Source organism: Schistocerca gregaria, chromosome 2 (assembly GCF_023897955.1).
Source record: "Schistocerca gregaria isolate iqSchGreg1 chromosome 2, iqSchGreg1.2, whole genome shotgun sequence".
NCBI classification, from domain to species: domain Eukaryota; kingdom Metazoa; phylum Arthropoda; class Insecta; order Orthoptera; family Acrididae; genus Schistocerca; species Schistocerca gregaria.
Window position 1 is genome coordinate 599,228,795 of NC_064921.1, and position 288,358 is coordinate 599,517,152.

General features: G+C 39.4%; 1 protein-coding gene and 1 pseudogene across 2 annotated transcripts; one reads left to right on the plus strand and one right to left on the minus strand.

Moving 5' to 3' along the window:
• Window positions 1–27,389: 27,389 nt before the first annotated feature.
• LOC126334536 (sorting nexin-14-like) lies at window positions 27,390–240,232 on the minus strand. Of its 2 annotated transcripts, XM_049996892.1 has the most exons (19): window positions 239,973–240,220; window positions 230,212–230,280; window positions 204,247–204,427; window positions 180,913–181,044; window positions 178,458–178,735; window positions 176,175–176,382; window positions 172,890–173,004; window positions 168,125–168,280; window positions 157,114–157,238; window positions 143,416–143,474; window positions 132,744–132,779; window positions 121,875–122,019; window positions 118,572–118,725; window positions 100,964–101,130; window positions 97,651–97,892; window positions 87,778–87,959; window positions 59,787–59,951; window positions 48,329–48,513; window positions 27,390–28,169 (listed from the first exon to the last, which is right to left on the minus strand). In XM_049996892.1, exons 1-19 carry the CDS (start codon window positions 240,083–240,085, stop codon window positions 28,080–28,082), a joined length of 2,802 nt encoding a protein of 933 aa, XP_049852849.1. In that variant the 5' UTR covers window positions 240,086–240,220; the 3' UTR covers window positions 27,390–28,079. The 2 variants fall into 2 exon arrangements, with proteins under 2 accessions (XP_049852849.1, XP_049852850.1); XM_049996893.1 differs by lacking the exon at window positions 132,744–132,779 and having other exon boundaries at window positions 239,973–240,232.
• Window positions 207,199–207,316, plus strand: LOC126337328 (5S ribosomal RNA; annotated as a pseudogene).
• Window positions 240,233–288,358: the final 48,126 nt, after the last annotated feature.

Genomic DNA, 288,358 nt, shown 5'->3' on the forward strand with positions numbered 1-288,358 from the left:
CACATCGTTTACAGTAGGATCAGGTGGAGCCGATGGGGGAAAAGATGTTGAGGGTGTGAGAGAATGAGGATGGGGAGACACTGATCCGCACTGGCTGCTACAATTGTGTCAGCCTGTACACCTGCCCCCCCCCCCCCTTTTCCACACATTCCTAGCTAGCAACCACGTAGGGGCATAGATATATAATAGAGGGAAACATTCCACATGTGAAAAATATATCTAAAAACAAAGATGATGTGACTTACCAAACAAAAGCACTGACAGGTCGATAGACACACAAACAAACACAAACATACACACAAAATTCGAGCTTTCGCAACCAGTGGTTGCTTCGTCAGGAAAGAGGGAAGGAGAGGGAAAGATGAAAGGATGTGGGTTTTAAGGGAGAGGGTAAGGAGTCATTCTAATCCCGAGAGCGGAAAGACTTACCTTAGGGGGAAAAAAGGATAGGTATACACTCGCGCGCGCACACACACACACACACACACACACACACACACATCCATCCGCACATACACAGACACAAGCAGACATTTGTAAAGACAAAGAGTTTGGGCAGAGATGTCAGTCGAGGCGGAAGTACAGAGGCAAAGAAGTTGTTGAAAGACAGGTGAGGTATGAGCGGCAGCAACTTGAAATTAGTGGAGGTTGAGGCCTGGCGGATATCGAGAAGAGAGGATATACTGAAGGGCAATTTCCCATCTCTGGAGTTCTGACAGGTTGGTGTTAGTGTTTTGGCGGCAACACAACCACCTAACCTTTGTGCACATCGCTGTCTACCAACCCAAGTTCACCACAGGATCAACATAGCCCAGCTTTAACAAACACTTTTTCGCCTTTTTTCACACCAGATCACCAGTTGCTTTCTAGTTCACCTTTATCTCTCCCCATGTATTTCTATTTTCATTTTCATTTCAGCCTCATGTTACACTTTCCACCTTCTAATACCATGTCACCCTCACAACACCCCCATAACGACCACATTAAGTTTTATTTACATTCCCTCCGCCAACATGCCTTCGCCCTGGCCAGATTACGCTCTCATATTTTATTTTCTCAGGCTTGTATGACATTTGGTATTACCCCCAAAGGCCTCACACTTAAAGTTCCCATCTCTGGCTGCAACCCTTCTTTCCATCAGTCCCTATACCAGTTCCAAACTGAACAATCCATTGCCCTCACCCACCTAATCCTTCACCTACAGATCAACTCAGCCAATGAACACACCCGTCAACTACTATCCTTAATAAAAGTCCTCAATCTTTCCTCTTCCACATCCACACCGGCTGTTCAGAGCATCCTCCTACAGGCCAACCGCAAATTAGAACAGCATGCCACCCTCCACCTCAAAAACTATCCAATCTCCTGGTTTCCCACCTCCGGAAAGGCAACTCACTCACCCTTCACAACCTTTCCAGCAAACCTCAACCTCCTCTCATTGCACACAAACCCAGTCTCTCCCATCTACTCCATCTCCCACTTCCAGCTCCACTCCCTCCAAAACCTCAAAATTCCAATCAACACAATCTGGAACCACAAAACCCTAATTCAGTAGTTAACCTTTCCTCCAAATATCTCTCCCAATCCGAAACCTCTGTCCTATCCAAAGGCCTCACCTTCAGCCCCACTCCCAGATTCAACCAAACAGCCCTCGTCAAAGATTTACTGTCCTACACTCATACTCTCTGCTGGAAATATCACTTTGCCACAAGAGAAATGATCCTAATCCTGCCCCTAATGATCCAACTCCCTAAGACACTATCCAAACTGAAACCTGCCTGGAACAGTTCCGTCCTATGTCACAGCGGGACCCACCTTCTCTTCCTCAAAATCACCCTCTCCAAACCTTCCAGGGGTTTCTGACTTCCAGCCTAGCCTCTCAATCCTTGTTAAAAAACCTTAATCCTACTCCCAACATCACCACTGCTGAAGCCCAAGCTATCCGCGATCTGAAGGCTGACTGATCCATCGTCATTCTTCCGGCGGACAAGGGTTCCACGACCGTGGTACTTGATCGTTGGCAGTATGTGGCTAAGGGACTGTGTCAGCTTTCAGACAACACCACATACAAAGTTTGCCATGGTAATCCCATTCCTGATGTCCAGGCGGAGCTTCAAGGAATCCTCAGAACCTTAGGCCCCCTACAAAACCTTTCACCTGACTCCATCAACCTCCTGACCCCACCGAAACCCCGTACGCCTACCTTCTACCTTCTTCCTAAAATTCACAAACCCAATCATCCCGGCCGCCCCATTGTAGCTGGTTACCAAGCTCCCACAGAACGTATCTCTGCCTACGTAGATCAACATCTTCAACCCATTACATGCAGTCTCCCATCCTTCATCAAAGACACCAACCACTTTCTCGAACGCCTGGAATCCTTACCCAGTCTGTTACCCCCGGAAACCATCCTTGTTACCATTGATGCCACTTCCTTATACACAAATATCCCTCACGTCCAGGGCTTTGCTGCGATGAAGCACTTTCTTTCACGCCGATCACCTGCCACCCTACCTAAAACCTCTTTCCTCTTTACCTTAGCCAGCTTCATCCTGACCCACAACTTCTTCACTTTTGAAGGCCAGACATACTAACAATTAAAGGGAACAGCCATGAGTACCAGGATGGGGCCCTCGTACGCCAACCTATTCGTGGGTCGCTTAGAGGAAGCCTTCTTGGTTACCCAGGCCTGCCAACCCAAAGTTTGGTACAGATTTATTGATGACATCTTTATGATCTGGACTCACAGTGAAGAAGAACTCCAGAATTTCCTCTCCAACCTCAACTCCTTTGGTTCCATCAGATTCACCTGATCCTACTCCAAAACCCATGCCACTCCACTTTCCTTGACGTCGACCTCCATCTGTCCAATGGCCAGCTTCACACGTTCATCCACATCAAACCCACCAACAAAGCAACAGTACCTCCATTATGACAGCTGCCACCCATTCCACATCAAACGGTCCCTTCCCTACAGCCTAGGTCTTCATGGCAAACGAATCTGCTCCAGTCCAGAATCCTTGAACCATTACACCAACAACCTGAAAACAGCTTTCGCATCCCGCAACTAGCCTCCCGACCTGGTACAGAAGCAAATAACCAGAGCCACTTCCTCATCCCCTCAAACCCAGAACCTCCCACAGAAGAACCACAAAAGTGCCCCACTTGTGATAGGATACTTTCCGGGACTGGATCAGACTCTGAATGTGGCTCTCCAGCAGGGATACGACTTCCTCAAATCCTGCCCTGAAATGAGATTCATCCTTCATGAAATCCTCCCCACTCCACCAAGAGTGTCTTTCTGCCGTCCACCTAACATTCGTAACCTCTTAGTTCATCCCTATGAAATCCCCAAACCACCTTCCCTACCCTCTGGCTCCTACCCTTGTAACCGCCCCCAGTGTAAAACCTGTCCCATGCACCCTCTCACCACCACCTACTCCAGTCCTGTAACCCGGAAGGTGTACACAATCAAAGGCAGAGCCACGTGTGAAAGCACCCACATGATTTACCAACTGACCTGCCTACAATGTGAAGCTTTCTATGTGGGAATGACCAGCAACAAACTGTCCATTCACATGAATGGACACAGGCAGACAGTGTTTGTTGGTAATGAGGATCACCCTGTGGCTAAACATGCCCTGGTGCACAGCCAGCACATCTTGGCACAGTGTTACACCGTCCGAGTTATCTGGATACTTCCCACTAACACCAACTCCGGAGATGGGAACTTGCCGTTCAGTATATCCTCTCTTCTCAATATCCGCCAGGCCTCAACCTCCGCTAATTTCAAGTTGCTGCCGCTCATACCTCACCTGTCTTTCAACAACTTCTTTGCCTCTGTACTTCCGCCTCGACTGACATCTCTGCCCAAACTCTTTGTCTTTACAAATGTCTGCTTGTGTCTGTGTATGTGCGGATGGATATGTGTGTGTGTGCGAGTGTATACCTATCCTTTTTACCCCCTAAGGTAAGTCTTTCCGCTCCCGGGATTGGAATAACTCCTTACCCTCTCCCTTAAAACCCACATCCTTTCATCTTTCCCTCTCCTTTCCTCTTTCCTGACAAAGCAACCGCCGGTTGCGAAAGCTCGAATTTTGTGTGTATTTTTGTGTTTGTTTGTGTGTCTATCGACCTGCCAGCGCTTTTGTTTGGTAAGTCACATCCTCTTTGTTTATATATAGAAAGAAACTTCCACATGGGAAAAATATATTAAAAACAAAGATTCTAAGACTTACCAAGCGGGAAAGCAGTGTGTGTGTGTGTGTGTGCATTTTGCTCTGGCTCGTCAAAGGATAACTCCAAAGGCAAGCAAGTTTTCCTTCTTTTGTGTGTGCCCATCAACAACTTAATGCTTCTGCTTTTTGGTAAGTGGTCTCCTCTAATCCTAAAGTATTTACATTCTACAAGAACTTTCCTATAACAATTATGAACTACCAGTTTAATAAGACATTGTTGCAAATTACTAACATGAATTCTATACAGACAAATGGAAAAGCTGATAGAAACCATCCTTGGGAGAGATCAGTTTGGATTCCAGAAAAATGTAGGACCATGCAAGACAACACTGATCCTATGACTTTTCTTAAATGATAGTTTGAGATAGGTAGACCAATGTTTATAGCATTTGTAGACTTAGAGAAAGCTTTTGAAAATGTTGAGTGCCTACACTCTTTGAAACTCTGAAGGTAGCAGGGGTAAAATACAGGGAGTGAAAGGCTCTTTACAACTTGCCCAAAAACTAAATGACTGTTCTAAGAGTTGAGGGGCATGAAAGCAAAACGATGATTGAGAATTGAGTGATACAAGGTTGTAGTCTATCCCCAATTCATTCGAGCTGAGTGTGCATTAAGGAGACCAATGAAAAATCAGCAGAAACAATGAAGAGTTCAGTGCAAAGAAATACAAACTTTGAAGTTTCTGATGACATTATAATTCTGACAGAGACAGCAAATGACTTGGAAGATCAGTTGAATGGAATGGTGGTGGTGGTAGTTAGTGTTTAACGTCCCGTCGACAACGAGGTCATTAGAGACGGAGTGCAAGCTCGGGTTAGGGAAGGATTGGGAAGGAAATCGGCCGTGCCCTTTCAAAGGAACCATCCCGGCATTTGCCTGAAACGATTTAGGGAAATCAAGGAAAACCTAAATCAGGATGGCCGGAGACGGGATTGAACCGCCGTCCTCCCGAATGCGAGTCCAGTGTGCTAACCACTGCGCCACCTCACTCGGTGAGAATGGAATGGACACTGTCTTCAAAGGAGGATAAATGACCAACATCAACAAAAGTAAAAGAAGGGTAATGGAATGTGGTTGAATTATATCAGGTGATGCAGGGGGAATTAGATTAGGAAATGAGACATTAGAAGTGGTAGATGTGTTTTGTTATTTGGGCAGTAATTTAAGTGATGATGGCTGTTGTAGAGAGGATATAAAATGTAGACTGGCAATTCCAAGAAATGTACTTCCTAAGAAGAGAAATTTGTTAACTTCGATACAGATTTTAGCATTAGGAGGTCTTTCCTGTAGGTATTTGTCTGGAGTTCTTTTGTGGAGGTAAAACTTGGATATCAAACAGTTTAGACAAGAAGGGAATACAGGATTTTGAAATGTGGTGCTACAGAAGAATGCTGAAGATCAGATGGGTGGATCATGTAACTAATAAGGAGGCACTGAATAGAACTGGGGAGAAAAGAAATGTGTGGTACAACTTGACTGAAGAAGAGGTCAGTTGACAGGACGCATTCTCAGCACATTATGAGACATCAAGGGATTACCAATTTAGTATTAGAGGGAAATGTGGTAGTAAAAACTGTAGAGGGAGACCAAGAGATGAATATGGTAAGCAGTTCGTAAAAATATAGGTTGCACTATTGTGTAGTATAGAGAGCTGCATCAAACCAGTGTTTGGACTGAAATCACAACAACAGTGATTCTGGATGCACTCTTATATGGCAAGAGGTGGCGACACCTAAAGGACCTATGAAAATTTTTGAACATGATCATTTTGGTAGTCCAGGTGTTATAGAATGGAAAGCATAATGATGCATGGGCGTACAAACCTGCAAATCTTTGACACTCTACATTCACTGGTCAACATCATCAAGACACTGTACTCCTTCCTCGTGTTTGTGTCTTTTTAGGGATGCATTTGGCACTGACTACATTTTTATGGATGACAATTTATGACCAATCAGTGCAACTGGAGCTGGTCTTGGAATAAGAGGATATAACCGGATGGACTGCCCCCCCCCCCCCCCCCCTAAGACTTAAATTCCATTGAGCGCATGTGAGATTTGTTGGGGAGACATATATTGCAGTACTACACACCAATACCCATCCAGCAGTTGTGAACTGTGCAGGTGGAGGAATGGAATGCCCTACCACAAGAACTCCTCACCAATCTTATGGCTAGCCTAGCAGCACATTGTAGAGCATGCACTGCCATCCGTGGTGCTCACCTTACTAAGAACCACGTCATGTCCTTTGTAATATCTGGAAGACCATCTATAAATGCAATGACTTCATTGTAAATATTGTGCTTGAATAACAGTGTCCTTTCTGTTCATATCACTGTGTATATCTCTCAGTTACCTTCTGTACTATACTGTAGGAGTTCTTTCTATGTTTGATTCAAGTTTTGTCGAGTTACAACAATATTATGGAAAGGATAGTTTCTACTCACCATATGGTGGAGGTGCTGAGCCACAGCAACAAAAAGGCTGTGAGAAAGTGAACACACACACACACACACACAAAACTCGAACATCCCCCCCCCCCCCCCCACACACACACACACGACCACGTCTGTGTGTGTCTGTTGTCTATCTTTAACAAAGGCCTTGTTGGCCAAAAGCTTACTTTCAATAGTTTTTTTGTTGTACCTATCTGTGACTCAGCATCTCTGCTACATGGTGAGTAGCAATTACCCTTTTCATAATATTATTACATTCCACACTGGATTTTTCATTGTTTATTTCATCAAGTTGTGTTATTTGGCTGCAACACATCATGCAAAAGTTACTTTCAAGTTTTGCACACCAGTGTAATTATTAATTTGCTAAACATATGTGAGTGGAAGAATTTATGTAGATAAAGAAATTTAAAATAATATCTAATATAGATTATTGATGACGTTGGGCATAACGAGAATGCAGAGACTGAATAGAAAGGAAGGACATATGACAAATCAACTAACTGACTGGTGACAGTGTTTGTCCTCAAGAGTTTGATTTGAAAATGACATTTGATAAGATTGTGTATATTTCATGTGTTAACAACTAAGGGAATTAGATAATACGATAGCCAAGTTTAGTACTTGCAGTGAATCACAGAAATCCATAAAATTACTCAAGTTTAAAATTTGCTTAGATGAGCAAAGAAATACTCTTGTCAGTAAATTCAGTCGTTTTTCCGATGTATGGTGGAGAGTAGGAATTTTTCTTATTTAACAAGAACTTTTTATGTTGCAACAACACATTTTATCACACGGTATTAATTGTAACTTATGGCTATAATTTAACTTTTGTAAAACATGTGCTGTTATTATCATATTTAAAAACTAAATCTGTACATTATGGCACATTGCAGTTTGTATTTTGCACAGGGTGGTATGTTCATGAATTTGGCCAATCCTCCTCCTTATGATGGAATCATGACTCTGGATGACTTGGACAAATCTGGACAACCAGTTATTGTGAGAGATATTGACAAGATGGATGTTTTCGATAACGTCAACATTTCTTCATGGAAGAATTTACAAAGGAAATTGGTATTCAGGCCACAGCTTGATGAGTTAGAAGTAATTAACTGGATTATATATGAAAGAAATGTGTCATACATCATTGCTGAAGCACACATAGAAATTTATAGGAAAATAATCCCTAACAGAATCAGAAGAATCCATGTGTTGTCTGAAACATTAAAAGTATTTTTTCGAACATATGTTCTCACAAAAAACTCACATTTCGAGGAGAAAATTAACAAAGTCATTGCTAAAATTTCTGAAGCTGGTCTATTTGACAAATGGGACAGTGACACAACATATGCAATGAATGGCAGTGTAGTGATGTATGATGACATTGCTTTGGAAGTGGGTGAGTTGCTTTCTTTCTCAATCTTAGATCTCTCTCTGGCTTTTGGTACATATATTCTTGGAAATTTACTTTCAATATCAGTTTTGATTTGTGAATTACAATATAATAAAAAATGCAATAATAGACAATAATCAACCTGTGTTGCAGGTCGGCTGAATGCCGAGAGATGATATAGTAATCAGCTTCATACCTACAGTAGACAAGAAAATGAATAACAAAAGTTGTCATGTTAAGAAAAAGATTATTTTCTGTTAATACTGCTGCTTTTATTTAGAAATATTAATCATTTATGATTGCACTAACACAATAAATCTTTATAATGAAAGCTTTAAGAAATACAACTGCATAACTCATGCTAGTTTCCCAGTGTCCGTCCATTCTGTTTAAGAGGAAAGCTTACAGAAGATTTCCAAGAGACAGTGTAGTCTTCTCCTTTCTTTCCCATAAGAGGGACATAAAGACTTTATTAAATTGGATCTTTATATTGCACAAAAATTAGTAGAAGTGTCAGACTTTATTAGAAATTATTTTTGTAATGGTCTATAACTGTTGTTATGGGTTATAAATTCTTTCATTTTGTATAACATCTGACACATATCACATGCAAATCTACAGACCTCCATATTTTCTATCTGGTCCCTATAATGTTATTGAGAGAGTCAAATTTGAAAAGTGTCTAGTTTACCAAATAAAAATAAATTACTTGCTACTGATCTGATTTGTTAAAGTAAAATCAGACCCTTTGATCTGGCCAACAAAGATCTATTGCCTACGAAACTAAGTTTGTCGAGGGATTTTAAGTCCTATCTTTCTGAATCTACAGCAAGTAGAAACATGAATTGAGTTTCTCAGCATATAATAATTTGATTTATGGAGAACCTAAATGGCCCTTTATTGGGATTCTTGTCATTAGTGGCGATTACAAATAATTAACTTTATCACTTAATAACAGCAGAGGCACTATTGGTACTTATGAATGATACTACTAGCTTCATTCAGAGATACATTACATTTGACTTACAACAAATTGTAAGGAAAGGAGAATGTTGGTTTAGGGATAGCCAATAGCTTGTAAATGAAAAGTAAAAAGTGCTCGAAAACTGGTGGAGAAGAATGCAGTTATTGAGATAAACTAAAATAAAGAAGCAATATAACATAAGATTTGTGAAATTTTAGTATTGAGCAAATATCTTACACCCAATTTAAAACAGCAGTACAAAAAAGTTCTTTAAAAAGATTGGAACTGTTCATCAAAAGATTCAGCAAATGTGGTTCTAAGGAGACTGCAGTACCAGAACTGTATTACACGTTTACTACTGCAATTCACACACATTTTGCTACAATATGGGAAAACACAAGTTTTATCACCAATTATATAATATTTAGACGACAGTACCAATGATAGTATCTAGTTACTTACCGTTATGATATAAGTTATTCATAGTCTTTAGGCATATTTGTGTCTTGTGTTAACTTTAATAAACAAATGTTTTGTTATAAATGCCAGATTTCATACCCGATATAATTTGATGAAATCCATGGAATTGTGCAAGAAAATTGAAGGATAAAAACAAATAATAATAACATGTAAGTGTAAATAACAAAAAAGATGATACTATGTGAAATAAGGTGCATCCTTCATATTAAATACATGATTTCATTTATTTTTTGTAGATCTGAAGCAATTTCAACAACTTGACTGTTAGTTTACATTTAAGTTTCAAATAAATGGATTCATGAATGATAACAAAAAAGCACTGGAATGTAAGATATGTGAATATGTTTTTGAGGCCAAATATTTCTATATCTAGAAAAAAAAAAAATAGTAAAACGTAGAGGTGGCAAGTAGTGTAGAGCTTTCTGAACTAAGTGAGATTGTAAAATTACCCAGACACAGCTCTGCACACATACAACATAACATGTGTAGGATAATATGGGATTTCATACCAGTACAAAGAGTGGGACACCATGTTCCTGTTCAGCATCAAAAAAATTTACAAGTCCTACAATTCTGTTCAAGTGTTAAAAGCTCATCATACTAGCTGTCAAAGCATCTGTAAGTCCAGTTGGGTTTTAGCTCAGTGCTAGAGTGCACAACTAACTATTAAAGCTACGTTTTTATAACTCCTGGACAAAATTTTACAAGTCCATGAAACTGTCGCTCAAAAAGTTTCAGTGATCGAGACACTGTTCATACTACCACACATCTGTTCTTAGCCAAATCTCAAAGTAAGCTCCTTACAGCCACTATGGCCACCATCCTTAGTACATGCGCTCAGCTGTAATGAAATTCTCAAATTTACACTTAAGTTATTGATATTACACATATCACATACAAAAAAAAGGAAGGAAGATTACTGTTTAACATCCCATCCACAACAAGTTCTTTAGAGACAGAGCACAATTTCAGATTAGGAAATATTGAAGAAGAAAATTGGCCACACCATTTCAAAGGAACCATTCCAGCATTTGCTTAAAACAATCCGGGGAAATCATGGAAAACCTAAATCTGGATGTCATTTTGAACCAGGTTTTCATTAGCTTTCTCTTGGTGTCCACAGATTTTAACTGGACTCTTTAGTTTTCTTGTTATTTACATAATATTCAGTGAGACAGTTTACTTCCCTTATTACCTATTAATCATTATTAAATTCACATGACTATAGACAGCTACTGATGTGGCCTGGTATAGACTCACACAGAAAGAACAAACTTCCAGGTGGATAAATTATTTCTTAGCAATAACATAAACAGAGACATTTCTTATTAACCACAAGGTTGCTTAAATCAGTCACATCGGTAACTGTCTTACAACTTGATAATCAGGGACCAGTCTTACTGCAATATAACATAACAAACTATCACTGCAAGTCTAACAGAATAAATTTCTTTGCTGAGATGGATCCCAGTTTGGACAGCTGCCTGAAATGCACAGTCACGGAAAAAAACTAAGACCATTAGATACCAGGTCCTGGCATTAGAGTCCACAGAGAAAAGGTCACAGTGTATCGATCATGTTGGACAGCTGGTGACTCCTAGGGGACTCCGAAGGCACTGGCATCCAGAAAGAGCATCAGTTTCAGCTGGATCCTGGTTTAGAGCTGGACACTTCACTTCATAGAGGAGATCCTTGTTCAATTCAGGCAACTGAACTGTCCTCATAGCAGATAGATGGCGCCCTAGATACCTACCCAGCAGAAAGAGATCCAACTTGTGGAGGAAAAGTAATGCTAGTGATTGCAGCGCTGGTGGCGAGGCTGATGCCTCTCATGGTGAGTCCAGCGCCACACTTTTCTGTGGCATCTGCACGAGGTTCTTTCGATAACAAACTGGACTGCTGATACTGATGTCCAGAACGTGTCCATATTCGCAGTACTAGTGCCAGCTGTATTTAGATTCCTGGTACATGTGATGGCTCCAGGAGGAGATGCTTGCAATACTGTGCTACCTGCCGGTCGTGGGCGTGTGCCAGGTAGCTGTAGTGCCACATAAATAGTCACGATGCAGCAGCTGCTGCAGCCTACTTTATCTTACTCACCACTACTTTTACTGATTTATAAACTATTTTGTGTTAAGATAAGATTTTTTTGTTCTTGGAATGAACATTCCAACTCATAATTCAAAACATATTACATAAATAAAAATTCTAACACTATATTTTGATAGTACTGTTCAAGTGTTATCTTCAGACACGTGCTTCTTGAAATCGCTTAAGGTATTTGGAAGTTATTAATTTCTTAAGTTCATAGTATTTTCAAATCTTACATCTAAAATATCTTAAGTACTATTCTGTATACCAAATGGATGTTTAAAGTCACTTTCTTGTCTCATTTTTCTCTTTCATTTGGTGTTCTTGCTTAACTTGTAACTGTTACGTACAACTTTGTACACAATGCTCAGGAGAGGTGGGCAACTGAACGGTGCTGCTGCTGTCATCATAGGAAAGCTGCACAGGAGCAGGAATGATGAATGAATAAGAAAATACAGTAAACAAAATATTTACTTACTGATGGCTTTCACTTATTGTATGAAGCCTCATCACACACAATGCAGCAAGGAATAGAGTCCAGCTAATACAACAGCAATAAGGATGGGGCTCTCTGAACTAAAGCATGAATGATGGTATCAGAGCTATGCTACGTGGCATTTGCATAGTTTTATTCTGAGTCTGCAAGTCGTCCTATATCGTGACAGCAGAGTGTGCTCGTGGTATGGAGCTGCTGGAGGTGTGGTTCAGAGAGCACGCATAATTGGGTCCACCAGATCCTGCATGACCACTATTGGCATCTAACAGAAACTTGTGTTGCTGTTGCCAACTTATAATGCCCGTGGGGTGGCATCTATTTGTGAGACCATAGTAACCATAATGGTTTAGATTTTATTTATTTTGTGGCTACGAAATGAATTTTGAACTTCTGAGTCTGTGCCACAGTTCCATCTCAACCACCAGTGTCCTGTAACAACCAAGTGTCCAAGTTTTACACATTCCTGGCATTAATTCTCTGGGTTCCCTGCTTCCCTACTGTTAGGTGGTTTACTTCACGGTCTCTCATTTCACCAATTGCGGAGTCTGAAAATGTTGTCTGCTGCCAGCTGAAAGCTTTTGCGTTTAATGTATCAAATCACCCCCATTACTACTTCACGAATGCTAGAAGTGGAGTCACAAGTTGCACCAATTGCACTTAGAATTCATGCCTGGCAACAATTCTACTTAGAATTCCATGCCTGGCAAACATAATTAATCAAAAGAAACACAAATCTCAAAAGTTACAGTACCACAAAAGATTTAAGTCTATAACTCTTGCAGTTCATTTTCATATTGTCTGGTTATTAGTTTGTTTTGCATTAGATGTGAGATTAAGTTTCATAGCACAATTAAGTGTTTCTCATTGCAGGAATATACTTTTCCATTACACCCTTCATCATCTTTCTGGCAACTCTTGTACTCATTACATGGATGCAGCATAATCATCGGTACATTTGTGGTCTCTCCTGCCAGCCATGCAGTTTGGTCACTAGCAAAAATTGAACAGATAACCAAATGAATTACCTGCAAAATGTGAATCTGAATAGGAGAACAACCAGTTAGATTGAAATTCATCACCTCTACTATCCAGAAATGTAACAATCAAAACAAAATTTTATGGACAGACATGACAGAAACAGACAGACTGATAATGTTCACTTGGGACACTACTTAATACAGGCGTTTTATGTGCTTTCCAAATGAGTATGGCGAAATGTGCATCTGAATAAAAGAACAACTGGTTGGATTGAAATTCATCCCCTCTGCTATCCAGACTCTAAAAATCAAAACAAAATGTTATAGACAATCATGACACAAACAAACAGATTGATAATGTTCACATGGTATTGGTTAATACATACTTTTCATTTGCTTTCCAACTTGTGACTTTCAATGAAACAAACAACCCAAGCCATTGATACTGTACAGCACTCACACAAAGTCTCTCTGGTCAAAATGAGATAAAAACATGACGTGGTCAAAGGTCAAAATACACTCCTGGAAATGGAAAAAAGAACACATTGACACCGGTGTGTCAGACCCACCATACTTGCTCCGGACACTGCGAGAGGGCCGTACAAGCAATGATCACACGCAAGGCACAGCGGACACACCAGGAACCGCAGTGTTGGCCGCCGAATGGCGCTAGCTGCGCAGCATTTGTGCACCGCCGCCGTCAGTGTCAGCCAGTTTGCCGTGGCATACGGAGCTCCATCGCAGTCTTTAACACTGGTAGCATGCCGCGACAGCGTGGACGTGAACCGTATGTGCAGTTGACGGACTTTGAGCGAGGGCGTATAGTGGGCATGCGGGAGGCCGGGTGGACGTACTGCCGAATTGCTCAACACGTGGGGCGTGAGGTCTCCACAGTACATCGATGTTGTCGCCAGTGGTCGGCGGAAGGTGCACGTGCCCGTCGACCTGGGACCGGACCGCAGCGACGCACAGATGCACGCCAAGACCGTAGGATCCTACGCAGTGCCATAGGGGACCGCACCGCCACTTCCCAGCAAATTAGGGACACTGTTGCTCCTGGGGTATCGGCAAGGACCATTCGCAACCGTCTCCATGAAGCTGGGCTACGGTCCCGCACACCGTTAGGCCGTCTTCCGCTCACGCCCCAACATCGTGCAGCCCGCCTCCAGTGGTGTCGCGACAGGCGTGAACGGAGGGACGAATGGAGATGTGTCGTCTTCAGCGATGAGAGTCGCTTCTGCCTTGGTGCCAATGATGGTCGTATGCGTGTTTGGCGCCGTGCAGGTGAGCGCCACAATCAGGACTGCATACGACCGAGGCACACAGGGCCAACACCCGGCATCATGGTGTGGGGAGCGATCTCCTACACTGGCCGTACACCTCTGGTGATCGTTGAGGGGACACTGAATAGTGCACGGTACATCCAAACCATCATCGAACCCATCGTTCTACCATTCCTAGACCGGCAAGGGAACTTGCTGTTCCAACAGGACAATGCACGTCCGCATGTATCCCGTGCCACCCAACGTGCTCTAGAAGGTGTAAGTCAACTACCCTGGCCAGCAAGATCTCCGGATCTGTCCCCCATTGAGCATGTTTGGGACTGGATGAAGCGTCGTCTCACGCGGTCTGCACGTCCAGCACGAACGCTGGTCCAACTGAGACGCCAGGTGGAAATGGCATGGCAAGCCGTTCCACAGGACTACATCCAGCATCTCTACGATCGTCTCCATGGGAGAATAGCAGCCTGCATTGCTGCGAAAGGTGGATATACACTGTACTAGTGCCGACATTGTGCATGCTGTGTTGCCTGTGTCTATGTGCCTGTGGTTCTGTCAGTGTGATCATGTGATGTATCTGACCCCAGGAATGTGTCAATAAAGTTTCCCCTTCCTGGGACAATGAATTCACGGTGTTCTTATTTCAATTTCCAGGAGTGTATATAGATTTTACATGATCAAAGTCATGAGCAAGTGTTCAACTCAATAATCCAACTCTCTCATTTTTAAAAGACAGTTGCAAAGCCATTCCTGACCACAAGTTGATACAAAGTTAAACATAAAAATTGTAGCACTGGACTTCAAAAAAATTAATTACCATTAATCCAGTAAAGTAAGGAGATGAGACAAAACAAATTCAATACTGAAACTAGCTTCCTATAATGACAAATCTCTGAAAAATCCCACTCACAATCAAAAATCATAAAATTAGCTGTCAAGCTGAAATTCAATCTGTTGCATAGGACGATCCCCACATATCAAAGCTTTGGCATATAACCAAAAGAACCTCTTCACAACAAAATTACCCCACAAAATTGACTAAACTTATACACAATAAGTCATTAGCTTCGTATCTAACATCTAAAATTATCATGTCCCTGACTTACTGTACTTGCTGCTTTCAATTCATCAACAAAGATTTCCACCTAAATATAATTCAAGAATATAGCTCAAAATGCATCTACAAATTAATAACTAAGCTACATTACAGGTACTCATCACTGATCTGCTTACCCTATCTTTTCTCTCTTCACTTTTGCGCTTACTTTGTAAATTTCCTCCAACTCCTCCATGTTAGATTGTTCTACATACAAAGTAGCCACTAAATTCTCCCCAGTAAATGCACTCTTCAATTTCAGTTTCTTTCCACTGCCTAAAGCATTCAGTTCTATTGTTTTGTGTTCACAACACATGCTGCCTTCTGTTTCCCCTAAAAGCTGTTTTTGATTTATGTAAGTGACATAAAATATTGCACCCAAAGTTACAAAGTAGTTATTTATGTGGATGATACGCCCATTTGTGTAAAAAGGAATCATTTAATGCACTAAAGATCCATTGTAATAATGTAACAAATGAAACAGTTCAATTATTTAACAAAAGGCACTGAAATGTAAGGACCAGTAAAACATATCTCATGTATTTCAACAACAGTAGTATTATGATGAAATTAAATTATACATAGGCAATGAATTAGCAAAAAAATAGTTTAGTGTGAAATTCATTTTTTAACAATTCAAAGCAATCTAAAATGCAACATACATGTTGACACTCTAGCATGTATGTTGTTTATGGATATATTTGATTGTTGTTGTTGTCTTCAGTCCTGAGACTGGTTTTATGCAGCTCTCCATGCTACTCTATCCTGTGCAAGCTTCTTCATCTCACAGAAATTACTGCAACCTACATCCTTCTGAATCTGCTTAGTGTATTCATCTCTTGGTCTCCCTCTACGATTTTTACTCTCCATGCTGTCCTCCAATACTAAATTGGTGATCCCTTCATGCCTCAGAACATGTCCTACCAATAGGTCCCTTCTTCTTGTCAAGTTGTGCCACAATCTCCTCTTCTCCCCAATTCTATTCAAAACTTCCTCATTAGTTATGTGATCTACCCATCTAATCTTCAGCATTCCTCTGTAGCACCACATTTCAAAAGCTTCTATTCTCTTCTTGTCCAAACTATTTATCGTCCATGTTTCACTTCCATACATGGCTACACGCCATACAAATACTTTCAGAAACCACTTCCTGACACTTAAATCTATACTCAATGTTAACAAATTTCTCTTCTTCAGAAACGCTTTCCTTGCCATTGCCAGTCTACATTTTATATCCTCTCTACTTTGACCATCATCAGTTATTTTGCTCCCCAAATAGCAAAACTCCTTTACTACTTTCAGTATCTCATTTCCTAATGTAATTCCCTAAGCATAACTCGACTTAATTCGACTACATTCCATTATCCTTGTTTTGCTTTTGTTGATGTTCATTTTATATCTTCCTTTCAAGACACTATCCATTCCGTTCAACTGCTTCTCCAAGTCCTTTGCTGTCTCTGACAGAATTACGATGTCATCGGCGAACTTCAACATTTTTATTTCTTCTCCATGGATTTTAATACCTACTCCGAATTTTTCTTTTGTTTCCCTTACTGCTTGCTCAATATACAGATTGAATAACATCGAGGAGAGGCTACAACCCTGTCTTACTCCCTTCCCAACAACTGCTTCTCTTTCATTTCCCTCGACTCTTATAACTGCCATCTGGTTTCTGTACAAATTGTAAATAGCCTTTCGCTCCCTGTATTTTACCCCTGCTACCTTCAGAATTTGAAAAAGAGTATTCCAATCAACATTGTAAAAGCTTTCTCTAAGTCTACAAATGCTAGAAACGTAGATTTGCCCTTCCTTAATCTATCTTCTAAGGTAAGTCGTAGAGACAGTATTGCCTCATGTGTTCCAACATTTCTAGGGAATCCAAATTGATCTTCCCCGAGGTCAGCTTCTACTAGTTTTTCCATTTGACTGTAAAGAATTCGCGTTAGTATTTTGCAGCTGTGACTTATTAAACTGATAGTTCGGTAATTTTCACATCTGTCAACACCTGCTTTCTTTGGGATTGGAATTATTACATTGTTCTTGAAGTCTGAGGGTATTTCACCTGTCTCATACATCTTGCTCACCAGATGGTAGAGTTTTGTCAAGACTGGCTCTCCCAAGGCCGTCAGTAGTTCCAATGGAATGTTGTCTATTCCTGGGTCCTTGTTTCGACTCAAGTCTTTCAGTGCTCTGTCAAACTCCTCACGCAGTATCATATCTCCCATTCCATCTTCATCTACATCCCCTTCCATTTCCATAATATTGTCCTCAAGTACATCGCCCTTATATAGACCCTCTATATACTCCTTCCACCTTTTTGCTTTCCCTTCTTTGCTTACAACTGGGTTTCCATCTGAGCTCTTGATGTTCATATAAGTAGTTCTCTTATCTCCAAAGGTCTCTTTAATTTTCCTGTAGGCAGTATCTACCTTACCCCTAGTGAGACAAGCCTCTACATCTTTACATTTGTCCTCTAGCCATCCCTGCTTAGCCATTTTGCACTTCCTGTCGATCTCATTTTTGAGACGTTTGTATTCCTTTTTGCCTGCTTCATTTACCGCATTTTTATATTTTCTCCTTTCATCAATTAAATTCAATATTTCTTCTGTTACCCAAGGATTTCTACTAGCCCTCTTCTTTTTACCTACTTGATCCTCTGCTGCCTTCACTACTTCATCCCTCAAAGCTACCCATTCTTCTTGCACCATATTTCTTCCCCCATTCCTGTCAATTGCTCCCTTATGCTCTCCCTGAAACTCTGTACAATCTCTGGTTCTTTTAGTTTATCCAGGTCCCATCTCCTTAAATTCTCACCTTTTTGCAGTTTCTTTAGTTTTAATCTACAGGTCATAACCAATAGATTGTGGTCAGAGTCCATATCTGCCCCTGGAAATGTCTTACAATTTAAAACCTGGTTCCTAAATCTCTGTCTTACCATTATATAATCTATCTGATACCTTTTAGTATCTCCAGGCTTCTTCCATGTATACAGCCTTCTTTTATGATTCTTGAACCAAGTGTTAACTATGATTAAGTTGTGCTCTGTGCAAAATTCTACCAGGCGACTTCCTCTTTCATTCCTCCCCCCCAATCCATATTCACCCACTATGTTTCCTTCTCTCCCTTTTCCTACTCTCGAATTCCAGTCACCCATGACTATTAAATTTTCGTCTCTGTTCACTACCTGAATAATTTCTTTTATCTCATCATACATTTCATCAATTTCTTCATCATCTGCAGAGACAGCTGGCATATAAACTTTAACTACCATAGTAGGCATGGGCTTCGTGTCTATCTTGGCCACAATAATGCGTTCACTATGCTGTTTGTAGTAGCTTACCAGCAATCCTATTTTTTTGTTCATTATTAAACCTACTCCTGCCTTACCTCTATTTGATTTTGTATTTATAACCCTGTATTCACCTGAGTCTTGTTCCTCTTACCACCGAACTTCACTAATTCCCACTATATCTAACTTTAACCTATCCATTTCCCTTTTTAAATTTTCTAACCTACCTGCCCAATTAAGGGATCTGACATTCCACGCTCCGATCCGTAGAACGCCAGTTTTCTTTCTCGTAATAACGACGTCCTCTTGAGTAGTCCCCACCTGGAGGTCCAAATGGGGGACTATTTTACCTCCGGAATATTTTACCCAAGAGGGCGCCATCATCATTTATTCATACAGTAAAGCTGCATGCCCTCGGAAAAAATTATGGCTGTAGTTTCTCCTTGCTTTCAGCCGTTCACAGTACCAGCACAGCAAGGCCGTTTTGGTTAGTGTTACAAGGCCAGATCAGTCAATCATCCAGTCTGTTGCCCCTGCAACTACTGAAAAGGCTGCTGCCCCTCTTCAGGAACCACACGTTTGTCTGGCCTCTCAACAGATACCCCTCTGTTGTGGTTGCACCTACGGTATGGCCAATTGTATCGTTGAGGTACACAAGCCTACCCACCAACGGCAAGGTCCATGGTTCATGGGGGTAGGATGGATATATTTGCAGTTACAATATTATGAAAAGGATAGTTGCTGCTCAACATATAACAGAGATGCTGAGTTGCAGATCGGCACAAAATGAGCTTTCAGCCAACAAGGCCTTTGCCACACACACACACACACACACACACACACACACACACACACACAAGCACGCATGCACGCACGCACGCACGCACAAATGACCAGTCTCTGGCAGCTGAAGCCAGACTACATACAGCAGCACATGATGGGAGGCAAGCCTGGTGGGAGTAAGGAGGATGCTAGTGCGGGGAGGGGGAAGGATAGCAGCGTAGGGGTGGGGCACAGTAGAGTGCTGCTAGTGGGAGCATGCAGGGATAAGGAGAAGAGAGGGTAGAGCAGCTAGGTGAGTCGGGAGGCTAGACGCTGCGTGGGGGAGAGAGGAGGTAGCAGAAAAGGGGAGAAGTTAAAACACTGGGTGCAATGGTGGCTGTGTAGTGTTGGAATGGGAACAGGGAAGGTGCTGATTGGGAAGGATAATGGCTAATGAAGGTTGAGGCCAGGAGGGTTACAGGAATGTGGTATATATTGCAAGGAGCGTTCCCACTTGTGCAATTGGTGGGAAGGATCCATATGGTACAGTCAGTGAAGCAGTCACTGAAATGAAGGATATAATGTTTGACAACGTTTCAGCAACAGGGTGGTCCACTTGTTTCTTGGCCACAGTTTGTCGGTGGCCATTCATGCGGACAGACAGCTTGTTGGTTGTCATGCCTACTTAGAATGCAGCACAGTGGTTGCAGCTTAGCTTGTAGACTACATAACTGGTTTCACAGGTAGCCCTGCCTTTGATGGGATAGGTGATGTTCATGACCGGACTGGAGCAGGTGGTGGTGGTGGGCAGCTGTATGGGACAGTTCTTGGATCTAGATCTATAACAGGCATATGAGCCATTAGGCAAGGCTTTGGGAGCATGGGTTGTGTGGGGGTTGATGAGGTTATCATTTAGGTTCAGTGGGCAGCAGAATACCACTGTGGGAGGGATGGGAAGGACAGTGGATAGGACATTTCTTATTTAAGGGCATGAGAGGTAGTCAAAAACTTGGCGAAGAATGTAATTCATTTGCTCCAATCCTGGGTGGTACTGAATGATGAGGGGAATGCTCCTCTGTGGCGATTAGGGAGGAGGTTGTTGGTTTGGTATCTGTCGGGCGTTGGGAAAGGTAGTGTTCAGTCGCGGTAAGGCCATGGGCATTATGGACATTAGTGTAAAGGGAGGTATCATCAGTAGTGATGAGCAGAGAGCAGTGTTTGGTAAAGGAACAAGAACTGTGGAAAGTCGATGGAGGAAGTGGCTGTTATCTTTTATAAAGGAGATATAGGAGGGTAGGTTGCGGGTAATAGGTTGAAGATGGTGGTCTGTGAGAGCAGTGATTCTCTCAGTGGAGGCACAGTAACTGGCCACAATAGGGTGTCCTTGTTGCTTGAGATTATGGACTTCAGGAAGCATGTAGAAGGGAGGAGTGCGGGGAGTGGTAGGGGTGAGGAAAGAAATGGACTCTAAGGAGAGGTTCTGAGATGGGCAATAGGATTTGGGAAGAGACTGGAGCTCCTGCTGGATTTCTGGAATGGGGTCTCTGTGGCAGTTTTGTATGTGGATGAATCTGGCAGCTGGCAGAGTCCTTCTGCCAGATAATCCTTGCAGTTCAAAACAACAATGGCGGAGCCTTTGCAACAGATAGGATTATGAGGTCGGAATTTGTTTTTAAGTGGTGGATTGCGGTCCTTTCTGCAGATTTAAGGTTAGTTTTCATGTTGAGGGATTTGGTGAAAGATGGTGAAGCCAGGTTCGAGGTTAAGAAATTCTGAAAGTTAACATGCGGTGATTTGGGGACAGTGGGAGTGGATCACGGTTGGATGGAGAAATGTACTGAGTCAGGTAATGTTCAACATTGGTTTTTGGTTGAGTCTGATTGGTAGGGATAGTGGCAAAAAAGTGTAGGGATCAGGAGAAGGAGAGGATATGTTTACTAAGTCCAGTCCTGCACGATTTAATTTCGGAGTGGGGCAAAAGGTGAGACTTTTGGAAATGACTGATTTTCTGTGGGGCTAAGGCTTTTGGAGGAAACATTCATGACTGTGTTTCAGGTCTGTTTAGGTTCTGGATTCTGTGTGGTTTTGCAACCCCGGACATTACTCTGAACAGTACTAAGAAACCCAGACTGTCTGTGCTAATCCCAGATGTATGGTAAGCTAATCACTCTTCAAACCACCCATAGAATCATCCAGATCATTTTTTTCAGATCATCTTTCAAATCTCTAATCGTAACACTTAGTTATCTTAACACTGAATGAAACAGTGATGCCTCTTATAAAATTTTACCAATGTGCTAGTGTTGTGGCCTATAGCCTTTTCACTTACAAGGGTAATAATTGTAACTATATTAAATATATTATACATACATAAATTGAACTGCTTAAATCTACTTAAATTTAATAAGTAATAATTTAACATAGCAAGGAATAAAATAAAAGAGAAAATGGAAATAGTGGGAATCAAACACAGTCCGCTGAAGCAGAAGTATGCAAGTTGCACTCTTAACCACTCAGCTACCTCGCCTGTCTGACATCTGCCAATCCAGTTTTCTTCATACTCTACACATAAATCTTTAGAGAGCATTTTACCTTTTCCTATAGCCCAATCAGGTGAAATATATCAAGGAACTTGAAATGGGCATCTAGCTGCTTGTATTAACGTAGTTTGAGCCAAATTGGAGAACCTTGACTGACATGCACCTGCTGTTAGATTTACATTTGGAGAAGATGCTATTTAAATCACACTTACTCTTCATAAGATCTACTGGAAAAGGGCCTCTTTAGCAGATCATCTAAAGAAAAGACTTTCATTCTAAAAGAAGGTGGCATTTTCCACTTTTGCTGCATTAATTATATTTGTTCACCACTAGTTTCAGCCTTCTGTGCATCTCAAGTGAATTTGTGGCTATGCAGGAGAAAACTATGCCTTACATGTTGAAAGATCAGTGACTTTAAAATTTAGTGTTTTCTGTTCATTTTGGTTCACAAATGCTGTCTTGTTGCTTTGACAGCTTGACATTTACAGAGGCATGTAATATCTTTGTAACTGGCAAGCTGTCAAAACAACAAGAAAGCACTTTATAACCAATAAGAAACAAAAATATAAGGACCCTGACATTTCAGTATGAAAGGCATAGTCTTCTACTGTAGAACCACAAAATCACTTGAGAATGCCCTAGAAGGATGAAACTAGTCCTGAACAAATAAAAATTTTAAGAAAGTCATTGCTGTGGTACACACTATAGAAAAGAAAACAACTTTCATTTTAAGTTTGCTATTATACTCACCTATATGCATGACTATATGGAGCTACTATATTCTGGTGTCTCATACTACCATTACTTTTACTGATTTATAAACAATTTGCATTAAGATACATTTTTTAGTTCTCAGATTGAATGCTCCAACTCATAATTCAAAATGTATCTCATTAAGAGAAATTTTAAGACTATATTTTGATTACACTGTCCAAGTGCTAGTGGTGCACATTTGGTTCTTTAAAACTGATTATGGCATTTAGAAGTTATTAATTTACTAAGTTTGTAGATATTTTCAAACCTCACATGTATAATGCTGTTCTCTCTACCAAGTAAATGTTTAGACTCATTTTCTTGTCTCATTTTTCTCTATTATTCAGTGTTCCTGCAAAAGATATAAATATAAAGGTTTAGATTTTATGTATTTTGTGACTGTGAAATGAATTTTCAGCCTCTGAGACTGCACTATGTTCGCACCTCACTCCACCAGATTTCTGCAATGACCAAACAGCCAGGTTTTACATGCTGTTGTTAATTCTCCATTCATTAATTAATGCTGCCCTCCTGTTAAGGTGGTGTGCTTTGCAGCCTCTCATTCAGCCAATTGTAGAGTATGAAAGTGTCATCTGTTGGCAGCAGAAAGCTACAGTTGCTACCTCCTCACAAGCAATGCTTGCCTGTGTCAGAAATCACATGCTACATCCTGGCATGTGTCAAACCAGTGCACATCTAGGTTCATCAGTGTCTCAATTGGGTATAAACACCCTGACCACTGTGTTGCAGAGTGTGCTACGAAGTAAAAACCTGGCCTGCTGTTTATTTCATCAGAACTGTGACTGGGCTCTTGGCACTGTGAACCTTTCAGGTAATAACTTGCTCTTAATGCGTGCTCAGATCCGACAACAAAAAGAACCATAACTTTCGCCAAGAAGCATATACAGGGTGTCCCGTTCAGTTTGCCTATCCCAATTAACTTTTTGTCCAGAGGAAAAATTTAAAAAAAAAATGTATCAAGGAAATGTTATTTAGCTACCAGGACATTACCTAGCATGACTGCTTTTCTTGTAACTTTGTTCATCATCATTATCAAGAAATGAACACCAATTTTTTTTTAATACACTCCCTCTCCTCAACAACTGTTCAGTAATGTAGCTCAATGTACCATTCATGTAAAAATAACGTTATTAATACTGTAACCCCAAACTGACCTTTGACTGTGTGTACTACACACAGTGCTGATAATCAGGGTAAGATAACACATCTCCTTGCTGCAGTTGACAATAAACAAATGGAAATACATGGAAAATGCACGTTGGTCATTCAGTCAACCTTCATTTGACTGTTTATGTGAGTACAATGTACAATTGTGAACTATTACTGATCACAAGAGTATTAAGTACACAAATATAGTGCAAGGAGCAATGAAGCATTCAGGCGGTAATAGACCACTAACTCCTAAGTTAACAGCAGTAAAGTAAAGGGGCCTTATTAGCAAAATAGAATGTACTGTCTTGTTTAGCCTAAGGTCTTTACAGAGAGCGTGGTGACATGACACAGTAAACTTGCAGGTTTTTCTTAAATTTTCTTATTGAATGGTAACAAATAGTTTTATACAGAGATATGTATACTTTACAGTGATGATTGATTAAATGTGTGGTTGGGTTGGTACATAATTTTTAAGGACGATAAGTGTAACCAGGAATGGAGTATACTCACTACCTACATATCTGTCTTACTTGTAGGAAACCAGAAGCAAGTAAGAGGTCAGTATGCTTTTTGTAGTTTGAAGGTATCATGGAAACGTAATTGGAAGTAAACATGTAGCCCCTGGAGTGGGCAGAAAAGTTGAAGAGTAAAAGTTCAATTTTCTATATCCAATTCGATATGTGCTGAATCATGACCCTTTGACCAGGATGTCAATCGTTTTCTGTTGCTAACATTGTTTGGGTTGACACAAAGGGATGTACAATTGTAGCTGCTTCTTTCTTGTCAGCCTCGGGCTGTGTGTTGGTATGTTATACTTCACCTCATGCACCAAACACTTAAATAAGTTGCCATCTGAACACTCCTTTTATATATAATAAATGTTGTTTACTATATGTTCAATTGCTGTTAAGTATTATTAATCGGGGTCCAGCTTGTCTGAGTCCTGAATCTGTGTGCTTCTTCCTCCAACCTGGCTTAGACTTTGTATCCTTAACAGGCTGCAGATAAAGCTGCTGAAAATTAACTCCTCATTTACTCCACCACATAAATAAGAAGTGAGTTTCAATTCACTTTCTTATATTATCTTCAAAATTACAACTCAATATATGATAAATGAGGACAGCTACCAACTTGTATACTGCCTCTCTGTACTACACATGTAACAGATCTGATATTCAACTTGATAATTAACAATTACAATACATTTCTTGTCTTTGACGTTTCTTGTTCTTAGATTTCATGGAGCTCTTTCTTCTGTGCTGCCCGGTCTGTATAACTCCTATCTCCACCTCAGCAGGTAAGGTTGTCTGACTGCGTCCCACTGCCGTACAGTCACTGGATCATTAGCTGTGGTATGAGCATCTATGATTTAAAACACCTCCCAACAGTGGGGTGCTCACCACTTATCAACTACTCTTAATCAAGAACATCTTTTCTCTGACATTTGTACTTTAGGAGGTGATACTTCTCATTCAAGAAATGGGATGTGTCACTACAGTGTTTATATGAACGGTATGCTGCGATACACTACAGAACAGTTCTTGGGTAGAGGAAGTACCAGGATGCTACTTTAAAAAGACTTGTTGTACATTATATGTTAACCGGGGACCTAGAAATGACAGAGAGGCTCCATCTCCGCCACAGCTGCAGTGGTCCACAACCCCACGACGATTACTGCGGTCCACTTCACCCCTCCGCCGCCCCACACCAAACCCAGGCTTATTGTGGGGTTCGGCCCCCTGCGGACCACCCCCCCCCCCCCCTCCCCCAGGGAACATCTCACACAAGACGAGTGTAGCCCCTATGTTTGTGTGGTGGAGTAATGGTGGTGTAAGTGTATGTGGAGAACTGGTTTGCGCACCAATCGCCAACATAGTGTAGCTGAGGCAGAATAAGGGGAACCAGCCCACATTCGCCGAGGCAGATGGAAAAGCACCTAAAAACCATCCACAGACTGGCCGGCTCACTGGACCTTTATACAAGTCCACTGGGTGGATTCGTGCCGGGGACCAGGCGCTCCTTCATACTCCGGAAAGCCATGCGTTACATCGCTCAGCTAACCGGGTAGACCTTAAAAGGACTTACTGCTCTTCATACGTTTCCAATGAAAATAGTTATAAGAAAGACAACCCTGGTGCTCAATGGTCTTCTGGTAGCTAAACAACATTTGCTTGATACATTTTTTTAAATTTTACTTTTGGACAAAAAGTTATTCAAAGGTGCCAAGATAAAGGGGATACCCCATACAAAAGTGATGATATTATCCTAGCTTTTGAAACTATTAGTTTCTTCCTTGGAGTCAGGTTGGGGAAAGTTATAAACAAAGGTATGCCCCTTGCCCATTATTCTCATTACTCATGGCATTGCACTGATTCCCTTAACGTTTCGAGTCTGATGTGCACGTGCACTGAAGAGATCACTGGCCTTCCTTGCTGTGTGTGTGTGTGTGTGTGTGTGTGTGTGTGTGTGTGTGTGTGTGTGTGTGTGTGTGTGTGTGCGCGCGCGTATTAATTCGGATGCATCCAAAAGAACAGACACCACATATATACAATTACAGTGAAGATAGCCAATGATCTCTTCAGTGCGGATGCACACCAAGCGAGATTCCTTCCTGTCCGAGATTCCTTCAATGCCTGCAATGTATTTTACAAGTGTTTGTTAACAGTAAAGTTTTTGCTGAATTTCCTTACTGTTCTGGTGACAGAACTCCATTAAATTCTGGTACTGTATTACAAAATTCAGCTTTTAAATTGATCCATAAATTTTGTGCTAGCCAACCCTAATCAAACTAACCGAATATCCATAGCCAATCACTGCAATGATTGGATTGTTCAGGTACAACTTTAATGTCCCTCACACAGACAACACAATAGCTCAAATAATGCTGAACATATGCATAACCTTAGGGATGAAGTAACTTATCCACCTGGAAGTTTTTTCTTCCAATATTTCTATTTCATATAGGATTTTCCACTATCATATTTTCGTATTAAGTTTTCTTTTTCTCAGAAGTATTATTGCTGATTGCCTCTGTTTAAAATTATGTTGCATCTCACTATCATTAATGTATCTTTCTGGAACCAGAATTTTCTCTCACAATTCCAGAATTCTAGACATTTTATAACAGTCCACACTGTGATATCAGTGGAATAATGAATACCGGTACACTAAACTTTCTCATTCAGTAATTTAGATGCTCTGAAGAGTTTCTGTTAGTCATTGAGGACACTATATATGTGATTTTGGGGTTGTTTAAGGAAGATATCACATGGCAGAACCCATTAAATAAAAAATTCTGATTAAAGTACTGAAACACACACTAACCCTTATTCCTTCCTCTCTTTCCTATGTGTATATGCAAAACCTAATATGGGAAATTAGAAAATAAAAATTGATGAGTAAAAAATAAAAGTTCAGTTTTATTGAAGATAATTTTTTTATATAACTACTTTCTAATTTCACAAAGTAGAAATGGAAAAATGCAGAAATAGCGGACTCAGGGTCAGAGGGTAACAAATATTTTTTTAAAAAATAACTTCCTATACAGTCAATAAATATCTGCATGAAACAAAATGAGATATTCATATAAAAACTATATAAAGAGCTAGATTTTCCAAGAAACTGATATTTTTAAGTAGGTATGAGCTGTACATAAAACAGTAATAAATAACAAATTTTGGATGTAAAAAGCTCAAACTTAATTCAATAGTATGCCTTTTACAGCAATTTTTAAGATCAACTGTTTCTGGAACATTATGATTAACACTATTATAACAACAAATATTCTCTCTGCAAATATATAACAATAATAACAACCAGTCTGAAATATAAATGCTTCCAAAACTTTGGTGTGTAGGTACTTGTCAACAAAATAAACGTAAACTGATACTCATCCAAATGGCAAGGAACTATAGTATTTAATTATATGACAGAAAATGCAAAAGAACATTGTTTTCACATCATCTGAGTATTGTTTTGCATGGAAAATGCAACACTTCTGATTACCTTTCAAAGGTACATTTGTAGTCACCAACAACAAAATGAGCAGTCTCAGAAAGTGGAATGTTTCATTCAATATACTTGTGATATTTATTTTTCCATAGGTTGAGGTGACAGCTCTCCAGTCAGGCATTCAGGAAATAGCTCTAAAGCAACAATATCCAGAAGAGTATATGCAAGCTGCAATAAAATAATAGTTTATTATTTAAAACACTGTAGACTGACAGAGAGGATATAAGCAATGGTTTTTTTTAATTTAAAAAAGGGGGAGTGGACATATGGACACACATATCTACAAAAGTGATTGAGCAGAAAATGAATGTTAGTAGTGGAATGAATAAAAGGGGAGAGAAAAATGTCTGCAGGTAAACTGTGAAAACAGTGTTCTGGAAAAATGTAATGCAAAGTAAAAGAGAAAAGAATCAAAGCTGGCAAACCAAGAAAAGTACAACAAACAGAAGGAATCCCACATAAAAGCAAGTAATGATGAAACGAAAAGATTTTGGAGTTAACACACTAGGAACTCGAACAAGAGAAAATTGAGGAATTTAGAATCACATATAATGGGCATATGAAGAGAATGGGGGAGACAAGGACAAGTAGCTAAAAGGAGTGGAAGGCAACATTCAGAAGAGAGGAGAAGACTGGTCCAGAATAGTAACAGAGGGGTGGTGTGCGAACCGGAGAAGATAGAGAGGCTTGTGTTCCAATAATATGAATAAAAGGATGAAGAAGAAGAACATGAACAAGAAGGTGGTGGTGGTGGTGGTGGTGATTACGATTATTGTCAGCTTTCAGCATAAAGGTGTGCCCCGTTGTTAGTGAAATATATCTGCGATTACTGATCAACACAAAACATTTTCAGTATAGTACATTTATTTATTGATTTATGCGCTTGCTTTGTACATGACACGTTACACAAGCAGAAGGCCTGTTGCTGAGTATTCACAGTTTTATGCTTTGCTTTGAAGCATTAAGTTTTAATATATGCAAAAAATCACAATTTTTATTATACTTATTGGTGTTAACATATTTGTAAGAGGTGCAGAAAAATTGTCTACTTGTAAGTACAGATTCTATTGTTCACAACTCTAGTGTACGAAAATATAGAAATATGTTAATTTTGTAGAATGTGTGAGAAGATGGCGTGAAAAATTAGTTAGGTGGAAAAATGACTTGGCTACATATATACTTGGGAATTGACCAAAGACTTATTACTAATTATAAATTTATGAACAATTAGATAAAAACTTCTGCTCTACAGTGATGCGGGACTTTAAGTAAAGCTGCCTGAGAAGTTAAAACTGTCTGTCGGTCTAGGACTTGAATCTGGTACCTGCCTTTAACAGGTAGTATGTTACTGTCTCAACCACTAGAGAGGTAATTCAGGAATGAAACTTTGAGTTGGTCCTTTAAATGTTCCCGGACGTGATTCTGGCAAGAGGCAAAGGTCTGGGTTTCTGCCCCAGTCCAGTACACCATTTTAACTTCTCAGGAAGGTTAACTTCAAGAACTCTGTAAAGAGTTGTATCTTTATAATAAATTAAAGCTTTGTTTTTGGGCAGGATTTCTGCTTGATCTCGGTTGTTCGCAATTTATGCACTGTGAATTTGGAAAGCTTGACTAGTAAAATATAACTTTAAAAGTAGTTTGGTCCCAATTCAGTGTACAGTTAGAATTTTTAAGAAAAGTACATTTCTTTAAACATTCCCTTAGGGTGGTATTAAACTATCAAATTTTTCTGAGAAAGACATTTGACTGAATGTATATCATATTTCTTTTACAAAGATCTTTGTAATGGAGCAAAAAAGGGTATTACATTGTTATCAAATATTTTGTCAAATTTCTTTCAGAATGGCCAATGAAGACTTGTTACCATGCTTTGCAGTTGTATTCACTACAGCTACACTGTGATTATACCACCGGGGGGGGGGGGGGGGGGGGGGGCGCAGAAAGCACTGTGCAGAAGCAAGTATGTTTCTGTCATTGTGCCCATACTTGTAGGTTGGAGGCTGTGCTTTTTTGTGAGTGCTGTCATTTTTGTGTTGTTACTTTCATCTAGGGAGTGATTTGCAACTGGAAGTGATTTTAGTGTGTGCACACAATGCCAGGTTGTACTGTCATTGACTGTAATTCTAACAACTGCAACACAAAAGGATGGAACCTATGCTTCATGCATTTCAACAGCATGCTTCATGCTGTTGACATTCCACAGAAAAGATGCCATGAATGTTGCATATGATAGAATATGTTCTCATCAATTTAAAGACACTGATTATGGCACAGAATTGTGTTTGGAACTGCTAAATTTACCGTGGAAATAAGTGTTGAAGAGTGATGCATTTCCATCATGTAATTTCCCTTGCAGTAGTAGTGCTAATTTTGAACGATGTTTTAGTGATGATGAAATTGCAGGCTGGAATACTGACTGACAGGGAATGTATTTGTGTATTGTCATTTGATGACAGGATACTTAGACCCCACAGAAATGTCCTCATTTTACAGTGTGAGTGTTGTTTGTGACCTGGAAGCATCCTATCAACTTCAATTTTGATATTCAAATGACAGTGGCACTCTTGACCAAAATAATTGTTTCCTTGGCCAGTATTTTCTTTGATGTCATGGCTGTAGTAGCAGACATGGGTGCAAAGACTACTTCTGTCTGGAAAGAGTTTGGCATTACTCACAAAAACACTTATTTCTGCACCCAAGTGATCATCTGAAGTGTTTGTGGGTCTTTGCTGGAATCCCACATTTGCTAAAACTCTTGAGGATCCATTTATTTGATCAAGGCATTACGCTGGAAAACAAGGCGGTTCCAAAAGCCATGTTCGAGAAACTGTTCATTTTGGATAGTGGTGAGATAAAAATATAATGTTAGTTATCTTAGTAACAAATTACAGTGAAGGGCACAGAACAACAGCAAGTGGGCCCAGCAGCTCAACTACTATCTCAAACAACTGAACAGGCAATTCGCTATTTAATGCCTGAAGAAGGACACACCAATGATTTCATACTGATGGCAGATGAGTTCTTCAGTGTGCTCAGTTCAAGGATTCACAAAAGTAATAAACCACTAGCCTGTGGATTTGCTACAGGCCCAAGAACAATGACTACATAAATTTTATAAATGCTGCGAGAACTTGCACGTTGGCTCTTCAAAGCACCTTCAAAACTGTTCCGTTACTTCTGGGCCTGTCTGGAGAATTTTCCCTTTCAAGAGGCCCTGAACATTTTTATGATGATCCATCGCCAGTTGTGCTAAAGAGCTGGATAAGACCGTTGTTGGGAGCAGACACCTGCTGTATACCTCTTTCAAATGCATTATCTGTTGAGCCAGGTGAGGAAAGAAGATTTGTGGCTGCAACAGTGTTTGGCAGCATCCTGCCAGGTATGTCTGAGGCGTTGGCAATGGCTCAAGGACAGAAGGAGAGCGAAGACCTAGATCTCGCAGTTGCAGATTGGCTTCTGACTGCAGTGTCGAAGAATTCAATTATCTTACTGGATACATACCATACTGGAGCAGACAGCATGACAGATCACTGGTCACATCCACTGGCAAATTACTCATGAAGCCAGAGGACACATTAAGTGGATGGCTGGGCATAATTTCTTGCATGGATTTCTTTGTACCCTCAAAAAGTTGGCTTGAAACAGCTAGCAAACTTGAAGTAATTTTTTCCCAGATCCATGGACACAACAATTTGTCCAGGAAAAGTGGCACCATTAAGAACCTGTGTGCTATACTTTCTGAGCGTTTCCCCACTGTTCACCCAGAAATAATAAAAATTTATGCCAGAATGAAAATTTTTATTTGACTATTCTGGCTGTCATCAAAAGACAAGGCAAAGAAGACAGAGGCAGCTCACCATTGCAAAACAAAGAAGTGGCACTTGTTATCACCTTACAGTACAAATCAACAGTATTTTCAGAAATTACGTTTGCATGAACCTAAGTTAGAGACAGAAGTGAAGGTCCTCTGACAGCATTTGTTTGACAACTACCTAGCAAGATTCCAAGACTGATGGTGCCAAGGTTTGACTTATTTCCTAGCTTTGTTGAATAGTAGGCATGGTAGGTAAAATCGTATTTAGCAGTGCTATCAAAAAGTTCTTGAGCTAATGTACACGACAGTGTCTACCTATTAAATGAAGTTGTTTTAAGCTTGTGATGCATACAAAATGAAAATGAGCATTAGCTGTATAGCTCTGTTTATTTGTTAAAACTTTTCCTCTGAGGCAACTTGGAAAATTGCATTTATTTTGATAGAAAACTTTAAATATAGACTATACTGTGCACTTATTTTCGGATAGTTTGACTCGATAGGGGCTTGAATCTTTTTAAGTCGCCAGTGTCTGTTTAAAATTTGTAGAAGTTAGAGACTGTAGCAATAATGTTCTAGCAATATGGGAATAGCAATTTACATTTCATTATTCCAGTAGAGACTAAAACATATGGTAAAATATCTTACGTGGATATCAATCAACAGCAAGCTTCTGAAGCCCTTTGTTGTATTACTATTATGTCTTCAATTTATGTTTTGTACTGCATGTATATTTAACTGGCTAAGTGGCCATTAGCTGCTGGAGGCAAAATAAACAAATAAATAATAACATTTAACTAATGAAGTTAAGTTTGTCCTTGCAGTAAACAGAAGACGATCACTTTCTTTGATCAAATCTGGGGCCAGAAGACAGGTTTAATTAAATAATATTAGAGAAGGAAAGTTGCTACTCACCACATTGCAGAGACGCTGAGCTGTGATAGGCACAACAAAAAGATTCACTCAATTATAGCTTTTCGCCCTTACGGCCTTTGTCAACAGCACACACACACACACACACACACACACAACAGTGTGGTTTCAGTTGCCTGAGACTGCAAACGTGTGTGTGAGTTGGGTTTGTGTGCATGTGTGTGTATGTGTGTCTACTGCTGATTTAATGGCTGAAAGCTATAATTGTGTGAATCTTTTTGCTGTGGCTATCGCGACTCAGCATCTCCGATATATGGTGAGTAGCAACTTTCCTTCTCTAATATTGTTATATTCCATTCTGGATTTTCCACTGTTTGATTTAATTAAATAAATTTGACAAAAGGCAACATTTAACAGAAGTTTCCTATTATGTTATGTCAAATATACTGGGCAAACCAACATTGGCAAAAATTTGATAGAGTAATACTGGATTTAAGTTAAAAAAGCATAATTTCGTACTTTCTACACATAACACTTATTTTAGTAATATCAAAGTAGTTATTCCCGAGTATTCAATTCATATGCTATAAAAGTTTCTGCTCAATCTAGAGCTGGAAGCACACACAATTTTGTTTTTTGCATCACACATTCTTCTTCATAATGAGGATGGTTGTCTGCCGCACACTGCAGCTTTCACAAATTAGCAAGGGGGACTGCAATGAACCTCCCTGACAAGATACAGCTGAATGCTGGTTCAGATTTTATCATTAGTTCTAATGTTGAGTATCGACTTTGATCCGTCAGAATAAAACCTATGAAAAATCAATTGAGTGGGCAACAAACAGTGCACATCTTATCCCTACCAACTGCAGATTTTCCCACCACCTCCAATTTTTAATGGTCTTAGAAACAGCTGCCGATCTCATGTCCATACTGAATATGGCAGCAGGTATTATATGAGCCCCCTTCAATCATTCTCTGAAACATAATCACATTTTCTTATTGGGCACACACAAAGATTTCCACTATGTGGAAAATTTCTTTAACTTCCATATTTGTTGAAATAATAATAATAAGACTGCTAATCATTCACTTTTAAACAAGGCTACACTCCAAACAAATAACTTCATGAAAGACTTCCTATTAATTAAATGTGTTGATGATGCGAACAGGATTCTCTCATCCAGATGTCAACCTCACCTGCACAGGGTGTACACTGCCTTGCAGGTGAGGCTCTGTCGAGCAAGTATTGGTTGTATAACCATAGCATCAAGTGCACAGCAATGCTGTACCATGCTCACCCAGTTGAGTTACAAGCAGTGGCTGGTAAATTTCAGAGATAGCAGCCCCCTCACCAGTCTTATATGTGATGGGCCAATGTCCCATTCAGGGACTCAATAAACATATTTACAGCACTCAATCAGCCTCAGAAAGAGGAGACAGATTACTGCGATATGATATGAGCAATAATCGGAATAAGAGGAAATGGTTTAATGAAACTTGGAAAGTTGCAGCTGGAACATTAGGGGAATTGCTCTTAAGGACAGGACACTGAATTAGATAAACATTTGAATGAAAAGGAAACAGATTTTTTGGCAATTGCAGACACAAAGGAGAAAATGTGGAAATATGTAGATGACTATACAATGACCTACAGTGGAGCACAATAGGAGTAGAGAGCAAGAAAAGGTGTTGCCGTCTATATTCAAAGAAAATTATAAGATGAAATACTGAATAATGAATAAGTAAATGAAAGCGGGTTGCTGATAGGAATGAAAGGTCCAAGAGAATTCTTAACAATAATAGTGTTGTATGTCCCTGAAGAGTGCAAAACTGACAAGTGCAAAACCTTGGATAAACAATCACAAATGACATTAAACAGATACAATAAAAATCAATTGTATTCATGAGATATCTCAATGCTACAATTGGAAATATACCAATTCCAAAAATATCAGGCACATTTGGAGAAAACACATGTAAATAAAAAGCTACAAGCTCTGCTTCCTTTAATCATCCAAATATGACCAACAGCTTATTTAGGAAGAAAGACATATACAAATTTACCTGACTAGCAACACTATATACATCTATTATATGTTATACAATAATAAATGAGAAATTTCCTGAAAAAGTTAGAGATACCACAGTTTATCAAGAAGAAGATATTGGATTAGATTACTTCTTATCAGTGTCAATAACTGACATCTACGTGAAGTGGAGAAAATCAAAGAAAGCAACTAGGGAACTAAAGGAACAACAAGTTTTTAAGGTGTACCTTTTGGAAGATAGCAGTATGAGAGATCTATACCAAACTCAGATGATAAAAACATTAGCAAATTTGGAAATGGTACAAGACTTGGAAGAAGAATCAAAAAACTTAAAACAACTGTAACTAATGAGGTACAGGGGAAGAAATGGGAACACAGGAAATAATGAGTAGTAAGGATTTGGAAACAAGAAATGGAATCGGCAATAAAAGAAAAACAAGAAACTTTCAACCTGTACATAAATAATCTCACAAATAAAAGCTATAATGCATATAAGGAGGAAAAATGTAATGTGAAACACTTAACCTGTAAACTATACGCAGAATCATGGGAATGCTTTATTAACAATATAATCGGTTTAAAGTGATTAACAAACTCAGTGCACAAGAAAAGGATAGTACATTTGTCAATAATACAGGAGATGAGGGATGGACAGACCACTATAAAAAAATTATGGTGTGATAATAGTGAAATTCAGACATTAGCTGAACTAATTGACATGAAAGACCTGGATGATAGTGATATACGTTAACTGATGGAAGCTCTAAAAGTTACAAAGAAGAAGAATGCCAATAGTTTATATTGCATTAAAATACAACTGTGGAAATATAGAGTGTTATTTCTACATGATGAGAGATGAAATAGTGAAGAAAGCAAAGATCAAAGAGGTAAAAAGACTAGACCTAGTAGAAATTGTTGCATACCACAGGAGATATTGAATTTAATTGGTTAAAGGATAAAATACAAAAAGGAGCAAAAGAAGCAGGCAAAAATGAACAGAATTATCTAAATAAGGAGAGTGATAGAAAGTGCACAATGGTTACACAGGAATGGCTAGAGAACAAATGTATTGTTGTAGATATGTGCCTGACTAGGGAAAGGCAGATGCTGCCTTTAGGGAAATTAGAGAGATCTTTGGGGAAAAGAGAAGCAGCTGTATGAATATCAAGATGATCAGTTGGAAAACCAGTACCTAGCAAAGAATGGAAGCTGCAAGCTGGAATGAATATTGTAACTTCAAGACGAATGTAGTAATTCTCATTTCAAAGGAGGCAGGTGTTGACCCGTGTGAATACTACCAACTATCAGTTTAATGAGCCATGGTTGCAAACCACAGACACAGTTTATTTACAGAAGAATGGAGAAACTGATAGAAGGGTAGAAGCCAACTTTTAGGAAGATCAGTTTGGATTCCAGAGAAATGATGGAACACGTGAGGCAATACTGACACCATGACTTATCTTAAAAGACAGGTTAAGGTAAGGCAAACCTACCTTTACAGTATTTATAGATTTGGAGAAAACTTTTGACAATGTTGACTGGCATATAATCTTTAAATATCTGAAGGCAGCATGGGTACAATACAGGGAGCAAAAGGCTATATGCAACTTGTAAACAAGCTGAGTGGCAGTTATAAATATTAAAGGACATGAAAGGGAAGCAATGGTTAACAAGGAAGTGAGGCAGTGTTGTAGCCTGTCCTCAATATTATTTAATGTGTACCTTGAGCTAGCTGAGGAGAAAAGCAATGAAAAATTTGGAAGTGGAATTTAACTTCAGGAAGAAGAAATAAATACTTTGAGGTTTGCTGTTGACATTGTAATTCTGGCAGAGACAACGGACTTGGAAATGTAGTTAAATGGAATGTACAGAGTACTGAAAGGAGGATATAAGCTCAACATAAACAAAAGCAAAGCAAAGGTAATGGAATGTAGGCGTAGTTGAATTAAATCACTTGATGCTGAGATAATTAGATTATGAAATGAGAAACTACAAGTTGTAGATGTGTTTTACTATTTGTGTAGTAAAACAACTTATGATGGCTGATGTAGAGAGGACATAAAATGTAGAATGACAATACAAGAAAATTGTTTCTTAAGAAGAGAAATTTTTTTGCGCAGAATTAAAATTTAAGTGTTATGAAGTCTTTTCTGAAGGCATTTGTCTGGAGTGCAGCGTTGCATGTAAATGAAACATGGACAATAAGCAGCTCAGACAAGATGAGAATAGAAGCTTTTGAAATATGGTTGTAAAAAAAGTGAGTAGCACGTGGTGTAGTGGTTATGATACTAAACTGGTGCAAGGAGGGCCGTGAGTTCAAAACTCACCTTGACTGTACAATTTTAATTTGTATATTCAGTTCGAGTACATTCTAGAAGTATCCACTATTGTCAAGAATCATTGTACTAGAATGTTCTGTAGCTGTATATATACTGTAAGTGTTGTGGCCGGAGGCAGTTCGCTCGCGCTCTTGTATGTGCAAGTGCTGAATAAAACTTTGTTAAGTGAAGTTAGTGTTCGTCATTCATCTAATTACACCTTCTTCTACGCGACGATATGGTGTTACAGAAGAACACAAAAGATGGGTAGATCATGTAACTAATGAGGAGGGGCTGAACGGAACTGCGGAGAAAAAAAAATCTATGACATAACTTGACTGAAAGAAGGGATCAGATGATACGATGCATTCTGAAAGGTCAAGGAAGTATTAGAGGGAAGTGTGGAGGGTAAAAATTGCAGAAGGAGACCAAGAAATGATTCCAGTAAGTAGGTTCAAATAGATATGGGTTGCAGTAGTTATTCGGAGATGAAGAGGTTTGTACGGGATAGAATAGTGTGAGGAACTACAGCCAACCAGTCTTCAGACTGAAGACCACAACAACAACAACAACAACAACAACAACAACAACAACAACAATATTCATAAAAACAATATAGGAAACGTGAGTCTGCCTTGAGGCAAAACATTTTTTGTTATTTATTTACTTATTTATTTCCCAGACATGGACCAAATGGGAGAGTTCCAAAATAAAACAATATTCCTACACCTGAGGCTTCTTAACATTTTTAACAAATGTTGGAGAAGTAAGAAGGTACAAAAAGACTGGCTAAAAGGCAAAAATCCATCTTTAAAAGTAGCAATACAGTGTATGTAATAACTGTAGAGCTATAAGCCTTCTGTACTCAGCTTATAAGATACATGCCAAAATCCTGAAAGCAAGACTACAAAATATTGTGGAAAAACTAATATTCAGGTTTTAGAAAGGGACAATCAACTATTAGCTTTTATACTACAAAAAGTTATGGAGAAGAACCGAGAATTCAAAAGGGAAGTCCATCTTGCATTTATAATTTTTGAAAATTAAATTTCATAATGTGAACAGAGAAATACTGTGGAATATATGGCTGAATGATATTATAAATCTCATCTCATATATGTTATTGAGGGCCTATACTCAAACACTGAAACATACTGATATGGGAAACAATAACAAAGCTAATGAACACAACAAAGGGGTAAGACAAGGGTGCTGTATTTCACTGACACTCCTCTGTATATACATATATGAAGTGATCAGCCAGTGGGAAAAGTGACTAAAAAAGCAATATTTTCAGATGGTGACATTAGAATAGAACAATTACACATTTACAATTGAATAACAAGTACACTGTTTTTGTTCAACAGCAGAACAAAAACAGTGTACTTGTTACTCAACCTTAAATACTGGATTCTATAAGCTGCAACAGATAGTCTCAGAATATAATCTAAAAATGTTTGTAGATAGAATTCGGGACACATAATCAGCAAGACCAAAAATTGTCTTTAAGAATAAGTTAAATATTTTAAATAGCTAGTACCCAACATCAAATGTGAATATAATCATGCTGTGACTAAAAAATTATATAAATTTACTTCCATATGTCAAGTGTTTGTAAGAAATTTACAGAATAAAGTCAGGAAAGAAACTCAGCTCAAGTTTTACAAAACCACAGCAGTACCAACACTTGCCGGTGGGAGTGAAGCATGAGTAACAAACAAGACACCAAGAAGGTAGAATACAGGCTCAAGAAATGAGGTTTCTAATGTGAGTTGAAATATGTGCAAGAAAAGATCAGAAAAGAAATGAGGATATAAGGAAACATTTACGAATATATAACCTAAAAAAAGAACGTAGTAGAAAAGTGAAGGAATTTATAGGTCATATGGGAGGAGACAGACTCACAGTAAGAGCTCACAATTATAAATTTACTGGAAGAAGAAATCTAAGAAGGTCATACAAGAAAGGAAAGAAGATGATAGGTTTGAGTCCCGTTGACAGTGAGGTCACTAAAGACAAAGCACAAGCTCACATAACAAAATTATAGTGATGGAGATCTGCATCTGTCTGGACCAATTTAGGGAAACCACAGAAATCCTAAATCCGGATGGTGATTTGAACCATTAGCCTCCCAGCTGTAAAACAGTTGGAGTACATAATAGGCAATTTGCCTAATACACAGAGAGGAGAAGAAGAAGAAACACTTAAATTTATTTTCAATGTTCATAAATTTCTCTCTTTCAAAACCACTTTCTTTGCTACAGCCAGTATGCATTTTAATATAACTTTCCTATTTTGACCATAATCAGTTATTTTGCTGTCCAAATAGCAAATCTCTTATACTACTATTGGCATCTCATTTCCTAATCGAATGCCCTCAGCAATGCCTGATTTAATTTGACTACATTCAATTTCCCTTGTTTTACTTTTGCTGATACTCATCTTATTAACTCTTTTTAAAACACTGTCCATTCCTGCACATCAAAGTCCTTTGCTGTCCTTGGCAGAATTACAGTGTCATCGGAAAACCTCAATGATTTTATTTATTCTACCTGAACTCTAATTCCTTCTTCAAATTTTCTTTGTTTCCTTTACTACTTGCTCAATGTACAGATTAACCCCAGAAGCACCAAGCATGAGCAAAAATTGCCCGTACATTTTTATTTTTTAAAAATGTTCTGGCAAATATCCTTCTATGTTTTTTTTTCTTTCTATTTGTCTGTTACCTTGTAATACACTATGCTGTACGTTTCTATGGTTAAATTTTTATAACTGCAGGTAGAAAATACGAATTTTATGCCCAAGGGCACATTTTGGCTGGGGTTGGTACTGCACGCGACCATAATTCTTATTACCTTCCCTACAACCACCAAGCATGGGCAAAATTTGCCCATACGTTTTTCTTTCTTTTATTCATGTGGCAACCTCGAACATGAGTTTTACAGTGGTTTGTTGAGCATCTAATTGTTGAGTTTCACTTTCATTGTTGATTTTAGGCTTGCCATTATTTCTATTAGCAGTTTGTCACAGTAGAGCAAAGCCTTTATTGTAAAGTTGATTTTGTAAGATTAGTTATAGAGGCTTGAAACCCGCAGAAGTTCTTGCACAACTGTTAGTTGATGACGAATTATCAGATTTAAGTGATTTTGAGTCAGATCATACAGAAGTAGAAAAGGATTCCAATGAAGAAGCAGAGGACAATGAAGAAGAAACAAAACATGCAGGTAACGCTCCAAATAAATATGTTACAAATCCTGACAGAATGTATCTTGCAGAAGCTCTGAGACGTAGAAAAGTAACAAGCATATGAGAATCATTTTAAAAACATTTCACTCCTGAATCAGTACGGAAAATACTTGATCAGACAAATGAAGAAGCTGAAAGAGTAAACGTGTCTCCCATTAGTGATTCTGAAATATATGCATTGATGGGAATTTTATTTCTAACGGGAGTTTATCAGGACACCAATATTTCTTTATCTGATTTATGGTCAAATTTATTGGGAAGAGCAATTTATAAAGGAGCTATGGGTAAGACAAGAGCATATCAGCTATTGAAATTTCTTCAGTTTGAAGATAAAGGCACCAGGTCAGAAAGACATGTGCGTGACAAATTTGCGCTGCTGCGTGAAGTATTTGAAGTATTGCGTGGAATATTCCCACGGTACTTCAGAAGTGGACCTGACAATACAACTGATGAAATGTTGTGTCTTTTCATAAGTTGTTGTCCTGTGAAAGTTTTCCTCAAAGACAAACCTGGAAAGTATGGAATATTAGTCAGAATGCTTTGTAGTGCAACTGAAAGATACATAATAAAAATGGAAGTGTATGCTGGAAAAGACAGTAGACCTGCCAGTGAACGAGGTCCTCTTGAGATTGTGAAGAGGCTGGTGGAGCCAATAAAGAATTCAGGCTGCGATGTCACAACTGACTGCTTCTACACTTCTGTGGGGTTGGTGGAGATTCTCTATCAAGACTACAAACTTAGATTGGTTGGGACACTCAAATCAAACAGAAAACATGTGCCGCAGGAACTTAAGACAACAACAGGTAGAGAGCTGTATTCCTCCAAATTCGCATCTTCTAAGAAGCCACCAGTAATAATCGTCTCTTACATCGCAAAGGAAAAACCAAAGAAAAATCTGTTGATGTTGTGTGCACAACATCGTAATGCAGGAGTAGAAGTTGATGCACCAAAAAAGAAAACACACATAAACCTGTACTATAATTCCACTAAGGGAGGAGTGGATGCCATAGATCAAATGGTTAGGACATACTCTACAAAAAGGGGTACGAGAAGATGGCCACTGTCAATGTTCTACAGCCTACTTGATATAGCTGCAGTTAACTCATACACATTGTTCAAGATGAATGCACCTAAATGGAATGAATGGAAACCAAACACCAGAAAACTGTATCTCCATGAATTAGGCTACGAACTTTTGAAACCATGCGTCAAAGAGCGAGCCATGGATTTGAAAGGACTCCAGTTGCCTATTATTTGCACATGGGAGAGATCCTAGGAAAGAAACTATAGGTAAACAAAATTGCTGCAAATGAAGAACCAACTAGGAAAGCAAGGTGCTACTTATGCTTGAAGAATGCAAGTAACCAGAGAGCAAGATACAACATCACAAAAACCAAGTAAACATGTGGAAGCTGTGGGCGCCATCTGTGTAAGACTCATTCAGAATCAACCATTTTGTGTACAGGAGGAAAATGTCATCTGTAAGTGAAAATATTCTCTCCAAGTGAAAAGTGTTTTCTGAGAGTTTTCAATGGACAATAACATGTATTTCGCAGGTGGTTTCATTTCTGTTTTTGAAACTTTCTCTGAATAGCAAAGCTGTATTATTCAATTGATAGATCAAAGAGTGCATAGAAACTTTAGACAGCCTTTGTATTCAATTACAAACCCCCTTATCTTGTTTACACAAACTTTCATTGACCAAGATTTGACCATTCTTGGTTGTTATATTCACCCTATGAGTGTTAAAAAATTAAGCTTTCAATTATGTTGTCACTATTTCCTGTTAAACTAATATCTCAATGGAAACAGAATTACATAAAATAAATACATATTGAAACAAATTACAAGATTTACAACTTATTGTAACACAGGCAAAATTTGCCCTTGGTTGGTGCTTCGTGTAACCTAAAATACCTTGGTGTTTCTAGGGTTAAATAATGTTAGCAACAGGTTGCAGCCATATTTCAAACCCTTGCCAACTACTGCTTCCCTTCTCAGGCCCCTGTACTCTCGTAACTGCAGTCTAGTTTCTGTACAACATGTATTAACATTTCGCTCCCTGTATTTTATCCCTGCTACCTTCAGAATTTCATGAATGTCTTCCAGTCAAAACTGTCAAAAGCTTTCTTTAAATCTACAAATGCTGTAATTGTAGATCTGGATTTCTTTAACCTATCTTCTGAGAAAGGTAATAGGGTCACTATTGCTTCGTGTGTTCCTACATTTCTCCAGAGCCCACAATTATCATTCCCCAAGGCCAGCTTCTACCAGATTTTCCATTACTCTGAACATAAAATGTGTCATTATTTTCCAACCAGGGCTTATTAAACAAATATTCACATCTGCAACACCTGCTTTCTCTGGAATTGGAATTATAACATTCTTCTTGAAGTCTGAGGGTATTTTGACAGTCTCAGATATTCAGAGTTCGTGGAATAGTTCTGTCATGGTTGGCTCTTCTAAGGATCTCAATATGTATGATGGAATCTTATCCACTTCACGGGCCTTATTTTGACTTAAATCTTCCAGTGCTCTGTCGAATTATTCCCTCAGTATTACTTCTCCCATTTCATCTTTGTCTACTTCCTCTACCATTTCTATAATATTGTCTTAAATTCATCACTTTTGTTGATGCCCTCTATACACTCCTTCTACCTTCCAGCTTTCCCTTTTCTGCTTAGTACTAGCTTTCCATCAGAGCTCTTGATATTCATAAAATTGCTTCTCATTTCCCCAGAGGTATCTTTAACTTTCCTTTGCATGGTATCTATGTTTCCCAGAATCATATATGCTTCTGCAGCAGTGGTCGTCAAACTTTTTTGCTCAAGAGCCAATACCGACATTATGCAGCAGCACCTATGGCTGTTTGTGTATTCATCTTAGTATTACCTAGTAACCTACATAAACTGGAGTGTTATGAACCCCAACAGACTAGCATAGTAAGGAAGTGATAAGCTGGTCATTGGCCCTCAAGTACTGATTGTTAAATGTCGTCACCACTCAAAACACTTCGTATCAACTGTTCTCTGACCCCATAGTTGTGACACTGTAATTGCCTGATAAAAGGTTGTGGTGTTGGCTGCGTGAGCAGATAATTAATAACAATAATTGTTCTTATATTCAAATGCATTATGCAACAGGACACACGGTCAAAAATATTTACTAAGCATCTTGAATGTGTTTTCTTGTACTCATTATGTTATATTACAACAGCCTTAAGTTAATTTCACATTTCTTGCATTTGAGGGTGACTGTCTGTGTGTAACGCACATTCACAATTCCATGCTATTTTTGTGTGAAAATTTATACCACACCAGCTGCTCAGTACGAGTTGACAGTACTGGAAGACAAGCATTCCCATTCTCACATTCTCTAACCCAGCAGCGGTCATGCTACATATCCCTCTGACACTGAGGTAAGCAGCCAACTTCACTTAACTCAAGGCAGAATTCACCAAAAATTAAGCCTATCTTTAAAAGTTACTGTCTCATTAAGTGCTTTAATTCATATGTTACAAGGGTGGATCATAAAGTTCTCAGAATCACCATAAGGGGTCAGCGCTAGTGCAACGAGTTGTTCACATGATATTCATTGGACTGTTGCCTGTGAACAAGAGCCACGTCAGTGCTCTTGGAAGAGACGTGGACCTGTTGTTGTTCCCATGTATGTAGTGATTTGCGAAGATGGAAAGAATAGAGTGATTAAGTAGTGAAAGGTATGAAAGCAAAGGACACTCGTGCTGATTTCCAGAATACACTGGTGAACTCTGCTCCTTCATATTAAACGGTTGCCAAGTGGACAAATGAATTTAAATTTGGTTGGGAGAGCTTAGATGATGATCCACGCAGTGGTCGGCCAAGATGTGTCACTACTCCAGAAATCATTGCAAAAGTGCACAAAATGGTCATGAAGGATCGCCGACTGAAAGTGAGTGAAATTGGTCACGCTTGGCAGATGTCATCTGAAAAGACATATCACATTTTAAAAAAAGAATGACAAATGAAAAAATTATCCTCAAGATGGGTGCTGCGGCTCTTGATGCTGGATCAAAAACACAGGAGAATGGACAAAGCAGAATTAAATGAACTAATGCATGGATTGTTGCCACACTGACTTATTCAACTGATATGACTCCATAAGACTTCCGTCTCTTCCCAAAACTTTTTTTTTTTTTTGTGGACAGATTTACAAAGAACTGATAGCTGGAGTTGACAATCATTTTACAGGCCTAGAGGAAAGTCATTTTCAATATGGCATCAAGGCACTGGAACACTGTTGGACCAAGTGCATTAATCTACAAGGAGACTACAATGAAAAATAAAAAAAGTTTCAGCTATGTAAATGCATTTTTTTTCTATTCCATTTTGAGAACTTTTCAAACCATACTTTTATTTAATGATTTCTACTGGGCTATGGCTTTTTACCTAATTGATTCTCTGTTGCCTCTCAATGCTGTCCATCCATCTTCTACCCCAGTAAGTGATCTGTCCTGGTTTGTGGAATGCCACTTTTGTTTTTCCTGATGACAATATCCTCCTGCCAAGAGATCCAAATGAGGAACTATTTTCTCTGGAAAATTTTACCCAAGAGGACATCATCATCATTTAACCATAAAGAAAAACTACACACACTTGAAAAAAAAAAATGATGACTAGTTTACCCTCACTTTCAGCTGTTCACAGGTCCAGCACAGCAAGCTCATGTTGGCTAATTTTATAAAGCAAGTTCAGGCAGCCATCCAGACTGTTGTCCTTGCAAATAATGATGAAGACTGTTGCCCCTCTTCAGGAACCACATGCTTGTCTGGCCTCCCTGCAGACACCTCTTCATTGTTGTTACGCCTATGGTATGGGTATCTGAATCTCTGAGGTACCTGAGCCACCCCACCTCAGCACGGTATATGGGGAGTGGGGGTCAAAATATGAGTAATAAATGCTTTGTACGACACAGTATGTCTGTAAATAAAATAGAAAGAAACTTCCACATGGAAAAAATATATTAAAAACAAAGATTTCAAGACTTACCAAGCGGGAAAGTGCCGGTAGACAGGCACAATAAAAAAACACGCACACAAAATTTCGAGCTCTCGCAACCGGCGGTTGCTTCGTCAGGAAAGAGGAGAGGAGAAGGAAAGATGAAAGTATGTGGGTTTTAAGGGAGAGGGTAAGGAGTCATTCCAATCCCAGGAGCGGAAAGACTTACCTTAGGGGGAAAAAGGATAGGTATATACTCGCGCGCGCGCACACACACACACACACACACACACACACACACACACACACACACACTAAAGTGCAAAAAAGTGCAAAAAAACTGTGAACCATTTAATATTCTGACTGACAGGTGTCACATGTAGGCAGAGTCTTCATTGCATGGAATGTACATGAACCCATGTTGTGCTTCTGGAAAGGTACTGGTATAAATCTTTTGCTGCTGAATTTCCCTGAGTTGACTTAATAACCATCAGATGTAACACTGCATAGTACACATTAGCAGAAGGAATGCTTCTGGAGTGCAGTGGTTTGTTTCTGTTTATACGGATGAATGTCTGCCGCTCGTGGTCTCGCAGTAGCGTTCTTGCTTCCCGAGCACCGGGTCCCAAATTCGATTCCCAGCGGGGTCAAGGATTTTCACCTGCCCTGTGATGACTGGGTGTTGTTGTGTCATCTTCATCATCATCATTCATCACCATTATGGTCAAAGGAAGGCAACGGCAAAACATTTCCATTAGGAGCTTGCCTAGTATGGTGGTGTGGGTCTCCCGCATCGTTCCCCTATGCTCTGTCAAGAAGCATGGCACTTCATCATCATCATACAGATGAGTATGAAAAAGAAGTATACGATGTAGGTGAGACACACTGCTACGCTTGTAATCACCCTCTGACACATCATAAGCTTCAAAAATGTTTTGAATGTATCTTAACACAAAGCACTAATACATAATGTACTACAAGAAACTGAATTATTTTTTGGCCTGTCTTCTGATATCTAAATTAGGACAACAATTTGAAAACTCAATATTCAAGAAGAATATAATAATTCCAATTCCAAACAAAGCAGGCGCTGACAGATGTGAAAATTACCGAACTATCAGTTTAATAAGTCACGGCTGAAAAATACTAACGCGAATTATTTACAGACGAATGGAAAAACTGGTATAAGCTGACCTCGGGGAAGATCAGTTTGGATTCCGTAGAAATATGGGAACACGTGAGGCAATACTGACTCTACGACTTATTTTAGAAGCTAGATTAAGGAAAGGCAAACCTACATTTCTAGCATTTGTAGACTTAGAGAAAGCTTTTGACAATGTTGACTGGAATAATCTCTTTCAAATTCTGAAGGTGGCAGGGTAAAATACAGGGAGCAAAAGGCTATTTACAATGTGTGCAGAAACCAGATGGCAGTTATAAGAGTAGAGGGGCATGAAAGGGAAGCAGTGGTTGGGAAAGGAGTGAGACAGGGTTCTAGCCTCTCTCCGATGTTATTCGGTCTGTATATTGAGCAAGTAATAAAGGAAACAAAAGAAAAATTCGGAGTAGGTATTAAAATCCATGGAGAAGAAATAAAAACGTTAAGGTTTGCCGATGACATTGTAATTCTGTCAGAGACAGCAAAGGACTTGGAAGAGCAGTTGAACGGAATGGACAGTGCCTTGAAAGGAGGATATAAGATGAACATCAACAAAAGCAAAACGAGGATAATGGAATGTAGTCGAATTAAGTCGGATGATGCTGAGGGAATCAGTTTAGGAAATGAGACACTTAAAGTAGTAAAGGAGGTTTGCTATTTGGCGAGCAAAATAACTGATGATGGGCGAAGTAGAGAGGATATAAAATGTAGACTGGCAATGGCAAGGAAAGTGTTTCTGAAGAAGAGAAATTTGTTAACATCGAGTATAGATTTAAATGTCAGGAAGTCGTTTCTAAAAGTATTTGTATGGAGTGTAGCCATGTATGGAAGTGAAACATGGACGATTAACAGTTTGGACAAGAAGAGAATAGCTTTTGAAATGTGGTGCTACAGAAGAATACTGAAGATTAGATGGGTAGATCATATAACTAATGGGGAGCTATTAAACAGAATTGGGGGGGATACAGAAATTTGTGGCGCAACTTGACTGGAAGAAGGGATCGGTTGGTAGGACATGTTCTGAGGCATCAAGGGATCACCAATTTATTATTAGACGGCAGTGTGGAGGTAAAAATCATAGAGGGAGACCAAGAGATGAACACACTAAGCAGAGCTAAGCAGATTCAGAAGGATGTAGGTTGCAGTAGGTACTGGAGCTGATGAAACTTGCACAGGATAGAGTAGCATGGAGAGCTGCATCAGACCAGTCTCTGGACTGAAGACCACAACAAAAACATGTGAGCAGGAAAATTACAACTACATTGTACACATGTACAGAAGAATGCTGAAGATTAATTGGGTAGATCACATAACTAATGAGGAGGTATTGAATAGGATTGGAGAGAAGAGGAGATTGTGGCACAACTTGACTAGAAGAAGGGATCGGTTGGTAGGACACATTCTGAGGCATCAAGGGATCACCAATTGAGTATTGGAGGGCAGCGTGGAGGGTAAAAATCATAGAGGGAGACCAAGAGATGAATACACTAAACAGATTCAGAAGAATGTAGGCTGCAGTACATGCTGGGAGATGAAGAAGCTTGCACAGGACATAGCAGCATGGAGAGCTGCATCAAACCAGTCTCAGGACTGAAGACCACAACAACAACAAGTTTTCAGAAGTCATTTGTGAAATTCACTGAGAACTTTATGATTTTTTATCATTTTGAACAATATCTACTTTAATCTCAGATGCAATTATTCTTTAATTTATAATTCATGAGATTACAGCACATATCATTCTTATTAACAATGACCCTACTGAAAAGTCTGATATTATCATTAAATATTTATGTTTATTATGCATAAATATTGGTTGTGTTCATTATAATTCACCACTATGACAAGATTATAACTTAAAGTTTTTGATCTTAAATGCCTTTTTTACGTTACCTGTTTGTTGAGAAGTGGGCTCTGAAGTGCAGTGAAAATTGTCAAAATCCCATCCTTGTATCTGCTGCCAAGCCATGAGTTGAGAACCCCTGGCAACAATGACTGAAGTTGACTAAGAGTAAAGGTGGCTCGTGCTTTTAATTCCAGTGCTGTCGGTGAGGAACCTTTATGGCCAAAGACAGCTCCTGTAAATGAATATTCTATATCTGAGTGAAAAAATGAAATATAGGCTAAAAGGTAATGGACTGAAAGAACAAAATGACATGTCAACATACACGGATTACACTGGCTAAAGCAAAATGTATCTGAACTAAAAATAATAGTACTTTCATGCTTAACAACCACAAGTAATTCTGCGCTAATCTTGCATCTTACAGTGTTGTATCTTTTGGTGGTCAATCCATGAAATCTAGAAGATTGTGAGGTGACAAAACTGTTGTAGCACACCACAGGCAAGTGAATTGCCTAAACTTATTACGCATCATCAGTTAGATATCAACCTGGACTTTTCATAGTTTCGTCTGTTAGATAGGTAATGATGGATAGTACTTTGAATTATTATTGTTTATTGATTTTATGCATGAAAAAATGTTGTTGTAGAAAGACGATGTACACTGGGACTGCAGTCTGAGAGTGTACATACGTTCTCCAGCCAGACAGAGTGTTGCAGTGCTGCACACCAGGGAGCAAGCAATGAGAGTGGACTGGCCACCAGAAACATTAAACAATGGTTGAATAATTGTTAAAAGAAGTAATGATACTGTTCATTTGTACCAAGTAATGATACTGTTCATTTGTACCAAGTAATGATATTGTTCATTTGTACCTTTTAATAGTTCAGGATGATTTTAAAATGGTCTTATTGGACAGTATTAGTTTGACTGAGAAGTGGATTAAAGGTAGCACCAGTCTGGAAAAATGGCTGGGAGAGCTGTTTGCTCCATGGATAGCCAGGTGTATGACTATGAGGTGGTAAGTCAACTATCTGGTTTGACGTTGTGTAGTTTAACGTCGAAATTCCAGAGAAGGTGCAATTTGTTGGATAAAGTTATCCAAGGTTCTAACTAATACTATTATTGAATCGAGGTTCCCTGACAGATGATGTATTGTGGAAAATTTGGTAACTTTGTTAAGAGCTATTAAATGCTGGGGCATAAAGAGCTGGTTTGTGGTCTGGTGGAATTCAGCCACAGATTGTTAGTTTGATGAAATGTCTTTGGATGCATTATTGTCTGACATTAATGACTGATTTAGAAATCAGCTTGGCTTTGACTTGTTTCTGTAGCTCGAGAATAATACTACTGTTCAGAGAACACTAAGGTGAATGAGTGGTTTCTGGTGCTTTTGCAGGATATTAAAATGAGTCTTGAGTACATAATGTCAGCTTGAAGGCAGCTTATTGTTTAGCAGTATCCATTTGTTGCAATTACGGAATGTAACAGTGGTGTGAGAGTTTTGGTTTGTGCCAGCAGAGAATGAAATCAAGCTCGAGGTGAGTAGTAAAAGTTGGTTACAGGAGGAACTATTAATTGAAGCATGAATGTGTCATTCTATTCAGAAAACCAGAACCTGATTGGCCCAATCTGCAACAACATCAGTGGGATTTTGTGCAAACAGAGACCAATGTCTGAAGCAGCTCAGCTTTGTTTTCCCATGTTAAATACAGGTATAAAGTGACGGTAGCACTAGCTGTTTATTTTTGAATAGGCTACATTAGTTATGGTGTCTTGGGGAACCTGGGACTTTGAAGAAAACATCTTGTAATGTAGACAAGCTTTTCTCAACAGAGCGTTAGATGTGCTTAACAAAAGCAAAATTAAAACTGTTTTTTTTTCAGACTTGTGATCTTCCCTTGCCTGATGTTCAGTTTGACTGAAAAAATCTTAAGATCATAGTAATAGGAAAGAAAATGTAATCTAAGTAGTAAGTAAAGTGTCAAGCAAAAGACTAAGTGATCAAAGATTATAGTCAGCTTCCATAAATGACTAAATGTGTTTGATATTAATCTCCAAAACAGATAATGAAGCACAGAAGTAATGGATTTGCCCTATAAAAATTATATTAATTTTAGTTATTGTACTGAAGAGTGAAAAGAAGTAAGCAATACAAATAAAGCACAAGAAAAGTTCTTGTGTAATACGCTAAGCAATAGGCAATAGGATGGATTATATCTCTCACTCTGTAATAGAAATATCTTTGTCCAGTTTGGCAGTAAATTTAAAACAGAAGGCAGTGAAGCCTATTTAATATTAACACAAACCGGATAAATGCATTAAACGGTAAATTAGAGGTTGAAAGTAGAAAAACTTTTTTTTTTTTAGTATCAGTAGTAATATACGGTAGAGTTAGCTTAAAACGGATAAGTCTCTTCTTTTTTCTTGCTTAGTGAGACAGTAATATGACCGTTATTTAATATTCATGGTAGCTAGCAAAATTTGTCTCTTCTTATATTCACAGGCAATTTGCATGAAATCAGAACTCAACATTAATAATCATGTTATTAACATTAATAAACTATGTTATTAATATTAATAAAATATGTAGATCAGCCATATATAGTGCTGAGCTTTTGTGAAGTGGCAGTAGTAAATAGCTATTTTAGTGTCATACTGAACTGATAAAAACTAAAAGCAAATACTGTATCTTTACAAACCTATACTAAGTTATCTTAGACCGAAATATGCAAACAGTCGAATAGAAAATGTGTAGATAGTTGTGGTTTATAAAGCAGGATGTGATTAACTACATTCACATAGAAGTTGGACCGAAATATGTTAGTCGAATGATACAGAGTTACATTGCTATTCTCTTTCTATTGCAACTTAACAGCACATTTTCTTTAGTAGCTAGAGGATAATTTGATACTATTAGATTAAACATTATCCATAAGGATGCTCTATATAGTTGGGAATACAGCATTTCATGTGGAAACAAGCCTGTACTTGTTATTTGATCTAAGTTATTTTAGATGTGTCAATACTGTTGCAAGTCTAATCTAACAGAGCCTGGAATTTTTGCAAAATCAGATATGTAAGGCAGATAACGGCGTATTTAAGATTACTGATATGAGTGATTGACACAAAGTAATAACAGAAATAAAATATTAGTATTAGGACAAAGGACAGGTTTTCCACGTACAGGATGGATACAAACAATACATCTTCTCTGGGCAAAATAAATTAACAAATAAATTATTTTAAAAATATTCAGAACTGTTAATAACTATTTATAATTGTCTGTAGAATCCAAATAGCATAACATCTGAAACACAATGAACTGTTGGAAAACTACTTATGTGTCCTGAAAGGAAACTGTAACTAACAAATACCAATTTCTTTGAACAAATAAAGCTGCGCTATCTATACTGATCTATTTGCAGGGCAGAAAATACAGCCAAACAGGAGAAAACTAGCATTTATGTTCACCTTTACAAAGAAAAATAGCATAAATCGGAGGAGAATGTAAATGAAATGAACCTTAAATACTCATGTAATGGCGAAGCTCTAAGACAATAATTTACACAGTGACGAGGGAAACTGAAACCAGACTGAAAAGTGAACAAATTCTCACACAAACCAGTCAATAATGTAACCAAGCAAAGTATGTTCATGGAAGGGCAACAAACCACTACTTGAGATACGCTATGCCCACGTATTTTTGAGACAAAAATAACAAAAAATGAAACGCAGAGAAATGCAAAGGATGATGGATGTTAAACTGAGAAGAAAAATTACCAGACAAATCAAATACACTGCATTATCTACACTAACAACATAAATATATCAAAGGTCATCTGTGCAGTACTTTGATTCTCACTCATTCCTCTGTTTTACAATGACAAGATAAAAGCATACAAAAAGCATCTAAAATCTTTGTTTTACTGGTGTTCACCTATTTCCCATGATATTTAATCAACAAGTGAAAAAAATCCTCTAGAAATTCCAAATGATGCACACACTTACAGCTCTCAGGTGATTGCACAAAGAGGCCCTCAACAAAAACTAATCACTTCGCTATGTCCTCAGATGTGCTTAATTAACTATGCATAGGGCCTCAGGAGGCCATTATCTACGTTTTTCAGGCATTTGCCGAGTTGTTTTCACATTTCTGATGATTGCATAGGTGTATTATCTGTATGGTGCATCTTATCTGTTCGAGGCTATGCATAAAATAGTACAAATATCTGCTAAATGACTTACATTAATGGAAATACTATAAGGTACACTACAGTTTTACGGAACTAAACTGCTATGTCATCAGTACAATTACATAAAATACAGATGAGTGTTGTTAAAACTGATTAAAACAATGACATTCTGTAAAATTAAACAAAAACAACAAATGAATGATGAAAAAGGATTAAAATACAATATTGGTGTAAAAAAGGCCATAAAAGACAACTACATGGAACACAGGTAAAATCAGCACTGAATAACTGCTGATAAAACATATAATGAAACAGCAGGACCAAAGAATTTAAAAAGAAATGAGAGCACTGTGACTAGGTGCATGCTTTACCTTCCTGCCACAGTCAAATATCAGGACACATGTCACAAACCCATGTCATATACGACACTTAGTTAAAAAACTGGTTTTACCTCTTAACTCTTTGAGGGGCAGTGGCTATCACCAGGCATTATCTCTTTCAAGGGCGGTGGTTATCAATGTTAACCACCTATTTGACGACACCTGGTGACCGAATGGGGCAGCAGTTGTCACTGCGAGCCACACAGTTAGTTGAGGGAGTTCTCCCTAGAAGGCGTGGCATTGGATATCACGCATTTTGCTTTCCTATTGTTGGTACAGCACAATTTGTTTGTTGCCTTGCAGCAGTTTTGTGCCGTTTAGTTGGTGTACGTTTTGAAGAACAAATTTGGCCCATATATACTACTTTCATTTCCAAGTATTTTCATATGTAAATTTAGTTTATGCTAATGACCTCCAGTGCAATATTTACATGAAACAAGTTTACTTATTTCATATTTTTGTTACTTTAATCTAGGTTAGCACTGCTAACCACCATGCAACTGGAATCCAGCTTTCATTTAGTATGGCTAGGAGGTGTCTCAGTGATGATGAAATACGAAAACTGCTTTTCGTGGACCTTCCATCAGACTCAGATAGTGAAATAAGTTTGTTAGAAGACTCTGACATTGATCCTACATATGAACCTGACTGTGATAATATTATGTTATCATGTTCTGAAGAGAGTAGCATTGAAGCAGATGATAATTTACCAGAAAGTAATTATCACTTGTGCGATAATAAACAACCTTGCATGGCTAAAATTCCATCAAATGATGATTCGTCTGCCTCTGAATCAGTTTCTCTGTCCATGCCTAGAAGTTCGAGATCACCACTGGCTAAAGCAATGACATCTGTGACAGTTAATTCTTCATACATACAGCCAAACACCCCAAATCATTCTGGTACCTCTGGTGGATCTGGAAGTGTACCCATTGTTCAGGATGATCCTCCAAAATGGAGCCAAAATTTCAGAGTTGAAGCACTACCTAAGTTTGTGGAAAAAATTGGCCCTACAGCTGTTTTTACAGAGATGTCAAATCCATCGCCACATAAAATATTTTGTGAATTTTTTACTGACAAAATGGTAAAACATATTAATTTCACACCAATTTGTACGCCACACAAAAAGGAAAGCCTTTCATCCCAACTACTGAAGAAGAGATAAGGGTTTTCTTAGGCATCAATTTATTTATGAGTGCCAAACAATTACCAAGTTATTGAGATTATTGGTCTTCATTTCCAGATTTAAATGAGTCATATATATGGAACTTGATGTCTAAAACGATTGTTTTCTCCTCAGTCATATCCATTCAAATGACAACTCAATGATGCCTAAAAGGGGACAGGCCAATTTTGACAAGCTTTTTAAAATAAGGCCTCTAGTTGAAATGTTGAATAAAAGGTTTGCACAATGCTATCAGCCTCATCAAGAAGTAGCAATTGATGAGTCAATTGAGTCATTGAGAAGCTCAATGAAGCAATAGATGAGGGACAAGCCTGTGAAAAGAGGCTATAAAATATGGATGCTGTGTGATGAATCTGCATATAATTTGACGCTCCAAATTTATACTGGAAAATTAGCTACAGAGACGTCTGAACTGGGACTGGGTGCACGGGTAGTAACAGATTTATGTGAAGAACTTTATGGCAAAAATCGTATTGTTTTCATGGATAATTTCTTTACATCTTATAATCTTTTTTTCCTACTAAAAGCCCAGAAAACATTTGCAGATGGAACTGTGAACCCTACACGTAAATTCCTCCCAAAACTGAAGGAAGATAAAAAGATGAAATGAGGGGACTTTGTCAGCAAAGTCAGCAATCATGGTGTAGCATTTTACAAGTGGATGGACAAACGGACTGTGAATTTGATCTCTACTATGTATGATCCTAGTGACACAAGTGTAAATAGGAAGGAAGAAGATGGATCAACTACTGTAGTGGCATGTCCCCGTGTATTGAGTAACTATAACAGGAGCATGAATTTTGTTGGCAATTTTGATCATCTAAAAGGAGACTATGGTTGTGATCGCAAAAGTAGAAAATGGTGGCGTAGGCTTCTTTTCCACTTAATTGAAATTTGTGTAGTGAAGGCGTTTATCATACACAAAGAAATTGAAATGGAACAATTTACGAATAAAGGCTTCCGAAGGAAAGAGTACGAAGGACTGCTTGCCAAGGCAATTGTCCATTGCAGTGGCCTAAGTCAAAAAGGGAAGAGCGTAACTCTCAGTAAACATAAACCACACATGGACAAACAAATCAGATTGGAAGGTAGTGCACATCAGCCAAAACAGGCCACCTCAAGAAGATGTGCAGTATGCAGCACACATTAGAACAGTGTGGGTGTGTTCTTCATGTATGTTGTTGTTGTTGTTGTCTTCAGTCCTGAGACTGGTTTGATGCAGCTCTCCATGCTACTCTATCCTGTGCAAGCTGCTTCATCTCCCAGTACCTACTGCAACCTACATCCTTCTGAATCTGCTTAGTGTACTCATCTCTCGGTCTCCCTCTACGATTTTTACCCTCCACGCTGCCCTCCAATGCTAAATTTGTGATCCCTTGATGCCTCAAAACATGTCCTACCAACCGATCCCTTCTTCTAGTCAAGTTGTGCCACAAACTTCTCTTCTCCCCAATCCTATTCAATACCTCCTCATTAGTTACGTGATCTATCCACCTTATCTTCAGTATTCTTCTGTAGCACCACATTTCGAAAGCTTCTATTCTCTTCTTGTCCAAACTAGTTATCGTCCATGTTTCACTTCCATACATGGCTACACTCCAAACAAATACTTTCAGAAACGACTTCCTGATACATAAATCTATATTCGATGTTAACAAATTTCTCTTCTTCAGAAACGCTTTCCTTGCCATTGCCAGTCTACATTTTATATCCTCTCTACTTCGACCATCATCAGTTATTTTACTTCCTAAATAGCAAAGCTCCTTTACTACTTTAAGTGTCTCATTTCCTAATCTAATTCCCTCAGCATCACCCGATTTAATTTGACTACATTCCATTATCCTCGTTTTGCTTTTGTTAATGTTCATCTTATATCCTCCTTTCAAGACACTGTCCATTCCGTTCAACTGCTCTTCCAAGTCCTTTGCCGTCTCTGACAGAATTACAATGTCATCGGCGAACCTCAAAGTTTTTACTTCGTCTCCATGAATTTTAATACCTACTCCAAATTTTTCTTTTGTTTCCTTTACTGCTTGCTCAATATACAGATTGAATAACATCGGGGAGAGGCTACAACCCTGTCTCACTCCTTTCCCAACCACTGCTTCCCTTTCATGCCCCTCGACTCTTATTACTGCCATCTGGTTTCTGTACAAATTATAAATAGCCTTTCGCTCCCTGTATTTTACCCCTGCCACCTTTAGAATTTGAAAGAGAGTATACCAGTCAACATTGTCAAAAGCTTTCTCTAAGTCTACAAATGCTAGAAACGTAGGTTTGCCTTTTCTTAATCTTTCTTCTAAGATAAGTCGTAAGGTCAGTATTGCCTCACGTGTTCCAACATTTCGACGGAATCCAAACTGATCCTCCCCGAGGTCTGCATCTACCAGTTTTTCCATTCGTCTGTAAAGAATTCGCGTTAGTATTTTGCAGCCGTGGCTTATTAAACTGATAGTTCAGTAATTTTCACATCTGCCAACACCTGTTTTCTTTGGGAGTGGAATTATTATATTCTTCTTGAAGTCTGAGGGTATTTCGCCTGTCTCATACATCTTGCTCACCAGCTGGTAGAGTTTTGTCATGACTGGCTCTCCCAAGGCCGTCAGTAGTTCTAATGGAATGTTGTCTACTCCGGGGGCCTTGTTTCGACTCAGGTCTTTCAGTGCTCTGTCAAACTCTTCACGCAGTATCGTATCTCCCATTTCGTCTTCATCTACATCCTCTTCTATTTCCATGATATTGTCCTCAAGTACATCGCCCTTGTATAAACCTTCTATATACTCCTTCCACCTTTCTATCTTCCCTTCTTTGCTTAGAACTGGGCTGCCATCTGAGCTCTTGATATTCATACACGTCGTTCTCTTCTCTCCAAAGGTCTCTTTAATTTTCCTGTAGGCAGTATCTATCTTATCCCTAGTGAGATAAGCTTCTACATCCTTACATTTGTCCTCTAGCCATCCCTGCTTAGCCATTTTGCACTTCCTGTCGATCTCATTTTTGAGACGTTTGTATTCCTTTTTGCCTGCTTCATTTACTGCATTTTTATATTTTCTCCTTTCATCAATTAAATTCAATATTTCTTCTGTTACCCAAGGATTTCTAGCAGCCCTCGTCTTTGTACCTACTTTATCCTCTGCTGCCTTCACTACTACATCCCTCAGAGCTACCCATTCTTCTTCTATTGTATTTCTTTCCCCTATTCCTGTCAATTGTTCCCTTATGCTCTCTTTGAAACTCTGTACAACCTCTGGTTCTTTCAGTTTATCCAGGTCCCATCTCCTTAATTTCCCACATTTTTGCAGTTTCTTCAGTTTTAATCTACGGAATCATGTAATGTACATATAATGTGGTCTTCTTAGTATAGAACAGGCAGCAGCTGTCGAAGTGGAGGGGATTGATGATGGTTGATAGGTTTGATTTGGGTGGAGGTACTGATGTGACTATCTTTGAAATGGAGGTCAATATTGAGGAAGGTGGAGGAGGACCAGGTGGCGTGAATGGTTCAGGTGTTGAGGTTCTGGAGGAATGTGGACAAGGTATCCTCACCCTCGATCCAGATCACAAAGATGTCATCAGTGAATATGAACCAGGTGAGAGGTTTGCAATTCTGCATGGTTAGAAATAATTCCTCTAGATAATCCATGAATAGGTTGGCACAGGATGGTGCTATGCGGAAGCCCATTGCCATAACCTGTATTTGTTTATTTATTCAAAGGAGAAGATATTGTGGGTGAGGATATAGTTAGTCATGGTTATTTGGTTTACATATGTAATACATACTAGTGCATACTAACAGTATTTTCTATGCATACGAAAACACCAAGATGTGTTTGATCTGACACCATCTTGTGGTAGGAATGTTAATAGTAATGGATAACCCACTTACTATACAGCACATCAAAACATAACATTAAATATTTTGGAAAGGCAGCCAGACAACACACAGAACTATAAAACCAGTACCACATGCTTCACGTTATAATTTGAAACAATGGGAAGGCACACACCAGCCCTCAGGACAGAAATTAAAACATGCTCATTTCAAATAGGGTGTATCAACACTTTTTTTAGGTGCCCGCCTTCTCTATTTGGAAGACAAGGAGAGCATCAAGGATATTCTACATGATACAGTTTGCTTGATACAACTATCCAGTAGAAAGATGGGCACTCTGAAAATGAGAGAAAATGAAGAATTTCTTGCCAACATGTCTCATCCGTTCCAGTGCCCACATGACAGCAAAATAATTATAGACAGGAGATAGGAAACTTCTGGAAGCCCCAGCATGAGAACATATTCGATGAAGCAACAGATTAATTGCCCCAGGTTATGCCCACCCATGTAGACATTAATAAAATATAAGTGCCAATTTAAAAACACATAAAATGATTTTTCATGTACTTTGGAGAAAAGAGCTTCCTACACACCATCAGTAATAAAATTAAGCTATTCCTCTCTAGTAACCAGGGGGATCCCCTACTCCATTCCTGGCTTAGGCATTAGTCTAAAGGCTGTACCTCACACAGATCCCAATGGCCAAATGCCTGTAGGTGGTTGTTGTATAAAGATTCTAGTGGTGTTCAGCATACAAAGATGGACACTGACAATTTGGGAACAAACTCTGCCCTACATGCAGTGGTATAACTAGGGTAACTGACCCCCAGAGCACTCTTTGAATTTGCAAGCCCCTTCCCCCTGCCAACAACTCCCGGTTATTTTTTTTAGATCTCATTGCCACTTGGCCCATTTATTAAGATCAGCATGATCTTTCTGTTAAGTAAAAGATGCACATTTTGATAATAATGATAAACTATAGCTGACATATTCATCCCAAGAGAATCAGCACCTGTATTGATATTTAAAACAATTCTCACTTATTCTTCATTCTCAATAGCACGTTTTTAATTACATGATGTGTTTCAGTCTCTCTGGTTCATCATAAGATATAAAACAAAGTAAAACTTAATATGTACAATCTAATATTTGACAATAAGTAGAAAAGAATTGTACATAAATGTAGAATTTACCTAAGCTGTTGTGTCAGCAACCCATCTTGCCTGTATCAGAACCTCATGCTAGAGTACTTTTTTAAATCTGAAGATGATCCAGAGAGATCAAAATATGGCATAATGAAAAAGTGCAACTGAGAATGAAGATTAAATGAGAATTGTTTTAATAATGAAGCAAGTCAAAACATAAAACAACACAGAGTCAAAAGCAGCACTGCTTGCAACAGTATTGCAGTTCATTTTTGATTGTAAAAATAACTTCTCCCCCTTCCTCTCCCTCCCTTTTCCAGCAGCAGCCCCATGGAAAGAGTGCCCAATTTATGTATCCCAGTTGCCATACCCTAGTTCTACCATTGCTTATATGCTTGGCAAACCATGGAAAGAATCCACTGTGAGAACAGTGATGGCTTCCAAGAGCCGAATTTCTGTGGAGTCTGGAAAATAGAAGAGAGGTACCTGCAGAAGTAAAGCTGTAAGCACAGCTCAGAGCAGTGCCTGAAATGATCAGTTGGGAGAGTACTACCCATGAAAGGCAAAGTTCCCGGTTCAGTTCCAAGTCCGGCACATTGGTTTAAACTGCCAGGACTGCCAGTTTCAAAACAGTGGACACCCCTTGGCAGAGTGAAAGATTCATTTAGGAAATATCTTATATGATGGAAGGGATAAAAAACTAATTATTAATGTCTAAAGTACTTCACAAATGTTAAGTAAAATAAAATATTATCAAGTAATACTTACCCTGAAGAAGTCGTATTAAGTGCGCAACACGAGGGGGGACAAGAAGATGCCGAAGTTTGGAATCCAGGTACACACAACATAAAGAATTAATGGTATTGTGGCATAAGGAACGTATGCCTAATGCAAGTCGCAGTAAAGACTGCGAGGCTCCAAACACACGTACAACTGAAACATATAAATTTATTTCTGTATTTCTTTCTTACTTAGTTTAGAAAGACTATACAAACATATTCTGTGAACAAAACTTCATTAAAATATAACATATTTTCAAGAAATATGCATCTAGAATAGTCGCCCATTTCAACCTTCAGATTTGCTCATAAGCACATTGCGTTGACGACATTGTCATAAGGTGCAAAGGGAAGAGGGCCACCGACTGACATACCGTGCAGCAAGCCTGCGAGTTCCCACTGCTCTTGTAAGACTCGTGAGACTCATTGACACACAAATGCTGTTTGTCACATTGTTATTACAATGAAGGAGACTGCTCTATAAAAGTTAACAGGCTGGATGTACATTCTACTAGAGAGACCTAGAATACACTGGGATAGTTTTAGATTGGACAATTTCAAGCTAGTAATTGTTTAACTTTATTAGAAATTTGTAACATTTAATGTCAGATGAATGAGGTACACAAGCCAATGTTATCAAATTTTTTCTAAAATTTTCCTTGTTCACCCTATCACCCATTTGATATGAGAGTGCCTAAGTTTGTTTTCACAACTCTTGCAGTTTCTGAACACTGGCTTGTTAAAATTATTAAGGCTGATGAATTTCTTTTGACCGTCAACTTTAAGTTATTTCAGTTCCATGTAACACTAAAAAACTCAATTGCAAAGGTTTGGAGATATTGCCAGATTATCACATTAAAAAATAAGGTAAAACACAAGCTGAAACATAAAGTAAGTTTTGCTACAGGATTTAGGAACATTTTTCTTTACTTCACAAGAAAATGTGAATAATTTTCTTATTTACCAAAGCAACTGTCCACCACATTTCAGCATGTAACCATATCACCAACATTCAGCACGATATTAATGATATTACTGTCTTTGCTTTTTTGTTGCCCTTTAGTTTTGAAAAGTTGCTTTCTATTTTGAAGTGTTAAGAGAATGAGATTGGGAATTGTGCTTGACAGAATTAATATTTTACTGTTATTTTAAATTTCAGATCAAGACGAAAGAATATTGTGTTTTATTGGCTAGAACATTAGAAAGGTTTTACGTTTAAGGTATCCCCATAAGACTGTCAAAGTTGATTTTTGGGAGAGAAGAACTTCAGTTTCATGACCACTTGGTAGGCATAAATGGATTAAAAGCAAATCCACACAGGATATGAGCCAGAAAAAAATGTCCAGAACCTAAAAGTACACAACAATTGAAAGCATTTCTGGGATTAGCAGGATACTATAGGAAATATATCCAATGTCAACCTAAGAATAATCAAAAATTATTAAACTTATTGAAGAAAAACACTGAATGGATTTGGGGTAACGAGAAGTCTCAGGCCTTTAATGAGATTAAAGTAGCCCTAGTAGAGGCACCCATTTTAAAATGCCCACAGATGGCCAAACTTTTTAAGTTAAGTACTGACACCTCAGAGTATGGAATAGCGTTGTGTGGATTGTTCCAGTGAGAGTGGGATATTAGCAAGTGAGTGAGAAAATAATATGCTACCTTTTGTGAGTCAAGTTCTAACCAAACATGAGTTGAACTACAAAGCAACAGACAAATAAATTACTTGCTGTAGTGTAGAGTATTAAAAAAATGGGGCGTCAATGATTAGGTACAAACAGAAGGATGTGGAGTTCCCTTCAACATTAAATAATACTAATAATGAAGTACGAAACCTAGCCTTAAGAATAAAGAAAGATATCACTGACGATCCATATTTTGGAGATAAGAGAAAAGCCTTAGGCAAGGAGGAACAATAGATAATGGTATGGTAGAATTGGCTAGGGTAAATCATGTTTTGTTTTGGAGAGTACAGAAAATTAGACTCAAATGGAGATTGTGTGAACTGAAACCCATAGGACTTCATTTAGTTACATTTGTTCATCATGGTTATGAACACTTAGGGGTAGAAAAATGTGTTCAGTGTATGGTAAAATTTTACTGCTTTAAGAATTAAAGTAAAAATGTACTGTCTGTACTACATACATGAGAAACTTGCCAAAAGCTGAACAACAACAATCAAGCAATAATATATAAGTTATATCCGCTAATACCTAAATGTTTACATGGCTTCATGGCTGCTGATTTCTTTGTCCAATTATCAACGAGTAGAGAAGGGGTAACTTTTGTATTTGTACGAGTTGAGTGTTTGTCTAAGTATATTAAACTCTAGCCTATTAAGTATACCAACACAGAGATAGGAAAGCCATATACGAGGGTTGTTTTTGAAGTAAGGGCCGTTCGCCGCGTATAGTCCCGTAATTCGCGCGGACGCCGCAACAAGCCACCGCTCCACTTGCCGGCATCCTTCCTGTTCACACTGATGCAAGTTGCAGCTCTGCAGCTGACGTGTACGCATCACTGTGCTACTTTATAATGTTTACGATTATTGAATCGCCCACCGCGTGTGAGATACAGTCAGTGATACGTTTTTTGACCGTGAGAAGCCTATCAGCTGCAGAAATTCATCGTCAGTTAACAGAAGTTTATAGCTTGAATGCAATGAGTGAAGGTAAAGTGCGTCAGTGGGTTAGAGAGTTTAAAAATGGCCATCAAAACGTCCATGACGAAGAACGCTCAGGCCGGCCCTCTGTGATCACTGATGATTTGGTGGCTGCAGTCGAAACAAAGATTCGTGAGGACAGATTCACAATTTCCACTCTTTCTTTGGAATTTCCACAAGTTTCAAGCTCGGTTTTGAACAAAATTGTGTCTGAAAACCAGAACTTCAAGAAACTGTGTTCTCGGTGGGTACCCAGACTCCTCACAGAGGACCACAAAGGGAAGAGATTTGCCACTTCATTGGACTTTTTGATTCGCTACGAGGAAGAAGGGGATGACATGTTGAGTCAAATTGTCACTGGAGATGAAACATAGGTATCCCATATCACTCCCGAAAGCAAGCGACAATCGATGAAACGGCGACACACAACCTCACCCGTCAAGGTCAAAGCCAAACAGACGCTGTCAAAGCACAAGATTATGGCAACTGTGTTCTGGGACCGGCACGGTGTTTTGCTAGTAGACTTTATGCCATGAGGAACGACAATCAACTCAGACGCCTACTGTGCAACTCTAAAGAAGCTCCGCAGAGCAATTCATAACAAAAGGCGCGGCATGCTGACAATAATAGTTTTGCTCCTGCCCGATAACGCTAGGCCTCACACCTCTCAAAAGACTCGGGATTTGATTGATTCTTTTGGCTGGGATGTTTTGGACCATGCACCATACAGCCCCGACCTTGCTCCTAGCGATTTTCACCTTTTCCGGTACCTGAAACACCATCTTGGCGGGCAGTGCTTCAATGACGATGATGAAGTGAAAGCAGCCGTGAATTCTTGGCTGTCGGAGCAGACAGCCGAATTCTTTGAAGAGGGAATTAAAAACTTAGTTGTACGGTATTACAAGTGCTTAAATAAACAAGGCAACTATGTAGAAAAATAGGTAAAAGTGTGTAGAACCCGAAAATAAAAGTTTTTTTACAAAAGTATTTTTATCTTTTTTTAAAAATAAAAACGGCCCTTACTTAAGGAACAACCCTTGTAGATTGTTGACCGTCAATGGCCCACAGTTTGTGAGTAAAGTCTTTAAAGAGTTGCTAACATTGGAAAATGTTACACACACTGTATCTCGAAATACCACCCACAAAGTAACCCACATGAACTTATCATGAAAGAAATTGATAGGTTATGTAGGAAGTACTGTTCAGACAGACATACAACATGGGCACAGAAAATACCATAGTTACGAGTAATACTTAATGAACAATATCTATGGTTTATTTCTCCTAAAAAAAATGCCCAATAAATTCATAGGCGAGCCACTGTTGAAACTATTTAAATGTCCGGACAATGATGATAATGTACATGGAGACAACTTAAATGATGTTATAAAAGAAAACTTACAATGAACAGTTGATAAAGGCTACATGAATATTATTAAAAAGCTATGACACCTACTTTTGATGCAGATGATTTGGTACTAATCAAAGAAGTACATCACAGATCAAATTTGAAAAAGGAAACACACAAGTCTTTCCCTTGGAATATTGGTCATTACAGTTTTAAATGTACCATGTTCCAAAGCAGTTTTCTTGGTCAATCCAGACACCAGTCAAGGAAAGGGATTATATAATACTGATATGTTACAGCAGTACACAACACCATTAAATTAAACTTGGGAAAGAAAGACAGTAGCAAAAAGATAGTTCCTAATGGTGAAAGTGTGTAAACAAATACTGTCAACTGTTATTTAATCAGCTGTTAAGTATTTCTTTCATGCAAGATTGCTGACCAAAGAGGCAAGTTGCTGGGGCCACCCCTGTTCCTTATTTACGAGGGCTATCCACAAAGTACATTACATTTTGGAATTAAAAATAAATAAAGCATTGGAATTTTTTTATTACATACAGATGAAAGCCACACTTAAATACTACTTTTCTACATAATTGCCATTTAAATTAAGGCACTTATCGTAGTGATGGATGAGCTTGGAAATTCCTTCATCGTAAAATTCGGCCGCCTGCGCCTTCAACCACGTGGTTACCTCTTCTTGAAGCTGTGCTTCTTCATCAAAACACTGCACAGCCAACCACTTCTTCATTGCTGGGAATAAGTGGAAGTCGCTCCATGCCAGGTCGGGACTGTACGGCCGATGAGGAAACAACTCCCACTTAAAAGATTCGAGAACTTCACGAGTGGCATTTGCCGTGTGGGCCCGGGCATTGTCGTGAATCAGCAAGATCTTTGAGCCCAACTTTCCCCTGCACTTGTTTTGTATTGCTCTTCTGAGGTTGTGCAGAGCTTGGCAATACCTTTGAGAGTTTATTGTAGTGCCTCTTTCCAGGAAATCCACAAAAATCACAACTTTTCTGTCCCAAAAGACAGTCATTACGTGGTTGAAGGCACAGGCGGCCGAATTTTACGACGAAGGAATTTCCAAGTTTGTCCATCGCTACAATAAGTGCCTTAATTTCAATGGCAACTATGTAGAAAAGTAGTATTTAAGTGTGGCTTTCATCTGTATATAATTTTTAAAAAAATTCCAATACTTTATTTATTTTTAATTCCAAAACGTAATGTACTTTGTGGATAGCCCTTGTATATAAATGATATGCCCTCTAGCATTACAGGTCACTCTAAAATATTTCTGTTTGCTTATGACAGTAGCTTAGTAGCTTCCCAAGAATAAGCAGTTTTCACTCAGTTAATACTCAGCAGAAATCAAACCTGCATTTGGATCGGACTTCCTTAACTCTTGCGTAGAAAGGTGTACAGTATACTGCTGCATCCATTTTCAATAAGCTACCATTTGAATTCAAAAATCTTAACAGTAATCCACGAGCTCTGTAATTGAAACTGAACAGGTTTCCTCATGGGTCACTCCTATTCTGTCAAGGAGTTCCTCGAAAAATTAAGCTGATTCTTTTTGTATTGTTGACTGTGTTTACTTAAATTTATGAGCTGACTTTTTGGGTTCATAAACATTTCATTTTTATCTGTTATTCCTTTTATGTTGAAGTTTTATGTACTGACACGTTCCATGACCTTCGAGCTTTGCTCCTCAATTTGGCCCAACGGAATTTGACGTGTAATAAAATAAAAATAAAACAGGATTGCGTGTAGTAACTGATGTGTTGGGGGTGGGTTTATAGGCGAGATGTGGGACTTGTGCATACTACATGTCACATAAGTGTGCACCCCCCCCCCCCCCCCCCCCCCCCCACTCACACACACACACTCACACCTACAGACCATGCACAAACAACACTGTTTTAGGGGTTTCTTTTGCTAGGCTTGTCACTGTTTCAAGGGGAGGGAGGAATAGGACAGGGCGTCCCACTAATGAGTTTGATATACAAATGGTAAGCTAATGCTAAAAAGGAAAAGGGGTTTTGGAGGGAGGAAAATAGACAAGAGAACTTGTGGGAGAAAAGCAGGAGCTAGCTGGAGTTCCATGGAGGGTGCAGCCTTAAGATGAGGTGCAGTTACAGGGGAGAAGTACTGAAATACTCAAAGTAGTAGACAAGGAGGATGAGTACTTCAAACTGGGGGTTTTGGGTAAGTAATCCCCAAAGACAGGAGCTTTTGCCATGTTTGGGAGGACCCACGGAAGGGAGGACTCCAACCATTTTAGGAGAAAGGAGAAGCACATCACACCGATGGGGGTCTACAAAATAAGAGGAAAAGAGTAACAAATCCCTGGAAAGATAGCCTTCAATGAGGGAGAAATGCTTAAGGGTAATATTCGTGAAGAAAAGGAATTCAGACCCTAGTTTAGGGAGCATCTCCTCCAAACTGGATGATAAACTGAGAAAGTAAAAATTAGCTAACTCTGTAGTTTACCACGAGTATTTAAGTCTCTGCATAATCTGATGTTTGATTCTAAAATTATGTACAACAAGTGCTTCATCTAAAGACAAGAATACAAATTAATGGTTAAAGAGGTGAACGTATCCTAAAAGAAAGCAATGTAATTATGGTTCACTCTATGTCAATATGCTACAAAAAAGAGGAGCTTGTGGCGAAACAGGTGCTGTATCATTGGAGAAATACAGAGATAAACAAGTATGCCGGGATTTACCCCAGTGCACTGCTAGTAGCGCCACTTCACCACAACACATATGTGCATAGCGCACAAGTATTGCATCATAATTTAAGAATGGAATTAAATGTTAAAGTTGCTTTTACAAACTTTATTAGCATGTCCTTTAGTATATTAATTTGTAAACTGTCAAATCTCAGAATGATCAGATAATTATTTTCCCCTAAATACGCCATTTTAAGAAAAAAATAAGTGGCACTATATAACAAAGCTAGAAACCCAAACATTGATCATAATGTGCAGATGTATGTCAAAATTAACTGGTACAAGACTCAACGTGACAAAAGAAATATTTTGCCCAGAATCCGAATTTTTAAGAAAAATTGAAGGTGCTAAATATTTGACTTAGAAATATGAAAATTTGTATGACGCTTCAGTTCAACATAGAAAAATTAATTATGTATCCCCATTGAGCTACCTCTAACAGTTTTCGTGTAATTTGCAGAAAACTAAATTTGGAACTAAAATGTCCTTATTTGTAGTAGATTAAGTATCTGTTATATTAATGCCTGAATCTTTTGGTTACAGCATGTGATGAAACCTAGTAAATAACAAAGCGATAACAAGTTTCAAGACCTGGATGTAAATCATAACAATATAAGGTCTCTTTAAATTTGTAGTTCAGAGGTGAGGTACTACTGCCAGTTCCGTTCTGAAAATGCTAGACAGTACAGTGTAAATGCAGGTGAGCTAAAACATTTTCTGTGATTTTAACCAACTTAACTACATGTGTACAAAAAATATGAAGTTTCTAAATTAATAACCAACAGTGTTATAAAATATTATGTGTCCGAGAAATCGGCTGTTTAGAGGCTGCTACCGTGGGCATAGGGTGGATGACAGCAGGTGTTCCCTTGGCCATCTGCTGCACTACATACATAAATACAGTCCAAGATGCAAGGTTAGGCTTCACTTCGCACCCAGCTACTGTACGATCCGCATCAGTCAAATGCCGGAGCGCGCACTGCCTCGGATGATGTCAGAGACAGGCAGTTACTAAACATATATTTTCAGTAATAATAGAAAGTGAACTCACAGGGACTGTACACCATCCTGGATCCCTTGCATTTCACAGAAGTAACTGTTAGTGTGCCACCCGCAAAGTTAACAAATCCACGTGGCAAATGGTGATACTTATTTTCCAGTTTTGTGTCGAGCAATTAATTTGAGTATCAAAAGTCTCCTAGGGCGAAAGACAACCTAATAGGAACTTACTGTAGAGGTCGCCTCCGAAATGCTCATAGAGCTTTTTAGGATAGAGAAATTTATTGTCGATATTAACATTAATGAATATTACAATGTTGAGCGTGTGAAACTTTACCAAATACAGCTATCAATTAGAACTCAAAATCTCCATTTACAATCATAGTCCTGATCCCGCTGAGCAAACAGAGAATAGAAACATGTCTTTCAGCGGACTGGACAAGAATGTGGACTTACAGACTGTGAACTATGGTCAGTGTGTTCTCCATCGCCTTCTGGTTGACCACAGAAATAGTTTCCAGGCTCTCGTAAAAGATGGCGAACAATATTCTAATATTTCGAATATTATTTACTATCACTTGTGAATTACTATTACTAGAGACCTACCACCCCGCAAGCTATTTAATACAAAACCAAGTTACTGAAATTTCTAATTAGAGGATATATATGTTTGTAGTGATTGCTTGTTAAGTGTATGATCAAATCTTTTATCTTGGTAGAGGAATATGTAGTGATCTATACCATTCATGGAAGGGCATATGTCATGTGATCTATACCATTCATGGAAGGGCATATGTCATGTATGTCAAATATAGAGCTCAGAGTAGTTTGTAAACATCAGGCTCATACTGTGGAAAAGTGTTACTCAACCGGTGCAGAGTCTATCTGCTGGGGAACATTTGTAATCTCTGTGGAGCAACGATGAACAAATATGCTCTGGTACCATGGAAGACCTCCAGCACCAAGGAAGATGAATATGATGTATATAAGTGATTGTCGTTGTACACTATTCACAGAATGTTAATGAGAGGTCCTTGAGACAATAATGTTAGTTGGTTCCCATGCAACGAGTAAACTTTTTGTGAAAGTTTGTGACAATATACAGAGGTAAATTGGAACCAATACATAAGTTATTTAATTAGGAAAGCAATCGTTCATTTTAAACCACTTCACTTATAGAAATCTGCACAGAAGAAAGACAATCGCTGCTGAGGAAGAACAGAGCACAGCATAGCAGGGGCCTTAGGTAAATCACAAGAGTTGCAAGGCTGAATATCTACACCAATCTAATAAGGGAGTGGTAAGGCATCAGTGATAGGTGTAGCTGCATAGAGTAATAGGTCTAGAGCAGATGTTGCTCCAGCAGTCAAAACATCACCACAATAGCTAAATGCAGCAGTCACCATCCACTAATAAACACTCTTTATCGAAGTGCACTCTTCCATACACTGCTAATTGCAGATCTAATGGCTTTATTTAAGTTTTTGTCACACAGTCTAATTTCCACTGCTTGTCTAATCACAGAGTTCCAACAGTTCAATCCACAGGCCAGAATTGTCATACGTTTCAATATAATCTTGTGCTTATTTAACAAGCTGCTCTCACCCACAGCTGATTTTTCAAAATTCCTGTACTTACAATTATATTGATGTTAAACACAGTGACTGGTAATAGTTTATAGACTGCTCCACGTAACTGCTGCCACACTCATCAGGAGTATTATAAATCCATGGTACTCTCAGGCTGAGATTATCTTTAACAGGTTGCAACATATCCTTGGCTGAAAAAATAATTAAATGTTCTCCATTGCCCAATAATACTGTACTCCTCCCCTCCTGTGACAGTAACTCTATCTTATTTCTGCACTTAAATGTCAGGTCTCTGAAAAATAAAGCTGATGAGCTTGGTATACTATTAAAAAGGGAGAATGATTTTATGTATAAACGAACATTGGTTAAAGGAAGAGGATATAAAACTGTATGTACCATCAGGTTTCAGATTAGCTACATACTTCTGCAGACCCAGTGAATCCTATGGGGGTTGATCCATATATACACTGCTGGAAATGGAAAAAAGAACACATTGACACCGGTGTGTCAGACCCACCATACTTGCTCCGGACACTGCGAGAGGGCTGTACAAGCAATGATCACATGCACGGCACAGCGGACACACCAGGAACCGCGGTGTTGGCCATCAATGGCGCTAGCTGCGCAGCATTTGTGCACCGCCGCCATCAGTGTCAGCCAGTTTGCCGTGGCATACGGAGCTCCATCGCAGTCTTTAACACTGGTAGCATGCCGCGACAGCGTGGATGTGAACAGTATGTGCAGTTGACGGACTTTGAGCGAGGGCGTATAGTGGGCATGCGGGAGGCCGGGTGGATGTACCGCCGAATTGCTCAACACGTGGGGCGTGAGGTCTCCACAGTACATCGATGTTGTCGCCAGTGGTCGGCGGAAGGTGCATGTGCCCGTTGACCTGGGACCGGACAGCAGCGACGCACAGATGCACGCCAAGACTGTAGGATCCTACGCAGTGCCGTAGGGGACCGCACCACCGCCACTTCCCAGCAAATTAGGGACACTGTTGCTCCTGGGGTATCGGCAAGGACCATTCGCAACCGTCTCCATGAAGCTGGGCTACGGTCCCGCACACCTTTGGGCCGTCTTCCGCTCACGCCACAACATCGTGCAGCCCGCCTCCAGTGGTGTCGCGACAGGCGTGAATGGAGGGACGAATGGAGACGTGTCGTCTTCAGCGATGAGAGTCGCTTCTGCCTTGGTGCCAATGATGGTCGTATGCATGTTTGGCGCCGTGCAGGTGAGCGCCACAATCAGGACTGCATACGACCGAGGCACACAGGGCCAACACCCGGCATCATGGTGTGGGGAGCGATCTCCTACACTGGCCGTACACCTCTGGTGATCGTCAAGGGGACACTGAATAGTGCACGGTACATCCAAACCGTCATCGAACCCATCATTCTACCATTCCTAGACCGGCAAGGGAACTTGCTGTTCCAACAGGACAATGCACGTCCGCATGTATCCCGTGCCACTGAACGTGCTCTAGAAGGTGTAAGTCAACTACCCTGGCCAGCAAGATCTCCGGATCTGTCCCCCATTGAGCATGTTTGGGACTGGATGAAGCGTCGTCTCACACGGTCTGCACGTCCAGCACGAACGCTGGTCCAACTGAGGCGCCAGGTGGAAATGGCATGGCAAGCCGTTCCACAGGACTACATCCAGCATCTCTACAATCGTCTCCATGGGAGAATAGCAGCCTGCATTGCTGCGAAAGGTGGATATACACTGTACTAGTGCCGACATTGTGCATGCTCTGTTGCCTGTGTCTATGTGCCTGTGGTTCTGTCAGTGTGATCATGTGATGTATCTGACCCCAGGAATGTGTCAATAAAGTTTCCCCTTCCTGGGACAATGAATTCACGGTGTTCTTATTTCAATTTCCAGAAGTGTATTAGCAATGATCTAGACTTAAAGTTTTCTCTTCTTGTAGTTAGTGACCTATGCATTAAAGGTGTTTTTGAAGCAGCTGCTTTTATTATACCTAGTATACAGCTCATAACTGTGTCTTTATATCACACTCCTGAAAGTAATGTAGAACAATTTATAGAACATTTAGAAAAACTTGTGATCAGTATACAAAAATACACTAAATACAAAATTTTAATCTTTGGGGATCTAAACATAGACATTAGGAAAATGACAGCCAGAAATGTTAATTTAGTAAACATGTTGAGATCCTATAATCTTTTTTGTGCTAATGAAAGTCCTACAAGGCACTCTTCCTGTCTTGACAATCTAATAAGAAATGTATACAAATGTGATGTTGAGCTAGGCTTATTTAATGTCGATTACCTGTCAGACCATAGAGGTATATGGGTGAAACTAATTACTAAAAAACCAAAAGAAGACAAGGAACAAACTTAGTGTGTCAGACTATCTACAGATACAAATATTAGCAAGTATAGAGAAGAACTTAAGTCTATAGATTGGAATACTGTTATACATTCCTCTAGAAATGTTGATGAAGCCTTCAGCACATTCCTCAAAATAATTTCTGAAATCTTCCACACATGCTGTCCACTGGTGAAAAAACAAAAAACAAAACAAAAAACAAAAAAGTTAGGAAACCTAGCCACTCAACTTTACTGAAGTGGTTTTCACCCCAATTACAAGAACTGAGACTATTGGTAATTACTTGTCACGATAAGGTAAAAAAGGGAGGAGTACATAAAGAAACTTACAAAAACCTGAAAAGAAAATATAGATCTGAAATTAAAATAGCCAAGTGTAAGGCAAATGGTGATTTCATTAAAAAAATCACACAATAAATGTAAGGCTGCATGGAAAGTAATAAAAGCAGAGCTAGGTATGGATATAAACTACAAAGACAACACAAATGCTGCTAACGTCACTGCTGATGATTTCAATCACTTTTTTGTCAACTCTGTCTTCCAACCGACAGCAACCAGAATCCCAATTCAACACATACACCTATTTCTCACCCCATATCTGGCAGAAATTTTCAACAAAACATTACAAACATAGTGTCAGCTTGTAAATGGAGAGAAGTACAAGTAACTGATATAATTAAAGCAACCTCTAAATTAGGATACTCTAGATCTGAAGATGTGTATGGCCCGTTAAACTATGTGATTAAAAATGTTTTAGATCTCATATCATATCCTCTTTGCATACTGATAAACTGGATGCTCTCGAGTGGACACTTTCCAGAATGTCTAAAAAAACAGTTGTCATACCATTATACGAAAAGGGTGACAAGTCCTGTATCAATAATTATAGATCAATTTCACATGTGCCTATTCTCTCAAAAATAATAGAACATTGCATACTGCAGCAAATATGCATACATCTATCAGATAATAATATATTAAATGATTCTCAGTATGGATTCAGGTCAAACTTATCAACAGTCAAAGCAGTTGAAAACCTTATATCTTTTGTACTAAGTGCATTTGAGTCAGAATTATCTGTTGAAGCCATTCTAATTGACTTGAGTAAGGCTTTCGACTCAGTTAACCACAAATTATTATTAGATAAACTGTGTTGCTATGGAATCAAACACTTGGAACTCTCACTAATTGAATCATACCTCAGCAATAGAAAACAAATAGTAAAGCATAATGACCAACAGTCACAGACTTTAAGTATAAAACGAGGTGTTCCTCAGGGCTCAGTGCTTGGCCCTCAATTATTTATATTGTTTGTAAATGGCTTTCCGAATAACTTACCCTGTAAATCTATCCTCTATGCTGATGACACAGCATTAGCTAATTCTGGAAAGGATATAAACATATTGAAGGATGAAAGTGAAGAGTGTTTCAAAGTATCTAATATCTGGTTTAAAGCTAATGACTTATCTATGAACCATGAAAAGACTGTCAAGATAATCTTCAGTTTATCAAACAGTAACATGGAGTTATCATCTGTTAAACTACTAGGAATACACATTGACTCAAAATTGGGACACAAATACAGATTATGTATGTCAAAAGCTATCACGAGTTATCTACCTACTAGCCAAACTACAAACATGTGTTACACAAGATTTATTGCTTCAGTCATAATATGCCTTCTTTCATTGCCATCTACAATATGGCTTTCTTTTATGGCGTAACTCTCCAGGAGCCAAAAAAATTTTCACTTGGCAGAAGAAAGCAATGAGACATTTTTGCGGAATCACTGACAACAGGACCTCATGTAGACCTTATTTTAGAGACTTAAAAATTCTCACAGTCCCTTCTCTTTACATATATTGTTGCCTGTTAAACATAAGAGAAAACTTAAACCACTACACTATAAGGAAATCAGTTCATCAACACAATACTCGACAAACAAATATGATTGATATACCCACAACCAGGCTTAAGAAAACACAATATAGCTATGAATACATAGGCATAAAATTATTCAACACTTTACCTGTACAGGCTCAATTGGTTTCAATGGATATTTTCAGAACTAAAACCAAAGTGTGGATGAAGAAAAATACTTTCTACAGTGTAGAAGAATTTCAGAATAGTTGTAAAGACGATCTAATTTACTGATAAACTAAGGCTTACAGTCATGTATAGTTATGGATGTAGAGGCAGCTAGCTATAAGCTACTAGGGTACAACACTGTCATTTTTTTCCATGTAATATTTTTGTTATATGAAACATAATGTACAAATAGCTATAATACTTCTGCCAACATTGATTGCATGTTAATGCTGATAAATTCTGGCTTACTGTTATGTATGGATCTAGGTGTATAGGCTGTTATAAGCTAATAGTTTACAACATTGCTATATTTTTACTATGTGATATTTTTGTATGTAAAACATAATGTACAAATAGCTGTAACTCTTCTGACGACATCGATTGCATGTTAATGCTGAAAGATGGATAAAATAAATAAATAAATAAATAAACTTTAGTGGGTGGGTGAAAGACTGGTCTGAATAATTGCCTGTTTAGATCTCCAGCTACATTGCACAATGACAGCTGCATTGTGTGTTGGTTCTCTTGACTTTGTTGAATAGCATTGCATCTTGGGCTTCCTCAACAGAGAAGACATAATACCACAAACTGAATACCTGATCCTTCTGAATACCAACATCACATGAATAATCACAGAACTGAAGTGCTACTTGTCCAAAATAGTCCTGGCTCTGTGTATTAGGGTGTTTGGCTTAGCTCTCTTTAAGTTAGACGGTGAAAGCAATGCTCATTTTGATGCAAGTCTATATGCATTGGCTTTTGTACAAAGAATGGCTTCGCGTTCGACCAACACATCTAAGAAAGGCAACTTTCAGTCTGTCTCAATCTCTGTTATAAATCTTATGTTTGGATGCATATTGTTCGTACGGTCAATGAAATGTTGCGGCAACTCACTGCCATACCACCAGATGAAAAGTATATATGGAAGAAGCAAGATGGATTATTCAAAACTTGTTCCTTAAAATGGTTCATGAAAAAAATTGGCTGTGGTTGGTGTTGACAGCAGAGCACAGCCTGTTAAATTAATATATGATTATGTTTCAGAATATGAGAATTCTGGGCCATGCATCATACTACTGGAGCTCCGTACATAGAAAAGCAGTGGTAATTAGGCTATTTGATAAAAACTTCAATAGACACACCAGTTACGCACTTAATAATGCAAGACAGTTGCATGCACTTTATGAAGAAAGAGCATAGAGGGAGAATTCTCATAGTTTACCACCTGACACTAGTGGTGGTGCTGCAAGTTATGCAGAGCACAGGTGAATGTACACAGGGTCACCTACCTCAGTACGTGCCATTTCCATGATATTTACATTTACATAAATACTCTGCAAGTTACTATACAGTGTGTGACAGAGTGTACCCTGTACTACTATTGGACATTCCCTTGACCATTCACTCACGAATGTAGCAAACGAAAAACAACTGTCTATATGGCTCCATATGTGCCCTTCTTTTCATCTTCATGGTCCTTAATTGAAATATACATTGGTGGCAATAGAATCATATTACAGTCAGTGGTATTTGTTGGTTCTCTAAACTTTCTCTATAGCGTTTTGTAGAAAGAACATCCTCTTCCCTCCAGGTATTCCCATTTGAGTTCACAAAGCATCTCCATAACATCTGTATTCCCGTCAAACCTATGGGTAACAAATCTAGCAGTGTACATTTCAATTGCTTAGATGTCTTCCAATAATCTGATCTGGCAGAGATCCTAAATGTTTGTGCAGTAATCAAGAATGAGTTGTACCAGTGTTCTATAGTGACATCCTTTATAGATAAGCTACATTATCCTTGTATCTCCCAGTAAACTGAAGTAGACCATTCGCCTTTCCTATTGCTTATCTTACAATCTCATTCCACTACATGTCACTTTGCAATGGTATGGCTAAATATTTAATCAACACAACTGTGTCATATTTTCGAAATACGTTGCATGCATGCATTGTTAAATATTTTGAGGCTTTCTATTTCAAATTTCCTGGAGAGCGATAAATTCAGGAACTTTGTTATAAATGATTTGACAATTTATTGCTAAGATTTTGACATTCAAAGTGTCTTTATTTTGCACGTAGTTTGATTTTGCTCTCCACATATCAATTAGCAAATGTTGATCAGACAACCTCAAGCAATTGCAAAGTCTAAAAAGACTCTATGTGAACTCCGCAAGTACTTTTCTAACCCAATAGTTGCTTCCTTTGTATAGTACACTGCTGACCTATTGAAGGAAGTCCTACAATTTTCCAGCTCATTCAGAAAAAATTTGCAGGCACAACCATCCCAGAATCGATGGATTCTCTGGTTGAGACCCTCTACTTGGCTCCAAACGAAAATACTCCAATCACTTCAGGGTACAATACTACAAATAGTGAGGTCTGCTTGCATCCTGCACATACTGGACTTCTTTCCACACTTGGACATTATTTCCCTAAAGTGCTCCTTAATACAACTAGCACTGAAGCTCCCAATAACTAGTAAACCCCCTCCCTCCATGCGCCTACTCAAACTCTGCTAAAGGAGTGGCCATTTGTCCACGCACAGGGTGAATGGCTGAGGCATTGAAATCAGTTGTAAATCTCAGATAGCAGGCTGTGTAGTCGGTTTAGCGTCCCGAGTCCTACTGAAGTTTACAAATGGTGCAAACTGACATTGACAGTGGTGATGACTCACTGACTATCTACTGGCAATATGTGATCTACATTGTTGTTGTTGTTGAGGTCTTCAGTCCTGAGGCTCTCCATGCTACTCTATCCTGTGCAAGCTCCTTCATCTCCAAATATGTACTGCAGCCTACATCCTTCTGAAACTGTTTAGTGTATTCATCTCTTGGTCTCCCTCTACGATTTTTACCCTCCACGCTGCCTACCAATACTAAATTGGTGATCCCTTGATGCCTCAGAATGTGTCCTACCAACTGATCCCTTCTTCTTGTCAAGTTGTGCCACAAACTCCTCTTCTCCCCAATCCTATTCAATACTTCCTCATTAGTTATGTGATCTACCCATCTAATCTTCAGCATTCTCCTGTAGCACCACATTTCAAAGGCTTCTATTCTCTTTTTGTTCAAACTATTTATGGTCCATGTTTCACTTCCATACATGGCTACACCCCATACAAATAATTTTAGAAACGACTTCCTGACATTTAAACCTACACTCGATGTTAACAAATTTCTCTTCTTCAGGAACACTTTCCTTGCCATTGCCCTCTACATTTTATATCCTCTCTACTTCGACCATTATCAGTTACTTTGCTCCCCAAATAGCAAAGCTCCTTCACTACTTTAAGTGTCTCATTTCCTAATCTAATCCCCTCGGCATCGCCCGACTTAATCTGACTACATTCCATTATCCTCATTTTGCTTTTATTCATGTTCATCTTATATCCTTCCTTCAAGACACTGTCCATTCCGTTCAACTGCTCTTCCAAGTCCTTTGCTGTCTCTGACAGAATTACAATGTCATCGGCGAACCTTAACGTTTTTATTTCTTCTCCATGGATTTTAATACCTACTCCGAATTTTTCTTTTGTTTCCTTTATTACTTGCTCAATATACAGATTGAATAACATCGGGGAGAGGCTAGAACCCTGTCTCACTCCCTTCCCAACCACTGCTTCCCTTTCATGTCCCTCGACTCTTATAACTGCCATCTGGTTTCTGTACAAATTGTAACTAGCCTTTCGCTCCCTGTATTTTACCCCTGCCATCTTCAGAATTTGAAAGAGATTATTCCAGTCAACAATGTCAAAAGCTTTCTCCAAGTCTACAAATGCTAGAAACGTAGGTTTGCCTTTTCTTAATCTAGCTTCTGCTTGACGAAGGGTGGTCAAGGTCTGTGGGTAACACTGGGCATTCATTCACTGTTGTCCCATGCTACATTAATGGTGGCAATCTATAGCATAATGGGCTGAGTGACTATAATGTCTAAGTGTCACTGGCAGTGACAAATCATCAACTGAGTTAACTGCAAGAAATGAGGCAGAGGCATAACTACGGACACCAGCACCTGTATGTTAGAAGTATTGACCCTGGCTGTCTCATAAAATTCGCGGGACTGCGATGTTAACCAGTTCCGCATGTACCGCTGTATGTCGTCGTCCAAGGTGAATCGTTTGCCCCTCAGAGCCTTTTTCAGGGGACAAATAATGGCATAATCACAAGAAGAGAGGTCCAGACTGTACGGAGGGTGGCCGATAACCTCCCAGTTGAATGTCTGCACGAGTGCCATGACTGTGTTGGCAATATGAGGCTTTGCATTGTCGTAGAGCTGAATGACCCTGCAGGTGAGATTGCCTGGTTGTTTTGACTTGACTGCTTGATGAAGAGTGGGCAAGGTTTGTGGGTAACACTGGGCATTCACTGTTGTCCCATGCTGCAGGAAGAGAATCAGAAGGGGGCCATCTTGGTTAAAAAAAGAACATTAGCAAAATCTTTCCCGTGCTCATTTGGACGGCCTTGGCTTTTTATTTTTTGTTGGTGGTGATACTGGATGCTTCCACTGGAGACTTTTTCGTTTTGATTCTGGTTCAAAATGATGACACCATGACTCATCTCCAGCCACCACTCGTGCCAGGAATGCATTCTCTTCCCGAGCATAGCACTGCAGATGAGCAAGACAGTGGGTCATTCGACATGCTTACTGGTGTGGTTGAAGACTGTGTGGCACCCATTGGGCACACACTCTGTGTATGTGCAGTCGTTCCTTCATGATGGTGTGAATACTTCCAAGGCTCAATCCGACCATGGCGTCTATGGCTTTCACTGTCACTCGGCTGCCCTGGGTAATGATTTCACCCACCGGCTGGACAATTCCATTGGTAATGTAGTGTGGTGCTCCAGACTGTGCATCATTGGGTAATGACACCTGTTCTTCCCTGAAGCGCTTGTGCCACACCTTGACCCTTGAAAGGGACATGCAGAGTTCACTGTACACTTGCGAGATTTGTCTATGAATGTTCGGTCCTCCTACTCCTTCCTCTGTCAGAAAAAGAACAAAACCTCTTTGCTCTTCGGCTGACGCCTCTATGTCACTGTTTGCAATGCGACTGGCAGCGTTGGAGGATTTATGCATGCTGCTGCTGGCTGTGTATGGTTATGTGATGTGCACACATGCCCTCTAGTGATGGGCTGTGAACTTTCATGCTCTGGTTGGAACCACACCTCATTACTCACGCCACAATATTGGCTTCCCATCACTGGTTTGCACATTCCCGACTCTGGCACATTTCTTTTTGAATGTCTCTTATACTTTGGTGCCTGGATATAGCAGTATACAGAACTTTGTCTGTATAAAAAGCTCAAGTTCAGAGGAAGGTACCAGTTAGATTGTTGATTACTTGATTGTTTCTTACCAAAAATATTAGCTCATGTTTGATCAATTGTAAGAATAAAGGAATAATGATGATATCTCTCTCTCTCTCTCTCTCTCTCTCTCTCTCTCTCTCTCTCTCACTCACACACACACACACACACACACACACACACACACACACACACACACACACACACACACACACACAACATATTTAATCAAAAAAATATTATATGACGTAGGAGGCGGCAAGCAAACGTGATTTCAGTTTGGATGAAAAGTTCTCAATGAACTTGCCACATCTCATTAAGATAAAATACCAAGCTTTCTATGACTGCCTCCATCATCATCACTGTCATCATCAGGGGCCAAGGCTGACTCATGACTCATGAAACTGAGGCTCCTACTTTTATGCCAGAGGATGGCATCTGATTGGCTACATTAAGTAGAAAGCTCAGTTGGATGCTACATGCAGTTTGAGAACCAGCAGGGAAACATATCATATCACTTGCTCCTTGGTAGAAGAGAGTTTACTTACTTAGCTTTTTCTATGCCATTTTGTAGTTGAATTCTCAAATTCCTTGCATGCTTCTGTGTTTCAGAGGTGTAGTCTTGTGGTTTAGTAATAGTGTGGTATACATTTTCACTGTCCACATTGCCACTGTCGTGTTTTGTTTGAACAGCCAGTGAATATTGTAGAAATCTCAGCGAGGTGCCAGCCTCCATTGAAGAACCAGCATGAGAATAGACACAAACATGTGTCTGTCATTGTGGAATGAACTAGCATTAGCTGACAGGCTCACTGTTTTTCTAGTACCTTGTATTTGTGTTCTTGTCAAGTGTGGTAGTGCAAATCTTTGCCTAAAAGCCAACAAGGCTCATTTTCATCTTTTTTTATTTACCTATTGTTTCCAATATAATTTTAGTAAAAGAATGCATAGGGAGAGTGCAAGCAGTTGTGGATACAGGAGGAGCTGTCCACAATTTACGAGCAGCTGAAAATGCTGTCAGTTGTGGTCAGCCTTCCACAGGCCACTGCCTTGGGGTGCAGCAGTGGCAGAGAAATTGCTGTATTGCATGGAGCAACTCAGGTTGCATTTGTTTTTCTTACAGGCTCTGTTGCTGAGACATGTACCAGCATATCAGACATAGGGCAACCACTCTCACAGCAGAGTGTGTGGCATGTTGTAATGTGCTCGCATTGCTTGAGGCAGAGATTCAATGTTGGCAGAGATTCCGCTTGCACTTAGAATCATTGCAAATATTGGGGAGAGACAAATCAGTAAGTTGACATCTTTTGCACATTTTCATTCATACAGAATAATGTTCCGGGATGACTCATCTTTAAGAAAGAAAGTCTTCATTGCGCAAAAATGTGCTGTGACACTAATATCTTGTAGACTGCATCAGAGTACATTTATTTCCTCATGAAGTTTGTTGTTAATAGCCCACTGCAGTTCAAGAGGAACAATGAGGTATGTAATTACAATACCAGAAGGACAAATGACTTTCATTACTCCACATTAAGGTTGTCTTTAGCACGGAAAGGGATGCACAATGCTGCAACAAAAATTTTTGATCATTTACGCAGTGATATAAAACACCTGACAAACAGCGAAGTAAAATTTGATAACAAACCAAGAAAGTTTCTCCTTGACAATTCCATCTATTCAGTACAAAAATTTCTGTTATGGTAATGTGTAAAAAGAGGTGAGTAGGAATTATTAACCCACATCTGTCTCATTTTTTTCTATTTGTAAATTATATGTTCAGAATGTAACCGTATGTACATATTAATTTGCGATGTGAAATGTATAATGACTTGTTCTGCATCATTAGGATCTATTGTGTAAAATGATCCATTAAACATGTTACTAAGTAACTAGCTAACTAATTAACTCAGAAAATATCCTTGAACAACCTATGAAATTTTGTCAATGTATTTTAGGCTCATTGAGTAAATTTTTAAAAGGCTTCTTCATGAACTGAAGGATGAAGTTACATAGCACAAGTTTTCTAGCAGATGTTGAAGATTTTTGTCTATGAAAACTCTGTCTATTATTTGCAGTAATACTTACAGCCCATGTCACTGCAATTTTTGTTACTTTACCATATTAAACTGAATGGACTGCTGTGTTACTTTACCATATTAAACTGAATGGACTGCTGCTAATACTATTGATATATAGCCACACCAGCAATGTTACATGGTCCAGCCACTCTTATTTGAGTTTTATACAGCATTCTCAAATCACTGACTATTAGTAATCTTACACTCATGTACTACACACACACACACACACACACACACACACACACACACACCACCACCACCACCACCACCACCACAATCACAACACCATAATCATCATCATCATTAACAACAACAATATCAACAACAACTCAATGTATTTACGGTTTTTTGTTTTGTTTCACGTACTGCCATGTTCCAACATTATAAGATAATATTATAAATGTCTCAATGGGTAAAAAATAAAATAAAAGCAATGAACTTCATATGCTATCAATTGCTGGCTTGCTTTTTCAAGTTATTTAATCACTCATTCACACATTGTGCTCCATATATCCCACTACGACAGAGATGCTGAATGGATCAAGTTATATACTAACAGGCAGAAGTAGGCAGTGCTGACTTCTTCTGTAAAATATATCAACAGATTATGACTAGTACTAATCTGCTCATATGACAATTATTGGAATTACTTTTAGATTGCTGCAAATATGTATATTAGGAAACAAATTGCTATTTTATTTACTTTTTTTTAAGGCACTGCTCCTCTGCTTTCACTACTCAGCTACTGTTTTCACCCAATACTTCAAGCAAAGCATTAACCTTACACAGAACACTATCAGTTGTCTATCTACTGAATGTTCAAGTTCTGTTTAATAGAAATTACATCTAGAAAAAATTCCTTTTATTTCTGTCAATGATCACAAAACGTTTGGTCCTGAAACTAATGGCTTTGGTCAGCAATGACCATCTTCAGATCTGTTTTACAATGTGTCCTAATATTCTCCTGAATCCCCCAGGATCACTCTTTTAATCTGCGACAATGTCTCAGCTTTGGAAATAATATTTAAATTCTTGAGTGCCACTTTTCCAATAAATTGTTAGAGGAGTGGCTAATGAGATATTCTAACAATGGAAAATCCAGGATGGAATGTAACAATATTATGAGAAGGGAAGTTGCCACTCACCATGTAGCGGAGATGCTGATTCACAGGTAGACACAACACAAAGACTCTCACAATTAAAGCTATTGGCCACAGGCCTTCGTCAACAATAGACACACATACGCACACGTGCACGCGCACACACACACACTCACGCAAACACAACACACACACACGATTGCAGACTCAGGCGGAGGCCTGCGACCTATCGCCAAAACCACACTGGTTGGTTGGTTGGTTGGTTGGTTGGTTGGTTGGTTGGTTTGGAGGGAGGGAGGGAGGGAGGGAGCGGAGGGAGGGAGCGGAGGGAGGGAGGGGAGGGAGGGAGGGAGGGAGGGGAGGGAGGGGAGGGAGGGGAGGGAGGGAGGGAGGGAGGGAGGGAGGGAGGGAGGGAGGGAGGGAGGGAGGGAGGGAGGGAGGGAGGGAGGGAGGGAGGGAGGGAGGGAGGGAGGGAGGGAGGGAGGGAGGGAGGGAGGGAGGGAGGGAGGGAGGGAGGGAGGGAGGGAGGGAGGGAGGGAGGGAGGGAGGGAGGGAGGGAGGGAGGGAGGGAGGGAGGGAGGGAGGGAGGGAGGGAGGGAGGGAGGGAGGGAGGGAGGGAGGGAGGGAGGGAGGGAGGGAGGGAGGGAGGGAGGGAGGGAGGGAGGGAGGGAGGGAGGGAGGGAGGGAGGGAGGGAGGGAGGGAGGGAGGGAGGGAGGGAGGGAGGGAGGGAGGGAGGGAGGGAGGGAGGGAGGGAGGGAGGGAGGGAGGGAGGGAGGGAGGGAGGGAGGGAGGGAGGGAGGGAGGGAGGGAGGGAGGGAGGGAGGGAGGGAGGGAGGGAGGGAGGGAGGGAGGGAGGGAGGGAGGGAGGGAGGGAGGGAGGGAGGGAGGGAGGGAGGGAGGGAGGGAGGGAGGGAGGGAGGGAGGGAGGGAGGGAGGGAGGGAGGGAGGGAGGGAGGGAGGGAGGGAGGGAGGGAGGGAGGGAGGGAGGGAGGGAGGGAGGGAGGGAGGGAGGGAGGGAGGGAGGGAGGGAGGGAGGGAGGGAGGGAGGGAGGGAGGGAGGGAGGGAGGGAGGGAGGGAGGGAGGGAGGGAGGGAGGGAGGGAGGGAGGGAGGGAGGGAGGGAGGGAGGGAGGGAGGGAGGGAGGGAGGGAGGGAGGGAGGGAGGGAGGGAGGGAGGGAGGGAGGGAGGGAGGGAGGGAGGGAGGGAGGGAGGGAGGGAGGGAGGGAGGGAGGGAGGGAGGGAGGGAGGGAGGGAGGGAGGGAGGGAGGGAGGGAGGGAGGGAGGGAGGGAGGGAGGGAGGGAGGGAGGGAGGGAGGGAGGGAGGGAGGGTGGTGAGAACCAAGTACATGCTGTAATGCCAGTTCCCACCTGCAGAGTTATGTGGAACTGGTCTCTGGGGGAAGAATCTAGATGGCACTTATGGTAGAACAGGCACCGAGGTCATGAAAGTCATGTTGCATTACATTCTGTACAACAGGATATTGCATGTTGCCAGTGTACACCATCTTCCCATGCCCATTCATCGTAACTGATAACTTGGTGGTAGTGTTGCCAATGTAAAAAGTTGAACAGAACAGTGCTTACAAAACAGTTGCTACATAACCTATCATTTCACAGGTTGCTCTCCCTCTGATAGTATTACCATATATATTCGAACAATCTGCGCATATTTTTTCCCGAATTTTAGGACGAAAAACTGGGGTGTGTGGATTATTCGAAACATTGTTGGTGCTGCTCCACCTCCAACAATACATCCCATTATACTATTGCATTGTTGCGGCGTCAGTCTGTGATGCATCAGTAGCACGTTAGGAGTGAAGTATTAATGTCTTCAAACTTGTTAATTATGGCTACAAGTTCTCGTTATCACTCGTACACTGCTAAAGAAAAAGTGAAAATTATTGAAGAAGCCGAGAATATTCGAAACCGTGCAGCAGGAAGAAAGTACGACGGAGTGAGAGTTGTATTCGCGGCTGGCGAAAAAATAAAACACAGCTTCAAGAAACTAATAGTAATCGCCGGGAATTTCGCAGCCAAAAAGCGAAGCATCCGGACCTTGAGAAAAGGCTCTGCAATTATGTAGATGAGAAGCGACAACACGGCTGCGCAGTGACGAGTGAAATTTGCCAACAAGCATTGTCTTTAGCCAAAGAACTAGGCATTTACAGTTTCAAAGCTAGCCGGGGCTGGCTATCCAGAGTTTCCAACTGAAATTGTTTAGGATCCCGGAGGAAAACTACTATCGCTCAGCGGCTTCCACAAGATTATGACGAAAAAATAGTGAATTTTCATAATTATGTGATCAATCTGCGCCGTAAACAGTCCTATATATTATCGCAAATTGGTAATGCAGATCAAACGCCAGTCTATTTTGAGATGCCGCTCGACAACACAGTGAACAGGAAAGGAGAATCCAGCATCATGATACGAACTGGCGGCGGTGAGAAACAAAGATGTACAGTGATGATGTCTGTAACTGGTGATGAACGAAAGCTACCACCTTATGTGATATTTAAAAGGAAAACTACTCCGAAAATATCAGTAAAAGCCAAAACGGGTGGATGGACAATGAACTTATAATTGACTGGGTGACAACTGTTTGGCAACGTCGTCCTGGTGTGTTACTGAATTTATGCAACATGTTGGTCCTGGACAGCTTCCGCGGACATACAACTAAGGAAGTGCGAGACAAATTACAAAAAGGGGAAATTGACTTAGTCATTATCACTGGAGGCCTAACATCCAACCTACAACCACTAGATGTGTGTATAAATCGGCCATTCAAAGCTGCACTTAAACAGCGATATACGCAATGAATGGCTGATGAAAACCATAAGTTCACACCTAGTGGAAAAATCAAACGGCCGGATTAGTCCCAGATTTGTGAATGGGTGGAAAGTGCACGGGACTCCATTCTGCAACCACTGGTGGAAACATCCTTCAAAAAATGTGGAATCACAAATTCATTGGATGGAACAGAGGACGACGCTCTATGGGAAGATGGTGAAGACGACACTGATTCTCCCGCTAGTGATGATGATGAAAGTGATGAATAGAGTGGTAAGAGAGGAAACGTACCAGTATTGACTAAAATATTTTATTGCACATAGCTATTAACAAATTCTTAAACAAGATAATTCACATTTCTTTTTTTGCTATTGTAGGTACGCGTAGAGTCCCTGCTGGTGGTGATAATGTTCCCCGGCCGCCCGCCCGTCTAATGGGCCAGCCTGGCAGCTGCACGTCGCTGGCCGCCCGCCTGCCGGCTAGCCAGCTGCATGCCGCTATATCAGTTGCGTTTTAACAATGTATCAACCTGTACAGCAGTGTTACTACCAAACAGCGAGGTCATCAGTCTCATCGGATTAGGGAAGGAGGGGGAAGGAAGTCGGCTGTGCTCTCTCATAGGAACCATCCCGGCACCAGTAGTTATTATACATACTTTTGAACACATCATAATGTTGGAACAAATTTTTTTTTGTAAATAAAACAAATTAAAGCAAAAAATATTTTTTTTTCCTCTTCCTCAAAATTTGGTGCACGGATTATTCAAGGGTGCGGATTATTCGAGTATAGTCTCAGGACTGAAGACCACAACAACAACAACGGTATATGTTTTGCAATTTACAGAACTGGTATATGTGGTGGTAGGAGGGTGCATACTGCATGTCTTACAGTGGGAACGGTCACAAGGGTAGGGAATTTGGGTGCAGAAGGAGCATAGGATATTATGTAGATGGGGAGGATAGCAAAGAGCTATTCCAGGCCTGCTGGGCAAAATCCCATACAGAATGGACCTCCTTTCAAGGCATGATTTTAGGAATCACAGCCTTGTCAATGTAGGTGATTAATGCCTTCAAAATCAGGGTAATACTGAGCGAGTAACATGAGGCGTACTCTTAAGTTGTTTTTTGGTGGGATCACCAGTACCAGGGCCACCACATCCAATCCTAGTACTGCTGAGCCTTCCCAAAAACAACTTAGGAGTACATCTTTTGTCGATCAGTATTATTTTCATCTTGAATGTACTAATCAGTTACGTCGGCAAGGCTGTGACTTCCTAAAATCATGTCCTGAAATGAGGTCCACTCTGTCTGACATTTTGCCCACAACACCTGGAATAGCTTTTCATCCCCTTTCCAACCTCTACAAAATCCTTATCAGACACTATGCTCCTTCTGCACCCATTTCCTACCCTACAGAGCCCATCCCTGTGATTGAAGAATTGCTCTACGCACCCTCCTACCATCGCCTATACGAGCCCTGTAACTGGCAAAACATATACTATCAAAAGGAGAGCCACCTGTAAATGACACACCATGTACCAGCCGTTATGCAAGCACTGTTCAGCTTTTTACATTGGCATGATTATCACCAAGTTATCAATTAGCATGAATGGGCACAGGCTGAGGGTATACACCTGCAACACAAAAAATCCTGTTGAACAGTATATTCTACAAGACAGTCATGGCCTTGGTGTCTGTTTCTCCATAAGTGCCATCTGGATTCTTCCCCCAAACACCAGTTACTCGTAACTCTGCAGGTGGGAACCAGTATTACAAAATGCCCTTGGTTCTCACCAGCCACCTGGCCTTAACCTTGGTTCTCACCACCCACCTGGCCTTAATTTATGTTAATACTTCCATCTCAGCATTCCATTCTTCACTTCCTTTTAGTTTTCTACAGCTTTTCTGGCCTGTCCCCCCCCTCCAACCTGTACCACATACAATGTACTTAGCTTTCTGCTCTTGTTAAATCATATATGATTTTTTGTCAGTAATCTTTGTATTGCATATTTCCCCATCTTCCACCTTTAAGCTCTCCAATTTTCAAATCTTGTCCATTGCAGTCTTTCCTTCTCATCCTGTCTAGTATGTCTCCTTGAACTGGTTCTGGAAGATTTTTCCAAAGTTTCCCCATTTCCTAAACTTGACCAGACCTTTTCCTTCACCTCCTCTTCCTTCCCCTTCAACCCTTCTGCCATAGAAGTAGCTATCGGCTCTGAAAGCTTGCAAATTTCTGTACCTTTATATGTGTGTTCTCCTCTTGCTGCTTGGTTGGTAGGTCTTACATATACTTCCTACGATTCTTTGAAATAGTTTGACTACCTGAAAAGTAATGTTACAACTCAAAAGATTGTGTCTTCACTTTTTGTCAAGCTTCCTAATAGATCAATGACAACATCTTATTTTTGACGTGTCACCTTCGGCCCCTCTCATTCCTTCACTTCTTTCTCACGATGCCATGTGTCTCACATAGAATAGTGCTTATTTCAGCAAACTATAAAATGTACTCAAATCTCCATCAGAGGAATATGACAGACCACTTGGAGTTGCACAATACACTTCATACATAAACTGATATAACATTTAAATTTTGTGAGGTGAAGAGCAATACATCTTTTGAGAGTCCACCAGTAATTACTACTTTTTATTCACTTGTCTGACAATCAGCACTTCATTGTAAAGATGAGGAGTGGTCTGTCATTTCAAATACCATTCATCTCTGAGTTTGTGGATTTTATTTGACAAGCCAATGGCAGAAGAGAACAAATGTGTGTCACAGCACGTGAAAAAGATGTGAACAGTATGAATAAACATAGTTATTTTTGTATATATGCAACAACAAAGTGGCAGTAAATCAATTATATAACACAATGACCTTAAGTTACACTTCACAAATCACATTAGCTGCAAATACAGCAACTTACGAAGATAGAGCACACAGTCATAGAATCCTTGAATAGGCAATGCACTTCCACCCATTCCTGCCCCTGCCAGAGCAAATAGTGGTTGATGACGGTCTAACCCAAAGTTGTCTCCAAATACAGGATGAGTGAGACAACGTACTTTCTGAGGCTCTTTAGCATTAACATCTTTCCATTCATACTTGCTGAAACAGGAAATACAGGCTTACACAATGTCAATCGAAAAAGCTTACTAATTCGCATTTAACACTCAATAAATTAAGACTTGGGTGAATGAAAGACACACAAAATACATCAAATATGTAACCAAAGCTACTTATTCTCCAAAAGAAAGTAACAAATATGATACTTTTATCTTATTTTAGAAAGAGGCATGTTTAAAACTGATTTACAATTTGCATTTTGTTGTTGCAGTGTTCCATCAGGAAGCTGGTTTGATGGAGCTCTTCCACTACTCTATCCTGAGCAAGCCTCGTCACCTCTGGATAACTACTGCAACCCACATCTATTTGAACCTCTTTACTACAGTCAAGCCTTTACGCCTGTCTGCAATTTTTTCCACTCAAACTTCCTTCCATTACCAAATTGACAATTGCTTGATGCTCCAGAGTATATCCTATTACCTAATACCTTTTTTTAGCCCAACTGTGTCATACATTTCATTTCTCCTTAACATTGATTCAGTACCTCCTCATTAATGGTTCATTCTCCCCACTGAATCTTCAGCATACTTTTGTAGCATCACATTTCAAAAGCCTCTATTCTCTTCATGCCTGAACTGCTTATTGCCCATGTTTCACTTCTGTGCAAGGCTAAACACCACACAAATACCTTCAGAAAAGACTACCTAATACTTAAATTTATATTTGATGTTGACAAATTTCTCTTTTCAGGAATCATCTTTTGCCGTTGCCAGTCTACATTTTATATCTGCTCTAGTTTCGTCATTGCCTGTTATTTTTTAATCGTATTTCCTCAGTGCTATCTAATTTGATTGGAGTACATTCAATAACCCTTGTTTTTCTTTTGCTGATGTTCACCTTTAATCTCTTTTCAATACACAAATCACTCCAATGGTACTTCACCTGTTTTACTTAACTTGTATGCCAGGTGGAATAGTCTTGTCATGGCCTGCTCTCCCAAGGATCTCAATAATTCTGAGGAAATGCCACCTTCTCTGGGAACCTTGTCTCCACTTACGTCTTTTGGCACCCTGTCAAATTCTTCCCACAAATTGTATCTCACATCTCATTTTCACCTACTTTCTCTTCTCTTTCTATAATATTGCCTTCAAGTTTGGTTCCCTTATACAGACATTCCACATTTCCATATATTCTACATGAAGAGCAGATTGAAAGAAAGTATGGTGAGATAAAGGAAATTATTCGGATAGTTAAGGGAAATAAAAATTAATTGTCATGGGTAACCGGAACCCAGCAATAGAAATATGAAGAGATGGAAAAGTGCTAGGAGAACATGGACGGGAGGAAGGAATGACGTATGAAGCTGTCTCATAGAATTTTGCACAGAGCATAATTTAATCATTGTTAACACTTGGATTGAGAATCATGAAAGGAGACTGTATACTTGAAAGAAACCAGATGAATTTCGAAAGTTTAAGTCTGATTATATGTACAATGGTAAGACACACATTACAAAATCAGATTTTATATGGTAAGACATTTCAACAGGTGTATATATAAGACCATAAATATTGATTATGAATTGCAGACTGAACTGAACAAATTGCAAAAATGTAGAATAATGAGATGGGACCCAGCTAAATTGAAGGAACCAATGGTTGTTGATTGTTTAAGAGGAATCATCAGGCAATGTTGGATTGAAACCGGGGGAAAAAACTACAATAGATGATGAATGGATAGCTTTGGGGGATGAAATACAAGAGGCAGCATAGGATAACACAGGTAAAATGATAAAGCCTGGTAGAATTCCTGGATAAAAATGGAGATAGTGAATTAATTTGATGAAAGGAGAAAATATAAAAAGGCTTCAAATGAAGCAGATAAAACGGAATACACATGTCTAAAAAATGAGACTGATGGGAAGTGTTATGCAACTTTCTGAATATCAACAAATTATATGGCAAGGCAGTATTTATCAAAAAAGGAATGTTGGAAGGTGGAAGGAATATTTAGAGTGTCTCTACAAGGATTATGAACTTTAAGACAATATTATACAAATGGAACAGGAATAGATGAAGATGATGTGGAAGATATGATAACTGCGAGAAGAATTTGACAGAACACTGAAACACCTAAATAGTACAAAGCCCCTGAAATAGGTATATTTTTATGGAATTATTGAGATGTTTGGGAGTGCTAGCCATGACAAAACCACTCCACCTAGAGTGCAAGATGTATGAGATGGGTGAAATGTGCTCAGATTTCACAGGGAAGGTAATAATTCCAATTCTTAAGAAGGCTCGTGTTGACAGGTGGACTACTAGCGAACCATACATTTCATAAGTCATGATTACAAACTGTTGATACTAATTATCTAGAGAAGAATAGAAAAACTGGTGGAAGTCAACCCCGGGAAAGATCAGTTTGGATTCCTGAGAAACAGAGGAACACACAAAGCAATACTGATCCCATGACTTATTTTAGAAGACAGTTTAAGGAAAGACAAATCTACATTTATATCATCTATAGATTGCTAAAAACCTTTTTCCAAGCCCACACTCTGAAATTTAAAAGTAGCAGGGATAAAATAGAGGGAGAGAAAAGTGATTTACAACTTGTACAGAAACCAGACCACAGTTATAGAAGTCATAGGACACGAAACAGAAGGGAGTGATTAAGGGGTAGTCTATCCCCAATATTATACAATCTAAATATTGAGCAGGCTGCAAAGATAACCAAGCCGAAATTTGGAAAAAAAAATGAAAATTCGGTTAGAATAAATAAAAACTTCAAGGTTTGTTGATGATAGTGTAATTGTATGTGAGATGGCAAAGGTTTTGAAAGGTCAGATGAACAGAATGGGTAGTGTCCTGAAAGAAAGTAACATGAACACCAGTAAAACAAGGGTGATAGTGTGTCATTATTATCACCACCACCACCATCTTGCGTGTGTTCCATGGCTGGCGATGCTCCTCGCTTCCTACATTCCACTTCCTCCAATCATGCTAGTCTCCTTCTTGCAGTCCCCTGGCATCCATTGTACCCCGGACCTCTGATTCCATCTCCTCCTAGGTTGTCAAAACATTCTTTTGTCTGCTGGTGTCCACTGCCACACTTTCTTTGGCCAGTGGCTACTGTCCATCCTTTCTAGATGTCCTTACCATTTCAGACATTTCATCTCTATGGTGAAATTGATTTAAATCAGGTGATTCTGAGGTAATTAGATTAGGTAATGAGAAACTAATAGTTGTAGATACGTTCTGCTATTTGGGCAATAAAATACCTGATGGTGGCCAAAGTAGAGGGGATGTAAAATGCAGATTAGCAATAGCAACAAAAGCACTCGTGGAAAAGAGGAATTTGTCAACATTTAATATCAATTTAAATGTCAGGAAGTCTTTTCTGAAGGTATTTGTCTGGTACATAGCACCATGCAGAAATGAAATGTGGACAACAAGCGGTACAGGCCAGAAGAGAGTAAAAGCTTTTGAATGCGGTGCTATAAAAGAATGTTGTAGATTAAATGGGTAGGTGAAATAACAAATCAGGTGGTACCAAACTGAACAGAGGTAAAAAGAAATTTATGGCAGAACTTGACTAAAAGAAGGGATCAGTTGACACGACACATTTTAGGAATCAAGGAATTGTCAATTTGGCAGTGGAAACAAGTGTGGGGGTAAAAACTGCAGAGGGAGATCAAGGCTGGAATACGGTAAGCAGTTTCAGATGGATGTAGGCTGTGATAGCTAAGCAGATATGAGGAGACCCGCAGAGGCCAGACTCGCATGGATAGCTGTATCAAACCAGTTTTCGGAATAAAGGCCACAACAACAACAACAACAACAACAACATATATTCTTTCTGCCTTTCACCCTTCCCTGCTTTCTTTAGTATGACCTTGCCATGTGTGTTCTTAAAACTCATACAGGTGCATCTCTTTTCTCAAATCTTGCTGTAGGCGCAATCTGTCTTGGCCTAGTAATGCATGCTTTTACAGTCTTGGCAATTGTCATCTAGCCATTCCCCTTTCGTCATTTTTGTCAATTTCATTTTTTAATGCCTGTTTTCACTTTTATCTGCTTTTTCTGCGTTTTTCTATTTTCCCTCAATGAGTATTTCTTAAAAAAAATCCTCTATTAGTGACAAACAAACAAACAAACACACACACACACACACACACACACACACACACACACAGTGACTGACATTGCCTCAAAATAAAATACAAATATATGAAGTACATTGGTAGCAGTAAATATTCAATCCATGCACCTTTTACAACATACTGCTGTCACAGTTCGTCTTACAAAAAGCACACCTTATTTCTAAAAGGCGATATCTTTAATTTTGTTTTCAATTGATAGTACTGTAAGCATTTGTAACATCTTGATGTGTGATACTACTGTTAGACAAATAAGGAAGTAATAAAATGGGGAAGAGGGCAGCACACACCTGAGAGAGAGAGAGAGAGAGAGAGAGAGAGAGAGAGAGAGAGAGCTGCTGCAGATATGAACTTTCTATCTGCATAATAGTAATCAATGTAATCAAATGTGCTTTCATTATTAATGAAGACTGCAATGCAAACGAAAAGAATCTTCATCCCTGAAAAGAATCTTTCATTAGGATTATTCATCTGTGTGCAAGTATGGAAGTTATTAGTTTAATAGACAGCAATATCTGTAATTTGTATGTGGTCAAGAGGAATGGAATGCTTGCTGTACATCTGGGATTAGCCCAGTCAGTCTTGGTTTTTTTTAGTTCTGTCTGTGGTTGTAAAATTGGGTTTGAAAATTTTATCACTAGTGAGGTTCTCTCTCTCTCTCTCTCTCTCTCTCTCTCTCTCTCTCTCTCTCCCCCCTTCTTCTTCTTTTTAATTATCTTAGATCTATATGTTCGACAGCACATTTTGAAACATTCTCTTATGGCCTCCCCCCACCCCCCGCCCTATAGCTGACCTAGAAGCAAGCACTGACTCAATGGGGACACACAGCTAATGATCCTTCCACAACTGTTCACCCGGTCATTTTGCAACACAACACTGACAACGTGTTTATCCTGTTCTCATGTGTGAGGTATCTCATCTACACGTTTCTCACCATTTTATCTCCGTTTGACTTTTGTTTCATCACTTAGCAATGTATAAAAGAAAGCGTTTGCTTAATGTCAAAATGCAACAGGAAAACAAATTTTTGAAACTGTGTAATGACAGTAACAATGAATATGTTTACTGCACACTATGTACCAGAGAATTTTCTGTTGTACATAAAGAAAAGGATGAAATTAACTACCATGTCAAAACAACTGAGATCTTTTTAAAACTAAAGGTGAGAATAACAATGATCTGGAGTGTGCTGCTAAAGAGTCTACATTTTCCGAGCATATTGTTAGGAATGAACACAGTTTCTGAAAATAGTCACATCTAGTGAAAAATACACTGACTAAATAAAATTAATAATTCAGTAAAATGTTTTAACTAATTTCAAAAGTATGCCCTGACTGGATTATTAAATCAAAAACAATGATTCAATCAGTGCTTTTAGAAAAAAATCACAGGATGAACACTGGTAGCAGATTTACAAAGCAAACAGGATAGTCATAAATTTTTGTCTCCCTGGAATATATTCCTACAGCAATGAATCTTGTTTTCCATAAACCAAGCAAGGGTACAACTGTAAAGAAGCAAAGGGATGGATAACTCATGGGATTAAACAACATTGTGCTAGGAAGAGAGACCTTCCTTATTCATAGGACATGTTATAGTGAACGGTTGAAATTCCATTACTACCAGTATCGTAAGAGCCTACAATCTGTCATTAAAAATAAAACTTATTCACTATGTTCCAAATATAAAACATCCAAGAATAAAACAAAAGCATTCTGAACTCTATTAAAAAAACAAATGAACGCAAACAGTAATTCAAATGGAATTGAGTACAAATGGTCATCCAAAAGAAATTGGTGCCCCGGAAAGCATCTCTGGCAGAAATTGTAAAGCATTCAAAACATTGGTGATGAAATTCAATTACTTCCTTACAGTGGCAGCAAATATTACACCTACTAATAAACAAAGAAAAAAAAATAAAGGCACAACACATTTACTTTGGCAGACACTACATGCACCACCAAGTGATATTAATTTCAAAAATACTATCTCGAGCAGAATTACAAAATTCACCAAGTCACTAAAAAGTAGTAATGCTTGGTGGCTATAATGGTGTTTCTAGTGTAATACTAAAATCTTGTTCTGACTTGATAGGACTACCCTTAAGCTATCTTTGTAACAAGTCAACAATATAAGGTGAAACATATATTGCTAGTCACTGCAAAGATGACAGACTGAGTTGCAGACAGGTACAATGAAAAGACTGTTACACCTTTAACTTTTGGCCAAAGCCTTCTTCTTCAGAAAAGGAAAAACACGCACACACTCTTTCATACAAGCAAGCACACTTCACGCACACATGACCGCCATGTGTGCATAAGGTGTGCTTGCTTGTATGAATGAACGAATGAGTGTGTGTGTGTGTGTGTGTGTGTGTGTGTGTGTGTGTGTGTGTGTGTGTGTTTGCGTGGTTTTCCTTTTCTGAAGAAGGTTTTGGCCAAAAGCTAAATGTGTAACAGTCTTTCCATTGTGGCTGTCTGCAACTCAATGTGTCATTTTATAGTGAGTAGCACTCTATTTTTCTCCTTACATTGTTAATATAAGAAGCAGGAATTTACATTGTTTGTAATGAGCCAATTACTCCCAATTTCCTGGCATGTTTAAATATTGTGTATCCACCTATAAATGCAAACAAGTAGTTCTAATTACACTTCTATTTCAGTCTTTTATCTTCTCAAACATTTTTGAGAAAATTGCTGGTTATAAAATACTGATTCAGTTACCTGAGCAGAATTTGTCAAGTGCCTGTGATTGTTTGTCATTTGAGGTCTTCATACAGAAGGTACTACAGGACTTGAGCAATGAAATTTTGGCAGATCTAAACAAGAAAAAATATACTGTTGGTATATCTTATGTGACCTTGCCATTGCCTTCAAGCACACCATAAAATTCTATTTGGCAAATTAATTGTTAAGGTGTTGAATGGCATAAGAAAGAGTAGTTTGCACTGACAAACTGTGTCACAGGCATGAAACAAACCACAAAGTAGAAGATCATAACATGGGGGTCCCACATCTGGGCCTGTTCTTGTTAACCTTCAAATACGAGTTTGAAATGACTTCAAAGATGAAGATGTTTTGTGGTGAAACAACCATCATAATTAAGGCTCAAACAGAACCTTAGCAGACATAGCGCAGATGATATGATTGCGTAGATTTTCCCAGGGTGATGATTTGTACTATGTTAGTCAGACTTGCAGTCAGATCCTCAAATCAATTTTACATAATGTTTCGCTATTACAACTGGGTGCCATCTTCAAATGTGAAGCTGAACTGGTGAGAAACCAGAGCCATTGCACATCTATAGACTGTGGAAGGCTCATGGTGTGCGTGCCGCAAGCCATCAGTGCTGCCTTTAGTAGAATGTGTATGCAAGTACCACTGGTTATGAGTGATGGGATGAGTCATATACTGCAATAAAGATGTTTGGCTCTAAGATCTGCTGCTGACCTTGTCAAAGCACTATGAGGTCATATATGTTAAACGTCCACAGTATGTATGATTAGTTTGAAATGTGTACATAAAAAGCATGCTAAGATGGTCTGCACACAATGTGAAAATGACAACAAAGGATGAATGTTTTATAACTTATTATGATTCAAAGCTACATATCAAAAAATCAGTTATGTGAAAATAAAAAAAAATATAAAAATGTCACTGACACTGTCATCAGACTTTTGAAGGGGAATAAAAATGTATATTTTACATAATTATTTCATGGAATGATGGAGAACAGTTTTCTTCTGTGTGATTTAGTTTCTTGTCAAATAAACCCAGTGAAAGAGTTCGCGTATCAAAGTATCATGTGACTACTTAAGGGTTAAATCCCTTTAAAATTCTCTCAGTTTTGGAGAAGTTCCCAACACATGGACGGAAAGCAACTGGTTTACATCCACCTACTGGTCCAAATTTCAAAGTATGACAAATTGTTTATTAGAGTAAACATTCTGCTTGAAGACAGACCTCAGGTGTTTTTCTTCTGAAAAGCTGTCAGAATCGGAGATTGCCTAACCCTTTTGTGCCAGCATCCTAAAGACCCCACTGTGGTGATACAATGGATGGCAGCTCACTGCATGAGGATACCTTCACAATGTGTATGTGTACAGATTTGTGATAGAAACTGTGACCTCGAGTTCCATATAAACCAACATATCCAACAAGGGTGCTTCATGACATCTTCAAGTTTCACTTACTGCTGGGACAAAGAGAATTAAAAAGTTACACGAACAGACTAACTATAACCCTCATGTAGCCCGAGTGATCCACGTATCTACAAAAACAGGTTGCTTTCCAAGCTGTTATCTTTAGAGTCCTATTCTCAAACTCTTCCACAAATAAGTTCACAACTATGAGTGATAAAGTTCACAGGTATGAGCGATAAATGCTTCTTCACAGACACTCCTTTACACTGTTCCAATGATAAATAAATAAAAAGTAAGCTGAAGTCAGCATATGATGGCACACCTTTGTGGAAAGTCTCAACTACAATGTATTGCTCGTATCAGCACTCATCACCAATGGCTTTTTCTTTCTAATTTACTAGGTTAAATTTAGCTGGCATAAGCAAAAACTGTATTAAGTAGTATCGTAAATATTTGTTGTTAAAGCAACATAAAGATGATCTGCTTGCCTTTTGTTACTGTGTACGTAGACTTGTTCCACTTCGTGATGAGATCTATGGAGCACCGTAAATGATTGAATTAATTATGTAACTAACTAATTAATTCAGGCACACATATAAAGCTATTTATGATGGAAAAGCACCACAAATTCAAATTTTAGACACCATAAGTCATAAAGAACATTTACAGGTATATTCACAAATCAACTGAGTGAACAGAACACTACTTTTCCTGAAAACAGTATCATACTGGATATGATAAGTGAAATTTCTCACATTTCCAAAAGTATTATGGATGCCATACAATTCTTTGAAGGGTTAGGGCTGTAGATTGATTTGTGTTTCTGTAAACATACATGAAATTAGTTGTCTGAAAATGTGTAATTATACCCAAACAATGGAAAATCCAGGATGGAATACCGACAATATTATGAAAAGAACATATCACTGCTCAAGAACATATCACTGCTCACCCTACAGAAGAGGTGTTGAGTTGCAGACAGGCACAACAAAAAGTCTGTGTGGGGTCACTGGCCAGAGACAGGAATCATGTGCATGCGTGTTGTGCTTGTATAAATCTGTGTCTGTTTTCTACGTTAGGAGTAAGACATTTGGCAGAAGCCTCAAAACGTACAGCAGCTTTTTTTGTTGTACCGGTCTGTGACTCAATATCTGCTCTATATGGCACATAGCAATCTATCCTTTTCATAATATTGTTGTAATTATAGTCATTTTGCAGTATAGTTCATATTATTCAATAATTTCTATTTTTATTGATCCATTTCTCATCTGAAAGGTGCAAAACACCACAAAATTTAAAAAGAAGCAGTTTTAGCTTCCAGGTAACATATATATAATACCACTATTCCCACTTCTGTGGAAATGTCTTTGCTGATTGGCATATGACATTGTCAGTCTAGAAATGGTTTATTTTAATTTAAAATTCCTTACCTTGAACGATTTTTGCCTGTTTCACAGGTTGAAAGGAATGTAGCCAGGAAAGCATCAAGATGCTGACCTCTCTCTTTCCGTAACCTAATGGGAACTGTTCGACGAATCATTCGACCTAGACCTTCTGGTACCCCAACGGAAGCAGGAACAAATTCAGAAGGAGAACGCAGGAAAGCATGTAGTAAATCACTTCCACGCAGAGTTGGTTTCTGTAGCAGACGTTGCAAAAAGTCCTCAAATACCTGTGCAAATGGAAACCATGCAGTTCATTATTCTGATAATCACTTACTTGGATTCAAGGCCATGACTTACTAGGATTCTAGACTAATCAGGTCACTGCTATTAATAATAAAATCACCACACACAAAACGCTTAAAAATTATAAATTTTGAAATGAAATGTATACTACTCTGCTTTATAATGCCATTGAAAACACATGATGAAATTCATAATAAGAGAAACAGTGGCACATAGCTGTCACAATTTACGTGTGTGTGTGTGTGTGTGTGTGTGTGTGTGTGTGTGTGTGTGTGTTTTGGAGGGGGAGGAGGGGGGAGGGGGTTGCATGTGTGTGCTCATGCACACTCAACTGAATGATTCATACATGACAACAGATTCAGTATGTGGATGGAAGTATTTACCCATTCACTCTTCCACAACTTCTCAGTCTCATTATTTGATCCAATATTTCCATTTAGATTTCTTTCCAAATTTGCTATGTCCACCAATAATGTTCTTGCCTGAAGTAAATTGGTACTGAAATCAATCACCATGTAAAAGTAATAATTTGCTATGCTACACCATCATTCATTCTGTTGCCAAAATGGGTCAGATTTACATGTCAGACACTGAAAGAACTTGTGTACTGGACAATACTATTAAACACCCTTTTTAACAGTGTGGGTTACAATGTCATGCTATCTAAGCATGGTATCTAATTGATGCTACTGTTCTGCAAGAGGACCTACAGCCAAGAATTACATGGGTATTTTAGGTGTATTCTATGAATACAGGAGTTATTTCCTACATGGAACACTATTTTTGAAGATTACAATGTCTCTGTTCACATTTTTAACTCTGCTTGTACAGAGTTTAATGAAACATAATGAATTTTACTTTCACTTAATTTGTCCAATTACCTAACTTGAAGACTATTCAGCATGTATGGTCAGTTTTAGAGCAGATTCACTCAACCCCTCCACCCACCCATTTGTTGCATTCATTGTACATGTCACTGCTGTAAGACAGAGCATGTTTACTTGTTGCACTAACCATATTTGTTCAGCCTTTACAATATTATGATAACCATCTGTATTTTTTTTTAAGCAGGAGGTTTTACCCTTCTCCTTTCTTCTATAAAGTAAGGGTAGTATCTTACAATTTTCTACCACAAAAACTTAATTTCAAGTTGCTTGCAAGACTAGAACAAGACGTACTGTCATTTTAAGAGCTACAAGATTATTTCTGTGTTTTGACACATAATAGCTTTTGGCCAAAGCCGTCTTCAGCAAAAAAAAAAAGAAGAAGAAGAAGAAGAAGAAGAAGAAGCGCGCGCGCGCAGCACACACACACACACACACACACACACACACACACACACACACCACACACACACACACAGAGAGAGAGAGAGAGAGAGAGAGAGAGAGAGAGAGAGAGAGAGAGAGACTTACACACAAGCAAGCTGAACCTATGCACATATGACTGCTACCACTGACAGCTGTAATGTACCACACTTGTTTTACTGTGCCTCTCTGCAAGGTGTCACCTTTATGGTGAGTAGCAATCTATCCTTTTCCTAACAGGTTCATATTCCAACCTGAGGTTTCCCCTGTTTTGTTATAAGTAGAATGCAGGAACTGTAAGTCATCTGTCAGCCTTTCTGACACAGTGTAATATCATCTGAGCTGCTCACACAGTGAACATGCTTCAGGAAGTAATACAAACCGTAAACCTACCATTATTGTTCTGAAGCATTTCAAGAACAAGTGTGTTGGAAAACTAACACAGTGGACAAGAGAATAGTAATAGAATGCTGGACAGTGAAGTTTGTTGAAATAGGACAGGGGCAGACTGAAATCTGTTCTCACCTAGCAAGCAAGATGTGACACATGGAGGGAACAATAAATCAACTTGGAGCAAACTGTAGATACCATCAACGGTAGAAATCCATATTGTAGGACTAGAACAAGACGTACTGTCATTTTAAGAGCTACAAGATTATTTCTGTGTTTTGACACTACTGACCACATGATTAAATTAACAACATAGTTGGAGTGAGAGTGAAAATATTATTTGCATTCTGGTATAACTTGAGAAATTACCAAGACTTGAAACAATCCATATTTTCATCGCTTTTTAGGTTCACTACTACGACCAATTTCTGGGGTTAATGAAGCAGGTATTTGCACATGGCATATCTACTCTAGACATCAACCTCTGCTGAGATACTAAAATTGTTAATATACCTGTGCAACTTGTAGAAGGAATTCTTTGGCAGATGGCTCTCATGGGAAAGGCCAATAGCTTGCACCTCTACACCTAGAGAATACAGCATATGTTTTTTAATTAATCAATTTCAAAAGTATTTTACAGTTGGGGCTTGGATGCCAGGGCAGGAGACCAACTACTCTATTGGATGCAGTGTGTGCGTGTCTGTGTGTGTATGTGTGTGTGTGTGGGGGGGGGGGGGGGGGGGGGCGTGTGCGTGCACGTGTTGTGTGTGAACGTAAAATTCCAAGTACATGGAATGCCACCTCCTGAAGATAAAGTACTGCACAGCTACTCTGTCTATTTGTAATAATTCTGAAATTTTCTTAAGTGCATTTTTCTTCTGACATATAAATATGACACTGCACTTCATAATTAATTGGCTATATGAGCACTCATTACGATCTTGTCGTAAGTGCAAATTTAATTATTGAGGCAGTTAGCAAATACACACTATTCTGTGAATGCAGATATTACATGTATTTGACCAACTCAAAAACAAGTGATGTATCAATGAGAAGACATCTGTTTTTACTTTTATTTTGTTAATTTGCAAGTATTATCACACCCACACTTATATGGGTACATGGTAAATAATGCATGAGAGAACTTTCAAATCAGATAGTGCACAGCACTTACACTACTTTAAAGTAACACAGATGATATCTTATGATGTAACTTAAATTTTTTGAGAGAGAGGATTGTTGGCTGGTGCTTAGAAAGGTGAATTTTCTATTTGACACAATATCTTATAAATCATATTTGTTAACCTTCATCTCTGACTGTTTGTGGCAATCAGTTATTAAAATTTGTCTTCCATCACCTGTCGCTTTGACTCCATAAATTCGACACCCCGTGGTCCAGATATTACTCTCTTTGGTGGAAGGTGTATGTCAGTAAATTCACCATGAAATTCAGTCAGCTTTGATTCAAGTACATAAAAATCATTATATCTTCTATCCACAGTCCAATGATATGATTCCGGATCATCTGAAAAAAAAAAGAAGACTAGGATTTTAGCACCTACATTGAAAGAAATACATATCAAACATGAAAAATACCAGGAAAAAAGCACTTTTAATCTGGATGGGACAAGTGGAGTATATCCGCATGTGGGAGTAAATTAAGGTAGTAAGTGAACAGAACAATAAACAGAAATTAGCAATAATGGAGCAGAGATTTTGAAAGACAAAAACAGTAATGTCTGAATAAAAAATTGGTGTCAAAGATTAGGGAATGTAGGCATTTTGTACATAGATGGGCAGCAGGCATTAGGCAAGGCATTCCTCTCCTACGAGCCCGGATAGGAAAGCCTGAAGGCTCTTATGAAGTGCTGTAGATATTTGCTTGACTTGTAAAAAAACTTCAGAAATTTGAGACTAAAATAATTTTTGTAATAACAGAATTCTACAAGTCTTAGAAAGTAAGGATATCGAGTTTTATAATCAATATGGATATAGAACAAATCAGTACCACATAATGAAAGGAGTAAAAGTAACCACACATTGTATAGTTGTAACGTAGAGCACAACACACTTGTGTAAGCAAAAGTGAAACTGAGCTTCTGGGCAATGTCCCTCAAAGTTAACTAATACAAACAAACAACACAAACATGGGTACACTGGCCTAGCTACCTATACTGTCCGAGTGCTGAGAAATAATTGGTGGATGGGTTGGTTGGTTGATTGGTTTGTGGTGTAGGTAGTGATGGTGGCAGTGGTGTTTAAGGGACTAAACAGTAAGTTCATCCAACTCTTGTCTGAAGGATAGTCCACCTGGAGCTGGTGCTTCAATTATGATGTTGGAGTGGTAAAATCAAGGCACTGAAAGTAATACCAATGCCAGAGATGAAAGTGTATCCCCACAAGCTTATTTGTACTGAGAGGCACCTTCCTCCCATCTGCCCCTCTCTACCCTTGCCTGTCCAATGCAATGTAAGACAGTAGCAGAATAAGTGAAAAGGCTAAAACAGTAATGAACACCCATAGCACTTCCAACAGTAAAACAAGGTGTGAGAAATAATCAGGTCAGTACATGTGTGAACTCAATCAAGTGACCCTGGGGATCAGCATGGGGTGGGAGGCATCCCTTCCACAACTGTCCCACCCCAATCTACTATTGAGACACAGAAATCCAACATGTAGTATTATCATTGTATGAAAGGGCAAACTCTTACTGCAGAACTACTTCAAGGGGTGGAGGATCATGCATTTATATCAGAAAAGGAACACAGTTCAAATCTAGACATGACCTCATTACAGTAAGTGAAGACAAACACATTGAAATATCAGCTATTGAATTATCAGGGCTCGATATCACCAAGAAATTAATCATTTTGTGTGTGTATAGATCTCCCAGTGGTAGTGTGGACACTTTTTTCAATAAATTAACAGAAGTTCTAGATAAAGTCTCAAGTACAAAGGTCAACATAATTCTGTGTGGGGACATAAACATCAACACTAATATCATAAATGAATCCAGCAGCACCTTCATAAATATCCTTCAAAGTTTTGGCATGTCCCTATTGGTCAATAGTGCAACAAGGGTTACTACAATGACTGCATCAGTAATTGACAATGTGGCCACAAATATAGACAGGGAAAAATGTGATGTAGCTGTAAAAGATCTCGGACTATCAGACCATCTCTGTCAAATAACAACAGTAAAATCAGGCATCGAATCATTCCCTAAACTACAAGCCTATAAACGACATCTATCAGAAATCAAAATAAAAGATTTTTCAAAAGAACTAGAAAAACAAAGCTGGGATGAAGTGTATAAGGAAACCAATGTGAATATGAAATTCTCCAAATTCTCCACATTGTTTAAATTGAACTTTGAAACAGCATTTCCAAAAGTATGCATGACTGTATCAACATCTCACAAAAACAGATGGATAACAGCAGGTATTAAGAAGTCCTCCCAAACACTTAAACACCTCACTTCCATGAAAAAGATTCACAATGATCCAGAATTCTTAAATTTCTATCATAGATACAAAAAGATTTATAGGAAGGTGCTGATTGCTGCAAAAAAGTCATTTAATGACAAAATAATATATAATGCAGAGAATAAAAGCAAAGCAGTCTGGGATGTTATAAAAAAGGAAACGGGGAGAGGCAAACAAACGCAGAATAACATACTGCTAAGGGAGGGGGATAAGGTAATAAATGATCCACAACACTTAGCAAACTATGTAAACAAGCATTTTTCAAGTATTGCAGAGAAGTTACAGCAAAAATTCCCCAAAACAAATATAACACCTGCAAAAATTGTTGCACTAGATACAATGATGTTACTTCCAACCACAGAGAATGAAGTCAATAAAACTGTTCAAAAGCTAAAAAATAAAAAGTCAGAAGGCTTAGATGATGTACCAATGTGTGTACTGAAACAATGCATAGGGATTATACAAGGCCCATTAACAAATATAATAAATGAATCCTTCACATCAGGGACATTTCCAGAGCAGCTAAAACAGGCAAGAGTTGTACCTTTGCTTAAGAAAGGTAATGCAGAAGACTTAGAAAATTACCGGCCCATTTCCCTGCTGTCAGCATTCTCAAAAATAATAGAAGCAATTATGAAAGACAGATTAATGAATTATCTGAATAAATACAATCTTTTAAGCAAATCACAGTTTGGTTTTCGAAGTGGCAAAAATACGGAGTCAGCCATAGTAGAATTCACAAAAGTTGTACTTAATGCTCTTGATAAAGATGAGTGTGACACAGGCATATTTTTGGATCTTTCTAAGGCTTTTGATACAGTCGACCACAAGATTCTATTAAATAAATTAGAAGCATTAGGAATAAGAGGGGTAGCTAATGACTGGTTTCGATCATACCTAACAGATAGGGTACAAAGAGTAGAGATAACACATACTTCAAATAGATCTAAACATTTAGTAAAATACTTATCAGAACCAAAACATATTAATATAGGGGTTCCACAAGGTAGCATATTAGGACCAATACTATTCCTGATATACATGAATGACTTTCCCAGTAGTGTTACTCATGGTGAGAAAATTCTCTTCGCTGATGACAGCAATATTATAGTCACTGAGAGAACAAGAGAACTCCTTACCGAGAAAGCAAATGAAACTCTCAAGGAAGTTTACGATTGGTCAATAAGCAACAAATTGACATTAAACATAAAGAAAACTAATGCCATGAACTTCAGTTTGAAGAGGAAAGATGACAATGTTAAATTAAATGTAGATGGCACCTCTATAGACTGTGTAACAAATGCAAAATTTCTAGGAATGAATATTGACTCTCAGCTGAAGTGGTGCGAACACACAAAGGTACTTGCAAACAGAATGTCATCAGCATGTTATGCCCTTAGAATTCTATCATCTGTGTGTAACATGCAGTGTCTTTTAGTTACATATTATTCATATGTACACTCAATTCTTAGCTATGGCATTCTTTTTTGGGGAACAAATCCACAAAATATGAACACAATTTTCAAGTTCCAGAAAAGAGCCATAAGAATAATAACCAGAAATAGTAGTCGAGCTCATTGTAAAGATCTGTTCAAAACACTGGGAATTTTAACTGCTCCATGTGAACACATTTACCAGTCAGTTGTACACATCAAAAGTAACATTGGCAATTACTGCACAAACAGCTCTGTCCATGACCATGCAACAAGAGATAGACTCAACTTACATTTACCAAGAAAAAATAAACATAAAACTCAAAACAGCATTTTCTACCAAGGAATAAAACTGTACAATAAATTACCAAAAGAGATTAAAGAAATTTCAAAAATACACTTATTTAAGAAGGCAGCTAAAAAGTACCTGTTATGCAATACATTTTATACATTGAAGGATTACTTAGATAAAGCAGAGTAGGGGTTTGATAAAAAAATGTTATACAAACAAATGATAATAATAATGATGATTATAAAACATCCAATATTCCACATAACACCTTCACTTTATTATTTTTCTTCTTTTTTCCTTTCTAGAGACACTCTCCCCTCAAGCTATGCATAGCACAATACTAACACCTCTTCCTCTTTCTGAGCTCAACATCTCACTCATTATGAAGGGATGCTGACTCAGTTTTTCAGGATAGCAAATGGGAACTTGCAGTACAGAAAATGGCCCAAGGATCACCTGTGTCTGTGTGTGTGTGTGTGTGTGTGTGTGTGTGTGTGTGTGTGTGTGTGTGTGTAGTGAGTGAAGTGTTATGAAACAATGTGTGTATAGTGTGTGCAGTGACTGATAGTGAAATATGAGTGAATAGTGTGGCATTACATTATTTAATGAGTTATTTGTAAATAAATTATTGTATACCAGGAGTAAAATCTAATGATTGTCTCTAACTAGAAGTCTGTAAATATATGTGTATACGAATTAGCTTATTGTAAATTGATCTAAGCTTGTAAATACTTTGACATGTCCTATATCCTTGTAAAAAGAGATCTACGAATGAATAAAACTACTACTACTACTACTATAGTCAATGTGATAAAAGATAAGAACAGAACCCATTCTCAGTGGGAGCATAAAATCCTGTTCAGCTGTTCTTTCGCAACTAGTACCAAGGGCAAGGAATCCTTAAGGTCTAGCCTTTATCAGAGTGCCATATGAAGGGAACTCCCAAAAAGTAAAATAGGGTGCAGCATAGGAAAGGGATAATCACATCTAAATGTAATTAAAGCAGTGCAAAAGAGGGATGACCATGGCAGCTAATGGGGAGGTAGAGGCACATGGGGGTGGCTAACTAGATAAGATAAAACTACTGGTTAATCTGGTGTGAAGATGATATAGGGTGATGCATGTCTTCTGGAAGAAACAGAAGCAGGATAGGACTGCAGCTACAGTCTCCCCAGACCCAGCCGGCAACAGTGATACCCCAAACCCAACCACACCATCTTCGTCCAGAAAGGAGTTCAACACATTATAACTGAGAATAACTACCACTTTCTCCCTGTAAATAAAGTATCAGTTCAACTGTAGAGGCAAGAAGTCCAGAAGACCACACTTGGGGTGGAGAATCAGAAGGAGCAAGCATTTCACTAAGATGTGAGGTACTGTGTGCCAAGCTCCACAACAACTACATGGGGGTGGCTAATTAGATAAGATAAAACTACTGGTTAATCTGGTGTGAAGATGATATAGGGTGATGCATGTCTCCTGGAAGAAACAGAAGCAGGATAGGTCTGCAGCTACAGTCTCCCCAACACTATGGAGTTTATCGGAGGGGACAGTTTGCCCACTAGATCTGTTTGCTCTCCAAATGAGTGGACACCTTATCTGATCCCATAAATCTGCACCTGAGATCATCATAGTAAATGTTGGGTAAGTAACTGCTTGTCTAGCCAGACGGTTGGTCAGTTTGTTCCACAGGATACCTGCCTAACTTGTGGTGCACAGAAAGACAACTGAGCAGGTAGTATGGCTAAGGTCAGAGAGAAGATTATAAATGGTGGATATTATAGGACGGCAAGAATATCACTTGTGTGTAGCCTGGAGGCTATCAACTGAGTCACTACAAATTAAAACACAGTTGAGGGCAGTCTGTTTAATAAAATATAGGGCTCTGTTAATGGCCATCAGCTCTGCCCTAGAAACATATTGTTCATGACCGATGGGAAAAAGCATACCCTGTCTTATTCATGCTGTTACAGCTGTCAATGTAAATTATGGTAGCACCATGATATTGCAGAGGAACTGAGAGCAACAGACGCCGAAAGGTATAGGGTGAATGAAATAATGGGGTGAATGAAATATTAGGTTCTTGAAATAATTGGTCCTAATTATGGAATGGGTACCAACCAAGGAGGAGAGCACGGGAGTACACTGGGAGCCCACTCTAAGGGGGGCAGGAGGGGGGGGGGGGGTGATGTGGAGGTCCCAGCAGAGTGTCTCGAGTTGTATTCCAGTTGGGAAAACCAAACCAAGGGGAATGTTGATATTAACACTTCCTGTACGGAAAAAAATAAATAAATAAATAAATAAATAAATGATAAGTAGGATGAATAGGAAATTGTCATACAGTGATTCCATATTAAGTACGCAATAGTTGGTACCATAGGAACTGAATAAACAAGATCCCTGCCCTTGGTAGGATAGTGCCTACAGGACTTGTCCAGTAGGTGCCACTGGCCAGTCTACTCCACAATCGTGTAATTGCATCGAAAAACATGGCAGCCATAGTCCAGTTTGAAAGAGACCAAGACCTCATGAATACAGAGCAGTGTAGTGCAAACTGTACCCCATGATGAGTGGGCAAAGAAGCATTACACTTTTGCCTACAGCTAGTATTATGTTAATGAATGTAAGGAAGCCGTGTAAGCTTTTTATCAAATTGGGACTGTGTAATATGTCCATGTGTTCAGTCCCCAAGCAGAGCTCTGGGTCAGAAGAAATCCTGATCCAGTGTCAAAAACGCATGATTTACATTTATGCAGGAGAAAACTGGAAGCAACTGGAAACGGCCCAAGTGGAGATCCTTCAGATGATTACTTGGAGCTGGTGCTCAGCCAAGCCTAAAGCCTGGAGGCTATTCCAAACACAAAAGTCATCAAGATAGAGCGTGGTGATAACCATTGGCCTGATGGAGGTCACTAGCCCACTGATGGCGATAAGGAAGTGTGTGACTCAGTGCGGAGTCCTAAGGGATGCTACTCTCTTGGACCCATGGGGACTGCCTGTAACCTAAAACTATCAGTGATATAAAAACTGACAAATTAAAATAAGGAGGAGGCCTCAAAAGCTCCAGTCTTGAAGGGTAATTAAAATATAAAGGCACCAAGGTGTGTCTTATTGACTGTGTAGGTGACAAAGAAACTCAAATGAGAGGTTGGTGTTTTGAAAAAGACTGTTTCATTGCCTTTTCCAACCTAAGCCGATGGCTGATTGTGGATCATCTTTTCCGGAAACCACACTGATGAGGACAAAAGACCCCATGATTGAAGAATCCATCATAAAGCATAGTTGTCAGACTACCAAACTACCAGCAGTTCATGGATGATGATGGTGAGGCTAACCAGTTGGTAACTGTCAATGAATGTTGGATTTCTCCTTGATTTAAGAATTAGAGTGACGAGATAGTCTCATCACTGTGAAGGGTAGAAACACCTTCTAACCAAATACGGTTGAATATCCTGCATAGATGGGGTCTGTGAGTAGCATTCAGATGTTGGAGCACCTGATTATGGATTGAACCAGGATCTGGAACCGCATCATGAGATGAGTCGAAAGCTTAAAGTAATTCCCAGTCAGTAAAATGTTCATTATAAAATTCAGAGTTAAGGGGGTGATTGTCTTTGACTTCTCATTTGTGCATTCAAAAGGTGGCTGGTAAGAAAGAAGACATCAGTGTTGTTGAGATGTTCAGCAAGAATAGACGCATCAGCAGAAATACCACCACAGCGCAGGAGAGACAGAACAGTTGTTGATCTCTGGTGACTCAGTATGCGACAGAGCTTGACCCACACCTGCAATGAAGAGGCATATGTTCCCAAAGAGGAGGCATAGCACTACTAACATTATTTCTTACCACATTTAATTATGTAGCCTTTGCATGTGACTGCTTAAAAGTGTAGAGGGCGGTCTGTGAATGATCCCACAGGCCCATAGTATGATATCCTTTAGTATTCTCGTTGCCCATCCAATCAAATTGCTTTCAACACTCACTCATATGTTTATTTGTCTACTCTCTATGTCTGCTTTACACATTTATTTGGCATTTTTCCCATTAATGTTTATATTTCAGTTCTGTCTCCAGTCTTTCTTGCAAGGCTCCCCTCCAATGATTGCCCTTTTGACTCCATTTACATTCTTCTTATCTTCATACAGTTACATACCACTTTTGTCCACCAACCTACGTATGTGAATTCATTTCAGAAAAGAATCCACACCTCTAGCTAAAACTCAGTTCCTCATCCTGTCCCTGGAATGCTGTTTTCATGGAATTTCCCAAGGGCCTAATCATAAAAATTCCCTCTTATGTATACCACACCATCCTCACCTTTTTCACAATAATCTACAATTTTTCAGATTCCACCAGCCACAAGTCACCAACCCAGTAATACAAAACCAAATTTCCATGCTAAATGCAATCATAATTTTACACACCCCATCACTCAAATGGTAGTCTTTGCTCTCCAATAACTGGGGGAGCACTCCAAACTACACTTCCAAACATTATTCAATCTTTTGTTACCCTGGGCCCATCTTGCAATGCCACTGTCCAACAGTACCTATCCTGCTCTCAGTGAACCGTCTCACCTGAATGTCAAAGCACCCAGATCATCCCTAGCTGACTTCTAACGTATGCCATATTGCCTGAGACTCCCAAACAACATCCAACAAAATTCAGATAAACCCAGAATACTGTTGTCAGCCTATCCACCATGAATCGCAATACCACAGCAGTTTTAGTACTTTTCAAAGATCTCACACCTTCGGCCTCACTCTCAGATTCAGTTACACCAAACTGGTCGAAGATCTACTCACTTTCACCTGCACCCTACAGTGGAAAAATTTTCTTGCAAACCAACCATCTGACCAAAATTGAGCAAAAGCTAACACTGAATATGTTTCTCTCAATTCATACCCCATTCAACCATGATTTCTTGGCACAAGAAAGAGTAGCCATACACTGTCTTAAAACACTCCGTAGTTTGACCATGCTTCCTACTACAGAGGCTCCATCATTGTTGTGCGTGTTCTTGGTTTAAGATTTTAACATAATTGTCTCAGTGCCAGCTAACAAAGAGGGCAGATCGGCAGGTACATTAAACTCAGACCTCTTAATTGAATATAAAAAACAGCCATTTAAATTGTGGTACAATGAAACTGCCGCAACAAGCACTATACACTGGAAGATCGTCACATTGCAGAAGAAACCAATGGCTCTCAGGACTGTGTTCTACATGTAGATAAAAGGGGAGCAGTTCAACTTGCCTTGGGGGTAGAAGAAGGAAAACCAAGGTCACAATGTTGACTTTCTATCTGAATACATTATTATCCATAATTTCTAGCATGATTCTGGCCTGAGCAGTGATATTATCACATGTAGGGGGATGGCCACTGATCCACCTAATTATCACTGTAAGCCTCCCTGGTTTCCATGTTTACTAATTAATTTTTATGAACTCTACATGCCCTTGTACCCAGCAGTATGAGACACCTCTTTCTCCAACATTTGCAGGTTGAGAAGGGCTCCCTGAATAATGCGGACCACATTGGTTGGATACCATCATTTTAAAGACTGAAGAACTCTCAGGGAGTCAAAGTGTATGAGGAATTTTGCAGCCTGAATATATCTAAACTGCTGAGTAATGAACTATCCTTTTCATAATAATGTTGTTATTCCATCTTGATTTTCCACTGATACAATTCTGTGATATGTGTAATGCTGAAATTATTTAAGATTCTGATTTAAAAGCTGCATAACTGCTTTAAAGATACTTAATTTGTACATGTAAGATGACCATTAGTTTTCATATTTTGATTGCTACTGTAATGTGCTATCACTGAGAAAGCCTATTCTACAATATATGGTCAAAGGCATATAAGGAATGTGAATCTGACATTCACACATTTCACTGAAGTGTCCCTGGCAAAGTTTAAGCTATGATAAAGACAAAGGACAACACACAACACATTTATGTCCAATAATAGATGACCAGATACTTTTGATCAGAAGCTGTAACTGTAGAAATGTCATCAGATAAAACCAATATTAAGTGTTCAGATGGTTTCGGCCTAATCCCTATATGTTTTCAACTTTTATTCCTTGCTTAACTATTGATGACGATTGTACTATTGTGCAAATGTCAGTATATCTGTCTTTATCTCTTCTTTGGGTGCACAATGTTTACTACGCATTGTTACCAAGTATAGGTCTCTCTAGCTCCTTAGGGAAGGTTTAGCTACTGCAGTTCTACGAGTGCAATTTTTTTCCCACAACTGGTCTCAGTGTCAATATGTTAACTTTTTGTGTCAGCTTTTCACAGTGGTCACAAATGACGTTGCACAGATAGGTGTCTGTTGCACCTTATATGTGTCTTTTCTTTCTTTAATTTTTTCTCCACTTTGCTGTAAGGTACTTAATGTGTTACTTTAATTTCTTTTATCTTTTACATCTTCAAGTGATGGGACAATCTTGGATCCGGACTGTATGACTCTCATCCCAATTAAAGTACGAGGGTGGAGATAAGAAGCTGTGCTGGGTGTTTGGACATCTTAGTCACAATTTCTGTATGTTGGCTGACCTTTACACACCAGTAAAGTGTCTACAAAATTGCTGAAATTTTAAGCAAATTAAAGCATTTTATATGCCAGATCAGACTTTGAAGCACGTATAACTTGCTTTGATATATTTGGGATAACTGAAAGTCAAAATAAATGCAACTAGTTGTCCTTTGCAGTTTCTCAATATTTTTTTTCATGTTTTGTACATCAGTAACTCCATTGGCTCCCCACTGTTCCTTTTAATTAACTTTTGCTGAAATTTAGTGTGTGTTGGGTACTCACCAAGTTGTTTCAAATTCTTTATCAGTGTTGCTTGATGTGAAGCAGCAATTTCCACTACAAATTTCCCGTTTTGGAGGCATTTTATTGACTTCAGCAATTTTAGAATCCCATAAAAAGTCCCCTGAATATAGAAAGACAAAACTTTTCTCACGTATTGTTGTCTCTCTTTATGATTAGAAACATATTCTGGCAGTTGATCTACATTCTGTTACTATTACCTGTTGAATGTGTGTGTTGAGAAGAGCAGAACTCTTCACTACCTCTATTGAGTTCAGTGTTACTACTATCCAATGGCCCAGCTGATCCACTGGTAATATTTTTATTTGATGTAGGCAACATGGGCATTCAGAGCAGCTGTAGATATACATACTAACTCAAGCAGAGCCCTGATTACCTGGGCAAGTGTTATACAACCCCACAGGTTGCCTTATAATGACTGTTTAACCACAACAATCCCCCATTGTGTTAGCATGTGGTACAATTTTTTCTGTGATATTCTATGGCCCACTGCTGCAACCAACAGTGGCCACTGAATTATGTAACGAACTTAAAATTATAGAGGGCCAGCTGTTCTGAGTAGCACAAAGAGCTGTATTCAACAGACATGAACTCAGTCACCTGAGATTGTGCTCTCTGAGGTGCTTACCATTTAGAACCACCTAAGGGGCACATATAACTTCCAAGTAACTACAAATACAGTGATAATTATGCTCTCCCACTGTCATTATGAACCACAGCATCACCATGCATAAGGCATATGCTAATTTTATGACTCTTCTGCCTACAGGCCTCGCCACAATTATCCCCATCCCAGATGTCCAGTATAACCTCCAATAACATCAAATCTCAAGGTACAACCCAAAACATCTCTCCTAACTCAGTCTTCCTATTCTCCACATCTAGGACACTGTCCTCTCTCTGCACCCCACGTATTCACCTTCTTTATGCTTCCTAATATCTATAAACCAAACTGTCTGATACCAAACCTGCAGAGTGACCAAGGGCAGCCTCATATGCCAACCTGCTTATTGGTCATCTGGAATACGCCTTTCTAGCTACCCATGTAGAAATATGTCTAGTTCAGGTTCAATGATGGTTCTTTGTGCTATGAACTGAAGATGAAGACTCACCAGTCTCGTCCTTACAAAGCCGCAACTACTCCTATACTTACCATTTCACCTGATCCTATCTGGCTCAGCATTCTACCTACCTAAATGTTGCACTCCACCTGTAAGGTAGATCCATAAATATCTATGTCCGTATACAGTCCACCAACCACAAGTACCCCCACTTCTTTTAGTGCCACCCATCCTACATTAAACACATTTAAAAAAATCTCTCCTACACCATCTAGCCATCTGTTGTTCTCCTCTTCCACTGTTCTATAACCCCCACAAACAAACATGACCACTTCACTATATGCCACATGATACTTTCCCTGCTTGTGCTACTATGGGTATATATACTGCCACATTTCAACTGTTTCCCTGCTGCCTCTACCTCACAGACTTCAGTATCCCTTCTTCCACCCTTCTCTTTCTCCTCCTTGTTCTTCCCACGTCATCTGATACCTCCTCACCCTTGTAGGATTACAGTGCCAATACAATGTAGCCAATCAGGACAAATTAGCTGTGTATGCAACTGTTTAGTTTTGTTATTTAGCTCTGAAGGTCATTGTCCAAATGCTCAACAAGCATATCAGTCTTGTTTGTGTGTCTGTCGACCACTTAAAAAATCAACTATGGGATAAGAGGTTATTTTTACTCCTTCCATTATTTGCATTCTACTCAGAAATCTCTGTCATATAAATAATATGTTATAACGGTTATTCTAAATAAAGTTCACAAACAACAGTTGACTAAAAAATGAGTAGCCAAGCTGATGAAAATGTGGGGTACTGACGTTAACAGCTGTAATTTAAGCAGATTAAATTCATGTTATATGGTAGCAGCAGACATTCACCTGAACAAAATTTGTTGGAACATTTACCTTCAGAATTAGAGCCCATAATTTGACAATACAGAAAAAAATATTTAGTGACCAAGTAAGTGAGTCTCCTGGGACCCCAGATTATTGGATAAACAACAGGATAGTATAAAATGGAAAAAGACAGATGGACAAAGGGGGGAAAGGAAAGAGTACTAAGGTATTTGTTTAAATTGAGGTGCTTACAAATCAAGTGTGTCATCTACATTGCGTACCATTTATCAAAGATAAACCTTTGTAACCCAAAGTTGTGAAATAGCAGTGCTTCTGCAGCTGAAAATTTATGTCGTGGAGATCTGTTTTGTTAATGTTCTAGAAAAGCTTTTGCCTTAAATCATGTAATTTTGTTTCACTCTGACAATAAAATATATGTGGTATTTAATTATCTTGCAACTTAAATTAAAGCTAGTATCTGAACCATATTATGTAAAAAGTAGTCCCACAGAAATGATCAGCTGGGTATAAAAAGATCAAGCCATGCTAGAGGATGGGAGACAATAACATACATAATAGTGCGTACACAGACAAAGCAACACATTGAAACTGTGGATGTAGAAAAGATTGCTACACTGATGCAACAAATCACAACACCAAAAGATAATTAATGTATAATAATGAAAGTTTGGGAATGCATTTGTTCAGATAATGCCTGAATTTCTCTAAGGCTATAGATATTGCGACAAGAAATAGCTCAGTAGGCAGTTCAGTTGAAGATGATTGAACATCCCTAGAAAGGTCAATAACAGAAGTTGGAAAGAAAAACATAGCAGGTAACTGTGAAAAAACCATGGGTAACAAGAAATACTTCAGTTGATCGATGAAAAAGGAAGTACAAAAAATTTCAGGGAAATGAAGGACTATAGAAATACAAGTCACTTAGGAATGAAATAAATAGGAAGTGCAGGGAAGCTGAGGTGAAATGACTGCATGGAAAGTGCAGAGAAATTGAAAAAGAAATGATTGTCGGAAGGACTGATCCAGCATATAGAAAAGTCAAAGCAGCCTTCGGTGAAATTAAAACCAAGAGTGGTAACATTAAGAGTGAAATGGGAATTCCACTGTTAAACTCAGCTGAAACAGCAGATAGGTGGAAAGAGTACTCTAAAGGCCTCTATCAGCAGGAAGACCTGTGTCTTTCGAACCTACTGTTCAATCTATGCATCAAAGAAGCAATGATGTAACAAATGAAAGGTTCAAGAGTGGAATTAAAATTCAAGGTAAAACAGTATCAATGATATGATTTGCTTTTGACATTGCTATACTCAGTGAAAGTGAAGAAGAATTACAGGATCTGCTGAATGGAATTAACAGTAGAGAATATGGACTGAAAGTAAATTGAAGAAAAAGAAGTAGCAGAAATGGGAACAGCAAGAAACTTAATATTAGCATTGATGGTCACAAAGTGGATGAAGTTAAGGACTTCTGCTACCTAGATAGCAAAATAGCTCATGACAGATGGAGCAAGGACGAAATCAAGAGCAGACTAGCATGGGTGAAAAGGGCATTCCTGGCCGAGAGAAGTCTGCTAGTATCAAACATTAGCCATAGCTCGAGGGAGGAATTTCTGAGAATGTACATTTGGATCACACCTCGTATGGTAGCAAACCATGCACTGTTGGGAAACTCGAACAGATGAGAATCGCAGCTTTTGAGATATGGTGCTACAGACAAATGTTGAAAATTAGCTGGCCTGATACGGCAAGGAATGAGGAGACTCTGTGCAGAATTGCAGAGGAAAGGAATATATGGACAACACTGACAAGAAGAAGGGACAGGATGGTGGGTCATCTGTTAAAATGCTAAGCAATAACTTCCATGGTATTAGAGGGAGCAGTAGAGGGCAAAAACTGTAGAGAATGACAGAGATTGCAACACATTCAGCAAATAACTGAGGATGTATTTTGCAAATGGTACTCTGAGATGAAGAGGTTGGTGCAGCAACGGGCTGTATCAAACCAGTCAGACTGATTACGAAAAAAAAAAGTAACCTATCTAGGTGATTAACATTAAGGTCAGAGGTTAATGTAAGCATGAGATATGCCCTTGCAAATGTGAAATGATGGTACATCAATAACTGGTGTAACTACCAGAATGTTGAATGCAAGCACACAAATATGCATGCATTGCATTATACAGGTGCCAGATATCAGTTAGTGGGGTTGAGTTCCACACCTATTGCACCTGGTCAATACAGGGACAGATAATACAGGCTATGGATGACGGTGAAGCTGTCGTCCAATGACGTCCCAGATGTGCTCAATTGGAGAAAGATCTGGTATAAAGCAGGAAAGACAACATATCAACACTCTGTCGAGCTTGTTGGGTTACAGCAGCAGTATGTGGGCGAGCATCATACTGTTGGAAAACACCCCCTGGAATGCTGTTCAAGAATGGTAGCACAACATATTGAATCACCAGATTGACATACAAATTTGCAGTCAGAGTGCGTGGGACAAGCTCGACATGCTCCTGCTGTCACACAAAATTGCACTCCAGGTGTGTCTAGCACATGGACAGGTTGGTTGCAGACCTCAACTGGCCTCCTCCTAACCAACACATGGAAATCACAGGCACCAAGGCAGATACACCTTTCATCAGAAAACACAATAGACTCCCACCCTGCCCTCCAATGAGATCCTGCCTGACACCACTAAAGTCGAAAAAGGGTGATGGTTTGGGATCAGAGTAATGCATGTTACACGGCATATGGCTCAGAGCTGTCCTTGAAGTGCCCGATTTGTAACAGTTCATTGAGTCACTCTGGTGCCAATTGCTGCTCAAACTGCTGTTGCACATGCAGTATGATGCTCTGCAGCTGTATGCTGAACACGATGGTCTTCCCTCTCAGTAGTGCCACATGGACATCCAGAACCCGGTCTTCTTGTGACTGTACAATCTTGCGACCACTGCTACCAACAATCAAGTACAGTGGATACATTCCTGCCAAGCCTTTCTGCAATATCATAAAAGGGACATCCAATTTCTCATAGCCCCATTACACAACCTCGTTCAATCTCAGTGAGGTGTTAATAAAGGCATCCTCATTGCCTTAAAGGCATTTTTGACTAACAACAGCTCACGGTACAAAATTTGAATAGACAACATCTTTCAGATGCAGAAATATGCCTACTAACTTTTGTTTATGTTGCCAGCTCCTTCTTGGTGTTGTGAATTTTAATTTTTATTTTCTGTCAATTTACATGCCTGGGACATTAATTGGCCTGAAAGCTGTATATTATTAGCAGAAGACTAGAAAAATTCTGTAGAAGCATAACAGAGCAAGGTGACCATACACAGGTTTTCAACACTGCATCTGCATGCTTTCCAACGATAGTAACAGTTAACGTGTCAAATGTCCATTGGAAACTATTTTTAAATATTGGTGCAATGTAGAGAACAATGAATAACTGTACTGAGATGTCAAATGCCAACACAATGAGAAGAATTTCATGTGTGTCGTATCAGGGCTGCTGGCAGCCTAAGCCCACAGATTCAGAGCGATATCATAAAGCACCACAACACAATGGTGCAGTGTGATTTTCTTACCCTAAAGATGAAAGAGTCACCACTATTAGATGTTGCTGATAGGAATTTACTGCACACATAGCAGGGCATACAGTCAGAACATATATATAACAGGCGCGTATAGCATAGTGTTTTAGGTGGTCTCAGTCAATGGTCCATGTCCATTCAGCTGTATCTCATGTTTGGGTTTATAATCTTGCTCTGTAACTCAGTATTTCGTCTTGAGTACCTCCATCTTGAGACTTTGTCTCCATATGGTACCTGCATCATGTGCCCTCATAATTAAGGATGGAAGAAAGGGAGTCAGGGAGAAAAATTACAATTTAATTTCCTAAACATGAAAAGGTCATTAGAGAATGTGGACAAACTCAAGTTGCGAACGGAAATAGATGTGTCCTTTCCAAAGTGGCCATACCAGCATTTTCTTTAAGTGAAACAGGAAACCATAGAAGTCTTCCGGACAACCAGTCGGGGATTGGAACTGCCAGCCCCCCCTACCAAATGTGAGCACAGGTGTCTTAGGCATGGTACCATCTCCCTCGGTCACATGCCCTTGATATGTTGTCTAGTTGAAAACCAAACTAGTACAGTTGATGTCTTTTGTTATTGTTATCTGTACTTCCAGCTTTCATGGGGTGAGTTCCCTTAAACTAAAAATAGATGAGTAGCAGGCAATAACATTAACAATTAGTTTGAAGAATTTTCTATGTTACTGTTAGAACTTATCTAGATCATTCACTACAGGACACAATAATGTCAGACAAACACACTGTGCAAGCAAACAAAATCAGTAATCCCATGAAGGGTGTAGATAAAGCAAAAAAAGCAATTTTTGGGAGCAGTACAGCCCGACTCAATGTTTATTTGAGAGACTACACTATCTGAATTAATTGAGAAAGTGAATATTTTTTTCTAGATTTGCTGGTATGTGTGATGAGAGCCTCCATTTAATGTACACACCAAGCCACTTCTTAAAACCAGATATATTAACTTTTGACTAGATATAAGCTACATTTAATACACTTTAATAATTATTATTTTTATCTATTATGTAACAAGATTTTTCAAGTTTCATTGGCCTCTCTGTGTGTGCCATGAAAAAGTGAAACTTATGCCTGAAACAGGAAATGCTTTCACATTGTTATGATAGTGCACAGAATGGAGCAAGAATCTAGTCATCAACTGTCAAGAAGCATGATCAATTAATAATGGGTGTTTCATGCTTTTCTACAGCTTAGAGATGTTTATGCTGTATGTTAAGCATTGAACAAAGGAGATCAGTAGAGTTTCCAAATGTTTCGGACAGCTTAAAATTCTCTAAAAATATCATGTATGGAATCAAACACTTAAATAATTTTCTAATTATGATAAGTAAGTACATTATCTTAAAACATAAAAAAGATCATATACATACCTTCTTCTCGAACATCTATCCGCTGAACATCAATATGGAACACAGGAAAAGATTTGTTGTTAATGTCTGTCTGAGTTTCAACAGAGGGTATGGATATCCTCCATGCACTCAGGTCACGGTACGTAGAAACCTCTGAGAGCTGGAGTTCTTCTGCCTGCCAGTGAAGAAAAACAATAAAATAATTGAAAGTAATTCATTACCTACTTACATAAAAAATTTCAAAATATGTACTTCATGATAGTCCACTATATTCCATTAATGATTGGGCAACACATCCTCTGGAACTACCATGAAGCCAGTATTATGCAAGTCGTCTCTTTACTGTCACAGCTTCTCGCTTTCTATGAAATTGTCTGCATGACTTGTTACAAGTGTCTGTTTTCTTCAATTTCTGCTGCAACTTGGTGAATGATACCAGATCCAGCTTAGTGACTTCAATCTAGTTACCATTTCAACTAAAAAGCTGACACCAATCCTTAACATTGTGCGGCAAAATAAGGATCACAATTCCCAACACCACCAAGATTAGAATGTGCTATCTCCATATCAAGCATTCCTGCACTAGTGTAACGCTGTGGAGATGAACACAATCAGTAGAGCCAACCGTTATTATAACTGATTATATTTTCAATCATTTTTCTCTTATTTCAAAAAGAGTATGCCGAATGCTTAATGGTACCATAACTCTACAATGCAAAAATGGTGATGAATCTAACTCTATAACCCCACTTGCATATGATAATATTTTAATATATCTAAAAACAAAAATGATGTGACTTACCAAACAAAAGCACTGGCAGGTTAATAGACAAACAAACATACACACAAAATTCTAGCTTTCGCAACCAACAGTTGCTTCTCCAGGAAAGAGGGAAGGAGAGGGAAAGATGAAAGGATGTGGGTTTTACGGGAGAGGATAAGGAGTCATTCCAATCCCGGGAGCGGAAAGACTTACTTTGGGAGAAAAAAGGACAGGTGTACACTCGCACACACACACATATCCATCCGCACATACACAGACACAAGCAGACATTTGTAAAGGCAAAGAGTTCAAGCAGAGATGTCAGTCGAGGTGGAAGTACAGAGGCAAAGAAGTTGTTGAAAGACAGGTGAGGTATGAGCGGCGGCAACTTGAAATTAGCGGAGGTGAAGAACCACAAAAGTGCCCCACTTAAGACAGGATACTTTCCGGGACTGGGCCAGACTCTGAATGTGGCTCTCCAGCAGGGATACAACTTCCTCAAACCCTGCTCTGAAATGAGATCCATCCTTCAAGAAATCCTCCCCACCCCACCAAGAGTTTCTTTCTGCCGTCCACCTAACCTTCGTAACCTCTTAGTTCATCCCTATGAAATCCCCAAACCACTTTCCCTACCCTCTGGCTCCTACCCTTGTAACCGACCCCGGTGTAAAACCTGTCCCATGCACCCTACCACCACCACCTACTCCAGTCCTGTAACCCGGAAGGTGTACACGATCAAAGGCAGAGCCACGTGTGAAAGCACCCATGTGATTTACCAACTGACCTGCCTACAATGTGAAGATTTCTATGTGGGAATGACCAGCAACAAACTGTCCATTCGCATGAATGGACACAGGCAGACAGTGTTTGTTGGTAATGAGGATCACCCTGTGGCTAAACATGCCTTGGTGCATGGCCAGCACATCTTGGCACAGTGTTACACCGTCCGAGTTATCTGGATACTTCCCACTAACACCAACCTGTCAGAACTCCAGAGATGGGAAATTGCCCTTCAGTACATCCTCTCTTCTCGATATCCGCCAGGCCACTATCTCCGCTAATTTCAAGTTGCCGCCGCTCATACCTCACCAGTCTTTCAACAACTTCTTTGCCTCTGTACTTCCGCCTCGACTGACATCTCTGCCCGAACTCTTTGCCTTTACAAATGTCTGCATGTGTCTGTATATGTGCAGGTGGATATGTGTGTGTGAGTGAGTGTACACCTGTCCTTTTTTCCCCCAAAGTAAGTCTTTCCGCTCCCGGGATTGGAATGACTCCTTACCCTCTCCCTTAAAACCCACATCCTTTCATCTTTCCCTCTCCTTCTCTCTTTCCTGAAGAAGCAACTGTTGGTTGCGAAAGATAGAATTTTGTGTGTATGTTTGTGTTTGTTTGTGTGTCTATCAACCTGCCAGCACTTTTGTTTGGTAAGTCACATCATCTTTGTTTTTAGATATATTTTTCCCACGTGGAATGTTTCCCTCTATTATATTCTGATAATATTTTAAGGTATACATGACAAATTTTTTCTCTGTGTGCTTTCAATATTGTAACATATACATGGCAAGATGTTTCTCAGTGTGCTTTAACAGCCTGTAGCCTCAGCAGTTGCATTGTGCTACCTGTTCGTTCTGGGAATCCACTCACTAGTATCAAAGACTGTTTGTCTTTGGTTTCTTACTTTAAAGAAACCAGCTGTAAATTAAACGACATGCAAGAGGTATTACAATTAATTTATGCTGTAAAAACTTTGAGTTGCATGTTGGTATATACAAAATTTTTAACTATTTTATAGAAAATATCCATTAAAATCGTTGAGTAGACTGGTTTCAGTGAAAAGATGAAATAAAACTCTCACTCTCTCTTCAATAATGCAGCAATTGCCTTGGCTCATGTTAACAGATTGATTACAAGATAGATTTGGAGAAAAAACAAACAATGAAACTCCAGATAGGAATGTCAAGAAAATAGGAAAACACAGATCGCTTTACTGTAAACAAGACACGTTAAGTTGTAGACAGGCACAATTGAAAGGCATAAAGCTTTCAGCCACAGCCTTCATCAGTAAAGAAGACACACACACCATTCAAATACACAATCAAGCATTCCGACCCGAGATACTGGAGTTGGTGGTCATCTGAGCATGAAGTGTGCTTGCTTGTGTGTATGAATGGTGTGTGTGTGTCTCTCTTTCACTGATGAAGGCTGAGGCCGAACGCTTTATGTAAGTGTCTTTTAATTCAGCTCGTCTGAAACTTCACGTGTCTTCTTTACAGTTAGTAGCAATCTGTTGTTTCCTACATTACAGATTTAAAGAATGTAGACTTTTAATTAATGTAGTTTTGGTTACAATAATGCTGTATATGGTTGTGTAATGTGTGTGTTGGATGCTTCAAACATGCATTTTGGTCAATTGTCAACTGTGAAGTTGTGTGCATACAATTAAAACTCAAACAGTTCTGCTGAATGCAAATGTTATCTAAGAATATTTGTTACATTTTTACTGAGCCCTGCTCATATTCTATGAACATTTACAAAATTTGTTCCATTTTTATACTTACAAATTCTGATTCACCCAAGTCTAATAATGCATCATTGTCAAATGTATGTCCTTCTACAGGCTGGGCTCTTAGTGCGCCTTTGATCTTTCGAAGGTGGCTACGAACTTTCGCTACTGTATCTCCTTCAGCTGCTTTCTTGAACGCTCTGTTAATTAAAAACAGGATGTTATTATGCTCAGATCAATACAATCTGCCCATAGAATGAGCTGGAATCAACAAAACTATTGCAGTTATGGTCTAATACCAAATAATCTCTCATAAATACGCCTTTGCTACATGGAGGAGCCAAAACATTATAACCACCTGCTTAACTGGGAGTTGGTCCATCTCTGGAATGCAATACAGTGGCAATTCTGCACAGAATGGACTCAAAAAGTCATTGATAAGTATTAGAAGTATGTGGCACAAAACAACTATGCACAATACACAAAATTCCAGTATAATAAGGGCCAGTCATTTGTGGCCATCGAGCTGGAACCTAATAGTGTCCCAAATGTGTTCAACCTAGTTCAGATCTGGCAAATTTGTTGATTAATATTCAACACAAGTTCACCATCATGTTCCTCAAACCAGTATAGATAGCACTATTTTGGCCTTCTGACACAGGTAGTTATGCAGCTGGAAGACATCACCGACATTGAGGATATATCGAACATGAAGAGATGCAGATCGCCAGCAATAATTTCATGTAGCCTACAGTTGTCGTCACACTTTTGGTTACTACCACAGGTCCCACGGAAGCCCGTAGCATAATACTGCTCTCACCAGCCTGTGTCCGTGGTGTGGTGCATGTTTCAAGCAGTCATTCATCTGGACGACAGCATCTCTGAACATGACCATTGACCTAGAGCAACAAGAATGTGATTCATCCAACAAAGCAATATGTTACTGCTAATCTACATTCCAATCTCAATAATCTGATGCCCCACTGCAATTGTACCAATTAAGTCGACATGGGAACAAATAAGGGTTGTTTATTGCAGACACACATCTTCAACCCTGTGCGCTGAATGGTATGCTCTGAAACATTTGTACCTGCACCAAGGCTGTACTCTGCCACAGATTGGCACCTACATTTCTAACAGGGAGGCCTCTGTTCTCCACGGGACGTGGGTGTCCGACACACTGTCACCTACTTGTGGTTTCACTGCTCTTCAACCACTTTCCATAGGTGTTCTCACACAGAAACATGCAAATAGTTTGCAATTTCCAAGATGCTCATTCCCATGTATTAGATGATAACAATCTGCCCTTTGTTAAGGTCACACATGCCAGAGGATTTTCTCATTTGCAGCCCATATCATCAATCATCACTAAAATTATTTCTTGTTTGTCCCTGCTCTACTTTTTTACTTTCCTTCTCACATCATATGCCAGCAGTGTTGCCAGGCAACATTCAGTCTCATGATGGGCTGTGGTCATAATGTTCTGGCTCATCAGTATGTTGGTCTGCAGTAATTTAAGAAAGTAAGTGCAAAGATTTATGTAATTTGTTTTGTGTCTGTTTCACAATTACCAGACCCTATGACAATGTAATGGCAGACTCCACGATACCAAAGAGGAAATTAGTAACTTAAAAATTGCTGTAAAGCTGAACTGATTTACTTTATTTGTAACATTATGTAATTCCATGTAGTAAGTACCGGAGAATGAACTTACAATAGAATAGCTATATTTCTGACAAATGAGACAGTCATCTAGTAACAAGTAACAACATAAGAAAAACTGGTGCAGGGCAGATACACACACAAAAATTAGAATACATAGAAAACAATCATACAACTTCGAGGCATGTTTAAGGAACACCATGAATTTAATTCCTAACATGAAAGATAAGCCAATGCCAGCATTCTGTCTCCACAGCCCAAACTATTTTCCTCAATGTTGCAATCCACTCTTAAACACATCAATAAAACATACCTTTACCGTGTAACTCTTCTGTATATCAGTATTGATACTGTAAAACCTATTGTATGCTTCAGTTCACTAAATACAACACTTTTGAGTGTGAGTTAATCTGTTATAAAACTATCGTCATCAGCATCTGTTCCAGTAAATCACTCTTGCCACTGTCACTGCAAATATGACCTAAGGCTGATGTGATGTCATGGTCCATACATTTAAATAAAGTGAGTAAAATTGAGAGAGAACATGTGGTGTCAATAAGTGAGACCACGACTACCATTTTCCACTGATTACTGTTATGTCAGAGATGGTCAATGAAAATTTTATTCTGCTCATTGTGCCACTGACTGTCCAATCTGGCTACTGTATTTGACCCTAACACGATTTTTTTTTCTTTTTCTTCCATCATCTAGAAGTTCACATCAACACATGTCATCCTGGAACGTAGGGCAATTACAGGAGGCATTATCCTAATACAATGATTTCACTCTTCATGAGAAATAAATAAGTCTTATAAATTGTTTCAAAAGTGTCTCATTAATGAGGCTTAATACTTAAGTTATGTCCCTTTCAAAAGTGGTCCTAAAATAAAATATTTTTTTCTTTCTCTACTGGCCTTCAAAATATAGAGGGCATTATACCAAATATAGCGAGATATTTCTGTTACATATTTCACTATTAAGGAGAGAAAAGAAACTGACCTGCACATTTTAACATATTTTCTATGTTGGCATGACCACAACAAAGTTTTCCAACTGAATGAATGGCAACAGACAATGCGTCTCCACAAACAATATCCAATATTATCTTGACGAACATGTTATGAAAGTGGTCAATTGTTTCTTTCCACTGGTTTCTTGACTCTTCTTTTTCCCATTGCCTCCTGAAGTCTTCCTTTCTACCCTTTCATATTTAAACGAGCCAGATTCACTTTAATATATTTTATGTTTCTCTTGTCTCTCCCTCTTCCAACTTTGACAGCCTTTCTTATGTCTACATCTACATCCATACTCCACAAGCCACCTGACGGTGTGTGGCGGAGGGTACCCTGAGTACCTCTATCGGTTCTCCCTTCTATTCCAGTCTCGTATTGTTTGTGGAGAGAAGGATTGTCGGTATGCTTCTGTGTGGGCTCTAATCTCTCTGATTTCATCCTCATGGTCTCTTCGTGAGATATACATAAGTGGAAGCAATATACAGCTTGACTCTTCGGAGAAGGTATGTTATCGAAACTTTAACAAAAGCCCGTACCGAGCTACTGAGCGTCTTTCCTGCAGTCTTCCACTGGAGTTTATCTATCATCTCCGTAACGCTTTCGCGATTACTAAATGATCCTGTAACGAAGCGCGCTGCTCTCCGCTGGATCTTCTTTATCTCTTCTATCAACCCTATCTGGTACGGATCCCATACTGCTGAGCAGTATTCAAGCAGTGGGCAAACAAGCGTACTGTAACCTACTCCCTTTGTTTTCGGATTGCATTTCCTTAGGATTCTTCCAATGAATCTCAGTCTGGCATCTGTTTTACCGAAGATCAACTTTATACGATCATTCAATTTTAAATCACTCCTAATGCATACTCCCAGATAATTTATGGAATTAACTTGTTCCAGTTGCTGACCTGCTATTTTGTAGCTAAATGATAAGGTATCTATCCTTCTATGTATTCACAGCACATTACACTTGAGATTGATGCAGATCCTCCTGCATTTCAGTACAATTTTCCATTGTTACAACCTCTCAATACACCACAGCATCAACTGCAAAAAGCCTCAGTGAACTTCTGATGTCATCCACAAGGTCATTTATGTATATTGTGAATAGCAACGGTCCTATGACACTCCCCTGCGGCACACCTGAAATCACTCTTACTTCGGAAGACTTCTCTCCATTGAGAATGACATGCTGCCTTCTGTTATCTAGGAACTCCTCAATCCAATCACACAATTGATCTGATAGTCCATATGCTCTTACTTTGTTCATTAAATGACTGTGGGGAACTGTATTGAACGCCTTGCGGAAGTCAAGAAACACAGCATCTACCTGTGAACCTGTGTCTATGGCCCTCTGAGTCTCGTGGACGAATAGCGCAAGCTGGATTTCACACAACCATCTTTTTCTAAACCCACGCTGATTCCTACAGAGTGGATTTCTAGTCTCCAGAAAAGTCATTATACTAGAACATAATACGTGTTCCAAAATTCTACAACTGATCGACGTTAGAGATATAGGTCTATAGTTCTGCACATCTGTTCAACGTCCCTTCTTGAAAATGGGGATGACCCGCGCCCTTTACCAATCCTTTGGAATGCTACGCTCTCCTAGAGACCTACAGTACACCGCTGCAAGAAGGGGGGGCAAGTTCCTTCGCGTACTCTGTGTAAAATCGAACTGGTATCCCATCAGGTCCAGCGGCCTTTCCTCTTTTGAGCGATTTTAATTGTTTCTCTATGCCTCTGTTGTCTATTTCAATATCTACCATTTTGTCATCTGTGCGACAATCTAGAGAAGGAACTACAGTGCGGTCTTCCTCTGTGAGACAGCTTTGGAAAAAGACATTTAGTATTTCGGCCTTTAGTCTGTCATCCTCTGTTTCAGTACCATTTTGGTCACAGAGTGTCTGGACATTTTGTTTTGATCCACATTCCACTTTGACATAAGACCAAAATTTCTTAGGATTTTCTGCCAAGTCAGTACATAGAACTTTACTTTCAAATTCATTGAACGCCTCTCACATAGCCCTCCTCACACTACATTTCACTCCATGTAATTTTTGTTTGTCTGCAAGGCTTTGGCTATGTTTATGTTTGCTGTGAAGTTACCTTTGCTTCCACAGCAGTTTTCTAACTCTGTTGTTGTACCACGGTGGCTCTTTTCCATCTCTTACGATCTTGCTTGGCACATACTCATCTAATGCATATTGTATGATGGTTTTGAACTTTGTCCACTGATCCTCAACACTATCTGTACTTGAGACAAAACTTTTGTGTTGAGCCATCAGGTACTCTGTAATCTGCTTTTTGTCACTTTTGCTAAACAGAAAAATCTTCCTACCTTTTTTAATATTTCTATTTAAAGCTGAAATCATCTTTTTTAATATTTCTTTTTAAAGCTGAAATCATCGAAGCAGTAACCACTTTATGATCGCTGATTCCCTGTTCTGCATTAACTGTTTCATATAGTTCGGGTCTGTTTGTCACCAGGAGGTCTAATATGTTATTGCCACGAGTCGGTTCGCTGTTTAACTGCTCAAGGTAGTTTTCAGATAAAGCACTTAAAAAAAAATTTCACTGCATTCTTTGTCCCTGCCACCGGTTACGAACGTTTGAGTCTCCCAGTCTATATCCGGCAAATTAAAATCTCCACCCATAACTATAACATGGTGGGGAAATCATCTCGAAATATTTTCCAAATTATCCTTCAGGTGCTCAGCCACAACGGCTGCTGAGCCAGGGGGCCTATAAGAGACATCCAATTACCATATCTGAGCCTGCTTTAACCGTGACCTTCACCCAAATTATTTTACATTTCGGATCTCCGTCAATTTCCTTCGATTCTATTGCACTTCTTATCACTATAAACACGCCTCCCCCTTCACTGTCCAGCCTGTCTCTGTGGTATACATTCCAATCTGAGTTTAGGATTTCATTACTGTTTACGTCTGGTTTCAGCCAACTTTCTGTCCCTAGTACTATATGGGCCGTTGTGACCGTTTATTAATGAGAGCAATTCTGGGACCTTTCTATAGACGCTCCTGCAGTTTGCTATTAGCACATTAATATTGTTATTCCCTGTTGCATTTTGCCTACTCCTACCTTGTCGCGTCTCAGGAGGCGTCTTGTCGGGCCTAGGGAGGGAATTCTCTAACCTAAAAAAAAAACCATGTGCACTCCACACGTACTCCGCTACCCTTGTAGCCGCTTCTGGCGTGTAGTGGATGCGTGACTTATTCAGGGGGACCCTACATTTCTCCACCCAATAGCGGAGGTCCACCCCAGATCTCCGCAGAATCGTCTGTGCCTCTGGTTTAAGCCTTCCACTCGGCTCCAAACCAGAGGACCATTATAGTATTGTTCGGTTCTGGGAACGATACTATAAATAGTTAGGTCTGATTCCACCCCGCGAGCGAGGCTTTCTGCCTTCACCAATTCCGCCAACCGCCTGTACGAACTGAGGATGACCTCCGAACCCAGACGGCAAGAGTCATTAGTGCCGACATGAGCAACAATTTGCAGTCGGGTGCACCCAGTGGTCTCTATCGCTGCCGACAGTGCCTCCTCCACATCACAGATGAGACCCCCCGGCAAGCAGACAGAGTGAACACTGGCCTTCTTCCCCGATCTTTCCACAATTTCCCAAAGGGGAAACTGATATCTTTAATTCTCTTTTCTAAATAGTGTTTTCTTTGGAGAATAGCATTCATCCAAAACTGATCACTTACTACTAATTTGCAGCAGGTACAACAGTGTTTGAATCTTGGTTGTTACTCCATTGTTAATGGCAAGTGGTTCTCTACACCTTCTCTCTCATCTGATCTGGATTTTTGGAGCAATTTTCTTTCTTCCCGTATCTGTATATCTCACTAATTGTTTGCATCCTTTCCTTTATATAAATAACTTTAAAAAGCTGCAATATGGAGAGAGACATCTATGTTTTCTAATTTACTCACTTTTGCCTTGATTAAGTATTAACTGTGAATGATTTAAGCATTTCTGAAACAAAATTTCCAGGAGAGCACATCTCACAAATATTAGCACAAACAACATTATTTGAAACAACAAATTTAATATAACTGAAGAAGCAGTAACTACCCTGTTAGTTTGATTATGTTACATTTATCTTGAGTAAGTGCAGATAGTTTACATCAATTTAAAAATAATTAACATTAATGCATTTTCTAACAGCTGTTTAACATAGGCTTTGGCATTTACTAACACCCCTAAAGGTTCTTTTTCACGATACAACCTATGGGACATGATGGATGAATGAAGGAAGGAAGGAAGGAAGGAAGGAAGGAAGGAAAGAAAGAAAGAAAGAAAGAAAGAAAGAAATAATGAATGAATCCTTGGAACAGCTACTGAATTATTTAAGCAAACTAAAAATAATGAAATGAAAGCCTGATCAAACAAGTACCATAGACAAAAAACACACATCTGCCTTTCCGAGGTCAACATTTCTTTGTAAATACAAACAAAATACTATTTACCATTGGACTGTGAAGTCTATCGATCTGTTTCATTACATTAAACTTACTATAGAGTTATTACTTTTTCTCTACAGTGAATCCTCACATTAATTTTTTCCTTAAAAAAGTATTTACAATACACTGCTGATGCAGCCACTCAATGTTAATGGAATGTTTGTTATTGAAGTTAATGTTGTTGATATCTTTAATTGTTTATACTATTTTAACAACATTAAGCTAAACTGATTTACAAACATCATACAGCAATTTGACTCACTTGGCCAAGAAGAAAATCAAAGTTTTCACCACACTGATGATACAGCAAAGAGTCACAAAAAATATTCCCATAAAGCAACATTTGCAGCTGCAGTTTCCCTGACAAAAGTAAGTTGTTTATTTAAAACAACAGTCATGCATATATAGACACACACACCACTGTGGCAACAACAATGATTGTTAACATGCATTTGGAAGGGCTGACTAGAGAGTGGTAACTCATGTAGAGAAAAGAGAGAATGGAAAAAAATTCAGAAACAGGTGAAGGGCAGACAGATTATTCTCAGATATCTCCTCCACCCTTCTGCCCTGATTCTGTCATTTTTCACACTATGTTTCTCCTGACCTGACAATATAACAACCCCCCCCCCCCCCCCAAAAAAAAAAAAAAGAGAGAGAGAGAGAATTTTTGTATTTACACTAAATAGAAAGGGTGCACGGCAGTGTAATTTTCTGCACATTATATCATACATCTACAAGTGACTGATGACCTTGCACATCATATGCTCATTTCTTATTCTAAAAGTTACTATAACACTGTCATATAACTGCAAAGATTTAACTACAGTTAACTGCACATGCAGAATTACACCATACAAATACGGCAGACAAATTATTACAAATGAACCCAAAAGCCTAACTAGAAACACAGCAAGAGACATTGATAAAACACACAATTATAAAAATGCATACAAGAAATAAATTTAAGTAAAGACCCCTTACACATTATTTTATTGGATGACAATAAAAGAAGCAAGCAAGGGTAGACAGTGGGAACATTCCTTGCTAGAAGAAATATGTCAGTAAACAAAGGTCTTAATTTGTGGAAGAAACTGCTCAAACTGTACAGTTGGAGCACAATATCATATGGAAGTAAATATAGGACTGTGGGAAAAACATAAAAAGGAGGGCAGCACACGTACCAGTAAATCAAAGACACAAAAGCCATTAATAAGTACTCTCACTTATCAAAAAAGAAAATATAAGTGCCTAAGAATGAGATATAAAGCCAACAGTAAATTTCACTTAGGAATGAAATTAACTAGAACTGCAAACAGGTTAAATTAAAGGTGATAAGAGAGACATGTAAAGATACTGGGAAAGAGATGATCATACAAAAAAAATCAGCACTGTCTAGAGGAAGTTTCAATATAACGTCAGAGAAGTAATAAGTGAAAGATTTAATCTACTTTGAGTAGTTGTGAAACCTTTGTTAAATGTTCAAGAACAGGGACACGCTTAACGTAAAAGTGGAAATGACACAGCAGCAAAAGAACTGAAAGAATTATTCCATCTAGTAAACAAGAACGTGCAGTACAACCTAACTGAAAAAGATATCAGAATTACACTGGTACATGTGAAAACAACTTTCTTCACTAAAATACATTTCTGTGAGAGTACAACAGAAAAAACGCAAATAAAACACAAACTGTGATGACTGTAGAGGGGGAGAAATTAGAACATTTAGTAGCGGTCCTATTTAAGAATGCTACATATTATGTTGACAGATGAGGTATGAGAGACAGAAGTAAGGTACGAAGTCTATGGAATACCTTGACCAGCAGAAAAGACTGGCAGAAGGAACATCAGTTATAGCACCCAGAGTTCACTTTGTGGTGGAAAGAGCTTTAGTGAAAGAAAAAAAATTTAAGGGTGGGCAGAGATTGAAGGAAACAATACAGATTACAGCCATTTTTTGTGTGAAGCAGTTGTGTAGAGATGATTAGCACAAGGAGGAAAAATATTAAGGAGGCTCACCGGAGAAAAAATCAGTCACCTGGTGCAATACAAAGATGAATCATTAAGCCTTTACAGATGGTACAGGACTGAGTTATCTGCTCAACTGCAGGCATACTGTCTCTACGCGAGTATATGGAAGTAGTTGGATGTGGTGGTGTTTCGCGGTACACTGTTCAAACTGTCTACAAGCGGTGGTGTAGCCACATGGCCATGAGATATGGTGTCAGAAGTGTGGACAGACAAAGATCCTGACAGAGAGAGATAGGAGACGCATTTCATGACTTGTGACACAAAATCACTTCCAAACCTGACAGGAATTGCTGCATGCAGTGAATAAAGGTCCAGCACCACCTGTTAGCAGTACAACATTGAGACAGGAACTGCACACAATGAACATTTGTAGTCAGCCACCTTGTAAGAGTACATTGCTCACACAGGCACATAAAGATAGTTCAAATGGCTCTGAGTGTTATGGGACTTAACTTCTGAGGTCATCAGTCCCCTAGTACTTAGAACTACTTAAACCTAACTAACCTAAGGACATCACACACATCCATGCCCAAGGCAGGATTCAAACCTGTGACCGTAGCGGTCACACGGTTCCAGACTGTAGCGCTTAGAACCGCTTGGCCACTGCGGCACATAAAGATGCCAACAGTAAAGTTCATCAGGCTGTAAGAATATGTGACTGGTTTCCGGAACACTCCCCCTCCCTATTACATCGTGATGACCTGCAAAAGTATCTGATTTGAACTCCATAGAAAATTTGTGGGACATCTTAGAACAGCGGGTAAAATGCTAATATCAGCATCCCCACAATTTTGTGGAATTGTGCGATCAAATCCCCAGCAAGTGGCTTAACCTGGATGTGATTTACTTACACAACCCTGTGGACTCAATTCCTAACTGAATCCAGGTTGTTACAAAGTTTAGGGTGGAATTACAAGATATTAAATGGAACTTGTAATGATTTCTCTAGGGGTGACTTATTTTTTGTCAGGTGAGCTGCAATAAAACACTGTTTTAATGGATGCTGGACACAGTGTACATTCAGCACTAGTAGTAATTGAGGAAAATTAAAGACTTTTGAGTTTTACAAACTTCAGACTGAGGATGAGCACTTCAGTGATTTTAATGAGGACAATCGAAATATGTTTTTATGGAACTTTTTAGAATAATTATAATGTTTCTGATGGTAAATAGAAAAAAATAGAACAATAATGGAAATTTCACAGTAGAAATGATGATAAAAAATATGGAAGGCCACTATTCACTTACAGGTAAATGATGTGTAACGCACAGAAAAACAAAACACAAAATTTATTTTTTACTTCTTCAGCACTGCTGTAACTCCTTTCAAGAGACATGATCTTAGGATCAAGTGTAGTGCAAGTGCATGAAGAACACGCAAAGCTTGAACACGGTCAGGTACATGCATATAATTTAGGCTATCACTTGCAGGTGAGAGTCACATAGATCACTCATAATTGAACAAACTACACAATTTGGCTCATTCTTCTGAACAGATTTTATATATACACTAAAGCAAGTTCATGGTTTTTCTGAGAGTTTTCAGATACTCGTCATTTATTCCAATACAATTTGGATATATCTAGTGATAAGCAACAAAACTATTAACAGCTGATAAAAAAAACTGCAAGGACAAAACAGCATGCATAACTGTAATACACCATTTATAACATCAAAAATTCATCTAAATATTGAAATGAGGTGTATTTCATTGTACATTATAACTTCTCAGTACCTTCCCTTTGCTGGTGATCCTTGCTGCATTGGGGAACTGAATAAAAAATGATGGTTAAGACAAAATATACTGCCTATAATAAATAAGGTAATAATGGAGATCAGAGAGTACAATGACATATAACAAAGTATAGTGAATATTTAGACACATAGTGAATATTTAGACACACAATATACTGACGAAAGGCATAAAACCAAATCACATTGTCAACAAAAAGACATAAACTTTGGAGAGCACTATGAAAGAATTGTATGGTCGATCAAAACGTGAAAAGTGTGAGAGAGGGAAGGAAGGCAGCTGACAGATTCCTCATGTTTTCTGTACAGGAAGGAAGATTAGGGTTAAATATCACACCAGTTTTGAGGGATTCAAAGATGGAGCTAAATCTTGAATCAGAAAAGGAAACTGGCCATGTTCTCTTCAAGGGAGTCATCCTAGTACCTGTCTAAAATTGCTTAGGAAGATCACAAGAACCCTAGATCAGCATAGCCAGATGGGAATTTGAATAGCCATTTTTCCCAAATGTGAGCAGAGCGTGCTAGCTACTGAATCACCTTGCTCAGTATGTGTTCTATGGGATAAAATTTGTGAGATATTGTTAACTACACTATTCTACAGATAATACACTACTCCAATAATTATCTAGCTTAACAAACAGATATGTCTCTCAGTTTCACAGATGGATGGGAAGTAATGTGTATCGAAGACACTTTTGCCAACCACTACAACTTTATTATTAAGACTGCTTTTCACTTGTTCTGTTGGGAATTAATACTGTGCCAGTTGTCCAATTGGGAAGTATGCACAGTTCAATGAGCTATCTGGTTTTCTCCTTGTAACTGAATGACTGTATGTGTACAGGTTTTTAGCTGAGTTTACAATCTCATTTTTGCATGTATTTCAAGACTGACAGTGTGAACAGTAAAAGTAACTACACACAATACAGTTGAGGTGCCCCAAGATGGGTTGCAGTGCTGGGATAACTCAGCTATGTGTGTTTGGTTATTTGCTACAGTATAATTTAAACTAGTTGTCACTTAAAGTTTAAGGTCCAAAGTAACGGCATTGTCATATCAAGTACAGTCTGCAGGCAGCTGCAACAGTGCTTCACTCTCCACTGTGATAGGAAACTGCTTTAAAGCCTTTAGCTTTCAAAAAAATCAAGTAAAAAATGTCTAATCCACATAAGATGTATATATCTATAGTGCCTCTCATCATGTCAAATCTCTGCTCTTAGTTTTAATTAGAGAAAAGTTACATTAATTTTTTCTAAAACAGATTAAATTTTCCCATCCAGCGTCAAACTTATCATGTTGTATCTGGAAAACTATTGCTCCCATACCAATACTTCCCCCATCGTTGATAATTATCAAAATATCTCACTCAGCAATGAATCTCTTAAAATTTTTGTGCGCAATGCATTTTTTATAAACATGCTTCTGAAAACCGCATTTTTAAGCAATTGTGTCAGTTTTTCATGTATAACAAGTATGAAGTTTAATGTCTCTATCTCCCACAAAACAGTGTAAAAGTTCTGAAATTTAAGTATAGTATCACTCTACGTGGCATCTCTAAGCTCACCATTTTTTTTTTTTTAATTCTCATTAGGGCCAGAGTTACATTGGCTATTGAAATAGGAGAAATTTTTTTAAAATGTGTCCCAGATTCACTCAAGTTTCATCAAGCCAAACAATATTTTCAAAATGTGTTCTCAGCAATTCCCTAAGAAAGCAGCAATGCCAGGCAACAACATCTTGGCATCAGATATCTGGGTGGGGACTAGTCAGGAAGATGTTATAATCAGGAAAAACAAAACTGGCATTTAGGAGTTTGGGGCATGGAATGTTAGGTCCCCAGGTGGATAGGTTAGAGAATTTAGAAAGGGAAATGGAAACGTTGACATCAGATATAACAGAAATAAGTGAAATGTGGTGGCAGAACAGAGCTTCTGGTCAGGTCAGAACAGAGTTACCAACACAAATCAAACAGGCAGTAGTAGGCCAAAACATGAATAAGAAAACAGCAATGTGGGTATGCTAGTATGAACAACAAAGCGAAAAAATTATCATAGTTACAATAGACACAGAGCAAGTACCCACCACAGTAGCACAAGTTTATTTGCCAACTAGTTCCAGAGATAAAGATTAGATTGAAAAAAAGTATCACGAGATAAAAAGAAATGGTTGAGATAGTTAAAGGAAATTAAAATTTAATTATGTTGGGAACAAACTTGGTAGCAAGAAAAGTAACAGAAGGGAAACTAGTAGAATATGAAATGCGGAAGGGAATGGAGGAGGAACCACTTGGTTGGTACATCCCATAAATGTTCTATGGGTTTCATGTTGGGTGATTTGGGTGGCCGAATCATTTGCTTGAATTGTCGAAAACATTCTCCAAATGAAATGAGAACAACTGTAGCCCGATGACATGGTGTAGTGAAATATGAAGTCCATGAATGGCTGCATATGATATCCAAGTAGCTGAATGTAACCATTTCCAGTCAATGACTGGTTCACTTTGACTACAGGATCCAGTCCTTTCTTTGTGAACACAGCTCACACCATTATGGAGCCACCACCAGCTTGCACAGTTCCTTACTGACAACTTGGGTGCATGGCTTCATGGGGTCTGCATCACATTCATACCCTACCATCAGCTCTTATCCACTGAGACTGAGAATCATCTAACTTGGCCACAGTTTATCAGTTGTCTACGGTCCAACTGAGATGGTCACAAGCTCTGGAGAGGTGCTACAGGTGATTTCGTGCTGCTTGCAAAGGCATTTGCATCAGTCATCTGCTGCCATAGCCCATTATTGCCAAATTTCATTGCACTGTCCTAATAAATAAATTAGTTGTATGTACCATATTGATTCCTGCAGTTATTTCATGCAGTGTTGCTTGTCTGTTAGCACTGACAACTCAATGCAAACACAGATTTTCTGTTGTTAAGAGAAAGCCATCTGCTGCTGTGTTGTCCATGGTGATGGTGAGCAGTATTGCCTAAAGTACGGTTCTCTTGACACTATGGATCTCAGATTATTATTCCCTACTGTCCCATGCACTTACCTCCAACTACCATTCCACATTCAAAATCTGTTAATTCCTATTGTGCAGCCATAATCACATTGGATACCTTTTCACATGAATCACCTGAATACAAATGACACCTACGCCAATGCACTGTCCTTTTATACCTTGTGTGCGCAATACTACCACCATCTGTATATACGTATATTGTTATCCCATGACGTCCGTCACCTCAGTGTTTGTAAGACAGGGCAACACCCTCAGACTTGATGAAAAATGTAACATTTCTAATTCTAAAGAAGGCAGGTGCTGACAGGTGAATACCAATACACCATTAGTTTTGTAAGTTGTGGTTGCAAAATATTGCCATGAATTAGTTACAGAAGAGTGGAAAAACTGGTAAAAGCTGACCATGGAGAAGATGAGTTTGGGTTCTGGAGAAATGTAAGAACATGTGAGGTAATGTCTTTGAAATTTTGAATGTCACAGGGATAAATACAGGGAACAAAAGGTTATTTACAGCTTTTATATGAACAAGACTGCAGTTGCAAGAGTTGAAGGACATGAAAAGTAAGCAGTAGTTGAAGAGGGAGGAGATATGGTTGTAGTTTATCTCTTACATTATTTAATCTGTACAATGAGTAAGCAGTGAAGGAAATCAAATACAAAATTTGGAGAAGCAAATGAAGTTCAGGGAGAAGCAATAAAATCTTTGAGGTTCACTGAGAGCATTATCCGAGACAGCAAAGAACTTAGAACTGTTAAATAGACTGGATGTTGCCTTGAAAAGGGACTGTAAGATCAACATCGACAAAAACAAAACAAGGGTAACGGAATGTAGTCCCATTAAACAAGGCGATGCTAAGGAAATTAGATTAGGAAACGAGACTTTACAACAGAAAGCTGAGTTTTGCTGTTTTGACAACAAAGCAAATGATGATGCCTGAAGTAAAGAGGATGTAAAATGTAGACTGGCAACAATAGAAAAAATTATTTCTGAAAAAGAGGATTTTGTTAACATCTGATGTCAATTTAAATGTTAAGTCTGAAGATATCTGTCAGGAGTGTAGCCTTGTATAGAAGTGAAATAGGGACAGTTCAAAATATAAGCTTTTGAAATGTGGCACAATGAAAGAATCCTGAAGATTAGATGGGAGGTTCAAATAACCAATGAGGAGGTACTGAATCAAATTTGCAACAAAAAAGGCATAGCTTGATTAAAAGAAGTGCTAGTTGATAGGACACATCAACGACCATTCAGTTGGATAATGGGGAGAAGTGTGGGAGACCTAGGCATGAATGCAGCTGTTAGGTTCAAAAGGATGTTGTTTGTGCAGCAGTTATTCAGAAATAAAGAGTTTTGTAGATGCACAAGTAACTTCAGGTGTGCCCCAGAGAAGAGTGTTGGGACCTTTGCTTTTCATGTTTTATATTAAGGACCTTGCAGAAAATATTAACAGTAATATCAGGCTTTTAGCAGATGATGATGTAATCTATAATGAAGTAATGTTTAAATAAGCTGCATAAATATTCAGTCAGATCTTGATAAGATTTCAAAGTGGTGTAGGGCTTTGCAGCTTTCTCTAAATGTTTAGATATGTAAAATAGTGCACTTCACAAATCGAAAAAACATAGTATCCTATGATTATAAGTCCAATGAATCACTGCTGGAATTGGCCAACCCACACAAATACAAGAGTGTAACACTTTGTAGGGATATGAAATGGAAATTCACATAGATTCAGTCAAGGGTAAAGCAGGTAGTAGATTTCAGTTTAGTGATAGAATACTGGGGACGTGCAATCTATCTACACATGAGATTACTTACAAATCACTCTCGTGATCGCTTCTAGGATATTGCTCAAGTGTGTGGGACACGTACCAGTAGGACTAACAGGGGATATTGAACACATACCGAGAAGAGCAGCACAAATAGTCACAGGTTTGTTTGATCTGTGACAGATAGTCACAGAGATAATGAAAGAACTCAACTGGAAGACCCTTGAAGATAAACATAAAATATTGCGAGAAAGTCTATTTACAAAATTTCTAGAATCGGCTTTAAATGATTACTCTAGGAATACACAATGGCCTCCTATGTATCACTCACATGACAATGACAAGATTAGAATAATTAGAAGAATGAATGCACAGAGGCAGTCAATCAATCATTCTTCCCAAATTCCCCACAAGGATGTAACAGGAAGAAACCCTAAAAACTGATACAATGGAACATACTCTTGCCATGCACCGCATGGTGGTTTGCAGAGTATAAATGTAGATGTAGAAATCAAACAATGGAAAATCCGCAATGGAATCTAACAGTATTAGGAGAAGGAAAGTTGCTACTCACCATACAGTGCACATGCCGAGACACAGATAGGCACACAAAAAATCTCTCACAATTAAAGTGTGGTTTCAGTTACAGGAGACTGCAGCCTTGTGTGGGAATTTCGTGTGTGTGTGTGTGTTTGTGTGTGTGTGCGTGTGTGTGTGTTTTTTTTTTTGTGTGTGTGTGTGTGGGGGGGGGGTGCGCCCCCTCATGTGTCTATTGTTGATGAGGGCCTTACTGGCTGAAAGCTTTAATTGTTGTCAAATTCTTTTGTGTTGTGGCTATCTGTGACTTAGCATCTTCACTATATGGTGAGTAGTGACTTTCCTTCTCATAATAACACAGATGTAGATAGACCAGCAAGGAGAGCTGCATCAAACCAGTCTTCAGACTGAAGACCACAACTACTAAATGAAGGCTACTGTCCAAAACCTAAGCTTTAAGTCTCAAATCTTATTTACGTATCTGCTGACTGACAAATCCATCAACTTATCAACTTTAAGGTTTATAAATTATAGAGTGCAAGAATCAGTTGTCCTTTTTTGCAGCTTTTATCTGGAAAATCCAGATTTTGACTAGTGTCCAGCCATTATCAATGCACTATTTTCTAGTTTCAATGCATGTCCTTTCAAAGAACTGTCACCGACGCCCGAACAGCAGGGAATGGACATGCATTGAGACTTTTCTAGTCTGAATGCATGTCCATTCCCTGCTGTTCGGGCGTCAGTGACAGTTCTTCGAAAGAACATGCATTGAAACTAGAAAACAGTGCATTGATAATGGCAAAGCACTGGCTAAAATCTGGATTTGCCAGATAAAAGTTGCTAAAAAGAATGACTGAATGCCGTGCTCTATAATTTATAAGTCAGATCACAGTCTCTGAGGGCACCCACACTCCTAATGGGAGGTAACCTGATAAACTTTAAGGTTAGTGTTCGGTTTCGCTCTTTATGATCTGTCCACAACTTTCAAAACAAATGTAGCAGTAATGCTGATATTTGCAGCCATTCTTCCTCAGTTACAACTTCAATTACATTCACCATCTAGATGAGGACAGATTTATCAGTCTTCTGCAAGAGAATGGTAATTTTTTTTACTTAACGTGCTTATTCATGTTACACATTATCAGAGATTTTTTTTATTCTTTTGGTGTGTGCACAGACTCTTCTGTAGGCACTGACTGCACACAGTAGAGATTTCATTTAATAGTATGCCATACTTATGCATTTCAGTTCGCCCTCCTTGTTCCACACTGCACTTGGCCTTGCCAACTTGCTGTAATCAACCCTGCAGCAATTTAACAAGGCCATAGTGAGGGATCTGAAATGATATGTTCATATATGGAATAATTCACAGCGGAAACTCCAGGTTGGAATAGCAACAGTATTCGGAAAAGGACAGATTGCTACTGTAAAGATGACATACTGAGTTGCACGGAGGCACAATGAAAAGACTGTAACAGTCTTTTTATTGTATCTGTCTGCAACTCAGTATGCCATCTTTAAGGTGAGTATCAATCTACCCTTTTCCTAATATTGTTGAATAATTCACAGCATCATTTATATTATATGAAAGTTATGCTCAGAGGCACTGCTATGGTCAGCGAAAGAAGTTGATAAATGTCTGTACTCTTACAATCTAATTACTCCCTGTACATAAATAATTGAAGTTCTACACCGTAAAAATTCAGAAAACACTCGAGTGAAAGCCTAGAGGCCACAAACACATAAAACTAGGATTGCTCTTTGTAATAATTATGAAAACTGCCATTCTGCTGAATGAATGATTTACTTATCTATAATTAGTTCTGAAACCAAGCAACACTTGACAGAAGAAGTACATGTTGCCAATTGAAGGTGTTTTTGAGATCTAGAACTAATTATGCATAAATAAATTGTTCACTGAACACAACTGTAAGTAGTAACAATGTTTTTCATATTGCTCTACTTCTAAATATTTGTGGCAATGGCACTATGAAGAAATTGTTCATTAATTTTGCTCCCTCTAAGGAAATCTGTAAAATATTTTACTCATTACAAACTGAATAGTATTTGTTAACATAACTAATAATTATCTATCATGTTGCCCCAATTACGGGACACAATATTTGTTACCTAAAAAACACAAAGAGCTAAACAAACAGCAACTTAAAATTCTTTATATTATACGTAACTGCCACAGAAGTTTGAATAAAAGTAATTCTGCAAGAAAATGGTAGACAGTACAAACAAAGCAATGCAAAAAATTTACCCTCATGTTTCTGATACAGAAAAATTATAGGACACTGATTTGCAGTAGCCAAGTAACTAGTTAGATACTAGTTTAGTTGGCAGCTGGAAAGACAATGATTAGCAATTAATGAGAAATCACATGACATTTGACATACAACATTGTTCAAAACATTTACAACAGTTTTCAAAACATTTAACAAGAAAATTTCTGAAAGTGTTGACACACATTTAAAAAGAAAAGTAAGAAAGGCTGAGAAATCTCTTCCACAGAGTATATGTTTACCTCCAGCTGTTACATGCACTTACAAGTGACCTAGCATGTTCTCTATGATGTGGTTTTGTAGCTCTTTCGGCAAGTCATCCCATTCTTGAGACATAACTTTGACAAAAGCTTGGAGATTCTTTGGGCCATAGTTTCTCAACTCAATACATCCATGACCTGCCCTCTACTAATCAGATCTAGAAGACTTGTCTGGTCAGTATATGGTACATAACTTCATTTGTGAGAAATTAAACACCCAAGCAGCTCAATGTGCAGATGTTTTCCAGTCCATGAAAACGAAGTTTGTACAAATACCACCTATGAAAAATCTTACATGTGGTTGCAGTACCTCAGAGCTGTAAAACTGAATGCCATCAATACATGTCCAATCACCAATGAAGATACGAAGTATCATTTGCTCATCTAATATGATGTCTTCCTACATCAGAACCCACTCAACAGCAAACTGGTGCTCCTGTGATTTTACTTTTAGAGGCACCACCCAATGTCACTATGGAAACCAAGTAGCTGGTGTAACATTACTGTTGGCCGTAATGGTGCCACTACCTAGATGATGCGCATCATCAGAATTGCCCTCTGATGAGGCCACATCGGACTTCTGCATACAACATGGCCCGTGGCCAGTCGGAGTCCATTGTAATTCCATCTTGTGGAGCGTGTGGCAAGTGTGCTTTTGGTTTAGCTAAGACCTTTATATTGTGGAATGTATTTGTCACAAGCAGAACATTGACATGGTATGGACTGGAATTTGCAAGGACTGAGTACTACTTTCCCACCAGGCAAATGAGAACAATTCTGAAAAGTGATATGTGAAGACCAGCTTCGTCCCTTCATTTATAGCCCAGTCTTAATTTTGTTCAACCTTATCAGTCCATCATCATGAGTGGGACTCATACTATCAAGTTTTTAGTATTCAGAGCCATTGATGGAAGCTCCTGACACACAGCGTGTCAAAAAACTAGAACTACTGAGGCAGCTAAAAGATATGCAGATAATTGTATTGCAGGCATCATTGGATTTAACTGAGAAATTAGTGTTAGGTACGTGTCTTTTTGTGAACTGGTTATTCTTAGTTGCACTGGGCTATCAAAAACATTGCATGTGCCTAACAACAGTCTCCAAAGATTGGAAATACATTTGGGGCACATTCTGTGCTTTTTGAGATAGCAAATACATCATCAAACTCTTGAAATGACATGTTTTGTACATTCAATGCTGTTGAGATGGCATCTGTGGGTGACCCACTTCAAGGCATCCAAAGATCCTGTCTTACAAAATGGGATCATTGTAGCATTACACTGCACTTCACCAAATTACGACACACTGTTTACAAAGAAAGTACAAAACTTATAGAGTGAATGCATTGCTTTTCACTACATCTGAATCATAAGTTATTCAAAAAAGGGGGAACCCCTTTGCAATATAAACAGTACATTCCCACATTTATGGAGAAGTCTTGTGGCTCATTTTTCCCATTTTCCTCTTTCCTTGACTATGCTCAACTTTTGGATACTAGTACATGATGGCAGAGAAAAACTATGATCATCATTTACAATAAAGTAGTGCCAGTTTAGTGTAACACAAGAACTGTAAATAAATTGTTCAGGAACTGAATTAACAAGAAACTTTAATGGAGGCTAATTGTCACTGTGAAAGAAACAATAAAAGCAGACACTAAAAATATAATGGGAATAAGCTTTAGCAACAATAATGTGCAGATGGTGTGGAGAGACGTTCAACGACTGAAACAATCTGGCTTGTAGCAATACATTGCTAGACAATGCTTTTTTCTATAACTTGACTGGGCAGAAGGCAGAAAATGATTATTGATAGCATGGAGGAAATATACATTTTAATCTCATGTCTCAATATGTGTTCCTCTGGTAAAAGCAAGTTTTAGTTCTGATTTTTTAACTTCTTGTTGAAAAATATTTACTGCTGATTTCAAATTTTTAATGGTATATCAATTATGAGAAGCTACGGTATGGAAATTCCAGAATTAGAGTTTCACTCTGCAGCGGAGTGTGCGCTGATATGAAACTTCCTGGCAGATTAAAACTGTGTGCCGGACTGAGACTCGAAATCGGAACCTTTGCCTTTCGCGGGCAGGTGCTCTACCATCTGAGCTACCCAAGCACGACTCACACCCCATCCTCATAGCCTTACTTCTGCCAGTACCTCATCTCCTACCTTCCAAACTTTACAGAAGCTCCCCTGCAAACCATGCAGAACTAGCACTCCTGAAAGAAAGGATATTGTGGAGACATGGCTTAGCCACAGCCTGGGGATATATCCACAATGAGATTTTCACTCTGCAGCGGAGTGTGCACTGATAAGCTGATATGAAACTTCCTAGCAGATTAAAACTCTGTGCCAGACCGAGACTCGAACTCGGGACCTTTGCCTTTCACAGGCAAGTGCTCTACTACTTGAGCAAACATCCCCCAGGCTGTGGCTAAACCATGTCTCTGCAATATCATTTCTTTCAGGAGTGCTAGTTCTGCATGGTTTGCAGGAGAGCTTCTGTAAAGTTTGGAAGGTAGGAGATGAGAGGGTGTGCTGGCAGAAGAAAGGCTGTGAGAACGGGGCATGAGTGGTGCTTGGGTAGCTTAGATGGTAGAGCACTTGCCCACATAAGGCAAAGGTCCCGAGTTCGAGTCTCGGTCCAGCACACAGTTGTAATCTGCCAGGAAGGTATGGAAATCGTTAACAGTGAGAAGATTTATATATTTGTCATGGCAACATTGTCTCCTACAACCAGAGTTTTTGTGCAGATGGATGCCATAATTCTACATACCTTGAGCCACTCTTTGAGAAACCACTGGGAAGTCTTTGGCCACACAACAGAACGAAGTACTGAAAAAAAAAGAGTTATTTTAAATGAATAAGTTGATGATATCTATATATACTACAATTTATGAAAGTTGCAGCACCATAAAATTACAATCTCGGATTAAATATAGTTGGCCCACACATGGTCTACAATAACATAAAGGAATTATGCAAAATACTGAGTAGGGAAGCAAATTACAGGTGCAAAATCCATATCGTGGGAGCCACCAAGCACTATTACTTGTTCAGTAGGTGACATGTCAAGTCAATGAACAGACAACTAAATTATTGTCTTTCAGACTCTCTCTCTCTCTCTCTCTCTCTCTCTCTCTCTCTCTACAACTCTCTCTTTCTTTCAACTATAGCAACTGTTGCTGTGAGTAGCCACAATTTGGATTATCTGTGAACATCCACATAATATTCAATTGCATCCAACTTTCACATAATGTATTGTATAATGTCAGATAATACACATTCTTTAGTACTGCCGATTAGTCTAGGACTCTTATCAGAGTGGTGTGTTACATGATGGTTTTATGTAGTAAGTTTGAGAGAATTACAGTACTGCTGATTAAAATTCAGTGGTTGTTTCTATAAGAAACACATTGTGAATTACAGTGAGGTTTATTATTAAAATTCAGGCAGCATATATTGAAAGAAGAGCTGGGCAACATATTACTACTTCTCAATATATGTCTCTCAAAATGGTACTGATAAGCAAATCATAAAAAAAAAATTTGGAGTGGTCATATTTGTCATGCTCCTTTTCTGAATGGAATAGGAAAGAGGGTTACATTAGTGGTGCCCACAGTACATCCCATCACGCACTGTTAGATAATTTGTGGAGTAGAGATGTATATGTTAGATTCATGTGCTTTCCTACAATTTCTACCACTTTACTATATAATGTATAGGGCAAATTACTACACCATCATAGACACGTTAAGAAATTTAACGACATGTTCCTTACACCAAAAGAAGAAAAAATGTCAGTAAACATGGGCTCTAAAATGCATACCTTAAGAGCTATGAGCATTGTTCAATAGGAGAGATGTTTTTCTCACTAGTAAAAATGAGTGAGAGCTCTTACCACTTGAAGTACTTTAGAGCTCACATTTACTGGACAATTTTTTCTTGCTTTGGTCCAGAGCACCTCATGCCATAATATGAAAAGCAAAGAGCTCGTAGTAGAAGAGATGTGTTTTGTTGAACATGAACAAATGCTTATAGCTCTTAAAGCAAGCATTTTACAGCTCATGTTTACTAGACTTCTTTATTATTTCTGTGTAAGGAACCTGTCCTTATAGTCTGTAAAGGGAATTTAGTTACACTCTGTAATGTAAACCATGTTTTATCACATATGGTAAATGGGAAGAATGAAAAGAAAGGTTTAACTCTATGTCCCACAGAGTGAAAGACAATGTAAAAGAGAAAAGACATACCTATAGACTCTTATCTGATGGACAGAAATAATAACCAAGAGGTTCTAGTATGTTTCACAAACAATGTGTCTACTTCAAAGAACAGTGAGATCTTTTATAGGGTATTCCCCAGTTCTGCAGAACTAATTACATCATTGGGCTTACGATCACTTATAGAAGTAATACCGGTTCACAAATTATATCTTCTTGCTGAGGTCTTAATAGTGAGGAAGTCTCCAAGTAAGATAAATTCATGCAACAGTGTTCTGTAAATCTCACAACGAATAAATTTCATGAACATCAAACCAAGCAAGGTGTACATTAACAAAAAGAAGCAGCTGTCTGTAGCTTACTCTTTACATGGTATTAATAATGGCTTAGCGTTAAACTGCTAAATTCTACTTCTGCTTACGTGGTTGAAAATGAAATAAGAAATTAAAAACAATGACACTGTTTTGAAAAAAGCTTACGATTTATCACATGTTCTTAGCAACAGTTCTTTATCTATTGCTGTTTACTAACTGCATAAACGTTTCACAGAGGAAAACCGCACTACAGTTCCTTCTCTAAATCCTCACACAAAAGAAAAAATGGCTGACATCAAAATAAGTGTCCAATGAATAGAAAAGCAACTGGAATCACTCAACAGAGGAAAGTCCACTGCACCTGAAGGGGTACCAATTCGATTCTACACAGAGTACGCGAAAGAACTTGCCCCCCTTCTAACAGCCGTGTACCACACGTCTCTAGAAGAATGGAAGGTTCCAAATGATTGGAAAAGAACACAGGCAGTCCCAGTCTTCAAGATCGGGTTGACGGAGGAGATAGAGAAGATCCAAAGAAGAGCGGCGCGTTTCGTCACAGGGTTATTTGGTAACCGTGATAGAGTTATGGAGATGTTTAACAAACTCAAGTGGCAGACTCTGCAAGAGAGGCGCTCTGCATCACAGTGTAGCTTGCTCGCAAGGTTTCGACAGAGTGCGTTTCTGGATGAGGTATCGAATATATTGCTTCCCCCTACTTGTACCTTCCAAGAAGATCACGAATGTAAAATTAGAGAGATTTGAGTGCGCACAGAGGCTTTCAGACAGTCGTTCTTCCCGTGAACCGTACGCGACTGGAACAGAAAAGGGAGGTAATGACAGTGGTACTTAAAGTATCCTCCGCCACACACCGTTGGGTGGCTTGCAGAGTATAAATGTAGATGTAGGGACTGCACAGCTTTCAGACAACACTACATACAAAGTTTCCCAAGGTAATCCCATTCCTGATGTCCAGGCAAAGCTTCAAGGAATCCTCAGAACCTTAGGCCCCCTACAAAACCTTTCACCTGACTCCATCAACCTCCTGACTCCACTGACACACCGCACCCCCACCTTCTACCTTCTTCCTAAAATTCGTGTGTGTGTGTGTGTGTGTGTGTGTGTGTGTGTGTGTGTGTGTTTGAGGTTTACGGGCACTAAACAGCGTGGTCATCAGCGCCCAAGCACATAAAAACAGGAACACATGCAGTCAAGGGACTAAGACGAACAGCGATCAAGGAGAATGGCTAAAAGACGCAGACCTGATGCAGTTCCAAATCCCCACATACAGAGGCAAAACAAGAGGAGAAGGAACACACTAAGAAAAGGAAAGGAAACATAAGGAAAAGAGAACAGAAACCGATGGGAAACAAGGAGGTAATCGTGACTGGCGGACCTCTTACCTAAAACCTGGGTGAGCCAGTTACCCAGCAGCACATTAAAACCCTCTCCCTAAAATCCGAGGCAACAAATTGGACAGGACACAAAACCGTAAGACCTTAACCACAGTCGTTGCATCGTCTTGCAAAATAGAGGGCAAATCCGGTGACAAAGAAACCACCGCCCTCTGGTCAGAGAATAAAAGACAGTCAAGTAAAATGTGACGGACAGTAATCTGGATGCCACAAGCACTGCAGATTGGGGGGTCCTCCCGCCAGAGTAAAAAACCATGCGTTAAGGGACTGTGCCCGATACGGAGGCGAGTGAGGAGAACCTCATCCCGCCTGCATGACTGGTAGGACGTACACCATGGTCGCATAGTGGCCTTTACCAGACGCAGCTTATTGTCACCAACTACCAGCCACTCCTCTTCCCATTGACGCATAACACGAAAACGCAAAAGGGAGGTTATAGCATGGAGGGGGACGGCACATTCAACAACGTGAGCGAGGGAACATGCATCTTTGGCAGCCACATCCGCCAGTTCGTTTCCCGTAATACCCACATGCCCCGGCACCCAGCACAAACAAACCTCCTTCCCCTGCCATTGCAGGTGGAGTAGTGCATCATTGATGTTCTGGGTGACCGTATCCGCTGGGTACAAGTGTTGCATGGTCTGAAAGGCACTCAGGGAGTCAGAACAGATGAGGAACTTAAGACTGGGAACACATCTCATCTGCTCCAATGCCCGCAATACTGCAAACAATTCGGCATCAAAGATGGTAAACACCGCAGGAAGCCGTAACTTGACGACTCAATCAGGGAAAACAACAGCACAACCAACAGAGTCCCCCTGTTTAGAGCCATCCTTGAATACAGGTACATGGTCCGGATGCTGGTTTAAAATATCGTAAAATAAGGAGGTAAAAACAAACGCAGGAGTGCAGCTTCTCCGGTACTCTGACAAGTCTAAAAGGACGCTGGGCCTCTGGATCAACCAGGGAGGCAGGCGAGTAAAACCTTGTCATTGGGGGGCCACACGCTCCACACCAAGGGACTCAAGCAAATGCTTGGCACGAATCCCAAATGGTCTCGTTGCCCTGGGACGACTGGAAAAGAGACTTTCCATAGGCGGTCGGGCAACGGTAGGGTACGCAGGGGAGGTAGGACAGGCAAGGAAATGACACACCCGTCGCATCATGAGGAGTTTCCGCCGGATGGTGAGTGGCGGTTCCCCTGCCTCAGCACACAGGCTGGGGATGGGACTGGTACGGAAGGCACCAGTGGCCAGCCTGATACCCTCATAGTGTACTGCGTCAAGGATCTTCAGATACGAAGGCCTTGCTGACCCATACACAGTGCAAGCATAGTCAAGACACAATCAGACGAAAGCAGACGCGCCCGACCTGCTCCCCAGGACCGATGGCTCAGACACTTCAAAATATTCAGTGCCTTCAGGGCCCGCACCTTGAGGTCTTTAAGGTGAGGCAACCACGACAACTTGGAATCAAAAGTGAGGCCCAGGAACCTCATAGTGTGTCTAAAAGGAAGAACGGTGTCCCTCAGACGCAATTCAGGGCAGGTAAAAGGACGCCGAGAACGATTAAAATGAACACACACAGATTTGTCTGCAGAAAAGGTAAAAACCGTCTTTGCAGTCCATTCCTCTAAGTGCTTTATCGTAAGCTGCAACTGCTGAGTAGCAGTGACAAGACTGGAGGAAGAACAGAAAACAGCAAAATCGTACACAAACAAGGAGCATTGGGCAGGACTCCGGATAGTGGATGTGATACTGATAATAGCGACGGCAAAGAGGGTGACACTTAAAACGCTGCCCTGAGGAACACCATTCTCCTGCACGTACAAATCAGATAGCACATTACCAACCCGATACCGAAAGAGGCGGTGAGAAAGAAAGGACCGAATGAAGATGGGGAGACGGCCACGAAAGCCCCACTCATGGAGTTGATTGAGGATAAGGCGGCGCCAAGTAGTGTCATACGTCTTATTAATGTCAAAGAAGACACCTAGACAATGCTGGTTACGTAGGAAGGCCTGCTGGATGGCGGCCTCAAGCAGGGTCAAGTTGTCTATAGTGGAACGACATCTCCGAAAGCCACACTGAGAGGGACTAAGGAGCAGCCTGGTCTCGAGCAGCCAAACCAGGCGTCGGTTGACCATGCATTCCAACGACTTCCCAACACAGCTCGTCAAAGCAATACTTCGATAACTACTGGGATGCGTTCGGTCCTTTCCTGGTTTGAGGAGGGGAATCAAAATCGTCTCCCTCCACGAGTCAGGGTACGTGCCGGATAACCATATCATATTAAAACAGTTCAGGAGAACTTCCTTGGATGGCAGCAACAAGTGCCGCAGCATGCTGTACCGGATTTGATCATGACCAGGCGCAGTATCATGAGCCACAGACAGCGCCGAATCCAGTTCCCACATTGTGAAGGGGCAGTTATAGGGTTCAGAATTTAGAGACCGGAAGTTCAAGTGACCCCTCTCTATGGCAGTGCGGTAGCGACAGAAATCTGGATCACAGTTAATAGTGGCGGTAGAGTCCGCAAAATGCATGGCCAGTGTCTGGGCAATGTCTCTCGGCGCTGTGAGGAGACATCTCTGATGCAGCAATGCCGTGAAAGGTAGTTGGCTGAGTTTCCCGGAAATCCTCCTGATGGCTTCCCATACTTTCGTAGAACTAGTGGAGCGAGAGATGGAGTTCAAGAACGATTGCCATAACCGTCGTTTGCTCTCTTTAATCACTCGCAGCACTTTGGCCCTTGCCACCCAAAAGGCCGCAAGATTGTCAGCTGAGGGATGGCACTTGAAGTGGCGCAGAGCTACACGACGGGCTCGGATGGCTGAGCGGCACTCAGTGGTCCACCAAGGGACAGGACGCCTCTTGGGATGACCGGATGACCGTGGGATTGACAATTCAGCAGCATGGGAGATCACGGCTGTAACATGGTCTACCCATTCGTGGATGCTGGCACGGTGTTCCAAAACAGCCAGTTGGCTGAAAAGTGTCCAGTCAGCTCTGCATTCTAAAATTCACCAACCCAATCATCCCGACCGCCCCATTGTACCAAGCCCCCACAGAACGTATCTCTGCCTACGTAGATCAACACCTTCAACCATTACATGCAGTCTCCCATCCTCCATCAAAGACACCAACCACTTTCTCGAACGCCTGGAATCCTTACCTAATCTGTTACCTCCAGAACCCATCCTTGTAACCACTGATGAAACTTCCTTATACACAAATATTCCGCACATCCAGGGCCTCTCTGAGACGGAACACTTCCTTTCATGCCAATCACCTGCCACCCTAAACTAAAACCTCTTTCCTCATTACCTTAGCAAGCTTCATCCTGACCCACAAATTCTTCACTTTCAAAAGCTAGACATACCAACAATTAAAGGGAACAGCCATGGGTACCAGGATGGCCCCCTCGTACGCCAACATATTTATGGGTCACTTAGAGGAAGCCTTCCTCGTTACCCAGGCCTGCCAACCCAAAGTTTGGTTCAGATTTATTGATGACATCTTCATGATCTGGACTCACAGTGAAGAAGAACTCCAGAATTTCCTCTCCAACCTCAACTCCTTTGGTTCCATCAGATTCACCTGGTCCTACTCCAAATCCCATGGCACTTTCCTTGACGTTGACCTCCACCTGTCCAAAGACCAGCTTCACGCATCCATCCACATCAAACCCACCAACAAGCAACAGTACCTCCATTATGACAGCTGACACCCATTCCACATCAAATGGTCCCTTCCCTACAGCCTAGGTCTTCGTGACAAATGAATCTGCTCCAGTCCGGAATCCCTGAACCATTACATCAACAACCTGAAAACAGCTTTCGCATGCCACAACTACCCTCCCGACCTGGTACAGAAGCAAATTACCAGAGCCACTTCCTCATCCCCTCAAACTCAGAACCTCCCACAGAAGAACCTCAAAAGTGCCCCACTTGTGACAGGATACACTGTGAAGCTTTCTATGTGGGAATGACCAGCAACAAACTGTCCATTCGCATGAATGGACACTGGCAGACAGTGTTTGTTGGTAATGAAGAGCACCCTGTGGCTAAACATGCCTTGGTGCACGGCCAGCACATCTCACAGAGTTACGCCGTCCGGGTTATCTGAATACTTCCCACTAACACCAACCTGTCAGAACTCCGTAGATGGGAACTTGCCCTTCAGTATATCCTCTCTTCTCGTTACCCACCAAGCATCAACCTCCGCTAATTTCAAGTTGCCGCCGCTCATACCTCACCTGTCTTTCAACAACATCTTTGCCTTTGTGTTTCCTGTACTTCCACCTCGACTGACATCTCTGTCCAAACTCTTTGCCTTTACAAATGTCTGCTTGTGTGTGTGTATGTGTGAATGGATATGTGTGTGTATGCGAGTGTAAAGCTGTCCTTTTTTTCCCCCCTAAGGTAAGTCTCTCTGCTCCCGGGATTGGAATGACTCCTTACCCTCTCACTTAAAACCCACATTCTTTTGTCTTTCCCTCTCCTTCCCTCTTTCCTGATGAAGCAACCGTTGGTTGCGAAAGCTTAAATTTTGTGTGTATGTTAGTGTTTGTTTGTGTGTCTATCAACCTGCTAGCGCTTTCGTTTGGTAAGTCACATCATCTTTGTTTTTAGATATATTTTTCCCATGTGGAATGTTTCCCTCTTATATATATAACACACCCACAAAATTTCTAGCTTTCGCATCCAACGGTTGCTTCTTCAGGAAAGAGGGAAGGAGAGGGAAAGACGAAAGGATGTGGGTTTTAAGGGAGAGGGTAAGGAGTCATTCCAATCCCGGGAGCGGAAAGACTTACCTTAGGGGGAAAAAAGGATAGGTATATACTAGCGCGCGCCCACACACACACACACACACACACACACACACACACACACACACACATCCATCCATACATATACAGACACAAGCAGACACACGTGAGTTGTGTGAACAAATTTGATTTTAGATTAGAAATTGTTTGTAAGAAACAATGATAAACTCTTGTTACTAAGTGAATTCAACATTTGTAAACTTTTTATGAAGGACTGTACTGCAAGAGACAATTCAGGTGGCAACTACTTGATGTCTCCTGGGAAAAAAATCTATGCAGACATATACACTTTAGTGTGATGGGAAACTGCTTCATAATAAGTGCAACATACTGGAGAGAACAAAATAAAGTGCACTGTAAGGGAACAGAATTACACAAAATTTTAAATATAGAAAGTATTTGACAACACTGCACCTTCCCTTATGGTGCCTGGGAAAAAAAGACAACAAAATCATATCAAAAGATAACCAGGTGAGACGCATTGTGAAGCAATGGAAGGAAGATTAAAAGTTTAATGTCCGATCAACAACGAGGTCATTAGGAAGGTAGACATGCCTATACTAAGGAAGGCTGGGGAAGGAGATCAGTCACACTCTTTCAAAGGAACCATCCCAGCATTTGCCTTGACTGATTTAGGGAAATCATGGAAAACATAAATCAGGATGGATGAATTCAGATTTGAACAGCTGTCCTTCCAAATACAAGTCCTGTGTTCAAGCTGCAATGCCAACTCACTCAATGATTGTGATGCAGCCACCGAAGTAAAATATGTTGTGCTTAATCTGCATATTCTGCCACTGGGTGATCATCTCTGCTCCTGGCCACAGTATTGCAGATGCTATTAACTGGAGAGGACGGCTGGTTAGTGGACATGGTCACATGAAAAGCTGTGCAGAAGTTACAGTAGAGTTCATATATGACGTGACTGCCTTCACTTGACCTTGATCCTGATAGGGATGGATATTCCTGTGGCAGGGCAGGAATATACTTCACATCATTTGACATTCAAAGCCACTGTGGAAAGACTATGAAGTACTAGAAATATGGAAGTATGTATTTTCTGTTTGTGTTATTATTTTCTCAAGTGTATTATGTGCATATAGTAAAGTGTTTTACCTTATATGCACAGGTAATCCACTCTTGATAAGAGCTCTTGATTCTGAAGAGGACAATTTGATACTGTATGAAATGGACCTATCCACTAGCGTTAGTGATGTCACACTAGTAAAGGGCACGTCACACATTTGTGTGGCACAGTTTGTGAACAGCAGCTATATCCATTGCATCTGTAGAAAGTCCAGGCATATAAGAAAATATCAACTATGAACAGTACAGAATTCCCGCAACACACCACACAACTTAAAAATTTCCCCCACTCTTTCTGTAATATTTGAAGGTAATGTTCAGTGATGAAATATCAAAGTTCTAAAAAATGCAAAGTTAAGAAAAATATAATGTTTCAGAGGCTTCTGACTGATGCAGACCAAAATTATTCCAGAATCACACGAAAGTAGTTTTTATGATTGTTCTCAATATTTTTACATTATCCTCTTTTTTCTATGATAATCTCATAAATACAATGGCAGGTTTTTTTCGTTCCTTTTTTTTAAAAAAAAAAAAAAAAAAAAAAAAAAAAAAGCTAAACACGATGTAGAGGACAGTTAGGTTAACTGGACCACTTTTGCTTTAAAATTGATATGAATCATTATCTATGTAACTTACCTTCATAAAATTTCATAGGAAGTCAAGGTTACAAGTTTTCTTTACAATGAGATGTTCAAGGAATGTGTAGTACTTTCACTTGTGAAATCTGGACTAATTAACTCTTTCGCAAAAGTGGTCACTTAACCTAACTGGTAAGATTAACTGATCCAGGTAGAAAAATCACTGAAAATTCACTGAGTAATTTTAATTTTAACTTCAGAACACTGTAAAGGTGTATTGCAAAAACATTTAATTGTTAGTTGTTGATACATCAAATACAACTAATCAAAATTTTAAATAATAACAGTCTTAGCAAAGGCTATATTCACACACATCAATGCTGAAATAAATCATGTTTTCAAATCTTTGGCATAAGTCTTTAAGCAGATTAGGAAGTTTTGTAATAATATCAGCAGTGCTAACAAATGCATTTTCATCTACTATGGAAAATCTATTCAAAGGTATGTATTGGAAATTTGTGGTAAGTTCCTATGGGACCAAACTGCGAAGATCATCAGTCCCTAGGCTTACGCACTACTTCATCTAACTTAAACTAACCTACGCTAAGGACAACACACACACACCCACGCCCCAGGGAGGACTCTAATGTCCGACTGGGTGAGCCACGCAATCCGTGGCAAGGCGCCTTAGACCACACAGTTATCCGCGTGGCTCAAAGGTATGTGCTGCTTATAGAAAGTTACTTGAACACCTGAATGAAGATACTACTGCTGCAAAGAAGTCTCTTCACAGCAGCTATAAGACTGCAACCTTAGTCTTTTTTTACTCCATGCACTTTTAACAATTATGAAGTCACTGTTTTTAATCCTAAAAAAATTCTTATCTTCTTCAATGTCTTTGTGTCAAGAGCAGTTAGATTCTTCTGATACCCAAGTGTGCATTTTCACCTGACGACAAATCTGATTCTTCTAGAGCAGATTTCTTGTTTTTGTTTTTATTTTTATTTATTTTTTATTTATTCCCTAACAAAGGCTTCTTCACCCACGTGGGCCATAACAGGTGAAATTACAAGGATAAGAGTTCTCCTTTCTTTCAGCCAAGACTATCTCTTTCTCAGGGACCACACTGTGGGAAGCAAGACTTCAGGAAGCACAAATAATTCTGTTTGGAGATCTTTTTCATGAGGACAAGAAGGAATGAGTTTATGAACCAAAGTACCAGAAACTGAAGGAACTGGATCACAGAAGGTGCCAGACAGGATGAAGGAACTGGATCTGGAACTGTGGTAGGGAAATTAATATTTTCCGAAACAATTCTTTCCTTCTCAGATTGCTCAAAAGACCAGTCTGTCACAGATGAGCACAAAAAATCTGCTTCACCAAATGTTTCATCATAGAGAGACATTATTTCTATAGCTTAGAAAACTTTGCTGATATTAGAGGAAGTTGAAGCACATGGAAATGCTTCACACACTAAGCCTGAAACATCATTGATACGAAGTGCCTGAGAAGGATGATTTAGTAGCCACCTATCACAAGCTTTGTTGTAATATAACTTGCAAGGCCCATAAACAGCAACATCCAAAGGTTGCAGTTTATGCCTGGAGTGTGGCGGCATCGTTAATAAAACTCAGCCATTTTCTTTGGAGAATATTATATCTCTTATTGACATGTGACTTTCGAGATTGTCAGTGATAAGCTGTTTTGACTTTTCTTTGCTTGGTCATTCGTGTTCATGCCAATCCATCTATAAATATGCCTCCAGTCATCCATCCTGAGGAGTGAGCTCTTCCTGCACTTTCAGAAGAGCTGTTTTGTAACATATGATCTTGAAACTGGATACATGGGAACAAAAGAAATGGAGGAATTACTTTTCCAGTGCTGCTGATAATGCCAGCTTCTGTACCATTGTGAGGCTTCTTTCAAATTGATATAAAATTTACCAACATTTGACATATTGAAACTAGTTGCATGATGAAGACTAATAAGATATCATGCCTCCCATAAAAGAATGAAGTTACTCCTTCCCAGCCATTTTCTTGTGGTCAGTTTGGCAGAAGTTCCTTCTTGTTAGTTGCCGCAAGTGCATATGCTAACTTCCTTGTAAGTGTGAAAGATAAACCACAATGCATGCCAGCCACTTCTTTTATGAACAAAAACAAGTTCTTCTGCTGGTGTGAACAACTTTTTGTATCAATTTGGAGGCCTAAAGTTTACTTTCATCAATACATTTGCTGAGAACATGTTTTAGCATTATTTGAGGAATTTTAAACTGATTAGATGCTGCACTTGGATATCTGCCACTGATAGTTTCAGATCTACCATTGAATATGATCAGTGGTTGGTCGTATGATTACGAGCTCACGACATCTGAAAGAAAAACTTATAATTCAACAAACATATGTCTACCACACACTTCATCACAATTTGTACAAATTATGATTCAAAATGTTTTTACAACTAAAAAATGTGTTAAATTACCAAAGTCAATAATTACATTGGGATTAAACTGGCCAATCCACACAACCTTAATCAAACCACATAATTTTTCTTTCTAAGTCACTAAAACAATTGCTTAAAATGGGTTAATAAAAATCAAAACAATCTGCTGTATAGAGCAAACACTTAAATTTTTTTGTGGCTTTTCCAATACTTTTCTTGAAATAACAAATAAACAAGAAACAGAATGAGTGGGAAAACAGTTTCTGGCCTCTGGAAATGAACAAAGCCACTTAAGACAATTGCTTGCTGCTTTTCAACTGTTTCTAATAGTGTATGTTGTTTGATCCAAGAAGTTTCTTGAGCCATCTGGCGGAAGCCAGAGGAAACAACTTCCCCTACAATATACATAATTCTTGAGTAACAAGATTTTCTGTGCAAAGACCGGGGTGGCTAAGCAAGGGGGGGGAGGGGGGGGGGAGGGTTGCAAACAAAGATTCCAAGACTTACCAAGCGGGAAAGCGCCGGCAGACAGGCACGATGAACAAAACACACAAACACACACACAGAATTACTAGCTTTCACAACCGATGGTTGCTTCTTCAGGAAGGAGAGGGAAAGACGAAAGGATGTGGGTTTTAAGGGAGAGGGTAAGGAGTCATTCCAATCCCGGGAGCGGAAAGACTTCCCTTAGGGGGAAAAGAAGGACAGGTGTACACTCGCTCGCACACACACACACACACACACACACACACACACACACACACACACATCCATCCGTACATACACAAACACAAGCAGACATATTTAAAGGCAAAGATTCATATATATATATATATATATATATATATATATAATGATGTAAATAAAACAGAAAGAAACTTCCACATGGGAACAAAGATTCCAAGACTTACCAAGCGGGAAAGCGCCGGCAGACAGGCACATGAACAAAACACACAAACACACACACAGAATTACGAGCTTTCGCTACTGGCAGTTGCTTCGTCAGGAAGGAAGGAAGGAGAGGGAAAAATGAAAGGATGTGGGTTTTAAGGGAGAGGGTAAGGAGTCATTCCAATCCCGGGAGTGGAAAGACTTCCCTTAGGGGAAAAGAAGGACAGGTGTACACTCGCACACACACACACACACACACACACACACACACACACACACATATATCCATCCGCACATATGTGGGAAGTCTTTCCGCTCCCGGGATTGGAATGACTCCTTAGCCTCTCCCTTAAAACCCACATCCTTTCATTTTTCCCTCTCCTTCATTCCTTCCTGACGAAGCAACTGCCAGTTGCGAAAGCTCGTAATTCTGTGTGTGTGTTTGTGTGTTTTGTTCATGTGCCTGTCTGCCGGCGCTTTCCCGCTTGGTAAGTCTTGGAATCTTTGTTTTTAATGTGGAAGTTTCTTTCTATTTTATATATATATATATATATATATATATATATATATATATATATATAGAGAGAGAGAGAGAGAGAGAGAGAGAGAGAGAGAGGATATTTTTACATATGATGCAGAGGCATGCATATACTTTATTTGTAACAATAATAACACACAGATCATTGCCTCACACTTACATCATCACTCTGATGGAAAAGTGGGCCCAATGTGTTCTCCAAATGACTGTATGCAAATTCATATGCCTGAAAAAGAGGTGGTGTTGTGCGTAGTTTAACAATATTTCGTGCTGGCTCTTGTAGAACTGCAACATAAAATACCATATGCTACTGAAAGATATTTAAATATACAGTGCTGTAATAGTTTCATAAATGTATAATTCAACAAGAAACTAAAAACAGTTATGAGTGTGCATGTTTCACCCTAACATTTCTCTCGACAAAAGCCTGTTCCTCTTTTAGACTTTTGTGTTTTCATATTTAATTCTAATTATAACTATTGATACACAAAAAGTAATACAAAAAAGCAGAACAAACACATCTGAATTACAAAACAAAATAACAGAAAAACAACACAAGTTTGAGAGAGCACACAAAGCTCACTGAAGATCACTGAAGAGTAATTCCCTGAAAAGTATTAAGAAGTCAAGCTTGAAGTCATTAAACTGAAATGTACATGACTGAATTAGCAAGGCCAGCTTCCTTTAGTGGGTGAATGATGTTTCATTGTTTGAAAATATGTTTCAAAATGTTACTTCTACATCTACATCCATAACACTCAACCAACCATATGATCAAGGCAGAAGGTATCTTGTACTACTGCTGCTCATTCGCTCTCCTGTTCCACACACAAATGGAGCAAGAGAAAAATAACAATCTGTACACCTCTTTACCAGCCCTATTCCTTGCATTTTGTCTTTGTGGTTCTTACATATGATGTATGTTGATGGCAGTACAATGGTTCTACAGTCCATCACAAATGTAAGTACTTTAAACATTTACAGTAATATGTAGCAAAAAGAACGTCTTCTTCACTCCAGGGATTCCAATTAGAGTTCATGGAGCATTTCTGTAAAACTTGCATGTTGATCGAACCTACTGGCAATAAATCTAGCAACATGCCTTTGAATTGCTTCAATATCTTTCATTAAACCAACCTAGTGGCGATCCCAAACATTTGAGAAGTACTCAAGAATGGGTTGCACAAGTAGTCTGTACAGAGTCTCCTTTGCAGATGAGCTACACTTTCCTAAAATTTTCCTCCTAAACCGAAATCTATCATTCACCTATCTTTAACTTACCATAAGTGATCATTCCATTTCATGTTGCTTCACAACATTGCACCTACATATTTAACAGATGTGACTGTGTCAAGCAGCATATAAGTAACACTGTAGTCGAAAGTGATTGATTTTCCTAATCGTCTGTATTAACTCACTTTTCTACACATAGAGAAAGCTGCCATTCATTTTGCCAAATATAAGTTATGTATCCCCCCCTACAGTCACTCAACTACTCTGCAGAATCGACAACAAACAGTCGTAGTTTGCTGCTTACCCTATGTTATACAGAGACCAAGAGCTGTCCTATCAAAATCCCTGGCTACTCTTGGCAGTAAATTTTTCTATGTTGAACATTCACGAGTCAGGGCAATGTAATGGGTTCTAGCACTTAAAAAGTTTTTGAGCCATTCACATACCTAGTCCATATGCTTGGAACTTTTCAAGCAGTCTGCAGTGTGGCACTGTATCCAGTGCTTTCTGGAAGTCTAGAAATATGGAAACTGTCTGTCTGCCCTTCATCTGCCACGTGCATTTTTATCCAGTCACTTGTGACTTTGTGGTGGGCATGAGATTTGTAATAAAGGAAAGTTAAGTAAGGAGCCACAGCCAATGCCTCTATGAAACTGAACTACAATTCCATCTGGTACTGGCCACTTGTTTGTTTTCAACTCTTTCAGTTGTTTTTCAATGTGAGGGATGCCTGTTTCGATGTCCTCCACACAGGAGTTTGTGCAGTAGCAAATGATGGTGTGTCTAGATGATTCTGCTGTGTGAACGATTTTTTTAACATAAAATTTAAAACTTCAGCTTTTCTTTTGCTGGTCAACAAGTGCCTGAATAGAAATCTTTGACCTACCTGGTGATTTTTACACATGACGAATTAGTACACAGCAAGCTCATGCAATAAATTACCTCACCCAGCAGGACAACCCAAGGAACAGACTCAAACAATTCAATTACAAAATTATATGGGTTATACAAACAAAATCTTCTCATCATAATTGGAGGAGTAATTCTTGTAAAATGCATAAAAATGTATTTTTCATTTGATGTGTGCTTTCCTGCTTTTCTGTGGTGTACAAAAGCTCATTAATGCCAGCAGTCTAACAGTAAAGACGGAAATCAAGATTGAGACACTCGTGTGATTTAATCACTAAGCAACTAACCTGAAACAATTGAGCCATGTGTTAATTTTTTGTTCTTAAGTTACATACAGAGAAGATAATCTATAGTCTTCTGATTTCCCTTCATAGGAACATAGACGTTAAAGCCTGATCTTTCAGATTGTATTTCAGTTCAAAAATGAGTCACTGTAAACTCAAGTACAATTTTCACATGATATGATTATAGACTTTTTCATGAGAGTTACATAACCAAACAAACAACATACACAGATCCAAAACTAGAGATCATTCATATTGACTCGTCAAGTGCCTAAAGCATATCTCCCCCGCCCCCAGTGTGTGTGTGTGTGTGTGTGTGTGTGTGTGTGTGTGTGTGTGTGTGTGTGTGTGTGTGTCTTATGACAAACACTGAAGCAAAATCTTTATGAACGGTAAAAGCATTTGACTAAAAATAATCAGTTATCACATACTACTTTTACATACTCTAATCAGCCAGAACATTATGACCACCACCCTACTATCAACATAAAATCGTCCAGGAAACAGCAGCATCACATGGAGAGGAATGACTGCTAGCCAGACACACGCATGGTGCATATAGTATCAGTGAGCATGCTGTCTGAGTGGAGAATGAGGAGGGCACACAATCTATATGAGTTTAACCGATTGACAGGTGACTGTGATGACCCGGAGGCTCAGCACAGGCATTTCAGAAACAGCAAATCTTGTCGGGTGTTGGAAGAGTGCTATGGTGAGTGCCTTCATCACATGGTGGAACCACAGTGAATCTATGTCCACATGTCATTGGGTTGGGCATCCATCCCTCGTTACAGATGTCGGAAATTGTAGGTTGGACAGACTGTTAAAACAGGACAGGCAGTGAACTGTAGCGGAACTAACATCAGATTTTAATGCTGCGCATGGTACAAGTGGGCCTGAACACACAGTACACTGAGCATTCCTAATGATAGATCTCCACAGCCAACAAACCACACACATTCAAATGTTTACAGCAAGACATCGGCAATTCCGAATGAAATGCAAATGTGACCATCGGCACTGGATGCTGGGGCAGTGACAGAGTATTGAATAGGATGATGAATCCCAATACCTTCTTCTTCTTGCCAATGGGAAGACACAGATCTGTCATCTTCCAGGGGAAGAGCTCATTGACAACTGCACTGCAGTTTGGATACAAGCTGGCGGAGGCTCCATTATGCTGTGGGGGAACGTTCATATGGGGATCCACAGGTGCAGTGGAGCTCACACAAGGCACCATGATGGCCAAGGAGAATCACATACTGGTTGCAGAGCACTTACACTTCTTCATGAGGATCTTGTTTCCCAACAGTAGTGACATTTTTCAACAAGATAATGTGCCATGCCACAAGTCCAGGAGGAACACAGTGGCGAGTTCCAATCAATTTACTGCCCCCCCCCCCCCCCCCCCATTCACCAGATCTGACCTCTATCGAACGCATATGGGATGTGAATGAATGTGGCGTAAGAGCTCGGCGGCCCCGCTACACGAAATGTACAGGAATGGCATGGGTTTCCAATGCATTCATTGAAGTTAAGCAAGATGCATTCAGCAACATGTCTCGCTACAGTTTCGTGGTGGCCATGCATTCAGGGGAGCAGCTAGTTGTTTGTCATGCAAACATAAAATGTTGTGCAGAAATTGTACCAAGTGTATGACATGACTGCTCTCACAGGTATCCTGCCTCTGATAGGATAAGATCTGGATATGCACTAGGTTGGTGTATTGGAGAGGTCTTGCATATCGGTCTTCCATAGTGATATGATCTATGTGGCAAGGCTTTGGGAGTGAGTGTGGCATAAATATAAACTAGGATATTTTCTAGATTGTTCAGAGGAGTGAGAAGGACTGCTGATAGAATGTTTCTCAGTACTGGGCACAGTGACAAACAGTCAAAGGCTTGATGAAAGATGTAGTTCAGTTGTTCCAGTCCAGGATAGTACTGAGTGATGAGGGGGATCCTCCTTTGCTTCTTGAGGTGGTAATAGCATTATGGATGTGTGAGGATATAGCACAGTAAATTTGCCTGTGGACCATGTTTGGGGTGTAGTGCCAACCATAGGAAAACCTTCAGCAAACTAGGTTAGAGATCTCTTGTCACTACAAATGTGCTGTCATCATTTTTATCAAAAGCAGAGTTTGATTTCACATGACTGATCTGAAACACACATTATGATGAATGAAACCATGTATGCAATACTAGTTGTAATTGCAGAATCACCTGTTGGTTTCCTATGTGATGTACATCATCCAGATGTTACTAATGTACTTAATGGTTCAAGTAAAGTAAATGTCACAATGTCACAGTAGATCACATTAAAAACATGTTATTGTAATTCAATTGTTGCAAATTTTGTGTCACACTTTCATAAAAAAGTTAGTTCTTGAATTGATGGTTAACATGTGTGTGTGTGTGTGTGTGTGTGTGTGTGTGTGTGTGTGTGTGTGTGTGTGTGTGTGTGTGTTAGTTTTTTAGGACATTTGTTGGAGACCTAACTGTTGCACACCCAATCATCCCTCATGCGAGGTAATACAGTCGTGTATTTTTTATGCCTTCCTGCAACTATTACAGGAAAAACACATTTTAACAAGAGTTGTTTTACGGCCCTGAGATCGTTTTCATGTGATTCAACACTACCATTATTCGACTGACTATAAATCCAAACTCGAAGATCTTGTTCATCTGTGTATGATCATCTTACTTGTAGAGGATTCAATCTTACAGAAAACTAGTGTGTAGTATCAAACAGCTACAAGTATTCATAAATTGTTGACAGAAATAGATAAAGGTTTCAAAATATGTTCCTATAATCTACCAATTGAGTAACAACCTATTTGTCTAGCTTCAGAGCATGCTACAAATAGTAAATATTCTGGATACTAGTAGATGATGCTAATAATGCAATCACATCTATGGCAATGATAAAACTGTAAAACCATCATCTCTGTCTATTTGAACACGCTAATCTCCAAAACTTCTAGATGAATTTTCACGAGGCTTTTACAGGTAACTTTTATCATACCTTAGGGCAACATATAGGCTTTATTTTATCAAAATTGGATACATAAAAATCATAATTTAAAGTTTTACCTAAAATTGTGTGTTTAGCGTAGTGGTTCAGGTGATTAATCACAAAGACATAGAACCAAAAGGAGGGCACTGCGAGATTTGTAGTACACCAAAGAACCAATATATGGTGCTGTTAGGTTTTTCTTTTTTCTTTTAAATCTGAGTGACAGATGTATTTTCATAAGTTTATCATAGTAATAAAATTAAGTGCCGCAATCTTGCCTTTACGAATATAAACTAGCAGCGAATTTATGGAGTTAGGATACACAGATTGTATGAAATTCCAATCACCAATTTTCTCATCCGAATATGAAAATATTTTGTTGATGTTGACCTACATGGGGAAAAGTGATCACCACAATAAAATAAGATAAATCAGAGCTCATACGGAATGATATAGGTGTTCGTTCTTTCCACATACTATACAAGACTGGAATAATACAGAGTCATGAAGGTGGTTCAACGAACCAACTGCCAGGCACTAAAACATGATTTGGTAGATGTATATGTAGATGATCTAAAGCAATTACCCCATTTTGAAGAGATACTTGTTATGTCTTCCATAACCAAATACCCATAAGCACAATGTTTGTGAGAGTTGCTTGGAGTACACACACAGTGGACTTTAATCTGAAAAAGCATGTAAAGCCTGAAATTCTGCGAACCACTGTGACTGGTGTACAACCATGTATGGATACTTTATTCAGGGCTGGAGGGCTGGTTTAAACCACAAGGAATACAAGCCGTTGTTTGGTGTGCCAAGCTAAGAGGGCACCACAACTGCAGGACTTCTATACAGGACAAATGACAATTAATAGTAACCTGTAACAAAGCAGGGTTGCCCACTGCTATCCGGTTTTGGTTTTACACTTCTTCAGTAACTTAGTTAAGCGATGACCTTTTTTATTTTTTTTTTATTTTTTTATTTTTTTTATTTTTATTTATTTATTTATTTATTTATTTTTTCATTTTAACTACTTAGATTCCGACTACAGATTTTGTGGCCTTCAGCCTCATAGTACAGAATTCAGAAATAGTTTAAATAAAGTTACCCTAGTAAAATCTATTATTTCAGTACATTCTAATGTCTATTCTGAAAGTAATGAGCTAATCAGTTTTATTGGAAATGCATACTATTAACATTTATGGACAATGACGTATATTGTGCAATATATATTAAGTAAAATCTGAGTGAGCTAATAGATCAAATTCAGCTATAAGACTGCATCCAAAAGAAAGCCTGAATTTTACTTATTCCAGCAAAGTGTTTAGATTAACCTTAAGTCTATTTGTTAAATAGATATTAAGACTTAAAATCTGTAGACTGTATGACTTTCAGTGCCAATTGTGACCAAACTACCAAATAATTCCGAGATCTGTTTCGATAGTTTTGCTACCTTTATTTTTCTATGTAAAATAACTCCAGTCTCAACTTTGTAAGTGCATTAATTAAGAATTAAGTAAATTTGAATATGTAAAAATTATTGTTCAAAAGGGCTGTCGTGGTTATAAGTCGCGAATTCCCACGGCGGATGCACAAGTTAGTTCCGCGTATTTAAATTGATACAGCTCACTCATGTTATTTAAATAATAAAACCCAATAGTTAACTTCAAAACCAGTTAAAAAGGATCATTTTAAACCTGGGAAATTATAGACTATAATACATTAACAGAAATAGTCAAATATTCAAGCGCTAGTCTATATAAGGTCCAAGCTGGTGCAGTTTTCAGTTAGTTCTCGGTCAGATTCTCTTGGAGCAAAAGTGCGGCAAGTTGGTTAATTTTTCGGTAATTGTAACTGTGAACTTTGTTAAAGACTAGAAGTTTTTGACCTACCTAATGTGACGATTAAGTGTAAGAGGCCTGGTCACATGAATATTGTGTGTGCGAGTGATAACAAATAAATCGCACTGTGATTGACATAAATGTTCAACAATGAATACGATCTTGACTTTTGATTTTGGAAAACTTAACCTAGGATCCTGGCTTCTTAATTTCAGTGTGATTTAGGTGAGACGGACGCAGCACACCGGGAAGACAATATTGAATAAGCAAAGCAAGGTAGGTCGAGAACACTGCGCACTATCTACTGGGTGAGGAAATGTTTCAATACCAGTACATCTGGTTGTGACGTGAACTTTAAGTGGCACTAATACAAGGACATGTCCTGGCATGTTACAAGTGGTGCTCCGGGTGAGGAGACATGTCACGACATGTTACATGTGGTGCCCCAGGTGAGGAAACAGCCTGGCACGTTACAAACCGCTTGGGTTGCCAAGGTGAGGGGAGGGGGACACTAGGAGTGCCCAAGTGCAAGATTTTTATATAGCATGTTTTGCAATTAGTAGCAAAAACTGCCACAGATGAAAGTGTATTAGGGAAAAGGAGGTAGGGGGAAGACACCAAATGATAAGCTGCTTGTGCAGAAAAATGTTCTTGAACAAATCCTGCCTTTATTGAAAGATATTTTGATGATGAATATAGTACACTACTGGCCATTAAAATTGCTACACCACAAAGATGACGTGTTACAAACACGAAATTTAACCAACAGGAAGAAGATGCTGTGATATGCAAATGATTAGCTTTACAGAGCATTCACACTAGGTTGGTGCCAGTGGCGACACCTACAACGTGCTGACACGAGGAAAGTTTCCAACCGATTTCTCATAAACAAACAGAAATTGACCGGCGTTGCCTGGTGACACATTGTTGTGATGCCTCGTGTAAGGAGGAGAAATGCATACCATCACATTTCTGACTTTGATAATGGTCGGATTGTAGACAATCGTGATTGCAATTGCGGTTTATTGTATCGCGACATTGCTACTTGCGTTGGTCGAGATCCAATGACTTTTAGCAGAATATGGAATCGGTGGATCAGAAGGGAATACTGAACACCGTGAGCTGGACCTAGGGTGATGACACCCTATCCACATTCCTCCAGAACCTCAATATCTTCTCCCTCAACGGCCTCGTATCACTAGCAGTCGAGATGACAGGCATCTTATCCGCATGGCTGTAACGGATTGTGCAGCCATGTCTCAACCCAGAGTCAACAGATGGGTACATTTGCAAGACAACAACCATCTGCACGAACAGTTCGACGATGTTTGCAGCAGCATGGACTATCAGCTCAGAGTCCATGGCTGCGGTTACCCTTGATGCTGAATCACAGACAGGAGCACCTGCGATGGTGTACTCAATGACGAACCTGGGTGCACGAACAACAAAACATCATTTTTTCAGATGAATCCAGGTTCTGTTTACAGCATCATGATGGTCACATCCGTGTTTGGTGAAATCACGGTGAATGCACATTGGAAGCGTGTATTCGTCATTGCCATACTGGCATATCACCCGGCATTATGGTATGGGGTGCCATTGGTTACAGGTCTCTGTCACCTTTTGTTCAGATGTGTTACAACCCGTGACTCTACCCTTCATTCAATCCCTGCGAAACCTACATTTCAGCAGGATAATGCACAACTGCATATTGCAGGTCCTGTACAGGCCTCTCTGGAGACAGAAAATGTTCGACTGCTGCCCTGGCAAGCACATTCTCCAGATCTCCCACCAACTGAAAACATCCGGTCAATGGTGGCCGAGCAACTGGCTCATCACAATATGCCAGTCACTACTCTTGATGAACTGTGGTATCATGTTGAAACTGCATGGGTAGCTGTACCTGTAGACGCCATCCAACCTCTGTTTGACTCAATGCCCAGGTGTATAAAGGCCGTTATTACGGTCAGAGGTGGTTGTTCTGGGTAATGATTTCTCAGGATATATGCACCCAAATTGCATGAAAATGTAATCACATGTCAGTTCTAGTATAATATATTTGTCCATTGAATATCCATTTATCATCTGCATTTCTTCTTGGTGTAGCAATTTTAATGGCCAGTAGTGTAGTTTAAAGAACTGTTTCAGAAACTTATTCGCCTGATAATTCTGACAATGCCATAATAATTCTGATTATGAAAGTTACAGTATCACAAGAATACTCTCACAGATGTCATTAAGAAACCTGCACCAACTTAAAAGTTGAATCAGGTAAACAGTGACACATATGAGACTTGCCCATCTACTTTTCCTTCGTGTTTGTCAAGCCTATGCTGGAAAAAACAGTCTTATGGATGTCATGAAAGAAGCTGTTTCCAGAACTGAGGAAAGGAAAGCTAAGTTTGAAAACTGTATGTAAGAACTATGGAATCGAAAATGGAAAAAATTAATGCCTTCTTGTTCACAGGAATTATGATTCCTTTCTTCCGTTAAGATGTGATCACAGTGTTTCTAAAATAATAATAATAATAATAATAATAATAATAATAATAATAATAGTAATAATAATAATGAGGTTTCTCAATGACTGATTGTTACTGTGGACTACAGTAAATCTGAACTCCCATTTGTAAATGGTCTCGAAGAAAAGTACTGTAAAATTAATGTCTTCCCAGCTGTATGATACCTTTCTCAAGCCTATAGGAAGGAAATTATTACCAAGAAGCAGGACCTATAAAGTTGGGCCCATATTGATGACTCTGAACACTGAATTGTTTCTCTTTGTAGAATGACAGTACTCACTGCTTAACACCTTCACACACAGTCAATATTATATCTTTGCCTAATGATTTTGGTGACAGATTATTTCTAATTCATGTTAGACAAAAATCAGTGATTAAGTCTTCATGCCCCCCCTTGACCAACAAACAGTAAATTGGTTTGGTGGTGGTGGTGGTTAGTGTTTAACGTCCCGTCGACAACGAGGTCATTAGAGACGGAGCGCAAGCTCGGGTTACGGAAGGAGTGGGAAGGAAATCGGCCGTGCCCTTTCAAAGGAACCATCCCGGCATTTGCCTGAAACGATTTAGGGAAATCACGGAAAACCTAAATCAGGATGGCCGGAGACGGGATTGAACCGTCGTCCTCCCGAATGCGAGTCCAGTGTGCTAACCACTGCGCCACCTCGCTCGGTGCAAATTGGTTTGTGAAAGTAGGCTGGTATATACTGCTGATCAAATGTTCTTGGGCTTCCATCTGGGTAGCTGCATCCAAATGGAAGCACGAGAAGATTTCATCAGTAAACTGGTTTTCTTGCATCCTCACCTCCCACTTTTAAACTGTTGTTTTGCCACTGTTCACATATCATGTTCCATAAATCTCATTACAGATACGAACATTCAAGAATGCGAAATGCATTAAGTTGAGTAGCTCTTCAGACACTCAAATCTGCCCTCAAGCGCAGGATTTCGAGAGGATATTGAATCAAGTCCACAAAATAAGATGGTGATTCTGAAGAGCACTGCAGTCATTGCACGATCGATGATATGACTGAGTGGCAATAAGAAGGTAAGTACATTGGAAATTAATGCTCAATGTTGAGGCAGTTCGGGAACTTACTGAACCTACGGTGCATTTATTTTTTCGTGTCATGCATGGCATTACCAACAAGTCAACTCTTGCTGTATTATACTAAATAATTCTCTACACCATCTATATCGTTTTTTCTAATTTTAGTACAAATCTGAGAGAAGGAGGGAGAAGGGAGGGAGGCAGGAAGGGAGGGAGGGAGGGAGGGAGGGAAGGAGTTGGTTTTAGCTCCTAAATTTACTGAATTAGTTACTTACCAGTATTAAAATAAGTGCAGGATACCAAATTAAGAATTTCTTACTTGAGAACATTTCCTCCACTACAGAAGGGCTGAACTCAATATGATCAGGTGACGCTGGACTGAAGTATACTGAATATAGATCCCAAGCTTCTCTGTACAAATTTTCAAGATCCTCATCACTCAAGTCAGGTGTTATCATTTTGCGGTTGAATTCTTCTACAACACAGAATGGGGAAAACTTCCTAAGTACATACAATATTTCAGACATCAAAAAAGTGAATATAACATAATGACCACAAAAACTAAACATGCATCACAACAAAGTCTAAAAGTTAAACTAAAGATGCATTTACACTGAGCTCAAAACACGTTCTGCTACAATGATCACAACACTGTTTGCAGCTAGTACTGGACTACCTATGATTGCAACATGTTGCCAACACGAAAATGTCTTCCACTGTTGTATTGATACAGATAAAAGGAATGTTGTTTCGGGATCTGCTACCACTAAATGCTGCTATTCAGTGGTAATGTTTATTTATGCTCTGTCCCACTTTGTGTAGTATTGCATTTTTTCTTCAGCTGTAGTGTGTGTTCCTTTTCGTAACAGAAGTGGACAAAAAACAAAATTTACAAATTTGTCACAGTGTTGAGATAGAGGAATAACTTTGGAATGTTCGAAGTTCCAGTTACAGAAATACTACATTTAAGTATAATTCTCTTCAAAAAACAGCTACACTTCTTGGCACCAATAGCAATGGTGTAGATAAAAAACTGATGCCTCATGTATCACAGTACCAATGTGAGAAACAAAAAACTGAAGACAGCAAGAGATCTGGAAGTGTGACAGATTCTTTGTATCAACCGAAGTTATTTGGTTTCAATTGTCTATGGTTACTGCATGATACTTAGAAACCAAATGAAACAAGGGATAAAGAGATAAGCAAAGTTATGCTTGTTTACTTATGTTTATTTGTATTCTATATTAAACAACAATACACAGCTGTAATTATTCTGCCATGGTAAAAGTCCTTATGGGCTTACAAAATAATAAATTCATCAGAAATTTCTTTGTATGTGTTTGAACTTCCCGTGATATATTTGGAAGTGCAGTAATAAATGATTCAGCAGCACCTCTTCTCCATGTTCCTGGGATCACTTCCCCTGTAAGTAGGAAATAAAAATCAAAGCTTCATTGTGGGCTGTAATGGTTCCTCGACTAGGCATTTTTCCTGAGGAATATACGGAAACACTCTGCTGTCATGGTCTTCTCTGGTTGCAACAACCTTGGTTTTCGAAATACATAAAACACTGAGGCTGTAATACCAAATGTATTTTCTACAACCATTCTTGCTCTAGGAAATTTGTAGTTAAAAAAATCTTTCTTTTGAGCCTTGCTTGTCCTTTCACAGGTATGGCTTCAAGATGTTTTCCTGTAATGGAAAAGCATCTGCCACGAATTCGTGTGGTAGTAGTTTGTTCTTCCAGGTAAACATTTACAACATGGCAAGTTTGTTTGTTTTTGTGAAATAGGTCACTTACAGAGGCATTCTTAAAAACACTTCCATCTGAGATCCTTCCTTGGCACATAACATGGCACATAAAAAGTTGTAATTGGTGTTGACAACAGCATGCAACACAAGGCTGAATGACCCTTTGTAATTGTAAAATTCACTCCCACTAGCAACAAGACACTTTAGGAAAATATGACTCCTGTCTGTTGCTCCCACACAATTAAGGAAGTGGAATATCTGGCTCAATACACTTTCTTTTGCCTGCCATTCACCTTCAGTCACCAGCAACTGTAACAAGTAAATTTGACTTAAGGTTCCACAACAGATACCTGCAGAGGGTGCAGAAGATGCCGCAGGTCCATGTGAACTGACAACAAGTATGTATCCTCCACAAAAACAGATAGAAAGAGTGAGTGAAAGAAGTGACCCTTTAAACCAAGTCATGTCAGTGTTGCAGACTGATTTGCACAAACAACAAAAATGAGAACAGGATTCATTAAGTGAATTTGGGACATATGTCATCAGCAAATTACATGAGTTGCCACACTATGAAAGGGCAATGTCAACATTTATGATACTCTCCATGAGGCAGAAATGCATTCCTTTAGAAGGGAGCAGTCAATATAGAATGTGGATGTGGCAGATGGATCATCAAATCCAGATTCCTCCATCGCCTTCACTAGAAGTGCCAGTGACACTGGAGTTGAAGGAGCATTATTTGTTGAGAATAATAACAATGGTAGAGATGATGATAGAACTGTGAAATAATTATGCAAGGCTATGATAGGAATTTCCTGTAGCCAAAAATAGAAGAGTAACAGTAATTATTGGCTTCATTGGAACCACTCTACTGAAAATTGTGTCTTACTTTTAAATAACTGGTCCTATTATATACATTAGAATTTCAAAATCAGACAATGACATCCTCATGAAGTTATGAAAACCAGAACAGTCTTTCAAATTCAGCCATGTCATTCTTGCCATGTCTTCTGTAATATTCGATGGCTACATATTTTTCTTTGTCTGCTTTTTTTGTTGAGTAGCAGCATCACATATCCTTAATTCTTCCTCTTCACTTGTCACAGTCTTGCTCTTGTTGCAAATGCATTACGTGAAACGTTTTCTGACAGTTCAGTGCAGCAGAAGATGTGATGCAAACAATAAACACTGTTGGTGACTTTGGTGGAACAAAGTTGGGAACAGAAATGTTTTTAAACTCAGTGTAAACATGGCTTAATGATTAGTAAAAGTAGTGCCCGGGAAAGGTAGGTCAGTTCTCGTACCTGCTGTCCTTCCCTCATTTTTAAGTGTCAATCAGAAACCTTTGGCCTAGAATGGATTGGTCCATGACTCTAAGCACACACTTTAGTCACAGTGATATTTCTGCTACAGGTGCTATCTAGAGTAGCATCGTAAGCAGCAATGATTACTCGATGAACACATCATTAATGGGGTTAATGTGGCAATATTGTGCAATAATCATTCTTCATTTGGCTTTGGAATAGTTTGCTTAGTTGGGTTCAAAAAGCGAGTGCCGAAGGCATCCAATTTGTGACCACTGAGCTGTTACGCAAGAACGTTATTGTGGAAATGTGCAGAAAAGTGGAGAAGTATCTTCTATGCTTGCCACTTCCACAGTCAGTTTTGCTGCTCCTTAATATAATGCTTTTTGATGTCACAGTAGCACAGAGTGTCCACTTCTTTGCAGACTTTATCAGCAGTCATAATTTTCTTAAAATCAAACATATTTTGTGGAGATGGTTTTCCATATTTGGAAAGTATTAAAAAACAGATGTCCAAAAGATTCTTGTCTGTTGTGAGTATCTAGAGTTAAGCTAGTTAATTCTGCCAATCTATGAATACTAACTAATATTTGCCATCTTAACATTGAAAGGCCATGCTTTAGATCATCTATTCCTTTATTTAGTCACATTGTAGTTCAGTGCAATTTGTCCAATGCTTTCAGTGAATAGATTCCATCAGTGAAATGTGATTCAAGGAAGTCGTCAGAACAATAACCATCTATGGCTGAAAATGGGCATAAAATTTTATTAAGCTGCAAATTCCTTTAGGTACATGGCAAAGGGGAAAGCAAAGTGCGCAAATTCTGGTGAATAGGGGGCTGTTCCAACAGCTCGTACTTCAGAACACTCAAGTTTTCCATAGCCAAAGTACCTCTACAGGCATATGTACACTCTCTCTCTCTCTCTCTCTCTCTCTCTCTCTCTCTCTCTCTCTCTATCTCTATCTCTATCTCTATCTATCTATCTCTCTAAATTTTTATATCCAGGCCTCTTATCAAACATTTCTTCTATGCCTTTCACCTTGGGACAGTGTAGTACATGTGAGTCCTTCCTTCGCTCTTTGGAAGGTAATCAGTTTGAAGAACACCTTTTACTAACCAAGAAAATACATTTCTGGCAGACAAAACTAATTTTCCCAATCCTTGAATAGTGCCACCATTTCCCACAGATTACTTTGCTACTACATTTCTGGCATGAAGTGGAGATCATGTCTCACCTCTAGTAGGAAAACGGAGTAGAAAATCAATTTCTTTTCAAAATCGCTTATACATTGCTGAGCAATCTGGTTTTGCATTCAAAAACAGATTATTCTTCTTGCACAAAACTATCTTGTGGTTATTTATTCTTATCAATTAGAAATTTCGTTTCTTCAAAGGATCACATGGTGCTTTTGTACAGATCTTTCAGCCCATTATCTGATCTTTTGTAATTCATTTTCGTCAGTTCTTTGTGGAAAATTGTTTGAAGTTAATTGAATTTCCCTGCGGTTGGGCAGGGACTGGTGTATATTGTGCAATACTGCCCTTAGGCCTTACTGTAAACTGAACGAGTATCAAACTTTTAAAGTTTTTCAGTCTTTTTCAGTATAGCTCATATGGTGAACATTATTGCGCAATACTCATGAATATGCAATAAATATTGAGTGTGTGAGAGAAGTGGGGGTAAATCTTGTTGTTAAGTTCCTCAGTTAAGGTAGAATGTTCTTTTCATTACAGATCATTATTCTTCACACAAACTTTTCATAACTTTTATCTGGTGTAAGACAACGTCCCACACCACATATAGTACGAGTTTTATTTTCTCGAAATTCTTATTTATAACTACATTATATGCTGCCCACAGAAGATCAACACCCAGTTTTGTTTGCTGACCGGTTCTGCAGTAAATTCAGCTTTTGGTACTCATGCTTCTTCATTTGTTATCCTTGAAAATGAGGAATGTCAGAAGAGAATGATATAGATGTGTTACATACAGATTCAAGGATTTTTTTCCATTATCTAAGCGTACCTACATCCAAACAGAACTGTAGAATGTTGACTGATCCCACTCCTTTTAGGAACTGAATAAAAGGATAAAGTAAACTCTGGTCTTTCAGCACCCCTGCCATATCAAAACGTAATGCCTGGAAACAAAAATCCACAAGCTGTAAATATCATCACATAAATGTAATAACTGTAAAAAAATTAATTACAATTCTTAAACATTAAATTTTAAGATCAGAGAAGGAAAATGCAGTCAACGAATGAAATATTCAACAGCCAAAAATTGATGATGAAATTGTAATAATTAGAAATGCAGCACATAGTAATGAACAATGTAAGTCACATTTTCATAGCTTACTATTCAATGAAGCAAAAGAGGAAAATGTTATAGCACTATGAAAGGTGTAAAGAAAATGGGGAGGGGGTCATTTACACATAATTAAGGAAGATGCTTCAGTAAGGTAAGAAGGTGTGATCAAATTTTCACCTTTCCTAACTGTCACATGTCCCTTGGCTAGAGTTCTGAATTTTCTCCTTTACAAAGTTTAAATATTTCATTGTATTCCTCTTAACCACTCATCGAACATCATGTTTTGCCAGTCCATGTTTCTTCACTTTTTAAGTGCAGTTTTTTTTATTCTTTATGGTGTAAACATCAAACCATATTCAACACGGAGCTTACAGGAGTCGACAGCAAAAGTAGGTATACATAGTAAATATGTGCTATTCACTGAATATGTTTGGAAAACATGAGCATATATCAAATAATTCTAAACAATGCAACCTTCTTAGGTATAAGGGAAGCACCATGCAATCAGCACATCAGTCTCCTAAACAACATGTTTCCTCTGACTGTGCATCACTGCTATAACTAGTTTTTTAATTAACATTTACCAATATTTTGATAGTTTGGTAACAGTTAACCACAAACGGAAAACCTAACCAAAATATTATTTCAGTGAGAATATGATACGGAAAACTGAAGTGACATGAAGGTGCAACCAACTGATGAGATAATTGCATACATTTTAACACCTCTAGCTGTATCAATTACTGAAACCAGCAACAGCAGTAAGTACAATAGAATCATCACTTATGGGCATCACTGTAGTCAGTTTTGGGTAATTACAGGCATTACATGATGAAACCTATACAAACTTGCCACTGCAATCAAAAGCTGCTGTGTAATAGCAGAACCTGTATTTTGATGAAAATATCAGACCAGATACACGGATAACTTTTTCTGTATCAGGTAATCTAATTAAGCAATGGAAAATCCAGGATGGACTGTAACAATATAACGAAAATGACAGGTGCTACTCATCATATAGCAGAAGATGCACAAGTCCTTTTTGTGACTCAGCATCTCTACTATATGGTGAGTAGCAACTATCCCTTTCATTATATTGTAGTTTAATTAAAAGTATTTACATGGGAAACCTGGAATATACATGTTATAAAATTAACAAAGATGAATTTTAAGTCTGTAAGAAAACTATAAACCTTCACTGTTTTGCATAAAAAATTAGTTATGCTGGTAGTGCTTTTCATGAAAATAACAGAGGCATTATAACAGCTATGAAAAAATACTAAATAAAACAACACAAGATTTGAGGTATGCACAATGAAAACATTACACACTTCAAATATCACAGTGTTTTTACATATCTATGTTTTTGAAAAGTACTTTACAGAAGGGCAATTGATGTACACAGAATAAGAGTACTACAGTCATAATACAATGTCACAGCAAAACAGTATAGTGTTAATTGCACTAACATTTTACCTTATTCACTGTCAATGAGGGCATAAAACTTAATTATCAGCAAAGCATTAGTTTCAGGACATCTGCTTTTTTATAATGGAATTTGCAGACATCTTAAACATGGACATTACCATCAATTTCTACTTAGTTAGCACTTCAATGTAAATGTAACAAAAACTGATTTTTTTCAAATGCTTACAAATACAAAACAATTTAAAGGAATCTACAGGGTGTGTTCATAAAGTAATGCAAGTATCATAATAAAAAAATATTCAAGACATAGTTTAAAATGTTTATAAATCTTAGAAGAACTTGGTAGATTGTGCATCTACACGTTTTAACAGAATGTTCCAAAGGCACGTGCCTGGAACGCCTATGTGAGAATCTTGTTCAGAGTAGTTATCAAAGCCGCTTTGATTGCTTCAATGCCATCAAAGTGGTATCCTTCAAGGGCAGCCTTAATACTAGAATAACAAAAGAAGTCTGCCAGAGCCAAGTCTGAATTCTCAGGAGACTGAGGCAGAATTGCCGGATTGTGCTTTGCCAGGAACTTGTGGATGCACAGAGCAGCATGACTTGGAAGATTGTCATGATGGAGCACCCACATAGTAGTCATCTCCTTTCGCATGCAAAAGGACCCTTTTTCTAAGTCTTTCAAGAACATCCACAAACTCCTGGTGGACCAGACCCTTAGTGTCAAACCCTTAGTGTCAAAGAAGTCAACAATCAATGACATGCCCATTCTTACCTTCTTCTGATGCTCATTCTTGGCTTCTTTTGTTTGTGAAATGACAGTGTGTGCTGTTCAACACTCTGGTGCTTTGTCTCCTGGTCGTACTAAAATGCATGTTTCACCCCCAATAATACACTGCCTGAAAAAATCATGCGCAGTTTGAACATGTTCTGGAAGTTCACTCATGATTGTTACTCAATTGCCCTTTTGCTCACACGTCAACACTTACACAGGGGACCAGCTTGGCCCTCATCTTTTATCACATGTTTATGACATTTGTAATGACATGCAGAGCAGTTACTTGAAGGATCAATGTCAATGCAATCATCGTAGCACTTGTTCAATGGTCAGAGTTCAACAAATCATGCACGCAAGTCACATTTTCATCAGTAAGGCTAACTGTTGGCTCTTCAGAGTGGGGTTGTCCTGTTTGGTGCATGACTTGATCATATTTCACAGTTTGATCATTTTCTCCATTGCACAACAGACACCTTTTAAGGTGAGTTAACAAAATCAACAGTACTGACACAACCACTGCTTGGAGCCAACTGACCTTGGGCCGGTTGTGAAGCCAAGTGTCTCTCAATCTAGTCCAAGTGTCCAAACACAATGTCACATGCAGTAGCTTCCCAATAAAATCACTTGTGTTGCTTTATGAACACACTCTGTATATGTCAAATTAAAGGAATAGTAATGTGCTGAAGCAAAGTTTAGCTCTCCCACGCTAACGTTAATAATCTGAAATGGGAACTAGGCTAAATCTGTTTCAAATATGTCACATCAAAATAAGTTCTATAAATAACTGATCTTACTGATGCATGTTTTGGAGGTGCCACAGAGGAAACAAAGTGTGCCAGAAATGGAACAGTATCAGGCACTACAGCTGGATATTGTGTTAGAGGCTGTTTATCCACCAAAAGTAGTAGCAGACTGTTAACAATAGCAGGATCAGCCAGTACATCCATTGTAGGTAAAAGCACCCATCCTGACAGAATCTCTCGTATTAAGACATTAAAATTTCTGTAAACAGAAAATATAATTATTAATTACACACAGTGTAGTACAGGTTCAGTGTGGGGGAAAAAACCTATTGTTTAATATGTGTCACACATGTTCTAGATTTTCACGGATTCAGTAAGCTGTGGACATTCTGTTTACAGCCCTAATCTAAATAATGACTTCCACACTCCTTTAGATGACCTGCTATGTCATTTTGGAATTACTAATTTATTCTTTCTGCTTCTTTTTCAAGCTGCCAACTGACAGTTCAGATCAGTATACAACACTGCTCATTGAGAGTACAGTAAGTAAATGTTTATATTACTTGATGTTTTGGAACTGCAGCTAGATGACAAACTTCACACTGTGATATTTCAGCTGACAACCAGACAGTTATCTTGAGGTCGAGTTAACACAGAATTCACAAAATTTTTATCTGTTAAGATGTAGGTAGTGATTTTTGTAACCAGACAGTTATCTTGAGGTCGAGTTAACACAGAATTCACAAAATTTTTATCTGTTAAGATGTAGGTAGTGATTTTTGTGTGGTAGTGATTTTTGTGTTCATGTCTTAATCACTGTACGAACATAGTCAAGGCTCATTTAATATTCATTCTCTGGAAGTGAAATTTCTATCCAGAAAAGAAGACAAAACAAAGTTTAATATCCAATTGATGCAGTATCATTTGAGACAGACCAAAGCTAGAATTGATAACTATGAAAAAGAAAATCAGCTATTATATTGTTCATCACCATATTGTCTACCTCAAGTGATTTGGGAAAACTGACAACTACCTTAATCAGGAGGGCTGGAGGAATCAAAACTTTTCTTCAAATTGGGGCCATGTTAACTTTTTGCTGTGTCATATGATGCTGTATCATATAAAGCTGTATTGTAGATCAATACGTGTGTTTCTCTAAGTTGTTCTGTCAGTTTTGTCACTGTTGCAGAATTTTGTAATGCAGTATAACAATCATTTTAAGAATTATCATTTACTTTTGTTTAAAATGACTATATTCTTGTTTGAAATACACATCACTGCCATAAATATTTCCTGTGAGTTATCTAAGCTAGAAACAAATCCGTCATTTTATGTTCCTATGAGCAATTTTTAATTGTCATGGAATCCCTAATTTTTGCAAACTCAATGTGCCTCTAACTTCTTGGCTGGAAAACAAGACAGATGATTGAGGAGTCTCAACTGAGTGTTTTAAATAAATAGTCAAAGCTCAAAAATGGTGGAAGAAAAAGCCTTAACTTGCATCGAACATTAGCAATTGCCACTCAAGAAAATGAGTAAGGTATAAAGAGAAGATTCCAAATATACATAATTTGGATTTTCTAACCAATAATAAGAACGTTGAGTAACGTGGATGACTAAAAACAATGACAGACAACCAGTGTATATTGTACATATTAACTCAGAGGTGACTGCACAATATTTTGTGGATGAAATTACAACCCCCCATGTTTTGACATATCTCCTGTGTTCTAATCAAATGATTAGCACATCTATGGTATGAGAAAAATAAATCACAATTCATCATTCATAACATTCGTTATATGCATTTGAAATATTAATTAGTTTCTGATCTGTGCCTTGAGGCAGGCTTTACATCAAGGTCACTAAAGATAGAGCACCAGCTCAGTCTCACAAGTACAGGGAAATGAATATGGCATGGTCTTGCTGAAGGAATCATTCTGACATTCACCTAAATGGATTTACAGAAATGACTGTAAAACTTAAAATTATGATACTTAAGTTACAACAACAATATGGTGATCTGAGCTCCATTCCCCCTGAATATGAATTCAATATTTTAACAAATGCATCACCTTACCTAGTCTTGATTTGTAGACTTTCAGCTGTTTGTTTTTGTCAAGAAAGACATGGTGGTGTTACGGTTTGTTTTACCATCACATTCTTAATTCAGAATCATACTGTACCAAAACAAATGTTTCTGACTTTTGCCTTCGTATCTAAAAGTACTCAGGTGGCACTGCTCTATCACTTGTCTGATGATAATATAGGCCACATTGCATTATTGAAAAAAAGAGAAGAGTGCATGCACAATAATAAATCAAACTGACACACCTGCAGTTAAGCTGCTGCTGCTGAACAAGTTGCGGTAAGAGCAAACATGTGAGTTGACGCAGGTACATGAGCTCAGCTTCTCTACTGTGCACTGCTGGGTGAAGACGTGGGCCCAAATAACGTAGAGCAGCACGTTCTAACACAGCTCTGTCTAGATCTTCCAATTTTCCACTTGTGGCCTGTGTTCCACCAGCTAGCCGAATACTACCTAGGAAATCATCTAGGTGACGCAATCCTACTGGCAGTAACTTGTATAGTATAACACGAGCAACATCCACCTGCCAAAAACACATATTTAAAAAAAAAAAAAAAAAAAACTGTTACAGCTACAAAGGCCCAACCTTCAGTTGCACAACTCAGGTAAAAATATGCATTACAACGGTAAAATATTAAGAATATAATAAGTTAAGAAATGGTGACCCATTATTCCATGGTAAGTCACTTACTGCTAATGGATATTACACATTCAGAATCGATCTGAAGTATTTTATAGTACACAAGAGTTTACACCCTCTATCTGCTTAAGTGAACAGAAATTTACATATTAATGTATGTAGTTAATAAAGAACATTTTTTGGTGATATATACCACTCCAGAGGAGTGGTGCGGCAATTCATTCTGATAGATGATGGATGTCTTCAAGATGGAACAGCGAAAACATATTTGTTTGAATGTGAATACTGTGTATGTGCGGTCCAAGGATCGCTAGGATCGCTGACCTATTTTGAAGAGGTACAGAAGTCCTAAGGAGATATATAAATAATTTTGATGTTTGGTTATTATATACGGTAAAGAGACAAATGAAATGTTCTTTTAAAATTAATGCTATGCTGAGAGTTAGGATGTCATGATTAACAAGGCTATTGATGTATTAATTTTAATGAAGTAAATATTTCTAGTAAATATACAGTTTATTAATGGAAATGGAATTCTAATATTCCGTGAAAGAAGTTAATATTGTGGTACCGAGTTTCTTAGAAGCAATAACAATGCAGCTGGAGAAGAATCCCTGCACAGCCTTTCAAGAGGTCATGGTCAAGAATAAAATGATAGTACTGACCATAAATTAAACATGTTATGTTCCATCCATTTCATTGTACATGATTTAATTAATGATGATTTAATGTTGTTTCTTTGTTACTAGTTAGTTGGTCAACCACGGCTTTGTGTAACCTTTTTGTCACTGGACTGTGGCTTTGTGTAAACTTCATAGACTGCACAATTGTTGCTGTAAGGAGATTCAACACTGCTACTCTAACTTCTCTTAAATGATATACAAAGATAATTTGTATTTATAATCTGTAATTGTCCATAAATATATACATCAAATGGATAAGATCAAACTTCTGTCAAATCATAATGTCTGTGGTGTTGTCCGAAGAGCAAGGTGCCAAAGCAAGTTGGTACCTCACAACATAACCACAAGAAAAATGAGCGACACTGGTGTAGCCACACCCAGAAAAATTTCACTACGCTGTCGCAACAGCTCTTCTAATTAGGCTGAACACAGCACCGCTCAGCCCAGTCCATGATCATCAACTAAGAGGACGGCATCATTTTCTAGGGTAAACCACGAGTATGGTCACTGTATTATACAGAACACTAAGTGCAAGTTATTGTGAAATGTACTCCGAGTGAAAGATTTGTATTTTGTCTGTATCAAGCGATATGTTAATGTTCAGATACAGTTGTGAATACTCATGACATTCCTGTGGCAGTGAATGTATAAAGTTAAGTTATTCTTTTTATCTATGTTGTAATAAAGTGAACTAATTTTCTGTGTTATAGTATCCATTTGGTCTCCTCTCAGAGCAAGATAAAGAACACACCTTTGTGCTGATGAGCGTATTTTCATCTGATACACCACTGTCCAACACGAATTCTCTACACAGAAATCTATCCAATGAAAGAAAGAATACGAATGACACACTTCATTTTCTGATCAAAATCATAATTATTATTAAAAATTTACATTCTTGAAGGACTTCACTCTTTTCTGAAGTAGACTGTCAATGTTAGGAGCTTCTATATTTACATCAATGCACATACTTTCTGTTATGGAGTTACTGCGATAGCTGTCCCATCTTGAAGACATGTCCATCGGCATGCTTCTCAACATGCAAATGAAATAACAGATCTGCACAGTATTTGCGCTCTCCTCTATGATAATTTATTTTATGATTTTCCTTCATGAGCAGTCATTTGTCGGTAAGAATGGACAGGGATAAATATCACTTCTCTGAGTGGTAAGTAACACCACAAATAAAATTCTTAAAAGTGTAAATTCAGTTTAAAATGTAAAGGTGCACATTTGGTTGGATACATACACCTCTTTATTTTGAAATATAGGAGTAGGGAAGTAGGGTGTTAATAATTTTGGGAGGTACTAAACACAGTTTTAATGAGTATAAACATCCACAATCAGAATCTCGACTTATGTTCAAGTCATACTTACCTGAAGTATTCTACGAAGTAATACTGATGAAGAATAGCGTATTGCATGTTTAAGCTCTTGAATGAAGCTCTCATCTGTTGACAATTCTTTATACCAGGCATACACAAATTCCTGCAGAGTTCTGTCCAGAAACTAAGAAAAGGAAAAAAAGTAGCATGTTTTATTACTATGTTGGTGTTACTTTATTAATTTCAGTTCTATACGCACGAAAACTCAAATACTTCAATTGTTGCTGTTAAGCTATACTAGGCATTAAACACAGGGACAGGGCATTACTTATTTTCACACAGTTCGTCTCATGTTTTGATCAAATTGCTATTTTCTTTGTCACTTATGGGGAAAAAATAGGAACAATGCCCACAAAAAAGAAGCTATCAAATAACACAACCGTAAACATAAACTTCAAAGATATACGTAGTCGTCTCGTTGTCACATCATAGAGAAGGAGGTGAAATACGAATCTAGTCCACATTCTGCACAATTATAGTTCAGACTCTCAGAACAAAGGAGAGAATGGGACAAGGGTGTCTGGGGAAGAGACAGCAAGAGCAGAAAGCTATACAATAGATGTTCAGGTTATGAACATGAAAGATTACATGAATGACAAGACAAAACCACATGATAGGGAGAGGGTTTAGGTTATGTTTCACAAAAAAATTCAAATATTTTGTGAAATTATTTGTCTAAAATTAAGAAATAAAACAGTTTCGAGAAACATTTGATGTGGCTTTGAATGATGCTCTAAATCATCTCCTTTTTATCAGGAAAAGCAAGAACAATGACGAGGGCAGCACTCGTACGGGAGACATTACTTCTTGCACCACACATATTCTATTCCCTGATATTTGAAGGATTCACTATTCAAACATTTTTGAGACTGGAAACTGTTGGAACTTTTTTACACGTTCAGATACAGGGTGTTTCAAAAATGACCGGTATATTTGAAACGGCAATACAAACTAAACGAGCAGCGATAGAAATACACCGTTTGTTGCAATATGCTTGGGACAACAGTACATTTTGAGGCAGACAAACTTTCGAAATTACAGTAGTTACAATTGTCAACAATAGATGGCGCTGCGGTCTGGGAAACTCTATAGTACGATATTTTCCACATATCCACCATGCGTAGCAATAATATGGCGTAGTCTCTGAATGAAATTACCCGAAACCTTTGACAATGTGTCTGGCGAAATGGCTTCACATGCAGATGAGATGTACTGCTTCAGCTGTTCAATTGTTTCTGGATTCTGGCGGTACACCTGGTCTTTCAAGTGTCCCCACAGAACGAAGTCACAGGGGTTCACGTCTGGCGAATAGGGAGGCCAATCCACGGCGCCTCATGTATGTTTCGGATAGCCCAAAGCAATCACACGATCATCGAAATATTCATTCAGGAAATTAAAGACGTCGGCCGTGCGATGTTGCCCGGCACCATCTTGCATAAACCCCGAGGTGTTCGCAGTGTCGTCTAAGGCAGTTTGTACCGCCACAAATTCACGAAGAATGTCCAGATAGCGTGTTGCAGTAATCGTTTCGGATCTGAAAAATGGGCCAATGATTCCTTTGGAAGAAATGGCGGCCCACACCAGTACTTTTTGAAGATGCAGGGACGATGGGACTGCAACATGGTTCCCCATATGAACATGGGGCTTTTCGGTTCCCCATATGCGCCAGTTCTGTTTATTGACGAAGCCGTCCAGGTAAAAATAAGCTTCGTCAGTAACCAAATGCTGACCACATGCATATCGCCGTCATCAATGCTGTGCACTACATCGTTAGCGAATGTCTCTCGTGCAGCAATGGTAGCGGCGCTGAGGGGTTGACGCGTTTGAATTTTGTATGGATAGAGGTGTAAACTCTGGCGCATGAGACGATACGTGGACGTTGGCGTCATTTGGACCGCAGCTGTAACACGGCGAACGGAAACCCGAAGCCGCTGTTGGATCACCTGCCGTTGAAATTTTTTAAACAGATCCTTTATTGTATCGCTTTTCGGTCCTTTGGTTACATTAAACCTCCGTTGAAAACTTCGTCTTGTTGCAACAACACTGTGTTCTAGGCGGTGGAATTCAAACACCAGAAAAATCCTCTGTTCTAAGGAATAAACCACATTGTCCACAGCACATTTGCACGTTGTGAACAGCACACGCTTACAGCAGAAAGACGACGTACAGAATGGCGCACCCACAGACTGCGTTGTCTTCTGTATCTTTCACATCACTTGCCATCTGTTGTTGAAAATTGTAACTACTGTAATTTCGAAAGTTTGTCCGCCTGAAAATGTACTGTTGTCCCAAGCATATTGCAACAAACGGTGTATTTCTATCGCTGCTAGTTTAGTTTTTATTGCCGTTTCAAATATACCGGTCATTTTTTAAACACCCTGTATATGTGATACAAGGCAACACAACAGCAAACTGCACAGTCTACATAAACTATCAGATAAATATGAACTAGTAGTCTTAAAAATCTTAAGGTTACAAATTAAATAACTTTAAATTCTTAATTGGTACCTCATTTGCTGTACATGATTTCAAGTATCATTCAAAGGCACAATATATGCTTTTCTATTCCAAGTTACTTCTTACTTTCTGGCATATGGTTTCAGAAAACATCTGTCCTTTTTTTCCATTTTCCTTTATTTTCTAGTTTTCTTAAGAAAGTGTGAAATACAACATATTCAAATACTGATCCTAATGCTACAATTCTTAAGGATGTATAGATCAAAAGAAAGCAGTAGTAGTTTCAATTTTGCTTTGATTTAATATTTATTGTATTTTTCAACAAAAAAGAAAGAAATCCACAATTTCAAAAGTGATGAGAAGTGGAACTCTTATAACCTCTTCAATCTCTTCAGACAGTCAACCTTCACCAAAGAACTGTCTGATCATATTGGTAGGAACTCCTTCCATTCTAAAGTGTTGCTCTGCATCAAACAGGGGAAGGCCTCTCAGACATGCCTTTGACAATTTCTGGGGAGGTGCAGTCACAGAACAGTCAACCTTTGTCAGTGTGTACAGGGTGCAGAAAAATATTTTGACCAAAAGTGTAGGATAAAAGGACAGCATCAGACAAAAGAATTTGAGTTTTTGTTGTTACAGAAACAAAACTGAAATATTATGTATTGATGTCTTTATTCAAATGAAGTGTAATTAAGAGAAAATTTATAGGTAACAAAATGTTTGGATTAACCATTCATCATGAAAACAATCAGATGACCATATTTCAGATTTCATTATGTCCTAAAAAGGTCAAAGTAAAAGAAAAATGAGTACGCTCTTGTACACAGCCTTGCCAAAGTATGTCATAGCAAACTGACCACTGTTTTCACACTGGCATAGCGCAATATAATTATAGCAGTAAATATTCAATTGTGATCCCTAGTTCCTACACTCAAATTCCTTCATTTTATCCCGTCTTTCTGCCTTACACGTTTGGTAAAATTGTTTCTCTGCATCAAAAAGCAGCAGATAAAGAGTGAGACAGAGTGAAAGAGAGAGAGAGAGAGAGAGAGAGAGAGAGAGAGAGAGAGAGACTGGAGGCAAAGTAAGCCCTTGTCACTTGTTTGCAGTTATCGCTCAGCTCAATGTCAAAGGCAGATGAAGTCATTGAATTTTTGTGCTGAATCTGTTCACGTAATTGACAGCTAATGGCTGAATAGCATAAAGATGTTTATCATTAGTTAAAATGTTAAGAAGATAATTGAAGTGAAAGAGAACTTCAAGTGGTTGTTGAGCTTTGTGAAGCTGATCTTGCTGCATCCACTGAATCTCAACAATTTCACCCAACGCACCACTGACGAGATCAGTGCTACTGAAATAATTACGCTCAACATACCCCAAGCACTGACTGTGATGTTGATTTTCATTTCAGTCTTCCATAGCCATTGGTACTTTGTTCATGGCGATTTTTCAGTGCTGGCTTTCTGTGTATTCTGACATTTCGGAGTACATGCTTATGGCACAAACTTTATGAACTTCTGCAGCCTGTTCTGCAAGTTGTTGCTCGTTCCAGCAATGCACTGTGCATTTGTTAGATAGTTATAAAGCAACTGCTTCAGTCTCTCTGATTTCAAATAAACTTCTGATTTAATTCTGCTATAGGGAACGTCCATATCAACAGAAGCGAAGTTGCCTTTGCGAAGTCAGTTAAGCAAATCAGTGAAGACATTATCTTGCAGTCGCAAATTGTGAGTTCCACAAAACTGAAAAGGTGAAACAGATTACAAATATGCGCATAAGACTCTGGCTGCTTGAAAATCTAGGAGCCAAGAACTGGACACTATTAAAACAAGTCTTCAATGATAAGAATGTTTAAACGACCAAATTCCCCACTTTGTCATATTTTGACTTCTCTGAGTCACCTATCAATCACAGGTAACATTTCATGTGAATAATTGAGTGTTCATCCATTATAATCCAATTTAGCAAATGGCACATAAGTGATTTAGTGTTGCTGGTCATTTTGAAGGGTAAAAACACAATGGCAAGTCATTCCATTTATGTTCTCAGTAGCTACACCAGTTGGAGCACCGCGAAGAATGCTGTCAGCCTTGACAGCATTTGCAATTTGTTTCAATTTGTGCAGCACTTTAGGCATGAAGCTTCTGCCAGTTCCACCACCTCCATAAATGAATAAATGTAGGGGTAGAACATCTGCACTATTTATGTGCAAATCAATTTGACATTTAACAAGTTTGTGGATTTTTCTTTGCTTGCTTGCGAGTGCAAGGCGCCTGAATGTTTGTTCATCGTACACTATGAATTCTGCTAGAATGCTGTACACAAAGCCCATACTAAATTCAGGCTCTGCCGCAGAAACTTGAAGTGACAGTCTATGGCTCACAACATACTAAGAGCTTCATGAGCAATCAACAGCTCACAACACCTATTCCCAAGATCTTTTTTACCTGCATCACGCAATGATGACTGCAAAGAATTTCTTTTTGAATCAAGTGCTTCCTGAGCACTCCTAAAAATGCAGCACTGTTGCTATATGCAAGATTTTCTCCGTTTCAAAAAGGACAGTACAAAAGTAACTGTTTGTATGTAGTGTTTTAAGCACTGGTGAAAGCCTTCTTTTCCAAATCTTCATTTAGCAATCTAAAAATCATGATTTTGGCCCCTTCAGTGTGACCTGAAATATCAACCTCATCATCACTAGACTCTGTTTCATGGGATCTACTAATGGCCACCTTTCATCCAATGTCAGGTTCTAATGCATTTTGTCATTGAGACTGCAGTACAGCACAAACAGAATACTAATCAACTCAGGCCACAAAAAGTAATTAGACCTGATAGTGAGGAACCAGGGACGAAGTTCTAACCATCTGACAATTATGACAAGATTGCTTGATACATTTCTCCAATAATACAGATACGAATGCATATTCTTGAAATGAAGACTCAGATCTGTGACCTTCACCACATTATATGGTCCATAAAATGATAGTATTCATGCACTCTTCCTCTGCTCTTGTGTGAGGGCATACAAGTTATTCACTGAACAAGAATCTTTTATCACTAGCCACTGCAAGCTGCTAGAAATACACATACAGGTATGTCATTAAGGAAGTTTTGCGTTTTTCTGCAAATCCATTTCCACCACCTGGATAAAGATACCAGACATCATATTCTTCCGAATATTTTTGGCATGATGGACAGCAAGTTCTTTTCAGTTTTAAATTGTATGACAAACAGTTTTCTCCCTCTTTCTTCAAATACACTCCTGGAAATTGAAATAAGAACACCGTGAATTCATTGTCCCAGGAAGGGGAAACTTTATTGACACATTCCTGGGGTCAGATACATCACATGATCACACTGACAGAACCACAGGCACATAGACACAGGCAACAGAGCACGCACAATGTCGGCACTAGTACAGTGTATATCCACCTTTCGCAGCAATGCAGGCTGCTATTCTCCCATGGAGACGATCGTAGAGATGCTGGATGTAGTCCTGTGCAACGGCTTGCCATGCCATTTCCACCTGGCGCCTCAGTTGGACCAGCGTTCGTGCTGGACGTGCAGACCGCGTGAGACGACACTTCATCCAGTCTCAAACATGCTCAATGGGGGACAGATCCGGAGATCTTGCTGGCCAGGGTAGTTGACTTACACCTTCTAGAGCACGTTGGGTGGCACGGGATACATGCGGACGTGCTTTGTCCTGTTGGAACAGCAAGTTCCCTTGCCGGTCTAGGAATGGTAGAACGATGGGTTCGATGACGGTTTGGATGTACCGTGCACTATTCAGTGTCCCCTCGACGATCACAAGAGGTGTGCGGCCAGTGTAGGAGATCGCTCCCCACACCATGATGCCGGGTGTTGGCCCTGTGTGCCTCGGTCGTATGCAGTCCTGATTGTGGCGCTCACCTGCACGGCGCCAAACACGCATACGGCCATCATTGGCACCAAGGCAGAAGCGACTCTCATCACTGAAGATGACACGTCTCCATTCGTCCCTCCATTCACACCTGTCGCGACACCACTGGAGGCGGGCTGCACGACGTTGGGGCGTGAGCGGAAGACGGCCTAACGGTATGCGGGACCATAGCCCAGCTTCATGGAGATGGTTGCGAATGGTCCTCGCCAATACCCCAGGAGCAACAGTGTCCCTAATTTGCTGGGAAGTGGCGGTGCGGTCCCCTACGGCACTGCATAGGATCCTACGGTCTTGGCTTGCATCCGTGCGTCGCTGTGGTCTGGTCCCACGTCAACGGGCACATGCACCTTCCGCCGACCACTGGCGACAACATCGATGTACTGTGGAGACCTCACGCCCCACGTGTTGAGCAATTCGGCGGTACGTCAACCCGGCCTCCCGCATGCCCACTATACGCCCTCGCTCAAAGTCCGTCAACTGCACATACGGTTCACGTCCACGCTGTCGCGGCATGCTACCAGTGTTAAAGACTGCGGTGGAGCTCCGTATGCCACGGCAAACTGGCTGACACTGACGGCGGCGGTGCACAAATGCTGCGCAGCTAGCGCTATTCGACGGCCAACACCGCGGTTCCTCGTGTGTCCGCTGTGCCGTGCGTGTGATCATTGCTTGTACAGCCCTCTCGCAGTGTCCGGAGCAAGTATGGTGGGTCTGACACACCGGTGTCAATGTGTTCTTTTTTCCATTTCCAGGAGTGTACTTTGTTTATGAGTGTTGGCTGGAGTTCTTTATTCACCAGCAGAACATGAAGTCAATCACATTTCTGCCTTTGTCAGAACCAGGCATTCCAGACATTTGAGTATCTGTTTCAGTTTCAGCAGAGTCTGAAACAGCATCCCCATGAGCAGCTATTAGTGAAATACTTCAATTTTCCTTTACATCTAATTAAGTTTTTCTTAATCACCCTGATTCCTTTCAAGAATTTTCCCCCAAAACTACACCTTACACTGGCCCATTTGATACTCCATTCGTCAATTTCCCACTCTTCACTTGACTATGAAAATTTGGACTAAAATCAGTAATTTAAAAAATTTTAATTGCCTTGATTACATTCAAGTCATTAAAACCTTTTTTTTTTTTTTGCAAAATTATACCCTACACTAGTCAACCCATTTGCTCATTTCCCATTCATCATTTGGCTGAATATGCAGACAAAAATAATGTAAGTTATTATTAATGCAATGCAATTTATAGGGAGTTTTGTTTTCATTACAGTCTAACATTTGACCAAAAACAGTCTCACCACTGTTCAAACACTGGTATTAGTTTCAAAAAGAATAATAAGGAAAAGGTATTAAATGAAGCATACTGATACTACGGATTATGATCAAAAATTTTCAAATTTTTTTTCCAGTTAGTTAGCATTTCAAAACCTCATTGTTAAGAAAATAAATTAAAATAAAACAGCAGTTTTTATATGCTGTTACACTTCTAGTGGATCCAGTCAGTAGCAGTGTTACCACATTAGTGGCTTTCCCGTTACAGACAAATTTTATGGAACACAAATTTCACTGTTGTAACTTTTGTAACAGGAGAAAAATTTTAGCCAACTCTATCTGTTCTTGAAGGCAAGTTATACTAAAAATCAGACATCAACGAGAGAGCTGCAGTAAATTATCTCCAACAGTTACACAGACAATCTAGTCAATATGATTGGAACAAAGAGAACTGTTTTCCTAGATAGTGTAGAGGAGGGAATAGGAAAATGCGAGAGTAATTATGTAAGTTATAGTGAAGCATAAAGAAAGACAGGAAAATTTTTGTTACCAATGCAAAAAATGGTTTTTCAAAATGCGAGTGCAGCTAGCAGCAAACATTCAGTCATGAGCAGGAACATGCAGAAGATTTAATCTCAAACTCATATTGTAAGATGTATGCTTGGTACTGAACATACAAGGAAGAGAAATTTTTGTCTTTGTGATGGCACTTTTGAAGTCAGTGTAAAGGGACATCTTTCTCTAGCATTACTTTTCCTCAACCGTTGTAGTCGATATCAGAAATATTTTTCGAATTTTGGACAGGTCAATATTATATAAGCTGCTTTTCTGGAAAGTTTCATATAATTTTATTCACACTATATTATATTTCAAGCTAAAATTTATGAAAAGGAATTACTTTATTTTCACTGTCACAATCGGTATGTACTAGCTCTAAATGCACAGTTAAAAAAAATGTTTTTGAAACTTTTGACGTTACAAATTATTTAGTATGCTTAAAATTTCTATTATTAATTACATAATCTAGTACTGTTTATTATGTTTATTTCTGGATTTACCTATAAACTAATAATCTAAACTAATGGAAATTCATTTGTCAAGAAAAACTGTAAACCCTTTGGAATATTGTTATTACCGCAGAGTGGGCATGCTTCTGACGTAATCGGGTACATTTTTGTATTTTGGACGAACAATGTAATTTCAGCTTTGTTACTGTGAAAATTCAATAGACGGTGTGATATAGTAAAATGTGAGACAGTAAATTATAGTAAAAACAAAAATTCTGCTAAGGCATTCTTCAAAATTATTTAGATCAACTGAACCATGAGTACCTAAAATGTGAGAATTCCAGCTCCAGGAATCAGACCCCTAGACATGAAGAACTGACATAAACTGCATGAGAAAAGATAACTAAAAAGTTTATTGTAAATCTTACTCCTGTCCAATCTTCTGAAAGAACTTTACCATAGTGGACAGTAGCAACAACAAAGGAGGAGGAGTAGATTATTTGTATAAAGGATTCCACAAACTATGATTGTGTGAAATAAAACTCATATTCATGAGGGCTGGAGGCCATAGACAGAAAACATAATGCAGATGCTCCACTCCCACCAAGTAATTGGTGTAATCTCAATAATTTCAACTTTGCTGTCAAGTTATTGATATTATTTTTCCCTTGTTATTTAGACAGCTTTTGCAGGCTTCTCTTCATGCATAACCAGCACACACATATTGGTTGCTGACTGCCTGAACTACAAACAAATTGTTCACAGGCCAGGCTGCTATCTATCCTTTTCTAACAATGATACTGCACTTGAAGTCCACTACCAAAGCATTTCCAATTAGAGATTCATATCATTTCTCCTGAGATCCAAGCACTCTGAGAACTGATCCCAAAGTTAATTTAATCTAAATACTTTGCCCCTTTTTTATTAAATTACCCAGTGTCTCAATATATCAATTGTATCCTTCAATGTACTGTGGTGCAGGCACCAAACTACATTTGTTCTTAAAAGTGGAGAGCAAATTCCAGATCACATCTTCAGAGATGATTCAATGAACATGATGTTACTCTCAAGTACATATTCCATGTTAGTTACTTACTTACTTACTTGTTCCATTGATCAATCTCACGGTGACAGTTATGATGGCGAATGTGCCAAGAGCCTAAGAAAAGCACACATGAATCAAGGATTTTTTTAAGCTTAAAATTTTTAATAGCTACCCCATTCCACAAACAGCACAAAATGCATATATTATGCCTATAGCTTTATATTTTCCTATTCAAGAATTAATCTATGGTATAGAAAGATTTGTCAAGGAGATGTGATTTCAATTTATTTTTTAAACTATTACTGCAGTCTGTCAGACATTTTATTTCATCTGGTAATTTATCAAAAAGCTTTTACAGCTTCTTATTTTACCCCTTTCTGTGTCAAAGATAGGTTAAGTAGAGGCCAGTGTAAGTCTTTCTTTCTTCTGGTATTATAATAATGAATATCACTGTTGTTTTTAAACTGGTCCATGTTGCTAAGAACAAATTTCATTGCTGAGTAAATGTACTGCAAGCTGTTGTAAGAATTCCTAACCTTTTAAAAAGATGTGTGACTATGAGCCCCACACATTATTCTAAACACTTTCTTTCGAGCAGTGAATATTTCTTGCATAAGTGTTGAGTTAGCCCAAAATATTATCAGATAGTGAAATTATAAAAAGTATGTTTGCTTACTAATTTCTATATCCTAAAGATTAGCTATTATTCTGATTGCAAAAGTTGGCAACCCTAGCCGCTTTAGGAGATCCAAAATATGAATTTTCCAGTTAAGATTCTCATCCATATGTACAGTCAAAAACTTAATATGCTCTACCCTGGCTACTAATTTCTGTTGATGCGTTATATTTATTGAAGGTACTGAACTCCTTGCAGTAGAAAATTGGATGTACTGTGTTTTTTCAAAGTGCAGAGCAAGCCCACTCGCAGAAAACCAGTCAATAACTTTTCCAAACACATTATTTGTATCATTTTCTGTTGGAGTTTCTTTTGTGGGATTAATAATAATGCTTACATCATCAGCAAACAATGTCAGTTTAGCTTCTTGTTTCACATAAGAAAGGCGGTAATTCACATATATCAAGAGCACAAGGGAACCTATGATCGAACCCTGTGGAACACCTAATGTAATTGCACCCCATTTACATGAAGTGGCAAACCTTCTTAAATTAGATTTAAAACTTTCCCGGTGTACATATTGTTCCAAAGTATTTCGGGAAAACTGCCAGATGTTTATAACTTACAGCCACAAGATTTCGGCAGAATCTTCTGGCCATCTTCAGGTGATACTGGCAAAAACACACTGAGCTCCCCCCTCCCCCCCCCCCCCCCCATTTATATCCTCTCACCACACATCATCTGACGGCTTGTGAAATATGAACGTAGATGTAGAGTGAGGAGGCTGTCCACCATAAATGGAGCAAGTCATTGTAGCTCACATCTTCCACAAGTAATAGGCATAAGCCAGTCAGACAGGAAAGTGAAGTAAGAAATGGAAACCTATATCACTGTCAAGTCAATGCTTGTTTGGACCAAAGTGGAGCACTGCCCAAAGCTGCAACTGACTTATAAACTCTGCCTTGAGAACTTTATACATTCATGGTGAAGTAGCAGTCTGACTCTAAGAGTGGTGTTCCAATCTAATTAACAAATGCCTTTCCAACAATATACTGGTCGAAATAAGATGGCTTCCATTTGTTGAACCAAACATCTCTTACCTACAGGGCCACTGACTGCTAATACCACTGTACAATGAACAGCATTTGTCTTGCAGCTGACTAGAGCTGCCGATCTAAAAACCCAGTACCTCAGCCCACATGGTCTAAGTAAGGCTGGCTTTATTGACATATAAAACGAGCTTGATTTAATGCATTTAGTGTCAGCACCGGGATTGAGAGGCCATTTATGGGCATATGTTGGCATACTCATCAACAGGGAGCATGGCTCTTACTATGGCAACAGAAGAACATAAGAAGCACCAATATATATGACACTGCTGCAAGAAAGAACTGCAGCACAGAGTGTACATGCTTGTTAATTATAGTTTCCCTTTTCCTTTGCAACAATTCAGTTGATTTTAGTGAGAATACCTGCAAGCACTGCAGCAGAGAAGTTTATGCTTAAGATACAACACAATATTAAATTTAATTTTAAATTTGTGGTAAGCTCCTATGGGATCAAACTGCTGAGGGCATCGGTCCATAGGCTTACACAATACTTAAACTAACTTAAGCTAAGGACAACACACACACACACACACACACACACACACACACACACACACACACACACACACACACACACACACACACAGAGATATGCCTGAGGGGGGACACGAACCTCCGACAGGAGGAGCCACACGAACTAAGGCAAGGTGTCTCACACTGCATGGCTACCCCGCACGGCAACACAGCATTAACTTGACGGGGTTGCACAATTGTGTGGTGAAAACTTGGCTCTGCAGAATGAACTAGAAAAGCTAAAAGCAGGTAAGGAGGTGGAAGTCTCAAACTGAAGTATTCCAGAACCCTTGCCTTAAGATTTCAGTGGTTAAAGAGATGTTTTTCTTGTGCAGTAAGGGTTGAATTCCTGAATAAACTAAAGGAGGCAGTGTTCACTATCACAGCTTTTACAGAAATCAAAACAGTAATATAACCCTGGGATATAGTTTTGACAATAAAGCCGTATACTAAAGCTGCGAACGAATGTGTCACACAGAAAAAAATTGATAGTGCACTCTGTAAGAAGTTTGGAAGTTTCAGCCACAGGAAACTTGAATGATAATGTTGATCTTCCCAACCAATACATAAAATGGAGATCTATTGTTAAAGAGGCATGGGAGCCCTTAGAAAACTGGGCAAAACCCTCCATAAATGAAACTACCAAACAAAGGACAGTGCTGCTATGATATCAAAATTCTGTATTACTAGCCAAGTAAAAGGCAGGAAATTTAAATTTTGATTGGGTACTGGGTGATAAATATACGTTTTTACTCGTATGATATATAAGGCTGCTACTGTGACCTCCCACATTGGAACATATATGGAATCAGAAGACACAGAATGAATACATTAAGTTCAAAATTAATGGCTCCCAAAACTGGCAGATGAATTTCCCAGTTATGGATGGATATCTCTCTCAATGCTGACAGCAGATATAATACTACTCTCATGATAGATTTTCTGTCGGTAGATCATAATTTAATTGAGCTGAATCACTCATATCATAGAATTAGTTGAGGGAAGGCACAACCAGGTTCTGCAGCCAAAATTACCAAAATGTCCCACGCACTCCAGAAGGGAATAGGAAAACCAAATAATAAATGAACATGATCCCAGAGACTCAGTTCCCATAATAGGATTCAGCAAAAGAACAGGAAAAAAACACAGAAAATATGTAGAATGAATGTTAGAATTGAAGCCAGCCGATGTAAGTTTTTTGCAGAACTTATGCCAGAGAATGAGGATCTGAACAAGACACAGTAGTTTTTAGCACACAGAATATCTTAAGCCCAAGAAGGGGGGAATGAATTTCATGGTGCCGATCAGTGTTGATAATTGTAGTGAAGCAGATGTAAAACTACCTCACGGTAGTCTGGTAGTCATTTTAGAAAGAAAAGAAAAAGATGAACCAGAGGTTGATGTAGACTGTAATGGTAGCACTCCCTCAAAATGGGGGAAGGTATGGAAAGAAAAAGGAGAAACCACATGCTCTCGCACAGACCACACTCACAATTTCGTATGCTTTAAGAGCACACATGAAAGAGTGATATATTAAGATGTTTATGTTCTTGCGTGATTTATGATGTCATGATAATTCAGGGATTGTTATGTCACAAAGAATGTGTGACAACAGAAGCACAGTTTTTTTTGTTATGCTGTGGGGAATATAGTTATAGGCTTTATTTGTAGATAATGGAGCTAGATGAAAGAAAGTGAATCAATATAGCTTCTTTTGTCGAGTTAACATCACAAGCAAAAATGAGCGTGGGGTGCCTCACAGTTCTGGCAGTGCTGTGCCTCAATAGCTGCAAAAGGGTGAGTGCACTGCAGGACCAACCAATGGAGGAAGTGGTACTCTTATCCAGGCAGAGAGACATCATCCTAACCAGCCACCACTGAATATTAAAACTAACTCACAATGCATGGGAAGTGAGAACAAGGTACAGGCACAGGATGAGGCTTCCTCGGAGATGCACATGAGGAACAGGGAAAAGGGAGTATTGGTGAGACACAGGGAGAGTACCAAATACTGTATGTCTCCTATGAACATCTCTGAGAGCAACTGCAGCAAGCTGTGGATTTGCTGCCAGACACATTGCAATCAAAGAAGTAGGGGTAGTTAGATACGGGATGTAGTTTACTGAAAATAGTATTTGGCACCAGAAACACAGATGACACACAGGGAACTCAATGACACTCAAAGTGCAGGGGAATGTACTAACACTTTCATAGAATGGCACATGGCAAACTAACAGATCTAGGGCAAGGAGTTCTGAATGACACCAGAATGCTGCAAGGGTAACATCAGAACTAATGTGTTATGTAGAAACTGGCACCAGTACAGTGAACTGGGATTTAGATACAATGTAGATCCAGTTAGACCTACTGAATACCAGGTTAGCTGTAGTGAGACTTTCATAAACACTGGCCGACAGTGTACGGGAAGCCTGATTTGAGATGCAGAATTACAGTGAGCTATACACCATACAGTGCATTGGCAGTTAACCCCTATCCTGCTGTCACCAAACTGTTTCTGGCTGGCCTGTGTAAGATGCAAACAGATACATTGGAATTTATCAGTCCTCTGGACAAGAAAGCCTTATCACTATTCTATCATCTCATGACAGTAAAGGACCCATTCCCAGTAGCAAACACCAATGCTCAGTATAACTACTATATAATTCACCCATACCTGGTGAGAGAGGAGCCTGGGCAAAGATGTCCAAGACAGAAAAATTAATTTTCGCCAGGATCAGTATATCGGTAACTGGCATAACTCCTGATATTTTAAGGCCAGCTTTACATCTTCCAGCTACCATAGCAGAAGCTATGATAAACATAACACATTATCTATGATTAGATAAACTTAGTGCTCAAAATCTGAGTTCTCTACACAGTGCCTTAGAACCCAACTTCCTTAACTCTCTGGGCAAATTCATAGCAGCACAGAAAGGACATATTTGTGCCAAGCAAATGCTTTAGCAAATGCAACAATATCTTAATGAATACAGCCACAAAGTCATGGAAATAAGCTTATCAGTCTTGGGTACAAGATTAGTTTGGACTTTCATGTGGGTGGCTTATATCAATCGAAGACAGGGAAGTTCCCACCCTCTTAACTGCCTGATAACCGAGTACTGACTGAGTGGGTCACCCTTAGAAAATAATTATTGATTAAGTATACCAGCCCATCCATTGGATACTGTATTTTAGGCTGGCTTAGCATACAAAGAGGAAAAGCATGTTGTGCCATTGCCTTTCAAACTAGTGGCTGTAACTTTTGCCCAAGCAAACAGAAAGCTGTCTCTGTGTTCCGATAAAAGAGAATCTGTAGAGAGGCCAAGCAGACATGACAGACGCCTCTGCCTTGGCCCTAGGGTCAGACTAGTTACCACATTTCCAGCCCCTGTTGCTGCAGGTGGGGCTGGGACACTGCTGACACAGCACAGTACTGGGGTCAGGCCTGCAAAAGTGACCCGGATTTCTCCACAATCAAGCCTGGGCCAGCAGCACTTTCTTGGTCTGCACAATCAATAAAGACATCCTGTCACATCAGGACTGGGACAAACAACAGTAAATAACAACCACCCACCATGCAGTATCTGTCATTGGTTGTAGCCAGCTCTGAGAAGTACTCTCCATGACAGTCATCAACCTGATACGGGGCATCCAGAGTACAGCTACTACATCCAGCTCACACTAGCTGCAAGACTATGGGATGCACCTTGTATTGATACTACTGGGAGACAGACTGGTGTCTTCCAGCTGGTATCCATGTGCTGGCTGGCGTCAACTAACTTTAGGACACCTACCTGGAAGCCCATAGTTCACAAATGCACCCAACTCACTGCTGAGCTGCCGCCTGCAGTGCATGCTCACACTCAGCTACTGCAGACATCTACATCTACATCTACATCCATATTCCGCAAGCCACCTGACGGTGTGTGGCGGAGGGTACCCTGAGTACCTCTATTGGTTCTCCCTTCTATTTCAGTCTCGTATTGTACGTGGAAAGAAGGATTGTCGGTATGCTTCTGTGTGGGCTCTAATCTCTCTGATTTTATCCTCATGGTCTCTTCGCGAGATATATGTAGGAGAGTGAAGGTATGTTCTCGGAACTTTAACAAAACCCCGTACCGAGCTACTGAGCGTCTCTCCTGCAGAGTCTTCCACTGGAGTTTACCTATCATCTCCATAATGCTTTCGCGATTTCTAAATGATCCTGTAACGAAGTGCTCTGCTCTCCGTTGGATCTTCTCTATCTCTTCTATCAACCCTCTCTGGTGCGGATCCCACACTGCTGAGCAGTATTCAAGCAGTGGGCGAACAAGCGTACTGTAACCTACTTCCTTTGTTGTCGGATTGCATTTCCTTAGGATTCTTCCAATGAATCTGTCTGGCATCTGCTTTACCGACGATCAACTTTATATGATCATTCCATTTTAAATCACTCCTAATGCGTACTCCCAGATAATTTATGGAATTAACTGCTTCCAGTTGCTGACCTGCTATTTTGTAGCTAAATGCTAGCTAAATGATAAGGGACCTATCTTTCTATGTATTCGCATCACATTACACTTGTCTACATTGAGATTCAATTGTTTTCACTGGGCATTGTGCTGCATCCTACAGCGGGGTCCTTGACCGACTGCAGTGCTCAGGTGATCCCTGTACTAGGCTCACCCTGCACAGTTAGCTGGTCATGCATCTGCACCAAATGGTGTGACCGACTTACTACGGAGCTTGCCATCACTGCGTGCCAGCTGTCTACCCGAGCTGATGCAACCCTGCACTCAACGAGTTGGTGAGAACATTTCACCACTGACGCCATCTGCTTAGCTTGGCAACTCCGTGGGACAACCAACTCCTAGGGCTGTGTAACGAGTTAAGCACACACCACTGGCCATCGCTTATCTCTTACGGCATTTAATAAACTGGGACCATTTTCTCATTGCTTTTATGACTTTACAGCTGCTGTCCATCTGGCTCTACATACTTGCTGCCCTGCCAAACATCCTGTATCATCACCATCGCCTGCAACGAGGTCAATAAACATTTGAGCCATCCTGACTCCATTGCCAATAGGAAGGCCTGGCTTGTACAGAATAAACAATCTGAATCATTAAGACATACTAATTTGAGTATGAGCAATGGATAATTACACTCAGTTCAACAATTTGCCGTCGCTAAGAACTCCATTCCCTGGGTTATATGAGGACGGATTTAAAAATCAGCTAAAATTCTATTAAACTGTTGGACATTTTGCAGAGTAACAGGACTGCTAAAACATATATAGATTTACTACATCTTCTAAACAGATGTGAAATGTTTATTGGTAGCTATCACAAGTGATTGAAACTGCATGTTTCATAGAAATGGGCAAAAGTAAGTCTTGTGCAGTGACAAAGTATTTTTTTCGTGCATACGGACTGCAAATAAACACAAATTTGAGAGAAGTTTATAGCAACTTTGCATCATTAATCAAGGCAGTCCATTTCTGGATTAATGAAACTACAAGTGCACATGCCAGCATTGCTTTTTTTTATCCCTATTTTGCAAACCACCTTGACATATACCACGGAGAATACTTCCCATTGTACAATTTATTAGAGGATCTTCTCTTATGCAGGTTGGGATGGACGACTGTTCAGTTTCTCTATGAGTGTTGAATATTGGTTCTCAAACTTTGTTCAGTAGGCTTCCACAAGATACTTGGCATCTTGTTTGAAGCACAAACCATTTCAACTTTTTTGGCATTTCTGAAATGCCCTCCCATGATTCAAACAAATCTATAACCATTCATACTGCCCTTCTTTGTATACATTCAATATCCTCTGTTAGTACTATATGATACTGATCCCACGCCCTTGAGCAATATTCTGTACTCTGTTCATCATAAGAATAAACCTGATGTAAACAAACACAAACATGATGATTAGACAGCAGCTGTAGCACACATCCAATACAGTTGAAATACACATACACACTGGATGTAGCGTAGTAGATGCCAGCATGGTAGCTCAGCCTATTCGGTCAGGGGTTTACCTGCTTTCTGTAATAATAATAATAATAATAATAATAATAATAATAATAATAATAATAATAAAAGAAAAAACTGAGTGAACAGATCAACACTAAAGTTGAACGGGTGTCATGGGGTGTCCACCTTGAACAAAAGCAACAAACAATAAAGAACAAAATGAGAGTACATTGATAAACTGGTGCAGTTCATCGCTGGTTCATGAGTCGCCTTGGTCACCCCCCCCCCCCCCCCGGCACGCCCAATTTGAATTACCTGCATCTCATAATCATAATTGTAAAAATTCATCATCATTTTTTGTGAATAATGCTTCTCCTCTTATTTCTAATTAAATATTGCACACGAAATTCCTGCTTTCACTTCAAATATAAATTCTTATTTACCAATATTTTATGAAAGATCATTAATAAATGTTGCTTAAATTAAGAAAACATAATAATTTAATTTTTTAGGGCAAAATGAAAAACCAAATACTCTATATTTGGACTATATCATTGTTTAATACCACAGATGTAGTCTCACATGAACCACAGCAATAAGTGTCATAGAAACATGAAAAACAATCATTTCCACAGAATCGAGCAAACCACATGTATGCTGCATTTTTACATTTTGCTCTGTACCATTACAATATGAACCCAACAGAAATGGTCTGGTGCCGAGTAAAGGGATTTGTTGGGAAAAATAACAAGACTGTTAAGGAGCCTGACATACTGGAGTTAAGGCATGTATTTTTACAACATGTCACTGATGAATGCCAGCAGGATACGAATGGCACATTACAAAAGAAAAGGAGAAAAAGTGATGGATGGCTTTCTGGAGTCTGTTGTTGATTGGCTCATTATCAATGTAGCAGATGACAGTTCCAGAACTGAAATATATTTATCAGACATGAATAAGGAAGGAGCTAAGAGATTACCAGACAACTGACTATAATTAATACATTCAGTGGCTTCAGTACTCAACATTACAATGAAATCCCTGCAGTATGCTTCTGGATCACAAATAGCTCACTCAAAAAAATTACCCTGTGATTCTACATCTACATCTACATCCATACTCTGCAAGTCACCTGATGGTGTGTGGCGGAGGGTACCTTGAAATCTCTATCGGTTCTCCCTTCTATTCCAGTCTCGTATTGTTCGTGGATTAAGTCAGGAATTTTCATCACTCTTGTTCACGATTAGAGTACTATGTTAGGTGAGGATGAGAGCATTTTATGCTTTCCGTCTGGTCACATAAGAAATGTGTGGTTGTGCTAGAGTTTTCACAAATATTATTTCATTATTTTTCCAAATTAAGTGACATTCAAAGCTACACTGTTTTCTCTGCTCATCTCTTTTTATATCTGAACTGCAAATGCTCATATCATTGCAGGTTAGTTGGACTACCTGGCTCGTCAGTGCTGTACAAGTTAAATGTGCTGGTAAAGCTGTTGTCTCGCATTATCGCTCTGTCTATGTGCGTGGAACACAGCATAAAATATGTCCTTATGATTGTATTCACTGTACTAGTCACAGCTTGGCTTCCGCTTCACGTGAAACAAAATCCAATGAGATTCAAGCAAACACAGAAGCATACATGGTATAATGTTTACATCAGGTTTGTCCTTATCATGCACACAGAATAGCTCGTGTTGGGTGACGGTTTTGTAAACCACCTCCTTTGTACAGTTGCTACATTTTTGCAGTATCCCAGCAATAAGCTTTAGTTACATCTAAACCAATGGTAGGTAATTCCAGATGTGACTCATTGATATTGTAGTCATAGGGTACCACTTTTCAAATATTTTAAACCACATTGCCAAACTTTGCATTATTTTAAAATCTTATGAAGATCTCAATGGATATTTGCTCAATGCCCTGCAGATATTACTACATTATATGTAACTGTATTATCTGCAAAAAGTCTGACGTTAATATTAATATTACCTGCTAGGTCATTAACATACAACATGAATAGCAGGGGTCCCAACATACTTCTCTGGGAATGTTTGAAGTTACTTCCACATCTGTCAATGACTCTCCATCTGAGAAAACTTGTTTCATCCTCCATAACATAGAGCATCCTTCCCATCATGAAGTATCAGCTATTCTTTTGGACTTTAGTCATACTTCCTCTACATGCTCATGCCCACAGCTACATGTTTTGAGTTCCTGTCAAAATGCTGAAGATAGATGACCTCAAAATTTGAGGCATATCTTTTTTGTAGCCAAGATCACTGTTGTGGTTGGCAGGAGAGCCAACACCGTGTCACTAAAGGAGGCCAAAACGCACGCGTTTTAGCTCACACAGGCTGGCATGAGGTCTGGAACATGACAAGGGAATTAGAATTGAGAAAAACGGACGTAGCTGGTGGAATACTTAACTTTAATCCATTAATGACGAACGTCGCTCTTGATGTTACATGATTTACAATATCAATACAAACTGATCATGGCACCTAGCTAGGTTGTAGCAAATGACGTAGCTGAAGGCTATGCTAACTATCGTCTTGGCAAATAAGTGGGTAGAAGTCAGTGAACTATCGCTAGCAAAGTCGGCTGTACAACTATGAGAGTGCTAGGAAGTCTCTCTAGACCTGCCGTGTGGCGGCGCTCGGTCTGCAATCACTGATAGTGGAGACACGCGGGTCCGACGTATACTAACGGACCGCGGCCGATTTAAAGGCTACCACCTAGCAAGTATGGTGTCTGGTGGAGACACCACAGTCACATTCAAAACTGTTTTTTATTAAAGGGTTTCAACAGGTAAGACTATCATCTTCAGATGTCAGTTCTTACGATATTGATGTCTCTCATACTGAGAATGAGAAGGAGTGTATGTGGTTTAAAGAATTTCTTTGTAGCCAAGATCACATGCAAACTTGTTTTTTATTAACTGATTTAACAGGTGAGACTGTTATCTTCTGACTGAAGATGACAGTCTTACCTGTTGGAACCAGTCAATAAAAACAGTTTCAAATTTGATTTTGGGTACAGAAAATTCTTTAGAGCATATTATAATCTACATCTACATCTACATCCATACTCCGCAAGCCACCTGACGGTTTCTCATTATGAGAAACTTCAGTACCTTAAGAAAGTTCATAAATTGTGAACCAATGTCTCACACACAGAATTTTGTCAATATGTTTATGGGTGCCATGTCATTGCTTATTTTTAGTAGCCAACTGAAGGTTAATTTTTGAATAGCCCTCATATCTCACAAGCAGCTTCAGTTTGAGTGATGAACTCACCTCCCTTTATTACAAACTTATTATGCCCAAAAATCTCAGTACTGTCAATTTCATGTTGCAACTACCTTTCTGTACCCAGTATTATGTAAGATCCACTGCTTTTTAGGAATACTTCAAACTACTTACTTCAACTTGCTTCAACAACAGATAACTGGAATTTGATAGTCTCATCTATGGTGGACATTTATGTGTGTCTTATACTAATACTTCGGGGTCTCATACAGTTACCATTCTCTGCTAACGATGGCAAGTCAACTAATCTAAAAATCCTTGCTTGCACCCCATACACAGGTGATTACATGGTTAGTAGTCTCTGATGTGTAGTGCATTCGTAAGCCATGTAAGGGAACACTAAAGCCTCAAAACTAAGATGCAAGTCTAGAACGTCCAGTCTAGGTTCTCACAGACCTCTGGATGTCTTTGGTTTAAGCCTTTCGCTTCAGGAACCAGAGAGACAGGTTCGGTTCTAAGAATAACACTGCAAATTTTGAGGCTTTGATGGAATTTTGTGCGCAAGGCTTGTGGTTTCAACCTTCTCTGCCAGTCACTGGAATGATCCCAATATGACCTACAAGCCCAGGCAATACATATTATCCATTCCAATGAGCACCTTAACATGCAGCTGCTTGCATCTTGTTCCTTCACTGCCTGTTGGAATAGCCTCTTCAACATTGGACATCCAGCCAAGGTTCTTTCTGCAGAATTTGTCTGTAACATTCATGTCACTGTCACAGAAGATCATAAAGGTTTGTGAGATTTTAAAGATGAAACGTAGTTCATATGATGTGACCTGATTTAATAATGATGTAATGTACTGAATGAAGTCTTGCACAAGAGGTGATCGAGTGTATAGTGAGTGAAGATTTGTTAATTTCACTTCAAAACATTAGAGGTAACACATTTCAAAACTGTATGGGTCAGTTATGGTGTATTCTGAAGGACTTGTGTAATATATATTCACTATAAAACAGTGGATTTGCATAAGTAAAAGCATGTGAAAACAGTGACAAACTTGTTTTTTTGGCAATAAAAGTACACACCACTGCTTATTTGGACTCAAAGGGTATAATCATGATTGACAATCTGTCAACACTGGTTCTTATCACACAGTGTTGCTGAATATTTTCATAGCGAACGACCAAGATCAGCATCCAAATAGGTCGTCTTGCAACTGAGCAAAGTGTCTGCATAAACTTTGGATATTGGAATGGCTGATATACAAGGACTGGGCTTCAATACAGTACCTCATCAGTTACCTGTTTGTTCCATGTTACTTTCTCTTTTTCCTAACCTCAGTCAATGAGTTTGTTGAAAGACCATTTTGCCAAATGAATAGGATCACTATGGTGCAAAAGGGCGCTATTCGATGAGAGAAACATATTTCTTTTCTGAGTAATGAAATAACTGGAACTTCATGCAATCAGATGTATTGAGCTTTTTTAAAAAATTATCAATCCACCCTTGTACCAGAAGAAAATTTTATTTTAAGTTTTGGGACTGTCAGAAAAGGAACAATCTAAATCTCTGTAACAGATTACATCAAAATAATCTCAGCACTTCTACATAATATCCGAATTTTCTGCTGTCTATCCTGCATATACAGTATTGGTAATGACCAACATATGGTGATGTGAAATTAGATGAAATAGTTGGCGCATTCAGTGCACTATCCCTGCTTAAACGAATATGAATTAAATGCACCACTATTTACTTTCGTATTTCTTCCTTTCTGCTTCAGGGTGTCACTGTCTTCTCCACCTGCCACAGTGTGAAACTAAACAACTTGATACAATGTGAGCAATACAACATTACAAAGAGCCTACATGATGTGGGAAGCTTACATACAATGTTGTTTATTTTCATAAATGACTTAATGTAGACTATATGAAAATGAACTAAAAACAAGATTCAATAATGTTGCTACAAATTAATGTCCGCCCAAACATTTTCTTTTCCAATAAGTTACCATTAAGAACTTTCAAATAGTTAAATCATTCAATGGAGATATTCTAATGCTACAATAGGATGGTTTCGACATAACAGTAGCATGTTTGTGGGGGAAGAGCAAAACAATTACGCAAGTACAGAGAAATAGATAATTCTGCCACAATCCTGACCTCTTCCAGGGCTGTATCAATCTCCCTCGGTACATCGAGGCCAAGCCAGGGCTGCTGTGTGGCAGGCTGATGTCGTTTGCATTGTCCTCGGCCACATACAGCACATCGTTGGGACTGTGATTTCAGCATCCCTGCTTTTCCACGCACCACAGCGACAATGTCTGGTAGTTCCTGCCATTGGCTAAAAAAAATCAAACAGAACAATTGGTACTAAGATTCTTGTTGCTGAAAATTACATGTCAGCCCACTTTTTAAAATCTTTACAATATGTTTGATCAGATGTTTACCTCATAATGAATGTTACACATCATGTATCAAATCTGATAACTGGACATGTGGAAACTTACACAGGTTGGTGAGTGTCAGAGTTCTGTAGTAGTAGATTTCTGCATGTGTGAGTAGCACTACTGTAACACACTTATACCAAGTTAAGCAAGAACAGGTCCTGAATGCAGATGTAACATAGCCAAAAATAATGTGATCATAGTCAATACTACAAAGGTGGATTAAGAAGGTAAATTTAAAAAACAATGGAAACTCCTGGTAGGAATATCAGAAATGTAGGAAGAGACAGACTGCTGCTTACCATAAAGAAGAGACATTAAGTTGCAGACAGGCACAATTAAAATACGCTTAAATATAGCTTTCGATCACAGCCTTCATCAGCAAAAGCCACCAGAGTTGACAGTCATGTAGGCATGAGATGTGCTGGGTTGTGTGCACGAATGGTGTGTGTTTTTCTTTTGTTGATGAAGGCTCCAGCTGAAAGCTTTATTCTAGTGTCTTTTAATTATGCCTGGGTGCAACTTAATGTGTCTTCTTTACAGTAAGCAGCAATCTATCTTTTCCTACATTGATGAAGATAAAGTTTAGTTTATTTTCTTATTTGAATTTGAAAGCACGCATGCAAAAGCTATACACAATTAATAAATTTAATAAAATTATTGATCATCATGGTGTAATAAGCTCGAAGATAATTGTTTTATATTTCAATATTTTCACCCATTTCTCGTCATTATTTAAATATAGCTGAATGTAATCCCTCATGTTCTATTGGTCACAGCATTTTGTTCTTTTCAAAATTGAAACCAATATCACAATTTTCATTAATGAGTTGCACTTGTTACATTAACTCTTTCGTCATAGTAAGGTCATTATTTTTATTGACAGAAATCTCACAACTCTTAAAACTTTTTTAACCGTCCAAACATTTTGTTATATTTCACAAAGTAACAAATGTCAATTCATAAATTGTAGTAGTAGTAGTAGTAGTAGTAGTAGTAGTAGTAGCAGCAGCAGCAGAAGAAGAAGAAGAAGAAGATCCATTAACACAAACAGTGGACAAACAGTTTCCTTTATATTATCATTCACTGTAAAGAATAAGTTTTCCAGAGTAGTATTTCAGCTTTCTTTATCCTTACTTATAAAACTGAAATGCAATGAATAACAAGAAAAATCATTAAGAAAAGCAATTTTTTGAAAGAATTTGATCTCTAAATTAAAATTGTTTTCTAATCCATAAGTATGAAATTAGCACTAATACTCTGTTCCTTTCATTACCTAAAATGACTACACATAAAAATATAATCATATAATTCTACACCAGAAGATTAGTTAAAAATCTGAAATCTTTCTCTAGGACCACAACTAACTCAAGGAGTGATCCTTAAGTTTTTATGATTATGCCTTTTTATCTGCTGGTATACAGAGGGAAAATATTAAATTTTAAAACTGGAACATGGAACTCCCACCATTTGCATTAGGATATGAGACAGAGACAGCAAAACACAGTGAAATGGGAAGTAACAATGCAGGGTGTATGGACAAAAAACTGACATACCAGGATCGGAGTCGAAATGAAGATGATGTGTGATTGATTAAATTTCAATAAGTGTCTCCTACTTTCTGTGTTTTAAGATTTGACCCAGTTGAACTTATTCACATTTCTTTATTGCATTCCTCCAAAGACTGCAGATTCACTCCTCAACATTTTTAAAAAGTTAAAAAACTCTCCTTTAAACAAAATGAATTAATTATCTTCAGTCAGTATTTGCTACTAAGAACTCCCAACTTTTTAAAAATAACAGTTAGCTTATGTTACATGAGAGTACAGGCACATGACATGAACAAGTGCTAAGCTTGAATCCAAGTAATAGCATTACAAAAGTTTTATTCTCTTCTCTTTTTCCAAAAATATTGTTGTGTTACATCTTCACTGAAGGCTCTCGTGATGCAGTATTCTGAGGTCCTCCCTGGCACTCTCCATATCCCACTGGTAGCTCCACACAGCACTTGTTAGGACGTAGGGAGCAAGGACGCATGTACTCAGGGGCAAGGGGAGATGGCACTCATCCCCCCCTCCCCCAAGCTTTTAGGGAAAGTAAAAAAAAAAGTGCAATCAGGTGTTTTTCTTTCAAGAAAATGATTTAAAACTTGGTATTGTGTAGGTTTTTAACAGGGTCAGAAATAGAACTTTTTATTGGTTACTTACAAGTCGCAATTCGTCTTCCAAAATATTAAAAATACTCCATATCCCAAGTCTTGTCCCCCCCTCCCCCTCCCCCTCCCATACACATACATACAAATCATCATATGGGCATTCTTTGTAGGGAGTTCTGCTGCTGAACTCCATCGGTCACACAAAGAGAACCCATAACAAACAACAGAATAGGAAACAAATATCTAAATGTAAACAAAGGACCACATACCTATATAGAACACCTTTTGGGAGTACTATGATCCCATTTCATTATTATTAGAACTATAACAAAACTAACTATATACATGTTTTTCACTGATAGACAATAAGGGAACAGAAAATTTTGCAAATCTTTGTATAAGGCAATTGAACCAGACTACAAAATGGATTGACTGACTAATTAGTGGCACCTGCAGCTCATTCTTAAATTCATTAGATATGGCAAAATAAGAATAAGGTTAACTATCTATACCGGCAACGGCCTTGCCGCAGTGGATACACCGGTTCCTGTCAGATCACCAAAATTAAGCGCTGTCGGGCGTGACAAGCACTTGGATGGGTGACCATCCGGGCCACCATGCACTGTTGCCATTTTTCGGGGTGCACTCAGCCTTCTGATGCCAATTGAGGAGCTACTCGGCCGAATAGAAGTGGCTCCGAAAACCATCCTAACAACCGGGAGAGCGGTATGCTGATCACATGCTCCTCCTATCCGCATCCTCATCTGAGGATGATACTGCAGTCGGATGGTCCCAATGGGCCACATGTGGCCTGAAGAGGGAGTGCTTTGTATCTATACCACATTTAGATAATTATACAAACCCAATCACATTATTCAAATGAACTGACACAACTTAAGAGACTTTACTGGTCTCTTTCAGATATGTTTTTATGCATACAGACTGAAGCAGTTAGTGAAAATTTGTAACATGGCCAGGAATTGAACCTGGGTCTCTTGCTTACTAGGCAGGTGCGTTAGCCCCTAGGCCACATTGGTATAGCGGTTCACACAACTGCTCAGATTACCTTGGCACACCTCCCTCCTCGATCCAAATTCTCACTGTCACCATATCATCGTTTAAAAAATGTCGAACAGTACAAATTCTATTTTTACACAACCTACAACCTGGTTGTCATTGTTTAATAAATATCATCTACAAAACCAACCTACATAAATGAATAAAATTACACACCAGTAACCCAAATGTAGAAACTCATCAAGGGATTGACACAATCATTAATTTACAGCATGCCTCTCATAGCAGAAGACTTTCAAAGGATGTTTTCCTTTTATCAGTATTGCCATACTATCATTACCATTACTGGTGGGATCTCCTATATGGGCAAAATTTCAACCAGAAAGCCGGTACCATCCCGAACAAGGGGAAAAAAAGGTAATACCCTGCACAGAGAACAAAGAGTACTAAAATGACAGTAATCATTCATACTCTCTACACATGTCTCCACCCACTCACAATACATCAACATAAACCACGATCTGTGTCCTCCCCTTAAAGGGTGAAAGAAAATGATTCCAAGACCATAATATTGAATGATGCCCCAACTCTTCATGACTCTCCACACAAAAAATTATCAAAATACACTTGAATTGATGCTGCCTCCTAACAAGATTGGAAGAAGTCCTCAGATCACAATACATTTATATTCATGCCACACACTTTCACTTCACTTTGTACTAGTCAGCTTTCCTGCTCTTCATGCTATAATCACACATTCATTTTTTATTATCTAATAATGACATACAGTTAATAGAAAAAAACAGACGTGATTATCTGAGAGACTACCTCAATAATATCCAATCAGATTGTGACAGTGCCAAACACTTACTTCTCCAAAGTGACCACCCATGGTTTGAATATTATGAACATAACTGAATGCTCAAAATTCTGAAACTGTGCACAGAGGTCCCATGATCCCATCTTTCCTTCGGTTTCTCTCCCTCCTTGCTTAAATATTTCTTAATATTTGTTACCTGTATTACTACGCCACATTCTGCAATATTTGCTGTTGGTATTTCTGTCACACATTCTGTAATATTTTTTTTTTTTTGCATTTTTGTGTCTATTACAAAAATGTATGCCAGTTCTCCGCAGCCAAGAGACAGTGGATGAAAAAGATATACAACCAGAAGATTCTGAAGGCCATCTGGTATTACTGGCCATAAAATATTATGCACACCTGAAGTAAATATTTTCACTTTATGACTTACTTTATAGGTTCTCAGAAGTTTCTTTACAATTCTGAATATAATCTCAAAGAAACATTTTTTGTTCATATGCAGAACTACAATGTTAACACTTTAATTGTTTGCTTATCTCTTGTTCGACATATTCAAAGTATTGGTAGTCAGTGCTGTGTATACCCAGTAGAGCAGATGATGTATCCCCATCATTATGTAAGGAGTTCCTACCTCAGCTTTTACAGTAGTAATAGAAAATAATGTTTTATCATCTATCAAATTTCTAGTGCTATCAGTTCCTTCATTATCTTTCCAGTTGGGGTTCTATTTAATTTCTAAATCCTGCAAGAACATACACATTCTGATTTGTGACTTGTTCTATATTACCTTTTGTCTCTGTAACTTCTTCTTCTACTATTTGCACTTTATTCATTGGAATATCCCGTACTGGTTTAATGGTATGTAACTGCTTAACTTTGTTTTCTAATTTTCCTTTCAATAAACCTAAACAGTCACTGAAATCTTGTACATGTTTGATAGCATTCCATTCACTTTTCAAGTTTTTCCATCATCCCATTTAACTGAGAACCCAAATCAAGCAGTTTATCAACCATATTATAAAATCTTTCAACCATTTTAGGAAATCTGTTGTCTATTTGAGAAAATATTTCAACTACCCGAGAAAATTTTTTTGTTCATAAATTGAACAATACTTTCTAAATACCTCCTCTTCTATCGTGAAAGCCATGGTCATACATCTCCTCACAGATATAATTAAAAAGAGTTACAGAAATGGTACTGACAATAATTAAGAAGGTACTAATAATGGTGATATATATTTCTTTATCAAAATCATTGAGAAACCAATGAAATTCACTGAACACTTTCACCATCTGTATCGAAATTCATCAAACACATCCACTATTTCCTTTCCCTGTTGCTTCATAACCTGGGTTGTGAGTAACTAAATCCACTTTCCCTTCTTCCCTTTCTTTCCCCCCTCTCCTCCCTGATGAAGGAACATTTATTCCGAAAGCTAGGAGCTTAAATTTTCGGTTGTTTTTTGTGTCTCTATCGGCTGTACTGAGCTGAGGTAAGTACTGGCCAGCCCCTCTATCTCTTTGTTAGTAATTGTTTCACATCTTTATATGAGATTTTCCATTAATTAGTTAGACCACTATATAAATTGCCATTTACCTAACTAGATCAGTGTAAAAATTAAAAATTAACTGAAGAATAACTGATATCTTACTTAAATCGCACCCATCAGATTTTGATAAAGTTCGTGGAGACTGCACCAACTGCTCATCAGCATGTGCTCGATCATCACTGGTAGCCCACTGCACTGGCTGCTGGTTGTCCCTAATATGTGGAATTGTTGGCAGTGAAGACCAGGTACGAATTGCCGCTAGACAATTATAGCATGCCCACTACCCTCTTTTTCAATACTGTCTCAAAGCATTCTTCCTGAAAAAGGAGCTTGATGCCTATCATGCATATACTGCACGCATTGCTTCCATTTGTATTGTTGACTTTCAACTTGTGATTCTTTGATGCTGAAGACTATTCAAAATTGCATTAAATTTCCAGATCATCATCTTGTTACTTACTAGTGCCCACTAATCCAGTCCAGCTGATAGAAAAAAAAAATTATATCTTCCAAAAGGCAGAGTAGAAGATTTAATTTTTTTAACTTAGTCAAACAATGGAAAATTCAGGATGGAATAAAAATAATGTTATAAAAATGATAGCCTGCAGTTGCCACATAGAGGATACGCTGAGTCACAGGCAGGTACACAAAAAGACTATGGACGGTACCTTACACACAAAGTAACTTGGTTTTGAAATGGTTTATTCAAATCAATAGCTCAAAGTTATGCTTCTCACCTGCAATTTTATTTTGGATCACAATTTGCTATTGTATTTGGTGGGTACCCATGCAAGGAAGGAAAGTGTAACACAAAGAGTGCTGAGAGAATTTGTAGGTCTAGAAAATATTCTTCAGCTGAAGACGTTGTTGAGTGAGAGAAGGTAAACCACGTTGCTCAGGACAAGTTTTCGTATAATAAACAAAACAAGAATTGCATGGACACACTTCTTAAAATGGAACTTCAAGAGTTTAGCATTGAGGTGGGTCATGGACAAGAAGATGTTGACATTATGATTGTTAACATCACCTGCTTCAAGAAATGATGATTTTGGAAGTATGGTCATAGTGGGAGAAGATGCTGACCTCCTTATCTGATGACTTGTTGAGGACGAGGCATCAAAAGCTTATTTTCTCTGAAGCCAGGAAGAGGAAGTGCAGGAAGCAAGTGGTTTTGCTTTGAATCTTAAAAGTTTGACAGTGAACATATTCTCTTTGCCCATGCCATTATTGGATGTCATACAAGACCCACTTTTTTCAATCAACGAAAAATGAAGTTTTGCAACATTATTAAGAAACATGAACACAAACGCAGCACATGATACAGTCTTAACTGAATTGTATAGTGAAGGTGTCAGCATTTCCTGGATTCTAGATGATCTCTGGTACCAGCTATTCACCACGTCTGCCACAAAAGCCAATTTAATCATGCAAGGTTGCCACCCAAAAAATATGGTGTGCAACTGCATTTGTTACAGAGTTCCAGCAAGTTCAACATTAGATGGGTAACTGGAAACCTCCTGAGAAATGTGCCTGGGCTTAACAGCAACCACGGTCTGAAGCCCCTTGTAATGAGTCAAGATCCAGCACCTGAGTCAGTTCTCAACACTGTTTTGTGCTCATGAAGCTGGGCTGTGTTGGACTACACTTCTGCAGAAAATCAGGCTTGATATGTTCTTCCATTTGCAAGAATGGCAGTGGAGTCAACTGTGAAAATGTGTCAGAATTTTTATATGAAGAAAGTGAAAAAGCATATGTAAAATTAGGGAAAGGCAACAACTTGCTATAATTACAATAAATGTGTGTTTTTCATTGCAGTCGGACCTTTTCACAAAATTTCAATCACAACTTTCTCCTCTGAAGGCCATAATATTTTGTTGACTCCAAGCAATAGGGAGAAATGTCAATCATCATAAAATAATATACATTAGAGCTCTCATGAAGAGATCTACATCTGCATCTACATGGTTACTCTGCCTGGCAGAGGGTTCATCAAACCATTTTCATACTACTTCTCCACCATTCCACCCTCAAATGGCATATGGGAAAAAGGAACACCTAAATCATTCTGTTCGAGCTCTGATTTCTCTTGTTTTATTATGATGATCATTTCTCGCTATGTAGGTGGGTGTCAACAAAATATTTTCGCATTCGGAAGAAAAAGTTCATGATTGAAATTTCGTAAATAGATCTCGCCGCAAAGATAACCTTGGCACTGAAACAAAGGCCTTTGTTTCAGTAACTGCCACCCCAACTCGTATATCACATCAGTGACACTCTCACCCTTACTGCACAATAACATGAAACGAGCTGCCCTTCTTTTCAATGTCCTCCGCCAATCCCACCTGGTAAGGGTCCCACACCGTGCAGCAATATTCTGGCAGAGGATGGACAAGTGTAATTTAAGCTGTCTCTTTAGTGGGTTTGTCGCATCTTCTAAGTATTCTGCCAACAAAGCACAATCTCTGTTTCACCTTCCCCACAATATTATCTATGCGGTCTTTCCAATTTAAGTTGCTCATAATTGTATTTCCTAGGTATTTAGTCGAACTGACAGGCATTAGATTTGTGGGATTTATCTTATACCCAAAATTTATAGGATTTCTTTTAGTATCCACATGGACGACCTCGCACTTTCCTTTGCTTAGTGCTAATTGCCACTTTTCACACCACACAGAAATTCTCTCTAGATCATTTTGTAATCGGAATAGAGTGTCTGATGATTTTACTAGATGGTAAACTACAGTGTCATCTGCAAACAATCTAAGGGGGATGCTCAGATTATCACCTAGATGATTTATGTAAATCAGAAACAGCAGAGGGCATATGGCACAACCTTGCAGAATGCCAGACATCACTTCTGTTCTATTTGATGACTTACCATCTATCACTATGAACTGTGACCTCTCTGAGAGGAAATCACGAATCCAGTCACACAACTGAGATGATACTCCATATGTACGCAATTTGATTAAGAGTCGCTTGTGAGGAATGGCATCAAAAGCCTTCTGGAAATCTAGGAATATGGAATCCATCTGAGATTCCCTGTTGACAGCACTAATTACTTCATGGGAATAAAGAGTTAGCTGTGTTGCACAAGAATGATATTGTGTGTTCATTTTTTCCACTTGCTATTTGGGAGTGGAACAGTCAAGAAATAGTCTCAAAGTGTTTTTATCAACCCTTTGCCAAATGCTTAAGTGTGAACTACAGAGTAGTCATGAGATGTACAGACACTTACCTTTTGTTTCCAAGGTGCTGTTGAGAAGTTGTATGTGCTGTTTTTATTTTACAAACTTTTTATCCATTGGAACCAACAACACTTCTCCCCAACAGATAGGGGTTTCCTTTCTTCCCTATCTTCTTTCTTTTTAACCTATTTCCACAATACTCTTTTTTATATATTCTTCTGTCATTATTGGTAGGTCTGGACTTTCCTCTATCTGCACTCACATGTAGTATTGCAGCCCACTTTCTACATCCAAAATACGAAAATGTTCTAGCCCAAGAACACTGAAGTGTATTATTTGAAAAGTACACATAAGTGGAAGACATTAGCAACGCACAAGTGCCAAATAGGGCCTAGAACTTCATCCTATAGAAACATTAGTTCCAAGGAGGTGCAGCCAGCAGGCTGCACACGCAGTTGCTGTTGTCTTAGCAGGCTGGGTAGCCTCTAGTGACTGAATCAAGCAAAAACTTCAAGAGCAAACTATGAAGCAGTGTACACACAAATTTTGAAGTTACAGCACTCCTCTTCCTCTGCGAAGAAGTGAGAACTGTGCTCATGTCCATTTCTTCTGTGGTTGATGCAACTGGTATGTAGTGTTGGAAATGGCATGAGAACAGATAGGTGTGGTGAACCCCCCCCCCCCCCCCCCCCTTTTCCTGTGAGAGGCCATACAGTACGGCAGGCAATGCTGGTGCAGCTTCCATTTCCATGTCAGAGTACAAAACCCAGGGAAGGAACTGGCAACGAAAGCGGCAGAAAAGGTAGAACTGGATGTGATGGAGACGGCAGTGTCAAATATATCAGCTGTAACTGTGCACGAACTGGCATCCCACTGTGTGTGAAGGGGGCACCCATAGCAGAGGAGACAGTTGTGAAAATGTCAGCAGCAGCGGCAGAGAAGGTGAGGGCACCAGCTGAGATGTAGGAGATGGCTGGGCAGATGGAGGACATGAGGGCAGCGGAGATGCACCCATAGTGCAGCTGCATAGGCGATGTTGTGGCTGGTCAACGTGTTGCGACGCCCTCCCCTCAGCAGTGCGATTGATGGGGAGGCTTCAGCCATTTGTACTCTCAATTACAGTTGGCACCTGTTACAGCTGGCAGCCAAACCAGCGAGCTCAAAGAGCTGTGCCAGGCCAGGAGTGTTGTGCCAATGGATGGCCTCACATCAGCCAAAGTAGATGTGGCAGAGTTCTGGGCTGATGACCGTGCAACAACTCTGTCAGACTCTTATCGCTAAAGAGGGGTGAACCTATAAAAACTACGGAATCAGTCAAGAGCTACTTCCAGTGACATATCCAAAATGTATTGTTTCATGTCCAACAGAGTCATTCTGCTTCCCCATTCAACTGAGGGTGAAAAGGAGGAGCCGTCATACGAAGAGTACCACTACTTCTACATAAATCTTTGAATTCCTGGGGGCCATTATCTGTAACTGACACAGACTGAAGACTTCCCACTGCAAAATTTTTTGACAAAGCTGAAATTGTTGTCACCACAGAAGTGGACAGACAATGCACCACAGACAGAAACTTAGAATAATTAAGACAAGCCAGTAGAAATTCAAAAGAGGTATCACAAAATCTACATGAACTCCTCCCCAAGGCTGCTGTGGATCTGGCAACGGTGACAAAGCAGCATGGGGAACCGCCTGCTGGGTGACACACTGTGGGTAGACCCCAACAACTCGCACTATTTTCCCATCGATTCCTGGCCAGAAAACATGTCTGAATGCTAACGCTTTTGTACATGACACACACTAGTGGTCCACATGTAATAAATGCCTAACTTTTTGACGACTTCTTGACTTGGGGAGCAGTGTCCTGCAAAGCTAACAGCAGCACTCCGCCCAGGCGGAAAGACGATTATGTAATTAAAAAATTAAAAATAATTTCTCAAAGGATCAGAAGCCCAGAGATTTGTCCAGCCAGTCATGTTGCACAAAAGAAACAGTTTTACTTAAAACAGGATCTGCAGCTTCAATTTCAGTGCTAGTAATAGGGAAACTATCAACAACATTTTGAGCTCGTACATCTAAATGAAAACAAAGTAATTTCTCCTTATCAAACTCTGGATTCAGATCAACCAGCAAATGTGGTATGACGTAGATCGAAAATGTATCTCATAACTGCATTGTGACAGGGAAAACACCCGCCACTGTAACTGGTGTGCAGCTTTGTCTGGCAAGGATGCTAAAGGGTTAAAAAGAGAAACCAGTGATTTGTGGTTTGTGATCAGGTGAAACTTACGCACATATAAAAGAAACATGAAAGTTTTTTAGAGCATATAAGATCACCAAAGGCTCTTTCTCTATCTGAGAATAATGCTGTTGTGCTGAATTTATGAGTTTAGAGGCATATGGCAATAGAGTGTTCAGATACATTTGCATTCTTATGAACAAGGGCAGTGCCAAGGCCAAACTTAGACACATCCTTCACTAACATGGGGCCTACCAAACACAGGACCGACTGCAGCTTACATTTCAAAAACTTGAATGCTTGGTCGCAATCCAGGGAGCAGTGGAAAGGAACATCTTTAAGTGATAAGCAGGATATGGTACAAATTTGTAGTAGTACACAATTTTGCGTAAAATGCCTGTAATTCCTTAACAGACGTGGAGTGTGGCAACATGGCAATAGCATCAATATACTGGCGCAATTGTTTAATGCTAGCATGCAACACTTCAAAACCCAAATACATATTAGATGGTTGAAAAAACTACGTCTTGTCCAAACTGCACTTTAACCCTGCAGACTGTAAAACAGAAAATGGAGCATGAATGTTCTGCAAATGTTCCTCTGTAGAGGCATCAGACACTACTATGTCATCTAAATAGTTGATGCATCGTGGACCTGATGCAATAAGTTGCTCTAAATAGCAAATGCTGGTACTGATAGGGCTGGGGGCATTAATAACTAGAAGGCGTTTAGATTCCTCCTCATATGGGAGCTGTAAATATGCCTCTGCCAACTCATTCCTTGAAAAATAATAACTCCCTGATAATTTTCCTGACAGCTACTCAGAGCGCAGCAAAAGATAGATACCACTGATGGACTGTGCATTAATTCAGCTTTAAAAATCACCCCACAGGTGTAATTTACCTGTCCCTTTTTTTTACTATCACCAGTGTGTTGATCATTCACTGGAAGATATAGTTTGAATATCATCAAGGGATTGGAGATGATCTAATTCTGCTTTTACTTGATCCCGTTAAGTTATGGGTTCTGGGTGGACCCAGAAAAAAACGGCAGCGGACAGACTGTTTCATCGTAATAAGAGCCTGAAATTCTGTTGCCCAACCAGGTCCTGGGAAAAAGAGACAAAACCAAATGCACTTCATCATCATTGGAGAATCCAAACAGTTTAGAAGTGTCCAAACAAAACAGATTTTCAGTGTAAGCATTGTCCACAATTAGGAACGTTAATGAACAAAACACAGCCTTGAAACTCACAGGGGCAGAAAATTGTCCCAGGATGGGAATCTGTTGTTCATTATAACTCATCAGCCTCCGTGACATTGGAGTCAGATGGGGAGAACCCAAATTCACACACGTCTGAGAACTGACCAACATTGCTGCTGGACCTGTGTCCACCTGTATTCTCAAAGGTCTCTTAAACATAAAAACAAACTTCAATGTATAACATGTATAACTTGCTTTGAGACACCATCACTGCTGATACACTGCTCACATCCATGTTCATTTCAACCTCAACGAAGTTTGGAAAGGAGTTACATACAGAAGCACTGTGTCCTTTCTTACGCCACCTATTACACGTTGCCCGGCTCTAGGGACACATGGTCCGTTTGTGTCAAATGAAGCAGTATGGGAATGAAGCAGCAGAGCACGAGGCTGTCACTGTTGTGACGCAGACTGTTGTTGTGGCTAATACTGATTACTTATATGATGCTGAGATGTCTGCTGGACTTGTGCAACAGCACCTGCATTTCCTTGCAAACTGAGGTGGGGTCAGAGCAACTGATTTCTGAAAATTCTGACCAGGCTTCTATCTGAATGCCTGTAGCTGTGAAACTTCAAATGACTGAGCTACGTTCAATACATATGTAAGTGTTGAATTTTTACACCCTAGAGCTCATTCTCAAACTTACCTACTAGGAAAGAAACATATTATTGCATCTTGACCCATCCCTTATGGATACTTGTCACAAAATTACAATTATGGCTAAGTCCATGTAGTTCTGCTGCCTGTGCCCTGTTTGATTGTTTCGGATGCTTTTGGCTGTGGTAAAACTCCGCATGAGCTGCATTAATATGAGTATGTTTACAGTGATAGGTACAAAGTACCACACAGATCTAATCAAAAGAAAAACTTGAAGGTTCTTGTAAGGAGGCGAGCTGACACAACTGATACCCATGAGGTGAAATCCATGACAAAAAAAAAAGGGACCTGCCCAAGTTTACGTCTCTTACCTGAAATAGCTGGAAATGTTATGGCAGGTGTTCTTCATCTGTGTGCCAGTCTTCTGCTGCACGGTCAAATGCAGGAAACAGTGGCAGATATGTTGTTAGGAGGACCGAAGATTGTGGCAATACACTCATTAAACTGGAAATGGCAACAGTCGCCACCTGCTGTTGCTTGAGAAGAGCTTTAAGCACTTCCTCCATGGAAATTAAATTCAAAGGACAGAAGTGGAACACATGGTCTTGAATACCAAACTCATCACCAAAAAAGAGTTCTAACTCAAGAACACTGTAATTTATTGCTTGAACAGTTCACACACATGGAAGACAAGGTACAATAAGATAAGCAACACACAAGAGGCCGGTGGAGCCCTGTACTCCAGATCATATAGGCAAAAGTTCTAAAAGGTGGCAATGCCGGCAGGCTGCACACGCAACTTCTGTCATATTAGCACACCAGGTGACCCCTAGCAGCTGAATCTTGCACGAACTATGAAGTGGTGCACACACAAACTGGTAGTCAAAGCAGTAAGATTTTTAAAAGTGATTGACAGTACTTTATTTTTACAAGTCTGTCTTAATCACACAGATTTTTTACACTTTATTACCAGTTTCGGTTACTGGCATCTTCAGATCTGTTACAAAAATAAGTATTGTGCAAGCAACAGGTTCAATTAGTTAGCACTGAATCTAACAAGTCCTAGTGGTACACAACATATAGAAGTATAAAATGTTTATAGCCACGTATAGCAGCCATACATACAATTAATATTCTGATGTAAATCATCATCAAGTTAAACATGTGAGTACATGGTACATGCTGATAATACTCAGTTTGCACCTGGTATTTACATATGCCAGCAGAGGGCGCTTTAGCTAGAGTGTCACCAATGTGATGATTAAATTGTGGTACGCACAGCCATTAGTTAAAAATTATTTTTTAAAATTACTTCCCATAACAAAATGAGTGTCTGACAATAAAATGCATACTGATGTGAAATTGGATTCATACTTAAAATACCACAAAAAGTACAAATACAAATATGATAAAGCTACGAATTTGCGAATGAGATTAAAGATGTACCAATCCAAGCTGGAGCTACATGTGCTTCCTTTGACATTGTAAACCTATATACCAACATCCTGATAAACGATATGCTGGAAATTATAAGGAAGAACTTGCTAACAAGATTAGTCAGGGTGAAACAGTAGAACTTTTGGAAGTATTAGAACTTGTGTTGTCATTTAATTATTTTAAATTAAACAACAAGATTTTTTGTCAGGACAGACTCACAATGGGAAACAGTTCGTCTGGTACTTCAGCTGAAATATTTGTGAATGAGCTAGAAATAAGTTTTTCGGACTAAATCCTGACATCTGCGAGAAAATTGTCTATTACAGATGATATGTAAATGATATCATACTACTGTACAAAGGTGACGAAAATGAAATAGGTGAGAAAGCAGAAAAAATGGGTGGGATGCACGAAAAAATTAAATACACAGTTGAATTTGAGAAGAAGAATGTATAAGTTTTTTGGATCTTAGGTTAACTAAAAGAGATGAGACACATAAGATTAGCATATTTAGGGAGGCAACAGCCACTGACACAATTATAAATGCAAAATCCTGTCACTCAGGGACGCATAAATGGGCATATTTCAGGGTTATGATCAACAGCATGCTAAAACTGCCACTTACTCTTAATGACGAGGTGGAAGAATTAAGCGCAATTAGACAAGTAGCTAAGGCAAATGGATATAAAGATCGTGATGCAATGAAACTTTATTACAAACTAAACAAAAAAATGTGTGACAGGAAGGTGTCAATAGAACCAGAGGACAAGAAGTTTGTTGCTATGAAGTACAATGGTGCATTTTCTGACAGAATTGTGCAGACCTTCAGAAAAATGAAAATGAAAATTGGGTGTCAAACGGAAGGTACAATTGGTTTTAAGCTACGGCATATAGTTGACAACAACAGCAATAAATATATGGGGTTTGGTGTTTGTAAGATGAGCTGCCAAGACCGTGACAGTATTTATATTGGTCAGGCAGGAAGGAATGTCCAGACTCGTTTTAGAGAAAATACGTATAATCAGAACAAGAGTGCTTTTGGTACACATTTAGACAGAGAAAGACATTCAGTAGGAAGCACAGACAATAATATGGAAGTGTTGCATAGGGTGCCAAAGTTACTGAACTTACTCGAAGAAATGGAGATTTATGTGCACAGGAAATGACAATCGGAATTACTGCTGAATGAACAGAATGAGTTCAATCTAAATACTTATTTTCACACAAACAAACACAAACATACACACAAAATTCAAGCTTTCGCAACCAACGGTTGCTTCATCAGGAAAGAGGGAAGGAGAAGGAAAGACGAAAGGATGTGAGTTTTAAGGGAGAGGGTAAGGAGTCATTCCAATCCCGGGAGCGGAAAGACTTACCTTAGGAGGAAAAAAGGACAGGTGTACACGTACACACACACACACACGTACACGTACACACACACACACACATACACGTACACACACACACACACACACACACACACACACACACACACACACACAAGCAGACATTTGTAAAGGCAAAGAGTTTGGGCAGAGATGTCAGTCGAGGCGGAAGTACAGAGGCAAAGATGTTGTTGAAAGACAGGTCAGGTATGAGCGGCGGCAAATTGAAATTAGCAAAGATTGAGGCCTGGCGGATAACAAGAAGAGAGGATATACTGAAGGGCAAGTTCCCATCTCCGGAGTTCTGACAGGTTGGTGTTAGTGGGAAGTATCCAGATAACCCAGACAGTGTAACACTGTGCCAAGATGTGCTGGCCATGCACCAAGGCATGTTTAGCCACAGGGTGATCCTCATTACCAACAAACACTGTCTGCCTGTGTCCATTCGTACGAATGGACAGTTTGTTGCTGGTCTGTTGGTAAATCACGTGGGTGCTTTCACACGTGGCTCTGCCTTTGATTGTGTACACCTTCCTGGTTACAGGACTGGAGTAGGTGGTGGTGGGAGGGTGCATGGGACAGATTTTACACCGGGGGCGGTTACAAGGGTAGGAGCCAGAGGGTAGGGAAGGTGGTTTGGGGATTTCATAGGGATGAACTAAGAGGTTACGAAGGTTAGGTGGACGGCAGAAAGATACTCTTGGTGGAGTGGAGAGGAGTTCATGAAGGATGGATCTCATTTCAGGGCAGGGTTTGAGAAAGTCGTATCCCTGCTGGAGAGCCACATTCAGAGTCTGATCCAGTCCCGGAAAGTATCCTGTCACAAATGGGCCACTTTTGGTGTTCTTCTGTGGGAGGTTCTGGGTATGAGGAGATGAGGAAGTGGCTCTGGTTATTTGCTTCTGTACCAGGTCGGGAGAGTAGTTGCGGGATTCGAAAGCTGTTTTTCAGCTTGTTGGTGTAATGGTTCAGGGATTCCAGACTGGAGCAGATTTGTTTGCCACGAAGACCTAGGCTGTAGGGAAGGGACCGTCTGATGTGGTATTGGTGGCAGCTGTCATAACGGAGGTACTGTTGCCTGTTGGTGGGTTTGATGTGGACGGACGTGTAAAGCTGGTCATTGGACAGGTGGAGGTCAACGTCAAGGAAAGTGGCAGGGGATTTGGAGTAGGACCAGGTGAATCTGATGGAACCAAAGGAGTTGAGGTTGGAGAGGAAATTCTGGAGTTCTTCTTAACTGTGAGTCCAGATCATGAAAATGTCATCAATAAATCTGTACCAAACTTTGGGTTGTCAGGCCTGGGTAACCAAGAAGGCTTCCTCTAAGCGACCCATGAATAGGTTGACATACGAGGGGGCCATCCTGGTATTTCACTTTGTATTCACCTTCTCCTTTACAACGAATCTACCATACAATATTATCCCGCCTATAAATACTCAATAATACGTAACCCACTTCCAAACCATAACCAAAAAATTTTTTTTCCGCTTTCAACACTACCACTGCTATAAAATCCACCGTTTCTAGTTCACAAACAGTTCCTTTCACCTATTTAACAGCCATTTTGGCTAGTTCTAATAACTTTTGCTTTTTTTCCATTTCCGTTTTTCCCACATCACTGATCATTTTTAGCCACTTCCCACAGGTTTTAATATCATTATTTCTTCGTCAGACAATTGTTAGCCTCATTTTCACAATCTGCCACCACAAAACCACTCCTTTTAATACATTTACACGCAGTTTTTTCTAAATTTTCCCGAATTGCTCCACCCTTTAACGTGTTTTGGCGGCAACACAACCACCTAACCTTTGTGTACATCATTGTCTACCAACCCAAGTTCACCACAGGATCAACATAGCCAAGCTTTAACCAACACTTTTTCGCCTTTTTTCACACCAGAGCTCCAGTTGCTTTCTAGTTCACCTTTATCTCTCCCCATATATTTTTATTTTCATTTTCATTTCAGCCTCATGTTACACTTTCCACCTTCTAATACCATGTCACCCTCACAACATCCCCACAACGACCCCATTAAGTTTTATTTACATTCCCTCTGCAAACATGCCTTCGCCCTAGCCAGATTACACTCCCATATTTTATTTTCTCAGGCTTTTAAAGTTCCCATCTCTGGCTGTAACCCTTCTTTCCATCAGTCCCTATACCAGTTCCAAACTGAACAATCCATAGCCATCACCCACCTAATCCTTCGCATACACATCAACTCAGCCAATGAACACACCCGTCAACTCCTATCCTTAATAAAAGTCCTCAATCTTTCCTCTCCCACATCCACACCGGCTGTTCAGAGCATCCTCCTACAGGCCAACAGCAAATTAGAACAGCATGCCACCCTCCACCTCAAAAAACTATCCAATCTCCTGGTTTCCCACGTCCGGAAAGGCAACTCACTTACCCTTCACAACCTTTCCAGGAAACTTCAACCTCCTCTCACTGCACACAGACCCAGTCTCTCCCATCTACTCAATCACCCACTTCCAGCTCCACTCCCCCCAAAAACCTCAAAATTCCAATCAACACAATCTGGAACCAAAACACCCTAATTCAGTAGTTATCTTTTCCTCCAAACCTCTCTCCCAATCCGAAACCTCTGTCCTATCCAAAGGCCTCACCTTCAGCCCCACTTCCAGATTCAACCAAACAGCCCTTGTCAAAGATTTACTGTCCTACACCCGTACTCTCTGCTGGAAATATCACTTTGCCACGAAGAAAAATGATCCTAATCCTACTCCTAATCATCTAACTCCCCAAGACACTATCCAAATTGAACCCTACCTGGAACAGTTCCGTCCTCCGTCACAGTGGGACCCACCTCCTCTTCCTTAAAATCACCTTCTCGAAACCTTCCAGGAATTTCTGACTTCCAGCCTTGTCTCTCAATCCTTCTTAAAAAACCTTAATCCTACTCCCAACATTACCACTGCTGAAGCCCAGGCTATTCGTGATCTGAAGGCTGGCCGATCCATCGTCATTCTTCCGGCGGACAAGGGTTCCATGACCGTGGTACTTGATCGTCGGGAGTATGTGGCTGAGGGACTGTGTCAGCTTTGAGACAACACTACATACAAAGATTGCCAAGGTAATCCCATTCCTGATATCCAGGCGGAGCTTCAAGGAATCCTCAGAACCTTAGGCCCCCTACAAAACCTTTCACCTGACTCCATCAACCTCCTGACCCCACCAACACCCCGCACCCCTACCTTCTACCTTCTTCCTAAAATTCACAAACCCAATCATCCCGGTCGCACCATTGTGGCTGGTTACCAAGCCCCCACAGAATGTATCCCTGCCTACGTAGATTAACACCTTCAACCCATTACATCCAGTCCCCCATCCTTCATCAAAGACAAGAAACCACTTTCTCGAATGCCTGGAATCCTTACCCAGTCTGTTACCCCCAGAAACCATCCTTGTAACTATTAATGCCACTTCCTTATACACAACTATTCTGCACGTCCAGGGCCTCGCTGCGATGGAGCACTTCCTTTCACGTCGATCACCTGCCACCCTACCTAAATCCTCTTTCCTCATTACTTAGCCAGCTTCATCCTGACCCACAACTTCCTCACTTTCGAAGGCCAGACATACCAACAATTAAAAGGAACAGCCCTGGGTACCAGGATGGTCTCCTCGTACGCCAACCTATTCATGGGTCGCTTAGAGGAAGCCTTCTTGGTTACCCAGGCCTGACAACCCAAAGTTTGGTACGATGGTCTCCTCGAACGCCAACCTATTCATGGGTCGCTTAGAGGAAGCCTTCTTGGTTACCCAGGCCTGACAACCCAAAGTTTGGTACAGATTTATTGATGACATCTTCATGATCTGGACTCACAGTGAAGAAGAACTCCAGAATTTCCTCTCCAACCTCAACTCCTTTGGTTCCATCAGATTCACCTGGTCCTGCTCCAAATCTCATGCCACTTTCCTTGACGTTGACCTCCACTTGTCCAATGACCAGATTCACACGTCCGTCCACATCAAACCCACCAACAAGCGACAGTACCTCCATTATGACAGCTGCCACCAATACCACATCAAACGGCCCTTCCCTACAGTCTAGGTCTTCGTGGCAAACAAATCTGTTCCAGTCTGGAATCACTGAACCATTACACCAACAACCTGAAAACAGCTTTCGAATCCCGCAACTACTCTCCCGACCTGGTACAGAAGCAAATAACCAGAGCCACTTCCTCACCTCCTCAAACCCAAAACCTCCCACAGAAGAACACCAAAAGTGGCCCATTTGTGACAGGATACTTTCCGGGACTGGATCAGACTCTGAATGTTGCTCTCCAGCAGGGATACGACTTTCTCAAATCCTGCCCTGAAATGAAATCCATCCTTCATGAAATCCTCACCACTCCACAAAGAGTGTCTTTCTGCCATCCACCTAACCTTTGTAACCTCTTAGCTTATCCCTATGAAATCCTCAAACCACCTTCCCTACCCTCTGGCTCCTACCCTTGTAACCGCCCCCCGTGTAAAACCAGTCCCATGCACCCCACCACCACCACCTACTCCAGTCCTCTAACCTGGAAGGTGTACACAATCAAAGGCAGAGCCACGTGTGAAAGCACCCACGTGATTTACCAACAGACCAGCAACAAACTGTCCATTCGCACGAATGGACACAGGCAGACAGTGTTTGTTGGTAATGAGGATCACCCTGTGGCTAAACATGCCTTGGTGCATGGCCAGCACATCTTGGCACAGTGTTACACTGTCTGGGTTATCTGGATACTTCCCACTAACACCAACCTGTCAGAACTCCGGAGATGGGAACTTGCCCTTCAGTATATCCTCTCTTCTTGTTATCCGCCAGGCCTCAATCTCCGCTAATTTCAATTTGCCGCACTCATACCTGACCTGTCTTTCAACAACATCCTTGCCTCTGTAATTCCGCCTCGACTGACATCTCTGCCCAAACTCTTTGCCTTTAAAAATGTCTGCTTGTGTCTGTGTATGTGCGGATGGATATGTGTGTGTGTGTGTGTGTGTGTGTGTGTGTGTGTGTGTGTGTGTGTGTGTGTGAGTGAGTGTATACCTGTCCTTTTTTCCCCCTAAGGTAAGTCTTTCCGCTCCCGGGATTGGAATGACTCCTTACACTCTTCCGTAAAATCCACATCCTTTCGTCTTTCCCTCTCCTTCCCCCTTTCCTGATGAAGCAACTATTGGTTGCGAAAGCTTGAATTTTGGGTGTATGTTTGTGTGTCTATCGACCTGCCAGCAATTTCGTTTGGTAAGTCACATTATCTTTGTTTTAGATATATTTTTCCCACGTGGGATGTTTCCCTCTATTATATAAATACTTATTTTGATATACTCAGAGACCTACTAGTTTGAGTAACATAGAGCACTCTAGCAGATTGATGTGCGCCAGCTGCCACCGACAAGGAGACTGGGCCTTCCTCTGAAAGCTGCACCACAGGAAAAGAAAGATACCATGACATGTCGCCACTGAGACAAGACACTGGATAGAATATATCGATTTTTGACTTTAATGTAGAGTCACTATTTTATTAATTGTACTACAATTGCATTTATAGTAACTGATATGTTAGGCTGGAAGATTTTTAGATATTTTTTTATTGTTATACTATTTATACTAGCTTTTATGTAAGTTGTATGTTTTACCTAGTCAGGCTAGTGGATTTATTATATTAGTATTTGTATTTTTTATGGTATTTTAAGTATGGATCCAATTTCACATCAGTATGCATTTTATTGTCAGACACTCATTTTGTTTGGGAAGTAATTTTAAAAAATAATTTTTAACTAATGGCTGTGCATACCACAATTTAATCATCACATTGGCGACACTGGTTTAGTATGCACTCTAGCTAAAGTGCCCTCTGCTGGCATATGTAAATACCAGGTGCAAACTGAGTATTATCAGCTTAACTTGACAATGATTTACATCAGAATATTTTAACTGTACATATGGCTGCTATACGTCCCTATAAACATTTTATACTTTTATATTTTGTGTATCACTAGGACTTGTTAGATTTGGCATTAACTAATTGAACCTGTTGCTAGCACTTTACTTATTTTTGTAACAGAGCGGAAGGTGGCAGTAGCCAAAACCGGTAATGAAGTGTAAGAAATCTGTGTGATCAAAAAGGACTTGTAAAAATAAAATGCCAAAAAATAATTGAGAAATAATTTATAGACTTTATTGTCTTCAATGAATATGGACTCAACCTATTTAGGATCAATATCCAACACCTGTTCTATATTTCTTGCATAAAAAGATTAATTATTACAATGATGTATTTGACGACCAAGTAACTGAAACAGAATACAGACTGGACAGAAACAAATAATTCTACAGTATGTACTTGGTCTCAATGTATGTCATTTTGTAAAGTAGGTAAAATTACCAGTGAATTATGGAATCTAGGTGACTTATGTTTTCAATATCATAGTAACTTAAAAACAAAGACTTCAAGACTTACCAAGCGGGAAAGCGCCGGTAGATAGGCACAATGAATAAAAAAAACACACAAACACACACACAGAATTTGAGCTTTTGCAACCGGCCACTGCTTCGTCAGGAAAGAGGGAAGGAAAAGGAAAGATGAAAGGATGTGGGTTTTAAGGGAGAGGGTAAGGAGTCATTCCAATCCCAGGAGCGGAAAGACTTACCTTAGGGGGAAAAAAGGATGCGTATATACGTGCGCGCGCGCCCACACACACACGCACACACACACACACACACACACACACACACACACACACACACACGTCCATCCATACATACACAAACAGACATATTTAAAGACCTTTAAAGGCCTTTAAATATGTCTGTTTGTGTATGTATGGATGGATATGCGTGTGATATTTAAAGGCCTTTAAATATGTCTGTTTGTGTATGTATGGATGGATATGCGTGCATATGTGTGTGTGTGTGTGTGTGTGTGTGTGTGTGTGTGTGTGTGTGGGCGTGCGCGCGCGAGTATATACCCATCCTTTTTTCCCCCTAAGGTAAGTCTTTCTGCTCCCGGGATTGGAATGACTCCTTACCCTCTCCTTTAAAAACCCACATCCTTTCATCTTTCCTTTTCCTTCCCTCTTTCCTGACGAAGCAGCCGCCGGTTGCGAAAGCTGAAATTCTGTGTGTGTGTGTTTTTTTATTCATTGTGCCTATCTACCAGCGCTTTCCCGCTTGGTAAGTCTTGGAATCTTTGTTTTTAAGATATTTTTCCCATGTGGAAGTTTCTTTCTATTTTATTTACAATATCATAGTAAAGCATTCTATGCTCACTTCATCTCAACATTAGTATTATAGTGCCTATTAAAGCTATAATTACGAAACAGTAATAACATACATACATACATATTAACATGTTGCAAACAAATCTACAACTTTTAATAAATATAATTTCAAGATGTGCAAGTTCTTTGGCATAATTTGAGGTTCGTCCATTTCGAGGACAACGCAACTGCAGATAAAAGTGATTGTATATTCATGATGCCCAAAAACTCTTTGATATGATCCATAGTAAATTTTGCTCACAATATGGACTGCGAGAGATGCTAGCAGTGGACGAGTCAATGGTGCCCTTTTAAGAACGACTTTTATTTTGTCAGTACATCCACAGAAAGACCCGAAGATAGGGAATCAAGGTATTCAAACTTTGTAAGCAAGCCAGTTATACACTTAGAATGATTGTTTACACAGGACAGTTGTACAATGTCAGCAAAAATCTTGCAGAAACAGTAGTTTTAGACTTAATGGAAAAACATGTAGATAAGGGACGCACAGTTGTTACTGACAACAATTACACAAGTGTGTCATTAGCTAGACATTTGCTGGATGGAAATACCAACATTGTAGGTAACCTGAGAAAAACAGAAAGCATTTGGTCCCCACCATTACAGGACAAATAAGAAAAGGCAACCTCACTGGAAGAGAATCTAATGGAACAGTAGGAAAATGGCACAAGAAAAGAGATGTGATGTTTCTTACTACTAACCATGGCATCGAAATGCACATCACTGGGAAGAAAAGCAAGAAAACCGGCGAGGAAATATTTAAGCCTGCTGCCATTTTGGATTATAATGCAGCATAGCAAGGAATCAATGTGTGAGACCAGATGTCAAGTTATTTTTCACTACTGAGGAAAACAATAAGATGGTTCCATACTGTGGCGTTTGAAATTATATTCAACATAGCAGTAGTAAGCACTCACTTTTTGTACAAAATATTTACCAAGACAAATATTCCTATAAAGAATTTTAGGGAGGAAATAATCATGAGCCTTTTGGAGAACATTGTTGATACACTGACTTCCAATCAATCTTCTAAAAGTTTCAAGAGCCACAACCTAGTAGAGAGCATGCAAAGAGACAAGTGAAATACAAAAATGAAAGTGAGATAGCCAGCATTCTCACGGCTGACAATGACAACCTCTTTGAAATTGGTTTCACTTCTGGATGCTGGCTACTTAACAATTTAAGCCCGCTTTTGCAGCTTTTCGAGCTTTCATACATTTGAGGTACACTTCACAATATTAGAGCATATGTTAATATTCACACAAACCTAAGACATACATATTAGTGACTGTGAAACCATGCTGTATGTACTGACAGAGTTGTGAGATTAATATTCATGACATACTGTCATTAAAAGATGACAAAAAGATGGAAGGATACGTTTCTAACATGGGTTTAAGTGTCAGTGTGTAAGATTGACTATGATTAAAAAAATAAAATAAAAACTACTTTGAGACTGTTACCTTAACCATTTTCTTCGAGTGTTAAGGTTATTATTTATTAGATGTTGTGTAATTTATGTAATGTTTTGCTGCACCTCACACCACCTGCATTTCAATAAATTTCCCTTACATACTTAAATATAAACAAGCAAGTTTTCAATTGAACATCCATTCTCTTTTGTTTGGCAATGTTCACCATGTTACATTACACATGAAGTCTGGAGAGGCAAGGTCATTATTTTACTTTGGATGAAACTGCTTTTGTTGGGGCATTGTCCAACTATGACAGAGGATCTTCAGTCATCAGCAGAGAGAAAACATTTGTCAAATAATAACTTTGAGTCTTAGCTGTTCTACAGTAATGTAAATCTTTGTTTCAGTCAGATAGGCCAGTAACTGATAGTAACAGCATTCAAGTTTGCTTTGTATGAATACAACTAAATAACTGATGTGCTTTTATGGCATACAGTTGAGCTATGAAGCAGTTGTTCAGTAACAGAATATTCTGGAGACATTAATTTATGGAAAATGTACTGGAATTGGAAGGAACTTGGTTAATATGCAGCAGTACTAAATCAATGGTGTACACTCTACTGGGAGTAATTGTAAGACGTCTGCTCTAATCAAGAAACTTTGGGTTGAGTCCACTGAGTCCAGGTAATTATGACAATTTATTCTGGGAACTATCAGACCTTTTCCTTTTCTGAAAACAACTTCATTCCATCAAGCAGATTGGGAAATTAGAGTTGCCTGAGGCAGAACACTGCATTCCTTAGTAAGTCTAAAGCAGCTGCTGTGTAGCTGGTGCCCCAAGGGTTGCTTACAACTGTTCTTACTGCATCAAGAACAACTCACTTCATCTATGCATGACACATTGAGGTTTAGTGTCTTTTTTTTATAAATAATACTACCCTCATTTAAGCTAAGACTATTATTTGCTGTCGCGTATGACATTCCACTGTTGTGCTGAATACTTTAACGGCTGCTGAAGCTTGTCAGCAAATTAGGGATGAAGAGAATTGGCAGTGTTGGCCATCCCACATCCCTCAGTTCATGAAACACAGCTTTGGCAAGTCTGAGTCCAACTGATGTTGGTCCGGCTTCCCATGCTGCTCACCATTTAGCACTACACAGTAAGAATGGCTGACATAATGCTACAGAAACAGTGAACAACAATGATGTAGGAGCACTTGGAAGGCTCAACACTAAAACATAGATTGGAGATAATGCAATTTAACAATGTGAACTACAAATCTATTAAAGTAGAGAAAAGTCTTTACTCTTACCTGAAAACTGAGCTAAAAGCAATGAAACCTCCTATATATGCTCCAAGAACTAGTAGACCAGAAAGGAAACTGAAATAAACAGAAAACAATGACAAGCATTCATAACACCAACAGATAAATGAAGTTAAATATTCAAGTACTTAAAATTTTTACCAAGGAAATGTAATGTAGAATTGTAATGTAAAGCCCTTGGTGATATATGAATAATTTAAGCAGTAAAGATAACATATTACCAAACATTTTCATGCAAACGTGTGCACACACACACACACACACACACACACACACACACACACACACACACACGAATGCACAGGCTTGCGCAAAGTAAGACTACACTGTTCTAGTTGACTACACCATTCCAGTTTGACTGAGGTGAGAATTAGTGTCAGGTGGAACGAGCAACAGGGGAAAGGATGTGAGGAAGGATTAGACACAGGTGGCTCTTGGCTGGGAGGGAGACAACAGGTCCACAGCATAAGGACAGAGCACCCGTGAGCTTGTTCAGACCACAGGAAGGTATTTATCACCATAGCTCTAAAGGAGCATTTGCCTGAGAGAACAATATTTTATTTATGAGTCTACCGACAACTCGGCACTTCAACTACTCATTGAGTTGTAATTAAATTACTTGTGCAGAAATATATAAAACAGTAGAGCAAACTATACAAGTAGACAAGCACAAATACAGAATTTTACTTTTTTTCAATTTTGCTTTAATATTAATGGCAAAGTTTAAAGGTATATTTTTACATCAAAAAGTGTATTCACAAGTCTAGCTCTAGAATCAAGCAATAAATTGAAGTAACAGCCATAGCTTGTCATCGACACAACATTAACATCGAGTCTTGAAGTACAATGAATCAGCCACAAGAAGCAGATGAAGAAGATAATGAAGAAAAGAAGAAACTGGTAGTAAATCCTGATAAATGTAAGACAGAAGCAGCACGAAAACATGTGATAGACGGGAGAAGAAAGAAGAAATAGTAGCAGGATAAACAAAAGTGGCAGAAGAAAGTGGAAAAAGAAACAGGGAGTTAAGTGCAGAAAGAAGAGGAGTGTGAAAAAGAATAAATCATCAGATCCATGTAACAGTCTTTTTTTCTCGTGGACTGCGCTTGGACTATCTGCTCGTATATCTGGTACTGGAACTTGTGCTACAGACTGGTCTTATTTTGAACGTTCCTACACCAGATTTCACTTTAGCCTGTGATGACTCTGCAGCTTTAGACCTATTATTGTTTGTGTCTGTACCCATTCCTTGGAGCTTCTAGGGTGCTACTGTAATATATATATGTAGTTCAGTTGTGAAACCGAGTTCTGAGCTATGCTACAGACCCTGTTTCTGTCTGGACAAACTTAGATTTGAACATGTGCTAATCACTTAAACTTCCTTGAAACATTCTTACACCAGAGTGTGAGCTGGATAAGCCCCATCATGTAAGTGTGTATATAAAGTGCATTCCATGGAACTGCTGAAGAGCAAAACAAAGCTTTATAGTACTAATACACCAATAACAACAACGTAATAAATGAAAAATATAGCACTTCCTTATTTATTCAGTAGTGATTTCGAAGTTCAGGATAGAATTGGAATTTTTTAAGCTGTCATTGGAACAGCTACCACCATAAGAAAAAACTGCATGAACATCAGGAATGATAACATCAAGAAGAGATGATGGCAGAACAGGAACAGCCATTTGCATGGCAAATGCAGAATATAAAATTCTTTGAAAACAAGCAACAGCTGTTAAAGCAGATCCTACAGCACTAAGTCCAGGGATTGGACAAAGATATGGAAACACTGGAAGGAATGCATGCTGGAACATAAATGCAGGTGATACCCAAGCCCACATGTTGTGCTTTTGTATTTGACCACAGATGGCATCTGTGCAATGTCCTCAATACACTGAAAGTGTCAACTGTGGTCACAACAGTGTTCTGTGTAGCTGTGGGTGCACTATGTTGGAGCTAAGGTAACTGAAATCATCTGCTATGTCCAACACAAATGAAAGAGTCTGCTGAGTGAAAGTAACAGACAGCCATTGAAGAGGATAGTAAGGAAAAATAAGGGGATGACAGTTTCAAAAGTCAATGCGGAACTGTATGTCACACTCATGAACTCTGTCAACACCAAAACTAAATGAAGGAAGCTCTACAAGCAGGGAATCACAGGGAGAGCTGGAATTCTAGAATGACACATAAGTGATGCAAATGCCAATAACAGAAAAACATGGCACCACAGTCATAAAACCTGGACCTCAGGTCAATAGGAGAAAGTTATTTGGTCAGCTGAGTCTTATTTCATACGGTTCCAGGTTGTGACCTACTAAGTCCCAAGAGTGAAACTAGGCAGAGGCTCGGCGATACATTTGGGCAGCCATATCGAGGTACTCCGAGGCCCCCACGGTTACTCTGCAAGGCTGTGTTACTACCAAATGTTATGTGACCATTCTGGCTGATCAGTTCCATTACATGATGTAATGTTTGCCCCAAGGGTGATGCTATGTTCCAAGATGACAGAGCCACTGTCCACACAGTTCTCACAGTCCAGGACTGGTTTTGTGAGCACAATGATGAATTGTTATATCTCTCCTGATCACCACAGCCATGAGATCTTAATATTTTTAAGACTTTGTGGCCTACTTTGGCTAGAAGGTGCAGAATTGCATCTAACTCCATTGCTGTTACCTGAACTTCCCACCATAAAGAACCTGTATTTATTCATTCCCAGATGAGTGAAAGCCATTTCGAAACCAACAGTTTCCTTGACCACATTTGGCACGGTAATGTGTTGCGTACTTGGTGTTTCCATATCTTTACCCAACCCTGTATATTCAATGAATTAAATCAAATAGTTGCTACAATTTCTAATATTTAGTGAGGAAAGTAGCGACTTAAGACTCTTATTAGCATTAGCTGAATTTTCAGTCGGAGGTTGTTCAGGGACATTTCCTGAGATTTCTGAAAACGGAACCCTGCTTTCTGATGGCCCATTACAGAGTAATTGCATTCAGTACTGCTCAGTTCTGTCTTGGATTTGTTTATATGGCAGTGTTACTTGTATATTACTAGTGACATATAGTCATTTGAATAGGTTTACTGATGAACTTGTTGATAAGCACCTCATGTAAGAGGTTGCCAAATGCAATAGAAGACCAACATCATGATGCTATGCTGAGCTGTTGTCACAGTGATGACAAAAACTTCACATTACTTTTGCATCTGTACATATCCTGCGGGTTGCTGCACTACTTAGTGTTTTGATCTGTTTATTTTGTTGACTGCATGTTATAAGCTTTTCAGCTGTTGTGAAGGTGGGTAATTGGCATAAAAAATTAAATAAATCACAATTAAATTATTACTTGCCCTAAGCTACTGGAGACCACAGGTCCGTTATACCAAAATACCCAAAAAATATCTATGAACAACATCTGAGATTTTATGGAATTAGGTTCACCTTGTATATTTGAAGATTTGCAATGTGATTGCCAGTTGTCTTCCAATACGACAATCAACAAGCAGATTCAGAAACCAAATCCTGTTTTAAAAGACCATTTTACCATGTTATCTAGTAATCTCGGCACACATATGCGTACAGAAATGGCCACGTTGAAATTCATGCAGTGCCAGAAACAGGATATAAATCACTCTCATTTTACTATGATACAAAAGACCTTTGATGGTGTTGCCACTGCTTATCTCTGATCTAAAAGTACAGTTATCAGACTTCAAAGTTGTCTAGTCTGTCACTGGAGGAAGGCCTCACTATTCCAACAACTCACAAACTCTCTGCAGCAACTCAAAGAACATTGACTGTGACACAGTAAGTGGCTGACATGTGAGAAAGCAAAAATCTATAACTAAGCTATCGTTACTGTCTTCTTTATCCTCTAATGCTTCATTCTCTTAACATGTTACTCCATCGTAAGAAAGTTATAGGAAAATTGCAAGTTAGTGTCATATGTAAATTACTTGGTGGTTATCCACTCAGCTAAATCTCACATAGATTATTTTAAGATTCACACTTTTTTCTGTCTATTATCAATGAAGATGGGTATCAGTCTACTGCATCTCCAATGCAGCAATTAATGAATTTTAGACAACTTACATAAAGCTATTACCCCCTTACAAGGCAAACTGTTATTTCAGCCAGTTATATAGAAGTTAAATGAGAATTAACATTATGTGCTAGCTGAAATAATGTTTAAGGTTTCCAATATACTGAGGTGACAAGTCATGGAGTAGCAACGTCCACATATACCGATGGGGGTAGTATTGTGTACACAAGGTATAAAAGGTCAGTTCATTGCAGAGCTGTCATTTGTACTCAGATAATTCATGTGAACCTGTTTCCTACATAATTATAGCCATGTGACAGGAATTAACAGACTCTGATCGGAGACTGGTAGTTGGTGCCAGATGCATGGGACATTCCATTTCAGAAATAGTTAGGGAATTCAATATCCCAAGCTCAAGTGTCAACAGTGTGCTGACAATACTAAATTTCAGGCACTACCTATCACCACAGACCGTGCAGTGGCCAACAGCCTTAAGTTAATGACCAAGAGCAGCGGCATTTGTGTACACTTGTCAGTGCTAATAAGCAAAGAACATTGGGCAAAACAACTGCAAAGATCAATGTGGGATATATGACAAACATACCCGTTAGGACAGTGCAGCGGAATTTGGCATTAACGGGCTACGGCAGCAGACAACCGACTCGAGTGCCTCTGCTGCCAGCACGATATCACTTACAGTGCCTCTCCTGGGTTTGTGACCATATCAGTTGGACTCTAGATGACTGGAAAACTGTGGCCTGGTGGGATGTCCCAATTTTAGTTGGTAAGAGCTGACTGTAGGGTTCAACTGTGGTGCAGACTTCACGATGCCATGGACCCAAAATGTCAACAAGGCACTTTGCAAGCTGGTGGTGGCTCCAAAATGGTGTGGGTTGGATTTACAAGGAACTGACTGCGTGCTCTGGTCCAGCTGAACTGATCACTGACTGGAAATGATTACATTCATCTACTTGGGGACCATTCACAGCCATCCATGGACTTCATGTTCACAAACAACAATGTCATGTCACCAAGCCACACTTGTTCATGACTGGTGTGAAGAACATCCTCGGCAATTTGAGTGAATGATTTTGCCCCTCAAATCGCCTGACACGAATCCCACCGAACATTTACGGGACTTAAACCGTGCAGCAGCAACACTTTTGCAATTGTGGATGGCTGTGGAAGCAACATGGCTCAATATTTCTGCAGGGGACTTCCGAAGACTTGTTGAGTCCAAGCCATGAGTTGCTGCACTAGGCAAAAGGATGTCTGACACAATATTAGAAGATATCCCATTACTTCTGCACCTCAGTAACATGTCTTACTTATACATCAAATTCGTGAAGTTTTTAGCATAGTTTCAGAGATTATCCCTCTTGAAGGTTTGAATTCTATGGCAAGATCACAATTGCCCCCCCCCCCCCCCCTCGCCTTAAAAAAAAAAGTTTAGGTTGTGCAACTACTTAAAATGTCATGTCGTAATGAAATCATCCACATTATCATGTTCTGTTATGGCTGAACTAGATTTATTTTATTGCTCAGCAGACAATATAAAGAAGGAATTATACGTGTTTCATCAAGCCAGTGGGTAACATGATTGGTCACCAAGCAAAACCTCAAAGGGTCATTACCACCCTTTGGCACTCTCACATTTTTGGTCATTGCCCAATCTGAAGCTGTTACCTCCCAAATTCCCTGATCAGAGGAATTAATGGCCGGATTACCAGGAGGGACATACATTTCAAAGATAGGTAGATGTCTACCTGCAATTCCACCCAGAATAACAGACAAAGAAGATAATGGTTATTAATATGCCTTTTGGGCTCCTCGAATACTACTGCATACCACGTGGAACCAGAAGTGATTCAATGACATTTTAGCACAATTTTGAGCAATCAGTTTATCACTTTTTCAGAGCACAAAATACACTGATGACATCATCATAACAGGTGCAATCTAAACATTCATATGATAAACCTGCAAACATTACTTCACACTTTATAAACCAATAGTCACAAATGTCACTACATGAGATTCACTTACTTTCTACCTGCACTAAAATTCTTACAACACTGCAAATCAGCAACAACTAGACAAGGATGGTCCCAGAGCAACTCAACGGCACATCCAAACAATCAACACACTGCCTGCTTCTAACAGTCTCAAATAATTATAGTCCTTTATTAGCAATGTGAGTTATTGCACTGTTGTGGTATCAGCATCTGCGGGCCACAGCAGGCAGTCTACTGGGTGACCAGTTATGAAATTCCAGTTGTAAGCACCATTAATACTGTTACCTCAGCGTCCTGCACTCCACAGGCTGTCCTATAATGGGCCAGGTTGCCTCATGACAGTGCCTGGATAGCGCTTTTCAAACCTACATATCAACAAGCAAGGCTTTTTGCCACAATGACAATGCCTGCACGAGTATACCTAGGCCTCCATGCAGCCGAAGTTCTCTTGGACTGCAGACTTTAATTCATACTTAACTGGAAGAAAACTATTCCTCAAACTGGGGGGGCTATCAAGTACGGGGTCCCACAGGGTTCATTCTTAGGTCCTTTACTTTTCTTGATATACATTAATGACTTACCATTCCACAGTGATGAAGATGCAAAGTTAGTACTTTTTGCTGATGATACAAGTATAGTAATAACATCCAAAAACCAAGAACTAACTGATGTAATTGTAAATGATGTCTTTCACAAAATTATTAAGTGGTTCTCAGCAAACGGACTCTCTTTAAATTTTGATAAAACACAGTATATACAGTTCCGTACAGTAAATGGCACAACTCCAGCAATAAATATAGACTTCGAACAGAAGTCTGTAGCTAAGGTAGAATTTTCAAAATTTTGAGGTGTGTCCATTGATGATAAGCTAAACTGGAAGCAACACATTGATGGTCTGCTGAAACGTCTGAGTTCAGCTAGGTATGCTATTAGGGTTATTGCAAATTTCGGTGATAAGAATCTCAGTAAATTAGCTTACTATGCCTACTTTCATTCACTGCTTTCGTATGGCATCATATTCTGGGGTAGTTCATCGTTGAGTAGAAAAGTATTCACTGCTCAAAAACATGTAATCAGAATAATTGCTGGAGTCCACCCACGGTCATCCTGCAGACATTTATTTAAGGATCTAGGGATCCTCACAGTATATATATTCACTTATGAAATTTGTTGTTAATAATGCAACCCAGTTCAAAAGTAATATCAGTGTGCATAGCTATAACACCAGGATAAATGATGATCTTCACTATGCAGGGTTAAATCTGACTTTGGCATTGAAAGGGGTAAATTATGCTGCCACAAAAGTCTTTGGTCACCTACCAAACAGCATCAAAAGCCTGACAGATAGCCAACTAACATTTAAAAATAAATTAAAAGAATTTCTAGATGACAACTCCTTCTACTCATTGGCTGAATTTTTAGATATAAATTAAGGGGGAAAAAATTGAAAAAAAAAAAAACAACTTAAACATTAGTGTCATGCAATATTTTGTGTAATGTAATGTCTTGTACACACATCTTTTATGAACCTGACACGTTCCACATTATTATGAAGTGTCGTATTCATGATCAATGGAACAAGTATTAATCTAATCTAATCTACTTGTCTCTCATCATGCAATGTTGGACCTCTCCTGTTCTGACATCACACTTGGCTTCTGACATGTTTCCTACATGACTATGGCGACATGACAGGAATTAACAGACTGTTGGTGCCATGCTGCACTTCCACTCTGATCCTGACTTCAACTCCAATCTCGGCACAAGATAGGTGCCTCCTATGTCACCACCAGCTACTAGATGCAGTCACAGGCCTGCTACTTGCCAGAGCTAGCCCGATGCTAGGAGATTTGGAATTGGGTCCACTCTATTTGAGCCATTAAGTGCATGCCAGTGCTTCATACTATGCTGAGTCCAACTTGCTGCTTCCTTTACTGCCTACAGCACCTGCCAAGTCCCTGTGTTCACACCACCTACTCAACAAGGCTGTCCCATCAGGCCAGCACTGCGAACATCACAGCCCGCCTCCTCAGTGGTTTCTGTATATGGACACTATCTGACTTTGCCATCACCACAGACCCAACATTACCCATTGCTTGAGGTCACACAAGCTCAACATCCTGCTATCCTTGGTTAACTACATAACAGTCAGCAACCTAGACAGCTACAACAGAGAGTTAATAACCAATGTTGTTAAGCACTGTAATCCATTATATCAACTAAATATGGAAGGTGTGACATTTGTAGAGCCTCTGAACTGTCAAGAGACGTTTATTAGACTGAAAGCTAGTCTAAAATCAACTCTTTATAAAGCAAAGTCTAACCCATAAAACTGTTTGATCATGTTGACAGATTATGTCCCAGAAGGTCTCTGAAGTACGTTTTTTGGACAAAAATGAGAAAATCGCACGGCAATCAAAGCCCCCTCAATGAGGAAAGAGATCGCTATCTCTAACATGCAGAACTTCATTGTCTTCCAAACCTACCTTCACCCACTCTGTAAAAAGGATATGTGTGATGTCATTTGAATGGAAATGAGAAGAGAATACAACAATAACAATACTTTGTTTGCATCAATAGTTCTTTTATCTTTTATTTATTTTTAAATGTAGATTGTGGTAATGAACGTCTGAGATTACTTACTGCCAGACCACCAATCCCTGCAGCTGGCACAAATTCAAGAGTTTGTTTTTCTGCACTGAGACACAGGTTCAAGCACAGACATTTTGGGTCATTTCATATTTGAGAATGAGAGAAGATCATGACTAGCTGGGCCATGGACATACACTGTAGCAGTGGTTTGACGTGGCTTGGAGCTCAGATGGTGTGCAGAAAAGAATCCGTATGGTGCTGGGTGAGATGGATACAATCACCACCTTCAAGGATGTCAGATGTTCTCTTTCACAGCCCAAGGCCATTGTGCACTGCTCCAACTCCACATCAGGCCACATGGATTCTGTTATGTACACCATCTCACCTCCAGCCATGTCAAAGTATTGCTACAAGCTGTGTCCATGACCTAACTGGACTAAACAGTTCTTATTTCATAAACTTTAAATATAGGATTTTTACTATGGGTAACACCCACAGTCAGAATGCGCTCCAATGGAGATCGCGTTTTGTCTTAGATTCTTGTGTAACAAAAGACCAGTTGATACAAACGATCTATCATATCTCACAATGCCAGTCTCGCGGAACTACGCTTTTCACTGAGAATAATGTAATTAACGAATTGTCATTATATCCAAGAAATATAATGTAATATCTCCGAAGTTTGTAAAGAAATGGAGGAATTATGGAAGATCAATGTTTAACGCCCAGTCGACGAGAATGTCATTAGAGACGGGACATCACCTCGAACTGGGATGTTGGCCGTGTCCTTTTCCTAGGTACCATACCAACATTCACTTTAATGGATTTACGAAAATCATGGAAAACGTAGATCAGCATGGCTAGAACGGGATTTGTACTTCAACCCTGCTGAATTATTAAGCTGAGTGTATTAGTGTATTAAGCTGAGTGTATTAAGCTGTGCGCCTCCCCGCTCTGTATAGTTAAAGGGGGCTTGTGGTTAAACGCTAATGGTATCACCACAGATGTCCCTCGGTGTTAACTGAAGCTACGCAAAACTTATATAAATAAGTTTACGTCACGCAATTTTATGACAAAAAGTCTAACAGCTTACCTTAAAGAAAGGATAACAATTAAGGCAAGAGTAAAGATGGATAAAACTGAAGTGCGAGCAAATCTGTCGTTCCACAAGAGAAAAATAATAGTTTTCACATGTGATTCATCCATTTTCTTAGAACAACAATACAATGTAATGAGAAAGAAATGACATCACGGTTCTCTACAACAATGCAAACTTCGTATATTTGACACAACTGCCCCCATGTTTACACACAAATCAGAGTTCTTATACTATTGAGTATTGACCGTCAAAGACATCAAGGTATAAATTAGTAGAGCAGTCAGGACGCACGGCCGCCTATAATAGAGGCGGCCGTGTATGACGTAAAAAACTTGAGGCAGACGTACGCCATCTTCATTGCCCCAGACTTAACCAGCAGATGATTTGATTGTTACGAGTCGTGAAAGCTGTTTAATCCACGATACTGGCTTGTGTTGTTGATAAAGGTACTACTCACTCTGATCGTAGTCTAAAGTATAAAGGAATTACATTTCCTGGAATGCGTGTTTCGTCATATGTATAAAATACAGATCTCTCAGAAGAAAGCGAATGAATATTGAATTAATGAGTAATGCCTGTGTTAATATGTTTCATTGGCTGACATATCAGGAAGCAGAAGATTATTATGGTAAAATCAAATTCACACTGGCCGTCACAGCACAATCACATCATGGCACCGTCACATCAATGCGTATTCAAACAGTCCATCACATAATGTCAACTCGCATGGCTATCCTCAAGTGTTATTTGGGATCTTCACAAGATGATTTTCAACTGGAATTTTATTTCCAACTCTTTTTACTCGTGAAGTGCACACTCACTATGCGATAGCTCATATATGTGGGTGCTGGAGCCCGCTGTTGTACAAAAATGACATTTATTGGACTCACATGGTTTGTATCTGATCTGCTTTTCGCACTCAAAGTTTCAGCCATATTGCAGTCCATTTAAGTGTAAAATATTAAATACAGTATTGGTATGTTTAGAAATCTACCTTATAAATGCAGTAGATGCCAAGTAATATGGTACACTCATGTCGTATAATTCAGACTGCTGCCTCATTGCTTCAATTACTTTCGTCATTTACCATAAAATTACGAATTTTAACAAAAGAAACAATAAAAAAGAAATTTGTAACAAATAATAAAAAACAAGCAATAAGCAATTATTATCAACTACGAAAGCAATGACAAATCGAAATAAGGATATGTTTGCATGGCCATGTTTCAGAAGGAAATGAGCTTAAGGGTCAAATGATCAACAATGGATGGATGCCATCAGCCAACAAAACTTTCTTCCCAATAAACCTTGACAATGCTGTAATGTTACATGACGTGAAATTCACTGTGGATGCTGCCATGAGAAATGAATGATTATGCATCACTTAATTGCTACAGTAGAGTACATTACTTACATGGTGGTGTAGCAATATATTTAAAAACACATAGTAATTGAGAGTATTAAGCTAGTATTCATAGTAGTGTACAGGTCACTCAATAATGCCCCACATATATCTTCCTTGAGAAACTTGAGGATCTCTTAATGTACTTTAGTATACCAAAATGGGAGAAATATAATATTGCCATTGGAGGGGATATCAATTAACATTTTGATGTTCTGCAGAACAAAAAACTGTGACAGAGCTCATATACTTGCTTCGACAATTTAATGAATACTACGTTAACTGTAATCTACAATGGGTTCACCTGTCTAGACAATATATTTACAAATATTAAGAGAACTTGTATGTACACTGATATAATTAGTTTCCCTTTCTCAGATCATGATGCAGTATTTATCAGTCTTAGTAATGTACCTTCAGATTGTGCCGACCCAAAAGCAATAAATTGTGACTAGTAGACCAATAAGTACAAAGAGGATGGACAGATTTAGACATGCCTTCACTTGTTTGAGTTGGGACTCCCTTTTTAGGAGGCTTCAACATTGTTCCTCTGATATCGTTTTTACTGAGATTTTCTGTGTATTTTTAAATATATTCGAAAGTAACATCCCTTTAAAAAATGTACAGTAAATGTTAGTAGTAATTACAAAAAAGAAATACATGGAATGGCATACTCCACAATCAGGGAAATTGAAAAGCAATGTTATGTTTCACTCTGGGCTGCATAAAATTGTAAATCAGAAGTGTATAAATAATTGTATGCAGAGCTAAGTATAAATAGAGACTGGCAATCAATGAAACAACGAAACTACATAATATAATAAACAATGAAAAGTCCAAAAACAAATGCAAAACAGCCTGGAGTATAATTAAATCTATTGCCAACTACACAAAAAGATGACATTGTCATAACTCCAGAAGAATTTAATAAATTTCGTATCAAACCCATTGAAGAAATTAATAGTTGGATAAGCAAACCTCTTGAAACTGCACCTAATATTATGGACAACTGGTATAAAACGCCTTTTTCGAGGACTTTCACTTTCGCTGCAGGTGTCCAAATACTATCCAGAAAATAGTGAAAAATTGCAAACCTTCAGCTAGTGTTGATTACTATGATTTGTCTTATAATATGTTGAAAAATGTTATAGACTTATATAATTTATACTTTAACTAATTGTGTAAATGTCTAGTTGAAAGTAAGTTCCATGATTAAACTAAAAATTTCTAGAAATGTGCCTATATATATATAAAGTTTAGAAGAACTGTCCCACTACCCATAGACCCATATCCATAACGCCTGTATTTTCTAAAAATTTTGAAACAATAATGTACAATCAAGTTTCTGTTTACTTGGGCAAATCAAATATGTTGTTGTTGTTGTGGTCTTTAGTCATGAGACTGGTTTGATGCAGCTCTCCATGCTACTCTATCCTGTGCAAGATTCTTCATCTCCCAGTAACTACTGCAACCTACATCCTTCTGAATCTGTTTAATGTATTCATCTCTTGGTTTCCCTCTACGATTTTTATCCTCCACATTGGCCTCCAATACTAAATTGATGATCCATTGATGCCTCAGAACACGTTCTACCAACCGATCCCTTCTTCTAGTCTAGTTGTGCCACAAACTTCTCTTCTCTCCAGTTCTATTCAATACCTCTTCATTAGTTATGTGATCTACCCATCTAATCTTAAGCATTCTTCTGTAACACCAAATTACGAAACTTATATTCTCTTCTTGTCTAAACTATTTATCGTCCATGTTTCACTTCCATACATCGCTGCACTCCATACAAATACTTTCAGAAATGACTTCCTGACACTTAAATCTATACTCGATGTTAACAAATTTCTCTTCTTCAGAAACGCTTTCCTTGCCATTGCCAGTCTACATTTTATATCCTCTCTACTTCGACCATCATTAGTTTTTTTTTTGCTCCCCAAGTAGCAAAACTTCTTTACTACTTTAAGTGTCTCATTTCCTAATCTAATTCCCTCAGCAACACCCTACTTAATTCGACTGCATTCCATTATCCTCGTTTTGTTTTTGTTGATGTTCATCTTATGTATCCTCCTTTCAAGGCACTTTCGATTCCATTCAACTGCCCTTCCAAGTCCTTTGCTGCCTCTGATAGAATTTCAATGTCATCGACGAACCTCAAAGTTTTTATATTTCTTCTACATGGATTTTAATGCCTACTCCGAATTTTTCTATTGTTTTCTTCACTGCTTGCTCAATATACAGATTGAATAACATCGAGGAGAGACTACAACCCTGACTCACTCCCTTCCTCACCACTGCTTCCCTTTCATGTCCCTCGACTCTTATGACTGCCATCTGGTTTCTGTACAAATTGTAAATAGCCTGTCGCTCCCTGTATTTTCCCCTGCCACCTTTAGAATTTGAAAGAAAGTATTCCAGTAAATTTTGTCAAAAGCTTTCTCTAAGTCTACAAATCCTAGAAACGTAGGTTTGCCTTTCCTAATCTAGATTCTAAGATAAGTCGTAGGGTCAGTATTGCCTCACGTGTTCCAATATTTCTACAGAATCCAAACTGATCTTCCCCGAGGTTGGCTTCTCCTAGTTTTTCCATTCGTCTGTAAAGAATTCTCGTTAGTATTTTGCAGCTGTGACTTATTAAACTGATAGTTCGGTAATTTTCACATCTGTCAGCACCTGCTTTCTTTGGGATTGGAATTATTATATTCTTCTTGAAGTCTGAGGGTATTTCGCCTGTCTCATACATCTTGCCCACCAGATGGTAGAGTTTTGTCAGGACTGGCTCTCCCAAGGCTGTCAGTAGTTCTAATGGAATGTTGTCTACTCCTGGGGCCTTGTTTCAGCTCAGGTCTTTCAGTGCTCTGTCAAACTCTTCATGCAGTACCATATCTCCCATTTCATCTTCATCTACCTCCTCTTCCATTTCCATAATATCGTCCTCAATGACAACAAATTGACCTGGTTACAAGACATCAAAAATATATCAGATAAGATTGCAAGAGTTATTTATTTAATTAGAAATTTAAAAAGACATGTTCGAGATAACTATGTAAGTTCAGCATACTTTGCTTTCTTCCAAAGCATTATATCATACTCAATTTTCTTGTGGGTAGTAGTTGTTACAAAAAAGACATATTAGTTTTGCAGAAAAAAGTGTTAAGGATAATTATTGATTCCAGTAAATCAGATTGCTGCAAACCTCTGTACATTAAATTTCAATTTCTGACAGTAATAAAACTATTTATTTATAATATTCTGTTGTACATTAGAAACAATTTTCAAAATATGTTTTGAGAATTGATATTCTATTGAACGTGTATAGTCATGCCACATCATAAACTATATAAATGACGGAACTCCTACCTATTCCTTGCACTAAAGATGTTTAACAGACTAAGCAAAGATTTCAGAGAATTGCCTGTAAATATTTTTATAGCCAAATTGTATAAGCTACTAGTAAACAATCTTTTTTACACTCTGGATGATATTTTGGGGATGAAAGTACTGCTTTGTAATATGTGTTTCTTCTTTTAACCATTTAATGCAAACTAAAGTACATGGAGAAATGTATGCTCTTAACTTTGTCTGTTGCTGTAACGAACTGAATGACAGTAAATTATTATTATTATTATTATTATTGTTATTATTATCATCATACAAATAAATTCCATTTAGTGATCAATCTGATTCTACCCAGAGTACTTTTTTCAGTTCAAGTTGCAGCCAGATTGTAATCCTTTTCATTGTAAAATATTAAATACAGGACTGGTATGTATAAAAATCCACTTTATACTTGTAATGAATAGCAAGTAATTTAGTAAGCCCATTTCATAGAATTCAGACCGCCGCCTCACTGCTTCAATTAATCTTTCATCATTTATTACAAAATTATAAATTTTAACTAGAGAAGTAACGAAAGCAAACAATTTATAACAAGTAAAAAAAGATCAAACAACAAATAAATGATATCAATCCCAGAAACCATGATGAAACGAAATATGGAAATGTGTGTATGGCCATGTATCAGGGGGCAACATGCTTGGGGGTCATATGATCAACAATGGACGTATGACACCAAACATTCTTCCTAACAAACTTTATGTGATAGGATGGCCACTGTGGATGCAGCCATTGGAAATACATTGCAGAATGTCCTGATGGGACTTGACGTGATGGTCAGTGTGAATTGGTCATTAACTATATTGATGGTTTCCTTAATCATAGATTTTCTGGGGTTCAAATGTTCAGAACATTAAATCTTGTAAACATGTCTTCTTTCCTCCTACATAGCTCATGTTAAGTCGATACAGGCTGTTGCTGCATGTTGAAAGATTGTATCTGAGTTACATATTTCTTATTGTTTATCAATAAATCAATTTCAGTACAGTCAGTTCCAAATCTGTCTCACACTGAATATGTGTCATCTCTGGAGCACCCAAAACCTATATTGTAGTTATCCATCAAAATCAGTTATTATTTTTGTGTGAGACAGTTTCTGGAGGATTTTTCTCTGAATCTAAACAGGTGCAGCTTCCGAATATTAAGTTAGTCTTGTAAATATAAAGGTTTACATGAATGTCGTAAATCCACGAACTGTCATCAGCACAGTTTCCTGACCTCAGACATATGCCCTATGACTTTTTTTATTCTCCGGATTTGGTTTTAGAACAACGCTACTGTCTCAGTATTGTCTTGTACTCCCTTCTGTGTTAGAGAATGAGTGGAATAAATGGTATTGTCTTATGATGTTATTTTTGAAAAGCCAAATTACAATAATAGGAATATTTACTTGATTAGTTTGTGTGAATGTAGACTTTCCCAGCATGTGCTGCTGATGAAATCTTCTCAGACTTCCATCTGGATGGCTGCATTTAAATTCTGCGACTTTTCAATGAGAGTGATTTTCATCATCTCCTGGTGAAGTTTTCATTTGTATTATTTTCTTTTGTTCTTATCCGATAATTCAGCAAATATTCATTGTTCATCATCTTAATACAATGATGCAATGGATTGGCTGCCAGTGTCACAGTCTTAAGTGCTCACAGCATATACCAGAAAACGAATCTATCTTTATTCAGGTACATGATAATGGAATCCAATGCCGATTTATGAACGTTTTTATTGAAAGTTAATTCTGACACACAAAACTGATTTATCATCTTTTCATGGCCACACAGCATCATGTCAAAGATACACCTACAACATAGGCTACGCAGATTTTCATCGGTCATTTCATCATTATAGCTTGCCTTTCTCTCTTTTCCCTTTATATTAACTATAAACAATATTAACTACTTGCTAAATTGAAAGAGCGATTATAAATGGCTTGACAGCGAAATTACTTATAATCATCTAAAGTTGTTTGTTATTCTATGCTGTACATAGCACATATCAATAAAGAATTTATATTTAGAAATGGAAAATGAAATAAACACTATAAGGATGAAAATTCATGGTTAAATCTAGAAAATCCCATTCATCAAATTCAGGAAACATTTTGAGAATGTCAACACATCACTATCAAAGGTATGGGTAAAATGCACATTGTAATTTTAGCTTCTCATGCTGTGTACAATATGTAGTACAGAAATTTTCGTCCATATCATTCAATAACAATATCTTCTGTAACACAGAATAAGATTACACAAGTGTAAGTGGTAAGATGGCTGACTCCATAACATATAATAAGTAATGCCACATACTGTTTTACATTGCTGTTCCACTCTTCCTGGGTTAGGTATTGTTACCTATAATCTGATTAAAATTGCGAGATAGTAGGCACTTCATGGGCTGGAGCTGGTTTCCCCAATGAGAGCACTCAACGTAATGTCCACCCTCACCTGGCCCATTAATTTCATATTTCATCACACATGATAACTACTCTCTCTCTCTCTCTCTCTCTCTCTCTAAATGATACAAGTGGCTTCCAAATGTTTCATATGCAACACTAGTCCGCAGCTCGTGGTGGTGCAGTACTATTCTCACTTCCCACGCCCGGATTCCCAGGTTCGATTCCCGGCGGGGTCAGGGATTTTCTCTGCCTCGGGATGACTGGGTGTTGTGTGCTGTCCTTATGTTAGTTAGTTTTAATTAGTTCTAAGTTCTAGGGGACTGATGACCATAGATGTTAAGTCCCATAGTGCTCAGAGCCATTTGAGCCATATACAACACTAACCAAACACTACTGGATCCTTCCATACTAGATGCATTCAGGATCACATATACAGTTATTATAATCACAGACCTTGGCTTACATTAGAAAATTTTTGCATGATGTTACATGAAACTAAATTTTTGAAGGTTGCAACTCATCGTTGCTATTGGAATATCACAGTCATAATTGTAACAACTTCAGGCATTGTAGTATAGTAATTAGTGCGTTAACCTGTCATATGGAAGGTTGTAGGATCGAGACTTGTGAAACACAACGAAATGTTTTTTATTGCTAAATCTAATGAAAAAACTTTCTTCCTTTTTATTCACTTAATTGGCTTCAGTGTATTTTTTTTAAATATCAGATACTTTGCACTATGCCATTTTATTTTCATTATTCTATTGACTTTTTTATTTGTCCTTATTTTTCTTCCTGCTGTCCATTTTTCATTTGGAGTCTGTCAGTATCCTCTATAATCTACAAGTGCCAACCAAGACTACTCATCAGTTGGTAAAGTGGCAGTTTGTGTAACCAATGTGAGGCATCATGTAACCCATGAATGATAGCAAGAAATTATAGTTTGTTTTTTATCGTTCAAAGTCAGATTTTTCTATATGAATTTTCTCATAGAGGTTTACTTTAATCGCTGTGAATAAAGTGGTCATAATTTTAGTTCTTCCACAGATTGCTGACCGCCGTTTTCTCGGATACATTGCACATCATGAGGTTGTGGTTAGGTTAGGACACGAGTTTAAATTCAGGGCTACAAAATGCGCCGTCTGCCGCAGTTCAGTCATTGGTTACTTAATATCAGCATCTTAGAATCCCATCATACTTCAAGGTGGCAGCTTCCAATATTGCTCCACATTACACATTAACAGTGTTTGTGTTGTGAGATGCTGTATTTGTGTGTTACCTATAAGTGAGTGGTAGCCAGCAGCCAATATAGCAACAATGTAGCAGCATAGGACAGACATCAAATATCAATTAATTTTAACTGGACTACAAAAGATATTTTTTCAGATTGTAGTTTTTAAACTTTTGCTATAGTGTTTTTAATTTACATTAATATTATGGTGAATACAGGCAAGATTTCTAAAAAGACTACACAGGGAGATAGTAACATAACTCTTCACATTGAACAGAACAAGTTTGCAAATGTGGAAGTTGAAAATACACGAGTTTCGGAACCTAGTCCAGAACTGCACTCTGTAACTGATGCAGATATTATGACAGATAATTTGCTGTGTGAAAATGACGGCCATACAGTGATTTTACAAAATGATAATGTAATTCATCAATCTGATGATAACGTTTCATGTGAAGTACATGTTCCAATGGATGATATTTCACATGAAGTGAAAATACAAATAGCTGGTCAACCAAATAATCTCATTGTTTTATTGTTACAAATTTTTAAGACAATGAAGGACGACATAACTACATAGTTTGAGAACAATTCTAAAAAATTACAAACTTCATCGAAGGAATTACAAAATCAGTCCAAAGAATTACAAAACCAATCTTAACAATTTTAAGAATAGCGTAATGATTTGAAAAGAATAATGCTCTACTAACATAAAGAAGATAATTGCAAACTTCAACACATTGTCATTACAGTATGATACTCTAGCAGATGGGGTTTCATAATCAAAGAAAGTTTAATGTGGTTTCCTGGAACATGTACAGACCTCACCTATAGATAAAGAAGAATTAAAATGTACTATTCTGCAGTTAGAAAATAAATTCGATACCTTTGTCGAAGAACAACGTGTGAAAGTTCGAAAACAGTTAAGTCAACAATGCAAACACATTGTGGTTGATTTTTCACACTGGGTTTCACAAAAAGATATAGAAGAAAATGGCAAACTAAATACAGAACTAGAGTGTGTTGTAGATGGAACGGTAACAGTCACTATGTCTGAGCGAGGCAATGCCGGAAAATCGGTAAAATCCGAATTGGAGCATATAAAATTTACTTTCAACAGCGATCTGCCAGAAAGGCAAGGCCACATAACTGTCGAGATCACGACTGTACAACAGGAATTGTCTACAGTCTGGGGCATGTTTGAAAGTATCACACCAATTGTAAGTAAATCATGTGGTTATTACGCCTTCCTACGCCAGCGAATCATACAACATATGATAACTACACAAATTCTAATAACCTATTGTTAGCTTGTGTACCATATGAAGTAGTAACTGCATCATCACTCTCTTCTGTTCTGCATGGTGAAAGTCTGTTCAAGCATAGACAACTCCAAGTCTTTATACCAGAGAAAAATATTTACCATCCAATTGTGTTTAAACAAGCATTCAAAGCTATATTACTGCAGCCTTGGACTGAGCAGCGAAAGATCAGTTTCACCAAAGGGTTCGTAAAAGATGATGGAGACCCTTGGACCATAGATACTGCTGAACTCTGTCAAACTTACGAATAATTTGAAAGAGCAATTGTATCTAAGTATTGGCCAAAAGGCCATGAAGAGAGACTACGTAAATAGCTTTTTAGCATGGAGCATTTCTATATTCAACAGTGTAGTCTCTGTAAGTACTCTGAGAAATATTTTAAACAAAACTCGTTATTGGGACGAGTTCATATCCTAAAAAGATGTATTCAGTATTCTGAAGACGAAATTGCCCTTCGATATTCATGGGACAGTTGGACACAAACGAGAAGAGAATCTAGAACATTTTATATCTGTTTTAGATTAAACTGATAATATTCATGAAGACGTGAAGGTCCATAACTACAACAATAATGACCACAATAGCACACTGCATTCAAGTCAGCTGCACAGGCAGATTCTTAACACTGACACCACTCTGACATGACATCTCCTCTGTCACCCGACTGTGACATGCATCACACAGATAGACATGCATGAAATTCGGCTGATATTAATAGAAGATGGTTTATAATAACCAGTACCGCCCTGGGTCCAAGGGAAACAGGGGGTAAATGAATTTTCAGAAATAACAGTAGCAGTTACTGGAACCCAAGTAATGAAGTCTAGAACCAATGAAGCGTAGACAATACTTATCCTCAAAATAGCTATTACAACAAGATGCACCTGCTAGTAGTTAGCAAAATCAAGGTTGTTCACTAAACGTTGTAAAAGTCACCAATGAACCACTGCCAACTACACACAGAATCTTTTTTAAAGTAGTTTAAACCTCATTAAGCCCTCCAGTTTTAGTTGTTATCACAGGGTGGGGGCAGTCAGGGCAGTCACTTCAGTCTCTTAAGATGCAATAATGGATCGATATTAGAAATGAGTTTATTATGGATCAGCCTCTCCACACTAAGCAAATAGAGGCCTTAGTGCAAGCCTTGGCATATGCCATAGTGGAAAAAATTCCTGCAAAAGTAGTTTTGGACATAGCTGTCACTATTAATGTCTTATTTCAATACTTGTTAAAAAGATTAAACAAGTAGACAAAGTGCCGACTTACACAGCAAAAAATTATTGTATGGCTGAATCTCTAGATCCTAAGTTGCAACCTGTCAAGTGGCAGACACAAGTAAATTTTGTCATTGGAAATAAAGTAATCTTATTGTTCCATAAAAACACGGGAGAAGTGCCAGATATCAGTAACGTCCTGTTACAATATTTCGGCGCAGAGTCTTCCAGCCATCTTCAGGTGAGTGCCACTGTAGTAGCACTGGCGAGTACGCGCTGAGCTCCGCTATTTAAAGCCGTACTGAGGCGACATTGCGCATGCACTGCTCAGTGTGCGTGTTCATAACGGCTCCGTGCGCTGCGTCTCGCGCCCTCCACCGTCTTTAACGGATCCTACCAGTGATGAAATTTTGGAAGGAGGGCGAAAGATGACTCTCACTTGGTACTTTCTCAATATTCTGCCTATCTGTGAAGAAATATTCCCAATAAATAGTAGATAAACAGTCGACCTGAAGGCCTCTTCCTCTTCCTTGTTCCGTCGTTTGTAAGTCTTCGTCACTCTGTTCACTTGCCTAGGTGAAAAGCCATTCATCAAAAATACTTTTTGCAGGTGTTTCAGTTCCGCTTGAAGACTGTCGGCGTCAGACATCGTATGGGCACGGTGGATCAAGGTTTTGAGAACGCCTATTGTTTGTGCTGGATGGTGGCAACTAGTAGCTTGTAGATACAGGTCTGTATGAGTGGGCTTTCTGTACACCGAGTGCCCAAGTGTGCCATCACCCTTCCGTCGCACCAAGACGTATAAAAATGGCAGACAACCATCTTTATCTATCTCCATGGTAAACTTTATGTTTTCATGTGTGGAGTTCATGTGACGTAAAAATTCTTGGAGACGGTCCAGACCATGAGGTCACACTATAAAAGTGTCGTCAACGTACCGCCAAAATACTGTCGGTTTAAAAGTGGCAGAGTCAAGTGCTCTCTCCTCAAAATCCTCCATAAAAAGATTGGCCAACAGGGGAGACAAAGGACTCCCCATAGTGACACCGTCAGATTGTAGGTAAAATTCCTTGTTAAACATAAAATATGTAGAGGAGAGAGTGTGCTCAAACAAAGCCGTAATGTCTGCACCAAACATATTGCCAATGAGGTGTAGTGAGTTCACCAGAGGCACCTTTGTGAAAAGTGAAACCACATCATGACTGACCAATAAGTAGTTACTTTGCAGTTGTAGTGACTGAAGTCGACTGATAAAATCACCAGAATTCTTTATGTGATGTGCATACTTGCCTATCATTGATTTGAGCAAAGATGCCAAGAATTTTGCTAGGTTGTAGGTGGCTGCTCCAATGTTACTCACAGTTGGACGTAATGGCACATTTTCCTTGTGGATCTTAGGCAGTCTGCATAGCCCAGGTGGAACTGAACTGTTTGGTTTCAGTCTCTTGATGACCTCCTTCGGCAGAGAACTATTTGATAAAAGTTCTGCTGTTTTTCGCACCACTCGGCTGGTGGGATCCTTATCGATTTTGCGATACGTTGAATCACATAATAAAACATTGATCTTATTAATATAGTCATCCCTTCGTATGAGGACAGTAGGGTTTCCTTTGTCAGATTTTAAGACTACTATATCCCTATATCCACATATGCTTGTAAGTTACGGAGAGCTATCCTCTCCATGGGCGAGATGTTACTCATCATTGGGGCACCCCTGGTCAATACATGGCAAGACTCTCGCCGAACTTCCTCCGCTTCATCTGTATTAAGACCGCGTACAGCTTCTTCAATGGCACTGATGGAATCCACTAGTGGCGGTGAAACAGGTGTGGGAGCAAAATTCAGTCCTTTTGCTAGCACAGACACAGTCGTGTCATCTAAAGTTTTCTCTGTCAAATTAACAACAGATCGTCCAGTTGGAACTTCCTGCTGCATCTGTTTATAATGTCTGTCAATCTTGGCAGTTTGCCTCGTCACAGCTTTATCATGGTTCCAGTTTGCTTTAGCCCATGTCACACAATCCACCCAGTCTCATGACAGAGAAGATAGTCTTGCTGCCAATTCCAAATGTATGTGGAACATGTCATTTGACACAGAATACAATTCACACCGACTAAAACGAATCCTTTCTCTCGCCAAAGCCATGCTTGCTTTAAGTTTGATGTTGTTTGCAGCAGTGGTATTTATGAAATGCACAATTTTGGCAAACGTTGGAATAATGCCCTTGTCTCTGCAACTTAATAAGAATATCAATGAGCTCAGCAGCCTTGCTTTTCTTTCACGTAATTTGTCGAATCTTCGCATACATTCCATCACTTCCTCCCTGTAGAGTTGCTTGATGTGATGTTTAAAGTACTGATTGTTCCATAAAACACGGGAGAACTGCCGAAATATCGTGGCAGGACGTTACTGATATCCTGTGTCAGAAAGCCCACTCATACAGACCTGTATCTACAAGCGACTAGTTGCCACCATCCAGCACAAACAATGGGCGTTCTCAAAGCCTTGATCCACCGTGCCCATACGATCTCTGACGCCGACAGTCTTCAAGCGGAACTGAAACACCTGCAAAATGTATTTTTGAAGAATGGCTTTTCACCTAGGTAAGTGAACAGAGTGACGAAGACCTACAAACGACGGAACAAGGAAGAGGAAGAGGCCTTCAGGTCGACTGTTTATCTACCATTTATTGAGAATATTTCTTCACAGATAGGCAGAATATTGAGAAAGTATCAAGTGAGAGTCATCTTTCGCCCTCCTTCCAAAATTCCATCACTGGTAGGATCCGTTAAAGACGACCTGGGCCTGCGTAAATCAGGTGTTTACAAAATTCTGTGTGAATGCGGCAAATCATATATAGGGCAAACAACACGAACTGTGCAGGAACGGATTGTGGAACACCAACGGCATACTCGCCTTCTCCAACCCACCAAGTCCGCAATCGCCGAACATTGTATTTCCACAGACCATTCCATGAATTACAACGACACAAAAATTTTGACCCATACATATCAATGAATTTGTGGAAATAAGATTGTCTGACAACGAGACTCTCATCAATCGAGATAACGGTTCTGCTTGAAATCCTGTTATAGAGAAACTTCGTAGTCGGCGTAGTTATGTTCATAAAGATGGAAGTCGACTTGATACCGATACGCCAGGCTTTCACGGTGGAGGGCGCGAGGCGCAGCGCTCGGAGCCGTTATGAACGCGCAAGCTGAGCAGTACGGCTTTAAATAGCGGAGCTCTGCGCGTACTCGCCAGTGCTACTACAGTGGCACTCACAGAACACCAATATAGTAGAAGTGCAAAGACCACATTATTATACGGAAACACAGAACGACACCAGCGCTACTTGTGGCCTGGCTGTGAACTTCAATATGAAAAAAATATGGGCCGAAAATCTCTATGTTTATTTCTAAATACGCGAATTAGATGACAATATTTTTCATTTAATCTTTGAATGTGGGCCGCATAGTGCAGTAATAAAGGATTTTGAGATCTTGCAAAGTAATATATATAAGAAATCTCAATCAAAAACATACAATAACTACTCATAGCTGCAGTTTACATTGTGAAAATTTTCGTAAATTACAACAACACCTTTTGATTGTGAAATTTTTTTGTAGACCTCAATATTGCGATTTTGGCCGTGTGGCCATTATCATGTGGAAATAAACGACCTTTAGCACGTGGCAGACAAAAATAATTTGACATTGCATGCATATATAAATGATTTTTACGTTTCCACATATTCTAAAGCACATTATGTCCACTCGCATGATCGAAAGTGGAGTAGTAGGTTACACAAATAAATAACTACACAGCTAATGGATAACCAAGAGGTCGTTTCCAAAAAAATCTGTGCTACAAACCAAGGATGTACTGTAATGTCGACAAAATCCGATTTATTATTTTTTCTGTTGGTTGTTATTTATGGATATTCAGTCATCTGAAATTGAACTTCTGCACAGTGCAAATAAATTTATGAAACACACAAAATACTACTATACATCAACTGGAAAACAAATTGGGAGCAGAGCAGGTAGACACTCCATGAATGTAGCCAAAATGTTTTTGCCAATGAGACATACAAAGAAAATGAACTGCAACATATAACATTTTTTTCTTTTTTCCCCAACTTGGCTGTTATTTTGGCAACACGCATCATGTTTGAATAATGAAAGAAGATGCTTGCACAACATTTATTTTTAACATTTTTATTTATTTACTTCCTCTTTGAAAACTTTGTTTGGTACACTACTGAAAAATTAACACAAATTCCCCTTGACAGCACTATATTCATTATACTTTTAGAATCCAATCATCACATCTAGAAAGTGTTAAGTTATGTTCCTGCTGAATTACCAGATTTTGTCATAACAAATCAAAGGCATGATTTTGCTACAAGAACATGTAATTATCTGCTTTTAACACAACATTTGTATATGTATAGGGAGCTTACTCTCATTGTACACATAATAAACAAAATACAAAGGCTTTTAACATCATTTGAACTTCTTTTTAAGTTGTTGCATACACAATTTCCTCTTGTTTGTAAATTTCTTTTCTTTCACATACTTGTATATTATAAATGGAATACTTGTCTTCAGAAGTCTCTCTTCAATGTCATGTTTATTACAAATTGTTGTATGAGACAGAACAAATGTTTTTGAAAAAATATATTGTAGTCTTGTTATGTGACCATGACTATTTACATAATCATACAGCTGATCATGAGTGCCCTTAGGAAAATCATAACTCTTTCACTCGCATATTTCAAATGAGAATGCTCCTCACTATTCTCTTTAAATGAGGTAAACAAATAATTTTCAGTCACAACAGAGGAGTAGAGACTGGTATTACATGTTTCACAATCATCTGGTACATCTATGGCTTTCAGTACATAGCCTGCTACATAGGCTAAGGATTGTTGATCTTCTACAGACTTGATGATACCATCTGAGTAAGAATAAATTTGCTCAGGTGTATCAGTGTCTTTCATCTCACATTCACTCACATGTTCACTCCTACCACTAGCTGCCAAAAAGTGACACAAACTGCTCAAGGGAGTGTAATCATCATTTTCACAGTTACTTACACTCATTGCTTTGAAAGGCAAAGTCATATGATTGACAACACAAGTCTTCAGAGCTTGTACAAAGTGAAAACAAGTTGGGTTTGTATTAGCAATACCATGTTGTCTTATACAACAAAAGAAATTTTCTAAAGCATCTTGATTGAACGCCTTTAAATTTAAGTACTTAAAGCCAACCACTTTCAAGGTCTTCCACAAGAAAATAATAGACTGTAATGTAATCTGTCAACCTTTTATGAAGCTAAACATATTAGTCTTGTATCTTCCCGTTTTTAAATCTATTATTTGCCAGCTGCCTATTTCCCTCAATATGCTATACCACATTTCTAAATATGGCGAATTTTCTGATAAAGCACACCTAAATTGTTTTCCATCCCTGGGATATTGCTCATTACTGTTGAGTGAATCAAAGAGATTATCTACCTTTTCCACAAACTGAGCTGTGTGTATAGCTTCAGATGTTAATGTGTGAGTAGAAACATGTGTTTCAATTGCAGCTGCAACAGTATGTCTTATTTGTGCAGCAGCAAATTTTATCTTCATTTTTACATGGTAATCAGAAAAGTTAAAGTGTTGTGCTTTTAATTTGGGTAGAGTTTTGAACCGTTTTTTATCCAAAAAGAACACTGTACTGATGTACTCAAACTTTGCTGCTTTGTGAGGTTCAAATTGGATTTTATTATCTATCAAAGAATTTCTAGTGTTTTTGAGCAGATGTGGTACATCTTAAATGGTAATAATTGGTTGATTATTGACGACAAAATGAAATATACTGGGCTTCAACAAATTTGCTTCACACAGTTGCTTAAGGACATTTTGGTTTGTTGCATTCTGGTCACATAGAGTACAAACCACTTTGAACCCTATATTCTGTAGTTCACTTATGATGTGAACAATGAGTGATTTCAAATGGGTGTAGTGGAAAGTGATTGTGGTAAAGTAATATGCTAGAACTTGTTTCCAGGTTCTGTGAATGCCTTTCAGCATAAAAACCAATGCTTGACTAGCAGCTACAGGTGTATGTCCTAAATGACCCAAATCCTGATACCCATAGATTAGCTGTTTGTGTGCATCATAGTACATACCATCATCCAGAGACATTTCATCAAAAGTAGAGCACAATACTTGTCATTTGCATGCATATTACTTACTACCCTTGCTAAAAAGTTTAATAAAGCTGGATTACGTCCTGTATCGAAAGGTATGTGGGAAAGCACTCCCTTGAGCAGCCTGACAGATGGAAGGGAGAAGTATGTGGCCAAATATCTGTACAACCGTGGACTACGCTTATAAATAGATAAAGCAAATGTCTTATCTTGTATAGACCACCGTACTGCTATGGGCTGCATATTGGCATTTCTTAACTGACTATCAATAAAAGTTTTAGTCACATCATTCAACTCTTCTTCAATTAACTGAAATTTCCTGTCATCATACAACTCTTTTAGAATTTTCAATTTATTCCTCTCGTTCTGCAGCTGTTTTTTCAATTTACACACTCTGGAAACTGCAACTCTATGCAGTTTATACATTTTGTGTTTTCTTGGAGTTAAATCACGTTTAGAAACGCCAGATCCCATTACACCTGGACTACTTTCAACATCATAAACAGGTGAGGATAAAAAGCTGTACTCACCATCATCTGTGCTCTGTAAAGGGGGACTGCTTCGTTGTATTACTGTAGATTTTGCATTGTGACCTGTCTCGTGAATGCTTATATTTGCACCTGATGTGGTGAAACCGCCGCCACCACCACCACCACCAGTGTAACACAGATGAGTGCGGGGAGGGTGATGCAACACCAATTCCATGTGCTTTGGTATAACACCAGGATTTAGCCTGTGTCTAGTAAAGTTCACAAAATCTGCTTCATAAAAATGATCCTCACACACATAATAATAACTACAGTTGACACCTTCATCTATATTACAGATCAATTTCCACTTCTTTAAAGTCTCACTTTTTGATGCAGCTGAAAATTTATAGAAATGTTTATTCTTGTGTTTGGAATTTGTTTTTACATAATAACTACTCCTGCATCCAGGAAACTTGCACAAGTATTTCCATTTCAATCTCAAACTGGATTCTTCTCTTCCTGTATGATCCATCCTCATGTATCTGAAATGTTATGCAAACCAAAAATTAGGAACGAGAAAAAAGATCAGGTATGATTTACATTGATTAATGTTAAAGAAAATTCAATGTGAAATTAATTTCACTATCAAAAATCATATTAGCGTAAGTCTAAATGTAGCTCTCCTGTAGTGATGTATTGATAACTGTTGTCATGGCTTGTAATCTGATGTGGTATTGCTACAAAATAGTGAAACAACGAAACAAATTCTCCTTTCTACTACAGATATGCAGTTCACTCTATATATAACTGCGTGAGCGTAGTTGTACTATATTCTATATTCAACACTACTTCGTTAAACAGTGCTATCAGGCAGTAGAAACACTGCTTATTGTACCATTTCAGTATCTTTCAGCATCTAGATACCATGGTAGATAGCAAATTCAACTGTACATTATCAGTAACAGTTACAGCTGTAAATCTGTATTACATTGTGTTGAGCGTTAAAGTGCGAGAAGATTTCTACTGCATTGGATATTGCCACAGTAATACGTGTAAATGTCCAACTGTTTGAAGGACCTTCTTTGTGTGACTTCCAAACAAATGTCTTATTATGTGAGAACACAACCTATGTCGATACAACAGCAACAAACACTTTTTACCTGGATAAAGTGTTTTGTACTGTACAGAATATTTACAGTCGAGAATGGGAAATGGAACACACGTGAGGCATTATGAATCAATTGTAACACGTCCAATATTTGGTATGTAGTAAACGGCACAATAAATGGTACTTATTATATCACTAAGAGTACTTCATGGCAAAAAGGAAGATGAATCAAAGCCAGAATTACATTCCATTACAGGATTCGGAAAGTTGAATACCAACTATGTCAAAAGCTGCTAGCAAGGGATTCTCTATGAAATACAAGGAAATATGAACAGAAATAAGAAATATACTTACCCTTTAAGTAAACTGAACAACGGAAATTGTATTTCTTTGCAGGAACAAATATACAAGAGTCCACAGAACGTAATGTGACGATACAACCTCGTATTTTATATTAAACAAAAGTAAAAAAGTAAATACTGAATCATCACACCATCAAATAATACGAATGAATCCAAAAATTAAGCAGAATAATAGCAATATACTTACACTGCAATTTAAACGCAAAATCACGATCACATTGCTACAATACCAAAACAATTATGGAAGACTACGTCATCCAATTGGAACACGAGACTATAAATTGCTCAACTTGCAGCGCTCCAAGTGGCCTGGGACCAAACCAACGTCGTGTTACTGGAAATCCCTATGTGAGTTTCACCCCCCTGGTGGCACTCACCTGAAGATGGCCGGAAGAATCTGCACTGTAATATCGTGACAGGACTTTACTGATATCCGGCACTTCTCCCATGTTTTTATGGAACAATCAGTACGCTGGGAAAGCCTTAAACATCACAAAGTGATCTTATGATTGTTCCTGATTCTGGAGTCTTTCTGAGAAAATGATGTAAAATTAGAGTTTTCTTTGGGTAAGTGCTGATTACTCGTAGAGGGCGAGAATATTGAAGTAGATTTAATACAGATGCCAGTGTCACATGGTAAGTACTATAAGAGAATTAAAGAAAAATTTTAAAGACAAAAAGTGTACCAGGAGATTGTTTCTTAACTCACTATGGTAAAAATGACAATGGCAAAGCCTATATACAAGATAAGGCAATAGAATCTTATTATCTGGATACAACACAGCAATTAGATTTATGAAACAAACATTTGAAATACTTATGTGTTTTTGAGGAGAAACCTGGTGTAATAAATATGTATGTGTCCCACATGGACATAATGCCACATGAGACATTTAGCCTTAAATCTTACTCCATTCCCTGGACGAAACCAGAGGCTGTCGATCGAGAAATAAGATGAGTTCCCCAGTGAAAAGTAATTGAACCACCACATTCACCAAACTGCAGTCAATTATTAACAGGAAATAAACCTAATGGTCAAGTACACCTCTTTCTGTATGGACATGATATCTATAAAATAGTTATACTAATCCACTCAGAAGCAGAAAAACCTAGAAGAGCAATTACTAAAATTCCATGCAGCACATTATTTGACCATCCTAGATCTCTGCTGTTCCTGTTAACAAGTCTTATTGTCAAATGGGTATAGCAAACACACAGCTTTTCCCCATGATGGCAAAAATCAGTTCTGTGTTGAAGCATTTGGATGTAATTCTAGTATATTTCTTGTGGCACTAGATACTGCTCTTGGACCAGATCTTCCAGACAAACTAACACTACATGTTGATGACATCTTGGTTGCAACTGCCATCTGGGAAGAACACCTTGAATTATTATTCGACTGAACGTCATGTGAATTTTCACACGACAGATTCATAGTTAACTTGCAGAAATCAAAATTTACCCATGAGGAAGTAAAAGTTTTTGGGTCATGTCATATCTCCTGCAGGAGTAACTTCTGATCCTGGTAGGATAAGAGTAGTGAAAAATTTTCCAGCTCCAAATACAAAACGCCATTGAAAGCTTATTGGCCTTTGTTCATTTTTCCGTCGTTTTGTTACTGGACTGTTACTTAAGAGTGCAGCACTACTGGGTCTATTAAAAAAATAAAGTCTCACTGCACTGGTCAGAAAACGTCAAGTCGATTTCGATGCGATAGACAATGCTTTAGCACATTCTGAAATCCTTTTTCATCCTGTCATGAATTTAGATTTTTGCACTGCCATGTACGCATCCTTCTCGTGAATTGGTGTATGTCTACTTCAGATGCCTGAAAAGTATGGTAAGATTGAAGTTACACGAATAGTTTTACTAGTAGAATAGAACTCTTCCAGAGTGCGAACATAGATATTCTGCTATTGAGTTACAAACTGTGGCTGTGTTTAAGTGGTTCAGTTATTACAGTTATGAAAAACACGTTAAGATATTTTGTGACCATCATGCTCTGAGCTTTTTATTAAGCTGTTAGCTAGTACATCCACTTTTCTACAGGAATGTAGTTTGGAGGTGATGATGATGATGAGTCCCATACTCCTTTACAGAGCGTAGGGGAGCGATGCGGGAGACCCGCGCCACCTTACTAGGCAAGGTCCTAGTGGAGGTGGTTTGCCATTGCCTTCCTCCGACAGTTTGGAGATAATGGATATAAAAGGTAAGAACAATGTTGTGGCTTACACTTTGTCACATCTACTGCAAGAACTGGCTGATATTTCGGATTCCACAGGACAAATAACTGATTACAGAATTTTGTCAATGACATACACTACAAATGAGACTGTTTAGATATGTTTAACAAGATGACTGCAGCCCAAGATGCAGACCTCAGTTGGCATAAGATAAAAACTGTCCTTACACCAAATCCATCTGTGAAAAATTTATAGCATTATGAAAGTTAAAACACGTTTGATTCTACAGACGTAATGTTTGTGGTGACAACTGGTGTATGTGCACTTCAGATTCTTCTAGAGAAATCTTAGTTTGACATATTCATTATGTCTAAGGTCATTATGTTGCCACCAAATGTTTAAGGAAACTGAATTTGTATTGCTGCTTCCCAAATACACACCTGGAAATTGAAATAAGCACACCGTGAATTCATTGTCCCAGGAAGGGGAAACTTTATTGATAGATTCCTGGGGTCAGATACATCACATGATCACACTGACAGAACCACAGGCACATAGACACAGGCAACAGAGCATGCACAATGTCGGCACTAGTACAGTGTATATCCACCTTTCGCAGCAATGCAGGCTGCTATTCTCCCATGGAGACGATTGTAGAGATGCTGGATGTAGTCCTGTGCAACGGCTTGCCATACCATTTCCACCTGGCGCCTCAGTTGCACCAGCGTTCGTGCTGGACGTGCAGACCGCGTGAGATGACGCTTCATCCAGTCCCAAACATGCTCAATGGGGGACAGATCCGGAGATCTTGCTGGCCAGGGTAGTTGACTTACACCTTCTAGAGCACGTTGGGTGGCATGGGATACATGCGGACGTGCATTGTCCTGTTGGAACATCAAGTTCCCTTGCCGGTATAGGAATGGTAGAACGATGGGTTCGATGACGGTTTGGATGTACCGTGCACTATTCAGTGTCCCCTCGACGATCACCAGAGGTGTACGGCCAGTGTAGGAGATTGCTCCCCACACCATGATGCCGGGTGTTGGCCCTGTGTGCCTCGGTCGTATGCAGTCCTGATTGTGGCGCTCACCTGCACGGCGCCAAACACGCATACGACCATCATTGGCACCAAGGCAGAAGCGACTCTCATCGCTGAAGACTACACGTCTCCATTCGTCCCTCCATTCACGCCTGTCGCGACACCACTGGAGGCGGGCTGCACGATGTTGGGGCGTGAGAGGAAGACGGCCTAACGGTGTGCGGGACCGTAGCCCAGCTTCATGGAGACGGTTGCGAATGGCCCTCGCCGATACCCCAGGAGCAACAGTGTCCCTAATTTGCTGGGAAGTGGCGGTGCGGTCCCCTACGGCACTGCGTAGGATCCTACGGTCTTGGCGTGCATCCGTGCGTCGCTGCGGTCCGGTCCCAGGTCGACGGGCACGTTCACCTTCCGCCGACCACTGGCGACAACATCGATGTACTGTGGAGACCTCACGCCCCACGTGTTGAGCAATTCGGCGGTACGTCCACCCGGCCTCCCGCATGCCCACTATACGCCCTCGCTCAAAGTCCGTCAACTGCACATACGGTTCACGTCCACGCTGTCGCGGCATGCTACCAGTGTTAAAGACTGCGATGGAGCTCCGTATGCCACGGCAAACTGGCTGACACTGACGACGGCGGTGCACAAATGCTGCGCAGCTAGCGCCATTCGACGGCCAACACCGCAGTTCCTGGTGTGTCCGCTGTGCCGTCCGTGTGATCATTGCTTGTACAGCCCTCTCGCAGTGTCCGGAGCAAGTATGGTGGGTCTGACACACCGGTGTCAATGTGTTCTTTTTTCCATTTCCAGGAGTGTATGTAAAGGTATAATGAACAGCTATTATAAACTTGCCTACTGTATCAAAATGAAAAGCCTTCTAATAAGTGCTACTACACGGAATTACACTATATCTTACCAACACAACCACTTCAAATGGTGTCTCGTGATGTCAGCAAGCCAATGTCCTCTGAACAGGGTGGTGTCAAGTATTTAGTAGATCTGTATGACCTTTTCTCAAAATGTGTCAAGCTCTATGCTACAAGATCCATGGCAGTGTCTTCTACTGTTAGGAGGATCCTCAAAGATTACACAATTTAATTTTTTGTTTTGTTTTTTGGTTCTTTCGTTCCTGGATCGGGACAATACAATGAATTATAGTAATGAATATTAAATATTATACAAAATCTCGACGCTTGAGCGTGATGTTTTTTGTTAAAGGTCCGTTCATGTATTTTTTAACCGTGTTTCTTCTCTCTGTTTTATTTTTTTAAATTTAAATCGGACTTCGTTTACAACAGCACTCGAAGACGACGGTGGATAGAGCTGGACGACTTTTCGCTTATTGGTACAGAACCTTTTGCCATGCCAAGACAGCCAACAATCACACAGTGAATAAAGATACAAAATAAAACATACATGGTTAGTAATAACAGCATATCGTACAATAAAAACACAAAGTACAGCACTTACATTATGCAATTACAAGTGCCATTTGGTTGCAACTCGTGAATGTATTAATAAAATGGTATAGTATTAATGGCGATGTGGCAAAATGCGTCCGATATTGACAAGACCTAGAAAACAAAAGGTGCCTCTAATTGGCCCAATAATATGATGATGAAAAATATTCGAATGTTTCCAGCAGCTGCATACAATATTCGTACAGCCGCGGACTAAATCTATGGCTCAAATTATTTCTTTACTTATAATTACGTTTTCTGCTAGTAAAAGCGCTGTATACAAATATGCCTTTAAAACACCAACAGTTGGCAAAGGTACGAGGCATTATTCGACAATTTTAGCATGTGCAATGTAAAAGTGTTGTGTATACTTATTTTGGATCATCTGATTTCAGTGTCATGTCATTTCTCAACAGATTTATGCGTCATGTCATGGCCTTTTAAGTTTATAGCAGTTGTTTCCAATGTGTAGTTTTTGTGAATACTTCAGTTGAGTGGTGTCAGTCTCACATCTGTGTGGTATACAGTACATGGCCACAGGTTTCACCTGTACCACCTGTCACTGACCCAGGAGCTTCATGGGAACGATTTCCGTGCGAGAGTTACATTCTGTGAATGGGTCAAGCGTAATTTCGCGCTGAAGTCTTAACAAAGTGTTTTCTTCTCTGATGAGTCCACGTTCACAAATCATGGTGCAGTGAATTGCCATAACGTGCACTACTGGGCTTCAGACAATCCTGGGTGGGGTATGACCTGTCGACTGTCAACACAGGTGGACTATTGGATGTATAGGGCGTGGAAACCTTGGGGATGAAATCATTGGTCCACACTAGTTCCTAGGTACACTGAGAGGTGAGATATCGCTTGTTTATAGTTGACAGTTTGGGTGGTCTCCTTGAACATGAGTGTCTACACACGGGAGTCCAAATGTAGATGCAGCACGATGGTCACCCACTCCATTCTGCGTGTGCTGTTGTGGAGGAACTAAACAACAGGTTTGCAGGAAGGTGGTTGGGGCGCCATGGTCCTCATTCATGGCCCGCCCGGTCACCCGATTTAACCCAATTAGATTTCTATTTGTGAGGATATCTAAAGGATTGTGTTTATGTCACTGAGCCCACATCCCCAGACGATCTAAAATGACGCATCGAGGGCACATATTGCGCTGTGACACCGGCGATGTTACATCTCTTCCGCAGATCCTTTAGAAGGCGCACTGTATTGTGCATTCACGAATACGGACACACATTTGAACATCTCATTTAAATCAACTTCCCACCGCCAGAACATCCATCACCCACCACACAGCCATGTATTATGTACAGTGTGTGATACCTGCCTCTGGAACTTAGAAGGGTTGTAGCTCCCAAACTAAAAGTGATAGGAATTAATTTAAATTGATTCCACTGCATGATAGAAACAACTACTGTTCCATTTAAAAATTGTATCTTTTTGCTGTAACTCTTTGGATAAAAACACAATAAATTATGTTCATAGCTCCGCAGACAGTGTAACATTTCTTATGGTGACCTACCGCAAGAAATATTTCCGTCGCCTATTACTTCGTAACTTACAGAAGCAAACACATTTAGATATATTGTTCTGGGATTTCGTCTACAAGACAACTCAGTTTTTGACAATCAATGGTGTCATCAGTGATGGTTACACCTCAGGAAGCAATTCGTGGCACACCACACCATCAGTGTTGCACCAGATGCATAACTATATCTTTTGTCGATGCACTCCGGTCTTCGTATTAGGATTTGCTGCTTTGTTTCGGCTTAAGTATTCCTTTCTTTTCCTTATATTAGCGTAAAGACGTCAATTATTGTTACCAGATACGTTACAGGATAGAAACAGTTGGTGTTGTTCACGAGCTAATTGATGATGAGAAAGTAGAGATGCAAATTAGCCAGTTGATGACGAGCAAGTGAAGATGCACATTCGGCGACCCACTGATTCTTATAATTTTGGCTTAGAGCATGAAGTAACCATACGCCCGATTTTTGAACCTTCCCCATTACAAGCAAATGTTGCACAATGGTAGAATGACCATAATTCATTATATTTGCCAGTTCTCCAGCACACTCATGAGGATCACTGTCAATTAATGCGTTTAAACGATCTTCATGAAACCTCAAAAGTCTTCCTGAACGTGAAGAGTCATTAATGCTAAAATGTTCCTCGTTAAAATGAGAAAAACGTTTTCTTGCCATGGTCTGTCAATTGGCATTATCCTCATACACCGTACAAACGTTTATAGCTGCCTCCACTGCTGTCACTGCTCTATTGAAATCGTAAGTATGTAACGTTGGCTATGGGATAATGGCAACGGGCCACATACGTCGATAAGGACGTTATTGTAATAGAACATCGTGATTGGAAAGTCCCCTATCAGTGTTTACATGTAGCACTGTATCTTCATGCGTTGGCATTTAAAACAACATCTCGTCCATTCACGGCAGTCTTTCTGCATTCCCAGCCACACGTAACGATTTGTCACTCAGCGAATAATCGATCGAGTACTGGGGTGACATAAACTGTGTAGAATATTGAAGACACCCCTACTGAAGGCCTTAGGCAGGAACGGCCTCGGTTTTGAAGTGGTCATGACACAACACAGCTTGACATCACTCCCTGGAATTTGGAAAAATTGGTCATTCAACGCCGATGTTCCTGTTGTCAAAAGTCTTTGTAGTTCGCAATCTGATGTTCAGCGGCCGCGAGTTTGGCGTAATCGATCGTGCTAGTAACGCTTCCGACCTAAGACGAACAATCAGGCGCTATATTGTCGATGGCGATGGGTGAACTACGAGATGAACATTAGGGGATTTGTGTTGCCTAGCTTAACAGGTCGTATTGTTCTCGCGAAAGGCGTAAGTTGGCGGTTTGTGGTCGTTGTAGGTAATAAAGTATCTAGCTTCTAGGTGAGGTCTGAAGTGTTTGATGGACTCATAAATGGTCAGAACTTCTCTGTCATATGCGCACCACAGTTTATGTGAGAGCGATAGTTCGCGTGAGAAAAACGATAGTGGTTGCCATGTGTTGCTACATCGTTCTTGCAACGCTGCAGCGATTGCCATCTGGTTAGTGTTAATTACCAGTGTCAAAGATGCAGTAAGCTCAGGAAGGGCCAAAAGTTTCGCCTCTGCGATGCTCTTTTTGGCTGGTTCAAACGCGACACATATGATATCAGTCCATGCTGTGGGAGAGTTACCCTTGTTCTTTGGGCCAATGAGTGCTGCAATTAACGGCTTCTGTAACTCGGCAGAGTGTGGCAACTGACGGTGCTAAAAAAGTAACATGTTGAGAAATCGGCGCAATTCCATAGTCGTATTTGGGCATGAAATCAGTAATATGGCTTCCATCTTTTCTGGCTGTGGCAGCGTTTCTGCCACTGTTATGCTATACTCTAGGCAGTTCACTTGGGGCTGGCCAAAGACACATTTAGAGGCGTTTATGTCTTCCAACTGCTTGGACACTTCCGTTAAATGCTGCCGATGTTAGTCTGTTGATAACGAAAAAATTTAAATATAGTCCAGGTATGCGATAGAAAAGTTAGGCCGTGCAGCACTGAGCCTATGAAGTGAAGTGCTGTTTGAGTTGTGTTCCCGAGTCTGCAAGCTATAAATTTGCTCTCAAGTAGGCCGAAATGAATGGCTTCCACTTGTCTCCAGTGGTCAGATATTTAAATTTTGGTTGTATTTAACGCGAGTTGGCACAACGACTCGCATACTTGTATTAGACTTTAGTGAAGAGCCAGATATATGGCTCAAAATTATTTAGAAATTGATTCTACACTTTCGTCCGCGTCGGTCAACTCTCTTATTAGCATATTTGATGTCCCAAAACGATTCCTATGAGATGCCCATTTACCTGCACAGCATCTGTAGGTCCGTTTTCTCTTCATGAACGTCTCTATGAACTCCTCAGCTGAAAGCTGCCCAACTCCCGATGAATAGTTGCATTTATCGCGCAAGTAGCGTTTCAACTCAGGTGTGTGGAAACTCTAACATGCTTTTAAAGGTAGTGGTGGGGGGAAGCACATAAAAGAAATTCAGGCTTGTGGTAAGCCAGCTTTATAATCTTGTCACATTCTGGGAGACAGAGGAGTGTATCTGGAATGGTCGAAGTCATAGTTGTAAAAACATTAAACAGACGCATGACTCCCTAGATGGAAAAATGGGAGTGAACACCATAAGACTGTCAAATGAGCATTGGGATCAACAAGGTGGATTCATGACTTCAAGATCGCGTACTCGGCTCCTGAAGGGAGCGAATTTACTTAGCGTCTGAATGATGACTATGCTTGCAATGAAGGCCGCTCTTACCGGAATATGCGGAGGGTGAATAAAGTAGCTGGCAGCTGTAGAGGCTGTAGGAGATGATTTCCACACTCTCTCTGTACTTAGGAATTAAGTACAGATATCCTCTAGTGGCAGCAAGATTCGTCTCATCGTCGCTCCTATCTCTGTACTTAGGAATTAAGTACAGATATCCTCTAGTGGCAGCAAGATTCGTCTCATCGTCGCTCCTATCCTAACCTGAAGTCTTAACTCTGCAAAAGCCTAATATGGAGTGTATACTTTGCAGAAGTCTCAAACCAAGCGTTATCTTTCTAGTTGTTCTGGAACTTTGTTGTTTTTCGTCAGGGCACGAACTTGCTAGCTTAGTGGCGGATTTAAAAATTTTGCTCTCCTAGGCACACCATATTATATGCCCCCTCGCATAAAAGCATGTTTTAAATAATAATTATTACCCAATCACTTCACAATTGCCGTTTTAGGTGGGAGCACTGTGAGTTGTTTCGTATTCTGCTATTCGTTGTTCTGAAGGACGCGTCAGCGGTCTAATCGTGCTCAATCAAAGGTACTATGATTCCTGAACTGTACTTGGTGTACGGCAGCAGATAAAACTAACTTAAAACTGCACTGTGTTAACATATTCTTCTGTCGAAAGACAACAGAAACGAACACAAGGAAAATCACTTCTCTCTTATGGCCTAAAAATTCAGCAGAACGTATAGGAGACAAAGGATTTTTGTTATACATTCACTTTTAATATGTTCTTTTACACGTAACCGTTGAAAATAAAAAAGATGTGTTACGATCTAAAAATTGAAGCGAACGTGTCAGTTTTACAGAGATGCGTTCAAAATTAAAAATTAAACTGCCGTTTTATGATCCTTGACTGTGTAGTAGATTAAAAAAAAGTTCGGTATTAATACGTGAATCTATAGGAAAGCGTAAGAAATGAAAGTGAAATAGAGATTTCGGTGCACGAACTAATAACTACACTCCTGGAAATGGAAAAAAGAACACATTGACACCGGTGTGTCAGACCCACCATACTTGCTCCGGACACTGCGAGAGGGCTGTACAAGCAATGATCACACGCACGACACAGCGGACACACCAGGAACCGCGGTGTTGGCCGTCGAATGGCGCTAGCTGCGCAGCATTTGTGCACCGCCGCCGTCAGTGTCAGCCGGTTGCCGTGGCATACGGAGCTCCATCGCAGTCTTTAACACTGGTAGCATGCCGCGACAGCGTGGACGTGAACCGTATGTGCAGTTGACGGACTTTGAGCGAGGGCGTATAGTGGGCATGCGGGAGGCCGGGTGGACGTACCGCCGAATTGCTCAACACGTGGGGCGTGAGGTCTCCACAGTACATCGATGTTGTCGCCAGTGGTCGGCGGAAGGTGAACGTGCCCGTCGACCTGGGACCGGACCGCAGCGACGCACGGATGCACGCCAAGACCGTAGGATCCTATGCAGTGCCGTAGGGGACCGCACCGCCACTTCCCAGCAAATTAGGGACACTGTTGCTCCTGGGGTATCGGCGAGGACCATTCGCAACCGTCTCCATGAAGCTGGGCTACGGTCCCGCACACCGTTAGGCCGTCTTCCGCTCACGCCCCAACATCGTGCAGCCCGCCTCCAGTGGTGTCGCGACAGGCGTGAATGGAGGGACGAATGGAGACGTGTAGTCTTCAGCGATGAGAGTCGCTTCTGCCTTGGTGCCAATGATGGTCGTATGCGTGTTTGGCGCCGTGCAGGTGAGCGCCACAATCAGGACTGCATACGACCGAGGCACACAGGGCCAACACCCGGCATCATGGTGTGGGGAGCAATCTCCTACACTGGCCGTACACCTCTGGTGATCGTCGAGGGGACACTGAATAATGCACGGTACATCCAAACCGTCATCGAACCCATCGTTCTACCATTCCTAGACCGGCAAGGGAACTTGCTGTTCCAACAGGACAAAGCACGTCCACATGTATCCCGTGCCACCCAACGTGCTCTAGAAGGTGTAAGTCAACTACCCTGGCCAGCAAGATCTCCGGATCTGTCCCCCATTGAGCATGTTTGGGACTGGATGAAGCGTCGTCTCACGCGGTCTGCACGTCCAGCACGAACGCTGGTGCAACTGAGGCGCCAGGTGGAAATGGCATGGCAAGCCGTTGCACAGGACTACATCCAGCATCTCTACGATCGTCTCCATGGGAGAATAGCAGCCTGCATTGCTGCGAAAGTTGGATGTACGCTGTACTAGTGCCGACATTGTGCATGCTCTGTTGCCTGTGTTTATGTGCCTGTGGTTCTGTCAGTGTGATCATGTGATGTATCTGACCCCCGGAATGTGTCAATAAAGTTTCCCCTTCCTGGGACAATGAATTCACGGTGTTCTTATTTCAATTTCCAGGAGTGTAAATACAGACGAACAAACACTGAACTGGATTTGCTATTACATAGTTTTACAGACTAGTGTGGAAAAATCAAATTTGTTTTATAATCTAACAGTTAACGTGTAAAGCATTAGGGTCTGTGTAGCTAGATGCTGCATAATAAGTGTACACAATACCTTTAATCCATGTAAGAGCTAAACAGTTTTGTACTGCAGCTACTGCTCTCATCATAGCTGCTTCTAACGGTATTAGAAAAGCTTTTACGTATTTATCGACAGAGCTGAACTACAGTACGTTATTTATTAGCACTTTTTTTATCTGAGCGTACTCACCGATAACGTATATTTCCGCGATAACTATACACCGCAGCAGACGCCAAGAATACGCAACAGTTGTAATATACTGCAATATCAGAATGACTTGACTGTAGAGCGCCGAGCGGCTCGGTCATTAGGGTATTGTTTAGTATTGTCGGGAACCTTTGGTCACGTCAGCACGTAAACGAGGCTTAGTTGTGCGTTCTGCCATCGGCTATTGTAAAATAAACAGGTAATACTTAGTTTGTAAATCTAATGAATGTGCTCTAACTTATAATAAAAATCACATTATAATCTCAAATTTTTAAAACTAATATGAATAAATAAACAAACGCACCAGTCAGCAAAGTTTGCGTCTGGATCAAAAATGGGTCAAATGACTCTGAGCACTATGGGACTTTACTTCTGAGGCCATCAGTCCCCTAGAACTTAAACTACTTAAACCTAACTAACCTAAGGACATCACACACATCCATGCTCGAGGCAGAATTTGAACCTGCGATCGTAGCGGTCCCGTGGTTCCAGACTGTATCGCCTAGAACCGTTCGGCCACATGGCCGATTTGCGTCTGGCTTTGACGGCAGAAAACTTGTTGATCGTATCTTCGTAGTTCAGACGGTTGTCAATTAGGAGGTCGGCTTCGATGTGAAGAATGGACAAGGCGTTCAATCTCTCCTCAGATCAACGTAGAAAGTAGGTACGATTTCAGTCTTTTAAGAGCCGAAAGGGAGAGCATTCTGCTGAACAATTTGTAAGTGCCACACATAGAAATATTCTAAGAGGAATGTCAACATTCGGAAACACGTACTATAACCTCCCTTTTCGTAAAAATTTACTCATTTCGACTAGCATATCACTAATCTCAGAAGTTCCGCGAAATGTACACAATCACTAGGGAAGGCAGGGTCTTAATCTGTCGTACGACGCTTGTCAAGTGAACTGTTCTTAAGGTTACTGCAAACTGTGAAGAAGTCTAGCAGTATTCTATAGCTTACCTTCCTCCTCACTATGTCGGCGTACAAGTTGTCGAGTACTGGGAGAAATGTTTCTACTCTAAATTTTTCCCTTCCAGTCAGAAAAACTTCTTCAGAGTCCGCTTCTTCGTCATCATGAAGTAGTTTTCGTGATCTTTTATAGGTGCATTTATAATTTATATGTCACAATATCCATGGATTTATTTTCATAATAGTCGAACATGCCACGAATAGATGCAAGAAATCCTACAAGTAATTGATATAAGTCATGCACTATTTTAGTATCAATATTTACTTTGCAATTTCAGATTTACGGTATTAAATCTATGGAGTATGCCCTTCCAAACTGTCTCCAAGAATACTGTTTCTAATCTGGTGAGTTGATTCAATAAAGCTGAAGCCTCATTTCGCACAAGTGCTTTTTCAAATGTATTACTGGCAATATTGTGAGGGCATTGATAACGCCCTCCCAGTTTTCATATAGACTTACACCAGTTCCTCTCTCGCTGACCAACGTGTTTTTCAAAACTTTTTACCGTTTTGCTTCCTGGTTTCTGAAAGAAAGAAGTTTATCCCACGCTGTGAAGAAGCAGAGAAAAAATTATAAAGGTTTTGCACTATGTACATTAAAAATGTACATGCTTCCCGAAAACAGCTTGCAGCACTAGTGCCGACTAAATTCAAAGAATGTGCTGCACATGGCACATAATGCGCTTTCAGATTCGTTCATTAATGTGCCTGCAAACCAGTGTAGGTTGCTGACATATTGCTTGTGTTGTCAAATGTCTCGCCTCTACGGCGCGTAATATCTATGGAATTAGTAGATTGGACCTTTAGTACGGCTTCAGCTAAGTTTTCGGACTTATGTTCGCGGGTTTGGTAAAAACAGAAGAAAACGTACAACAAGTTCACCATTCTCGTTCACATATCTAAATATGATAGATAATTGATCAGTATATGAAATGTACACAGTAGAATCTACTATTGTAGAGAAATATTTGGCCTGTTTTATTTCACTTATGATAATCCTTTTTATTCATTCAGAAAGAAGCTCTATATTTCGTCACAGATTGTTGAAGAAAGATAATTTGCATGTCCCGCCCTGTATTTTCATATCGTTCAGTGTGCTCTGTGAGAAAAGGATCAAACTCGGCTATAAGTTCAAGAGACATCGTAAATTGACCATTATGCAATGAATGGAATCTTTCAACGTGTCCACGTAGGGAAAGTCCACGACTAGTTAGGTTCTTCACTACTGCATGGATTCTCGTTCTCGCCTTTCCTTCGATAATTTCCTAAATGCCGACCCACTTAAAATTACACGTTTGCTTTTTCACTGTTGTTCATGTTAAGGCACTTACAAAATTGTCAACCAACAGTCTTAACAAAAGAAAAAAATTGTAAAAGGAAAGAAAGAAAGACTGTACCCAGTTTCAATCGCACTACACAGCACATGAGCGCAAAGCACGGCACACGAGCACAAGGATTTTTCCTTTAAATACGGAGCGATGAACTGAGCAACTCAGTTTACTCGACATAAGTGTGCTATGAAAGAACTACAATGCAGAATAATTTAATTTCATTGTCGCTCGTTTCTCTGTTGCCAGTGAAAAGTAGAAGTACACTTGCCAGCTGGAATTCACCACAAAAAGAAAACAGGACAGATCCTTTTTTGGCTTCAGTTTCCCGCGTCTCCAGAATTTTAGCTGAGACGCAAATATCTTCTGAATATTGTTGACATTGTCTTTTTAATTTAAAAAACAAATAATTTTAACAGTTTCTTGCAGTGAGGTGTGCTGGATCGAGTCTTATTCTACTTATTCTTGTAACATTTTAGCGCTTTCTATGGGCAAAGAAACCAGACTACAAAGTTTAAGTAGTCTTGTTGGCAGCTGATGTGGTGTGTTGTCATTTGTGTGAACACTGCTGTTATGTCTACACACAAATGCACATTTTGTTCCAACATAAAATAAACATAGCCTTTCCTCGAAGGAAAAAAGCTTAGTTAAGAAGTTTAATATAGTACTTGCAATACCACGTACTATTCAATTGCACGGAGTAGGAAATCTGGTATTGTGCAGGCTGCAGCACAATAAATGAGACAAACGAAAGTTGGTTTTTTCTTCTTTTTTTGCTAAAAAATAAACTAAATGAATAAATAAAATTATTAAACTGTTGTGAAATGTATTTCACACATTATTAGATTCTCTAGTTACGTTCTTTTCATATAAACATGTGTTTAAAAATGTAAAACCTTCCCAGTATCAACAATTTTTATTAAACAGGTGTCATTAAATCAAAAGCTCAGATATTGAAGACTGTAGAGCTTTCACATTAATTACAGTAATGGAGGGCTGACTTGATACTTTCCCGTAATTGCTAAAAGAAATTTAAATAGAGTCGGGTTTTACATACTGAAGCTCACACTTGTTACAGTATTAAAGAAACTGCTGATTAGTTTATCACAGCTTTTCAGGGGTCTCGGTATTTTCACGAGGAAAATATGGTAGGTTTAAGTAGAAGCTGGCAACATTCTCGGAATAATAACGTTTCAAACATTATATTGTAGACTGCCGTCCTGACACCTTACTTCAGAATATTTGGAACAATCATGAAGATGGTACGAGACAGATACCCAATGTTAAATTTCCATTAAGTCACCAAGTAAACTATTTATATTTCCAAGCTTGTATTGTCGAATTTCGTTCTTAAGGCTTATTTAAACTAGTAAGTTGTTTAACAATATCAAAAAATTTTGTCGTCTGTAAGTGCAGTTACTTCAAAATGTAAAAGTTTAAAATGAGTACAGGGCAAAAAATGCCGCCCCCTCCCCCCTTAAGGCGCCACCCTAGACCTGTGCCTAGTGGGCCTATACGTAAATCCGCCACTGTGGTAGCCCAATGATGGCAAAGATTCTGAGTGCCAACCAGTACAAATAAAGCAAGACGATAAACAAGTTCCCACTGCCATATATTTTTTCTGCATTGATCCAATAGAATTCTTACATGTGGAGGAAGGCAGAAAATCTCTCCCACTCCATGGCACAATTCTGAATAGAGCCTATCCGATGTCTGCACCTAGGCACAGTGAAAAAGAATGGGTTCTTCCGAAATTAACATTATGACCCAATCAAAAAGCTGGATCCTGAAATTTTAAACCAAATATTGTACCAAAGCATTGTAACAAAAATTCACACTGCGTGAGGGAATCCACACCTGCCTAGAGATCTCTTTATCTGCCAGACAGATTTCTGTGAAGAATTCCATGTTTCTTTCAACTGAAAAAAGCGTGTCCCATAACGCTGCTGGAGAGCAAGCTGGGGAGCAAGAATGGATGGGAATGCCAATCTGCCTAACTGCGACAGCGACTCTGCCCCAGTGCTCAATATTTTTATGGGAGAAAATTCCTCTTAAAAAGATTCCTATCTTGGGCAGCCAGCTTGTAAGCTTATAACGCATGGAAAATTCCAGCATACTACATAGATAGAGCAAAGAAACAAACAGTCAAATGAAAACAGCCACTGGCCATGCTAATCGAGATATGCAATTATAGAGCAGTGTAAGTGAATGGTTACTTGATCAAGGGAATTTGCATATCATACTCTGAAATATGTTAGTGGACAGTTTGAGAGAAAAACTGCTATTTTACAGAGTGGCACCAAAATGAACAGATTGACGGCAGGGGGTGTTATGGCAATATACAAGACTTTGATACAACATTACAAAGGCTCCACTCTGCAGCTCACTAATATAGAAGCTATTGCTGTGGCGGTGGAAACTACAGGTACTCAAGGACTTGGTACCTATGTAGCAGTTAGCCAACCATCCAGGAAACATATCAGCATTGAAGATGCCATAGGGCTATTTATAATTGGTAACATCAATGTGAAGAACCCAGAGTGGAACTCGTGCATCGTAACTATCAGTGGCCAGTAGTTCATCTGTGCTGTGGAGAGAGTTCAGAGGAAACTCTATGGGCCAGCAAATCCCAGAAGATATATGTACTTGAGAAGCCTCTCTGATGTCATTGACGTTGGAATAACTAAAGACCTCAACTGGTACATTGCTGCAGAGGTCATATCAGCTTTGCCTTATGATCACTGGCCAGTTTCCTTCTGCCTAGCCCCTGATCCAATTTCAACACGACTGGCACCAAAATGAACAGAGCAACACACATCACCTCAAGGGTGTCCAACTTGCTGTTGATGCTAGTGTCGATGATGCTGCACCGCCCTCCCACAAAGTAGTCACTGGGCCACTGCATTCCATTTGTTTGTTAGAAGAAGGCCAGTTGAGAACTTGGAACCAACGTTTCTGCATACTAGACACATTAGACCTACACCTGGAGTTATGGTCTGGAGTGCAATTTAATATAACAGCAGGAACACTCTCATGCTTATCCCATGCACCATGATTGCAAATTTACATGCCAGTCTGGTGATTCGAGGTGTTGTGCTGCCATTCATAAACAGCATTGGAGGGTGTGTTTTGAAACAGGTTAATAGTCATCCATAGACGTCTGTTGTAGACCAGTTTGCTCGACAAAGTATCGATATGTTGTCTTGTTCTGTTCAGTCACCAGACCTGTCTCCAATAGAGCATAAATATGACATCATTCGACGATAAATCCAATGTCATCCACAAACAGCATTAACAGTCCTTGTATTGACTGAACAAGTGCAACGGGCATGGAACTCTATCCCACACACTGACATCTGGCACGTACAAAACACAATGCAAGCACGTTTGCATGGTTGCATTCAACATTCTAATGTACCAGCATTTCGTATTAGCAGAGGCTTATATCATGCTTACACAAAACTGTGATCTTGCAATTTCTATCACTTAAATACGAGGGCTGTCCAGAAAGTAAGTTACGATTGATCGCAAAACGAAAATTACAGTGAAAATCATAAATGTTTCATTTGTAACAGTTAGCGACACCTTTCAGCTACTTCTGTACGTAGTCGCCGTTCTGACTCAGACATTCGTCGTAGCGTTGTACCAACTTTCCAATTCCCTCATCATAGAAGGCAGCCGCCAGTGCTTTTCGCCAGTTCTCTTCGCTGGCCTAAAGCTCGTTGTCTGTGCCAAAATGTTGTCTTCATAGCCAGCGGTTCGTTTGAGCAGAGATGAAACTCAGTGGGAGACAATTACGGGCGGTATTGTGGGTAACCAAACATTTCCAATTGAAACGATGCAGGAACATCTTCATTGCTCCTGCAGAATGAGGCTGAGATTTGTCTTGAAGAAAAAGCTGCACGATAGTTATGTAATGTTGGTTGCATAGCTTCAGGGGAAAATTCTCACAAGGCCCTCGTACTTGGCGGGAGACACTATTTTCTATAACATCTTTACGCGCTCACTAAGAGCTCAGGAATGAAAAGAGCGACATAATGCTACCTAGAGTCATACTAGAAACACTGCCCAACACACCTTTGCAAAGCTTTTTCGGATTTTCATAGTCGTTTCCATTTCGCGACCGGTCGTAACTTACTTGATGGACAGCCCTCGTATGTTATCTAGAAAATTTATTCTAGAATTTTCATTACTGTACATGAATTACCTTTTGGTTTTGCGTTTTTTACGATCAATTTAAGTGAACAATAGCCTGCTATTTAGAGATTTCTGCGTTTTTATAATACAAGAAGCTAACTAGCACTGTGGTGTAGTGGTTATGATACTAAACTGTTCCATGGAGGGTCGTGAGTTCAAAACTCACCTGGACTGTACAGTTTCAATTTCTATATTCGGTTCGAGTACATTCTAGAAGTATCCACAAATGTCAAGAATCATTGTACTGGAATGTTCTGCAGCTGTATATACACTATATGTGTTCTGGCCAGAGGCAGTTCGCTCTGCGCTCTTGTATGTGCAAATGCTGAATAAACCTTCGTTAAGTGAAGTTAGTGTTCGTCATTCATCTAATTACACCTTCTTCTACGTGACAATATTCTGGTGGAGGTGGAGGCGCTGGGTATTGGAACTTGTGATAGCGCACATTATCGATGACACAGTGGCTCCCATCAGGCCATGACAGAGCACCCGTTTACGTGGTAAGAAGCCCGAGTTCGAGCCATATTCAACAGGTCACAATGTACGGGAGACAGAAGAAGAAGAGGACGTTACGATGACAGCAACTGTGTGCCGCCACATGAGACATTCATCCGGGTTCTCTGGTGACGATGGCCAAAATCTAAACAATTGGCTGAAGGTATATGAGCATATAGCGAAATTTAACAAATGGGATGACACCGTGTGTTTAGCTAACGTATTTGTCTACTTGGAGGGCACTGCCAAGCAATGGTATGAGAACAACGAGAAGAAGTTCACAAGGTGGGAAATAATCGAGGCGGAACTGCACAAGTATTTCGTCGACACACAACGACAGAAGTCCAAGGCTGAAGATAAATTGAATTGCAGAGCACAGCGTCCAGGAGAAACTACAGCATCCTATAGTCAAGACGTCTTAGAGATATGTAAAATAGTGGATTCTAGAATGAAGGAGGAAGATAAGGTTGCACATCTCATGAAGAGTGTTCCTGAGGACATGTATCAAGCCCTACTCGTGAAGGAGGTTTCGACAGCAGACGACGTCATAAAATGGTGCCAGTATATTGAGACAATTCATCAAAAAAAAGAATTACACACAAGAAGTTTGAACGAATTCCAAACGTCGTATCGATGTCTGTGATGGAGGAAGCAACTGATTTCACAAGTGTCAGGTAGTGAGAGAGGAAGTTCAGTAGGTACTTGGATTGCACAGCGAGCAGAAAACCGAGACGCTCCAGGAGGTCATAAGGGAGGAAGCGGAACAGAAATTGAACCCAATCTCTTGTCCTTCATTTCCCTTTAAAACGGTGAAGAAGTCGAGGCCCATGAAGAACCGGTTTGGGCACCAAGGAAGACTGACGTCTGGAGGACCCAGGATAACCAACCAGTATGTTTCCACTGCGGACGACCGGGAGATGTGGTGCGCTAATGTCGAGAAAGGTGGCGGATATTTGATGACACCCGCGCCGGAAGACAGCAGACAGATCTTAACCGATGCCAACTCCGGGACGACGAAGATGAACAAGAAGATGTGGGTGCAGGACGACGTAGGTCACCATACCGCAAGCCAGCCGCAGGAGAGGACCTTTGCCGATCAAGGTCTCCATCGCCGTTTAGAAGCTCCAACCGATCATCTAGCCGCCGCAACCTGGAAAAATAAAGGGTGCGACCTTCCTTGAAAGTGAGGCCGCCGAAGAGAAAAATCCTCCTCTGTCGATCACTAAAAAAATAATAGGAAACTACGTCGATATCCTCGTGGACGGCCGACCAGCCCAAGCTCTTGTGGATTCTGGAGCATCATATTCAGTGATTTCGGAGAAGCACCGTCGACAGTTGCAGAAAACCATATTCTTCGACAACAAAACAAAAAAAATGTAAAACCTTTAGGAAGATGTACCATTCGTGTGGGTATAAATGGCCATACACAGTCCTTAGAATTCATCGTCTTATAAGAATACAGTCAGGACGTGATTCTTGGATGGGACTTTTTAAAGCTTGTCAGGCAATTATAGATTATGGTCGTTCGTAAATTATGCTAGACGAGATAAGATACTGTGGACAGGAAGATGCGCACCCGAATGTGTGGAGACTATGTGTACAGGATGAAGTGATCATTCCTGCAGTCAGCACCAGAAAGGTAACTGTCACGTGTCATTCCATGCATCAACCCATGGATCTTGCAGTGGAATGTAAGAGAAGCATACCACTGAAGAATAGCTTGGTCATCCTAGCCTCTACCGTTAAGAACGGATTCGGTGAATTGAGCATAGTTAACTGTCGCCGGGAACCGCAGATCCTTCCAAGAGGCATGTGTGTAGCAAACGCTGAGCTGTTAGTTGAGGAACAGCGGAGCGTCATAGAAAACTCCCATGCCGAGTCTGTGGACGAAATAGAGCTACCACTACATCTTCTAGCTCGACTATCGCCAGATCTCACTAAGGAACAACAGAAGAAGCTACTTGTCATTCTTCATGAGTTCTCTGAATGTTTCAATCCACAGGTGAAGAGCAAATCAGACGAATCGACAGTGAAGACCAGATTAGCACTGGAGACCATCCACCAATAAGCCAGAGAGCATACCGTGTGTCAGCAACGGAACGCCGAATAATTCGCGACGAGGTAGAGGAAATGATCAAGAATGAAATCATTCAGCCTTTGCAGAGTGAGAAAACTGCATTCATCACCCCTTAGGACCTGTATGAGTTTAAGGTAATGCCATTTGGCTTGTGTAATGCACCTGCAACTTTTGAATGGATAATCTTCTAAGGCACCTGAAGTGGACGATGTGTCTTTGTTATTTAGATGACATTACAGTGTTCTCAGAGACATTTGATGAACATGTAAAAAGACTAAGGGCCGTTCTTAAATGTCTCCAACAAGGTGGACTGAAACTTAATCCAAGAAAGTGTCTCTTTGGAGCAAAAGAAATCAAAATACTTGGACGCCTTGTGTCAAACGAAGGTGTGCGGTCAGACCCAGTAAAGGTGAGATCTATAACGGAATTTCCTATTCCTAAAAGTGTTAGAGATGTGAAATTTTTTTTCGGATTACGTTCTTATTACCGTCGTTTTATCAAAGACTTTTGTGTCAAAGCCAGGCCGCTCCAAGAGTTGTTAAAAACTGATGCTAAATTTATCTGGGGTGGTGCCCAAAAGATTCTTTCGATGTGTTGCGAAAAGCTCTGACGACTGACCCTGTACTTGGTTTGTATGATGAAAGAGCACCTACAGAACTACACACAGATGCCAGTGGGTATGTGATCGATGCTGTTCTGGCGCAAATTTCGGCTGGAAAAGAGAAGGTTATAGCCCATGCGTCTAGGACACTTACAAAAGCCTAGAGAACTACTAAACTACAGAAAGAGTATGTCTTACTGTGATCTGAGCCATGTATAGATTTCGACAATATCTCTATGGAAGGCCATTCACAGTTGTTACAGACCATCATTCACTTTGTTGGCTGACTCGCCAGGTGTGCACTACATCTTTAAGAGTATGACATTATCATAGTGTACAAAAGTGAAAGAAAACACCAAGATGCCGACTGTCCCTCAAGAAAGTCTGTGCAAGACCAAGACTTTGATGAAGATAGTGACTGTCTCGCTGCACTCTAGAATCTCTCTGCTGAGCAGAAGAAGGACACCAAGATATCTCAAATTATGCTGGCCTTAAATCGGTTTGGAAAGAGGTGGCTACCAGTGATTCCTAAATACATGCGCTTAGAAGTTCTATATACAATTCCTTGACACGTCTGAGGCCGGATATTTAGGATCTACAACAGAATCTGCAAGAGATTTTTCTGGCCAGGTTTATTTAGGAGAGTCCGTCACTATGTGTCGCACTGTCGAGAATGCCAGAGGGGAAAGGCAGTTCCTCAGAAACCAACCGGCTGGCTCATACCAATTCCACCAGCCGAAACGCCTTTCCAGTGTGTTGGGATTGACCTCCTCGGACGATTTTCAACGTCTGCTAGTAGCAATAGATGGATTACTGTTTGCACTGATTATCCGACACGCTATGCCATTACAAAAGCCGTGAAAACAACCGAAGCATCCGAGATAGCCAAATTCATTGTAGAAGATATTGCATTAAGATATGGTGCCCCAAGGTCGTTATTTATGGATCGAGGGAAAGTTTTTCAGTCGAATGTTATGACTGAGATAAACCGTCAGTGCAACATGACTCGTCACGCGACGACTGCCTACCATCCGCAAACTAATGGTCTTATTTATTTATTTTTTATTTATTTATTTATTGTTCCGAGGGATCAAATTAAGGAGAAGTCTCCATGGTCATGGAACGAGTCAATACATGAAATTATAACACGATAGTAGAAACAGATAAAATGAAATATAAAAAAACATATTCAGGCGACAATTCGTAAGTTTAAATAAAGAAAATCAACAATGTAACACTGGAATTTGCTTAATTTTTTAGCTCTTCCAGGAGCTCCTCGACAGAATAGGAGTGAGCCATGAGGAAACTCTTCAGTTTAGACTTAAAAGAGTTTGGGCTACTGCTAAGATTTTTGAGTTCTTGTGATAGCTTATTGAAAATGGATGCAGCAGAATACTGCACTCCTTTCTGCACAAGAGTCAAGGAAGTGCATTCCACACGCAAATTTGATTTCTGACTAGTATTAACTGAGTGAAAGCTGCTAACTCTTGGGAATACGCTAATATTGCCAATAACAAACGACATTAAAGAAAATATATACTGTGAGGGCAACGTCAGAATTCCCAGACTATTGAATAGGGGACGACAAGAGGTTCTCGAACTTACACCACATATAGCTCGAACAGCCCGTTTTTGAGCCAAAAAATACCCTTTTTGAATCAGAAGAATTACCCCAAAAAATAATACCATACGACATAAGCGAATGAAAATATGCGAAGTAGACTACTTTTCGTGCTGAACTGTCACTTATTTCAGATACTGTTCTAATGGTAAATAAAGCAGCATTTAGTTTCTGAACAAGATCCTGGACATGGGCTTTCCACAACAGCTTACTATCTATCCGAATGCCTAGGAACTTGAACTGTTCCGTCTCGCTTACAACATGCCCATTCTGTCAGATCAAAATATCGGTTCTTGTTGAATTGTGAGTTAGAAACTGTAAAAACTGAGTCTTACTGTGCTTTAGCATCAAATTATTTTCCAGAAGCCATGAACTTATTTCATGAACTACATTATTTGATACTGTTTCAATATTACACACAAGAACCTTCGCTACCAAGCTGGTGGCATCAGCAAACAGAAATATTTTTGAATCACCTGTAATACTCGATAACATATCATTTATATAAATAAGAAACAGCAGTGGCCCCAGCACCGAGCCTTGGGAAACGCCCCACTTAAGAGTGCCCCATTGGGACTGAACATCACTACCACTCTCAATATTACGGAGAATTACCTTCTTCTTTCTGTTCTTAAAGTAAGAGGCGAACCAATTGTAAGCTACTCCCCTTACTCCATAATGGTCCAAGGTCTGCAGTAATATTTTGTGATCAACACAGTCAAAAGCCTTCGTTAAATGAAAGAAAACACCTAGTGTTCGCAACCTTTTATTTAATCTGTCCAAAACCTCACAGAGAAAAGAGAATATAGCATTTTCAGTAGTTAAACAATTTCTAAAACCAAACTGTACATTTGACAGCAAATTATGTGAATTTAAATGCTCCAGTAACCTTATATATACAACCTTCTCTTACTGAACACCTTAATAAAACCTTGGTCGACATGATATCAATGTTCGTCAATGATGAGCAGAGCAACTGGGGTCAGATGCTACATTTTGTGACGTTTGCCTACAACAACGCCAAACAAGACACCACAGAATTAACGCCATTTTTCCTGGTGCATGGGCGTGACGCGACTACGACGATGGACAGTGTGTTTCCGTTACAACCTGACGACGTGGACGATGACTACATCGGGCAGGTGTTAACCAGAGCTGAGGAAGCTTCGCAGTTAGCTCGATTCCGCACGCTACAGGCTCAAGGAAACGATTGCCGAAGGTATGACGCGAGCCACCACCCTGTTGTCTACCAGCCTGGTGACTTCGTCTGGATCTTCACTCCTGTTCGGAAGGTAGGTGTCTCTGAGAAGCTCCTCAGGCGCTACTTTGGACCTTATAAGGTTGTAAGACAGTTGTCTGGTGTTACTTATGAAGTTGATGATTTCGACTCGGACGAAAGATCAGAGATACGGTCAACGTCCTTCGAATGAAGCCGTACAAGGATTCTACCACACAGGGTAAATTCGAAGCTCCAGCGACAGGCAACAAGCGGAAAGGTGACGAAGAGCGTAGCGGCAAAAGAAGTTCTAAAGACATCACAGCCAGGGCGAGCATCAGTCATCGGGAGTATGCAGGGCTGATGACGCGTTCCCGGACTAGGACGACGTAATACCGAGACGCTGTTCTCTTAAGGAGGGAGCAATGTCGCAGCAGAAGCTGAGCAGCAGCGTGGTGTAGTGGGTATGATCCTAAACTGTTCCATGGAGGGTAGTGAGTTCAAAACTCACCTGGACTGTACAGTTTCAAATTCTATATTCGGTTCGAGTACATTCTAGAAGTATCCACAAATGTCAAGAATCATTGTACTGGAATGTTCTGCAGCTGTATATACACTATATGTGTTCTGGCCAGAGGCAGTTCGCTCTGCGCTCTTGTGTGTGCAAGTGCTGAATAAACCTTCGTTAAGTGAAGTTAGTGTTCATCATTCATCTAATTACACCTTCTTCTGCGTGAAAATATCAATAATAGAAAATTAGCAGTTTGGTGCGCTGCCTTCAAGCGCAGCAGCCAGTCATAGTGGTGGACTACAATTCAGGTTGTCTTTTCCATGAAAGGGGTACTGGTCATACCATCTGCTACAGTTACCTCACACATCTGATTATGTCAGCGGCAGTCTCAGCTCCTCTGAGGAGAGAATCTTGGAACTAGACATTATGGCTGCTAAAGCTCTTGTATTTTAAACTTGACAGACTGTAAGTCATTTTGTAAATTGTTTTGTCATGTAGCATTATTTGTCTGCTTTGCTAATCTTTTTTAAAGTATCTTTTATCCCATTTTAAAGATCGTATTATTTCGTCACATATATTATATAAAGTATTGATTACTTGTCTCTACATAGTTTGGTCCACTGTAAAACTTTACTCTCCTTGGAAGCAAAATTATTAGAAGTACAAATATATAATTAGAGTATACTTCTGATGCTTTACCCCTGTGAAACATAATTTAATACTTGAGTATAAACAAATTGTTTCACTTAACACTAAAAAGATTTCCCTGACATATCATTTTAACCTCTGAGTCGTGGGACGCAGCTACATGGAAACAGAATGCCACAGCAGTCTTTCTTGATGATGTCAATGTATATGATAATGTACATATATGTGCATTGCTACAGAAATTCAAACCGCTGTAATCCTACCGCAACTGATTCGTGGAACTAACATTTTTATCACTGTAAGATGCACCTAGGTTCACTTTCGGAATAAATTAGTTGGACTACATCGTCCACAAAGCGCAATTCTCAGGCCATATTCTTTGCACTCTATGCTGCCGAGACGGAGAGATACCCCTCCTCCTGTGAAAATTCCCCAATATGCTGATGATATTTGTTTGCACATGTCAACTGACAGTCTGGATCAGGTAGTGTGTGATTTGGCAACTGGTGTACTTGATAAAACGTTCCACAGCCATGGGTTCTGATATCTCTACAGTATCAGTCATTATATCTTTTCTGAAACACGCTTTACTGGGCTGTTCGCATAGTGTCCAAGTTTCTCCTCATAAAATGCCAGTCAAATCACTGGCAAGATTTATTGCTGTTGTCTTTGATTCTAGAATGAGTGGGACCCCATTTTCAAATAGTCATCAGTAGATGTGAAATAACACTGAACCTCATTAGATCAGTGATGAGGGTTTGGTCAGTAGCTCACCCTAACATTATACTTATCTTATATTGCATGTTGATATGCCCCATATAGATTAGGGAGCTAATGCTGCTAAGAAGTATCTCATGCTGATTGGTAAACTACAGTACAAAAGTCTATGCATCTGCCTCGGAGCTACACTTTCCTTCCACACTAACCCGCTTCTTCTGGAAGCAGCAGAGATGCTTTTATATCTTCTCAGGACAATACTGTGTTTTTTTAAAGCTTTATGGAGAATTGTAGATCCACTGATCAGAAAGTAGCAGCAGTAGTAGTAGTAGTAGCTTTGTTCAGCTGTAGATCTCTTTTTACAAGGATGTAGGACATGTCAAAGTATTTACAAATTTAGATCAACTTAAAATAAGCTAATTCGTACACACATATATTTACAGACTTCTAGTTATAGAGATTTACTCCCGGTATACAAAACTTTTTTTTTTTTTTTGCAAATAGCAAACTAAATAATGTAATGCCACATTGTTCACCTCTCTCTCTCTCTCTCTCTCTCTCTCTCTCTATATATATATATATATATATATATATATATACACACAGGGTGGTCCATTGATAGTGACCGGGCCAAATATATCACAACATAAGCGCCAAACGAAAAAACTACAAAGAACAAAACTCGTCTAGCTTGAAGGGGGAAACCAGATGGCGCTATGGTTGGCCCACTAGACGGCGCTGCCATAAGTCAAACGGATATCAACTGTGTTTTTTTAAAATAGGAACCCCCATTTTTTATTACATATTTTTGTAGCACATAAAGAAACATGAATGTTTTAGTTGGATCACTTTTTTCGCTTTGTGATGGATGGCGCTGGTGATCCATTGATAGTGATTGGGCCAAATTTATCACGAAATAAGCGTCAAACGAAAAAGAATGAAATTCGTCTAGCTTGAAGGGGGGAACCAGATAGCGCTATGGTTGGCGCGCTAGATGGCGCTGCTATAGGTGAGACGGATATCAACTGCGTTTTTTAAAACAGGAACCCCCATCTTATTTTACATATTCGTGTAGTATGTAGAAAATTATGAATGTTTTAGTTGGAGCACTTCTTTCATTTGTGATAGATGGCGCTGCAATAGTCACATATGTATAAGTACGTAGTATCACATAACATTCCGCCAGTGCGAGCGGTATTTGCTAAAACACCTACTTGAGCATCATCATTTGTTACTGGTCCTGGCTGACGTTTCACATGTCGCTGAATACTTCCTGTTTCCTTAAATAACATAACTATGCGGCGAACGGTCCGGACACTTGGATGGTGTCGTCCAGGATACCGAGCAGCATACAAAGCACACACCTGTTAGACATTTTCATCACATACATCAATACGATATCGACCTTTCCCGCAATTGGTTAACGGTCCATTTTAACATGGGTAATGTTTGTGACTTTTACAGTGCCATGTATCAAAAAGCGAACAATGTGGTCCAACTAAAACATTCATATTTCTTTATGTACCACACGAACACGTAATAAAAAATGGGGGTTCCTATTTTAAAAAAATTCAATTGATAACCGTTTCACCTATGGCAGCGCAATCTAGTGGGCCAACCATAGTGCCATCTGGTTTTCCACTTCAACTTAGACAAGTTTCGTTCTTTGTAGTTTTTTCGTTTGACGTTTATTTCGTGAGATATTTGACCCAGTCACGATCAATGGACACACACACACACACACACACACACACACACACACACACACACACACACACCACCACCACCACCACCACCACCACCACCACCACCACCATCCCTCCATAATGAATGAGATGTTGAGCTCAGAAAGAGGAAGAGGTGATAGTATTATGCTGTACATAGCTTGGGGGCAAGTATTTCTAGAAAGGAAAAATAAAGGAAAAAAAGTGAAGGTGTTATGTGGAATGTTGCATATTTTATAATCATTATTATTATTTATTTATATAACATTTTTTATCAAACCTCTACTCTGTTTTAGCTAAGTAATCCTTCAATGTATAAAATGTATTCCATAACAGGTACTTTTTGCTGCCTTTTTAAATAAGTGTATTTTTGCAATTTCTTTAATCTCTTTTGGTAATTTATTGTACAGTTTTATTCCTTGGTTGAAAATGCTGTTTTGAGTTTTATGTTTACTTTTTCTTGGTAAGTGTAAGTTGAGTCTATCCCTTGTGGCTTGGTCATGGACAGAGCTGTCTGTGCAATAATTACCAATGTTATTTTTATGTGTACAACTGACTGGTAAATGTAGTCACATGGAGCAGTTAACATCCCCAGTGTTCTAAATAGATCTTTAGAATGAGCTCGACTAGTATTTTTGGTTATTATTCTTATGGTTCTTATCTGGAGTTCGAAAACTGTGTTCATATTTTGTGCATTTACAATCCACAAAACAATGCCATAGCTAAGAATTGAGTGTACATATGAATAATATGTAACTAAAAAACACTGCATGTTACATACTGATCATACGATTCTAAGGGCACAACATGCTGATGACATTCTGTTTGCAAGTATCTTTGTGTGTTCACACCATTACAACTAAGAATCAATAATCATTCCTAGTAATTTTGCATTTGTTACACAGTCTATAGAGGTGCCATCTACATTTAATTTAACGTTGTCATTTTTCTCTTCAAACTGAAATTCATGACATTAATTTTCTTTTTGTTCAGTGTCACCTTATTACTTATTGACCAATCATAAACTTCCTTACGAATTTCGTTTGCTTTCTTGGCAAGGAGTTCTCATGTTTTCTCAGTGACTATAATATTGCTGTCATCGGCGAAGAGGATTTTTTCACCATGAGAAACACTACTGGGAAAGTCATTGATGTATATCAGGAACAGTATTGGTCCTAATATGCTACCTTGCAGAACCCCTATATTAATATATTTTGGTTCTGATAAGTGTTATACTAAATGTTTAGGTCTGTTTGAAGTATGTGTTATCTCTTTGTACCTATCTGTTAGTCATTAGCTACCCCTCTTATTCCTAATGCTTCTAATTTATTTAATAGAATCTTGTGGTCGACTGTATCAAACGCCTGTGACACATTCATCCTTATCGAGAGCATCAAGTACAACTTTTGTGAATTCTACTATGGCTGACTCTGTATTTT

Coding starts and splice junctions, on each gene's coding strand:
- LOC126334536 (XM_049996892.1), bottom strand. CDS start 240,085: ATGGATGAATCACATGTGAAAACTATTATTTTTCTCTTGTGGAACGAC. Junction 230,281..239,972: donor ATTGTTATCCTTTCTTTAAG/GTAAGCTGTTAG, acceptor TGTTTATTTCAG/TTTCCTTTCTGGTCTACTAG. Junction 181,045..204,246: donor TTGATACAGCCCTGGAAGAG/GTCAGGATTGTG, acceptor TCCTTTTCTTAG/TTTCTGGACAGAACTCTGCA.